This window comes from Nyctereutes procyonoides, unplaced genomic scaffold (genome assembly GCF_905146905.1).
Source record: "Nyctereutes procyonoides isolate TBG_1078 unplaced genomic scaffold, NYPRO_anot_genome, whole genome shotgun sequence".
Classification (NCBI taxonomy): Eukaryota; Metazoa; Chordata; class Mammalia; order Carnivora; family Canidae; genus Nyctereutes; species Nyctereutes procyonoides.
Genome location: NW_026575126.1, coordinates 38,733,972 through 38,937,742, shown reverse-complemented (window position 1 = coordinate 38,937,742; position 203,771 = coordinate 38,733,972). Strand labels below are relative to the sequence as shown.

Genomic DNA, 203,771 nt, shown 5'->3' with positions numbered 1-203,771 from the left:
TGAACGTATAGCTTAGGCGCTTGGAAATTATTCGGCGAGAAGTAGGGAGCCACACATGGTTCCTGAGCAAAGCAACAGAGGGCCTGCTACAGGAGTACAGAGGGTGCAGAAGAGTGGATGCGTGGTGCAGCCTATAGACAGGAGATGAGTAGGAGGGGGTGACAGTCACGGAGGTGGGGGGGATGGGGACAGAGGAGACCTCCAAGAAATACAGACTCTGCAGGCCTGGAGGTGAGGCAAGAAAGTCAGAGCCCATGGGGCAGAGACAGTGGAGTGCCCAGGCACACGAAGGACAGCAAGTTCTTTGCTGCCCCTCCCAATCAAGCAGGAGGCCTCTGTCCCCTGCCTTTGGCTCTGTGACTGTTCTGACCAACACATACAGCAGAAGTGACCCCATGTCCATTTCTGGACCTGGACCTCGGAGACTGGCAACTCCTTCCTGTCTCCTGAACACACATTCTGGGAGCCCTGCTGCCACACTGGGGAAAAGCCCAAGAAGCCTCATGAAGAATCTCAGGCGGAGAGGAGCCCGCAAGCCGCCTGTAGACTCAGGAAGTCACGCTGGCCTGGGCACTCTGGTCCGGGAGGATTCCATACTGTCCCTGCCGAGCCCGGCCCGAACTGCAGATTCGGGAGCATTGGGGGGATTTTTTTTCTTTACACAGCAATAGACAACAAGGACAGGCTGCTGGCTGGGGGGAGGGAAAGGGCCAGCTTGGTAGGAAAGGTCAGGAGGGTGGCCTTGGCTAGACCCCAGATGCCCAGATGGCTGGGCTGAGCTAGAGTGCTGAGTGGGGGGGGGGGGCGGGGTACCTGCAGCCCCCAACCCTTCTGGCATAGGGCCGGCTCCGCTGGAGACACAAAGCCGGCCTACACCTGTGTCTCTGCGAGGAGATAGAGCAACCCCAGATCCGTTCCAGCCTCACTCTGGATCCTCACCCCAGCACCCCAGCATTCCCCGGCCCTGCCTGCTGCCCTCTGATTTGCCCTTGTGGGTGTCTGGCCCCTTTGTCCTGGAGTGACGCGTGTCATGAGTCCCCAGACACGACAACCCTCTGGGACCTACAGCCTGAGGCTGTCTCTCTCCAGAGCCCCATTTTCCATGATGCCCAGTTTTGCCCCCATATTGCGCTCACCCACAGACCCCAGGCAGGAGCAAGAGCCCTCATTGAGCTTCCAGGCTCTACTTGAGCCCCCTCCTCAGACCCAGGCAAGGAGCCTTCCCAGCTCCTCCCGCCCCCACTCCTGTGGGTGCTCCACTCGTGTGGGCGCTCAGGGCTTCCGAGGACAGCACCCATCCTGCCTGCGCCTGCCTCCACCAGGCACGGAGAGGGCTCTAGGTGAGCAGGACAGGGCCAGGCTGGACTTTAGGGTCGGTCAGTAAAGAGTGGGGGAGCGACAAGGCTGCCAAGTCCTGTGACCCCAGAGCACCTCCCAAAAGTCAGTCCCAGGGGATTCAGCCCTCTGCAGTCTTGGGGTGGGGGAAACCCTGGCCGGGGATGGTGCCAGCAGGCAGAGGCCCCAACTAGATACCCGTGGGACCCGGGGAATGTGGCATCTCTGGACCTGCTCCACTCTCCCCAAAATGAGTGGGCGGGAGGAGCTGATCCCTGAGGTCCCTTCCGGCTCCAACACCTTGTGTTCTATGAAATCCACATGAACGTTGCTATGGAGATGGCAGCCAAGTAGCAGCAGCTCCGCATTGGACCTCCACCCAGAAGGGAGTGGAGGGAGTCACCCCAGGAAGCAGCGATGTCAGAGGCGGCTCGCCCCTCCCCCGCCCCCGGGTGCACCAGGGCCACACTGAGCACTCCGCTCCTGGGAGGGCACCCGCACCCCAGCTGCACACTCACCTTTGCTGCACCCAGGCCGTGGGGGGCAGGTGGTAAGGGCTGGGGGGCGGCCCTGCCCCGTGGGGGAGGGACTATGGTGTGAGAGCGGGAGACTTTCCTTCCCACCCCAGCTCAGGTACTCGCGCCTGAGTGCTCCTGGTGGTCTCAGGATGCAAGGTGTGCCGGCCATAGAGCTCAGCAGGGGTGGGGGGGGGCTGCTCCCCAGTCTAGACTCTGCACTGAGGCCCCAGGTAGGCGAGACCTCTGGCTGGAGGAGCACAGAGCAGCCCAGCTGCCTTCTGGCTCCAGGCTCTCCAGGCAGCTTTGAGGGCCCCGCAGGGGAGGCACAGGTGTAAAGGGATAAAACGGATGCCCGCCTGACAACCACTGGAGTCCCAGCCCTGGCTGCCCCTGCCAAGGGTCAAACGCTCTGCTTGCAGCCTCTCTCCTTTTTTTCCTTAATTATGAAAGGGATATATGATTTTTGTGGTCATGGCAACAACAGAAGGTAAAGGCAAGGATAAAAGTTCCTGTTCCCCGCAGACCCTGTCCCTTGGGGGTAACCGTTATTCAGTTTGGAAGTGGTGACCGTACGAGTCTCCTGTGGCTGCTGTAACAAATATCTACTACGACAAACACGGTGCCACCACCAAACAGCCCAAATGTAGTATCCTACATGCACGAGGCCTCGGGGTAAAATGAGGCTTCTGAGGCTGAAGCAAGTCTGGTTCCTTCTGGGGAGAATCGTTGCCTCTTCAACTTCTGGTGGCTTCCAGCTTCCCTTGGCACATGGCCACATCCTTCCAGCTTCCCTTCCAGAGTCACTTGAACTTCTCTCCTGCCATGCAGATCTCCCCTTCTAGGGACACTTGTGATCACATTTCGCCCCCCCACCCCACCCCGTATCATCCAGGATAACCCCTCATCTCAAGACCCTTAGTTGAATCACAACTGCAAGGTCTCTTGCCAGGCAAGGTCACATTCCCAGATTCTGGGGATTAGGATCTGAATCTCTCTGGGATCCGCTGTTTAGCTTCCTAAGCACCATCCAAGTTTTGTATTTTGGGATTTTGTTTGAAACAAAGGCTCTTGGCTGAGACAGACCTAAAAATCACTGGACGATGGATTCCTTTTTTTTCTGTGCTATCTTTATCCAGTTTGTTTAGACATGCAAATTATGCTTTACTAATTACAGTGCTCTATGCATACGTTTGCATAAAACATACTGAGATGTGACCATGCCCTCTAAAATATAAAATCACCGTTATCTGATCTTTGCACATTCGATAGGATTCTCCCATAAGCAGATCTGGATCAAGTGTCTTTTCCTGGCATGGCTCTGATACATTTTCAATCTCTTCCTTTATGATTGGTCTATTTGAGCTTTTTATTTCTGCTTGAGTCAGTTTTAACAGTTTGTCTTGTTCTAACCTATAACGACCCTGTCTAGATGTCAAAAGTTTGCAAACAATTGAACTTTTTTTTTTTATCATTTTTTACTTTTTCTGTGAATAAACCTGTATTCTCAACATTAATGGTCTGTATTTTATTTTTATCTCTCAGTGACACTTGCCAACCGGCTCTTTTTTTATTTTATTTTATTATTTTTAAAGATTCTATTTATTCAAGAGAGAGAGAGAGAGAGGCAGAGACACAGGCAGAGGGAGAAGCAGGCTCCATGCAGGCTCCATGCAGGGAGCCCGACGCGGGTCTCCGTCCGGGGTCTCCAGGGTCACACCCTGGGCCAAAGGTGGTGCTAAACCACTGAGCCACCTGGGCTGCCCAGCAGGCTCTTTTTAAATATCTTGGGTGTTTTTGTTGTTCTTTGTTTTTTGTTTGTTTGTTTGTTTGTTTGTTTTTTAATGTAGGCTTATGCCCAGCTTGGAGCCCAACATGGTGCTTGAACTCATGACCCTGAGATCAAGACCTGAGCTGAGATTAAGAGTCAGATGCTTAATTAACTGATCCACCCAGGTGCCCCATAATCTTAATAGCCTTATATATTAAAAATAGCTCTTTTTTTAAAAAAGATGTTATTTATTTATTCATGAGAGACACGGAGAGAAAGAGGCAGAGACACAGGCAGAGGGAGAAGCAGGCTCCACACAGGGAGCCCGATGTGGGACTCAATTCCAGGACCCCAGGGTCATGCCCTGAGCCGAAGGCAGACACTCAACTGCTGAGCCCCCCAGGCGTCCCTAAAAATAGCTCTTGATTGTATTAATCAATTCTCTTTCTTTTAAAATAACTAATTTATGCTAGTGGGGTGCCTGGCTGGCTCAGTTCGGGGACTGTGGGACTCTTGATTGCGGGGTTGTGAGTCTAAGCCCTACGCTGTGTATTGAGATTACTGGAATAAAACTTAAAAAAATAAAGTGTATAATTTGATAAGTTTTTACATATGCATGCACTTTTGAAATACACTTAAAAATAAAATAACTAGGGCAGCCCTGGTGGCTCAGTGGTTTAGCGCCGCCTTCAGCCCAGGGTCTGTTCCTGGAGACCCGGGATCGAGTCCCACGTCAGGCTCCCTGCATGGAGCCTGCTTCTTCCTCTGCCTGTGTCTCTGCCTGTGTCTCTACCTCCGTCTCTCTGTGTCTCTCTCTCTGTGTATCTCTCATAAATAAATAAATAAATAAAATCTTTTAAAAAAATAAAATAAAATAACTAATATATGCCCTTAGATTTCTAATTTCCTTCTTTTTACTTTGTTTTGGTTTATTTTATAGTTGTTTTTCTAGAATGTTGATATGAATGCTTAATTTATATACTAATTTGAGGGATCCCTGGGTGGCGCAGCGGTTTGGTACCTGCCTTTGGCCCAGGGCCCGATCCTGGAGACCCGGGATCGAATCCCACATCAGGCTCCTGGTGCATGGAGCCTGCTTCTCCCTCTGCCTGTGTCTCTGCCTCTCTCTCTCTCTGTGTGTGACTATCATAAATAAAAATAAAATATATATATATACTAATTTGATTTTTTATGCTTAATAATAGAAACGTAATGTTATCAGTTATCAGTTATCAGTAATGTTATCAGTTATCTCTATCTGTATAACTTTGCATCCCCCAGATTTGGTAAGATATATGCTCATTACTATCCATTTCTATACAATCTGATATTAATTTTGATTTTTTTTGCCCAAGCATTACTTAAAAGAGGATATTTCAATTTCCATATGATCAGATTTCTAAAATGAGCTTCATTGAGTCATAATTTAGGTACAGTAACATTCACAAATTTTAACTATACAAATTGGTGAGCATTGACAAATAGTCATTTAACCACCACCATACTTGTAATATAAAGCGTTTTTATTACCCCCAAAACTCTCTCATCCCCTTTGTGGTAATTCCTTTTTCCCCACCTCTTGTTCCTGATTACCATTAATCTGCTTTTTTGTCACGATAAGTGTTTAGATATTTAAGAAACAACTTTATCGAGATCTAGTTGATATCCAGTCACCGCACATATTTAAAGCATACAATTTGAAGGGCCCCTGGCTCGCTCAGTTGGAAGAGCATGTGACTTTTTATTTTAAAGATTTTTATCTATTTATTCATGACAGAGAGAGAGAGAGAGAGAGGCAGAGACACAGGCAGAGGGAGAAGCAGGCTCCATGCAGGGAGCCTGATGCGGGACTCGATCCAGGATCCCAGGATCACACCCTGGGCTGAAGGCGGTGCTAAACCGCTGGGCCATCAGAGCTGCCCTTTTTTTTTGTTGTTTTAAGATTTTATTTATTTATTCATGAGAGACACAGAGAGAGGCAGAGACACAGGCAGAGGAGAACCGGGCTGCCCCAGTTGCCTCATTTAGTAGAGGGAATAGGACTAGTAGCCAGCTCCTGGAGTTGTGTGAAGACTCAGTGGGATAAGGCAGCGAAGGAAAGATGGAGAAGTGCAAGATGTGCGTTTCCTCCTCCCATCTCTCAGGAAGCTGCCGCCACTGACCTCTCTCTGTGCTCTCTCTGGCTCACCCTCCTCTCCCTCTCTGCTGGCACTCCTCCCCCAGCTGGGAGACCCATTCAAGTTCTCCTCCTGTGCACCTCTTTCCTCTCACATCTAAGCTTCTGGAAATAACGGGCCTCATGCCACGTCTACACTCCCCCACTTGCCACCAAGCTGCTAGCATCTGGCTTCCTGTCTAACCCCTCCTCCAGGTGCCCTCAGTAAAGACCACGGGTGAACACCACGCCTTCAGCTTTGTGCGGGTTGACACAGCAGGACCGAGGGACGGGACGACCCCGAGGAGTAGGGGCATTGACGTACATGGGGGCACATGTTCTGCCCGCAGTAGATAGCTCATAAATATGTGTCACCTGAATGTGTGATGCAAATCGGCACATGGCATGGAGCCTGGGGAAGCTTCCTGGAGGAGGAGGCAATTGCTGACCCTGCAAGCATAAGCAATCATGGAGGTGGGATGGGAAAGCGTTCCAGACAAAAGGAACAATGTGGAGAAAGGCTAGGAGGTGGGAGGTCATAGAGAGTTCTAGAGGCCCCAAGGCGGGGGGGACACGTGGGCCTGTGCAGTGAGGGAGGACCACGGATGGTTGTGTGGCTGCACCATCCCCAGCCCCTTCCCTGTTTCTGTAGCCCAAGCCCTGCTGGCTTCTCCTCTTATAGCCTCTCCCTTGACATCCACACACTGTGCCTCAGTTTCCTCCTATTTCTGGGGGGCTCTCACTCAGACTCTCTCCAAGGCCTCTTTCTTTTCCTTTACGATGGGGTTCCGTGCCTCTGGAGTTTTACATCTGCCCCAAGGCTGCTCACCCCCTCCCAGCTTCACACCAGGCCTCCAGTTGCACTCTGGGCATGTTCTCGAGTGGGCTATGGCCGCATGCGTGCAAAACCTCCTCCTCACCTTCCCCTCCACACCCCTCCTCCCCAAGGGCATCTCCACACAGCAAACAGCTTCTCCATCGACCCCAGCACCCAAACCCCAGGTAGGGTACCCTCTGAGCCTCCTCCTTCTCTCCCCAGTTCCAGGGCTCCTCCCTCCCTTCCCCTGCCTTATCTCATCAATCCCACCTGGACTTAGACCTCACACCAATTTTTTCCAAACTGGGTTCCCAAGCACTCTTGTGACTGTATACAAAGTTTCCTGAAGCCCTTGGGGCTCGAAGGCTCTACCCTCCCTCTTCCCCCTGGTGTCTAACCTAAGTCCTTCTCCCTACTCAGGAGAGAATTGGCCCAAGACACTCAGAGTTGGAGACAAAGGGCTTTGTGGGAGTAGAGCCTGAGAAGACCACACTGCCGGAGCTGGACTACACTCGCCAGGTCACTTGGGAGATGCTCTGCTTCTTCCTGGGTCATTGGACTGCCAGGACATGGCAAGCTACCTGTTCCTTGTTCATCCCTGGCCATTTGCCTGCACAGGGCGCCCACTTGTTTTTCCCTGGATCTTTCCTGAGAGCTGGCTCTGCACTGGATGTGATCCTCCCTCAGCCCTAAGACATTGGCTTGCTATTTCTATCACACAGATGAGCACAGTGAGGGATCTGGGTGCCCCTTCATGCCTGGGTGAATAGCAGAGGTGCAGGATGTCCCACAGTGACCCCGCTTGGACTCTCCCAGTGAGAGGTAGCAGGGCATGGGCTGAGCGCTTGTGGGTTTAGTTGTTTCCAGCTGGTTTAAGCAGAGAGAACACAGAAAGGAAGTAGTGCAGCCTTGGGATGCAGCCTGCCCCTGGGTCTCAGGACAGTGGACAGGAGCCTTGCCCATGCACGAGTCTGGGGACTTCTCCCTGAGACCACTGGCCAGCCTAGATCAGGCATCCATCCACCAGTGGCCCAACACTAGAACAATTTTATTACTTTTGCATTAAAAGTTGAGATACAATTTACAGGGCAGGGGATCCCTGGGTGGCTCAGCAGTTTAGCACCTGCCTTTGGTCCAGGGCCTGTTCCTGGAGCCCAGGACCGAGTCCCATGTCGGGCTCCCTGCATGGAGCCTGCTTCTCCCTCTGCCTGTGTCTGCCTCTTTCTCTCTCTGTGTGTCTCTATGAATAAATAAATAAAATCTTAAAAAAAAAGAGAGAGAGAGAGAGATACGGGCAGCCCTGGTGGTGCAGAGGCTTAGCGCCGCCTGCAGCCCAGGGTGTGATCCTGGAGACCTGGGATCAAGTCCCACGTCAGGTTTCCTGCATGGAGCCTGCTTCTCCCTCTGCCTGTGTTTCTGCCTCTCTCTCTCTGAATAAATAAATACATCTTAAAAAAATAAAAAAGATACAATTTACATAGCATAACATTCACCCTTTTAAGAGCCCAATTCTATTAAATTTTTAGTATATTTACCAGGCTGTGCAACCACTGCCACTACCTAATTCCAGAACGTTCTCACCATCCCAGAAGCAAACCCCATATCCATTAGCAGTTATCCATTCCCCGTCCCCCGCCCTGGGAGCCACTAGAGTGCTTCATTTTTAGGTTTGGAGGGATGCGCGTGCCCTGGCTGCAGGGGGGCGGCGACGGGGATGCTGCGCTTGGCCGGCGGAGGCGCACCTGGGGCGTCGCCCTGTGACAGTGGACACTGGCCGCCGCGGCCCGGAAGACGGCGGAGCCCGAGCGGCACGGAGGCCGCGGGGTCATCACCCCTAGTGCTTGCCCAGCCGCGACGTGGGCCACCGCGGGGGCTCCGGGGCGCCGGCGCCGGGGGGAGGGGGAAGGGGCGGTGCAGCTGCGCGGAGGCCCCGCCCCCCGCGGGACCAGAGCCCGCGGCCCCGGGACGTCCCGCCCACACCCTGAGCGGGGGGCGGGGCCCGAGGGAGCCCCGCCCCGCGGGAGCCCTGCAGAGCGAGGGGCGGGGCCTACCGTCGCCCCGCCCGCCCGCGCCGCCCGTGCCGCCCCGCCCCGCGCCGCTCGGGCGGGGAGGCAGGAGGAGGAGGAGGAGGAGGAGGAGGAGGAGGAGGAGCGGCGGCGGCGGCGGGGCCGCACTGCAGCGCGAGCGCGCTACCGGCCGGCCGTGGGCGCAGAGCGCGGCCGGGCCCGAGCGCCGAGCGGGCGTCGCGCGAGCAGACAGGCCGCGGCCGCCGCCGGATCCCGCCCCGCGCCCCGCCATGCCGTCCGCGGGCCCGGGCTGAGCCGCCGGCGCCGGGGCGGGCTCGGGGGCTTGGGGGGCCGGGCCGGGGCCATGCGCGCGCTGCCCTGACGATGCCGCCCGCCGCGCCCGGCAGCCTGGCGCTCGCCCTGGGCCTGGGCCTGTGGCTCGGGGCGCTGGCGGGGGGCCCCGGGCGCGGCTGCGGGCCGTGCGCGCCCCCCTGCCTGTGCGGCCCTGCGCCCGGCGCCGCCTGCCGCGTCAACTGCTCGGGCGGCGGACTGCGGACGCTCGGACCCGCGCTGCGCATCCCCGCCGCCGCCACCGCGCTGTGAGTAGCCCGCCGCCCCGCGCCCGGCCGGCGGTTGCCATGGCGCCGCGGGGACTCGGGGGCGCCCGGGGGCGGGGGGCTCGGCGCGCCTGCACCCTGCGCTCCGGGGAGAGGCCCGGCCGGGCAGGCCGCCGGCCTGGCGGGCCTCGCAGGGCGTGGGCGCGTCCCGGCCTCTGCAGGGGAAACGCAGCGCGGGCCAGGCCTCTCCCAGGGCGAGGCTCCAGCGCGCGGAGGTCGGCCCGGCTAAATAAGGAAAACCCGGGGCCGCGGGCGGCCCTCAGCACCCCCCCCCCCACCTGGCCCGGGCCGGGCCGAAGCAGAAGGATCCTGGCTTCTCTGAAAGCAGAAACGTCCCACCTGCTGGGGCTCCGCAGTCGCGAGTTGCAGGGAGACCAGGGGGACGCGGGACAGCGCGCGGGGCAGGGTGGAAGGTGTCCGAGGGGACCGGCCAGCACGGAGCCGCTAATTAGGGCCCAGCCTGGCCTGGGGGGCTGCTCTGTACCCGGGAGCCCTGCCCGAGGGAGCCAGGAGGACGTCAGCTCTGGCTGGGAAGGCTTCCAGGAAGAGGTGTTGGCACAAAGATGTGAAGGATGTGTGAGCCCTTGTGGGTCGAACTGTGTGTACCAGGCCGGGAAGCTGCACGGGTGGTGTGCGGGTGTGGGGTAGCCCGGTGTGGCAACCGCTAGGGAACCGTGAGGAAGTGGGCAGGATGGGAGGTGGACTGGGCTCATTAAGGGCCTCCGTCCTTCCAGGGCTCTGATGTGATCCTGGGGCAGGTGGCAGCGGCTTACATGCCGGAGAGCTGTTGTCAGGTGTCCATCTGGGACTCGATAGCGCAGCCTCTGTGGAGAGCTTGCCCTGTGCAAGCCCTGTGCCAGGCTCTGGCTGTGGACTGCGGTGCTTAAAGCCTCTCCTTAAGGCCCTGGGGCAGAGGTACCCCCAAGATTCCTCTTTGACAGATGAGAAAACAGACTCAGGTGGTGTGACTTGCCCACGTAACAAGTAGTGGCCAGCACATGGCAGAGCGGGGCTTGACTGAGGTGCTCAGGACCCAGAGTTGGAATGGACGGGGTACAGGGGACCAAGACTGGCAGACAGTTGTCCCCAGGCCGGGGGCAAGCTCCGGGCCTGCCGATCTGCATTCCCGCGGCCCGCTTTGGATTTTGTGGGCACTTGCAGGCACCCGAGCCAGGACTCCCTTCCATCTGTGGCCACGTGCTAGATCCACCGGGTAGCATTTAACATCCTGAGGCTTGTTAAATCTGGGGATGGGTTGGGGCCCACCCGGGTGGCTCAGCAGTTAAGCATCTCCCTCCCTCAGGGCATGACCCAGGGGTCCCAGGATCAAGTCCCGCATCGGGGTCCCTGCAGGGAGCCTGCTTCTCCCTCTCCCTGTGTCTCTGCCTCTCTCTCATGAATAAATAAATAAAATCTTAAAACAAAAAAAATCTGGGGATGGGTCCCGGAACTTGGTTCTCTAATATTCCCTGGCTGCCCCCGTGTGTGGCCACCTTTAGTTAGGAACCCTGTGGTCAGTGTTGAGGTGAGTTTGGATGTTGTTGGGGTAGGTGGGTGAAGTAGGGGTGGGTACTTCTCCTGGGTGGTCTGGATGTCCATGGGGCTTTGGTGGTGGAATTGGGGGTGGGGGAAGAGCAGGTTCTCCAGGATCAGCTGGGAGCCACAGGGGTGGCGTTGGGCCTGTTGCTTTGCTGTCTGACCACTTGAGCATTTGCCACCCCGGCTGTCTCTGTGGGGACGGGCCTCTTGCCCGCACCAGTGCCTGCGTAATTACATCAGAGCCACCCCACTGCTTGTTTCTGGATACTGTGGGTGAAGGTACCTCCGTCTCTGGTGGGCTGGGCTCTGCTGAGGTCAGGCCTGGCTCGTCCTGGGCATTCTCTGCTTCCCCAGCACGTGGCGCTCAGCTGCCTCCAGGAGCTGTGCAGGGAGTAAGCAGCACGGGTGGGTCGGTTGGGGGCTGGCAGTGGGGTGCAGGCTCTGGAGCCCCTTGGGCAGTGCTGGCACCCAAGACTGTTGCCTGTGTTCCCATAGGCTCCGTTCCTGGGTTTGGAGGTCCTGGGAGCTGACGGCCTGGCCCGGCCTGAGCCAGCAGGATTTCCAGAGTTGCTGGTCCCTTTGAGCTTGAGGTGGGGCCCTGAGACACAGGTGGATAGGGAGCAGAGTAGACCCCACACGGTTCTTTACGCCCCGAAGCTGCCTCTGGGAGACTTCTGGAACTTGGGGACCGGGCACCCAAGGGACATGGGCCCTCTCCTCATCCCCCAAACAACCATCGGGGCTCCATGGGCTGCCCTAGCCATTCTGCTGGTCAGCCCTGCAGGCCCCGTCCTCAGGGAGAGGGAGGTAGGGGAGTCTTCTCTAAGGCAGAGGGACCAAGCTCAGAGGGCAGGGAGCATCCTGGGTGAGGGTGTGCTCCAGCAGCCCTGCCTTTCGGGTGGCAGCAGTGGCCACCTCTGGTGGGTTCAGGCCTGGTACCTCTGTCATCAGTGTCTCACAGCCACCCTCCGCCTGAGACTGCTTGGACAGCCTGGGGCACGAGACGTGGGTAGAAGGCCCACGACTGGCCCACAGCGGACTGCAGGCCTCAGCAGGCAGGCAGGGTGGCCTGGGTTAACGGTACTGCTGGAGGTGGCCCGAGAGAGGTGACGTTACTCAGCAAATTGTTGCTGTTCTCCCGTTTTTAAAGCTTTATCGTGGATAATTTGAATAGAGGCAGAAATGGGCAAAATCATGGGCTGAGCCTTATGGACCCGGCGCCCTCCATCCTGCGCCTCCACACCTTCACCTGTCTTCCAACCAGACTCTGGCTGTCCCATTCTCTGACGTGAAACCATCTTGGAGTGTGTGGCCACACCGTGGTCACACCTACGATGATGAGTGATTCCCTGATCCCAGTCTGTGCCAGCATGTTTAGGTTTGGGCTTGTCTCTGGGTTTTTGGTAGTTTCAGTTAGGATCCAAATAAGGCCCACACAGCGCAAGTAGTCTTTTGTCTTCCGATGAGGTGTCCACTTTCCCTCAGTGCTCTCCTTCCTCATGCAACTTGTGGAAACTGGCTCCGATGGCATCCCGGCTTGGACGACGCCTCTGTCAACCTCTGTGGTGTTATCTGGTGTGTCTCTGCCCTCGGTTTCCTGTAGTTTGCTAGTTGGTCCGGAGCTGCGTTGTGTGGCAAGCCCCACTTCAAGCACTCTGGGGGCTCTTGTGGCCAGTGGCTAGTGTCGGACAGGGTGACAGAGACTTAGAATGCTCATCGGCAGAGGAAGTTCAGATGTGACAGTGCTGCTCGAGGTGTGGCCCATCGGTTAGGGTCAGGTGCGGTTGTGCTTGGCCAACCACTTCTCGGGCTGTGCGTTGCTGACCTCAGCCACTGCTCCAGAACTCCGTTTGGGGCAGGAACTCAGTAGGGACTTGGTTCGTTGATGGAAATACCAGGGCCTTCGGGTCTTTTGTCACCTGGGGGGTACTTAGGGCCTCGCTCTTCCCTGCCTGTGCCCCTGAATGGCAGGAGAGTTGGGGCGACAGGGGGAGGCTTGGCCTCCAGCATCTACATAGCACATGGGCGTGAGGGAGGTTGAGCAGTGGGGAGCAGACCACGGGGCCTGGCATGTGCATGACGTGTTAGGCTGAATGTGCCACATGTGTTGCTGCCTGGAGGACGGGCCAGGCCATGGAGGGTCCCCTCCCTGAGCCCTCACCAGACAGAGAGCCTGGATGCTGTGTGCTGGGCCCCGTGCCTGGAGTCTCTGAGGTTGTTTTCACGGTAAAGCTGATATTAAACCAAAGACACAGGCGATGGGGAGGGGGCTGCATTGGAGGGGGTGCCTGGAAGGACCCCCAGTGTAGGTGCATTGAGGTCTGAGAGAGAGCATCCCAGACAAGGGACAGCCTGGAGGAGTCTCAAGGCTCCGGGTGATGGCGGCGTGGGGGCTGAGCCTTTATCTGGAGAACCGCTGGGGACAGCATTGGAGGGTTCAAGGTGGAAGTGGCTCGGAACACTGGCTGCTGGGTGGAGACGGGTATCGGGAGGGTCTGGGCGTCCTGCATGCCCAGCTGCTCTCACTGTCCTGTCCCCTGAGCTGCTCGGTGTGGTCGGCCAGCACTCGGAATTCAGAATAAAAGCACGTGTCGTAGTTTCCCAATGGGACACGGAATGCGGATTTGCCAGAGCTGAAGACAGGAGGGCACGCGGTAGGAGGGGCCCCTGCCTGGGCAGGGAGGTGAATGGGGAGCCTCTGGCTGCCCCTGCAACACTTGGGTACTCGAAGGGGCCAACATCGGAGCGTCCACAGGACCGACAACCGTCAGGAGCTGGGGGCGCCTGGGAGTGGTGAGGACAGCCGCCTCCACGGGGGTGAGCCCACCTGCCAGACACCTGCCAGGTGGGGAGCACGTGCGAGCCTTTTATGTAACGAGGGGCCTGTAGCCGGAACATATTGAAACAACAAGGGTTTTTATGTATTTTCGATGCTAACAAGATAAAGGGCCCAATTAAACGATGGGTGAAGGATCTGAACAGACTTTTTTCCAAAAAAGAGACAGACGACCGGTAAGCCTGTGCAAAAATGCTCAGCATGTGGCTTTCAGGAAAACACAAATCAAACTGCAGCGAGCTACCCCTCACACCCACGGGGATGGCTGTCTCCAAAGACAGATCGTAGCAAGTGTTTGGAGGATGTGGAGAAGTCGGGCCGCCCGCTCACCCACTGCTGGCGGGGCGAGAATGGGGCCGCACTCTGTAGAGCCATCTGTGGGCTCCCCAGGAGGCGAAATGTGGGGCCACGGTAGGACCCAGCAGTTCTCCTCCTAGGTGTCTACCCTCCATGGCCTGGCCCGTCCTCCATCTCTGTCCACACAGAAATCTGTACCCAGGTTCGCAGTGGCAGGATTCATCGTAGCTGGAAAATGGAAACAGCACAGGTGTTTTAGCAGCCGCAGAACCGGTGAGCAGGGCCGTCGGCCCACGCGTGGAGTACTGCTCAGCCGTTGACATGAACAAGGCCCTGACACCTGCTCCAACCTACATAAGCCTTGAAAGCACGTTAAGTGAAAGAGGCCACGTGCCGAATGATTTCGCTGGTAGGAAATGTCCAGAACAGGCAACTCCGTGGAGCCAGAAGGCGGACTAACGTGTACAGCTGGGGTGGGGGAGGAGTTCAGAGAGGACGGCCAAGGAGTGTGGGGTTTCTCTTGGGGGGGATGAGAATGTCGTGGGACCAGACAGTGGTGCTGGTGGCACAACTTTGAGAAGACACTAGAAGCCGCCAAGTTGTGAGCTTTACAAGGGTGACCTTTATAGTATGTGAGGTTTCTGTATGGAAGACCAAATGTCTGAAAAGAGCTGGGGGTGTGCACCCTGCTTCCCTCCGCCGGGTCGGCCTCTCCCTCCGTGGTTGCCACACGCCGGGTTCCTTGCTAAGCGCTTTCTGTCCTTTATCTCGCACTACCTCACCACGATGCTGTGGGCTGGAAGCCCTCTTGGCCCCATTTTGCAGAGCATGGAAACTGAGGCTCCCCGAGGTTAAGTAACTCCCTAGGGTCACACGGCTGGTGAGTTGCGGCAGAGGTGATGGCGTCGTCCCACTCTGGGGCATACCTTGGCCCTGCTCAGGGGGCCTGGCTCACGGAAGGGGGCTGGGGAGCACTCCGGGCTGGGTGGGCTCTGGGCTCAGGCCTCGGCTGCTTGTTCGGCCCTGCCCTGCCCAGCCCTTCCCCACGGCTCCCTGCTTGGGCGGCCCTCGGCCCTCCAGGCTATGGTTCTTCCCACTGACTTCCTGTCTGGTTCTGGAGACCCAGGAGTCGGGACTCTGGCCCGGAATCAGACCTGGTTCACATCCCAGCTCCTCCATTTCCTGCGTGACCTTGACTGAGTTACTCAGCCTTCCTGAGCTCTCGTCTCCTCACTTGCAGAGGCGTGGATGGCCCTTCTGGGGTTGTGGGCACATCCACAGGGCTCAGTGCTGGGCCCGCAGTGACTGCAAGCGTCGCCGAGGGGCCTCTGAGCTCTGTTCTCTCCACGGCCTCAGAGCCCATTACCTTGTCCCAAGCACTGGCCTCCCGGAGATGGTGCTTGGGTCCTTCCTGCCCTGCTGACGGAGCAGGAGCCTGGAGAGAGGAGCCCTGAGCACGTGTGTCGCTCACCGCGTTGTTCAGACCAAATGCCAGATGGGGATGTGCAGGTCACACCCCTCGGCTCCCACCACAGGGGGGGGGGGCATGGGTGAGCCCCGGGAGGCACGGTCCTGCACACCCCTTGGCTCCCACCGTGGGGAGGCCTGAGGCCTGGAAGCCTTGCCGCCCCCTCGGCCCTGACCTTAGAGATGGGTACCGCGCAGGGCCATGTGTCTGTTGGAGCCGTGACCCCTGGCACGTTCCTCTGCTGTTTGGGTCTCAGTTTATGCATTTGTGTTTTTGATGCATTCGAGTACCGATGCGAGACACAGCGCGGCTTTGAGGTGTGATTAGAGCGTGAGGCTTCCCGTGTCCACCTTGCTCTGTGACCTGGGGTGATGGGGCCACGAGAGCCCCCGGGTGTGCCCCGCGTCGGCCCTGCTGCTGGGGCCCCTGTCCTGCGCGGCACACCCTGGTGACCTCACTCGAGCTGGGGGCGGAGGCACCGGTGTCGACGAGACTCGGTTTCCCTCTCCTGCCTCCCTGCAGGCTCATCTTGCAGGCCTTTCTTGAGCCCGAGCCCAGGGCGTGTCCCGGGGGGGCCTCCTCCTCCCCATCTGGTGCTCTGCTTTGGGCCCGGGCGACAGGGTGGCCGGCCACCGTGTTCTAACAGCTGGCCGGGCTGCCCCGCGGGAGTGGCTCTCGCCCCACGGGCAGCCCCAGAGGTGGTGAGCTGCTGCCCCTTGCTCTCCCACGGCTCGGGAACCCTGGCTCTTGAGGGGACCTGAGGCTCGGTTTCCAGCGAGGAAGCCATTTTGGAGGGAGATGCACATTTTCCTTTCCAGAACATTGTGCAGCAGCCAGCGCCAGCAGCGGGAACCCAGACGGGCCCAACCCGCTGAGCCCTGTGGAATGAAAACATTGCGTTTGTCCTGCCGCCGTCTGGGGTGGTGGTGGCCATCCGCAGGGTGCCGGGGTGTCTCGGCCGAGGCGGGCCGTGTCCACAGGGTGGCCGGGGGCACCGACTGAGCGTGCCTGCAGCCGCCGGCCCAACGCGGCGCAGCTGGAAAATGCAGCTCACGGCCTTTTCTCCCGGAACACCTCGTTCTCTGTGGCTTGGCAGCTGTCTCCGCCAGGGGCCCAGGGGTGCCCGGCCACCGTGCCAGGGCCAGCGTGGGCAGGGCGCTCTCCCTCCATGCGGGGCCTGTGGGCCCGGGCCTGGCTGTGTGCTGTCCCTGTGGGCATGCAGCTCGCCCCGGGTGCCACCCCGAGAGGGCTTGGTCCCGCGCCGGGGCCAGAAGGCAGCTCCCCTCCTGGCGGGGACAGCGCTCGGGGCCGGGCTCACAGCTCTGGTGGCCTCGGGGTCCCCAGCCTGCAAACCACTCTGTAGCCCTGGTGTCCGTGGCTTCCAGCCCACCAGCGAGGGGGTGATGGGCTTGCTAGCCACGCTGGACTGGCGCCTGTGCCCCTGGAGAGCCAGAGGCCACGGCCCAGCTCCCCAGCTCCCCAGCCCGGAGGGGGAGAGCCCAGCCTTCGGCCTCTGGGGAGGCGACGGTGGGCAGCGGCGTTCCCGGCCGTGGGAGGGATGGCCCTCCCTTCCTTCCCTGGCTGGCCGACAGGTCTGAGCGCAGCTCCTGAGCGGGATGCCACACCTGGAGGGCCGCTGGACACACTCGAGTACGGGCCTTCTCCCCTTGCCCTGAAGGGTGGCCCCAGACCCTCTCCTGGGTGGGCCCCCAGCCTGGTCTTGTTAATGCCCTGACAGTGGCTGCCTTTGGGCAGGTTGATCTGGGGACACCTCTCCTCCAAGCAGTGTCTTTCTGTCCCAGCGTGGAGGACACCCCGGCCCTCGTCTCCTTTCTGCGGGTCAGATGCTCCCCTGCCCAGCCCCGCCTGGCCTGCGGTCCCCGGGGGTCCCTGGGCAGGCAGCGTCCCGCACGAGGTATCGCTGCCCTGTCCTGGTGAGAGGCCAGTAGTGGGAGGGCAGACCTCGGGTGGCGGGGCCCCCCCAAAACGCTGGGAACCGTGGCCACCTCCTGGACCTGGGAGGTTCCCAGGCAGGCCTCTCCTCCCCACAACCCCTCACTGTGGGCCCCTCCGGGGACAGCCCACCTCAGCTTCTCCCCAGCTGGCCCTCTCTGTGTGTTTGTCTTCAAATCCGCTCCTTCCTAAACTCGAATTCATTAATTTACACATCGTTTCCGGCCCTGGAAGCCAGCCTGGCTGGCCATAAATAGAATGAAAACAGAGCGAGGTTATTCCGCTCAGACTGGCTCGGTGCTCCGGGTGGCTGGCCCGGTACTGCGGGGCCCCTGGTGCTGCAGGAGCAGCGGGGAGCTGCGGCGTGGCCAGCGTGGCCCACAGTGCAGGGGTGGGGCTGGAGGCCTCTCCCCTTCGGCCTGGGCCTGGCTCCTGCAGGGGTGTCGGGGGTCCTCCCTGCTGGGCCCAGGAGAACCTGTTTCTCCCCAGAGCCAGCAGGATCTCCGGGGAAGGAGAGGCCAGCCCAGGCTGTGTCTCCAGGAGCCCGGTGATGGAGGGCGGAGCACGGGGCCCTGGGCCCCAGACGGGGAGTGGGGTACCTTCCTCCCGCCAGCACAGCCGTCCTGTCCTGCCAGAGGGAGGAGGCAGCTGCTGGCTCCGGAGGAGTAGGTTACATAACCTCCGCAGCGGCCCCTCCAGAGCCAGTCCCCCCCAAGCCCTGTTTCCAGTGCGGCGGCCAGCGCAGGGGTGGGGGTGACAGGCTGGGGCCTGGCACTCACCCCCGCCGCTGACCACATACGTCTGGAATGTGCAGATGTTTCCTTGGGGGCTCCGGCTGGCCCCCAGACCCCGCCCAGCATCTGGACTGGGGAGCGGGCACACAAGCCACTCCTCTTCTTGGCAGAGGAGGAAACTGAGGCCGGTCAGGGCTGCAGGGCAGAGTCCCAGTTTCCCTAGGGCCTCCAGTTCCTCAGCTCTAGAAGGGTAGGGTGCTCTTGGAGCTGCACTGGGCTCACGGACGCTCCAGACCTGCCGTTAATGACCACTTTCCTGCACCCTGACCCCCTCCCCTCCCCTGGGTACAGCCCCTCCTCAGCCCTCCCCGCTGGGGCCCAGTTGTGAGCAGGGGCAGGACGCAGGTACTGAGCCTTCTGTGGAGAGGGCAGGGGGGAGCCACCGTGGCTCGTCGGATGGGGGTCCTTGAGCACCTTCCGGGCACCTCCAGTTTGTGGTGGAAGCAGGGTTCCCCCCACCAGGCTTCTGCTTGGAGCAGGAAGGAGCAGACCCGGACAGACGGGGACCCCAAGGGTGCACACACAGGGAGGCTGGTGCCCCGTCTCAGGAGGACGCCTGGTGTGGAGGGCGGGGGGAGTCAGGACCTCCCCGGCACGGGGACAGCCTGGGCTCCCCAGTGACTGCTGGGTCACTGCAGTGGGGGCGGAGAAGGACGGCCAGCCTCTCAACCTGATCCCTGGTGCGTGGGGAGGGGACACGTGTCTTGTGCTGTCGTGGGTGTGTGCCCGTGCCCTGGTGGTGTGTGGGTCCTCAGATCACCCACCTCCTCCCTAAGCTGGCCTGACCCCTCCAGTCTTGGCCTTGGGATCCTTGGAGGTTGCTTGTGTGGGCCTCGGGGGCACTGGAGAGCGTCTAGCTGGCCAGAGGGTGGACCCTGCTTGGCCCAGGACCTCTGAGGGGTGCAGTCCAGCCAGGCTGCTGGCCCTCCTCCCGGTAGGGGCCGGCCACTCACTGCTGGGCCAGCCCCTGCTGCTGTGGCCCTGCCCGGCTCTTCGGCAGCTCCCTGGGCCTGCTGTGTCTCTCCCCGGTGGTTGCAGGACGTGAGGAACCCCAGTATGGAGGCAGGGTGTCAGACTGTGATGATGTCACCTGGGGGTTGCAGAGGAAGCCTGGGTGGGTGGGGGCGGGGAGGCTGGCCCCGGGGCCTCCTTGGCATTCCCCCCCCCGAACACTGGCGGCCAGAACAAATGTGGACAAGTGGCTATTGAGGACCTTGGGGCTGTGGGACCGTGCTGTCCATGTCCCCCTTCTGGTGACCCCCAGAGCTCCCCCTCCATGTCCCCTCTGCCTCCGCGTCTCTCCCAGTGGACACCGTTGCCCGTGGCCTGCCCCACGCAGATGCTCTCACAGCCTCGGGGGGGCTGCGGGGCTAGGGCTCGGCCTGGTTCTGCCCTTGGGGCCTGGGACCTTGGCCGAGCAGGATCCCTGAGAGCCTGCTGATATTTTCTGGGCCCCTTGGGCCAGCAGGTGAGCATCGGGGGGGTGGGAGGAGAAAAGTGCAGGGAGCACGTGGCCAGCGCCCGTGACTGTGTGACCGTGATGGTGGGGCCTTCCGCGTGCGGGGGCTGCTGAGCCAGGCAGAGCTGGCTGGAGGACCTCATGCGCCGGGGACGGCCGGGAGCCACAGCCAGGAGGCCAGGGACAGCGATGTCCTGACACGCGGGGGTGGGTGCTGGCTGAGTGGCCGGCCCCTCCCACCCACTGCCCTGCTTTCTCAGGCACCGCGGGCGGTTCCCAGCAGCTGCCACTCGTGATGGATTTTCCAGAAAACGGGATGTGGAAAAACATTTTAGGGATTTTCCTTCTTTCTTTCCTCTTCTGCTTGAGGCCCCAGCTGGGAAGCTCTCCCGGGAACCTCCAATGGATCTCAGGCCCGTGCTCACCCTCAGGCCTGCATCCTCTGCCTCTGGCGTCTGGTTCTTCCTCAGTTCAGCCATCAGAAGGTCTGCAAAGGCCTTGCTGAAAGGTCGCATGGCACAGCCATTGTCACTCAAGAGCATCATGGTTGGCCAGTTGGGTGGGAGTCCGGCCGCCCCTCCCTGGCCCCCCGGCCTGGCCTGCCCACCCAGCGCTGGGAGAGGGGTCGGGCCGGCGGGGGGGAGCCTGTCGAGCGCAGAGTGGCCATTGTACCCTAGAAAGCCTGGCCCGTCACCACCCCGTCCCCGGCGACGTGTGGGAAGGGACAGGGGAATCCGGGCTCCATGGTGAGGGGCACAGGTGACCCTGCCAGGGGGCCCTGGCCCCACGTCCCCTGGCCCCCGAAGGCGTCTCCAGCCCTAGAATTCCTGGAACCCAAGTTCTGGGTGGAGATGGACACGCGTGTTTGCCCCACACAGGCACCCGCCTCCCTGTGTATCTGTCCCCGCCCTCCGCCGGGATGGGAAGCCAGGAGGCCACTGAGACCAGCACCTTGTCCCGGCACCTCGCTGGGATGGGGCAGGGCTCGTGGTCAGGGACCTGCCGCTCCTCGAGGGGAGGCAGCCTCCCCGCCCCACCTCCTGGCCCTCCCCTGCTAGCCCCCTTGCCGCTGTCCCCTGTGAAGCTCCCCCCAGGCCCCCTGGGGCGCCTGTCTGTCGGCCCCTGCATACCTCATTTCTCCTTTTTTGAGGGCAGAACAGGTGTGGAAAACTCAGAGACTCACCTGCTCTCAAGACTGGAGCTGTTAGATGTCCCCCCCCTTTCCGGCACTTTCTTTAGATCTTAGCTGGAAGAGTTATGGGGGGGGCTGCATTTTGCACCTGGACTTCCCCTGCACCTGTGCTGAGGGGCTGCACCCGCTCTGCCCACAGGTGAGGGGAGGAGCTCCGTGGCTCCCCTGTGTGTGGCTCCGCTGGTTTGGGGGTGGGGGCCGCTGGGGGCTGCACCACATGTGCAAGGGCTCCAGCTGGTGCTGCTTTCGAACCTCTGGCCTGGAAGTTGAACTTTGCCAGGTTAGGCGCCCTGCCACCTGTCGGGTGGGGCGTGCTGGTCACAGCGGTGGGGGGCTTCACCCCAGCCCCGCCCCCACCCCTTACCCCTGGGAGCCTGCTCCCCCCTTGGGTGCCCCCAGGCCATGTGTGGAGTGCAGATGGCAGGGCAGCCTGGAGGAGGTGCAGCCCGCAGCCCTTGCTGGTTGCCGTGAGACCCTGTGGGGCCGGCAGGTCTGCAGGGTGAAGCAGGGCTTGGGCTGTGGTGGGTGTCGCCTCCTGAACCTGGTTCCAGACACGGTCTGCGGCATCAGGGGCCAGGCCGGGGCGCTGCTCCGGGCATCCCAGCCGCGAAGCCCCTGTGTCCCGGGGGCCTGTGTGCCCAGAGGCCCAGACCTGGGCTGGCCCTCAGTGCCTCGGCTGCCCCAAGAGGACCTTGTTCTCACACCAGCCCGTTCCGACTCAGGTCCTGCCGTGTCTGCAGCAGGCCCTGTTTCAGAGGGTGACTGTTGGGGCTGGATGCGCGGCAGGCTGCCTCGGGAGGCCAGGCAGGTGCCCAGGAGGGGGTGCTGGGACCAGGCTGTGGTTGGGGCAGCGGGGGAGTCTGAGTGTTGTAGGAGCTGGGTCGGCAGGACCTGGAGGAGACGTCAGCGGACCCCGGGCCTCTGCACCACGGGCGGGTCTCGGGGGCCTGCGGTCAGGCCGCTGAGAGGTGTTGTGGGGACATCGAAAGGCAGGCAGTGTCACCTGCAAGGGCACGGGCTCTGCGGGTGGGAGGCCCAGGCCTCATTGGTGTGGAGGCCACGGCAGGGGGCTACTCCGACGTGTGTGCGAGTCTGGGGGGATGAGAGGCTGAGGTGGAGCGGGTGACCGGAAGTGCCCCCCAAGTCAGGGTGCTCCGCGGGTCTCCATCCCAGGAAGCGGGACGCCCCCAGGAGTCCAGGCGGGGAGGGAGAGTGGAGTCGTGGGCTGCAGGGTGCCTTGCTTGAAGGGCTTCCAACCTCCCGGGCAGTGGGGGAGCATCGCCAGCACCGGGGGTCGTGGTTTGGGAACGTTCATATCTTGGGGGTCAAGTGCTTTCGGGGGTATCCTCGGGTCAGCGTGGCCATGACCGCCCGCTCTCTTCCCTGGGGCCCGGGCCGCGGTGAGTGTGAAGGGGTGCTGCGGTCTCTGGCCCTGCACTGGAATGGCCAGTGCCCTCTGGCCTGCGCTCCGCTGGCGTGGTGACAGCAGGGGTAGACGTCGCATGCTTTTCCGTGGCTTTGATGCCTGTCTCTGCCGGTACGGTGACGCTGCAAGAAGGGCGTCCCGTTCTGCATTCTTTCACTCGATGTGGTTCCAGAATGTTGTCACTCGGGCTTTGGGTTCCTTTCCCACGGCTGGGTTACTCCCCGTCACGTCTGATTTTGAACGTCCTGTGGTTTGTGGAGAACAGGCTCTGACTCCTGGTCCCTGTGTCCTTGTGTGGGTTCTCGCGGGGTCACCGGGTCTTGGGAGGGTCCACTCCGACGCAGCAGCCACGCATCATGTTTCAGCCTGTGTCTGCGATCCCCGACCCCTGTGCTTCCCGGTGGAGCTGTGTGTGACCTTGTTGCCGGGCTGGTGTGTTTCCTGGGGTCATGTTCGCCTCGCTCTTCCCTGTGGCCTGTCTCCGTAGCCGTGACAGGAGGCTGTCCACCACGGCCCCCTCCCCATTTACCTGCCCTCTGTCCTCCACGGTGTCTCGGGGGCATCCTGAGACCCCCCCCCAGGCCAGTGACAGTGGGGCCCCGGGCCTGGAGACCCCTGGGCTGCCCTGGTGTGTTTTGGACCCTGTGTGGGGTGGCACTGCTGGGCCGGGGGTGGGACTTGGGGCAGAAAGGGAATGGCGCAGTGCGTGGATGGAGTCCTGGGGGCCACCTGCCCTGTCCTGTTCCATTCACTTGGAGCCTCCGTCCTGACCCAGCCCCAGAGCAGCCTGTGGGGTGGGCCTCGGTCTGCTCTGTGCCCTGCAGGGCTCTGGCCCTGATCACTGACCACTTTGCTCCCCAGAGACGTCTCCCACAACCTGCTCCGGGCACTGGACGTCGGGCTCCTGGCAAACCTCTCTGCACTGACAGAGCTGTGAGTGGTCCCTCCAGGGGCCGCGGGAGTCTGTGGGGTGGGCCGGTGGCAGCTGCCTGTCCCCATGTGGGTCACTGGGGCTCCCATCAGACCTGCTATATTCCCGCTCTCTTCCAGGGATATCAGTAACAACAAAATTTCAACTCTAGAAGAAGGAATATTTTCTAACTTATTTAACTTAAGTGAAATGTAAGTGATTTTGGTGGGTGTCATTAGCCAAGCCCCCCCACCGTGACCCTCTTTGCCCTCCTGACCTGGCCTCTGTGCCCCTTCCCACTTGACCAGGCCCTGGGGACTGTCTGCTTGCCTACTGGAGCTCTGTCAGGGCCTGGCAGGCTGCCACAGGGGTGGTGGGATGCTGTGCTTGTCCAGGTACCCCCCTCACCATCTGCCGTGCCGTCTGCTGAGCGCCTGGCCTCATGCCTCCCACAGAAACCTAAGCGGAAACCCGTTGGAGTGTGACTGCGGTCTGGCGTGGCTGCCTCGCTGGGCGGAAGAGCAGCAGGTTCGCGTGGTTCGGCCCGAGGCGGCCACGTGTGCTGGGCCCAGCCCCCTAGCTGGCCGGCCCCTCCTCGGGGTCCCCTTGTTGGATGGTGGCTGTGGTGAGTGTGGCTGGAGTGGGGCCAGCTCGGGCCTTCCCTGCTGGGGAGGTCCCCGTAGGTGCTCCAGGGTTACCTGGCTGGTGGGAGGTGGGACCCGGGCAGCAGAGGCGCTTGGACAGTAATCACGGTGCTTGAGACAGGCCGGGTTGGGGTGAGGAAGGCCCTCTGGACCAAGGGGACGGCGCGGGGGGGCGGGAGGTGGGGACAGCAGCCGTTGGGTGGAGGTGATGTGATGGGGACCAGCCTGTCTGCTCCGTCCAGGTGAGGAGTACATTGCCTGCCTCCCTGACAACAGCTCGGGTGCTGTGGCGCTGGTGGCCTTCTCAGCCGCCCACGAGGGCCCACTGACGCCCGAGGCCTGCGGTGCCTTCTGTTTTGCGGCTGGCCATGGCCTTGGGGCCTTCTCAGACCAGGGCTGGTGCCTGTGCGGGGCCGCCCAGCCCCCCAACGCCTCCTCAGCCTGCCTGCCCTTCTGCTCCGGTGCCCCACTGGCCCTTGCCCCTGTGTGTGGGGGCCCCACTCTCCTCCAGAACATCTTCCCCGCCTCCCCAGGGGCCGCCCTGGTGGGGCCTCAGGGACCCCTGGCCTCTGGCCAGCCAGCAGCCTTCCATGTCACTGCCTCCCTGCCCATCAGCTCCACACGCTGGGACTTTGGTGACGGCTCCCCCAAGGTGGACATTGCTGGTCCCACCACCACTCACCGCTACCTGCTGCCCGGGCGCTATCATGTGACTGTTGTGCTGGCCCTGGGGGCTGGCTCAGCCCAGGTAGGGACCCAGGTGCACGTGGAGGCGGCCCCTGCCTCCCTGGAGCTCACGTGCCTCACCTCGGTGCACAGTGATGAGACCCTCAAGTTTGGCGTCCGAAATCGTGGTGGCTCGGACCTGGAAGCCACATACAGCATTGTGGCTGTGGGTGAGGAGCCAGCCCAAGGTGGGTGCCTTCCCCACACCCAAGGGCCGGAGTGGGTGGGACAGTCGCGGTTGGACACACATCGATGCCCTCTTCTGCACCTGCAGACCCCACAGTGGTGCATCCACTCTGCCCCTCGGACACCGTCATCTTCCCTGGTAACGGGCACTGCTACCGTCTGGTGGCAGAGAAGGCTGCCTGGCTGCAGGCACAGGAGCAGTGCCGGGCCTGGGCTGGGGCCGCCCTGGCAATGGTGGACAGTCCCGCCATCCAGCACTTCCTGGTCTCCCAGGTCACCAGGTACCCCCCCACCCCTGGAGAGGCTGGGAGGTGAGGTCCCCAGAATGCCGGGGTAGGGACAGCCTGAGGCCTGAGGAGGCTCAGGAGGAGAGGCGGGGATGGCTGGAGGAGCCGCGTCCAGCTGACGTCCTGCTTGGCGGACACCATTCCTGACAGCTCTTCAGACAGGTGTGGGGGTGAGGGTGGGGGAGCACCACACGTCCTGTCTGCTGCTCACCCCGCTGTCCCCTGCTGAGCGCCTCCTGGCAGGGGTGGGGACAGTGCTGCTGTGACCGTGGAGGCTGCCTGGGCCTCCCTGGACCGGGAGGAAATGTGCTTCCCTGCAGCCTGCACCACCCCTCCCCCACTGCCGTCGGCACCTGCCCAGGCCCATCCCCCCCCCCCCCCCCCCCGACTCCCCATGTGGGCCGACCCGATGGGATCATGCCCTGGGCATCCTCAGTGTCCAGAAGGTGAGACTGAGGCCCAGAATGGTCAAGGCCTCTGCCCAAGGTCACCCGGTTAACTGGCAGTAGCCGGGCCCCCACCCTGTCCCTGACCGTGGCACCTCACTTCTCTCCCAGTGCTCCCCTGTCCAGGTGTTGATAAGCCCTGCCTCCAGAAGGGTCTTCCCGTGTGGGCAGAGCTGTGGGCAGTGGCCTGTTTGGGGGGCTGATGTGCAGGTGTTCTGTTCCCCAAATGCTACACCCAGAGCCGCCTTTTTTTTTTTTGAAGATTTTTATTTATTTTATTTTTTGATTTTTTTGTTTTTGTTTTTTGAAGATTTTTAGTATCCATTTTAGAGGAAGGGAGGAAGAGGAGGGGCAGGGGGAGGGGCAGGGGGAGAGAGGTTTTCCCGCAGAATGCCCCCTCAGCACAGAGCCCAGCATGGGGGCTCAATCTCAGGACCCTGAGATGGTGACCTGAGCTGGAACTGAGTCGGCTGCTCAGCCAGCTGCACCCCGCAGGCGCCCCTGCCCCCCGAGCCTTGTCACAGTACAGTGTGGGCGGGTGGGGCCCCGGACCCGTACGCATGGGTGTGTGTGGACACTGCCGTGGCCTTGCTTGCAGGGTCTCTGAGCCTCGGTTTCCCCATGTGGAGAGTGGGGAGAGGGGCTCCCGTGGGAGGGCTGGGGAGGGTGCTGTCTGCGCGGAGCCCCTGAGTGCCCCCCCCACTGCCTGCCTGCAGGAGCCTGGACGTGTGGATCGGCTTCTCGGCCGTGGAGGGGGCGGAGGCGGGCCCGGCGGTGCAGGGCGCTGCCTTCAGCCTCGAGAGCTGCCAGAACTGGCTCCCCGGGGAGCCGCACCCCGCCACCGCGGAGCGCTGTGTGCGGCTCGGGCCTGCGGGCCAGTGCAACACGGACCTGTGCTCAGCGCCCCATAGCTATGTCTGCGAGCTGCGGCCTGGAGGTGCGCTGGGGCAGCGGCGGTGGGGTCACCTGTCCTGGATGGAAGCCGCCTCCCCAAAGCATGGGCGGGAGCTCCCCGCGGCTGTCCTCCCCCGCCCCCAGGGCCCCTCGACCACGCAGGGTCTCCGGGCTGCCCCTTCTGTCCTGGCCAGATGGTCACCTCCCCCATCCCGGGCTCCTTCCTTAGCTGTTCAGTGGCCGCTGTGTTTGCTGAGCACCTGTTGTGCTGAGCTGAGCCCGCCCCCGATGAGACAGACCAAGCTGGGGGGCCTGGGAGGATCCTGCCAGGTGGCTCCGTCCGGGGTCCGGCCCTGCCTTGGGCCCCACAACGCTCTCCTCCAGGGCCCAGGACCTCATTGCACCCTTGTCATCCCAGGTCCCGTGTGGGACGCGGAGAACTTCCTCGTGGGAGCGCCCAGTGGGGACCTGCAGGGACCCTTGAGCCCCCTGGCACAGCAGGAGGCCCTCTCGGCCCCCCAGGAGCTTGTCGAGGTAGGCTGACCCCGGGCCCTCCAGGACACAGTCTGGAGCCTGAGCCTTAGACTGGCTGCTGTGACTCTTTAAAAACAAGCTCTTTTTCCTGCCTTCCTGATGCCCCGTGTGCCCACTGGAGGTGCTGCAGGGACCCTCGATCACACAGACAGCAGGCCCCACCCCAGTACCTGAGAAAGCTCTGGGTACTCTGGAGCCTTTTCTGGGGTGTTTGTGGGGGTTTTCACAAAACAAGGTGATTCTGCTCACAGATGGTTCCGACCTGATTTTTCATCCTGAGTGTCCTCCACAGTGTCAAGCCCCACCTGGTAGGGTAGACCAGGGTGGGACCGGCGGGGGAGGTCGGGGTCTGTGGAGCTGAGCAGCGCCCCCTGCCCCCCCTCAGGTGATGGTGTTCCCCAGCCTGGGCCTGAGCAGGGAAGCCTTCCTCACCGCGGCTGAGTTTGGCACCCAGGAGCTTCGCCGGCCCGCCCAGCTGCGGCTGCAGGTGTTCCGGCCCGTGGGAGAAGCAGGTGGGACTCTGTCTGGGGGTGGGGAGGTGTCTGTGCTGTCACGTGCACTGGTCCCATGGCTACTGGATTGGCCTCCAGCCATACACAGAGAGACCCACTCAGCCTTGGGATCCCCAGGACTGCGTGTGTCACCTGACCCAGTGTCAGGAGGGGGAGAGGCGTGATGGTGGGGGCCCGGCTGCTGCCTGGCAAGTCCTCGAGTCATGGTGGGGGTGTCTCCAACTTGGGCTCATCAGCATGACCAGCGTACCTCTTCTCCTTGCAGGGGCCCCAGGGAACAGCAGGGAGCCTGAGAGTGGGTCCCAGGAGAGCCGGACCAAGTCAGTCCCTGAGTGCACCCCAGAGGGACGCTGGTGCCCCAGAGCCAGTATCCACCTGCCACCAGATGACCCCTGCGGCCCCTGGGCCTGTGCCAATGGGTCCACGTCTGGGCCAGGACTCCCTGGGGCCTCCTGTGTGCTGCTGAGGGAGTTCCTCTTCTCTGTACCGGCGGGTCCTCCCTCCCAATACTCAGTACGTGTCACTGGCCTGGGTGCCAGCTGCGTCCCCTCTGCTGCCTGAGGTCTGGGTCGCCCCATCAGACACAGACAAACTGCAGACCCTTCCACTGAGCCCTCCCAGCCCCTGCCACGGCCCTGCCCTGGCTTTGTCAGTGTCCCTGGTTAGCACCACAGCCTCAGAAACTGCCACCTCGGCCGTTTGTGCTTATGTTGGGCACAGCACCCACAGAAGCCCTACACCTGCCCAGGAAAGGCCCACCCCTGCCTGCATCCTTGCCTCCCCAAACCCCCCACTCTGAGCCTGTGCCACTGTCCCTTGTGAGCGAGAGTCTGGGCTGGCCCGGGTGGAACCTGCCCACCTGCTGGAGGCCCTGCTTCAGTGCTCCCTTGCAGAGCCCCTGACCCTTGGTGGCCCCCTGGGAGGGCCTGACACGACCTACCTTCCTCTCCTGTAGGTCACCTTCCGTGGCCAGGACGGGCCCCTGAAGCCTGGTGACCTCATCGCCCTGCAGCATGACGCGGGACCAGGTGCCCTTCTGTGCTGCTCTCCAGCGCTTGGCGCCCCTGGCGCTGAGGCCCTCTACTTTTCTGCCACCTCCCCGGCCTGGCTGGTGCACCTCCCTGCTCAGCTGGAGGCAGCCCCGGCCGGTCTGGCCTGTGCCTTGCGGCTGCTCGTGGCCACAGAGCGCCTCACCACCCTGCTGGGCCTGCAGCCCAACCCAGGGCTGCGGCGGCCTGGGCGCTATGAGGTCCGGGCCACCGTGGGCAACAGCGTGTCCACACACAACCTGTCTTGCAGCTTCGACGTGCTCTCCCCCGTGGCTGGGTTGCGTGTCGCCCACCCGATCCCCCACGACGGCCACCTCTACGTGCCCACCAACAGCTCAGTCTTGGTGCTCCAGGTGGACTCTGGCACCAACGCCACCGCCACGGCCCGCTGGCCTGGGGGCAATGCCAGTGCACCCTTCGAAGCCACCTGCCCTGCCACGGTGGCTGCCCTGGTACCCAGCTGCACTCTCGAGGCCAATGACACCCTGTTTGCGGTGCTTGTGCTGCCTGGGCTCAGTGAGGGTGAGCATGCAGTGGAGATCGTGGTGGAGAACAGCGCCGGCCACGCCAGCCTCAGCCTGCGGGTCAAGGCTGAGGAGCCCATCTGTGGCCTTCGTGCCGCCCCCAGCCCCGAAGCCCGTGTGCTGCAGGGCGTCCTGGTGGTAAGTGAGGCCAGACAAGGTGCTCGTGCTGAGGGCAGCCCCTCTCTGGGGAGGACGCAGCTTGGCCTCTGGGGACAGCAGGCTCCACGGTTGGCTTTCCGGCGGGTTCTGTTAGGTGGCCTGTGAGTTCCGGAGTAAGTGAAGAGGCTATGCTAAGACAGCGGCTGTAAAGGTGCTCACTCTGCTGCCGCTGTGCACCAGAAGCCCGTTGCAAGTTTGCGAACCTGCGTGTGTTCTCGAGGCCCCTGCTGTGTTCCCACCAGGCTAGAGGGTCTGGTGCCCTGCTGCTGGCCCTGTGCCAAGCTGTCCCTCCCTGCCGGGCAGCCCTCGGCTCCGTGGCCTTCACAAACGGGCCGTCGGAAGGGCCGTCTCTAGCTGCCCTCCACCCATGCAGCTGTGGTCTTGGCGTACCCCGGCCACACCTGGTCTGTCGGCTCCCTTGGTGAACATCCCTGAGCATGAGGCCCTCTGCGTCTGCCGGGCCTTCCTGGGCAGCCTGTGCTGTCCACAACTCAGGGGCCCAGGGAGAGCCCAGGAATGGGGCGTGTGGACGTTCAGAGATGGAGGGCTCTTTCCGTCGCTGGTACTGGGTCGCTTTCCAGGTCGGGAAAGTGAGGGGCTGAAAGGTCAAAGTGTGTGTCAGTCCCAGCCCAGCCCCACACCACGCGGCCCCTCACCTTCTCCCCTGTGGTGTCTTGAGGTCAGCCCCTGAGGTCCCCCAGGAGGCGTGTCCAGGTGGGGGGGACCTGAGCTGAGGGCGGAGTTGCCCCCAAAGGCCGACGCTATGCCCTTCCCGCAGAGGTACAGCCCCGTGGTGGAGGCCGGCTCCGACGTGGTCTTCCGCTGGACTATTGACGACAAGCAGTCCCTGACCTTCCACAACGTGGTCTTCAACGTCATCTACCAGAGTGCTGCCGTCTTCAAGCTCTCGGTGGGTGGGGGGCGCGGGGGGGGGCAGGGGGCGTGGGGGGGCGGGGGGTGGGTGGTGCTCACCTTTGCCTTCCCTTCTGCTTTGCTCCCGAGGACACCCGGCTGGCTGCGGGTGAGTGCAGGGTGGGGTCTGTCCGCTGCCCCGCGGCCTTCCCGCCGCCCGCCGCAACCCATGCACGGCTACCTGTCTCTACAGCTGACGGCCTCTAACCACGTGAGCAACGTCACCGTGAATTACAACGTCACCGTGGAGCGGATGCACAAGATGAGGGGCCTTCGGGTGTCTGCCGTGCCACCCGTGTTGCCTCCCAACACGACCCTGGAGCTGGCTGCGCACGTGCTGGTGGACTCGGCTGTGGAGGTGGCCTTTCTGTGAGTGCGCGGCCTGGCAGGCAGTGGGGCAGGCCAAGCCGGGCGGGGCTGGTGCCGGGCGGTCCCCCAGCCTCCACGCCCCCACCTGCCGGGAGCTGCCGGTGTGTGGAACCCTGGGAGGGGGCAGGGGCGGGGGTGCGCCCACCCCTGCTCATTGTCCGCCCGCTGCCCTGGCAGGTGGACCTTTGGGGATGGGGATCAGGTGATCGGCCAGTTCAAGCCTCCATACAATGAGTCCTGGGTCCCAGACCCCATGGTGGCCCAGGTGCTGGTGGAGCACAGTGTCACACATGTCTATGCCATCCCAGGTGAGGGCTGGGGCCCACCGACCTCCTGTGGGGACAATCCCCGTCCTCCCTCCATCTGGTCTGGGTTGATGGCCTGGGGCCCTAAACACGGTGAGGGAGGGGGGCCGGGGGTGAGGAGGGGACTGGCTGCTGAGCCCCATGATTCCAGTCTCCTGGCCAGAAACCGGACCACCCCCCCGCTTGGTCCCTACTCAGACCCTTTCTGGGGTGGAAGGGGTTACAAGTTCTAGAGGCCCCACACACAGAATACACAGTAAACCATGGCGCCCCCACCACCTCTGTCTCACACTGGCATCTGCTGTCCTCCCCTCATTCCTGCCAGCGCCTCGCGTCTTGCCCTGTGCTGATGGCACTGTGCCCCCCCTCATTGCAAGGACCCTCAGGGCTGGGTCCAAGAGCATTGTCCCTTCCTGTTTTAACTGGGGCCCCGTGCTGCCCTCCCAAGGGGCAACACCGCACAGCCACATGGGGTTAGGTGGTGACTTTGCCAAGCAGGTGGTGGCAGTGGGCCTGGCCTCGTCCTCACTAGGGTCTGTCCCCTAGGTGAGTACAACCTGACCCTGCTGGTGTCCAACGCCTTTGAGAACCTGACGCAGCAAGTGCCTGTGAGTGTGCGCGCCACCTTACCTGCGGTGGCTGTGGCTGTGGGAAGCCACGTCCTGGTGGCTGGGGAGCCTGTCACCTTCTCCCCACACCCACTGCCTTCACCTGGGGGCATCTTGTACACGTGGGACTTTGGGGACGGCTCCCCAGCTGTGACGCAGCACCAAACAGAGGTCAGCCACACATATGCCTCGAGGGGTATTTACCGCGTCCATCTGGAGGTGAACAACACAGTTAGCGGTGTGACAGCGTGCACCAGCGTCCGTGTCTTTGAGGAGCTCCGGGGCCTGAGTGTGAGCCTGAGCCCATCTGTGGAACAGGGCGCGCCCGTGACGGTCAGTGCCACCCTGGAGTCGGGAGACAACGTCACGTGGACTTTTGACATGGGGGATGGCACTGTGCTTGTGGGCCCCGAGGCCATGGTGGAACACGTTTACCTGCGGGCACAGAACCACACGGTGACCGTGGGCGTGTCCAGCCCTGCGGGCCACCTGGCCCTGAGCCTGCCTGTGCACGTCTTCGTCCTGGAGGTGCTGCGGATTGAGCCTGCGGCCTGCATCCCTGTGCAGCCCCACGCCTGGTTCACGGCCCATGTCACTGGGGACCCTGCCCACTACATCTTTGACTGGACGTTCGGGGATGGCTCATCCAACACGACCATCTTTGGGGACCCAACGGTGACACACAACTTCACACGGAGCGGAACGTTCCCCTTGGCGTTGGTCCTGTCAAGCCATGTGAACAAGGCCCATTACTTCACCAGCATCTGCGTGGAGCCCGAGGTGGGCAACGTCACCCTGTGGCCCGAGAGGCAGTTTGTGCGCCTTGGGGATGAGGCCCATCTGGTGGCTCGCGCCTGGCCCCCCTTCCCCTACCGTTATACCTGGGACTTTGGCCCTGAAGACGCACCCCGTGTCGGGGGCCCCGAAGCCATGTTCACCTATGCGGACCCAGGTTCCTACCTGGTGACGGTCGCCGTCTCCAACAACATCTCAGCCGCCAATGACTCTGCACTCGTGGAAGTGGAGGAGCCCGTGGAGCTCACGGGCATTGGGGTCAACGGCTCTGGTGTGCTCGAGCTGCAGCGGCCCTACCTGTTCTCTGCCCTGGGCCGCGGACACCCCGCCACCTACCTGTGGGAACTGGGGGATGGCAGGCGCCTCGAGGGCCCCTCGGTCACGCACGCCTACAACAGCACGGGCCACTTCACCGTCAGGGTGAGCGCGTGGAATGAGGTGAGCCGCGGTGAGGCCTGGCTGAACATCACGGTGCAGCGGCGCGTGCAGGGGCTCAGCGTCAACGCCAGCCGCACGGTGGTGCCCCTCAATGGCAGCGTGAGCTTCACCACCTCCCTGGAGGCCGGCAGCGACGTGCGCTATTCCTGGGTGCTCTGCGACCGCTGCACGCCCATCCCCGGGGGCCCCACCATCTCCTACACCTTCCGCTCCGTGGGCACCTTCAACATCATTGTGACCGCTGAGAACGAGGTGGGCTCCGCGCAGGACAGCATCTTCATCTACGTCCTGCGGCACATCGAGGGGCTGCAGGTGGCAGGGGGCGGGGGCGGCTGCTGCTTCCCCACCAACCGTACACTGCAGCTGCAGGCCGTGGTCAGCGATGGCACCAACATCTCCTACAGCTGGAGCGCCCAGTGGGATGGCGGCCCGGCCCTGGCCGGCAGCGGCAAAGCCTTCTCGCTCACCGTGCTCGAGGCCGGCACATACCACGTCCGACTGCGGGCTGCCAACATGCTGGGCACGGCCTGGGCCAACCGCACGGTGGACTTTGTGGAGCCCGTGGGCGCACTGGCTGCCGCCGCCTCCCCAAACCCGGCCGCAGTCAATTCCAGCATCACCCTCTGTGCTGAGCTGGCTGGGGGTAGTGGTGTCACTTACACCTGGTCCCCGGAGGGAGGACTGAGCTGGGAGACCCCAGAACCATCGTCCACCCACATCTTCCCCAGCCCCGGCCTGTACCTGGTCAGGGTGACAGCTACGAACTGGCTGGGCTCAGCCAATGTGACCATCGAGGTGGCTGTGCAGGTGCCGGTCAGTGGCCTCAGCATCCGGGCTGGCAACATGGACCGCGGCTTCGTGGCAGCAGGCTCTGTGGTGCCCTTCTGGGGACAGCTGGACTCAGGCACCAACGTGAGCTGGTGCTGGACGGTGCTGGGGGGCAACAGGCGTGGCCAGCACGTTGCTGTGGTCTTCCGTGACGCGGGTGCCTTCTCCGTGCGGCTCAATGCCTCCAATGCAGTCAGCTGGGTCACGGCCACACGTGAGCTCACGGTGGAGGAGCCCATTGCGGGCCTGGTGGTGTGGGCCGACAGCAAGGTGGCGGAGCCGGGGCAGCTGGTCCACTTTCAGGTCATGCTGGCTGCCGGCTCCACCGTGCGCTTCCATCTGCAGGTCAGCGGGGCCGCTGTGGAGGCGCTCCCCGGGCCCCGCTTCTCCCGCAGCTTCCCCCGAGTCGGGGACTACATGGTGAGCATCCAGGCTGAGAACCACGTGAGCCGGGCCCAGGCCCAGGTGCGCATCTTGGTGCTCGAGGCTGTGGGTGGGCTCCAGGTACCCCACTGTTGCGAGCTGGGCATCCCCACGGGCACGGAGAGGAACTTCACAGCCCGGGTGCAGCGTGGGTCGCGCGTGGCCTACGCCTGGTACTTCTCCTTGCAAAAGGTCCAGGGGGACTCACTGGTCATCCTTTCGGGCCGTGATGTCACCTACACCCCTGTGGCCGCGGGGCTGCTGGAAATCCACGTGCGTGCCTTCAACGAGCTGGGCGGCGTGAACCTCACGCTGTTGATGGAGGTCCAGGATGCCATCCAGCATGTGGTGCTGCTCAGTGGCCGCTGCTTTACCAACCGCACAGCCCGGTTTGAGGCCGCCACAAGCCCTAGCCCCCGGCGTGTGGCCTATCGCTGGGACTTCGGGGACGGGGCCGCGGTGGAGGACACGGAGGAGCCCTGGGCTGAACACTCCTATCTGTGGCCGGGTGACTACCGCATAGAGGTGAATGCCTCCAACCTCGTGAGCTTCTTCGTGGCCCAGGCCACGGTCACCGTCCATGTGCTGGCCTGCAGGGAGCCCGAGGTGGACGTGGCCCTGCCCCCACAGGTGTTGATGCGGCGCTCCCAGCGCAACTACCTGGAGGCCCATGTCAACCTGCGCGACTGTGTCACCTACCAGACTGAGTACCGCTGGCAGGTGTACCGTGCTGCCAGCTGCCAGCGGCCTGGGCGCCTGGCCCCTGTGGCCCTGCCCAGTGTGGACATGAGCCGGCCCCAGCTGGTCGTGCCACGGCTGGCACTGCCTGTGGGCCACTACTGCTTTGTGTTCATGGTATCATTTGGGGATACACCGCTGGCACGGAGCATCCAAGCCAATGTGACTGTGGTGCCCGAGCGCCTGGTGCCCATTGTTGAGGGCGGCTCATACCGCGTGTGGTCAGACACTCAGGATCTGGTGCTGGACGGGAGCAAATCCTATGATCCCAACCTAGAGGACGGTGACCAGACACCACTCAGCTTCCATTGGGCCTGTGTGGCCTCAACACAGGTAGGGTGCCCTGCGGGGCATGGATGTGTCCCCACCCCACCCCTCACCCGGCCCTGGCCCCTAGGTCATTTGTGCTGTTGAGCCCAGCATAGGGAGGGGGTCTCCCAGCTGTGCCCTTGCCAGGCTCTGCTTTGAAGCCATCCCGGGTCTCACGCTCCCTCCCCATGTGGCTGCAGAGTGAGACTGGTGGCTGTACCCTGACCTTCGGGCCCCGGGGAAGCAGCGTGGTCATTGTTCCTCGGGAGCGCCTGCAGGCTGGCGTGGAGTACACCTTCAACCTGACTGTGTGGAAGGCTGGCCGGAAGGAGGAGGCCACCAACCAGACGGTGGGTGCTGTTGGCCTGGGCCTGAACCAGCAAGGCCGAGCTCTGGGCCCCCGGGGTGGACAGGGAGGGCTGAGTGTCCAGGGCCGACTGCCCCCAAACACTGCGAGGACTAATGATGTCATGCTTCTGGAAGCTACTGGTTCTCATTAGGAGTTAGTGCTTTTGATAATTTCTCTTTAACAAAGTGTCCTGCTTCAACACGGTTTCCTCCCAAATGGGCCCCAGGGCCCCAAGCGCCGTAGCCACCTGTGAGCGGCTGTTCAGCGCCAAAGGCTGTGAGGAAACAGTCCCCTCCCCAGGGCACGGGTGTCCTCATTTCTGAACAGGAAGGGGCTGTACCCACCTGTACCTGTGCTCACCACTCCCCTCCCCTGGGCCCTCCAGGCGGGTCAGGACCACGGTGTGGCTGATCCCCAGGCAGGTGCGCTGACGGGAGCAGGTGCGCTAGGCTGCGTGGGGGTGCCCTGCGAGGGGCTGTCGGCCCCCAACATCAGGGCTCTTCAGTGGGCCTGCCCAGAGTGGGGTCTGGCCTGGATTGGCTGAGGTGGGCCCCAGCCCCGGGCAGCAGGGACTGCGGGGTCCCTCCCCACACACAGGCGCTCATCCGTCGGTTCCCCTTCGTGGGCCAGCACTGAGAATGCTCACCACCGTCCCCAGCCTGGGAGACGCACAACCAGCTGATCGTCCTGGGTGAGGGCTCAGGCCGAGGAGGAGCTGGCCGGCCGGGTCCGGAGAGGAGAGCAGTGGTGCCTCCTCTGCCGCCCGGCCAGCCGCCAGCTCCCCGCCGCGCAGCGCAGATTCGAGGGTCTGGCTCAGGTCATGGCTTCCCTGTGACACCCCCGTCCCCAGGTGTTGATCCGCAGGGGCCGCGTGCCCATCGTGTCCTTGGAGTGCGTGTCCTGCAAGGCGCAGGCGGTGTACGCAGTGAGTCGAAGCTCCTACGTGTACCTGGAGGGCCGCTGTGATAACTGCAGCGAGGGTTCCAAGCGAGGGGTGAGCGAGCGGGGGCGGGGCGCCAGGGAGGGGAGGGGCGACGTGAAGGGGCGGGAGCGTCCTCGGGCCCCGCCCCTGACCGCGGCCCCGCCCCCTGGCCCCGCAGCGCTGGGCGGCGCGCACCTTCAGCAACCAGACGCTGGTGCTGGACGAGACGACCACGTCGACGGGCAGCTCGGGCATGCGGCTGGTGCTGCGGCGCGGCGTGCTGCGGGACGGCGAGGGCTACACGTTCACGCTCACCGTGCTGGGCCGCTCGGGCGAGGAGGAGGGCTGCGCCTCCATCCGCCTGTCCGCCAACCGGCCCCCGCGCGGGGGCTCCTGCCGCCTCTTCCCGCTTGACGCCGTGCGCGCCCTCACCACCAAGGTGCATTTCGAGTGCACAGGTGAGCGCAGCGGATGGGGGGGCGCGGGCGGGGGGCTGGGGGCGCCACTGACGCTCCGAGGGCCCCGCAGGCTGGCAGGACGCCGAAGACGCGAGCGCCCCACTGGTGTACGCACTGCTGCTGCGGCGCTGTCGCCAGGGCCACTGCGAGGAGTTCTCCGTGTACAGGGGCAGCCTCTCTGCCTACGGAGCTGTGCTGCCGCCGGGTTTCGCACCGCACTTCCAGGTGGGCCTGGCCGTGGTCGTGCAGGACCAGCTGGGCGCAGCTGTGGTCGCTCTCAACAGGTGAGCCTGGACGGGGGAGGGGTCGGGACAGGTGGCAGGTGGGAGTGGGGACTGCCACTCGTTCACCCCGGGACTCTGCCCTCAGGTCTCTGGCCATCACCCTGCCACAGCCTCCTGGCGACCCCCAGGGAGGACCCGCAGATCTCACCAGCTGGTTGCACGGCCTCACGGAGAGCATGCTGCCCAGGCTGCTGAGGCAGGCTGACCCCCAGCACGTCATCGAGTACTCGCTGGCCCTCATCACTGTGCTCAATGAGGCCAGTGTAGGGGTGAGGACTCCTCTCATCTGTCCTCAGTGGGGACAGTGGGCCCACACCAGTCCCTGCAGCCTAGCACATGCTTAGTTCTCTTGTGGGTCACCTTGAAACAAGTTCTGGTCCCTGTCCCCACCTGTGGACTCCCCCACTCCCAAGCACACCCCGGGGAAGGAGTCCTGGGAAAGCTTCCTTTTGCTCCCGAAGAAACAGTCCTTGAGCCTCCACCCAACTTTCGTGGTGGTGGAGACAGCCTGCACTGCCCCCCCCCTCACTGCTGCTGGGGCCGCTCATTGCCCACTCAGGGCCCCCTGTGCTTGCTGCCCGCAGTCCGAGCAGGTTCTGGCCATGGCGGCAGAGGAGGATGCCAGGCGGCAGCTGCAAGCCCAGATCCGCAAGAATGTCACAGAGACTTTGGTCTCTCTGCGGGTCAACACTGTGGATGACATCCAGCAGATCGCGGCGGCGCTGGCCCAGTGCACGGTAGGGGGATGCTCAGGCCCTTTGGCAGCCCTTGTCCCAGCCAGTCTCCCCAGTCATTTGCTGGTCTTTGGGCATTCCAGGGTGGAGCCACAGGGGTCTCCATCCTTCTGGTGACTGCAGGGTGGCCTGGGGCATAAGGAATAGCCTAGCTATAGAGGGGTCGGACACGAAGAGGGCATTCCTGTGCCATCCTCCTCCAGCCCACAGTCATGCCCCACCTGGCTTCTGTAGCTTGGAGAGCGACCCACTCTACTGTCCAGGGCTCGGGGACTGGACTAGGCTGGTCCAGGTTGAGCCTAGTCTCAGTGGGGGGTGGGAAATTGCTCCAGAGCCTTCAGCAGAGAAGGGAGCAGAGCCCCTTCCCAGGGAGGTGGGGAGCCCATGGCCATGCACGTGGCTGGGGGTGGGTGGCAGGGCCCCATCACTCTGGGTCTTATCTGGGTGGAGAGAAGCCACAGAAGAGCTTTCAGCAGGGAGGCATGTGGGTGGAACCCACACTTGGGGTAGTTTTTCCAGCTGCATCGTGAAGGGGGTTGGGAAAGGCCAGGGCCACAGTGGGTGCCCAGCAGCATAGCCCGTGTGACAGAGCTGAGCCGGCCCAAGGCGTCGGCGGTGTGGCGCTGGGCATCCGGGCTGGAGTTGGGTGGAACACGGCGCCGGCCTCTCTGCAGGTGTCCAGCAGGGAGCTCGTGTGCCACTCCTGCCTGAAGAAGACGCTGCATAAGCTTGAGGCCATGATGCGCATCCTGCAGGCTGAGACGGCTGCCGGCACTGGGACGCCCACGGGCATCGCTGACAGCATTCTCAACATCACAGGTGCGGGCAAGGCCTTGGCAGGCTCGCGTGGCTCCCCCCACCTTCTCCTGCCTCTCCCCCACAAGCATTCCTCCACAACCTCCTGTGCTCTCACAGGCGACCTCATCCACTTGGCCAGTGCGGACATGCAGGGCCCACAGCCCTCGGAGCTGGGCACCGAGCCGCCCTCACTCATGGTAGCATCCAGGGCCTACCACCTCTCATCGGCCCTCATGTGCATCCTCATGCGCTCCCGTGTGCTCAACGAGGAGCCCCTGACACTGGCGGGCGAGGAGATTGTGGCCCAGGGCAAGCGCTCCGACCCGCTGAGCCTGCTGTGCCAGGGCAACGCCTCGGTTCCTAGCTGCCACTTCTCTATCCCCATGGCCTTCAGCGGGGCCCTGTCCAACCTCAGTGATGTGGTGCAGCTCATGTTCCTCGTCGACTCCAATCCCTTCCCCTTCGGCTACATCAGCAACTACACTGTCTCCACCAAGGTGGCCTCCATGGCCTTCCAGACGCAGGCCGGCACCCAGATCCCCATCGGGCAGCTGGCCTCGGAGCACGCCATCATCGTGAAAGTGCCCAACAGCTCCGACCAGGCTGCCCCGGGCCACCGCGCCCCTGCTGGCTCCGCCGTCATCCAGCCCCAGGCCTCCATCAGCGTTGCGGTCACCCCTGAGAACAGCAACCCGGCGGCCGGGCTGCACCTGCAGCTCACCTACACGCTGCTCAGTGGTGGGTGCCGCGGGCGGGGTGCTCAAGGCTGCTGCCTCCTCCCCACCTTAGCCCGGCCCGTGTGGGGGCAGCAGGGGTGCCCCAGGTGAGGAGGTGTTTCTCACAGACCACCCCCCAATTCGTGGCCTTTGGTAAAGTCTGCCTCCTGCTTCACAGGCTGCGGGGGCCTGGCCTGGGGGCAGTGGGGGAGGAGCGCTGAGCGGGTCGGAGAATGCTCCAGCCAGCCCCCTAAGCCCTAGTTAGTGGGGAGGGCTCCAGATGGCTCCCGCGGCGCCCCCTGGGCTGAGCGACTGCCCAGGGCCTCTGCCCGACCTATGCTTGTGCCCCTAGAGCGCTACTTGCCCGAGGAGCCTGAGCCCTATCTGGCTGTGTACTTTGACTCGGTGCCCGGGCCCAACGAGCACAACTGCTCCGCCAGCAGGAGGATCAGCCTGGAGGAGCTGGCAGGCGGCGACCACAGGCCCTATACCTTCTTCATCGCCCCAGGGTGAGCGCCCACCCTGCTGGTGCGAAGCAGGCCCACGGAGGACCTATTGTGGGCGTGGGGCTGACCTCTGAGTGCAGGGTGGGTGTGACCAGGGTGTGACCAGATCCCTGGGTGCTGAGGTCACATGCGCTCCCTGTGGGAAGGGATGTGGCGGCAGGAGGGGGCGGGCCAGTCATGGGTCTGAGAATGGCTGGGGCCCAGAGCCTGGGGCCTGGCGGAGTCTGGCTGTGACACTCCCTTGTCCTACTAGGACCAGAGACCCAGGTGGGACTTACTACCTGAATCTGACCAGCCACTTCCACTGGTCAGCACTGGAAGTGAGCGTGGGCCTGTACACGTCCCTGTGTCAGTACTTCAGCGAGAAGGAGATGATGTGGAAGACAGAGGGGCTTGTGCCTCTGGAGGAGACGTCCCCCAGCCAGGCCGTCTGCCTTACCTGCCACCTCACTGCCTTTGGTGCCAGCCTCTTTGTCCCCCCCAGCCACATCCACTTCATCTTTCCAGTGAGTGGCACCCTGTTTCTTCGTCCTGAGAAGGTGAGGTGGGGGCTATGGCTCCTGGGCCTGATGGCTCTGTCTCCCCAGGAGCCGGCCTCAGGCGTGAACTACATCGTCCTGCTGACGTGTACCGTGTGCCTGGTCACCTACGCAGTCATGGCCGTGATCCTGCGTAAGCTGGACCAGCTGGACGTCAGCCGGGTGCGCATCATCCCTTTCTGCGGGAAGGGAGGCCGCTTCAAGTATGAGATCCTGGTCAAGACCGGCTGGGGCCGAGGCTCAGGTGAGTGGAGGGGCTGCCCCCGGCTTGCGCTCTCTGGCCACCCGCCCTCACGGTGATGCCACATGAGGGCTCAGTTTACCCAGCATGTTGCGAGCAGGAGCGTATGGGTCGTCCCGGCACTGTTGGGACACCGGGGCACTGGAGCACAGGGCCTGCCCGTGTGGGTGGCGGACGGTCAGAAGGTGAGGGTGGTCATGAGCCATTACTGGTCATGAGCAAGGACAGCATGACACGGACGTGAGACATGCTGAGGATAAAAGCGTTTGATTTCATTGTGAAGCACTTGCTTAGTGGTCTGGACAGTGGTTGCCGATAAGCAGGGTCGGGCCTGATTAGTACTTGGATGGGAGACAGTGGTTGCCGAGCAGCCACGGCACTTCCTGCGGGCAGAGAGCCTGTTCTCCAGCCTCGCGGCGGCTTCGGACACCTCCCCATTGCCCCTCTAAATGCTCCTGTGTGGGTATTTTGTCAGTGTCAGGTGTTGTGCACCGTCTTGGTCCTTCCCCTCCTGATGTTCGCCATCATGGGCCCCAGGTGGTGTCGCTGGCCCGGTTACTTTGGATCCTAAGTCACCACCCTGCGCTGCCACTTTTCACTTCCTTTCTGTGCTTCCACCCTTGTCGGCCAGTCCCCTTCTGATGCCCCAGTTGTATAAAACGTTGCATGTGTTTATCACCAGGAGACAGGCGGGCAGTGCCCCGCGGGCCAGGTGGTGTGTGGGAACCAACGGGGACTCTGGTCCGCTGTTCCCAGAGCAGACTGGGGAGCTCGTGGCCCAGCTTCTGTCTCACGTGGTCACCCGCTGAGCCCCTCTGAGCCCGAGCACGTGCCGTGCCGTCAGGGGTCACGTTCCTGGCACGTGACATCGCTGACATGGCATCTGTCGGCCGTGCAGAGCCAGGACCGCCCGCGTCTGGTGAGGGAAGGAAGGGGGGCCTGGGGTCACGCGTCTGCCGGGCAGCACTCCAGCCCCACTGCGCGTCCGTCCGACCTCCAGGTACCACGGCACACGTGGGCATCATGCTGTATGGGGCAGAGGGCCGCAGTGGCCACCGGCACCTGGATGGGGACAGAGCCTTCCGCCGCAATAGCCTGGACGTGTTCCAGATCGCCACCCCGCACAGCCTGGGCAGCGTGCGCAAGATCCGCGTGTGGCACGACAACAAAGGTCTGTGGGGGCACCCGCGGCCAGCCCGCCAGCACCCCAGGCGTGCCCACCGGCCTGACGCACCCCCCCCCCCCCAGGCCTCAGCCCCGCCTGGTTCCTGCAGCACGTCATTGTCAGGGACCTGCAGAACGCCCGCAGCACCTTCTTCCTGGTCAATGACTGGCTGTCGGTGGAGACCGAGGCCAATGGCGGCCTCGTAGAGAAGGAGGTGCTGGCAGCAAGTAAGGGCCTGGCTGTCCCACCCGAGCAGCCTGGGGCTGAGCAGCCTGGGGGTGGCCCTGGGCCCACGGCTCCTCAAGCCCATCCATCCATCCATCCATCCATCCATCCATCCGTCCCTCCCCAGGCGAGGCGGCCCTGCGGCGGTCCCGGCGCCTCCTCGTGGCCGAGCTGCAGCGCGGCTTCTTTGACAAGCACATCTGGCTCTCCATATGGGACCGGCCGCCTCGGAGCCGCTTCACTCGTGTCCAGCGGGCCACCTGCTGCATCCTCCTCGTCTGCCTCTTCCTGGGCGCCAATGCCGTGTGGTACGGGGTCGTGGGAGACACCGCCTCCAGGTGGGTGCCTGCGGAGCTCAGATGGCCTCCTCCTGCCCCCCTGCCTCCTCCAGCCTGTCCGAGCCAGGGTCTCTCTCCTCTCTTGCCTCACAGCACGGGGCCTGTGTCCACTCTGATCCCGCTGAGTGTTGACACGATCGCCGTCGGCCTGGTGTCCAGTGTGGTCGTCTATCCCGTCTTCCTGGTCATCCTGTTTCTCTTCCGGATGTCCCGGAGCAAGGTGGGCCGGGGACCGCGGGGCTGCCAGAGGGCGGAGCGTGGGCTTCAGGCTTCTGCCAAGGGCGGTCGGTGCGGCAGCCAGAGCGGGAGAGTCAGGGGTCGCGGTGTTGACAAGCCCTTAGCTGGACTGACCCAAGAAAAAAGAGAAACAGATTGTCAAAGCCTTGGACGAGCCCAGGGTTCTCCCTGCTGACGCCACAGAAACCACTAGGACAGTGGGGGACCCGTGGACTGCTGTCCACCAGCCTGTCACATGACCCAGGCTCCGTGGACAAGTTCCTGGGACAAGTGACCGAACTGACCAGAGAGGAGATTGCCCTGGGAAAGGCCTCCAGCGAGAGGCCGGAGCAGCGATCTAAGACCTCCCGCATAGAGCAGCGCGATGGCCTCCCTGGTGGCGCCTGGCCACTGCCCAGGAGTCAGCACGGCCTCCACGAACTGACCTGTCCCGTCCCATGTGGCCAGAGCCGGATGCAGGAGGTACCGGCCAAACAGCCGCAGCCTCCTGAGCAGGACGGAGGCCCAGAGTCCAGCAGTGGGCGGCAACCGTCTGCTCTGGCTGCTTGTGTTCAGTCAACAACAATGAAAGCTCAAGTTCCTCAGGTCATCAGCCCCGTTTCACGTGCTCTGTAGCAGCACGGGGCTCATGGCTACCATGGCAGGCAGGGCGTCATTCTAGGACATTCTTTAGCACAGCACTGTGCTAGGCTCGGCCTTGCTCAGAAGGCAGCATGCCTCCACGGGGCAGGGCCCAGGCTGCCTCCCCCCGCTGACCTCCCTCTGCTGACCTCACCCTGCTGACCTCCCTCTGCTGACCTCACCCTACTGACCTCACCCCGCTGACCTCACCCTTGCCCTAGCTGACCTCCCTCCGCTGACCTGCCCCCTGCTGACCTCGCCCCGCTGACCTCACCCCCCTGACCTCCCCCCGCCCCGCTGACCTCCCCCTGCTGACCTCCTACCTGCTGACCTCCCCCTGCTGACCTGCTCCCCCACTGACTTCCCCCTGCTGACCCTCCCCCTGTTGACCTGCCTCCCACTGACCTCACTCCCACTGACCTCCCCCTGCTGACCTGCTCCCCCTGCTGACCCTGCCCCCACTGACCTCTCCCCCGCTGACCTCGTACCTGCTGACCTCCCCCTGCTGACCTCTCCCGCTGACTTCCCCCTGCTGACCTCCCCCTGCTGACCCTCCCCCTGCTGACCTTGCCCCCCACTGACCACGCCCCCACTGACTTCGCCCCTACTGACCTCGCCCCTGCTGACCTCCCCCTGCTGACCTCGCCCCCTCTAGCCTCCCCACCCCACTGACCCTCCCCTCTGCTGACCTGCCCCCCCCCGCTGACCTCCCCCCGACCTCGCCCCCGTGACCTCCCCCACTGACAGCCCACCTCTTCCGTAGGTGGCTGGGGGCCCGAGCCCCACCCCTGCAGGGCAGCAGGTACTGGACGTTGACAGCTACCTGGACTCGTCTGTGCTGGATGGCTCGTTCCTCACCTTCCCGGGGCTGCGCACGGAGGCAAGTGTGCCCCCAGGAGCCCTGCCAGGCTGGGGGTGGGGGGTCCTGCCACCTTGCGCAGTCCAGGGTCCTAGGGATTCTCTGCACTTCTCAACAGGCCTTTGCTGGACAAATGAAAAGCGACTTATTTTTGGATGATTCTAAAAGGTAGGGGTCCCTAGAGCAAATGTGAGCCTCGGCGTAGGTCGGCCATGGCCTGTGTGTGCCATGTCACGGGTGCCTGGGCTGCGTGGGCCGTGTGCGTGTCCTGGGCAGGGGTTGGCGGGCCTGTGTGTTGCCCACACCCCACCTCAGGGCCCTGTTTGCTCAGAAGCTTCTGGAGTCCGTGTGTGATTTGGAACTGGGAGTGTGCACAAGTGTCCCCTGGGCTCCCCTTGTCCAACCCGTGTCACCCTCAGCCTGGTGTGCTGGCCATCCAGCGAAGGCACGCTTAACTGGCCGGACCTGCTGAGTGACCCATCCATCATGGGCAGCACCCTGCAGCGGCTGGGTCGGGGCCGTACGGGCCACACACTGGGCCCGGAGGATGATGGTCTCTCCCTGCTGAGCCCCTCCTCACCCACCAAATACTTCTCAGCTTCAGGTGGGCATCACCCTGCTCTCCCAGGAGGGCCCCGAGGTGGGGGTTGCAGGAGCCATGCCCTCCCTGACGTGCACTGCTCCTGCCTCCAGATGAGGACCTGATCCAGCAGATCCTGGCCGAAGGTGCCAGCAGCCTGGCCCCCACCCAGGACACCCAAGTGGAAACGGATCTGCTCACCAGCCTGTGAGTGCCTGGCCGCTGGGGCTCAGGGTGGTGGGAGCCCGGGCCGGGAATCCCTGCTCGCCTCCTGGACGGGCCTGTGCTGTGCCATCCGTGTGCCCTGCCGTGGGGCTGGGCCCCGTCCCTGTGAACCCTGTCTGCACGGAGGCCAAGGCCAAAGGTGGGCCGGGTAGGGCATGCTTGGCGGTAGGTGCCAGCCCAGGCCAGGCCGGTGTGAGGAGCAGGCGGGGGCATGGGCTGGGGGCCACTTGGGCGGTGCTGCAGAAGCCACCACTGGGGTGCTGGCCCGATGGGGCGGGGCGAGGACCCCACCCACTGAGGGTGGAGGCCGGAAGCAACAGGGAGCCAGGACCAGGCTGACACAGGTTTCCAGCCCGGGGAGCAGGCTGGGTGCCGGGGCCCCTCCTTGGTCACGTCCACCCGTCCACCCGCTGACAGTGGGGAGAGCACCACATCACCAGAAGAGGCTTGAGCTGAAACTGCGGGCTACAGGTGAGCGCGAGCTACTCCCCTCTTCTGTGCCTCAGGTCTAGCGCCCCCAGGGAGACGACAGAGACGCTGACGCTGCAGAGGCTGGGGGAGAGGGGGCCGTCCAGCCCCGGTGTGACCTGGGAGCAGCCCGCGTCGGCCAGGCTCTCCGGGACAGGTGTGCCCCTGTGTCCCCAGGATGCCCCCGCCCTCCCCAGGGCTGCCTGTCACCGGCCTGTCTCCCTCCCCAGGGCTGGCGGATGGTCTGCAGAAGCGGCTGCTGCCCGCCTGGTGTGCGTCCCTGGCCCATGGGCTCAGCTTGCTCTTGGCCACCGTGGCTGTGGGGGTCTCCGGCTGGGTGGGCTCCAGTTTCCCCCCTGGTGTGAGCGTGATGTGGCTCCTCTCAAGCAGCTCCAGTTTCTTGGCCTCCTTCCTTGGCTGGGAGCCCCTCAAGGTAAATGGGATGCGGGGGGCCGGGCCAGCAGCCTCTGGCACCTGCAGGCCGCTCTGATGCCGCCTGTGGCGCAGGTCCTGCTGGAAGCCCTGTACTTCTCGCTGGTGGCCAAGCGGCTCCATCCTGATGAGGATGATACCCTGGTGGAGAGCCCGGCTGTGACCCCTGTGAGTGAGCGTGTGCCCCGCGTGAGGCCCCCCCACGGCTTTGCGCTTTTCCTGGCAAAGGAGGAAGCCCGAAAGGTCAAGAGGCTGCATGGGATGCTGAGGGTGAGCTCAGTCACGGGTGCCCAGCACCTGCTGTCCACCTGCATTCTGGCCAACGTGCTGGCTTCCTGTAGGTTCTCCCTTCATCAAAAACCGCATACCTACCCTTTACTTCCACAGAGGCCCTATGGCCCCTACCCTATCACCCCCAACTCCTACCCCCCCAGTCCTTGCTCTCTCTTCATGTCCAGCTCAGATGCCTCCTCTGCCTGGCCTCTCAGGGCCCTCGGGGTGGTCTCCGCCCCCAGCAGGGCATTGGCAGGTGTCTGTGTTGCCTTCTTGGCACCAAGGACCTTCGCCACGGGCAGATTGCCGGCCGGCTCTATTGTGGTGGGCGAGACTTGGATTGGCTGACCCCAGGGCTGTCCTTGCCTCCAGAGCCTGCTGGTGTATATGCTCTTTTTGCTGGTGACACTGCTGGCCAACCACGGGGATGCCTCATGTCACAACCATGCCTACCGCTTACAGAGTGCCATCAAGCAGGAGCTGGGCAGCCAGGCCTTCCTGGCCATCACCCGGTACGGACACCCCAAGCACATGCACATACGTCAGGTCAGGAGGGCACTGATGCCAACCAGGCCCCATCCTGACCCTGGCCTTGGGCCAACGCAGTCCCCAGGGGGTATGGGGAAGGGTCTTGGTACAGTTTTGTCAGGCCAGCTCCATAAAACTTACTGTCCTAAATGCAAGTAGGCTAAGGAATCTGAGTCTTCACCTTGTCCCCTTCTGTGGCACTGGCAGCCTGTCATTGGCTGGGCCGCTGACCACCCCCACCACGGGTTCCGGGAGCTTCGGGGTAGAGCATGTGACTGTGTGTGGGCAGGTCTGATGAGTTCTGGCCATGGATGTCACACGTCCTGCTTCCCTACATCCATGGGAACCAGTCCGGCCCAGAGCTGGGGCCCCCACGGCTGCGGCAGGTGCGGCTGCAGGAAGGTGAGCGGCTTCCAGCTGCCTGGCTGGGTGCCCTTTATCTTCCCTCTGCCTCCCTTCTTTATGGCCTCTCCCTTCAGGGCTGCAGGGAGGGTTTAGGGAGCCCATGGAGCGCCCTGCCCAGGCAGCGCTGGTTTAGTCACACTCACTCCTTGGCTGCTCTGCTTGCAGCTCTGTGCCCAGACCCTCCCAGCGCCGCGGTGCACGCGTGCTTAGCCGGCCAGGGCGCCTTCAGCACCGGGGACTACAGCATTGGCTGGGGTAGTGCTGCCCACAACGGCTCCGAGGCGTGGGCCTACTCTGCGCCGGACCTACTGGGGTAAGCCAGGGGTGCCCCCGCGGTTCCCTCCCTGGTGCCCGCACGCCTGCGGCCGGGCTCTAACACTGCCACCTCGCCAGCAGCATCTGGTCCTGGGGCTACTGCGCTGTGTACGACAGCGGGGGCTACGTGCAGGAGCTAGGGCTGAGCCTGGAGGAGAGCCGCGCACAGCTGGGCTTCCTGCAGCTGCATAACTGGATCGACAACAGGTGCGCACGCCTCCGCGGCCCCCCACCTCTGCCCCCGCAGCCCCTCAGGCTGGCACAGCAGCCCTCCTCCTGCTACGAGCCTGCGGCTCCCCATGCGTTTCGTTCCTGATGGGCCTCTCACTCAGCCTCCACCTCCCCCGGGGTCCATGCATCACCTGCCGCCACCCCTTCCTCCGGGAAGGCAACTGGTCTTACTGTGCCCCCCTCACCCGCGCAGGAGCCGCGCCGTGTTCGTGGAGCTCACGCGCTACAGCCCGGCCGTGGGGCTGCACGCCGCTGTCACGCTGCGCCTCGAGTTCCCTGCTCCCGGGCACGCGGTGACCGCCGTCAGCGTGCGTCCCTTCCCGCTGCAGCGCCTGAGCGCCGGCCTCTCCCTGCCGCTGCTCACCTCGGTGGGTGCTCGCCCCGCCCCGCCCCAGGCCCCGCCCACACCCGCCGCCCCGCCCCAGGCCCCGCCCATCGCTCGCCCCGCCCCCCGCAGGTGAGCCTGCTGCTCTTCGCGCTGTACTTCTCCGTGGCCGAGGTGCGCACCTGGCGCAGGGAAGGGTGTAGACGCGCGGCACAGGCCGGGGCGTGGGCGCGGTGGCTGCTGGTGGCACTGACCGCGGCCGCAGCGCTCGTGCGCCTGGCCCAGCTGGGTGTCGCCGACCGCCAGTGGGCCCGCTTCGTGCGGCGCCGCCCGCGCCGATTCACCAGCTTCGAGCAGGTGGCGCAGCTGAGCGCCGCGGCTCGCGGCCTGGCCGCCTCGCTGCTCTTCCTGCTCCTGGTCAAGGTGAGGTTGGGGCTGGGGGGACGCGGGGTGGGGGGCGCTGCCGGCCGGTGGGGGCTGGTCAGCTGACCCCGCTTGTCCACAGGCCGCGCAGCAGCTGCGCTTCGTGCGCCAGTGGTCGGTTTTTGGCAAGACGCTGTGCCGGGCCCTGCCGGAGCTCGTGGGGGCGGCCCTCGGCCTGGTGGCGCTCGCCGTGGCCTACGCGCACCTGGCGGTTATGGTAGGTGAGGGTGAGGCTGGCGGGGAGGGGGGGGGTCTAGCCTCGGACGTGCCCCTCACTCCTGCCCCCTTCCCTTGCAGCTGGTCTCCTCCTGTGTGGATTCATTCCGGAGTGCGGTGCGGGCCCTCTTGGTGCTGTGCCCCGGGTCAGGGGGTCCCGCCCTGTGCCCTGCCGAGTCCTGGCGCCTGTCCCCGCTGCTGTGCACCGGGCTCTGGGCCCTGCGCCTGTGGGGCGCCCTGCGGCTGGGGGCCGTCCTTCTGAGATGGCGGTACCATGCCCTGCGTGGGGAACTCTACCGACCGGCCTGGGAGCCGCAGGACTATGAGATGGTGGAGCTCTTTATGCGCAGGCTGCGCCTCTGGATGGGTTTCAGCAAGGTCAAGGAGGTGGGTACGGCCCAGTGGGGGGGAGAGGGACACACCCTGGGCCCAGGTGAGCCCAGGGTGCAGCCGGACTGACCGAGCCCCTGTGCCGCCCCCAGTTCCGCCACAAAGTCCGCTTTGAAGGGATGGAGCCGCTGCCCTCCCGCTCCTCCAGGGGCTCCAAATCCTCCCCGGATGCACCCCCACCCAGCGGGGGCTCAGACACCTCACGGCCCTCCACGTCCTCCAGCCAACTGGACATGCTGAGCGGAGGCCTGGGCCGCCTGGGGCCCCGGGGGGAGCCGGAGCCCTCTCGCCTGCAAGCGGTGTTCGAGGCCCTCCTGACCCAGTTTGACCGACTCAACCAGGCCACAGAGGATGTGTACCAGCTGGAGCAGAGGCTGCAGAGCCTGCGGGGCCGCAGGAGCACTGTTCCCCCAGCCTCGCCTCCCCACAGCCCCTGCTCAGCCCTGCAGCCGGCCCTGCCCAGCCGTCTTGCCCGGGCCAGTCGAGGCGTGGGCCTAGCGTCCAGCCCCAGCAGGGCTTCCCTGCGGGCTAAGAACAAGGTCCACCCCAGCAGCACTTAGCCCCCGGGGCACCGGGCTCCCCTACCCCTGCTCCGGCTTCTGGGAGGAGCCGGGGCAGACACCGTTTAGTATTAACTTCTGCTGCCCTCAAGGTTTGGGCCAGCAGAACAGCCGCACGGAGGCCCCGGAGTAGGCAGCCTCGTCTCTCTCTGGGGGTCTCAGCACTTTAAAGAGGCCGTGTGGGCAGCCAGGACCCAGGGGCCCTCCCCAGCTCCCTGTGGGTGGACACAGCGGTATCGGGCTGAGCGCCCAGCCTCTGAGATGCTAATTTATTACCAGAGTCCTCAGGTACAGCGGGCTGTGCCCGGCCCCACCTCCTGGGCAGACATCTCCCCTTGCGAAGGATCCAGGCTTCAGGGAGGGAACCTGCACCTCCCGTGGGCTTCCCCACTAAGTTATTACCTCTCTTGTGCCCCTGCTGAGTGCACTCCCCTTCCGCTACCATCTGTGTGTCTATCGTCAGTAATTTATATGGGGTTAAAATGTATATATTTTTGTACGTCGCTCTATTTTTCACTAAGGCCAAGGGACCTGGTGGCTGAAGCAGCCCTGTGCCCACTGTCACCCATGTTGAAGGGGGAGCGGGGACTGCAGAGTTGGCCTCCCTCCCCAGACACCTGACCAGGGGGCCAGGGCAGCAGTGGCTGCTGCTTGCATCCAGGTCTGGCCTGAGGCAGGTGCTGGGAGGGTACAGCCACTTCCGAGGCAGTTCCTGTTGCCCCCTGGCAGCAAGATGGCAGAGCCCAGACCTGCTGGTGCCAGGTGTGGGCAACGAGCAGGACGAGGACAGGGCAAGAACTCCAGAGTGGTCAGGTGGAAAGAGCCCTCCCCGGGGGCTGGCTCCCGGGGCTGGCTCGGGTGAGCAGGGGGCCGCAGGTGGCCCGACCGGCAGCCCAGTACTACGTATGTGGGCATGGCCACAGCTACAGCCTTGACCCCACCCCCCACCCGACAAAGTCAAATAAACAAGCTGGCTGACTGCACCTGTGTCTGAGCCTCGAGGGCTACACCTGCTTTATTTCAGGGGTGCACATACAGGCAGGGCGGCCCCTCACACAAACTCCGTGAAGTCATCCACAGAGGAGATGAGACGCTTCCGCTGGCCTGTCTCATACGTGGGCACAGGCTCTGCCGGCGCCTGAGCAGGGGCTTTGGGGTGGCCCGGGGGGTGCATCTGCATCAGTGGCAGGCTGGGGTTGGTGTAGTGGGCTTCCTCGCGGATCTGAGGGACACCAAATGCTTGAGCAGCCAGCCCCCTGCCCCCAACCCCCCACCACATCTGGGGCCCGTCTCCCCTACCCGGTGACGGAGTCGCTTGATGTGGCGAAGCCTGGCAATCCACTTGGAGGGATAGATGTCGGTGGGGTTGGAGCGGCTATGATGCACTTGTGAGGCCATCTGGGAGGGGAAGGCAGAGCAGAGAGCCCTCCAGGGGTGGCCCCTGTGCACCCGCCCACCTGCACCCCCCCCCCCATCATGCCCTCCACTCACATTTGCGTGCAAAGCCATCTGACGTGCCACAAAAGGCAGGTTGCGGTCAGACACGATCTTGGCCACACTGGTATCCACAAGACCTTCCATGTCTGGGGAGAACCAGAGCTCACACAACGGCTCAGGACCCTGAGTGCCTACCCCCTCTGCCCTGGGGCTCACCTTTCCTGCACTGCAGGGACACCAGGTTGCACTCATAGTCCAGGGGGGTGATGATCACGTGGACGAAGTTGAACTGGCCCTGCCCGGATGAGAGCAGAGGTCACCCCAGCCCTGAGGACTGCTTCCTGCCACTTCCTCACCCAGCTGACGGTGGCAAGCTTGTCAGTGTTGGTCACTTGCTACCTGAACCAGCCTGTGCTCTGCTCCGTTAACCACTGGCCACTACACACACCCTTCCTTCCCACCAAAGCCAGGGCATGCTGCCTTCCCCCTTCACCCCCCACTGCACATCTGGATGGCAACTGAATCCACCTGAGCTCAGGCTCAGTCATGACTGCACACAGGCACAGGGCCCCCCTCATGTCCCTGTGTGGTCTGGGGCTCCTGCCTCACCATCTACCAGGAGCAGCACAGGGCACTCTGCACGTTCCCCATAGTTGAGGCGCCCGCTGCGACAGCTCCGCTGGGCACCCCTGCCCATGACTGGACGCTGTTCAACAGCCGGGGGCGCTGTTCAGTGACCTCCTCTGAGGCTTCCCAGTCTTTAGAATACACCAGACACCCCCGCCTCCCCGCTGCCCGGCCTCCCCGCCTCACAGCTGTTGTGCAGGTCCCTGCCCGCCGACAAGTCTCCCGGACCGAAGCCGCCTCCTCGCGGCGGGGCCTCCAGCCCCAGCCCGCCGAGTACGGCTGCACATTGACTTCTTTACTCCTAAGGCCACAATCACTATCCTTGTCAGTACGGAGAAGGACACTGGCTCTGAGGGGCCCCAGGAGACCAGTGCCCGGAGGGCCGCACGCCCACCCTGCGGCTGCCTGGGCTCAACCTGAACTCATGGGTGCTTCCTCAGGAGTCTGCGCGGCCCCGCCCACAACACCCAGGCCCGCCCCCAGAGCTCTGGCCCCGCCCACACCACCCCAGCCCACGCCCAGGACTCACTCGGATGGTGCCCAGCTTGAAGTCCTCACCAGAGTCGTTGTAGATGATGGACACAAAGTCATTGCCCAGGTGGCGCTTCTTGTCACAGCGGTGCTTGTCCACATCCTTGGTGGGCATCAGGGTGGCAATGTGGAAGACGGCTGCGAGGCGGAGGGGGCCGAGCTGAGCGGCCCACATGGCCCTAGGTAGAGCCCTAGTAAGGGCTCCTCCGGCTGCCATCAGGCTGGTGTTGGTGGGGACGCAGGCAGGGGTGGCCGGGGCCCTCTGTGCCTCTCACCAGGGGCACCTGTTGGCTTCCCCAGAGGCTCTCCGAGCCTGCCCGGCCGGCAGGACTCAGCTCCTCTCCCCGAGGGCAGAGCTCGGGAACCAGCTGCCAACCTCATGGCTGCCCCACGCTAGGCCTGGTGAAGTCAGGCCCCCTGGCACCCCCACCACCCTCTACTCCGTGGCCCAAGGGCAGGCCAACACCGACAGGGTAGGGGACCGACCACGTGCCAGACAAAGGTGCATACCTTGCATGATGTCGTCATGCCAGCAGTAGGTGAACTGGCCATCTTCGCCACACACGTCCAGGCCCCCCAGGTACACCTTGTCCGGCTGGCAGTCTTTGAGCTCAATGAGCTTGCCCAGGCCTGTCAGGAACTCCGTGTACCTGTACGAGCCATGCTCGTTGGACAGGATGGCGAGCTCACTGCTGCTCTGTGGGCAGAGAGGAGCACGCTGGCACCCGCCCCTCCTCCTACACGGCTCCCCAGGGCCGGTCCACGTGAGGCCATCCTGCCCAGCACCTGCCGGGAGGTGGGGGTGGCGCATCCTGGACACCCTCCCCTGCACACAGAATTGGTCTGCCAGCAAATGTGCTCCAGGGGACCGTCAGAGCACGTCCAGGACTCTGGCATTCCTTGGAATCCCAGCCCCCGTCCACAGACCTGCCCCTCGCATGGAGACAATCAGCACCCCCTTCCTCCGGTTCTCCATGCAGCATAGAAATGCTTTGAATATTTAGGCAGAGTCACCTCGAACCCTTTGCTCAGAAGCGTTCACGGCCCTCCCATCTCCTTGGGAATGAAAACGCAGCTTCCCAGCAACCTACGAGGCTGTCCACAGCAGCCTTCCCCTTTCCTTCCCTGCTCCACCCCCCCACACCCTGCGCAGTGGACACTGCGCCAGCCACCCCAGGGCCTTGGCACCTGCCGTTCCTACACAAAACGCTCCCCTCCTGCACTTTCTCCATGCCTGGCTCGCTGATGCGAGCAGTCCCCTGCCCACACCTGCAGTATCCATGCATCTGCCACCTTCTATGCCATGCTCAGCACTCCCTCGGGCACCACGTGCTCACCCGCTAACCTGTGACTCTTGCTGTGTCCCTGGCACCAGTACAGTACCTGGGATAGGGTGTGGCAACTCACACAACTACTGAGCTCTATGGCAGAGGGGATCCAGACCCTGACCCCACCCCAGGCAGGAAGGCCACGCAGCTCCACCCTGGCACCCAGAAGCCTCACCTGGCCTTCTCCCACGTACAGGACGGCGATCTTGTGTGTGTCGTATGATGGAATCTGGTCGAGAAGCTGCACTGACCGCTCGAAGGACTGCAGCCACAGAGCCCTGCCTGAGCCTTGGGTGGGGGCCGGCCCCTGCCACCAGCCCTGAAGCCCCAGCCAAATTCCAGTCCAGGGAGGGCGCTCCCCACCCAGGTAGCCGAGAGCTAGGGCAGCCCACGGTGCCCCCCACCAGGCTCCAGGGGGACCTGGAGAGAAAGCACCCACCTCATTGGGTAGAAGGATGGGCTTGTTGGACTCGTCACCAAAGAAGGGTGAGTGGTAGAGCTGCAGGAACACAAAGCTGTCGGGGAGGGACAGTGAGGCCAGGCCGGGAGCCGCAGGCCGGGTCGGCGTCGAGGCCAGTTCTGTCTGCCCACGTTCAAGGCGCAGGCCTGAGCCTCTAGGGCACCACGTCCCCGTGGGGACTATCTAGCAGCTCCTGCCCCCGAGGGCAAGGCTCACCTGGGATTGATGCCTGGCACCTTCTCGGTGTTGGAAGCCCCAGCTCTGCTCCTGAAGGCGTCCCGCTCTACCCTTTTGCCTCTGCGTGACGGGGCTGAATCAGAGATGGTGTAGCCTCTGGGCCGCAGGCCACTGGGGGAGCGGGGGCAGCTGGAAGGCAAGGGACCCTCGGGCTGTGCAGGGTCCCGGCCCTGGTTCTCTTCACCTGGGGCTGACCAGGAGGCACCCGCCCCATCCAGAATCCCGGACTGTGACCGGGCCTTGGCCTCAGGGCTGAGCCGGCCAACATCAGACTTGTCCCCGGGATCCCCGAGTATGTCCTGCAGGGTCTGCAGCTCAGGGGAGGAGCTGGACTTGCTGAGGGGCTGGGAGGGCTGGAAGGAGAGCTCCACAGAAGGCCGGGTGCCCTCGGAAGAGACGGCTCGTTCGATGGGGATCCCTCCGGCAGCCAGCTCCTCTGCAGGGAACTTCTCCTCCTGGCTGGAGCTTGAAGACGACTGCCAAAGAATGAGTCCGCAGGGCCTCCATCAGGAGGGGTTCACTTGGCGGCGATGAAGCCCCCCATCCCCCAGTCAGGGCCACAGAGCCCCTCAGTGGCCAGTGGATGGCCCGCCACCTCCCCCCCCCCAGGACGGCCCTGGGCCTGGGCCCCACTGAGCAGCAGAGCCCAGCACCCGCCAAACCAAAGGATGCCAAGGGCCTGGATAGCGACCAGCTATCCTCCTACGGGGCCCGCTGGGAAAGCCCAGACTATCTGCGCGGGACAAACTTGGAAGGACACGTAGCCGTTTTTTAGGTGAGAAAAGAGAAGAAAAGCCTTGCCAGAGTGCATAGCAAGTCCGGCAGCCACAGACGGAGTGAGCAACCCCACAGTGCCCCCGCGCCCCAGGCTCCCCCATGCACTCACCCTACTGTAAGCTTCCACGCGGCCACAGCGCCGGTCTGTGCCTAGTGTCGCCTCGAAGTCCTCCAGCTCCGTGGACTCCACTGGCAGACTGGTCTCGCTTGAATTTCCCTCCTCCAGAACCACCGCAGAGTCTGGGAGGACACGGATGGGGCTACTGGGAGCTAGCCCGGCCCCCGGGGGCTCACATGGCCTCAGGGGCACCAGCCTCTCCCCAATGAGAGCACACAGTGGCCCCCGACAGAGCCTCACCTAGGACCTTCCTGGCCTGTGGCTCTAAGCTGCCCACACCCCATCAAGTCAGTAGAGGAGAGCACCCAGAGGGGCCCGGGTGCGGCCCCTGAGACAGGGCGTCTCCAATACCGGCTCCCCGGGCCTGGGGTGAGGGGCATCTGGCTCCTGGGATCCCTCCTGCTCCAGCGAGGTAAACGGGCAAGGGCAGCACAGACCCCATGAGGGAGGAGTCCTGCCTAGGACAGGGCCTGAGCTCAGGAAGAGGGGCGCACCTGGACCAGCCCTCGGGAAGAGGAGCCCAGAGTTCCTCCCTAGCCGGACCCGAGGAAAAGCCTGACACAGGAGAAATCCCTGTGCGCAAACACAGATGGGAAGCGCGTTCCGGAAAGCAGAGGCGCACCATCGGAGCCCAAGCCAAACCCGGAGCTGGGAAGTGCTAAGGAGAGGCCACGACGCCCCAAAGCAGCATTTTCTGTGCCGGCGTCAGGGCAGGGGTGGGGGGCATCAGGGGTGGGGCGCATCAGGGCAGGGGTCTAGGTGAGAAGCAACCGAGGATTAGCACAGCCCGCGGCCGCCACGCACACAGCCCCGGTACACGCACAGTCCGTTAGCTGCCTGCCACGTCCCGTCTGCACGCCGCCCTTTCCAAACTGGCTCCCGGCCACATGGGGGGCCCAGGGGAGCCAGAGGGCTGTGCGAGTCGGCCCCTCCCTCCACCTCCCGTAGCCAGGGCCTGAAGGCGACATGCCAGCCCACAATGAAGGGTAGACGCGGCCCAATCTGTGGGGTCACCAAACCAATCAGGCCACCAGAGGCCAGGACCAGGCTCACCCCCAAGAGCCATCCCCCACCAGCATGTGGCTGAGCTGCCCACCATCGCCTCATTGGGCCCGTTGACACAGAACAGGGCTCAGCTCAGGGTACAGGGCAGAGGGGCCCGCCAGCCAAGCGCAGGCATTCTGCACAGACGTCCTCATGCGTGACGCAGCCCTGCTCCCGGGGGCAGGGGGCGAGCGGCGGCCACGGAGGGATGACCGCATGAGGGGCGACGAGAGCAGCACGGGGCAGAGCGGCGGCAACGACCGCTTTCCTTAAAGAGACGTACGAATACCTGCCCAGGAAATGCTCCTGTGCAGCTTTCCTTGGCAACTGGACTGGTACAGGGAGGAGAAAGAGGCCACTGCAGGGAAACCGCGAGCGGCCAGTCAGCGGAAGGACAGACTACGCACAGTCGAGCGGAGAGGAAAGGCGCACAGAGCCTGAGCCTGGAGGGAGAGAGTGGAGGGCCAGCGGCGGCCGGCGGGCGGGCGGGCGGCTCATGGCCCACGCGGGCTCTGGCTCTCCGCACTGCTGCAAGGGGTGTCGGGGCAGGGGGAACGCGCCCTTCCTCCTCACTGACAGAGGCCGCAGCCGTGGGGAAGGCTGGAGGGTGGCCGGGAAGGAGCGCACCAGGCCAGCCAGGCAAGGGCACGAGCGTGCGCAGGCAGGCTCAGGCTGTGTGCTTGGCACATCCAAACCCAGACCCAAGCGCAAGTGCAGCTGCCCTCCTGGGGCCCCGGGTGTGCCCAGGGGAGTGCAGGGCACAGAGTGTGCCGGGCTCGGCCGCGAGCGCTCTGGATCACTCTGGACGTACCCACCTGCCCCTCGAGTGGAAGATGGCCTGGCCTTTCCGCAGAAATGGGTCCTGCGCCCCAATGTCAGGCCATGGCGGGGGCAAGGAAAGCTCAGAGACCCCTCTCCGGGGGCGTCCCCACACCTCCACAGGACACGCCGGGTGGGGGCAGCACTCACCTGTGTTAGATCTCGGGGGTGGAGGGGGCTTGGCTGAGCCTGCGGCAGGCACCGACAGCGACTTGTACAGAGCCGTGTCACGACGCTCCTTGAAGCGCTCAGCGGCCATGAGCGCGTTGGACAGCTCCTGCAGAGGCATGTTGTTGATGTCCGACGAGAAGGGGCTGAGCGGGTTCTCCAGGCTCATCAGCCAGCTGGTGTTCCCTGGGGAGGGGCAGGCACCACCCCTTAGGCCGCACACCCGATTCCTCCCCTGGTCCTCCCCTCCCTGCGCCCCATGTGCCACCCTCTAGGGCCCATGCCAGGGGGCAGTAGGGTTCCTGTGCCCAACTAGGGAGTGACAGGGAGGGGGCTATGCCCTAGGCAAGGCTTGCCCCTGGCGCCCATGTCAGGGCAGCGCCCGTGTAGCAGTGGCCCGCCTCACACGTGAGCACCCAAGTGAGCTCTGAGCCCAGTCCAGGCTTGAAAGAGGCATCTCCAGGCACCAGACGTGGCCACTGGGAAGCCTGGACAGGGCACGGCCGAGGGTAATTCTGGGCTGTCCCTCTCCCCGTAAGGCCCCGGGGCCCACACTCAGACTCCACTTCTGCACTGAGTGTCCTCCAATCCCGAGCCTCTCACCCTAACTCCCGACCCACCTCCCCTTGCCCCACCTGGGCCTCCTCATCCTGTCTCCCGCTTCCCCCTGCCTGTTCCCCAGCAAGAGCCAGGACCCGAAGCTCCACGCCCGCCATCTCCTGACCCTGCCGGCCACGCTGTGCCCAAGCAGGTGTTGGGTCCTGGGGCTTGGCTTACTGAATTCCCTCTTTCAGCCTGAATACCCGTCACGGGCTAAGTTGTATTCCACAAAATTCACGTGTTAAAGTCCTAACCTCCAGCAGCTCATTAAGGTAAAACAGAACCACACGGGTGGCCCCTGGCCCCCTGGGCTCTTAGGAGAAAAGGAGACAGGACACCACCCCACACCGACGGACGAGCTCAGAGCAATCAGCCCTGCCGACCCGGTGACCTGGGACTCCCAGGCTCCTGCTGCTAGAGCCTCGGGCACCTGATCTCCCTCACCACTCCCCTCTGGGGACCCAGCTAAGGCACGGAGCACAGGCTCCCTCAGCCCCAACTGCTGCCACAGCCTCCCGGGGATCTAGAGCCCTCGCAGGGAACAGTCTCACGCTCACCGGAGTAGCAGAGGCCCCGGCGTGCTGAGCGCAGGCTCCCCAGTACCTGTAGGTCTCCGGACCAAGATCTCCGCCCAGCCCTGGGTCAGCAGCGGTACGTAGGCTGCCAGGCTCGTCTTCTCCTGTGCTGGGAACCGGGCGCCAGCCGAGGCCCTGTCAGACTTGCTGGCCAGCGCTGCCTGCGTGCCTGGGGAAGTGGGGCCGCCCAGAAAGTGGGAGGCTGGAGTGTCCAGGGCGCCAACACGAAGACCGTGGCCCCCTGAGGAGGAGGGCAAGAATGCTGGTGACCACCGCCTACCCAACACAGAGCCACCAGCACGGAGCCAGCTGCTCCACCCGGGGCCCAGGGCCACAGGCAGCTCAGCCGTCCCCGGGCATGGCTCTCTTACGGTGTCAGCACAGGTAGATGCAGGGCAGGAAGAACGGGCCCCAGCAGCCGCCCCCCAGTCAGACGAGGGCTCGTTCCAGCTGCAGCAAAGGGAAACCCCAGGGGCGAGCCAAGCTGAGGGCCGGGGCCGTGGAGCATTCACAGGAAACCCTGACCATGAGAAACAGGCCCTGGGCAAAAAGGGGCCCTCCCGTCCTACAGACGGCTACGCACCCGTGGCCAAGGCTCACAGAGACAACGCCCCCGTTATTCAAAAACCAGGACAGGCCTGAACTCCAGCACCTGGTCCCCAGACTCCCAGGAGTCTTTGCAAGCACCCCCAGGGACACCCGGGAAGAGGCAGGGTGGGGCACAGACTCACCGGACATGGAGCGGACCCGGTCCCGGGTGCTGCGGAACACCTGCTGCCCAGCCTGCGACTCCAGCTTGGCAGGTGCCTCCTTTGCCTGTCTCACATGCGTGCCAGGGTCCGAGCTGAGGACAGAAGGGCCCATGCAGAGCATGACCACGGTGCCTCATGAGCTCAGGACAGCCATGGTCAAAGCCTGCCGGGCAGGGGGCACCAGGCACACTCACCTCAACTCGGGGCCACCTTGCTGCTCTCCTGAGTCCAAGCCCAGCAGCGACCGGGTCCCCGTCCCCACGCTCGTCGTCACAGTGACAAGCTTGTTCCCAACCAGCCAGGTTTTGGTCCTGCCACCAGCCAAGAGGAACTCTCCCACCGGGGACCTGAAAGTACGGGAGCCTCAGCCAGGCCCGAGCCCGGTATGTGGGGCGGGGGGCAGGGGGGGCCCACAGGGGCATCGAGGTGTCAAAGGTACAGTGACCGCGGCACGGCAGGCCCACCGCCTGCTGCCATGGCTTCCGAGTGCAGTCACAGCGGCAAAGCCGGAGCCTGGCCTCCCGTCCCACCCCACGGGCCTGGCTCGCACCTCTTGGGGACCGCTGTGAAGTTGGAGAACACGTATCTGGCCATCATGTCCAGACATGTTTCCGTGAGCTCCAGATGGAGATTTTTCAAGTTGTCATCAGCCTGGGCCATCGAGTTCTCGTCGGCAGACCCCAAGCTGGCGCTTGTGAGGGACGTCTGGATCCTGCTGGAGGGAGGGGCCCCGCGAAGTCAGGGCCCCGAGGAGCGACCCCTCTCCCACCGGGGGCCAGAGCTCCAGGCATGCATGTGCTGGCAGGGCCGCAGCCACAAACACCCCACCGGGGCGCACGGCTGGTCGAGCCATGGCCTGGCAAACCACGCGGACCCTCCTCCCAGAGAGAGGAGGCGCAAGGCCTCACGGGAGAGACCCAGGCCCACTCGTCGGAGCAGAGGCTCGGGAGACAGGGCAGAGAGCGACGTCCCCTCACCGAAGCACAGGAGAGTTAGGGGATGCTTTGAGGCAGAACGGTTTAGTCATGCAGACACACAGAGACCACGACACACAAAGATTGCATTCTGCCCTCAGGGCCACCTCCTGGTGACAGGGAGGGTCTGGGCTTCATGTGCAGCTCTTCCCCCTCAACTCAGGCCCCCCGGGATCCACACGCACCCACTGACCCGGAGAAGAGGCTCTCGTGGCTCTGGTTCGGATACCAAGTTTCACAGCCCCTTTGCCACATTTGGCTTGTGTTAAGGAACTGGCTAAAAAGAGCTGAGAGCCTCTTCCCCCTGCGCCCCCGTCCCTCCCGGCCAAACCCCACTTGGCAGAGGCCAGCCCGAGGCAGGGGCCTGAGCCAGGCAGCAGTGAGGAGGTGGGTCTCCAAGCTTCGGACTCCAAAGCCTGAGGGGGCTTCCTGGGGAGGAGAGAGCCCCCCACCCTCAGCTCAGTGCAGCCTAGCCTGGTCGGCGCAAAGCAGTGACCCCCAAGAGCCTGCACCTGCACTCAGACGCAGCGGGGAGAGGTGACCCAGGCCGCGCCCCCACCCCCCAGGCCAGCCCCCACCCCCACTGCCCTACAGAGCCTCCCGGTCCCCTTCAGCCACAAAAGAAAGCAGCCCTTACTGCTAAAAGAAATCTCAAGAATATGGCATCACTTGAGACGATAGGAGAGCCAAACCCTAGAATGCGTGCCCCCCCCCAACCTGCGTGGGTGCCGCTTTGATATACGAAGGCCCCTTACCTCCGGGGACAGGCCTGCAGGCAGCTGCCACCGGACGCCTGGCTTTCTCAGAGCTACCGCCCTGCTTCGGGCTCCCGGGCCAGCTTCTGAGGATGCCATGCAGCCAGCCCGGACTCGAATGAGGCTTGGGGACAGAATGCAACCTTTCCACCCCTCACCTCCAGGCTCCCCTGGACCGAGGGCTGCCGCTCGGGCTCTCCTGCAGCTCCGGCCAGGGAGGGCATGGGCAGGTGACGAGGTCATGCAAGCAGCCCCATGCACCGCCACCCGGGTGCTCCCGCCTGGCAGCGCCACCTCTCGGGCCAAGCTCCAGGGCCTGGCCCCCCGCCCGACAGAGCCCACTACCTGCGGACCACATGTTCAGACACACTGATGCTGCGGCATCGGAAGGCCTCGGCGGCAGAGCTCTCTTTGAATTCTTTCACAGGTGGAGAGTTATTCAAGCCTTGTTTGGGGGGTCTGGCTATCCTCAAACTACCAGGTGAGGAAGGAAGGCCCAAGCCCCAGAGAGCCCAGCTCCCGGGAGGGAGAACAAGCCATTGGAGGGATGAGGAGGAAAGGTCACAGGCCACAGGGTCAGGATGGAGAGCCCGCGGGTGAGATGAACAAAAAATCATGCCAGAGGCCAGTTAGCAGGGGGAAGAAACAGAAAACAAAAATGCATGAAAATACATCTTATAAACATGACAGAAAAAGTAAGGCTTCACGCATGGTACCAAAACAAAAAACATCAGTGCAAATTAAACGTGGATGGAACGCACCACACGGCAGATTCCAGCTGTGCTGACCAGGCGTCCCACCTGCCCCATGGGCGGCCAGCACCACCCCGCGCAGGGGCCAGCACACCTGAGGCCCCAAAGGTCGCCATTCAAAAGGCCGGTTCTTAGCCCCAGGCCCCTGGCACCCAGCTACTGGGGGCTTGAGAAGCCAGCTTTCGACTTTAGGTCACACTGACCTGGTCATTCTGGAAAATGCCGTATCCCCACCAAGGGAGAACTGAAAAGCTTGGGCAGGAAGATGGGGACAGAAAGAGGAGCTGCCGTTCGTATGAGATGCACACAAGACACAAGGCCCAGCACAGCTCAGATCTGGTACCAGCAGCCGCGGTGGTCCAGAGGAGCGAGCCCCCGGATCAGCAATGGCTGGAGAGCAAGCTCAGGAGGGGCAGCGCCAGCCCGAGGCTGGGCTGACCGCAAGGCCCCGAGCTCGTCCCCATCCAGGCCAGGGATTCAGCTTCTCAGGAGCCACGGCTGCCCTGATGCAACCCTCGGCTCATTCAGCGGAGTCAGACCCAGGCCTCGGCGCCCTACACCTAGCACCCCAATTCCCTCCTCAGCGAGTCTGCACTCAGGATGCAGGCAGGCCCGGCCACAGCCCAGTCCTGGGCTCCAGGACCCCACAGGCCACCGGGCCTGGCTGGGCAGGAAACAGCTGCTCCTCCAGCTAAATGTGGGCGTGAAGGGCCCTCCCAGGCCCTGCCCGGCCTCTACACCAAGACCCCCGGTGCCCAGCACAGTCCGCATGGGGGAGAGCCCGAGCCTCATCCCATCGCCGCTGGCTGGCCTCGGGGCAGCAGCTCAGCCCAAACCCTCTACGCACAATGCCAGCGACGGGCCAGGCTTGCAACCCCACCCCAGCCCAACCCGACACTGGGCACGCCCCCCGCAGGCCCGCACCTCTTGGGCCTCTCGTTGAGACTGGTGCTTCGTGCTCTGAAACTGTCCTTCTCGGGGGTGTCATCAAAAGACAGGAGGACGTTGGAGCGCAGGCCCTGACAGGGTGGAACAGACCTGAGCCATGGGCCGGGGGGCCCAACCCCATGCCTGCAGCGAATGGTGTCTCAGCAAGCACTGCACCCAGTAACGCCCATCCCGCTCTCCCTTGACCGTCACCCCACTCTGCCATGGAAGCCAGTGGCAAAGCGGGTCCCACCCTAACAAGGGGTTTGGTATCTGCTGGCCTACCTTAGTGATATAAGGAACAAAATCCTTCCGGAAGGGCAGGCGGCATCTAATGAACCACATGGCTATGACGTGATGGGCCAGGCACACGATGTACTGATTGAACCTGTAGGAAGGAAGGGAAGTGATGCAGCCCCGACCGGGGCCCCGAGACCACCGTGCCTGGAGCCACACATAGAAGCTGGGTCAAGGACCAGCACAGCAGCCCCACTTCTGCACGCGGAGGCCTTGGGCGTGCCCAGCTCGCAGGCAGCACAGCAGGGCTGGGCAGCACTTACTTGGAGGGATTGGTGTAGGGCAGGGAGATGGCAAACACGCTCGCGTACTGCTCTGCTGCGAAGTTCCTGTACAGGTGGGGCAGCCTGGCCAGTGCTGCAACACCAGGACACAGTGGTGAGGGGGCCTGAGCTACTTCTGAAAGGACCTCGAACAGGACGTTTCCTTGACCCTGGGCGCTCTATTCCAAGGGCTAGGAACCTATGTCCCCAGGCCAAATCCAGCTGGCGGCCTCCCCCTGGGTCACCTGTGAGCTAAAGATGCCTTTCACGTCTTTAAAAAGCTATAAAAAACAAGAATATGCAGCAGAAGCCATATGTGGCCCTCTGCAGAAATTCTGGTGGCCCTGCTCCGATCCTGTCGCCCGCCCTGCTGAGGGCCAGGCACGCAAGAGCATGCACTGAGTGGGCGAGGCACCCTGAACCCTTGGAAGTCCCTCCAGAGTGTGCTGTGCGCGGAGGGGAACGGAGAGGAAGCTGTGAGAACCAGGCCAAGGTCAGGAGCCAAGGAAAAGGAAGGCTTCTGTGCTGTTTAAAATGACCCTCAGGGGACGGCTGGGTGGCTCAGTGGTTGAGTGTCTGCCTTCAGCCCAGGGCGTGATCCTGGGGTCCCAGGATCGAGTCCCACATCGGTCTCCCCGCAGGGAACCTGCTTCTCCCTCTGCCTGTGTCTCTGCCTCTCTGTCTCTCGTGAATAAATAAATACGATCTTTAAAAAATAATAACAATAAAATAACAATATTGACCCTCAGAATAAGAAATGAGCCAGAAAGGAAAGCATTCAAGGTCCTGTGGCAACAGAGAGCACATCCCGGGTACCCCGTGGAGACGCTGCACCAAGCTGTACCCGGAGGGGTCACATGAGGTCAGGGTCCGCACAATGACCGTGGGCAGGGTGCAGCCCCAGCCCCAGGGGCCCACTCCACACTCACACAAGCGTGTGTGCACACAAACGCACAAAGACGAGCAGAGAGACAGACGCTTACTTGACAGGAACTCGAGGAGTGGAATGGCCATACTGGCCGTGGCCGAGATGTGTGTGAGCTTCACGACCAGGACGGGAAGCGCCTTGATGATGATGTCAGGCATCTCCACGCTGCAGATGGCCAGGGCCACCACACACTGGCTGGCGCAGCGGTAGATCAGGCCTTGCTCCAGGCAGTACACCATCTCCCGCTGTGGGACGGCACGGGTGCCTCAGGCCGGCCTCCCCACCCCCACCCCGCCCGCAGACAGGCTCGGGTCTGGTAAGCCAGGGCCCTGTCTCCCCGCGCCCACTCTAGCGTGTTTTACAGAGGGGAGACCGAGCCTTAGGAAGGTTCGACATCTTGCTCCAGGGCCTTGAACCAATAACCAGCACAGCACCAGGAGCCGACCCCTCCCGAGGTGACGACACAGTGGGGCAGCTCTGGCCAGGTGCCTCCTGACACTTCCAACCAGCAGGGCCAGCAGGACACCGGAGCCAGGACACGCTGGGCCCATGACCCCTCTGCTTATGGGATTCCTTCCCCAAGCTGGCTGGCCTTATTATGGGGTGGTCCTTCCTGGCACAGCAGGCCACTGGGTCCGCACGCCTGGGGGCAGCTTCCTGAATGAAGACAGCAAACTTTACCCAGCGGGAGACGGGGAGCAGCTCAGGCCGCGGCCTCAGGGCCCACGAATGATTTCAGTTTCCTGTACTCACCCCAGCCCTCAGAAACACCTGGGCTTCCAGGGCTCTCAGGGAAACTACAGCCCAACAGGGCAGAAGGGGGCAGCAGGCCCAGCAGCACAGGAGCCGCTGCAGCCGGGGAGGAGGCGGGATGCCCAGAGTGCACTCCCGATGCCGCTACCATCTGCACAGCCCCCCTGCTGGCTGTGACCTAAGTGGACCAGCCCATCTAAGACCGCAGTTCCCTCACCCACTCAGGTGGACTGACCAAGAGGCATCGGGACTTGAACCGCCGCAGCAGACATGCCCAGCGGCGCAGTCAAGGAGCTGCCGTGTGCCCACTGACGGCAGAAGTGCAAGCAGGTGGAAGTCAGGCACCCTAGGCCCTGCTGCCGGTCTCTTAGAAGAGGCCCAGCTCTGCCGAGACTCTTAGCACTTGTCCTGAAGGCAAGCAATGCTCCAGAAAGAAAAAATGCCGCTGCGTGTGGAGGGGCAGCACAAGGCCCGCACCCCCCAGAATGCAACTCAGGAGCGCCAGCAGACACCGAGGTCTGCAGTTCCAGGCTGGGCCAGCCAGCAGGGGTCCAGCAGCCACACGGGGAAGCAAAGCCAGCTCCCCTGGGCCTGGCCCAGCAGCCCCCAGGTGACAACAAGGCCCAGCCCGTCTAGTGGAAGCCAACGTCCCGTGGCCCAGACTTCAAACGCCAGCACTCCCAGGCCGGCCTATCCCTCTCCCGCCTGGTACCTGTCTGGTTTTGTCCAGGTAGTTATGGTAAGAGATGAGCGCCGTCAGCACAGGGACCACAGCCAGGTGCAGGTCGGTTCTGGAGAACCCTTCCGGGGTGCCTCGGAGCCGCTCCAGAGTTCTGGGACCTGAGAGCTGAAGACGGCAGCTCAGAAGGGAGCGTGCCCGACAGCGAGGCAGGGCCCACTGTCAAGTGGCCAAGGGCAAGGGGGAAGCAGGGCTCAGGAGCCAGGGGGGCCTTCCTACTCCCTTCTCTGGCCCAGAGTCTGCCTTTTCAGGCACGCTGGAGGGTGCCCACCCTAATAGGCACAGGAGACCCCAGCAAGGAAGGAAGGGGGAGGATTCAGAGTACCATCCTCAGGTGGCTAGTTCAAGCCCTTGGCTGCAGCCTCTGACTCCTGCCCCCACATGGGAAAGGAAGGGCAGGGGCCCCAAAGGCACCATGGGCCTGGCAGGTGAGGAAGGAAGGCCCCGCCGCGTGAGGCGGCCTCACCATGGAGCAGAGGGCGGAGGACAGCTGGTCCACGCTGCAGGGCGAGGTGAAGATGAGCACCTTATAGCGCAGGGACTCCGGCAGCTTGCTAAGCACGAGCTTCAGTACCTTCCAGTCCACCTCCTGCAGGCAGAGGGGCTGGTCGGGGGGGTGGGTGCACCCAGGGGTGGGACGACATGCTCTTGGGCCAGCAGCCTGGTTTGCAGCTGGGCAGCTAGTGACCTCTGGGCCCGCTCTGTCCCTGCAACCTCCGGAGCTCGTGCTCCTCTGGGGAAGTTCAGTCCCGGGCCCTCCAGACACCAAGTGAGCGGGGGTGGGGGACCCATCCCACACAGCCAGTGCCCCACCCCCAGCGGGTCATGGGACTCCACACCTGCCTGCCCCAGGCGCCCACGGGGACCGCAAGAGAGGAACCTGCGTCCCAGCTCAAAGGGAAAGCAGCACGTGCTCCTGAGTGACCCAGAGCCCAGACATCCACTGCAGGACCTAAGGCCACCCAGGGCCACAGCAACGAGGAGGACGTGGTGGTGGCCCCCCAGCCCCAGAACTTCCCTGCCAGCTCCTCCCCACCTCATCAGGGAGGCCACCGCCTGGGCGACACCAAGGCCGTGAGTCTTCCGAGCCTCTCCCCAGATCCCGCCTGCGACCCAGAGGCCTCGAAACTCTCATGGGACATGCCCCACGGCCCCTTTCAGTGCCCCTGGGTAGCCGCTTCCCTGCCTGCAGCCTGGAGGCCTGACTTAGGCCAGCGCACGCCGTCCGGCCCCGCGGTGCCCCACACTGACTACATTGCCTCTCCCCTCAGACTGTGTGCGGAGGCCTCCACCCCCACACCTCTGCTGCTGGGACCACACCAACCCTACCTGCGGGCTCGGCCTGTTCCTGCCCCTGGAGCCTCTCCTGCCTTTCAGGGCCTCACCTGGCCCTCCAGGTGCCCCCAACCACAGCTGACCGCACCCCTGCTCTCCCACGGCGAGTCTCTGCTCCCGAGGCACACCCTCCCATGACTCCAGGTGTCTACACGTGACCACCTCATCCCAAAGCCACCTCCCAGAGGCAGGAGTGTCTCCTCCGCTCTAGGCTCAGCTGTGCAGAACGGCGTAACCCCAGGGCAGACGCCGTGAAGGCCAGCAGCGGACCCTGCCACCTGATGCGGAGGGACCCAGCAGCTCACCTGCTTCAGGCACTGCAGCAGGACACGGAAGAGCAGGGAGTAGGGCAGGGAGCCAAGCCGCATGGCGGGGCCTGCAGGCGCAGGACCAGGTGGCCCCGTGGGAGGTGACAGGGGACCACTGGCCTTCTTCTCCGAGACTCTCTCTGGCTCCCTATGGAAATGAGCGAGACGAGCACTGAGGCCAAGGCTGCGGGCGCCCTGCGGGACACCCCTCAGCTCCACGGCCCAGGGCTGGGGGACACAGCTGACACGCACATGGCATCGCAGACGCAGTAAGGGCTGAACCTCACGGCCCCGTCCTTGCTGGGCAGGCCGAGGCGGTGCAGCGAGTCGGCCCTCAGCAGCAGTAGGAAGTCAAAAGCCTGCAGACAGAAAGAGATCCAGCAAAGCCAAGATGACGCCAGCCCGTCCACTCACACTCATGCATCCCTGGGAAAGGCCCTGCCCGCCGACAGCAGACACGTGCCACCCCACCGTGTCCGCAGCAGCGTGGGGGGAACCACACGGGCGTTCATGGTGCCCGGGGAGGCCCGCAGTTCCCGCTGTGGCTGGGCCGCAGTGTGGCCTCATGCCAGGGCAGCTGGGCCTGTGGCCAGGACACGGGGAGGGCACGCCCCACACCCCGGCTGGGCAGCACCACCCGGCTCCAAGGCCAGAACTTGGACTACAGGACTGCTCAGGCCCCATCGCTTCCTCCAGTGAACGACAGGTCACGTAACCGGGCTGCCCAGGTGACGGGGGCTGCCTCACCACACACAGGCTCTAGAAGGGACCAGGTCCCCCATCCCAGTGACCTCCACTCAGCCTGGTGCCAACACCCACAACGGCAGCCCCAGGGGAGACAGGGCTGTGCGCCACCTGAAAGCGGTGTCGTCCTGCCTCGGCCCCTGCCCCCAGCCGCCTCGTGGCTCAGACCGGCAGGTTTGGATGCACACAGACTGCAGAGGGAGGAGGGATGGTCTGGACCACCGGCCACCTCCCCGGCATGAGGTCACTGTGGTCACCACCAGGACCCCAGGAAGCTGCCCACAGCCTGAAGTGCAGCCGGAAGGACTACAGCCACTGACAATCCCCCGGCCCCTTCATACCTGCAGCCGGATGCTACTGGCGATGGGCAAGGTATAGCTATGCTTGTAGTGGAGCTGGATGTGGCTGACGAGCGTCTCGTACACGCGCATCGCATGGCTGGCAGGCAAGGTGTACAGCTTGGTCTACAGAGAGAGCATGCCGGTCACTTGGAGGGCAGAAGGCTGAAAGGCAACCAGGGAGCTCAGGACAGGGACCAGCAGCCCCGCAGTGACTGGGCTCTCTGGAGTGGCTGCTGCTCTCTAGAATGCACTAAGCCTTCAAGCCACTAAGTCCGCCCCAGGGACTTCATCCCAGGATACTTCCACGTGCACACTCTCGGTTACGGCAAAAAAAAAAAAAAAAAAATCAGGAACACGTTCATGTCCATTACAGAGAATCTGCTGATACATCAGGAAAATCTGTCTAACGGTGCACGACTTAGCAGGACGTGCCACGTGACCCACGAGCTGAAAGCACATTCTCCCAGCCACTGGCAGAGCAGGACAGACCAGGGACAGGTGAGGCCCCAGGGTGCTGGGCAGGGGGCTTGTAAGCGGGCCATCCACCCAGTTGCTGGGCTGCCGTCCCTGCTGCGAGCTCCTCCCTACCCCACCTTCCCGACAGGTGAGCCCAGGAGATGCCAGGTAAGACCCTGGGCGGGGGGGGACTGTGGGGTGGGACGGGCCAGCCAGGAGCAGAAGTAAGGAGTCCAACCACAACCAGAGGGACCCCTCTGTGGTCTGTGGTACTCCTGAGGCGAGCAGCAGGGCCTTAAAACCTAAGTCACTGCTATTCTTAAAGAAATATTAACCAAAAAAAAAAAAAAAAAAAACTGGAGGAGGGAAAGGAGTTGGACACAAGGCTCGGGCCGATTCGGCAAGGGCAGCAGGGCACCTGGCAGGAAGGACGGACGGATTCCAGCTCTGAGCTGCGTCCACGCTGCCTGCATGTTTCAAGCGGGTACACGGATTATTTTTTAATTATGTAAAATGAGCAATGAAACCGCCTGGCCTGGGACTTTGCCTCAGCAAACAGCTTGGTTCTGGGGTTCCTGCTCCTGGGGCACTGGAATCCAAGTGAGGGCGACAGACCACCCTCCTGCTTCCCTGCGGCAGGGGTCTGGCTTGCTCAGGCCCTTGTGCTCCTCCTGTCAGAGGACTAGTGACGGGAGCCATGGGGGGCCGGCCAGCTTTCCGCAAACACTTCAAACTTCCACCAGGAAATAACCATCACTTGCAAGTGCTACGAGAAACTATGTATCCTCAGACGTTTTACAGACAGAAATGTTTGAGGCAAAGGATTCAAATCCTAAGTGATAGGGACCCCTGGGGGGCTCAATGGTTGAACATCTGTCTTCGGCCCAGCGCGTGATCCCGAGGTCCTGGGATCGAGTCCCACATCGGGCTCCCTGCATGGAGCCTGCTTCTCCCTCTGTCTGTGTCTCTGCCTCTCTCTGTGCATCTCTCGTGAACAAATAAATAAAATCTTTAAAAAATAAAAATGCTAAGTGATACTGACACTGGCGAGTGAGGGTGAGTGACAGTGTGACACTTTGAAATCAGTGAGAGGCAGGGCGGCCAGCAGCAGGGCCCAGGTGGAGGCTGGCCGGGGGTGTGATGGGAGGTGGCCACAGCCCCAGTGACCCTCAAGGGCCCATGGGTGCCCAGGAAGCCAGCTGTGCAGCAGGAGAGTGAGCACGGTGCCACAGCAACCCGGCATGGAGAGCACACACCAACCCTCTGACCACGGTCTCACCCACGATACACCAGGTACTCTCTCTGCTCAACGAGAAAACAGATGACCTCCGTAAAACATGAGCAGCGGATCTGAACACACTTCCCCAAAGAAGATCTACAAACAGCCAGCAGGCACCTCACCAGGTGCTCGTCACACTCATCAGACCACAGTGAGCACCGTTTTACGCACAATGGGAGGCGTACTGGTGAGGACGCGGCACACGCACAGCCACACACACTGCTCCTGGGGATGGAGTGGCCCCGCAGAGACCGCCTGGCCATTTCTCGAATCAGTAAGCACAGGGCTACCATCTGACCCAGCAAGTCTGCTCATACCTGTGCACCCAAGAACAAAAACCTCCCTCCGTCCACACAGACACTTGCACACGGATGTTCACCGCAGCAGGGTTCCCAGTAGCAGAAGGTGGACACCTGGTGTCCATTAGCACATGAACGGATACGTAAATATGGCAAATCCACACAAGGGACTAGGGTCCGTACAAGTGAAGCCCTGACACCTGTTACCACACAGGTGAGCCTTGAAGACCCGATGCTCAGAGGAAGAAGCCAAACACACACAAGCACATACTGTCCGAGTCCATGGTTGTGAAATGTGCAGAAGAGACAAATCTGTGAGATGCAGTGGACTGGCGGTCGTCAGGGGCCGGGGTCCCTGGGGGGCTGGGGAGGGACTGCTAAAGGGTGTGGAGTTCCTTCTGGGGAATGAAGGCGTTCTAAAGCTGCAGTGATGGCCACACAACTCTGAAGATACTGAAAAATCCACTGAATTACACGCCTGAAGTAGATGAATCCTCGATATACGAATTACCTCTCTCAACAAAGCCTTTGACGTCATCCCTCAAGTATGGGGCCGGGATGGATGGCCGCCCTCCACGCCGCAGCGGCTGTGTGAGGGTGAGGGGGTGGCCCGGCCCGGGGCTTATCTGCGTGCGCTGGCCCTACAGCCCTCACGAGCTTCCCACACAGCGACGAGCAGTCAGGATGACACCTGGCCGCCCTCTGCGGCCCCCAAAGAGTGCCCAGGTCTCCCTGGTGACGTGTCCCTGCAGAGCAGCGTTCTGAGAGGCAGCTGGTTGGTGCGCCCTCCCAGATAAGCAGAGGCCCACCTGAAGAATGACCAGGAGCCCCAGGACGGCAGTCTTCACGTCCTCTAAGGAGGCTGAGTACGCCGCCACATCTCTTTCCTCCAGCTCAGGGGGTGGAGAGAGAGAGCGGGCAATCACCTGCAGAGAGAAGGCAGGCGTTCAGCTCCCCGCTCGCGGCTCCCTGCGGCAGCAACACTCAGACCCTAAGCTTTGTCTTATCTCGCAAGAGCTGCACTTTACACACCTAGGAACCACTCACAAAACATGATGTATTTCAAAGTTAAAAGAAATACATCAGCTGCAGCGCAAGCCCGGCCACAGCCCTGGCAACGCCGTCCTCGCTGCAGGGAGCCCTGCCTGAGATGCAGCCGACCGCTCTGCAGAGAACGGGGATGGAGGGCCAGGAGGCCGTGGTGCCTGCCTGCAGGGCTTCGCCACAAACAGGGGTCCCTCTGGCAGCCCAGGCACCCAGAGCCCGCGCTTCTGCGGCCCTCACCTTTTCCACAATGTCCAACAGACTGTTGAAGTGGTGGGTGTGGCAGCCTTCGGCCAGGTCCACCAGCAACTGGGTGGCCAGTTTCCGGACTTGGGGGTCTTTGTCCTCTGGGACGTGGGAGAGCTGTGAGATGACCACCGAGCTGATCAGCTCCTCCTGTGGCGGCACAAGTTGGGGGAGGTAAGCCTCGCGCAGCACAGGTGGGCAGCTCCAGAGGGACGCTCTGCACGGCCCCCTGGTGGCCCAGCCCAGGCCCCGGCCCACAGGCCCATGCGTCCTGGCTCGCTCCGGCCCGCTCAACGTCACCATCAGGAACAATCCCACATGGCGGGGCCCTGTGTGTGTGCACTGGGGCAGAAGACCTTGTCCCCGACATCATGGGGTCTGTTGTAACAGGCAGCATGACAAGAGCTTTCAGGGGCAGGTAGAAAGCTCTACAGCAGCAGAGAGCAGGACAAGATGGACCCTGCCATGAGGGAGCTGAGAACCCAGAGGGGCTTCCTGGAAGAGGCAACACTGAGCTGGATTCCAAGGGACAGAGATGCAGGAAAAAAGGCAGGCTAAGAGGGAAGCAGTGGGCAGACAGGTGCTGGGAACACCGGAGATGCCAGGGAGGCCACCCTGAAGCACCACACAGAGCCTGAGGAAAGGGCACACAAACGTTTCTAAAGCACAGACTCTGGTCACAGCCCAAGGAAAGGATGGGCTGAAGAGAGGCAGGCCAGCCCTGGCACCACCGTGGTCGAGCCGGGACCAGAGAGTGTGATCACAAAAGCAAAAAGAAAATGTCCCCACATGAGACTCTGTTCAGAAGCTCTGTTCTAGGCCCTGAGCTGGCCCGAGATCCCGGGGTGGGGGGTGGGCGGGGGGTGGGAACAGAGGCTCGCGGCCCAGCAGGGGCCTGGAGGAAGGAAGGCCCCAGTGCACGAACAGGGAGCCAGCCACAGAGGGGCGCTTGTGGGACCCCGAGTCCAGGGCAGACCCTGGAGGCTCGCAGAGCCTACCCTCGAGCCCCCTGCCCCCAGGGCATGCGCCCTCCGCACCCCCACCAGGACCCGCACCTCATAGAACTGCCTGTTGATGAGCAGCACGAAAGACAGGACGTCCAGCACCTTGATGCGCACAGCACTGCGAGATTCGTTCCTGGGGGCAGGGCACACCTGCTGGGGCCGTGTGGGCAACGGGCCACCTCGTCCTCCACCAGGCTCCGGCTTGCCCGGCAGCCCGAGTCCAGGCCCGCTCGCCTCTGTGGCAGGTGCGGCCCAGCTTGCCAACACCCACACCAAACACGGGGCGGTGGGGCAGGGAGCTCAGGCCTCAGAGACAGCGTCTTCCCAGACGCCTGCTCCACAAGAAGACGCGCAGGGGCCTCAGAGGACTCCGTCCTACTGGAAAACCAGCCTGCACCTGCTCCTTCCAAGGACGAGAGAGGAGGAGCCTGACTGACCAGGCCCCAGCTCCAGGCCCCCGAAGGCTCCCTACCTGAAGAACCTCTCCATCAGTAACTGCAGGTTCTGAATCCAGCCATCCTTCGCCGGGTGGATCGACTGAGCCCGGTACGTTATTAAGTTTAAGAGGGAAGACTCCTGGAGACAGAAACAGCTTGGCGTTAATGAGCGGCTCTGCCCGCGAGAAGGTTTTCCTATGCTCATGCCCCGTGCTGCTGGCCCCGGGGGCGGAGCTTGCTCAGGGATGCCAGATAGGCCAGGCCAGGTGGGCAGAGCCCATGACCAAGGCTCCAATGGCAGATTAAGAATTCATTTAAAAACCCACACTAGGGGGCAGCCCCGGTGGCCCAGAGGTTTAGTGCCGCCTTTGGCCCAGGGCCTGATCCTGGAGACCTGGGATCGGGTCCCACATTGGGCTCCCTGCATGGGGCCTGTTGCTCCCTCTACCTGTGTTTCCGCCTCTCTCTCTGTCTCATGTCTCTCATGAATAAATAAAATCTTTAAAAGGAAAAAAAAAACCACATAAGGGACGCCCGGGTGGCTCAGCGGTTGGGTGCCTGCCTTTAGCCCAGGGAGTGACCCCAGGGTGCTGGGACCAAGTCCCGCATCAGGCTTCCTGCAGGGAGCCTGCTTCTCCTCCTGCCTGTGTCTTTCCCTCTCCCTCTCTTTCTCTCTCTCTGTGTCTCTTGTGAATAAATAAATAAAACCTTTAAAAAAAAAAAAAACCCACACGAAAGCCTTGGCATCAGACTGTGCGTTGCTGGCACAAGCGCTCCGTGCCGCCCGGTGAGCAGACGCACCAGGCAACAAGTCTCCACGCAGCCGGCAGCACCTTCCCCCGCGCAGGTGGGAGGGAGTCGCCGGTTAGGCTAGCACCGTCCCTAACAGACCCACACGCAGTTGGCCTGCTGACGCCCGGCAGACTTCCCTGCCGCAGCACACACCCCAGCAAAGCAGAAGCCTGCCAGCCCTTTGGTTCAAACTCAAGGAGAGCAGTTCCAGACCCACAGCCGCTTGCCCAGCAGCCTGACCTAAAACCCCTAGCAGGAGCAGAGGGCCCCGGCCAAGCCGGGGGAGCAGAGGTCTTACCGGCCTCTGGTCTGCACATCGCTCAACCAGCTCAAAGTATCTCTCCTGAGAGCCGTGGAACTCATTCTGATCACACAGCTCTTCCACTGTGGTCAGCAGGTCGTGCACGATGGCTCTGAGCTCCGGGCTGTCCAGGGTCTGTAACACAGTGACATCCACTCCCCTCAAGGACTGGGTCTCAGAGCCCTGAGCTCACACGAACTGCCTCCAAACACCGCTCAGGCCTTCCCGCTGGGACATGGGGTGGGGGGAGGCAGCAGCCAGGCTGCTCTCGCTCATCTGGTGAGGGAGGGCCCCAGGGAGTCCCACTATGCCCACCCAGCAGGCCCCAAAGGGGCTGACTTTGAGCACGTTCACGCTTCCCCCAGGCTCAAGCATCTTCTAGAGGCCCCAGGGCTGTGACCAGCCAGCCTGCCGCCCCAGGAGGAAGCTAGCCTGGGGAGCCAGGCTGAGCGACAAGAGGCTGGTCCCTGCTGAGTTCCAGTCCTCCGCCCACTGGCCTGGCCGTGCACACTGGCCACCCCAGTGCCCCGGGAGACCCAGCCCCAAGCCTATGCTACACACAGCCTCATCTGTCTGCACCCCTGCATGGCCACCATGTCCTCCTTCCTATTGTGGCTAGTACTTCCTCCGAAGCTACGCCAAAGCCACGGGCAGCATCCTGGATGCGCTGGGAGCTGTCTCCAGGGTCCACTCCCAGGCCACAAAGGGGAAGTGTGTATAACTCTTGGTCTTGAGAACCGCCAGCCCTGCCCCTGAACCCCCCTAGGTATTGCTGCTCCAAACCCCAGAGCGGCCTTGTGAAGGCCGGCCCCCTGTACTGACCGGCGGGAGGATGCAGACATGAGTCAGAGTGCACAGCGCAGGGGCCTCCTCTGGGTGAGTGGGCCTGCCAGCCCGCTGTCAAGGCCCTCCCGGTGCCTCACCTGGAGCTGGTGCAGGAGGCGCTCCATGATGTTCAGTAGGATGTCCCAGGTCACAGCTTGCAGCTCCCTCCGGTACTTCTTGATGAGTCTGGTTATAGAGAGGACGATTTCATAGGACACCACCTCATTCGGACAGGTCATGGCCTAGAACAAGAGACCCAGAGAACACACAGTGGTCAGCCACTTCCCACTGCTGCCCAGCAAGCCCCATCCCACGGCCCTCAGAGCTGAGCACGAGATGCCTTGGAGGGGCTTGCTCCCCACACGGACCTCAGGGGCCACAGAACTATCTTAGGAGCCCAGAAACACACTTTCTACACTGGCTTCAAAGTGCTGGACTCGGGCAGCCCGGGTGGCTCAAGCGGTTTAGCGCCGCCTTTGGCCCAGGGCCTGATACTGGAGACCCAGGATCGAGTCCCACGTTGGGCTCCTTACATGGCGCCTGCTTCTCCCTCTGCCTGTGTCTCTGCTTCTCTCTCTCCTGTGTATTCTCAGAAATAAATAAATAATTAAAAAAAAAAAGTGCTGGACTCCGCCGGACCGGACCGTTCACGGCAGATTCTGGGCCACCGGCTCACCTGGACGCTCCTCGCTCCACTGCCACGAAGCAGGAGCTTGGCAGGAAGAACCAGTGGCTCCAGCCTGGGCGGCTCCCAGGCACACATGCTACATCTCGGGCCTTGCTCTAGAGCAAGAGCAAGACTAGCACTTAACAAAATGAAACCATCCCCAGCGGAAATCTTTTTTTTCTTTTTTAAAGATTTTATTTATTTATTCATGAGAGATAAAGAGAAAGAGAGGCAGAGACAGAAGCAGGCTCCATGCAGGGAGCCCGACGTGGGACTCGCTCCCGGGTCTCCAGGATCATGCCCTGGACTGAAGGCGGCGCTAAACAGATGAGCCACCAGGGCTGCCCCTTCTGCTTGAAGATTTGAACCAAGGGTCCTAAACCTTGCCCCAAGTTGCAAAGCAAGGCCTCGCTGCCCACAGGCCTGCACTCAGCCCCCCAGTGCTGTGGGCCCCCCACCCCGCCAGCCTCTGTGGCCCACAAACCAAGTCACCTCATAAAACGACGGCAACACAGACGTTGGGGAGTTCTTGAGAGAGTAGAGTCGGTGTGCTCCCCAAAGGGCCATCCCCACAAAGAACACAGCCCCTCTCAGCAGTGGGGCATCTTCCATGTAGGCTCTAGAAGCAATCCACAGCAAGACCACATGTCAGCGAAGCCCGCACCACCTCCCTGAGCTCCCTGCTCTCATGGGCAGAGGCAAAGCTGGGGAAGAGGCGGTGGGCAGGGGACCCGGGCCTGAGCAACGACCCGATCCACTCATGCACTCCCGCCACAGTCAGTCCTGCTGCCACAGGGCCATGTCAGATGCCAGGGCATGAAGTAAAAGCAAGCCATCAGCCTCATGGTGCTCGAGGTCTAGGAAGCACGGATGTGAACCAAAGAACCATGTAAGGAGATGTCAGGTGCCTCCCTCAGGTTACAGCAAAGAACGAGAGCCCCGGGCCATGAGGATAACCTCCCCAGGGCGCTCAGGAAATGAGCAACCATGCTACATCAGCACGCACTCAGACAAACAAGCACAGCAGAAGGACGTGCCAGCCAGGGGAGCAGGTGTGTGCAGAGGCCTTGGGTGGCTGGCACAGCAGCTAGGACAGGCGGGAGGCCCACAGGCTGAGGCAGGGCTGGCTGCCCGGGCCTTGCCATGCTGGGCACTGTGGTTCTGATCCTCAGGGCAGGGGGAGCCATCACGGCTCCAAGCAAATGGTGCCACGGTCAGATCAGTGGTGGGAAAAGGTCATGTGGCTGCTGCGTGGAATGGATGCCAGGAGCTCAGGAGCAGGTGCAGGAGACCAGCAAGGAGAGCGTGGGGGTCCAGGGGGCCGGCCCTAGGAGTGCACAGCCCTGAGCCACCCCTCAAGGGCAGAAGCAACAGGACCTGTGATGGTCTGGCCGTGGGACAGGAGGCCTCGGGCCTCCTACCAGCGTCAGCACTGACACAGGCCCCCTGGAGGAGGTCCGAGTGTGGGAGGGCTTATGGGGCTCAGCTCTGAATGTCCTGACTTCACAGCAGGAGGAGAGCACAGGAATCAGGCACAGAGCACATAGCTGTAGCTGCAGAGCAGACTTCTGGAGCAGCCACCCCAAAGGGACAGAAAGCTCTCGGCTACCCCCGCCGGGCATGGGCCCACATTGCAAGCCTCCGGAGGAGCCTCGGTGGCAGCCGACCCGTGCCCCGAACCCGCGCACACTCGCCTGTCCTCCATGATGCGACACATGTTGTAGATGGCACTGTGGCCCAGGTGGGTGCCCAGCAGGTTCCGCATCAGCTGGGAAACAAAATGTACCGCCCTGAGAGAGGGGCAGATACCGGCCCAGGACCCGGGGGCCAGCCTCGTGCCGCCATCGCCCGGAAGCCCTCCACGTCCAGCCGGCTCTCTGCCACCCCCTCCCAAACACAGAGTTTTCAAAATGCTAAAACCCTGGCCTCAGCTCAGCCACCTGGAAAATGCTACTGGGCTCCCCTCAGCAGGACACACAGCCATTCACCCTGGCCATTCACAACACGGCCCTCGTCCCAGCCACATGCTTTTAACGTCACCCTGGAGGGAAGAAGCCTCCAGGGCAAGGCCTAGACCCCCACCTTCCAGCAAGGCTCACAGAGCTCCTTCACGTTGATGGTGCGGCACAGGGTGACAATGAACAGGGGGAGGCTCTCGGCCGGCAGGCAGTTGTAGCAGACGACGGCGTCCAGCACCTGCAGGGAAACCTGGTGGGGGGGACGAGGGTCACGCCAGCCCTGCCCCGCCTCCCGCCCGCAGCAAGGGGACACCCACAGCCTCCCTCCCACCCTGCTTTGGTTGCTGTCGCCCCTCCCCCTTGCCAAAGCAGCCTTCCAGAGAACCAGAGGGGGAGAGCACCACTGTCACGGAGGCTCATGCCATCCTGAACTGTGACCCCACTGGCAGAGGTCGTCCAACCAACCACTTACTCCAGAGCCCTGAGCACCAGGGAGGCAGAGCCGCCAGCCCGGGGCCCCACGACCAGTGAAAGGCAGGGCAAGGCTAGACCCCAGAGCCCCAGGTTTCACGCACCCCCCGACCAGGCCTGCCCAGGAGGAGGATGAGAGGGACCGTCCCTGGGGAGGACCAGCTACAAACCTCTATGTCCACGGATGACACGGTCTGGACGCACAGCAGGCAGATCATGCTGGTGGAGGAAGGGCAAAGTCAGCGGGAGGTTTCCCAGAGGCCTCATGGCCGTATGTCGCGCTCTGGTGACTCTACAATCATCAAGCAAGAGGCTCGACCCCCTTTGAGCTCCACTCACCCCCAGACAGTCAGGTGCCCACTCTGGGCCACCGCTGCTCAGTGCTGGCTGTGCAACACCAGCAACGACCAGCCCCTACCCTCACGCCTTCCGCAGCGTTTGAAAGAACGGCCCCAGAGATGATAAGAAGCGCTAGCTAACGTTATGGGTCCGTGAGAAAGAAAACGCTATCGTTCTATCAACGTGAGCAAGAGGCAGCCACACTGCTCCCAACTTCTCCATTTGCTTGCTGATGTCAATAGCTTTATCCACGCTGCGGAGCTACACGCGGCGCCCAAGGAGCACGACTACCACCAGAGGGACGTGATTGGAACTCTTCTTACTGGACCATTGATGCAATGTACTCATCCAGGTAACAGCTGTTGAACTTGACCAAGTTCACAAGCACCAGGAGGAATTCGGAGGACAGGCCGATGTCCATCCACTGCAGGACAAACCCAGCTGAGGGGGAAGAGTAGGAAGGCACTGTACTGTCTACTCACCTCCTCCCCAGGAGAACACCGCAGCTCCCCCGCTGCTGTCCCGTCAGTGGACCCCACGCACAGGCCGACGGAGGCTCGGCTGGAGCCCCAGCGAGTCAGCCTGTCATGGACTATGGCACGTACAGCCCCCAGGACGCGCTGAGGGGGTGTAGGCTGAGGGGCAGCCTGGGGCCCCAGGCCTGGGCTGGGCGAGCATCCTCGGGCACATGTCTAGACACAGATTCCTGCCCCCCTACCCCTCCCTGACACTGTCTCAACAGAGACAGAAGCCACGCTTGGCCACTGGCCAAAAAGCCTTAGAAACCTGGGCACAGTCGGCCAGTGAGCACCTGTCAGAGCCAGGCGGCCAGCTGAGGCCATCTCCGGGCCCCAGAAGTCCTTCTTCCTGCGCCCACAGCCATGACATGGAATCTCAAGACCCACGGATACGTCACCCCATCGGGACAACAGGGAGGAAGGCCAGCCAAGGGGAGGGCTGGGAGGTCAGGCCTGGGGCACAGAGAGGCCCGTGAAGAAGACACAGTGGGGCGCCCCAGATAAAGCACGGGCTGACACCTGGGTCGCCAGCATGCTCTCCCTACAGCAGGACTCGGACCACCTGCTGCCCACCAGGCGGTCTCACTCCACAGGGATTCTGAGCCTGCAAGTCTGGGCTGGAGACCAGGACTGTCTGTCTCTAACAGGCTCCCCAGGAGCCGCTCTGGTTGGCACTCACGTGAGCAGGACCTCATGGTGCCGCGCCCCCTGCAGGCCGTCCCCATGACCTGCAGCACATCCTCTGTGCCCGGCGGCCTTCTGGCGCCTCCGGGTTAAATGGGACCCCCCAGGCCAGAGAAACCTCACACCAATGTGGCACCCACCCAGTTCTTCTTCCAAGTAGGTGATGTGTCTCCCATTGTCTGTGAGGGCCTTGAAAACTTCCAGTCTTTCATGGAGGTCTTCGTTAGCAGGGTAATCCTTGATGGCCCTAAAGAACAGAGCCCGGAGAACGCCCAGGCGGTCCCCCTGCAGACAGAGGCGCTCCTTTAGTCCTGCCAGCACCCCCGACCAGCTGTGAGCAGTCCAAGAAGTACAGTGGGCTCCCTTCTCCCTCCCACAGGAACTGACTGTGAGGGACACGTCGGGCACGTCGGAGTGGCTCCAGATAAGGGGTGTGCGTGTGTGCAGCATCTACTGTGTGGGAGCTCTGGGCACGGAGTGGACACAGCAGGGACAATGCAGTCCCAGCCCTCCCAGGGCTCCTGGCCAAGAACAGACATCCTCATGTCCACCAGGACAAAAATGGTCTGACTGCACTAAAAGAGGACAGGCCTCTCCGAGCAGCAGGGGTGTGGACAAGAGGGAAGGGAGCCTCCCAAGCAGGAACGGAGGGGCCACCTGCGGTTCTAGAAGCTCAGAGCAGCATGGCCAGAGCCTGGCGCACAGGGAGCCACAGGCAGAGACCCAGGGCAGGGGCATGAGGGCAACAGGACTGGGGAACCACCCATCTCTCGTGGGCACGTCCCCCATTGTTTTGCATGAACGGATTCATCTACTCCCCAAGACGTTCCAGAGGAGGAAGGAACAACAGGCATTCCCATTCTACGGGAGAGGAGGCGGAGGCTCAGTGACTCCCACCAGGGTCCGAGAGGCTGCGGGGCACACTCCGGCTGTCTGCGGCCCCCCGGGACCACCCCTCACGGCCAGCCCAGCTCCACCAGCGCACGGCCCCACCGCCCATTACCTGCCCCTGCACGATGGCCTTCAGCAGCGCCAGCACCGCATGCCGGGCCTCGGGGGGCCGCTCCGGCTGCAGCAGGTCCGCGACGGCCTTCCAGAGCGCTTCCACTGCATGCTGCCGCCGGCGAAGAACAGCGGTGAAGGCATGCTGGCCCCCTCGACTCGAGGCTCAGCACCACGAGCCAATGACAGAGCAGGACGCTTCTTCTTAGAACTCCCTCCCCAGAGCCCCCCACTGCCCCTGCCCCTGTGGACCCGTCACAGCCCCCATGACCCTGAGCCTGACGAGGGGAATGACTCCAAACTACTTCAAACCCATGCAGGTCCTGGCTACAGGCCGGGGGGCAGCGGGCCAGGGGAGCTGTCCTGGCTGCCCCGTAGAGGTTGGCCAGGGGTCCCCCTTGGGGGTTGGCTCAGACTCAGGGAAGAAAGCCACTGAAAGAGTCTCAGGACCAGGCGGTCCCTGGGTCTGCAGCCTGACACAGAAACCCCACTGCCCTGGCCTCCCGCTGTGGAAGCACACCACACGTCTGCTGCGCCTGTGCTGCCCAGAATTCGCATGGCCTTCTGGAATCTGCCTCCCCTAAGCCCCACACCCAGGGGGTAGCTGGGTCCTGTTCCCCACAGCCACCCCGAATCAGTCTCTCATGCCACCTTCTCTTCACGTTAACCATCCCATGCCCCCTTCAACCTGGGTCTTCAGACCACTCAACCTTTCCTGGGCTCACTTTTCCCAAGAAGGAACTAAAAAGTCCTTTAGATGTTGCCTGACTGACCATGTTCAGGATACTCTGGAACTTTCACCTCCTTTGTCCCATGCACAACACTCCTGGTGACACAACGTAACCCCTGACAAGATGCAGACACCGACCCGGTGGACTCTGACAGCCTCTCAGGCTCACCTGTCCATCGGCCACAGGCCCCCCTCCTGTACCTACACAGGCAACTTTACAGACATGGGTGCCTACTCTCACCTCTATCCTTGATACCATAGAGCCTGCATGTTTCAGGTGACCTGCGATGTCGTGCATGCTCTCCCCTCCCCCTTAGCAAATCCCAATCCGCTCGTTCCATGTCCCCTCCCGAGTTGCCCATACGAGCTGGGGGCCAGACTAGAGCAGAGTCCTGCAGGTGATCTCAGGACCACTTCCTGGTCTGTCTTCCAGATGCCCGGAGAGGGCATGCAAACACCTGACCGAAATAAACACGCTCACGTCTGTGGGGCTGCTCGATGCCACCAGCCAGACACCACTCCCAAAGAGACACCAGAAACAGCAGGCCTGGAGTCAAACGGCTTCCTGATGTACCCTTACCTTCCCTGTAACACGAAAAGACCAGTGAGCACGGCTTTCTGTGAGTCACTACAGACGCTTTGTCGGAACTGCCAGGAAAGGCTTCATCCCTCTACTCCCCACCCCTGCATGTGATGGACCCCAAAGGGTTGGGCTCAGCGCATTTGCAGAAGCTTCCCCATCACTAAGATGCAGGTTAAGCTTCCCTAAAATGGAGCGTGAGTTAGCACCAGCAGGCAGCTGCCAACCCAGCTCCTACAAAGAGCCATCAGACTCCTCGACAGCAGTCAAACGAGGCAGACCTACCTCTTCAAATTTCTTCGTTTTTGCAACTTCGCAGATCTGCCCTATCATCCGGATGCGATTGTTGATGCCGCATTCAACACTCAGCTCCTGGCAAGAGACAAAGGGAGAAAAGGGGCCAGCGCTCAGGCAACAGGGCTCCTGAACCGCCAGTCACAGACCACCCCGAGGATCGTAGCGTGTCTCCACGCTGCAGACTTGCCGCGGATCTTTCTGCAATCAGGGATCACCAGGGTTTATGGTCCCGTCTCAGCTGAGAACACTCGGCTTCTTTCTTTCTTTCTTTCTTTCTTTCTTTCTTTCTTTCTTTCTTTCTTTCTTTCTTTCTTTCTTTTCTTTCTATTTATTTATTTAATGATAGTCACAGAGAGAGAGAGAGAGAGAGAGGCAGAGACATAGGCAGAGGGAGAAGCAGGCTCCATGCACCGGGAGCCTGACATGGGATTCGATCCCGGGTCTCCAGGATCGCGCCCTGGGCCAAAGGCAGGCACTAAACCGCTGCGCCACCCAGGGATCCCACATTTCTTTTTATTAAGATAACGTTCACGTAAGAAAATTAGCTGTTTGGACAACTTAAAACTGTACCATGTAGCTAATAGTATATTCACAATGGCTCGCAACCAGCTCCACTAATTCCAGAATATTTCCATCACGTAAAAGGGAAACTTCACGCCCATTAGCACTCACCACCCCTCCATCCCTTCAGACCCTGAGACACGCTGATCTACTTTCCTTCTCTGTGGATTTACTTATTGTGGACATTTCATAGAAATAGAATCACACGTTACGTGGGGGCCTTTGCGCCTGGCTCCTTCTGCTTAGCGCGTTTTCAGCGTTCATCCACATTCTGGCACGTGTCAATACTTCATTCCTTTCCTTTTTTGCCAGACAATGCTCCACGGTGCGGACGTGATCACATGTCATCTGTTCACCAGCTGATGAACATTTTGGTTGTTTCCCAACGGGAAACTTTAGGAGCGCAGACACAGCGTGTATGAGACACAGGTGCCAGGATGCGGGAGAGGGGATCAAACACACGCCAGAAAACGGAGCCCTGCGAGTGCCAGGAGCTCAGGTTACCATTAACACCTGGCAACACCTGGCCATAGCCCTAATCACCTGTGCAAACGACTGCAAGCTTAGGCCACCTGGTCAAGTAGGTCTCCCTGCATCGACAGCTGGGTGCGAGCTCACGCGTACTGGACCAGGTCCTCATCGTCCTGCCTTCCTGAACCTCGGAAAGACAGGCGGACAGGCTTCCCCAGCCCCGCGCCAGCCGCATGCCAGCCTGCCCGGCAGCTCACTCACTCTCAGGATGTCCGCCGTGATGATGAACTCGGTCTGCTTGCCCTCTGCTGACCTGGGGTTTGGCCTCGGGGTTCCCAGTCCCAACAGAATCCTGAACTTCTCCTTCAGGCCTGAGTCTTTGCTCGTAGGCTTGGCCATGGTGGGCAGGGACGCGGCGAGGCCGCCTCTGCGCCGAGGAAACAGGCAGAGGTCTCAGGAGCAGCGCCCGCGAAGCCGGGTCTGCGCGCACGCCCCGCCCGCGGCCCCAAGGGCCTGGAGCACCGCCGGCGGCCCGGCAGCAGCGGGCCGGGGAGGGGCGGGGACCCGGGCGGCCCCTCGCACCCGCTCCGCCTTACAGCCCGGGGGGCCCGCGGCTCCAGGCTCCGGCGGCGGTGGGCGCGGCCGAAGGCCCGGGCCGCCACTGACAGCGCGGGGTCCACCCCCGCGCCGCCGCCGGAAGCTCGATCCGCACTTCCGGCGGCGGGCCGGGGCCGAGGGTCGCCGCCGGGCTTGCTGGGAGTCGTAGTTCCGGGCTGCTCTCCGGCGGAAAGGCAGGGGGCCGGAGGGGGCGGGGCGAGAGTCGGGTCACGTGGCGGGGCCGCGGGGGCCGCCGGGATGTGTAGTCCGCGGGACTCTGGCTTGAGCATGGCCGCCGTGAGGATGATGACCCGGAGCCGGGGGCCAGGAGCCGCACCGCGGCGGGGTGGGGAGGAGGCGGCCCCGCTCCAGAGGCGGGAGGCGGCTGCAGGTACCCTCGCGCCCGGATCGGGGCATGGGGAGAGGCGACGGAAGGAGCCTGCCGGGGCCGGCAGCTGGGAATCCGAGTCGCCCCCACGTGGGGCTCTGGCTCCCACCCTGCCCCCTGTGCCCAGGACGCAGGGGCAGGGGTCGGTCCACACGGACCGCGTCCCGGTACCCGCCCGGGGATGCTGCACTCGTGCTAGGCTTCTGGGGGCAGGCCAGCCTTGCTCTCCTGGCTGCTTCCCGCGGGATGGGGGGCCTGGTGCCCAGTCCTCGCCCCCGCTTGGGTACCGGGAAAGGGCGCGCCATTCTGTGTATTGTGCAGGTGTGAAGGACCTGGCTGTACAGGACTGGGGGGGGGGGGGCAGTAGCCAGACCCACAGGGCCCCTGCACCCTGTCCTTCAGGACACCGGAGGGGGACTCCTTAGGCACCCAACCAACCCTAGCCCGGGACACAGCTCCATCCTGAGGGAAGCAGGGCGAGGGGAATAAGCAGATGGCAGCGCACACTGGGTAGGCAGGAGCCCTGAGGCTGGGATGAGTTTGGAGTTCGTCGGAAGTACAAGAAGTCAAAGAGGAGTTTTAAACAGACGTGACACAATCTGATTTGGGCGGTAGGACTTGCTGTCTGGCACCGTGTGGGAGCTAGATGGGGGAGGCACCCCTTCCTCCTGTTGGTAGAGTCGTCCTGTGCCGACTCAGACTCGGTCAGGAGGGCAGTGGCATCAGGAAAGCTGACCTGCCCCCGAAGCACCCACAGCTGTAGCAGATGACGGATGGTCATTGAATGGATGACGAAGGGAGAGGGCAGGCAGGGCAGCACCCACCCCCACCCCCACCCCCACCCCCACCTGTGACCCCTGCTGAATGGCACATTTTTGCAGAAGGAAAGAAAAGCCCTAGCCTTGCAAAGCATCAGCGGAAGACACAAAAACTGAAGGTGGCCTACGAAGCCCCAGGTCATGAGAAAGGAGAGAGCCACAAAGCCCTGGAGGCACTAGGCTGGGAGCCCCGGGACTGGCGGCAGCAGCTGGAGAATATCCGCACCATGAGGAGTGGGAAGGACGCCCCCGTGGACTGGCTGGGAGTTGAGCACTGCCATGACCCCAGCGCACCCCCAAAGGTAGGCAGGGGCCGCACCTGCCTGGTGGTGAGTCCCTTCTGGACCAGACACATGCCTCCTCTGAGGCCTCTGGCTGCGCACAGCCTCACCCGTGGCAGCCCTTGGCTGGCACCCGAGAGGAAGGCAGGCAGCGTGTCAAGGGGAAGCGCCTGAGGCTCCGAGCAGGGAGCAGCATCACCTGCTCGGCAGTCAAGACTGCCTGCAGCTTGGGGTTTTGTGCTCTGCCTTCTGCCAGCAGAGTCCTGACACACCAGGAGTCTTCGTAATGTTTCCTGAGAGAGGGAGAGCTCCTTACACTTCACTGGCTTGGAGCGTGGTCTTTAGACCAACTTGATCCTAATCCCAACCCCACTAGCTGGGACCTGGGTGCACGGACTTCTTTGGGCGTCAGTTTGTGTGTAAGATGTGGCCTTATCCACGGCGCCACAGCAATCACGGTGGGAGGCGCTGGCTGTCAAGCATGGCGATGATACATTTACGTCTCCAGGTGGTCTTTGTAAGGCAGGTACCGTTATCGTCCCCATGTTATGTAGAAAAAAAAAGCAAAACAAGCCTAGGCTGGACGCCTTACACAGTGCATTGGCCAGAATGGCTGGGAGGCTGTCGTGTGTTGGCCAGGGTCATGGGTAGAGGTGGTCTAGGGTTTGGCTGGGGCCTGGCCCACACTGAGCTACCTAGGACCTGTCACTGCCCTGGTTCCGGTCATTGTGCCAACAGGTGCAGAGGTACCAGGTGCTACTGTCACTGATGCTCTCCAGCCAAACCAAAGACCAGGTGACAGCAGGCGCCATGCAGCGGCTGCGCACTCACGGCCTGACGGTGGACAGCATCCTACAGACAGACGACACCACGCTGGGCTCGCTCATCTACCCCGTAGGCTTCTGGAGGGTGAGCCCACTGACCTGGGAAAGATGTCAGGAGGCTGATGGGAGGTCGTGGGGTACAGGAGGCCAGGGGTGCCTCTTAGGCCACAGGGACCCAGATGTGAGCTCCCAGTGGAGCCCCCTGCCCCTCTGGCCAGTACACGGGGCCAGGACCATTGGGCCTCCCTCCTTGGCCTTTCCTGTTTGCAGTCCACCCCTTCCTTCCTCCACCTCCCCACCCGGCTGACTGGCGCTTCCCTTCCTCCCTGAGGCTGCCCACCGCCTTTCCCTTTGTTTACTCCGGGCCTCCCTGGAGTGCGTCACCCCCTCCCTCTGGAGCCCCAATGGGCCACAGAGCGCTGGGTGGCGAGTAGGCGGGTCCGCTGAAGGCGGCCGGGCGGGTGCGGCTGCTTCCCCTTGGCACTAGTGTGGGCTGCAGTTTGTCAAATGGGTTTTAAATAGCCCTCTCCGCTTGGGCACGGAGTGGGAACCACCCAGCTGGCCTGGCGGCTGGCGGGGGAGCCCCAGGCTCCAGCCTGCCTTCCTGAAGGTCCAGGTGCTGCTGAGCTCAGCTCCTGGCACGGCTGGCCTCTGGGGGAATGATGGGGCAGGGCACCTGAGCTACACCCAACACACGAGTCACAGGTGCAGGCCCGCATCAGGCCTCCCCAGTCTCTGCTGCCCTCGGCTCACCCCCAACTCCTAGGGAGACAGGGGCACACAGGTGCCCCTGAGTGTGTCTTGAGCAGGTGACGGACAGCTCTGGACACCTGTGAGTTTCCCTTGGGACTCACGTCCTCCGGTAGGGCTACACCGTTCACCTCTGGGGCCGACCACCCCTCTCCATCTTTCAGAGCAAGGTAAAGTACATCAAGCAGACCAGTGCCATCCTGCAGCAGCGCTACGGCGGGGACATCCCAGCGTCTGTGGCAGAGCTGGTGGCACTGCCCGGCGTGGGGCCCAAGATGGCACACCTGGCCATGGCGGTGGCCTGGGGTACTGTGTCAGGCATCGGTGAGTGGCATCCACACTGTTGGAGGGCAGGGCTGGCCACATCTGTGACCCCAGGTCTGCTCCCCCACAATTTAGCTCAAAGGGTCAGAAAGATGTTTCCAGCACTGAGGTAGGCCTGGCCCACCCATGGATGAGGGCTAATGGGAGGAGTTCCCATCTGCCGAGCACCTACTGTGCACTGGGCTCTGGGAGAGGCCCTGGGCGTGGACTCAAGGCCTGTGCTGTGCAGGAAGAAAGATGTTGAGCAAATAACTGCTTACCTGTAAGGTAGAAGCGTTCGTGTGGGGGGGGGGGTCGTGCATGACAGTGTCAGAGCTGAAGAGTAAGGGCGGGCTGGCCAGGCTAAGAAGCAGAAGTGCCACCCAGGTGAGAGGAACAGCGTCTGCAAAGCCAGCAGGTGGGAAAAAGAACCAGTAGAAGAAGTCTCAAAAATGAGCATAGGCTGGTGGGGGAGACAGTAAAGGCAGGGGGACCCCAAGGGAGGAGGAGCTGGGGGGAGCCCCTTCCGGAATCCATTTCCTGATGGTGGTGGTCTCTAAAGACGGACCCTGGATCAGGGGGGCTGCTTCGTCAGACCTTTGCTCAGAATTGAGCTTCCACGGCCACGCAGCGGCAGGCCTGGCCAGCGCAGAGACCAGGGCCTGAGCCACAGCCTCTGCGCCCACCTGGTGCTCCTGCTGCCGGCGCTGCAAGAGGGCAGAGACTCCCCAGCACTTCCCCCAGTCCTAAAGCCTCTGCTCCCTGGGGTGGGGACCCTTCGCGTGGGCAGGGGGCAGCCAGGGGCTGAGGGGCCCGCCGTGAAGCCGGGCTGGAACCCAGCGGCCCCGGAGACCACGGTGGGCCCTGCGGTGGGCCCGGTAGGGGCCAGGACAGAGCTTGCCCTCCCCTCCCCCACCCACAGCCGCCAGCCTCTTGCCAGGCTCTCAGCGTGGATACTTGAGCTTATCTGGTGGCTGTCCTCGGCTGCCCGAGGCCTGAGTCCCAGGAGGGGTCTGGAAGGTCTGTGGGGGAAGGGCCCACAGCCCTGGGAACAGGACTTTGGCGGCAGCAGACACACAGGAGGGGAGTCCGAATGTCCTCCTTTCTGGATGTCTGCTCAGTTAGCAGCCCAGGGCTGTGGCCACAGCAGCCAGTGTCAGCACTGCCATCCTGTCCCCGCCGAGTGACCGAGAGGCAAGGTGCTTGCTCTCTGAGCTTCGGCCTCCAGGCTGGGAATGTATGCAGGGCAGGCAGAGCCTTCCTGGAGCTGCCCGTGGGAGCCTCCCGGTGTGGGGAGGCCCTGGGCCGGGCCTCTGAGTGGCAGGACGGAGCTGAGGCTTGGTAACCACTGTGGGCCCCCCACCCCGTGTCCCCAGGGCACCCTCCGTCAGTGTCTGGAGAGGGAGCAGGTTCAGGACTCCCTCTCTCTTCTGGAGGAGGCCCCCGTGAGCAGGTGCCAGGCCGAGCCCTGGGGTGACTGGCCCAGGGGAGCTGGGACCCTGCCCCCGCTAGGTGACAGCTGCAGCTGGCCGGTCCATCCTCCCTGTGCTGTCCCTGACCATGCGGTGGTTGTGCAGTGACCTCAAGGTGGCCTGCTGGACCCAGCCCTGAGCACCCGGCCTGGCACAGCCGGCACCTGGGCCAGGAGCTGCCGCTGCTGCCTGCCCCCCAGCTGCAGGACCCAAGGCCTCTGGCTCAGCTGCTGCCCCGCTCTCTGCAGTTCAGGGCCCTCTGGAAGCCCGGGGGTGGGAGGGGACCCTGGGCCTGGGCTCGGGGCTGTGGGCAGGGAGCTGCCCGGTAAGCGTGCCCCGTGATGACCCGGTGCTGCCTCCACCAGCGGTGGACACACATGTGCACAGAATCGCCAACAGACTCCGGTGGACCAGGACCACGACCACGTCCCCTGAGAAGACGCGCGCTGCCCTGGAGGAGTGGCTGCCCCGGTGCGACAGGGTGGGGGGTGGCGGGGCTCCCCTCTGTGTCCCTCCCACACTGACCTCCCTGCCCTTCACAGGGAGCTGTGGGGGGAGATCAACGGACTGTTGGTGGGCTTCGGCCAGCAGACATGTCTGCCCTTGCGCCCTCGCTGCGGGGTCTGCCTCAACCGCACCCTGTGCCCCACCGCACAGAGCCCGGAGCCCCTGACACCCGCGCCTGCCCCCTGATGCCCCCGCCTGCCCCCGCCGGGGAGCCGCAGCCTGTCTGTAATAAACCCTGGGGGTTGTTTGCATCGGGGTCTGGCTGAGTCTTCCTTGGGGCGCAGGGCAGGCCGGGAGCACGTGCGTGACTGCATGTGGCCCCGTGCTCATGTGAAAGGGGCTGCCTGGGAGCCCAGGCTGGGGACGTGACTGTGTGGGCCAGGGGTGGGGGTGGCAGGCATGCGGGAGTCTGGGACGGAGCTAGACCATGGGAGCCAGCTGCAGCCAGCTGTTAGGAAGGCCGCTGGAGACCTGGGCGGCTGGCTGGGAACCCAGATGGACACCCCCTCCTGCACCCTGACAGCTCTCGGCACCAGGAGGCCCCAACCTGAGGCCACGGAGCCACCTGGCCTCCAGCGCAACACCATTAGCCCCAGGCTGGGCGCCCCAGGGCATGAGACCTGCCCTGTGTGTCCCCACGGGTGGAGGCGGGAGGGGGGGTGCGGGGGGAGGGGGAGAGCAGAGCTGAGGGGTCAGGTCAGCCCCCTGGATGGAGTGGGATGGGCTCTGCTTCCAGCAACGTCTGCCTCCCTGCCCAGACCACGGGTCCCCCCCACCACGAGGGCTCAGGAAGGGTAGAGGCGGCCAGGGGTCTGAGGAAGGCCTGTTTATTCGGAGGGCGCGCATGCGCTATGGCTTACAAGGCAGACAGCAGTGTCAGTGGGGTCAGGGCCAGGAAGAGAGAATGGGTGCGGTCCCCTGGGGGCAGGCTCTCCCACGCCACACTCCCCCTGCCTGGGGCCTAGAGGCCTGTCCAGAGGGCCCCCCCCCCCCCCCCCCCCCCCGTCTTCAGGCAACCCAGGGCCTCCAGCCCAGGCCCTGCGGCCCGGACCACCAGTTCAGCAGGGACGTGGGGGCCTGCCAGGGGCCCCCCTACAGCAGGGAGGAGGCCGAGGGGCAGCTCCTCCAGCCACAGCGGGCCTCCCCAGCCTCCCCCGGAGCCCCCACAACCACAGCCTGGCCCCTCTGTTTCTGTCCCTGGAAGTGCCTGGGGCTCCCACTTGGGATGGCTGCTGCTGAGGGGTGGGGAGGAAATGGTTTGCAGAGAAAGGTTTGTTTTATTGCAATTACTTAGAGAGGCGTCCTACGGGGGTGGAGGCGGGGGCGGGACTCTGGTATTAAGTGGAAACATGTGTGGAGCTGGAGCTCTTTTTTTTTTTTTTTTTTCCTTGTTTTTGGAAGAAAAGCAAAAACAAATTCCTTGAAGTCAGCAGCCTGGGCAGAGCGGCAAGGGCCAGGCCCACGGTCACCACTGCCTCTCCCTGTCCCTCTCTAGCCTCGGGGCCCCCTCTCCCCCATCCAGCACCCTGCAGGTGGGGGTACGGGACGGGGCTCACACTGGCTCCTGGTGGTGCTGGGACCAGCACGGCGTCCGGGGGTGAGGAGGCCCCCTCCGGCCCACTGAGGCATGGGGACCTGCCGGCTGGGCCTGGGGCCGAGCGGGGGAGGCCGGGTCACCAGCAAACAGGCAGGGAGGGGCTCAGAAGTTGCTGAAGATCTCGCGCTTCCGGTTCCAGTCCATCTGTGGCGCCCGCTTGTTGACTCGGGTGGCTCTCGCTTTCTCCTTGGCTTCGGCCGCCGTGGGGCTCAGGTGGAGGCCGCTCTCCTGAAAGGGGTCACGCTTCCAGGTGTTGCTGTCCTGGGGGCAGGCAGAGTGGGCAGGTGGCCAGCGTGAGCCTGGGAGGCAGCTCTCCGCAGAGGCCGGCTGGTGGGACTGGGGCAGCAGTCCCGGGGCTTCCTGGAGGCGGTGACCCCACTGCCCAGGCTGCCAGCCGCACAAACACCCACCCCGGCCTCTTCCCACCCTCCCCCATGTGTGGGCACCGCAGTGAGGCGGGTGGGCACTCACTACCTCAGTGTCCTTGTCTAAGCCAGGCAGATCACTTCGGGACGAACACGCTGAGCCACCGTTCAGCTAGGAAAGCAAGGACACGGTGTGGCTGCAGGGCCTGTGCCCGGGAGCCGCCGGTGCCCACGCAGATGCGCTCGTGCACACACATCAGAGCCGCATTCATTCTTCTGTCTGGCAGTAGGCACCAAGCCTGGACAGGAGCCGCGGGTGCTGCCGAGGGTGGGGAGCCTGCCCCCGGCCTGCTCACTACGGAATCACCCCCATGAGCATCACCTGGGGTGAAGCGGAGGCCGCCTCCCGAGGAGTGACGCAGCATGACTGCAGCTTACCCGCCAGCAGCCTCGTGGGGTGGGGGCGGGGCTGACCCAGGCAGGAGCAGGACCCGGAGTGGCTGGCAGGATTGGGTCTCACTGTCACACCCACACAGGGAGATCTTGAGGTGGGGGCATGGGCAGGTCTGGGGATCCCTAGAGGGGCCCCAACAGGCTCCTGAGTCCACCCTGTCCATTCCCACCCTCTCACCTGGACAGGGCTGGTCCCATTGGTGACTGGTGATGGCAGTGGACCTGTGGGGACAGCGTGTCGGTGGCTGGCCAGCCCCCCATGCCACCCCGTCCCCAGCCCCAGGCAGCAGCCCACCTTCCACGTGCTCCTCAGTAGGTGTGACCCGTAGCCGCTTGAAGTGCTCATCCGTTTCGGGGTCCACCACCAGCAGCCGGGCCTCATCCTCCTGCGCCTTGATGCTGGCGACCACCTCCGCGTGGCGCAGCCCCTCCACATTCTGCCCATTCACCTGCCAGCAGCAGCGTGAGGTCAACCCGGCCCAAGGTCAGGCCCCCACGGGCCCCTCGAGCCACCCAGCCAGGCGTGGCATCAAATATTCATCAATGTTGTCACCAGCCGTGGCAGGAAGAGGAATGCCAGCTCAAGTTCCCAGCATCTCTCCCCAGCAAGGACCTCGCTGCCCAGACACACCCAGGGCACACGGGCCAGACACACACATGGAGGGACACGGGCCCAGACACACACCCGGGGCACACGGGCCAGACACACACATGGAGGGACACGGGCCAGACACACATCCGGGGCACACGAGCCCAGACACACACCCCAGGGGCACACGGGCCAGACACACACATGGAGGGACATGGGCCCAGACACACACCTGGGGCACACGAGCCCAGACACACACCCCAGGGCACATAGGCCAGACACACAACACACATGGAGCGACACGGGCCAGACACACACCTCAGGGGCACACAGGCCAGACACACACATGGAGGGACACGGGCCAGACACACATCCGGGGCACACGAGCCCAGACACACACCCCGGGGGCACACGGGCCAGACACACACATGGAGGGACACGGGCCCAGACACACACCTGGGGCACATAGGCCAGACACACAACACACATGGAGCAACACGGGCCAGACACACACCTCAGGGGCACACGGGCCAGACACACACATGGAGGGACACGGGCCCAGACACACACCTGGGGCACACGAGCCAGACACACACCCAGGGGCACCCGAGCCAGACACACACATGGAGGGACACGGGCCCAGACACACACATGGAGGGACACAGACCCAGACACACACCCGGGGGCACACGGGCCACACACCCCAGGGCACATGGGCCAGACACACACATGGAGGGACACAGACCCAGACACACACCCGGGGCGACACGGGTCCAGACACATACCCCAGGGTACACAAGCCAGACACACACATGGAGGGACACGGCCCAGACACACAGCCGGGGCAACACGGGTCCAGACACACACCTCAGGGCACAAAGGCCAGACACACACCCCAGGGGCACACAAGCCAGATACACACATGGAGGGACATGGGCCCAGACACACACATGGAGGGACACAGACCCAGACATACACCCCGGGGGCACACGAGCCAGACACACACATGGAGGGACACGGCCCCAGACACACACACCTCGCATGGGGCCCCCAGCACCCCAAAGCCTCCACAACAGGTACCTCGATGAGTCTGTCCTGGGCGCGGAGGCCAGAGTGAGCGGCAGGCGAGCCTGGGTCCACGGAGCGGATGTACTGTCCCGGCCGGGACTTGTCACTGTGCAGGTTGAACCCGTAACCTTGGGGGCCCTTTCTCAGATGGCAGAGCCGAGGGCGTAGCTCCCTAGGGGGCCCACCGACATCCTGCAGGCGCATGAGACCAGGCTCAGCACTGATCTCCAGCCCCCAGGCCTCCCCCACCCCGCCCCCCATCTGCAGCTGCAGTGGACACAAGCCAAAGAGAACCCTAATTCCAGGCTCAACATCCCCCCCCCGCCAGGCAGTCCCAGCTCACAGGACAACCCTCTGTACCCGTGCCTGGGTGACCGCCTTGGGCCGCCTGTGCCCGAGCTCCAGCTGCAGGTTCTGGAGCAAAGCCTCACTCTCCAAACCCAAAACCAACTTGAGGTGGGACCAGGGGCTTGACAGGGGTGCTGACAGGAACCGCTCAAGGGCAGCGCTGAGCACAGGCCGGGGTCCTAGGGGCAGCCAGGCGTCCTGGGCCCGCTGGCCCTGCGGGGGCAACCCTCACCACCTCCCTCCCCCGAGTGTGAGGCTGGAGTGTGAGGCTGACGTTTGTTTTTTCTCCCAGTGGCCTCCATAGGGCTGGTGGCAGCGGGCTGTGTTTGCTTTCACATTCCAGAGCAAGCTGGAGCCACCCCCACCCGCACAGGGCCCAGCAGCGGGGCGCACAGGCTGGAGCAGGGCCGGAGCCCAGCGAGGAGGCCACGGGTGTGCCCTGCCTCCACCCTCCCTGCCAGAGCACAGAGGCCCCCGACGCCCCAAGCGTCCCCCCATCCACAGGCCAGGGCCTCGCCTCGCTTTACCTCTGGCATCCTGCAGCGGGGCTCTGGGGCAGGGGCCGGCGGGCAGGGGCCAGGCCCCGAGCCCCCTCCCAGCCGCAACCCGGGCAGTGAGCAGAGCGCCCAGCAGCCGCGGAGCGGGTGCTCAGTTACACGGGGCGGTGGCCGGAGGCGGGCGGCGGCGGCTCAGGTTGCCCGGGCTGCTGGGGACGTGGGGGCGCGTGCAGGTGAGCGTGTAAGGCGTGGGGGTGCTCCTGAGGCCCTCCCTCCCCCCGTCCACCTCGCCCTCGCCCTCGCCCTCAGGGAAGGTCTGCGGCACCTGCCCCTCAGCTCCTCAGCTCGGGACACCCCCTGGCCGCTCCCAGCCGCCCCCCCCAAGCTCCGTCCACACCCCCAATCTGACCACGAGGGCCCTGGCCTGCTAGCCGGCCCGGCCGGGGACCCAAGCACATCTTTTCTTGCAGGGCCTCCCACTGTCCAGAATGCCCCTCCTCTGGGGTCCCTTCCCTGACCCCCGAAGCCACACAGACACGCCCTTGGGATCCCCGCCACAGGCCCCCACCCAGCCCCGTAAGCCCAGGAACTCAGGGGACAGGGCTCCTGCCCCTCAGTGTCCCCGGGTTTCGGCAACATGGGCTGAACGGATGGGTGTGAGACCCCCAAAGTTCTCCCCCCACCCCATAGAGACTCATCCCCTCTCCCTGACACTGCTGGGGGCCCAGGCTTGGGGCCCCGCTCCCCGCCCCGAGGTGCCTCTCGGATACAGGCTGCCAGAGCAGGGATGGGCGGACAAGCCCGGGTCGGCAGAGGTGCGTGGGCACAGACACCAGACTCCAAACGTACGCTCACAAACACGCTACACGGCAACACGCGGAGACACACGTGTTGGAGAGGACAGCGCCCTGGCGCTGAGCTGTCCAGACTCTTCTCACGCCCTCCACAATGACCTCTTAGGCATGTCTCTCAAGGCCCCCAAACAGGAAGCAGGACTGTGGGAGTATCCGGGGAGGCCGTGAGGCCAGGCTGAAGTCACATCCGGGTTTGGGACCATCCTGGCCATCCCCCTGCCTCAACCCAGTCCGGCCGTGGCTCAGCACAGCGGCCAGGAGGCTTCTCTGCTGAAAATTCCTCTCTTGCTGATCAGCATCCAAGGAGCACCGTCCCTGGCACCAGATGCTCACCTCGAGAGGCTAAGACGTGGGGGGGGGGGGGGGGGGCCAGGCAGCGTGGAGAGGCCCAGAGCAGCAGTGGGTCAGGAGGGGGGGCACACAGTCCCAGTGCATTGCTCACATTCCTCGCTCCCTGCTCTGGCTCAGAGCACTTCCTGCCGCCTCCCAGCCAGGCCCTCGGGCTCCCAGCGGGGCAGCCCAGAGCTGGACAAGCCCTGGTCTCACAGCTGAACCCTTGACCAGACAAAGAAGCTGGCATGGGGGTACCCGGGGAGCCGGGCTGTGCCCCCCCAGATGGTGACTCACCAGCCCTGGCAGAGAAAGGCCCCCATTGTTGCTCAGGGTCCAGCCTGCTTTCAACAGGGTCACTGGGGTGTCCCAAATCCCCTCTCCTGACCCTGGAGACATGGGCTAAGCCAGCTGCTGGGGTCCTCATTGCCCACACTGCCCCCACCCAGCCTGACCTGCACAAGTGCCCAGGATGGTCTCTGTGGAGGGGCTCCTGGGGCCGGGGCCGGCGTTGTGGCATCCCCAGAGCGGGCCATGGGACACACGAAAGAAGTGGCAGGCAAGGAGCGTCCAGCTGGAGTGGCCTTAAGTCTCCGGCCAGCCCTGGCCACGGCCCCATTTATCTACCTCCCACTGTGGCCCCGGCTCCCCAGGGATGGGTGGGGACGGGGGGGGGGCTGAGTCACTTTGGGGAGCAGGGTGGTGGCTGAGTCCCCCTCCCCTGCTCAGACCCCGACTAGGCACCCCCTACTGGCTAGGTTTCAGTCCCAAGAAAGGAAGGAAGGAAGCTGCTGGAAGGCCCTGCCCTGCTCCCAGGACCTGGGGCTGGGGAGACAGAGAGGCGAGGGAGGGGCATGGGAGGGGACCCCGGGGCCAGAACACAAGACAGTCCTGCTGGGGCTCCCAGAGCCCTTGGGCAGCTATAGGCCCATATTCCAGGTGGTCACCCCTGCAGGACTCTCACTCACTCCCTCATCAGGCCCCACAGGCCTCTAGGACGGGGGTGGGGGCCCAGGGTCTGGCACCACTTCGCGGCCCTGGCGTGGCAAGCTGCCCCATCTGCTTAGGGGCTGTCCCCTACCGTCACTGTCAGGACCAGCTGCATTGCAGCTGCAGCCTCCCCAGCCTGGTCTGGCCTGGGGCTGAGTCACCACTGACGAGGACCCTACAGCACCTCGAGGGGAGGGGGCCGGCATATCAGCTGTGTCCCCAGCCCCACCTCCCACATCCCAGCTGGGACAGAGGAGAATGAGCCCAGAGGACACATGGGCTCTGACTCCCGGCTTGGCCCTTACTTCCCACGGGTCCCTGCATCCCACACCGAAGCAAACCCCGTGCCCCCCACCTGGTGGTCCCGCCACTGCAGCTCTGCTAGAGCATGGCTCCCCTGCAGGCACCACCCTCCCAGGCACCCCAATGGCCAGTCCCTTCTGTGGAGCTCGGCTGAGGCCTGGCTCTTCCTTTTGACCCTCTGAGCCCAGCCAACGGGACACGGGGTCCCCAGCCAGGAGGGAGGGGGTAGATCCCGTCCCCTGGGCCTCCCCAGACCTTCTGGAGTCCCTGTCCCCAGGTCAGCCCCTACCACAGAGCCCCTGCCAGTCGGGCCCCACTTTGTTCCTCTAAAAATACGCCCAGAGGAAGCCCCCTCCTAAGGCTTCCTGCGGCTCCCAGAGCCTGAAATAGCAGAGGGGGAAGGTCCCACCCCAGGACAAGGTGCCTGAGCACCCCACCCTCCAGATAAGCCCCGAGGGTGGATTTTTCCACAGGAAGGTGAACTCAGCGTTTGTGTCTAAATCAATGGACAAAAAGCCTAGAGGGGAAGGGCACTTCCTCCACGAGCTAAGACGCCTGCGAAGGAGCAGGGCTCTACGCGGCCGGAGCCCGAGCCCAGCACCACCTTGGAGCCACACAGCTGACCCGATGCTCCCCACTCAGGCCCTGGCCACCCCAAGGGGCTTTCAGGCCCAGAGAACGTGTCCTGAGGGTTCATGCCCAGGCCAGCGCCCAGGATGCCATCCCACCTGAAATACCACCTGGCCCCAAGGCAGTCCCCAGACGCGCACACTCCCAGGCTTCAGCTCTCACGCTGGCACTGGCGTTGGGCCAGTGGTTCTGAGGGGGATCCGGGGAAACCCCTGGGATGGAATCCTTCAAAGAGAGGCTTCAAGAGGACCGAACAACCGGGCACCCGGGGGGCTTGGTTGAGTGCCCGACTCTCGGTTTCAATTCAGGTCACGATCTGGTGGGTAGTGAAACCGAGCCCCACACCAAGCCTCCCCACAACGAACCCCAAGTCAGGCTCCACGCCCAGAGAGGAGTCTGCTTGGGGACTGTCTCCCTCTGCCCCTCCCAGTGCTTGGGCACGTTCTCTCTTTCTCTCTCTAAGTAAATCTTTAAAAAAAGAGGGTGCAGAACAAGCTCTTCCTGTTGGCCTCCCCCAAGTACGAAGTCCTGCTACCCAGAAGTGGGTAGAGTAGCGCACACACACATACACACACTCACACACATTTATTCCAGCTCTCCGGCCTGGGGTGGACGCAGGAAGGGAGAAGTACCCCAAGCTGAGGACCCAGCTGAGTGTCCCGGCCACCCCCCACCACGCGCTGCGCACAGCGAGGGACCAGCCCTATCTCCCAAGGACAAGCAGGCTCCTCAGACAGACCGACACCTGCCCCTGCACAATCCGTCCCGGGAGGTCCCAGCAGACCCCTCCCACTTCCCTCAGCCCCAGTAGGCCTCCTCCAAGTGCCTTCTCCTAGGCCAAGCGCCCTCTCCTAGGCCCAGCAGCTCTCACGGGCTTTCTGGGGAGAAGGGAGGGGGATGGGGCCAGGACCAGAGCCGGGCTGCCCTGAGTCCACCTGGCTTAGAACACCAGCTGAGGGCCGGAAGAGTGGCCAAGTAGCCAAGAGAGTAGTCGCCAGAGGCCCTGTGAGGCAGAAGAGATGGAGACAGAGACTTCTGGAGGTGACCAGAGCAGGAGACTGCCTGCCCCCAAGAGGCGGGCACGGAAGTTCCGGGAGAAGCCAGGGTGTCCCTCTGCGCAGCCTGCCGTACCTTCTGGCCTGCCTCAGAGCTGAGGTTGCTTGCACGTGCCCAGTCCGGCTTTGGCTCCCAGGGGTTGTGGGTGGGCGGAAGCCCTCGCTGGGCCATCTCCTCTGTGCAGGTCAGCTGCCGCCGGCGGAGCTCCTCGTCCGTCTCTTTGTCCACCACCAGCAGCCGAGTCTGGCCTTCCATAGCCTTGATTCTCTGCACCACCTGGGCCGGGCAGGTGGGGAAGGGGGCAGGTCAGCCGTCAGCACTCGGGGCAGCACATGGACAGTGGCACTGCCCAGGCCTGGCCCAGGATCGCGGGCAGGCGGTTGGCCTACCAGGGGTGGGCGGCTGGACCGAGAGGCCCGCAGGCCCCGCCCTCCACCCCCAGGGCTGTGGCCGCTCCCTCCCTCTTCACCCAGGGCTCCTGACACAGGGCGGCAAGGGCTACAGGGTCACTGCAGGAACTGGCCTCAGTCCAGGGTCTTGTCCGGGAGGGGCCGGGAGGCTGGGGGAGGCAGCTGGTCTGGAAGATGGTGTGCGGCCAAGCCTCGGGTTCTCAGCGTGTGAGCGTGTGTGCACATGTGCATGTGCGTGCGCACGGCCGTGTGTGTTGCGTGCAGCCATCTGTGTCGGGGTCTGTGTCTCAGTCTGGGTGAGGGAGCGAGGGGTCTCTCTAGTCCCAGTCTGGGTGTGGCTGTGCTCCCTGCTGTTCTTCTCCGTCATCAAGTGTGGATGTCTAAACCCCTGCCTCCGGGTCTCCCGTTTGCCTCTAGACCACGAACACCTGTGCCCGGTTCCTGTGGCGCGGCACCTGCTCAGGCACCACACGCGACCTGGTGAGCAGGGTCCAGACTGGCAAGGGGAGGCCACCTGTGGGACAAGTGTGGCCTTGGGGTCATCTGCCTGTCTGTGCCGGGTCTGTGAAGTCTCTAGAGCACATGGGTGACCATGGAGCACGCATGTCAGGGTGCACCCTGCAGGGAGGAGCAGCCGTGCCCACTGGGCATTGGGGTAGGAAGGACAAGACCCCCGCCCCCACCACGTCTTGGGGGAGGGTGGAGAGGGCCCCCATCAGCCGCTCGGCAGAAGCTGTCAACAGATAGGAGAGTGAGAACCAGGCTGTCCTCCCCGTGGCCCTCCCCTGCCCCCCCCTTGGTGAGAGCCAAGGAGCACCCCAGCTCCCTGCTGCTTCCTGGCTGTGGGACCCAGGCTAGACACCTGATATCTGAAAGTATGAGTTTCCTTATCTGTAAAATGGGAGCTGGAACTCCTGGACTAGGAGGCAAAGGTGCCAGCGCCCACCTCCTCCCTCCTGAGACAGTGGGGCTCTGTGTGTTAAACCAGCACCCGGGGTCCTGGGAGAAACAGGTGCTCCCGGGGTAAGGGTGGCTGTGACCATTAAACTAAGGCCAGGTGCCACTCTGCCAGCCCCTCCCTGTGGTCAGTCAGGCCAACACCTCTGGCCCACACTCCACCCTCCTTCAGCAAACAGCTTTTTCCAGTTGACACTCTAGGTGGAAGACAGAAGGAAGGCGGACAGATGGATAGACAGGGGCCACAGGGGTGGAAGCAGGAGGGCAGCTGCCGGTCCAGCCAAGAAGCTGGTTTATGGGTCTCTAGGTCCCAGGGCTGGCCACGCAGACAGGCCACAGGCTCACGGGGGCTGGGGAGGACACAGAGATCCCTGAGCAGAAGGGGAGGCTGGACTCAAGCCACTGGGAGATAGACAGTCCCCAGGGAGCAGAACCTGCAGCGCAGACCCCGCCCTCCCTCTGCAAGGGGCAGGGGACCGTGGCATTGGCCCCTGCAGGGCCAGGCAGCCTCCAAGGGGAGCAATGTGCTGTCCCCAGCAGCGACTCTGAGACACCCAGCCAGCGTCAGCCAGGTCACACATTAGCACATAGGCCTGCCAACACACATTGGTGACTACACGTAGGCAGGCATGCACACACACACACACACACCCAGGCATGCAGACCTGTATATTCACACACACACACACACGCACACGCACACACAGTCCGGCACACATACAGAGCCTCGCTCACACGCACCCATCCCCGCATGCAGATCTGTCCACACATGTGCACACACCCAGGGGTGCGGACCTGTATATTCACATGCACAGTCCAGCCCCTGCACACATGAGCACGCACACGCATTCCTTGACACGGGCACCTACAGGTGTGCCCTTACCGTGACGCTCCTCAGGGACACGGCAGATGCGTGCAGGCGAAGGGGACCCCCAGGGGGACTTTACACACCCGTACCCAGCTGGGGACACAAGCACGTGTGTACGCTCAGGGAAAGCACCCAGGGCCGCCAAGGCACGGAGACACACACACACACACACACACACACACACACGCCCAAGGCTCCTGCCGCCTCTGCTCCGCGCACACGGAGGCCTGGGCAGGACTGAGTGCCAGGGCCCAGCCAGGAGCCGCAGTGCGGGCCCTCCCGCCGGGCTGCCCTGCGCTGCGGAGCCAGCCGCCCGGGTGGAGGCGACGGAGATGGCCGGGCCGCCGCCCCCCGCGCAGCCCCCGTCGGCCCCGAGGAGCCCCGCGCCCCCGCCGCGCGCCGAGGCCCGCGCGCAGGGGCCGCCCCGGGAGGGCACCCACCTGGTGGTGCGTCTCGCCCTCCACGTTGACGCCGTTGACCTCGACCAGCCGGTCCCCCGCGCGCAGCGCAGCCGCCTCGGCCGGCGAGCCGGGCTCCACGCGCCGGATGAACTGGCCGCGGCGGCCCTTCTCGCCGTGCAGGTGGAAGCCGTAGCCGTGCTCCCCGCGCACCAGGCGGCACAGGCGCGGCCGCAGCGGCTCCGGGGCGGCCATGGCGCCGGCGGCCCCCCGGCCCACCGCGGACCGGCCACGGCGCCCACGCCCGCGGGGCAGGCACGGGGCGCGGGGGGCGGCGCGGAGGACCCGGCGGCGACCTCGGCTGCTCCCGCTCGGCTCCCGTCGCCTCGGGCTCGGGCTCGGGCTCGGGCTCGGGCTCGGCTGCGGCGCCGCCTCCGCGCCGCCCCTTCCCCGCCTCCTCCGCGGGGCCGCCCCCGCCCCGAGGCCCGGCGCGCCCTGCCCTGCCCTCCGAGGCGCCCCGCCAAGCCCGGGGGCGGGGGGAGGGTGGCGCGGGGCCCAGGGACCCCTCTGCCCCGCCCTGCTCCGGGCAGCCTCCCCGCGCCGCCGCCTCTGCCTCCTAGTCCACCAACATGTATTGAGCACCTACTGTGTGCGGTCGCGAGGCGGGCTCTCGCAGGGGCCGGAGGGAAGGAAAAAATGTCACAGCTCTGCCCAGCACCCTTGGGAACACGCCCTCCCCCCACCACGCAGTCCCCCTATCTGGATCCCTCCTGCACTCAGAGCGGTCCTGGCCCCACACAGTCCCAGGATGGTCCACGAGGCAAAAAGGGGAGTTTGGGAGTTACAAGGTAGCACCCCCGTATTCTAGGGGACTCCGCGGCTCTTCCCGGGAGACCGATGGTGCCTATCCGTGCCCGGGTTTATTAAACACAACCCCTCCCCGCCCCCACACGCACACCTCTCTGTGCCAGGGCCCCTCACCTGTGCCCCTGCTCATCCCAGAGGTGAAATGTACCCAGGACTTTGGCCTCTGCCCTCTGGCTTGTGATCAATGCTCACAGAAGCTGTTCCCAAGAGCTGGGGTGGGGGTGGGGGTGATCCCCCTCTGCCCCTCCCTCCATCCTTCTCCTCCCCTAGCATCTAGCCATGCCCAGCATGAGTCCCCCTTCCCCCAACCCGACAAGAATGGCAGGAGAAAATCTGGTTAAACTCCGTTGTGCCTCTGAGTGCACTTTCTCCAGAACATCCCTAGAGTGCTCAGGCCATTTTGCAGATCAAGAAACTGAGCTCTAGGGAGATCCCTGGGTGGCTCCGGGGTTGAGCGCCTGCTTTCAGCTCAGGGCGTGATCCTGGAGACCCAGGATCCAGTCCCACGTAGGGCTCCCTGCATGGAGCCTGCTTCTCCCTCTGCCTGTGTCTCTGCCTCTCTCTCTCTCTGTGTGTCTCTCATGAATGAATAAATAAAATCTTTAAAAAAAAGAAAGCAAAAAACTGAGCTCTAGAGAGTCAAGGTTCCCCAGTTCCTCATAGACGCCTCTGTGAGATTCCAAGTCCACAGTTTATTTACCATGGGGCTCTTTCTCAGCCTCAGATACGGGAAGACAGCTGACCTGTGGTCTCCCCCTCAGCCTGCCCAGCCCTATGGGGGCAGAACCAGGCTCAGCTCAGGTCCCTTCCTTGCTGCTCCTTCTCTCCTCTCCAGTGCCCTCAGTCTGGGCGCCCAGCCCCCGCCGAAGCACTGGGCTCTCCTCTGGGCAGCCTCCTGGGCCCCAGCCCCTTGGGTATCCACACCCTGGCTGCTGCCCCTAAAAGCCACTTAGGCCAAGGCTGTATGGCTGCTTCCCCACCGCTACCTTTACGTTCCTGGCTGAGGCTGCCATAGGCTCCTGCCTAGCTGGCCGCCTCTGTCTGTTTGTCTGTCCAGAGGCTGCCTGTCTGGCCTGTGACTGCCTCTCTGGACCCAAGCTGGTGCCGCTGATCCTGGAAGCTGTAAGGATGGGTGTGGCAGTGCAGTCTAACATATACCCTACATGGAGCTTCCAGGTTACCCCATAGCAACCAAGACCAGCCAGGCCCTGCCAGGATGAGGGAGTCCAGGGAGGTAGCTGATGGGAGACCCGCAGGCTGGGAATAGAGAAGCTAGGAACCCCCTGCCCAGGAGACCCCCAGGCTGGGGGTAGAGAAGCTAGGAGCCCCTGGTCCTCCAGGTCAGGAGCCTTGGAGATTCCACCCCCCTCCTCCATAGGACAGGCACTCCCAAGATCAGCCTCAGCCAGTCTGTGAAGACCGATGTGAGCAGAACAAGGCTGGAGGGAGGGGTAACCGGGGGCATGTGGTCATAGCCAGGGGCCAGGAACAGGGGCATCAGAGCACAGATGCCCCAAAGTGAAAAAGGAGCTGAAGAAGTACCATAGAAGGTAACAGAGTAACACAGGCAGCCTGAGACAGTGAAAAGGGGGGTGGGCGACAGCCACAGAATCAGGCAGCTGGGGAGAGGAGCAAGTACATTCCCAAGGGCGAGCGAATGGAATGGGTGAGAGGGAACTGGGTCAGTGTGGAGGAGCAGAGGCCGGGGAAGCTAACCCAGTGGCTCTCCTGCACAAACTCCCAGGCCCTTCCTGCAGCCTCGGGCTGAGATCCGAGTGAGAGGCAGAGAAACAGGCAGAGGGAACAGAATGGACCAGGGCCCAAAAGAGCAGACGGGAAGGTGCTCAGGGGCTGTAAGTCGTTTGGGGCGGCAGGGCAAAGGGCCCCGAGGAGGTGATCAGCGAGGCCAGGTGGCAGGTGACCCCCCCCCCCAACCCACCCCCTATGCCTTAGCCGGGCTCCTGCCACCTTGCGACACAGGGGAAGTAGACCTTTCCAGGCTTCCCTCTCCTGGGCTGTCAGAGGGTCCACCTGGGGTGGGAGGCCCGGTGCTCCCTTGGCGGAAGGGGCCCTTCCTCTGAGCTGGGACCCCACCGAGCTGCAGCGCCCCGGCCATGGGCGGAGCCTGGCGGAGGCGAGGACTCCGGGTGCAGCAGTGGGGCGGAGGCCTGCTCTCCGGCCCCGGGAAGGGTTGGGGCCCGTCTGTGGGGTGGAGCCATGAGCTCGACACCCGGGTAATGGCCCGGAGCTTCCCGGGCCGGCGCCACCTCCCTAATGGGCATTAATTGCCCCACGGGATGACGGGGTCTCGCTTATGGCCTCCTCCGTCAGACTACACCAGGCCTCTCCTCAGAGCCCGAAAGTGGGGCAGGCAGGACCAGCGCGACGCAAACACAGCACGACGCCAGGAGCCAAGAGGCAGAGAGAAGCGGAGCGGACCACCGAGGGAGGCGGTGCAGGAACCCGCCCGCCCGCGCCGGCCCCGCCCGCTCCAGGCCGCGGGCGGCGAGGGGGGTGCAGCCCCAGAGAGCAGCCGCGCGGTGCCGCCTGCCGGTTCTCAGTGGAATTGCTTCGTCCGGGAGGCTGGCCCAGACCCCGCAGCTCTGGCGCCAACTCGGGTGGGGACTGGGGTGAGGCCGGCGCCCTAGGGCTGCCTGCACTGCAGGGGCACAGGGGTTCCGTCAAGCTGGTAGGCAGAGAAGCCGAGCCTCTGCCAAGTCCCTTGTCGTCCCTGCTCTTTCCTTGGACCTGGCACCCACCTCCCTGGACTGGGGTACCACCAGGCCACGTGAAATCTAGCACCTCACCAAATGCTCCAGTGCTGGTGACCAAACATATGCCGACCACTTAGCACCCGGCGCTGGTGAGCACTGGGGAAATATCGCTCAAATCCCTGGAAACAGGGATTGGTATGCTTTGGTAAGGGCAGGCCCAGAGCTGGCATGGCCCCGAGGAGGGCATTTCACACGGCCTGGAGTCCTTCTGGGTGGACCATGGGGCTGTTCTGGAATCTGCCCAGAGTTCCTGCAGTCTGTGTGGGGAAGGGCAAGGAGCAATGAGGCTGGGGGGCAGGGCAGCCCTGTGGCCCACCCCAGAGCATGGATTTTGTGCCATTCGTGGTGGAGAGTCCTTGAGGTGTTGTGCACTGGAAGTGAGGCCGGGGCACCCATGGTTTGAAAGGCCAAGTTTGGCGGGAAGCAGAAACAGGAATGGACTTGGAATGCAGAGAATGGAATGAGTAACCTGTGGCCACCTGTTCCCTCAGTGCAGAGCCTGGAATCAGAGTCAGTAAATCCAGGGGTCAGTCCGTAAGTATTGGGAGGGCGGAGCAAAAAAGAGCGCCCACATTAGGGGAGAACATAGGGAGAAGAATGCCCCCAGGAGTCGAGCAGGAATTGCTAGTAAGAGAAATGGGGCTTCTTCCAGAGGCCAAGGAGAACGTGGGGGCTGGTTCCATGTGGGTATCTGGAAGCTAGCCAGCTCAACAGGCCCGGGGCCACCCCTCCTCCAGTCCTTGCTGGGTGCCCTCAGGGAAGACCTTGCCACATGGCCAAGGGAGGGCCCCAAGGAGTCAGAGCCCATGCTGAAGAGGGTCGACCAGGAAGCAGAAGGGTGGAGGGCCCCAGACTCTGTAAGGGGGCCACGTGGAGAGAGGTGCTTATTCACCCCCGGCAGAGCATATTTACATGGGGGGGGGGCGGTGGAGCCAATAACAAAAAATGCAGAGGTGTTGGGAAGTGGAAGGTTCTCTGAGGAGGCACAGAGCCCTTCCTCCCTAGGAGGAGAGCATGACTTTGAAGAAGGCAGCTTGGGATTCTCACTTCCTCTCCAGAAGCCACAGGCTGAGGGGAAACAGGGATGCAAAGGAGATGGGGTTTGAAATGAATACTGGGAGATGGGGGAAAGACTGGATGGGCTGCTGGGTCTTAAGGTCCCCAGCATGGTGAGGGGGCTTTGGCTCAGCTGGTAGGGCATGAGTGCCTGCCTTCTTTCTGGTGGGTGGCAGTGGGACTCAGGGTCTGACTCGCGCCGACCTCGGGTTAGACCTCTCCTGTCCTGTGATCCCCTGGGCCCTGGTCTGATGACCCTGCCCCCACACAGGAGGGGCAACACTGGCGGAGAAGGAGGAAGGGGACCTGCGCCCCAGCAGTGTCTCAGCCTCTGTCCCCACCTTCGGCCACCCCACAAGCTCTTACAGATGGAAATGATTAGGAGGGGGCATCCCCTTGGCGGGGAGAAGGTCCTGGTGCTTGCCAGCGCCTGAGTGCAGCTGCTTGCCCCCTAAAGCTAGGTGCCAAGTGCGCGTCGGAGCGGAAGGGCGGCACACACGCGAGTGCATGAATCAGGCAGCTTTTATTGACCAGCCAGCCAGGCGGGAGCTGAGAGCCCAGGAGGAAGAGACTCCGCCTGGGTCAGAGCAGGGGCAGCGCCAGCAGGGGCTGTGCTCAGGATGGCTCTGGGGAGCGGTGGGGGCCCGCGAAGGCAGTTGGCTCCGCAGACCATGGCTGAACAGGAGGCACTCCGAAGGCTCTAGAAAGAACAGAGCAGAACCTTAGGGAGAAGGCTGCGCGCCCTCCCCTACACCCCCCACCCCCGCCCTCAGGCTGGAAGGGCGGGAGACTCCAGGAAAGCCCTTCTGGGCAGGGAGTGGGAGACAGCGAGGTCGTGGGGGGCAGCCCTCTCCGCACGCGCCCACCGCAGCCGGCCGCCCCCTTCCGCGCCGCGTACCTGGCCTGCTTCTCCGGGCTCCGCCGACGGGCGCCCCGCAGCGGCTCCAGTCCAGGCGCGGGCTCGGCGGCGCGCGGACTCCGGGGTGCACGGGCCGGGAGCGCAGCGCGGGAGAGCCGGCGTCCCGTCTCCAGCAGCTCCGGAAGCCCAGAGGGAAGCAGGAGGGCGCCGCGGGGCCCGGGCGCCGCCGACCCGGCGTCCCCGGCAGACGGCCCGCGGAGGGACGCGCCCAGGCCCGGGGTGTAGGAACCCGGGAAGCCCCCGGGAGAGGCGGCGGGGCGCAGCGCTCGGCGCCACAGGTAGGGCGAGCGGCGCAGCCCCACGAGCAAGCCCGCGGCGCGGCCCACAGTGGGGTAGCGGGGACTCGCCACGTGCTTGTACCAGGCGCCCGCGGGCAGCGCCAGCAGCAGCAGCAGCAGCCCCGGCCCGAGCGCCCGCCGGCCCGCAGGGCCCCGCGGCCCCGTGCCCCGCGCCAGGGTGCTCGGCTGCCGGCCGCCCGCGGGGCAGGCGGGGGCCAAGTCGCGGGGTGCGCTGCGGGACTGCGGCGTCGGGCCGCCAGGGAGCCACTATAACAGTCGCCGGCTCCGCCCCTGTTCGCCCCCGCGGTACCCGCTGAGCTTCCCAAAGGTAGGAGGAGGAATGGGGGGAGAAGAGCGGCCCAGGCCCCTGGGGCAGAGGCGTGGGTTAGCCGAGCATCTTCTCTCAGTGGGTGGGCCTTCGCTGTGCCTGGGACGCCCCTGCTTCCCCCCCCACCCCCGCAGGCCACTCTGCATCCTCCCCGCCCCCCAAGAAGAACTGTCAGGACACGGGCAGGGGGGTGGGGGGGGGAGGACACATGGGCAAGGGGATGCCCCCTTCGCCAGAGCTCTTGCAGGTTGGGCTCCAGCAGAAGAAAGACTGGGAGGCTAGAGGAGCCCTAGTGGGGTCAGAAGAGCTGCATCATTCGAGAAGCCTCTGTATCTCTCTCCTTTTTTTAAAAAAAAATATTTTTTTTAAGATTTCATTTATTTATTCATAGACATGGGGCGGGGGGGCAGAGATACAGGCAGAGGGAGAAGCAGGCTCCACACAGAGAGCCTGACGTGGGACTCAATCCTGCATCTCCAGGATCACGCCCTGGGCTGCAGGCAGCGCTAAACCGCTGCGCCACCGAGACTGCCCTGTATCTCTCTCCTGAGGGCTGCCTCTTGTGCCCCCACGCCTTCCTATCCTCTCCCGCCCCAGCAGGTGGGAGCCCATCAAGCCACTTCCGAGCTGCAGCGGGATGCTTGCAGCCACAGGCTGGGCCACATGAGCCCTCCCTGAGATGGTTGGCGGTTCCCCATCGCTTCCAGAATAAAAAGGAAGCCCCTCTTCTGATGCCAGCCCTGGCCTGGGCAGGGTAAGGCCCTGTGGTCCTCCAGCCTGCTCTCTGGTTGTGATCCCCCCCCCCCTTTCTGCCCTCACTCAACGACGTGTGATGCTGCCCACGTCTGTGTTTCTGTGCCCAGGAAGTCCTTCCTTCCGAACCCGGCCAGCTCACTACTCACCGTTCAGGGTCTGCCTACGTGGCCCTCGGCCCTCCGTCTGAATAGCCCTTCCGAGGATTCCTCTGTGGCTGGATGGGTTTAACCACCCTATCCAAAGGGCAGAGCCTGACCCCATTCTTGCCTGAGCACCAGCCCTGGAAGGATGCAACCCTCCCAACAATCAGACCTCACCCCACCCCCAGCAACCACACCACTGATGAAACACTTTCTAGATCCCAGACGCCAGGGATCCTGAAATGTCTCATTTTGACCTCCAAACAACGCCATGAGGTGCCATGCCAATTTTTTTCAAGACTTTATTTTTAAAAAGATTTTATTTATTTACTCATGAGAGACATAAAGAGTCAGAGGCACAGGCAGAGGAAGAAGCAGATTCCCTGGGGAGCCCGATGTGGGACTGGATCCCCGGATTTTGGGATCAAGACCTGAGCTGAAAGCAGATGCTCAACCGCTAAACCACCCAGGCATCCTTCAAGATTTTATTTTTTAAAGTAATCTCTATACCCAACATGGGGCTCGAACTCACAACTTTGAGATCAAGAGTCGGAGAGTAAAGCACAAGGAAAACGGACTTGCCCGGATCACCTGCTGGGTCAGCAGTGGGGTGAGTGAGGTCTGACTAGACACCCCCCCCCAAGCATGACAGCACCAGTTAGGGACCTAACTGCAGTTCCCCACGGAAACTGGCCCTCACCCTCTGCCTGTCTCTCTAGCAAAAGGGAAGGTGTGATTCTGGGAGTCAAGGGGCCGCCAAGAGGCTGGGCGTGCCGAGGAGGGGCCCAACTTGGTTGCAAGGAGCCCGGGGGTGGGGTGGGGGGTCAGTTAGAAGCAGCCGCAGCCCTGCCTACAAAGGGCCTGTGGCAGAGCAGAGGGGTGAGCCCTGAGCCCAGCGCCCTGTGCTTGGGGTGGGAATGGGGGGGAGGGTGTGTGCCTCAACCTCTCCCTCTGCATTTCTTCACTTGCAAACCGGGAGTGCTGAGAGCCCCTACTCGGCTTACTGTGAGCACTAATGCAGGTGTGGGGCTTGGCTCTGGGGCTCTGGCTCTTGCTGTTACTGTTCCAGGGGCGGACCAGCCTCCGAAGCTGTCGGTAAAAACGCTCTGAAGGAGGGGTGACCGCGCGGGGACCGGTGGAGAGGGAGCTGCGGGGGTGCACCTGGAGGGGGCCTGGAGGACCACAGGGAACCTGGAGCCGTGTGCGAAGCAGCCTCCCTGGGGGCCCCTTGGCCTGGAGAGCCGCCTGGAGTGCACGGTGGGCGGGCAGCGCGGCACAACGCAGGCCACCAGGGTCCCCTGACGCTGCACATCCTTGGAGCTAAGAGTACTTGTGTCCCCTCACCCCCACCCAGCTCAGTGGGGGAGGGCCTGGGCGTCCTCTGGAGGCAGCCCAGTAGGACCACTTGTGGCTCGTGGGCAATGGGGTCTGAGATGGTGGGAACGCCAGGTAGAGCGAGGTACCAGCCCGATGAATCTCCCAATCCCGGTGGTAAAGTCCCCTGCGCGATGCTGCCTCCGTATCTGAAGTTTAAATACCTGTCCCGCTAGGTTATAGCCTGGAAGCCCAGCAAGGGGCACGAAAGAGGGCCCCCACTGAGACGGAGCTGATGGAGCAGGGCTCCTGCCAGGTGACAGTGTGCAGAAAGCCTGTGGGGACAGAGCCCGCGACTGGGTTGGCATAGTAAAGCAGACACTAGTCCTGGGAACTCCTGATTTGGGGTACAGAGGACAGCCTCTGTCCCCTGCCCAGCTCTAAGCCCAGGGCCAGGTGACAAAGGCTCCCCACCCTCCCCTGCACAGGGATCTGGACCTGAAGTTCCACAGTGGGAGGGGGTGATGAGCCCCCAAAAGCTGACTCATTTCCGGGACTCACCTCTCCCTTCATCAGGCAACACCCTCCTAGAAACCAGGGACCATGGCTTGGTGCTGTCTGCATGCGGCCTTTCCCTGCACCACACAAGCTGCCAGCCGGCCAGGACCACGCAGGGCCTCAACCCTGGGCTCGGGGCCTGGCCCCACAAGCACTCCATCCTAAAGCTGCAGTGATTGAGCAAATCTGTTTTGTTTCCTTTTTTAAAGTTTTTTTTTTTTTTTTTTTTTACTTTATTTATGACAGGCACACAGTGAGAGAGAGAGAGGCAGAGACACAGGCAGAGGGAGAAGCAGGCTCCATGCACCGGGAGCCCGATGTGGGATTCGATCCTGGGTCTCCAGGATCGCGCCCCGGGCCAAAGGCAGGCGCCAAACCGCTGCGCCACCCAGGGATCCCTTGTTTCCTTTTTTAAATTATTAATTTCAATCAAGGTAATTTACATTATTGGGATCCCTGGGTGGCTCAGTGGTTGAGTGCCTGCCTTTGGCCCAGGGTGTGATCCTGGAGACCCGGGATCAAGTCCCACATCGGGCTCCCTGCATGGAGCCTGCTTCTCCCTCTCCCTGTGTCTCTCATGAATAAATACAATTTTTTTTAAAAAAAGATAATTTACATTATGAATATAACGCTAGTATAAGGGAGAAAACAAACCTGTCCCTGAACCACTCTCTCACATCCCAGTCCTGCTCTGCATAGGCAACGACTTCCGGCTCCCTCAGCTTCTAGTAGTTAGCCCCTATTTAAAAACCATAAAAAAAATAATAAAAAATAAAACTAAATAAAACCCATAAACTTGGGGATACCCGGGTGGCTCAGTGGTTTAGTGCCTGCCTTCGGCCCAGGGCGTGATCCTGGGGACCCGGGATCGAGTCCCACATCGGGCTCCCTGCACGGAGTCTGCTTCTCCCTCTACCTGTGTCTCTGCCCCTCTTTCTGTGTCTCTCATGAACAAATAAAATCTTAAAAAAAAAAAAAAAAAAGCGCTCTGGTTCCGTATGCATAAGCGCGCGCCCACAGCCCAGGTCAAGATAGCCAAGATTTCGGCTCCCAGGGAGCTCCGTCTGCCCCCTCCTAGCCACACCAGCATCTCCTGGGACCTGCGCGCACCTACTCAGCGTGGTAAGCGGGGGAGGACAGAAGTTGCAGAGGAAATGAGGGACACTCCTCAGCGGACCTTAACAGATGAGACAGGGCAGCCTGGGTGGCTCAGCGGTTTAGTGCCGCTTTCAGCCCAGGGCGTGTTCCTGGAGACCCGGGATCAAGTTGCACGTCAGGCTCCCAGCATGGGGCCTGCTTCTCCCTCTGCCCGCCCCCCCCCCCCCCGTCAGGAATTAAAAAAACAAGAAAAATATGATGAGAAGGTCCTGAATCCTGCAGGTGGGGCCCAGCGTCAGCGTGGGTTAAGTGAGGAGGGGTGACGCCCCCCACCCGCAGCCTGGGAGGAGCCGCCTCTGGAGGGGAGGAGATGGATTCTCACCGAAGGAGTGCACCCTACCTGCACTTTGCTTTTACCCCACAGACACCCCTTTTTCTGGACTTCTGAACTCCCTAAATGAAAGATAATACATCTGTGTTGTTTCAAGCCTCAGAGCTTGTGATTTTTTTAACCGTGGCAATGGGAAAGCAATGATCCAGTAGACGCCAGTAAGGCTGCGACCACCACAAGTGTCTCTTTTTGGGGTAAAACCACCCCCGCTTGAGAACCATGGGCGCTCAGATTACAAACCACCACTTTCTGATTTGTTTTAGGCAGCATCAGAAGGCTTCCTACAAATTTAGATGAAGCTTTGGTCCTCTCACACCCTCTCCATTCTTCTGCTAGGATTTTGTCACAACTTTCGGTTAAGTCACTAGCCGGCGTGTTAGCTCGGCTGCATGATACGGCTCTCTACTAAGCCAAGTAATGCACTAGGATTACATTTCCATTCTCACCGATTGCTTTTCTCTTTGCTTGTTTTGGTATGCACTTATTTTGCTCTTTTCCCCCAAAGGCTCCGATAGGCCAAGCTCCTCGCAAGGACTTTTCCTGAATCTCAAGCATGCGAGGGAGCCCTGACCAGGTTTACTCCGGAGGCATCCTGCTCCCCTCATCCTTGCCTCCACCACGTGGGCGTCACCCCACACTCTGCTTTGGCGTTCCTCCCGTCTTCTGGATGCCAGTCATCTTCCAGCTAGGATTCCCTGACGTTTTGGAAACACGAACCCTCCGGTAGTTTCGTGTGAATGGGGACGTGGGAGCTAATCTGTCCCGCTTAGGTCAGAGTCTGTATGCCTAAAGGAAAGATTTTTCTGGGCATAGAATTTGTGGATGGATGGCCTACTCTCTCAGAAATGTGAGGGAATTTCTGGCTTCCAGCGTCCCGGGAGTAAAGTCCTATTGTCAATCCCCTTTCAGGATCTCTCCCTTCCTCCCCCCTCCTCCCTCCAGCTCTGGTTCCTCGGTAAACCAGGATGACGTCACCTGCTGAGGGCCTTTCCCCCTCGGTTGGGGCCTGTGTGGAGACACGTCCTCCGGTTACAGCCCGCACTGCCTTATTAGTTCTTGGATAATCTGTGCCTCTGACATCTGTTAATTAGATATCGTACCTTCTAGATTCAGAGTTCCAGCTTCTTCATTTCCTGTGTTTTGCTGGCTGGGAGATTTCTCCAACAGTATCTTCTCCGTTTACTCTCGCATTTTTACTTATGTTTTTAATTCCTAAGAGCCCTTTTTTCTTCTGTCTCGTGCTTATTATTGTTCAAGGCATCCTAGTCATTTCACAGAAGCAGCATCTTTTCTGGAAATATCAAGGACAGCTTGCTTTTTTTTCAAGTAGGCTCCACACCCAACGTGGGGCTGGCACTCACACGCTCTGCCCAATGAGCCAGTCAGGCACCCCAAGCACACTTCCAAAGCCTCCTTTTGCTCTCTGGGTCTCAGCTTGGTCCATCTTTCACACTGCAGGCTTTCCTCATGAATCTGGAGGGCCTTGGCCTCTGTCCCCATGTAGGAGTGAGACCTGGGGGGTTGCAGCCGCTGTTCTGGCTCAAGCAGCCCGAGCACTACAACCATCACACCTCTGGCAGCTACCTGAGCGACATGAGTGCGGATCCAGCTCCACCCCAATGCCCGCCTGGCCCCCAAGCACCCAACTCTAGGGACCCTTCTCCAATGCCTGAGATTTACGGGCCCCGAGAAAATCCTGCATCCTTGCCAATGTCCTCTGCTGAGACGCCCCGCGCGGAGACCGTCTCTCCTCTTCCATCCTCCATGGATCTGCTTACGCAGGACAGCCCTGATTCTTCCACCAGTCCGTGGGTAAAACTCCCACCCACCTCTGGAGAGGAGAGAACAGCTAGGAAGGAAGATGCGACCCAGGGCAAGAAACGGAGGATGAGGACTGTGTTCTCTCAGACCCAGCTGTATGTTCTCCATGATCGATTTCTGAGACAGAAATACCTAAGTTCCCAGCAGACGGAAGAACTTTCCAACATTCTGAACCTCAGCTATAAGCAGGTTAAAAACTGGTTCCTGAACCAGAGGAAGAAAAGCAAGAGGTGGCAGAAAAGCAACTGGCCAGAGCAGAGCAACACTGTGACTCAGAACAGATCTGCCACCACGGAATACACAGGCTTCTATCCCTGTCACCAGGGGTACCTGCCGAACCCTTCTGGAAACCTCCCACTGTGGAGCAGCCAGGCCTGGAATAACCCGAATTGGAGCAGCCAAACCTGGAACAGCCAATCCTGGAGCAACCACTCCTGGAACAGTCAGACCTGGTGCCCCCAAGCCTGGAACAACCAGGCCTGGAACAATCCACTCCACAACTGTGAAGAGGAATCGCTGCAGCCCCCCATCCCAGTTCCAGCAAAATTCTGTGGGTGATCTGGAGTCCATCTTCGAAACTGCTAGGGAAAGCCATGGTGTCCTACAGCAATCCACTAAGTATTTTAGTACTCAGCAAATAATGGATTTTTTCCCAAATTACTCTGAACATTCAACCTGAAGATGTGTGCTGATAAGTATATTATTCGATCTCAATTTGGGCAGTATTATTTCTGATTGGATTTGTCTTTTAGGGTCCTATATCTCTGCCTCGATAGTGTCCTATTATGCTGAATGTATCCATTGAGGGGATATGATTGGAGTCAAAGGTTTCAGTAGCGTTGGCTGCTATGGACAACATGATAAGATGTTTCTGGCTATAGATAACTAGATGTAATACTAATTCAGGTATCTTTAGGCTGTAGATTATATCAAGAAAAGGAAGTAAAAATACAAAGACCGGTGATAAAGGATAATTGTATTTTCTGAGATTGTGAGTCTTGTTTTCATCACCTCCATTAACGGTGAAGGGTTAAGCTATATACAATATGCTTCATTGGTTTCCTCTGCCCTTTGTGATTTACTAGAATTGTTAATTTGTTCATTCTAGTAGTTGTAGAAAGATGTCTTGTATTTTAATGTATCATGATAATACTACCAGTTTGGATGGCTTAAGTACAAATAAAATACCCACTTTTACCTTCAAAAAAAAAAAAAAAAAAAAAAAAAAGGAGTGAGACCTGGATGCTCTTCCTGTGGGGGCGTGGCTGTGCCAAGTGGTTGCCAAAGCCATTCCTCCTTCACTGCAGGCATGGCTTTTCCTTCAGTAATGGGGTGGGCAGTGAGGCCTTCTCTGGAGTTGGCCAGCTTCTCCAGTGGGAAGTGTAGGGGGTGGACCGGACACAGGAGTCAGGGCAGGGAGGAGGTTCCAGGGCCCTGGGTTCTGTGCACTGACTCACAAGCACTCTGGAGTTCAGTTCCCTGCCTCAGTTTATCCTCAGGGAAGCTTCTCATCAGCTCCCCCCCACCTCCCCAAGGTCTTAAGGATACTTTGTAAAACAAGTGACTCATCTTCCTGTCTATCCTCTTTCACTAGCTGCTTCCTCCCTTCCTGTTCTCCTTGCCCTTGTGGACAAGCCATCTTTTACTCCCTTGCTGTTACTTAGTGGGGTTCTGTGACACCAAGAGGGCATATGGACGTGGCCAGTCCACCAGATTTACTTGGTGTGACAATTCCCGTTTTGCAATTGAGTAAGCCAAGGGCCAGTGAGCCAACCAAAGTTCCCCAGCAAGTGAGTGGCTGAACTGGGGCTTCAAGCCCATTTCTGTCTGATTCTAAAGTCCAGGGTCACTCCCCAACAACACAGATTTTTTTTCTAGAAGGCTTCAGATTGGACTTGCCTCCTTTGATAGCAGAAGGGAGGCCTGGAGTGTGCCTGGTCCCCAAGGAAGGGAGGAAGCCCTCCAACAGCTGCAGGGGCCGGGAGCCTAGTATTCACCAACATCCACTCCACAAACCTGCCTTATGCTTCCCAGCGCCAAGCCCCCAGAGCCCAGCCGGGTGTGCCCAGGGAAGACGACACGTTCCCTGCATGATTTTTCTTTTTTTTTTTTTTAAATCTTGAACTATTTTTTTAATTAATTAATTTATTTATGATAGTCACAGAGAGAGTGAGAGTGGCAGAGACAGAGGCAGAGGGAGAAGCAGGCTCCATGCACCGGGAGCCCGATGCGGGACTCGATCCCGGGTCTCCAGGATCGCGCCCTGGGCCAAAGGCAGGCGCCAAACCGCTGCGCCACACAGGGATCCCCCTGCATGATTTTTCTACCAAAGTCAGGGGGATAGTCCCCAGCTCAGAGATGGATGTCACCAAAACAGTCTTTTCTGATAAGGATTTGCAGAAGTTCTTATTTGGGGAGGCTGGGGCGCAAGGGGTGTGCCTGGTGACCAGGCCTGTGTCTGGGCTGGAGAGAATGGTAGGCTCCCCGCATGGCGGCTATATTTAGCAATTAAGCAAGCTGTATTTGGCAGGACGCCAGCTTAAATCTGCATTTCAGACCAACGCGGAATAGCTCCTCCGCCGTGCAGGAGCATACTTACACTGAGCCACGCCGAGCGCCTCCGCCTGGCCCTCGCCCGGCAGAGGGGAGCCACGCTCTGAGCGCCCCGCCCGCGCCCCCGCCGGACCGCCTCCTCGTCGCAGCTCCCCGCCGGGGGGCCCACCCGCGCCCGCAGTCCCGCCCGCGCCCCCAACCGTAGCGCCCTCAGTCCGGCGCTCCCCACGCCGCCAGGTCCCAGCCGCGCCCGCAGCCCTCTGCCCCCCCGCAGCTCCCGCCCCCCACGCAGCCCGCGCGCCCCCAGCCCACGCCCCCCCAGCCCGGAGGTCCCGCTCGCGCCCCCCAAGTCCTCGGCCCCCCCAGCCCCGAAGTCCCGCCCGCGCGCCCCCAGCCCGCGCCGCCCCAGCCCCGAGGTCCCACCCGCGCGCCCCCAGCCCTGAGGTCCCCCCAGCCCTCGCGCCCCCTCAGCCCCGAGGTCCCGCCGCGCCCCCGCAGCCCCGCCCGCGCCCCCAGCCCGCGTCCCCAGCTCGCGTCCCCCCAGCCCGGAGGTCCCACCCGCGCGCCCCCAGCCCGCGCCTCTCCGGGCCGGAAGTGGTGGCGTGCGCTTCCGCCGGGCGGGGCCGTTGCTGGGCGGGGCGCTGACGTAGCCGGAAGGGGCGGGCCCGCCGGGAGCCAGGCCGTGCCGCGCCGGCCGGAGGGCCCCGCAGCCCTAAGCATGGCGGCGGCGGCGGCGGCGGCGGCGGCGGCGGCGGGCGGCGAGGGGCGGCGCGCGGCCCTGGAGGTGGCGGCGGCGCCGGAGCGGGGCGGCGGGAGCTGCGTGCTGTGCTGCGGGGACCTGGAGGCCACGGCGCTGGGCCGCTGCGACCACCCGGTGTGCTGCCGCTGCTCCACCAAGATGCGGGTGCTGTGCGAGCAGCGCTACTGCGCCGTGTGCCGCGAGGAGCTGCGCCAGGTGCGCCGGGCCGGCGGGGCCGCGCGTTCGGGCGCCGGGGCGGGCGCGGGGCGCGGCCGGAAGGGGACTTTGCCTTCCTGTGTCCGGTGCGGCCCGCGGGGCCCGGCCGCCGGCTCGCGGAGGGAGCGCTCCGCACCGGGACGGTTCCCGCCGGGCCCGGGAAGGGGCTTGGGCGCAGCGGGAACTGGACCTGCTCGTCTGGGGGCTTTGCCTCCTGGGGCCCCGGCAGGGGGGGGACGTGGGCCGGAGCCCGGGGCGGCCGCCCTGCAGGCGGAGGGCCCAGCTGAGTGCCCGGGCCCCGCGGGTGTCGCCGCCGGGCCCTCCTAACGCTGGAGCTTCCACCTCGTGCGGCCCGCGGCGCCCAGACCTGCCCACCGAGGGGGAGGCGGGACCCTCGAGGTTTCCTTAGGATTCTTGAGAATCGGGATAAAAGTGCTGCTCTGAAGTTCTCCCCCTCCCTGCCGATTGCAAGAGGGGCTGGGGGTGTTGCCGACCCTGCCCGGACTCGGAAGCCCTGGAGGGGGTCGGAGGGCCCCGGAGCTGTCCCCCCATCCCCTCCCCGTAATGCCACCCGCTGGCTCCGAGCACCGGGGCCGCAGACCCCAGGTTTGCTTTGAGATGCGTTCTTCCAGCGTTGGGAGATTCCTCTGGTTGTTCGTGGAAAGCTTGGGCTGCTGACATCTGCCAGAGAAGCTGACTTTCTTCTTCCTAGAAGTGACGCAGGAATGGCATTCTTGGGGACAAGGTCTCTTTACTTGTGTTTTTCTTTCTTTCTTTCTTTCTTTCTTTTTTTTTTTTTTTGTTTCATCTCTTTCTTTTTGTTCTTGTTTTGGGTAGGCATTTGTGGTAGGGGAGCCAGGGCGACGCTCTGATTCCACGAGCTCTCCTTGGACACCTACTCTGTGCTTTATCAGGAAAAGACAGTGGGAGACGCGGTCAGCCTAACAGGTGGCCAGATGACGGACCTGGGAGAGATCTGGGGTGCAGTCGTCCGGGAAACCTTGGGCCTGTGGCTGAGTGAGCACCTCCCAGCTTTGCCAGAGGCTGCCATGCCTGCCCGTCCTGGATGGCGTGAGCTAACTCTGGAAGAGCCAGGTTTCCCAGTGCACCTGTAGTTCTCTTTCAGGAAGGCCGGGGCTGCAAGTCTCACTCGGGAGGTGAGCAGACACCTATGCGTGGCGATTACAGCCAGCATCTGGCCTCTCTCATTCCATGTGGGTCCCACACCCTCCCAGGGCTCTGTGGCAAGGGGGTGTTGACATGAGCTGTCAGCAGGCTCCCGCTGGGGTGTGCTTTGGCACTGGGTGCCTCTGGCTGATTCTGGCATCCTCTTGGGCCTGGCCTGAATTCCTGGGCAGCGGGAGGGTGTCCTGGGGACTTTGAGAGATGATGAGCCTCTCTATTCATCTTGCTTCCCTCCCACTCTTGAACTTGCAGCTCCCCCCAGCTCTCCGTGTTCCTTTGCTGAGTCCTGCACTGTCTTCTGAGTGTCCTGTGCCCGTTAGGGAACCCCACAACTACCGCCAGCCCCTGAACCGTGCCTCTGCCCTGTTCTCTCTTATGGGACCAAGTCTTTGTAAAAACCACAAGGAAAGCGTGCCAAGATGCTGTGTGGAACAGGCCTGCGCCTCGACTCAGGGCTGCTTGTGCCCGCTGTGAGGCAGGCGTTCATTGCAAAGAGCAGACGCAGAGCAGCCCTGCAGCTGCTGGTCAGGCATGGAGCCAGATGGAGCTAAATTGCCCAGCAGGTGCTCGGGGTGGAGGCCAGGCCGGCTCCCTCTCAAGATCAATGTCAGCCCCCCCCCCCCCCCCCCCCCCCCGCCCACTGTCTTTCCTGGTCTCATCTAGCCCACGGTCTGTTTTCTTCTGACGGAAGATTCCAGTCTTGCTCTCTACCCTGCCCCGATGCCCATCTGTGTGACAGAGGTGTGCCCGGGCTGCTGTGTCCAAGCTAGTCAGGCCTCCCTTCCACTTCACAGGCAAGACGTGGGAGAGGAAGCTGATGGCAGGTCAGGGGGCAGGACCGCTGACCATTCTTGCTTTGCTGGTGTCAGGGCGCCTCCCCACCGGCCTGGTCCACTCGGGCTCCCCTGGGGCCTGTGCTTCCTAGGCGGGGCCCTCACTGCCCTTCCTCACCGCCGGCTCACTCTCGCCAGTGGTCACTGCTGGCACCGCCCATCCCCTCTTCCACTCACTTAGCAAGCGCCCACTGTGTACTGGGAGCAGCCAGTAACAAAGCCCCGGATCACACACCCACCCCTGTGGGGGTTCGAGCAGGGCTGTCATCCCATCTCCTTCTCCCTCTCTTCAGGACTGGCCCAGCCATCCTGGGGCCCACCGAGGGGGGGGTGCCCTTACCCCTTTGGACATCCACTCCCTGGTCTACCCAGGGGCTTCCCAGGATGGCCCATCCTCAAGTGTCTGGGCCTGGCCTGTACTTTTTTTTTTTTTTTTTTTTTTTTTGGCCTGTACTTCTGTCCTCGGATCCATGACCCTCTCCCATCAGCGTGGTCACCAGGGTGGGTGGGTCTCGGGCTCTGCTGGTTGGATCCCTGGTTGAGCCACCGTGTCCTGGTCCTTGTCCAGCTTACTCGGTTTCGCCATTCACCTCACCCTCTGCCGGAGGCAGGGATGCTGGCCACACCAAGTGGCACTGCCATTCTCTTGTCTGATCAGTGCTGGGCTGGACACGGGTGCAGGCCTTGAGGCCCAGGTCTGGTCTTACAGCCTGTCTAGGAGGGGCTGTTAGCATTTCCTCACTCCCGCCCGCCAGCTCCAAACCTTCCCGCCGTCTTTCTCAGGCAAACTCAGCCTTGAACCTCTGTGCATTTCCTTTCCTCAACCTCTTGCTATGATTCCCATCCCTTTCTGAGCCAACCCAGTGTCCCCGTCTTCTGGCTTGGCTCAGGTGTGCCTAGCACTGGCCGCCCCATCAGACTGCTGTGCAAGCAGCCTGGCGGTCCATCCCGAGAAGTGCACCCCACCCCAGTCCACAGAGAGGGTGCCCACAGTGTGACACCCCCACAAGGTGTATCAGAGCAGACCTCTCAGAGGAAGGCGCTGGAGTCACAGAGACAGTGGTAACAGTGGCATCTCGCACTGGTTTCCTCTGGGGAAGGAAGTCGCTCCTTAGCTGAGTTGCCTGGACTTGGATGCTTTTTGGCTGGGGGTTCCCTTGCAGGCTGCTTGTCTAGCCACCTTGTGGGCGGGCACTGGGGCTTCTAAATCTGCTGCCTGTGTGGCCTCAGCACACCCAGGGCCCTGAGTCCCAGCTTCGGTTCCACAACAGACCGGGTGATCTGTGGTCGGCCAGCAGCACCTGCACCAGCAGCCAGCGTGGCCCTGCGCCTGCGGACCTGGCCCTCTCGCTGCTCCCCCCACCCCCAAGAAGCAGTAGGACCTGGGGTGGGGACTGGAAAGGCACCCTGTGGGCAGTGGGAGGGCAGGCCCTGGGAGGAGAGGCCAGTGAGAGATCCCAGGGCCTGGGGAACAAACCCGGGGGAGGGAAACCACCGGAGCGCGGCTGCAGTGAGGCACCCACCCAAAGTCCGCCCAGAGCCAGGGCAGGTGGCCACGTTCACTCTGCCCGGACATGATGACGGGACAAAAGGCGTGCTGGGGCACTGCTCATCCTCCTCCATCCCCCAGGATGGGTGTGGCTGGACCATGCTGCCTCCCTTGGGCTCCTGTGGGGGGCTTGGGGGTCAGCTAGCTCTTCCCTACTGTGTCATCAGAAGTGGACACTGACTCCCCAGCTTCTTGCCCAGACGTCCAGGGAACCAGTCTTAACCATCCTGCTGCTGGGGGGCGGGGTGTCCACCCGTTCTCCCCAGCCGGCTTGTGCTTTCCCAAGTTCATGGCCTTTCTGATCCCAGACATCCTCCCTGGCTGAGCCTAGCTGAGCCTAAACAGAGCAGGGATGACCTTGACATGACCCTTCCCAAGATGAGGACTCTGAGCTGAGGTGCAGACTGGGTGGGACAGTAGTGGAGTGGAGGAGACGGAGAATGGTGGGGAGGCAGAGGGGAGGGAACCCTGGAGGGAGCAGTGCCCTTGCTGGCACAGAGGGGAGACCTGAGCCTGTGAGAGGGTCCTGTGCACAAGGGCAGCGTGGCAGGCTGTACCTGGACGTGCCTGAGACCCCTGGGAAACAGCACAGGTGCACCCCTAACAGCTGGTTAACAGGCAGGAGGCGGCCAGGGGCTGTGACCAAGTCCTGTGGGGGCACCCCCTCTCCCGTGGCATCACAGGTGGACGGGTTGGCTAGGCCTTGACGCATCGTCACATGGCTTGTCCCGGTGGCATTGTTTCCATTGCTGCTTCTTGGACCGCATCTCTCCCTCCGCCTCGTGAGAGCCACCCTGTGTCAGCACCCATGTGATTAAGTCCTGGTTTGCCAGACCATGTGGTCCCTGTCGCTACCCGCCCAGGGGTCACTGCCCTGGGGGTCACTGCCCCGGGGGCGGTGACCTCCATTCTTCTGGTAGGGCTGTGGATGAGTGGGGAGCCTGCCGCCCCCTGGTGGCGAGGCTGGGTGTTGTGTCGTCCCGTTTCCCCCCACCCCCCCACCCCAGGCGGCTGTGCGGCAGGTGAGGAGAGGAGCACAAGCAGCCCAGGCTGGCGGAGGGCGCTGCCCGCGGGGGCCCGCCTCAACCTTCTCACCGGGCGTCCACGGCCCTGCTCACCAGCCGCATCTCGCTTTGGTTCCAGGTGGTCTTTGGGAAGAAGCTTCCTGCCTTTGCCACAATCCCGCTCCACCAGCTGCAGCACGAGAAGAAGTATGACATCTACTTCGCTGATGGAAAAGTTTTTGCCTTATACAGGTGAGAGGGATCCTCAGCCTGGGCTCCCGAGGGCCTGTGGGCAGCGCTCCTCAGGGGATGGGCCCAGCCCCGGGTGGGTGAGGGGGCGGCGCCCAGGTCAGGGCCCGTCCTCGGTCTCCTCCTGGAACAGAGATGCTCATAGCACCCCTCCTGGGGTGGCAGCAGAGACTGGGCAGCGGGGGAGTTCAGGGAAAGCACTCGGATGTGGGCACAGAGCCTGCTCTCTGGGCCCTGTGAGGCACACACGAGTTCCTGGGAGTTGGGCTCTTACCCATGGTGAGGAAGCCCCGTCGAGGGTACTGTTGTCCCGGGCATGATCCTCCTCCTCCAGGTGAGGGGGTGGGCCCCGGTTGGGCCCCATTGTGTGTATCCTGCAGCCTTGTGGGATTTGGGTCCTGGCCGGGAGCGGCCCTGGCTCCACAGTTGGAGCGCCCATGCACCTGGCTCCTGCTCCTGGGGCGCGTGCAGGGGCGAATGCAGGGGCGGCGGGAGGTGCCAGGGCTCGCTCTGGGCGGCGACACTGAGTACCTGCCGGGTCGGGGGGCCTCGGTGTCTCTCCAGGCAGCTGCTTCAGCATGAGTGCCCACAGTGCCCTGAGCTGCCACCATTCGGCCTCTTTGGGGACCTGGAACAGCACATGCGGAAGCAGCATGAGCTCTTCTGCTGCAAGCTGTGCCTCAAACATCTCAAGGTGCGCCCTGCGGAGAGCCGGGCACGGGACCTGGGCCCCTGGGTGTTCGTGTGTCCCCTGCCAGCTCTCTTGTCTCACACGGGCCAGGCAGGGAGGTGCTCCTGGTGTGTGTGCGGGGGCCGGGGGCGGGGGGAGACTGAGGCAGCCCTGTTGTCGTGGGGCCGCGGGAAGGGGCTCACCCGTGCCCAGCACCCTCTTCCCTACAGATATTCACGTACGAGCGCAAATGGTACTCGCGCAAGGACCTCGCGCGGCACCGCATGCAGGGGGACCCTGACGACACGTCACACCGCGGGCACCCGCTCTGCAAGTTCTGTGACGAGCGCTACCTGGACAACGACGAGCTGCTCAAACACCTGCGCCGCGACCACTATTTCTGTCACTTTTGTGACTCGGACGGGGCCCAGGACTACTACAGGTGGGCGCGGGCCCCGGGTGCCAGAGCAGGCTGGGCAGGGCCGCAGGCCAGGGTGGCAGGGCCCTGCGGGCTCCTGTTGACACCTCGGCCCCGCCAGTGACTACGCCTACCTGCGCGAGCACTTCCGGGAGAAGCATTTCCTGTGTGAGGAGGGCCGCTGCAGCTCGGAGCAGTTCACCCACGCCTTCCGCACCGAGATTGACCTCAAGGCCCACAGGACGGCCTGCCACAGCCGGAGCCGTGCCGAGGCCCGCCAGAACCGCCAGATTGACCTGCAGTTCAGCTACGCCCCGCGGCACTCACGCCGGAGCGAGGGTGAGCCAGCAGGGCCTCCCTTCTGGCGAGCGGGGCCCCCGGGCTCCAGCCCCCCCCCCCCCCGGCCCCGCGGTCTACAGACTCACACCGGGTCCCTGTCTGACCCGTCGTGTGTTGAGCCTGTGGAGCCTGCATCTCCTGGCCCCTCGGCACCCTGAGCGTCTGAGCAGGCTGCGAGCCCAGGGATCTCTGTGCCCCCTGCCATCCGGGGGTGCAGGGTGGGGGCCCCTGGGCTGGGAGGATGGCTGTGTGCCTGCTGTGTGGGGGTCGTGCCCTGGGGGTGGGGAGGTCGGCTCTGCGCGCTGGAGCACTGGCCTCGGTCTGCCTTGTGACGGGCTGTGTGCCGGCCACAGGGGTCATTGGGGGCGAGGACTATGAGGAGGTGGACAGGTACAACCGCCAGGGCCGTTCAGGCCGGGCCAGTGGTCGCGGAGCCCAGCAGAGCCGGCGCGGAAGCTGGAGGTACAAGAGGTGGGAGGATTTGCGTGCCGCTGACATTCTGGCACCACCCTGAGGCGGTGGCGGCAGCCGGCAGCTGGGTTGGGACCACACACGGGACCAGGGGACTTTGGCTTTCTGGTGTCTGGTGTCCCTGGCTTGATGGCAGGGCCCGTGTAGTGTCCTGAGTGAGCCCACGTTCCCTCCTTTTCTCTCTACTTCGAGCCAGGACAGCAGGACCCTGCAGGCGGGGATGGGGAGAGGGGCCTGTGTCACTGGGGGTTCAGTGCGGTTGTGCCATGAAACGCTCGTGCTGCAAGCACGTGCTCAGGCCAGGTGCCATCCCCAGTATCTGGTGAGATGGCGGCCCCCGGCCCCCCGAGCACTGGGCCCACGTGCTGCCCGGGAGCCCCCAGCCTGAGTCCAGCTGGCTTGGGAGTCCTACTGTGGCCGCTCTCCTGCTGGCGAGGGCAAGCTGGCCCTGGCTATAAGGCCCCAGGACAGCTCCGGGGGCCCAGGCCTGGGGTGGGTGGGGGAGGCCCCTCCCCAGTTCCTCGCTTGGCACACCACTGTCGTCCCAGGCCCTGCCCATCCTGAAGGCCTCCCCCTCCCAGGGAAGAAGAGGACCGGGAAGTGGCAGCTGCCATCCGGGCCTCGGTGGCCGCGCAGCAGCAGCAGCAGCCACAGCAGGAGACACGCAAGAGTGAGGACCGGGAGGAGGGCGGCAGGCCCAAGAAGGAAGAGGCAGGGTTGCGGGGGCTCGAGGAGCTCCGAGGCCCCCGGCGCCCAGCCCGGACTCAGGGCGAAGGTCCAGGTGAGCTGGCTCTGCCGGCGGGTGCCTGGGAGGTGAGCGGCCGGCTCCCAGCCAGCATGCTGCCTGCACGGACAGGCCACAGTCTTGGGCTCACCCTGGGCGGGCTACTCCAACCCCCTAGACACAGCTCGGCCCTGACGCAGGTCCTTTTGCATCTCGTAGGCCTCAAGGAAGCCTCACCCAACGGTCCCGTGAGCCAAGAGGGCCTCCCCACGACCAGCCCGGCCACGGGGGCCACCCTTCCAAGGTACACTCGTGCAGAACTGGGGTAAGGGTGGGGGACTCCTCCAGAGGGTGGGTATGGGGCAGGCTAGGGGCCACAGGCACTGACGCTACTCCCCTCCCGGGCTTAGCACCCTCCCAGCCCCCTCTTCGAAGCTCAAGGATGAAGACTTCCCAAGCCTCTGCGCCTCCACCTCCTCCTCGTCGAGCTCCGCTGCGGCAGCCCTGGGCCCCTCGGGGCTCGCACTGGCCTACCCGGTCCCTGCCAGGGGCAGGAGCGCCTTCCAGGAAGATGACTTCCCCGCCCTGGTGTCCGCCTCCAAGCCCAGCACTGCCCCCACCAGCCTCATCTCTGCCTGGAACAGCAGTGGCAACAAGAAGGTGGTGCATTCCAGTGTGGGGGCCCAGGCTGCTGGCGGGAGCACCCAGCCCCCCAGGAAGGCTGGCAAGGGGGCCAAGGGCGGCAGGAAGGGCGGGCTGGTGCCCTCCGAGGAGGAGGAGGAGGATGGCCGCAGCGGCCTCACGGCCCAGGAGCTGCGGAGCGTCCCCACCACGGTCGCCGTGTCCTCCCTGCTGGCACTGGCCCCTACCCAGACCGTCACCAAGGTCGGCAAGAAGAAAAAGGTGGGCTCAGAGAAGCCAGGGGCCACGTCACCACCCCCGCTGCTCCCCGACAGAGATGGGCCTCTGGGGGCTGAGCAGGCCCCCGCTACGACCACCGGCCGAGCCGAGGGGCCCGTTGCCCTCATCGTCAATGGACACACGGAAGGGCCCGCGCCAGCTCGCAGCACGCCCAAGGAGCCTCCTGGGCTCCCGCGGCCCCTGGGGCCCCTCCCCTGCCCCCCAGCCCAGGAGGACTTCCCAGCCCTCGGGGTGCCCTGCCCCCCCAGGATGCCCCCTCCCCCAGGTACGTGTGTCTGGCTCTGGCCTGCTCCTGGGCATCTGGGAGGGGGCGCTCCCTCGGGCTGTGCTGGGGGGCAGTCCCCGGCCAGCAGGCAGCGAGAGGGCCACTGCATGGTGGATCAGCTGCCTTGGAAGCCTGGTGGCACCGCTAGGAGCCGCCCACTGACCCTCCATGTCTCTTGGCCCCCTGTGAAATGGGGCGATCCCAGTGCCTTCTGGAGGCGGGGGAGTGAGTCACCCTAGGCCAGGATTGCTGTCAGGGAGCACGTGCTGGCTTCTGGCCTCCTGAGGCCCTGGGCCAAGGTGCGGCGGAGGTGTGGCTTGTGGATGAAGCCTGGGGAGCAGTAGGTGGGAGGTGGGAGCCAGAGGGCCGGCCCTGCTCAGCCAGCAAGACTCACGCCCGGTGTCGCTGTGCCGTCCCCTGCAGGCTTCAACGCTGTGGTGCTCCTGAAGGGCACTCCACCCCTGCCTCCCCCTGGCCTGGTGCCCCCGGTCAGCAAGCCACCCCCTGGCTTTTCGGGCCTCCTGCCTAGCCCCCACCCGGCCTGTGTCCCCAGCACTGCCACCACCACGAAAGCGTAAGTGTGGGTGGGCCGCCCAGCCCCGTGCCCCGGAGGCCAGGGAGTGCCCTCACCTGGGGCCACCCCAAAGCCGTAAGCCTTCACTTCCTCCCCATCTCCCAACCCCCAGGCCCAGGCTGACACCTGTGCCACAGGCCTACCTGGTGCCCGAGAACTTCCGGGAGAGGAACCTGCAGCTCATCCAGTCCATCAAGGACTTCCTGCAGAGTGACGAGGCCCGCTTTGGCCAGTTCAAGAGCCACTCGGGGGAGTTCCGACAGGTCAGCCAGGCAGGGGTGTGGGGGGGCCGGTGTGGCCACCGTGGGGGCTCGGGCCTGGCCTGGGCATGACTGGCTTTGGCTCTGGGTGGCAGGGCGTGATCTCTGCAGCCCAGTACTACAAGAGCTGCCGCGACCTGCTTGGGGAGAACTTCCAGAAGATTTTCAACGAGCTGCTGGTGCTTCTGCCTGACACGGCCAAGCAGCAGGAGCTGCTCTCCGCACACACGCACTTCCGAGGCCGGGAGAGGCCTCCGGGCACCAAGGCCAAGAAGAGCAAGAAGAGCGCATGGCAGGCTGGCCCCCGGGGGGTGGGCCTGGACTGCTGTGTGTGCCCCACCTGCCAGCAGGTGCTCACACACGGTGACGTCAGCAGCCACCAGGCCCTGCACGCCGCCCAGGACAACGACTTCCCCTCCCTGCAAGCCATTGCCAGGATCCTCACGTAGCTGCTGCCAGCATGGGCAGGAGCTGCCACACCCACGAGCCTCCTTCCTCCTTCCTCCTTCCGGGCTGCCATGCAGCCAGGTGAGGCCGCCTGTCGAGGCCCCTCAGCCAGCCCGCCCACCGGGGGTCGCCAGGAGGGCCCACCCTGTCCTGTTGGCACGCCGCCGCGTAGGAGTGCATCCGCTTTCCTCCTGGGAACGGGGCAAAGACCTCTGCCTCAGTGGTGGGCTGGGCTTGGTTTGTATTCTCATGCTTTTGGAAGGTGCGAGGGGAGGGAAGGGCCGGGATGCGGGAACCTGTCCGTGCCCGTCAGAGCCGGTAGCGACAGCGGCCCTCTCCAGGCCCAGAGCCGAGGCAGCAGCACCGCGGCCCCCGAGCCAGAAGCTGCAGGCCCACCAGTTCTGGCGTCAGATGTTGAGGGTGTTGTGTAAACAGTTGGCTGTTTTCGTGATTCAAGAACGTTCAGGATTAAAAGCAGACACAAAATTGTGCTACTTGAAGTTGAATCTTTGTATGAGACAAACAATCTGCGATCTCAAATTGCCTCTGACCTTTTATAAGACCGTGTATCTTCAAATAAATTTATTTTGCAATAATGCACAGAGCTGGTGTTCTGAGCCTCTCTGCCCTCCCAGGTCGCCCTGTAGCCCGGAAGACTCGGCGCTGTGAAGACGCTCCGGCTCTGGTGGGCAGCCAGGGCCAGCAGGGGTGGGGGACGAGGCATGCGCAGAGCTGGCAGCTGGGCTCTGCCCTCAGGAAGCGGCAGCAGGCCTGGGCCCGGGGCCCGGTCCTGGAGATCTGGTGCTGCCTGGGCCTTCCAGGAATAGACACAGCCATGTCTGCCCTGTGCTCGTGTCCCCAGTAAAAGCCTCCTTCCAGGACGTGGGAGCCCCCAGACTCAAGGTTTGCATCCACAGATCAGTAAAGAGCTCTCACAGGTAAGAGCACTTCATAAGCAGTGGAACGAGCACGTGAAATTCTGCAGGAAATAACGGGTGCTTAATTATTTGGACTCGGTATTCTGAAAGGGGACCAGAGAAATCACTGCTTTCTGCCCTAAACACACATAAACCGTAAAAAACAGTTCTAGACACAGTTCTAGCCACATCCAAATAAGGCAAAGGAAATGTCCTTACATGAGAAGAAACATGTCTTCGCACGTGAGGAAGGGGGGACCCACGATGATGAGGGGCCGGTGGTGTGTGGTGCTGCCTGCCTGTGCGTGGGACCGCAGCGGTCCTCGTGGGTGATGGTGGGTGATGGCCGGGCTTGGCCCAACCGCACACGAGAGCCTTCACCCTCCTCACCCTCCACTGGGCCGGGTAGAGCCACTTGCCTTCCCTGGGTCACCAGTGGCCCCTGCAGCTGTCCCCCTGCCTTTGCAGACCCGAGGACAGCCAGCCCCACAGAAGACTAATCGGGAGAATGGGGTATGTCCTTCACCACATTGAAAACGAGCTCTTCTTAATGAAGCAAGGACCACAGTTGCACGAGGCAGCACTGAAGCGGTGCCTGCTGTGTGCCAGCCCTGCTCGGGGCTGCCCGTGTGCCGGCCCGGCTCCTCCGCCCACCCCCGTGACTGGAACTACAGAAGAGGGGCCTGGGGCACAGACAAATTGGAACATTTCCCCAAGACAGCCCTGCCTGAATGTGGCAAAGCCAGCATTCCAGCCCCAGGGATGCTTCTCAGGCCGCTTGCCCTCAGCCAGGATGTTATTAACTAGTTAGAAATCTTAGAAATGAGCAAATAACTGATCAAAAAAACAACCCAGTAGCTGGGTTCAAAAGCAAGCAAGACGAAGCTGGGGAAATCTCCAGAGGCTGAGTTAGCTGGCTGAGGAATGCGGCTCTGGAAGCTGCACGGAGCACATGCTGGGGTCCCAGAACAGAAGGTGGTGATGTGGGGAGAAATGACCGCTTTTCCACGCAATGGAGAAAGAAAACTGAACACACACTGGGCACCTGGTGCGCTGTGTCGGAGGAAGGTGTGCCTCTTGATCACAGACTGGGTTGTGAATTCAAGCCCCACATTGAATGTGGAGATTACTTAAAAATGGTTGTTCGGGAACATCTGGGTGGCTCAGTGGTTGAGCACCTGCCTTTGGTTTAGAGTGTGATCCCGGGGTCTGGAATTGAGTCCCACATCGGGCTCCCTGCAGGAACCTGCTTCTCCGTCTGCCTGTGTTTTGCCTCTCTGTCTCTCATGAATAAATAAAATCTTAAACGGTTGTTCCAAAAAAGAAAAAAAAAACACTAGGATAATTCTTTGAAAAGCCACATCTCGACAGAACACAACTCAGGAAAAAAAAAAACCTTAATACATTTTACCAAAGAGAAAAAGCAGATAGCCTACGGAGGAATACAAACAGTAATGGTTGGGATCCCTGGGTGGCGCAGCGGTTTGGCGCCTGCCTTTGGCTCAGGGCGCAATCCTGGAGACCCGGGATCGAATTCCATATCGGGCTCCCGGTGCATGGAGCCTGCTTCTCCCTCTGCCTGTGTCTCTGCCTCTCACTCTCTCTCTCTCTGTGTGTGACTATCATAAATAAATAAATTAAAAAAAATTAAAACAAACAGTAATGGTCAACAGTACAGGATCTTAAAGGAGCATGCTGGAATCCTTTCAAAGCTGTAAGCAACAGGACTTCACATTTATGTTCCCAATAAAACTATCCTTGAAGAATGTGGGATGAAGCTCAACCGGTGGACTGAGGAAGGAGCCGAGACATGTGCCGCAACAGGAAATAATCCTCCTGCTGTTCTCAACAGGAGAGACGGGCGTCTCCCCCAGCATTTCAGAGAGTCCACTCTGAGCTGTCCAGTGGCACAGCAGGGGGATGTGTGGTGGGGGCCTCAGGGACCCTCAGAAGAAGGGCATCAGCCCAGCCTCCACCTGCTGCCCCTTCCTGGGTTCTGGGCACCCACGGGGGCAAAGGTAGAAACAACTCTGCAAGCAGTGTCTGTGCCAGGTAAACTCACTTACAGTCTTTTATTGTAAAGAAGTTGCAGTTGAAACATGGGACACTGAAGATACACAATCACGGATTGCTCTTTCAGAAGAGGGAGAGAAAGATCCATATATACAAAAATTGTAAACATGTTCACTTAAATACCCACACAGAATTGATCTATGCTACAATGTACAGGGTTGTCACCCAACTGCAACTCCACAGGGAGGTGCCTGTCTGCGAGAATGGAAGGTGGCAACCGCATTTGGTATTGACAGAATGTGAAAAGCCAGCTTTGAGCAATGCATGAGTAGTCAGCTATACAGAGGGACCCCAACCTCAGGCTGCACCTTAAAACGGAGTGCAGGGCAGGGTGCTGAGGGGCTGGTCCAGGAAGCCAAGGGAAAAAGGGATTGCACAGATGGGCCATGTCCAGGGCATGGTGGGCATGTGCAACCTCAGGCCTCCTTCCTTGTGAGGGGCCTGTTTTGCCAGGCCCCCAGGTGTCCTAAGCCTCCCTTGGACAAGACCTTCTTGCTGGGGTGGAGAGGGCTGGTGCCCAGGCCTGTATGCAGCCATGTTGTGCCTTCCTAGCCAAAAGTGCCCACACCCGGGCAGGCTCCTGGGCCTAGGCAAGTCAGGACAGGAGCAGGGGCCACGGACAGCGGGGCTGCTTGCAGGGAACTATGAGGTGAAGCCCGAAGACCTGACCACAATCACAACATCAACGGGACCAGGCTACTCTAGTGAGCCTGTGACAGCAAACGCTTGGAGGCTCTGGACAGTGTGCACACAGCCCCACGGGGTGAACCGCCACAACATGAGCAGGGACGGTCACGGCCCTGGGGGACATGGGGTGGGAACAGTGCCGGTGCTCCCGGGGCCAGCCCCCACCCTAGCTACGGAGGGCAGCGAGACCCCTAACCCCAGGGTGGACAGGTGAGCCACAGGCTAGCTGGCTCACCAGGGAAACGGCCCCCTCCCAGGCTGATCCACTAGGCTGGAGGACACATGTCCAGGGTTGCACATCCCGACCTCAGGCCTGGGGTCAGCGACTAAAGGGACAGGGGGAACATGGGGTGGGGGGCAGCCTAGGCACCCTGGGGGCTACCCTCTCTTGGCCCCAGACGGCCCTCAGTGGCGCCACCCTCTCTGTCCCTGGCGCTAGGCCAGGAGGACCTGAGGGGGGTCCCGGGAAACCCTGGACCCTGGCTTGGTGGCAGCCGTGGAACCCTGGTGGGGGCCTGCCGGCCACTAGTAGGCAGGCACCTGGTACCCCTTGGGGCTGGTGTCCAGAGTCTCGGTGAAGGGAGGGCTCTGGTAGGTCTCCGTCCCCTCCACGCCGCTGCCCACCGGGTAGCCGGGGTAGGCTTGACCCGCCCCGGTGCCCAGCTGCTCCGTGGCAAAGAGTGACATGTCCGTGCCCAGGCGGAACCGCTGCAGGGCCTTCACAGTGAGCGCCACCTGATGGGGAGCCCGGGTCAGCCAGCACCGACCCCGCCCACCCCGCCCCGGCCCGGCCCCGCGGCCGCACTCACCCAGCTGAGGATGGAGAAGAAGCTGAAGGCGATGGCGGCCCGCGCCGCGTCTCCCGCCTGCAGCGTGCTGGGCCCGGGCGCCGTGCGCTGCCACTGGTTGGTGAGGAAGCAGAAGCCCACGAACCACAGGAAGGACCAGAGCCCTGCGGGCAGGCGGGGGTCAGGGGAGCCCGCGCCGAGGCTCCGCCCCGGACCACGGCCCCGCGCAAGCCCCGCCCACCGCCGGCCACGCCCCCACACGCTCAGCAAGCCCCGCCCCTCCCCGCCCCCCTCGCTCGGCAAAGCGCTGCCCCCACGGAGCCCAGAAACCCCGCCCACCGCCGGCCACGCCTCCACACGCACAGCAAAGCCCCGCCCCTCCCCCCGCGCGGCAAAGCCCCGCCCCCGCGGAGCCCAGAAAACCCGCCCACCGCAGGCCACGCCTCCACACGCGCGGCAAGCCCCGCCCCGCCCACCTGAGAAGCCCAGGTCAAGCAGCACCGCGCGGCGGCGGTCGCGGACGCTGCTGATCTGCTGGAAGCGCACGTCGAGCAGGAGGAAGGCGGCGCAGGCAAGGAAAGCCCCGAGGCCGAGCGCGACGCCGAAGCGGCAGGCGCCCGCGTTCCCGTTGAAGACGCAGCGCAGCTCGGGCCCGCTGTCGGTGTTCACGTAGCCCTCGTTGACGATGGGCCCAAAGACGGCGATGGAGAACACCTGCGGGCGGCGGGCGGCGCTCAGGGCCCCGCGGGGGTCTCCTTCCCGCTGTCACCCACCGCGGTGCTCATGCCCTCCAGCCGGTCTCCACGTTACCGGCCGCGCGGGGCCCATCTGTGGACGGGGGCTTCGGGCACCCCTCCCTCAGTCCCTCCCCCGCGCATTTAAAAATTATGGACTGCATGTCCTATGGAGTATCTACTATGCCCAGCACTATGCTTAAAACCTCTTCTTTACCCGCATTCCTCGTAGAATCCTCCCCCAAACCACAAGGGCTCAGTGTGATCCCCTTTATGATGGGGAGGTGGGGTCCCAATTAGCGAAGTCATTTGGCTGATAAAAGACGGGGTTGACATTCAAACTGGGTCACTGGTCCTGTGCGGGGGCCCCTCCAGAAGTAGGAACACGCGGCTTCACCTGGACCAGTGATTCTAGGCTCCAGCGGGTGGCGCTGTGGGAGGAGGGGCGGAGAAGAGGGGGCCAGAGCACAGGGGGAGCAGAGCCAGCGCAGTGGCACAGCTGTCTCCCAGGCCCGGCACCGAACCCACCCCTAGCACCTGGGAGCTGTGGGGCCCTGCTTCCTAACATGCCAAGTACAATGCATGCAGTATTGGGGCCAGGAAAATAATGCCCACCCAGCACCCAAGGGATAACAGCCCAAGCGACTGAGTGTCGCACCATAAGTGTTTGGGCTCAGAGGGTGATACTGTTGGGGCACCTGGGTGGCTCAGTCAGTTGAGGGCCTGACTCATGATGTCGGATCAGGTCGTCATCCTGTGGGTCATGGGATCAAGCCCAGAGTAGGGCTCCGTGCTCAGCTCAGCTCAGCAGGGAGTCTGCTCAAAATTTTCACTCTCCCTCTGCCCTCCCCGCTCTCTTTCTCCCTCTCTAATAAATACATTAATTAATTAAAAAAAAAAAGAAAGGTGATACTGTTGACCTCCGGGGTTCAGTCACCTTCAGCATCCCCTTACCACAAGGGGTGGAAGGCAGGTAAATGGTGCAACACAGTCACTTTACACTTTATTTATTTTTTTTTAAAGTAGGCTCCGTGCCCAATGTGGGGCTTGAACTCATGACCCTGAGTCCCGTGCTCGAAAGACTGAGCCAACCAGGCGCTTCTGGACCACAATCATTTTAAACCAGATGCTGCTCCTTCAACTCTGGGCAGCCCCGTGTTTCTAAAAAAAGACCTCCAGTTTCAATTTCATTTCTCTCCTCTCCCTCTCCAGCTCCTTGAGATGGTGTCAGAGGGAAGCCCAGGTGCAGGGCATGGACATGTCCGCCCAGAGTGGTCCACAGGTCGGAGCGGAGCTGGCACCAGAACACAGGGTTCCTACTTCCTAATCGCCCCACCCTGGGCATCTCTCTCCTGAAGACCAGGGAGTAGGTCCCGCGGACACCAATAAAACCCAGACTCCGTCACCCACCTCCTCTCCTGCCTGGAGAGGGGGGAAGGAGGAGCTGTCCACCTGGCCTAGGGATGCCCCAGTCGTCTGGGCTGTCCCCAAATCTGGCCCTCCCGCACCTCCCCCAGGCAGCCCTCCCAGTGCAGAGCCCCTTCTTGCTGCCCCGCCCAGGGGATCCCAGGGCACCCCCAACCCCCAAACACAACTGCAACTGGAAGGCCTGGGAAAGGGCCAGCTCCCTTGGAAGGAGCCTGGAGGACGTGTGTGCGGGAGAAGCCGGTGTAAGCGCCGCCCGCTCCCCTCGGCTCCCACGGCCCCTCCGCGTGCTGCGGCGCAGAGCTCGAGCCCACTCGCGTCCCCGCCCCTGTGTCCGCTTCCAGGTCGTGAGAACAGGAAAGACGCAGCGAGGCAGGGGGCTGCGTCAGACCTCGGGGGGACTGGAGGCGGGGGCGGCGGCCGGTGACCTCTCAAGGTCCCGGCGGGCGCCGTCGGCCCCCCCCTCCGCAGGTGGGCGCGCCCTGCCCGGTGACGTCACCCCAACCTGCGGCCGGCGGGGGAGGGGCCGGCGGGGACCTGGATGGGGGCGAGGATGGGGGCGAGGGGCGGCAGGGGCGAGGGGCGGCGGGGGCGAGGGGCGGCGGGGGCGAGGGGGGCGCGGCGGGGGCCGGGGCCACTCACCCAGGAGGCGACCCGCAGCAGGGTCTGGGGCCGCCGCGCGAAGCTCACGGGGTCCAGGGCGGCCCCCGCGCGGCCCGCGCCGAACGAGGCTCCCTCCATGGCCAGCCCAGGAGGGACGCGCGCCCCCGGCGCCCTCTGTCTGTCTGTCTGTCTGTCCGGCCCCGCCCGAGGCCGCCGGGTGCTGCCGGAGCCGCCGCTGTCGCCGCCGCTGCCGCCCGAGAGCGCGCGCCGACCGCGGCGGGGGCGCGCGGGGCGGGGCCGAGCCGGTGCCCCCCGCCCACTGGTCCGCGCGGCGCAGGGCCCGCCCCCCCCCACCTGCTGGAGCGGGGCTGAGCCCGCGGCCCCGTCGCCCCCCGCCTGCACCGCCCCCCCCCCCCCCGGGCCCCTGCGCTCCGCCCCGCTACAGCCCCGGGACCCCGACCGGCCCGCCCCGCCCCTCCGCGCCGGGCCCTCCGCGGAGCGAACGGGTGACGGAGCCGCACCGCCACCCTCGGGGGACGGGAACCCGACTCCCTCGGACCGGAGAGCGGCTACTGGGCCCTTCCCTGTGACCCCCCTCCGTGCCGCCGGCCTCTCCTGCAGAGGGTTCTAGCCTCCCTGACAGGGCGGGGAAGGCCTCTGCCCCCCAGCCCCCCAGGCCCTTGTCCCGGAGGCCTGGGCCCGCAGACCAGCATGGGGGGGTAGGGACATCTCTGCCGCTTACTCTCGGTCATTCCAAGGGCGCTCACTCAGCCTTCACACTCCGGGGTCTCCCCAGCGGACTTGTTTCCGGCCCGTTTGCTTTGGGGCCAGGGGTGGGAAGAAGCTGGAGAGATGATGTGGCGTTTGGCCAAGCTGGGGCCCCACTGAGTCTGTTCTGCAGATCCCCCAGCCCAAGTTAGAGGGTCCCTCCCTCGTGCTCCTTCCTGGCCAGCCTGGCAGAGTCCCGGATGACTGCTGTTTCTGTCCAGGGCATTGACAGAAAACTTTGCAATTGTTGGGAGTTTGCAGTGCCAGGCACTTCGCCACCCCCCCGTGGAAGGTAGGGATTGTTATTACCAGGTCTTCATTCCACGAATAGGCAGCTGGCCAAGTTCTTCCATCACACTGGGGAGTGAAGAGCTGGGACGGAAGGTGATGCCTGGTCCACCCCGTGAACCTGTCTCAGGGCAGGTGTGGCCAGAGGTGCCACTCCCGAGGCCAGGACACTGTGCATCCAGGCTGTCACCCTCGTCTGTTGGAATAGCTCCCAGCCTGTCCTCAGCAGCATCCACTGCCCCTTTAGTCCCAGGGGTAATTCTGTTGCTCCCACGCTCCTGGAAATGCTTCTGGAAGTCACCCTCTCTTCACGTCCCTATGTCACCGGCCCTTTCTCACTACCCTTTTGGGGTTCTCTCTTCTGGTCCAACCTGTGAGCTCCTGTAATCTCTAAACTTTGGAGGCCCCAGGGCATGATCCTGGGGCTTTTCTCCTTCCTCTTGGCGCACGCCCTTGGTCTGCATGCTGACAGCTTGAGCCAAAAACCTCATCTCAGACTACAGTCCCGCTTGACTTAGCCTGGATTGGGGGGGAAGGGGGAGGGCGGGTGAAACAACCAGAAAGCCAGAGTTAAGGGAAAGAGGGAAATGAGGGAGGGCAGGAGGGAAAGCATATCCAGGCGGTGTTCCTGGGCCAACCACAGCTTCCCTAGAGAAGCTGGCTGATTCTCCCACTAGCAAGTGACTTGGGAGAGACCAGAAGGCCACATGTTGGGCACAGTCCATCAAGAGAGGGTGGAGAGGAACAATTCTCTGCTGGCTGCTCCCTGCCTCCAATCTCTGCATCACTTCCTCCTCTGGGAAGGCCCTGCTGAAGTCAGAACCGCTGCGGCACCAGTTGGGTGAAGGTGCCAAGGAACCGTCGATGGGGCATACGTACAGTTGCTGGGCCATTCCGGCTGGGAGCCCAGCCTGGGAACAGGTGTGGCTGAGCAGATCTGGGAAGGCCCAAAAGCTGGAGGCAGGTCAGCCCTATGCCCACTCCACCTACAGCGTTCTCCAGGGGACGGAGAGCATCCTCCTGCTACTAGGGCCTGAACCCCATGGTCAACTCTGGCTTCTTTCTCTTGGCAGCTCTGCTCTGACCCACCCTGGGGCAAGCTCCCCACTCAGCTGCCACAGGGTGCCTGCTCTCCCTGCTCTCACCCATTCCTGCCTCATCCTAGCTCAGGAGCCAGAGGAACCTGCCAGAAGTCATTTTTTTTTTTTTTTTTAAGATTGTATTTATTCACGAGAGACACAGAGAGAGGCAGAGACACAGGCAGAGGGAGAAACAGGCTCCCTGAAAGGAGCCCGATACGGGACTTGATCCCAGGACCCTGGGATCATGCCCTGGACCAAAGGGAGGCGCTCAACCGCTGAGCCCCCCAGGTGTCCCTCCCGGAAGTCATCTTGCCATTCCTTTACTCCAAATCCTCCACGACTTTCCTGCCACAGGAGGTAGGTATTAAAACAAAGTCCTTGTGGGTCACTTGAAGACTATGTACCATCTGACCTCCCACTCACCTCTGACCCTCCCTTAGCTCCAGCACTCGGCTTCCTTGCTGTTCCTGGGACTTCCCAGGTTGCCTCTGCACTGGGACCTTGCCCTCCTCCTATGGAGCAGAACTTGGAAGCCGTTGCCTGGAGCAGCAAGGGCAAGCCCTGTCCACCTCCGCAAGTTTGACACAAAACACACCGAAGCCACGCCCTCGGCCACTCCTCCATCATTTTATTTTGGTTTCAAGCTCTGAGATTGGTCCCACAAAGCCTCTTGACAGGCCTGGTACAGGTATGTGCTGGATGGGAGGCGGGCAGCAGCGTTGGTGGACCGTCAGAGAAGCAGCCTGCCTGTGCTTTCCTTGTAGACACCGAGCAGGGAGGAGAGCTCAACCCCCAGACCTCTTTTCTGAACTGCAAACAGCACACAGCCTATAGAGTTACAGTCACTGCAGCCGGCCCTTGCTACACGGTCATGGCTGGGAGACAATGGCCTACATCAAGGAGCAGGACAGGGAGCCCTAGCAGGCCTGTCACATTCCTGTGTAGAGAAGCGGGCACCGGGGTGTGGGGTGAGCAGGACACCACATCCCAAACATAAGGCACAGCCTGGGCTGCTCCCTCTCGTTCACCTACAGCCGCGCGGGGCCTTGGCTGAGGAAGGGCCGTCGAGGTGTCTGCAGCAGGCACCGCTGCTCTGACTACAAACCTAAGAGGAAAGGGCCCCACGAGCAGTCTCTGGGGACGATCCAACTGAGACACAACAGGCTCTGGCTCTGATGCACTTTAATGAGTGCCCCATCCCCCTCTGGCCAGGCTGCCCGCAGGCCCGGGCTGCTGTCCCACAGCTCTGCCAGCCACTATCTAGTCACAGGAGCCATCCTTCCAGCCATCGCGCCAGCGCTCGTCCACTTGTGAGCAGTCGAAGTCCGGTTTGCCTAGTTTGCGGTTCACTTCATTGTGCAGGCGGCACAGCCACTGGGTCAAGCAGGCCCGAGTGCGCGTGTCCGGCTGGTTCCTGCATATCCTGTGTAAGGGAAGCATGTGACGATGGGGACAGGCAGTGGCCCCACTGCCCCTACCCCATCAGCTCCTTGCCTGCTGGATCCAGGGAGGAGAGCTTGGGTATTGCTGCCAGCTACACCCATGAGCCCCCTCATGCTCTGAGAGGTAGGCATGCCCCGAACAGGCCTGATCCTGCTCTGTCCACCACTGGCCCACTCCTAGGCCTGCTCAACCCCTTATCTATGGAACTCGGCGAACCCAAGACATTAAGGCACTCGTCATGCAACTTTACAACCTCATGCAACTTTACAACCTCATAACAATCAGGAAGCCTCACCCCAGCATCCCTGGCCCCGGGCAGTGTATGAAAGGGGTGGTGCCAGCACAAAGGCATAACTGGAAACCAGACCTGTTGCTAGCACCTGGGGCCCTTGGGCCTCAGCCTAGCAAGAGACCTGTTCTAACTGCCCAGGTTCAAATGGCAAGGGCTGCCCCAGGCCCCGCATCCAGGCCAGAAACACCTGTGGGTGCCAAATAACAGCTCTTGCGCTCCCCAGTGAAGGAAAGGTGGCTCCTGGGAGCAAAAGCAGTGGGTTCTCAAGCCTTACATGCAGCAGTCCTGCTATAGAAGTCAGGCAAAGTGGACTCATCCACCTGCCCGAGCCCCTAGGAGTTCCAAGCAGGGCCCTCTGTACATGAAGCCCCACCAGGAGCCTTCTGGCTGCGACAGCAGCAGTGCTCAGCAGCTGCCCTCAGCAGCAGCCCCAGGCAGCTGGGCCTCTGGGGAAAGGAGCCGGCTTAGCTGGCCCCTGCTCTGGGCAAGCCAAGCCGTGGCCACCGCTGCCCCTTTATGACATCAGCAGGGGCCCCAGGCTCCAGGTGGGACAGCTCCGCCGCCGACAGGCAAGGTAGACACACTCACCTCTTCCGGATGTCTTCGGCACACTCCTCGCACGGGTAAAACTTGGAAAATAAATGTATGAACTGGGTCATGTCTCGCTGCTGTTCTGGGGTGGGCAGATCGGGGTAGTAGGCGGCCAGGGTGTGCAGGACAGCCCAGCTGTGGCGGCCCAGTTCCTCGCGATCCTCAGGACAATCCTCCCTGAACTTGCCGTCCCGCTGCGGGCGGAGGCCGACCAAGGGTCAGGGCAGGTCTTGTCCGGGGCCCGACGCCCACGCGGCTCCCCCGCCCCGCCCGGGCGCGACCCCGGGGGCATCTGACCTTCTGCTGCGTCCGCATCCACGTCTTGAAGTCCACGCAGGCCCGGCAGGGCCGCCTCCGGGAAGGGTCCTCGGCGACCTGGGGCTCGGGGGTCGGCGCCGGGGCCGAGGCGGCGGCGGCCGCATCTCTCCGCCCCGCGCCCCGGCCGCGCGCGTCCGTTACCAGGTCGTCCATCACCTCCGAGTGCGCGCCGCCGGGCAGGAAGGAGAAGAGGCTCCCACCGCCGGAGCGGCTCCGCTCGCCGGGCGCCGCCATGTTGCCCGCGCAAGGCCTGCCGGGCCAGATGGGCCTCCAGAGGGGCCTCCAAGTCGGCCTCCAGGCCAGCGCGCGCGCCGCCGCCAGGGCGCGGCCACAGGAGCCGGGCAAGGGCGCAGGCGCAGGCGCGGAGGCCGGGCTGGAGCTGGGGACGGGGCTGGGGGCGGGGCCGGGAGCCGGAGGGGGGGCGGGGCCGGGGCCGGGGCTCGCGGAGCGCGCGGGAGAGGCGGCCGAGCCCGAGGCCGGGGTGCGGGCGGGCGCGGGCGCGGGGCTGGCGACCCGGGTCCTGGCAGGGCCCCCGGGCTTCGGTCCGCGTCCCGAGCCCGGCTTGCGTCGTCCGTGGCGGCGCTCCCGCTTCCTCCAGTAGAAGAGCAGCGTGTTGTGGAAGCCGCGCCGCGGCCGCGCCGTGGACTCCGGCTGCGGCCGGGGCGAAGTCCGTGTTGCGGCCCGGGACGCCCCCATCGCTCCGCTCCGACCGCCCCGCGTGCCCGTGGCCAGGCTCTGTGCCCTCGGCGGGGCGCGCCCTGCGGTCGGCCGACGGGCGCCTCGGCAACGCGGGGCGGCGCGGTGAGCGCACAGAGCGCGGCGCGCCGGGGGCCTGGGTCCCCCGGGTCGGCCCGGGCAACGGGCGCCATGGCTACGGGCGCCGGGGCCGCGGGGCGGGGCTCCCGGGGCTGCCTGGGGGCGCTGTCCACGTCCCTGTCGGGAGCGGCCTCAGCCTCCGCGCGCTCCTGCGTTACCTGCACCTGTCTGTGCGGCGTCTGCTCTGTTCCAAGTCCTGGCCCCGGCGCTGGGCAGGGCGGGGCCCGAGATCCGTCCCTGACCCCCCGGCTCACTGTCCAGTGGTCAGCGGGGAGAGTCGGGGCGCCCGGGAGGCTCAGCGGTTGAGCACCTGCCTTTGGCTCAGGGCGTGACCCTGGAGACCTAGGACTGAGTCCCACGTCGGGCTCTCCGCAGGGAGCCTGCTTCTCCCTCGGCCTGTGTCTCTGCCTCTCTCTGTGTGTCTCATGAATGAATAAATAAAATAAAATCTTAAAAAAAAAAAAAAGAAACAAGGGAGTCACAGTAACACGTCCACTGACAAGCTCTTGTGGGGACCACGAACAGGGAGTGGCTAATCCCGGAGGCCTCCTTGAGGAGTGACACTTAGGCAGAGGCCTGAAGGATGAGGACTCAGTGGAGGAAGGCCGTCAAGGCCAAGGCTGGAGGTGGGCATGGGCAGAAGCCAGTGGCACAGGACCTGGGGAAGGTGGTGGGAGGAGAGATCTAAAGGTGGGTGGGAGCACATGCAGGGCCTTGTCGCTGCCATGGGAGCTGGGAATTGAGCAGATTTCACAGGAGCTAGTGAGGAGCTCGGGCGGGGAAGGGGGGGCAGGTGTCCACGGGCCAGGTGAGGCTGGGGGCCCTGGAGAGGCACAGGAGGGAAAGGAGCCAGTGTTGCTGGGGGTGTGAACAGGGGCTGTTGGATGGGGTGGGGAGGGGGCCTCAGTGCCCTTCTAGAAGGCCCCAGCTTCTCTGTGTCTTCCAGGGGAGAAGTGTCTGCCCCCCCTGCAGCTGGCCGGGCCAGCCCCTCAGCATGGCCCCACGGAGGTTGGGGAGAGTGTGACAGCTGGGCTAAAGGCACCCTGCAATTGAGGCCTCTGTCAGCAGGAGTTCATCGCCTGGGCCGTGCGCAGGGAAGGTTAGAGAGCCACTGGAGGGACAGATCCACAAAGGCCCTTTGTCCAGGCCAGGGTGATTTTCGGGGGAGTGACCTAGAGGCTAACCCCTCCCTGGACGACTTGGGGCAGGAATCCCAACAAAGAGCCAGTGGCCCCAAAAGCAGGAAGAGCCAACGGAGAGCAGGCTTGGGTGGAGCTCTGGAGGCCCTCCACTCCAGGAAGCAGCCCAGAGGTGGGGGCACCTAAGCACACCTGTGGGGACTGTAGGATCTACCCCTACTTCAGCCCTGTTAGTGGGGGCATGGTCACTCCTCATCTCAGAGGCTGTGTTCAGGGTAAATTGTGGTAAATCATGAATACAGGGGCAGCTCTCAAAACAGTCCTAGTCACCAACCCCCACACACACACCACACGCCTGTGACTGCAGACAGGGATCCTCCTGGTCCTGCTCCAGGTCTCCCCACCACAGGGGAGGAGAGCCTGTGAGGTCCACTCTCCCCAACATATCCAGAAAAGCCTGAATTATCCATTTCATGTAAATTTCCTCCTCTGTGACTTGGGAACACTGAGAGACCTTTCCTCCGATGTGAGTATTAAGCCAAAGTACATAAAGCCTTTAGTACTGGGTCCTTGACTCCGGATGACAAGGGCCGGCAGCTGCCCAGGTGAGTTGGGAGGCAGAGCAGAGGCACACCTTGGGGAGGCTCAACCTGTCTCACACAGGGCATGGGAGAGCCAGGCCAGGCTGCGGCACTTTGATGGCCCTTCCTTTTCCTCCTCCTCCCAGGGGCCAGACTCATGCCAGACAGAGTCGGCCCCCGCCCCCCCCTGCCGTGCCCTGTGTTCCTGTCCCTCTAGGCGGATCTGCTTTGGGCACAGTGAGGAAGCTGGGAGAGACCCAAGGGCAGGGCGGGGGAGCACCTGGGGAATTCCGGGAGCCTGGGAGCCCTCCCTCCTGGTGAGCCGCACGCAGTGGGCCCCTTGGTCGCAGCTGGGCAGTTCCAGAAGCCCAGGACCGCGAGCTGTGAGGCGGTGATGGCAGGCTCTCGGCACCTGGTGTCCGTGCGCGCAGCGGCCCTGGTGCAGACAGGGCGGCTTCAGGTAGGATGGCACGGGGTCCCTGCCAGCCACAAGGAGGAGGGAGGCAACTCCTGGCCCGGCCCCTCCAAGGCGCCCCCAACCTTTCTCCCAACAGACGTTCGCCTTCTCCGTGTGCTGGTCGGACGGCAGCGACACCTTCGTGCGAAGGAGCTGGGCTGAGTTCAAGGAGCTCCATGTGAGTGAGCCTGTGGCAAACCCCGTCCCCCGAGGCCCAGCACCGACCCTGCCTAGGCGGTGGCCTCGTGCCCATGAGGATCCCCGCCCCTATGACCCCCATCCCCGCGAGGAACCCTCCCCCTCCCCCTCCCGAGGGAACCGCTGGACTGAGGCGGATTCGCCGGTTCTTCCTTAGAAGACCCTCAAGGAGGCGTTCCCGGTGGAGGCGGGCCTGCTGCGCAGATCCGACCGCATTCTCCCCAAGCTCCCCGGTGAGGCCGCTGCGGGAGCCCGCGGGGACCTGGGAGGGGCAGGGGTGCCAGCGGCCCGGGGACCCCCAGATCGAGCCCATCGTGCCCATAGACACATCGCTGTTGGTGCGCGGGGGGCGCACGGGCCGTGGCCTGGCGCGCCTGCGGCTGCTGGACACCTACACTCGGGCGCTGCTGGCCGCAGCAGAGCAGCTGTCCCGGAGCGCGGTGCTCACCCGCTTCTTTGAGCCGCAACCCGTGGACCTGGAGCCGGTGCTACCACCTGGCAGGTACCCCACTCGCCCCTGGTTCCCTGCCCGGGAAAGCCCTTGGAGGCCAGGGGAGGGGCGAGGTGGGGAGGCAGCCGCCGGAAGGGTGGGACGACCCGGCACTCTCACCCACCCCCCTTCCAGTCTGGTGATCCTGCCCACTCCTGAAGAGCCCCACTGCCGCCCGCCACACAGCCCTGCCATCCGTAGCCTGGAGGCTCAGAGCCTGCGCTGCCTGCAGCCCTTCAGCACCCAGGACACGCAGGGTTGGCCTTTCCATGCACGGGCCCAGGAGGTCCTAGACGTGCTGCTGCGACACCCGTCAGGTGGGGCTGCACAGGACTGAGAGCTCGCCCATCTGCTCCCAGAGCCCGAGGGGCTTAGGGGGTCTCAACCTCTGCCCACCTCTTGCGCCTAGGCTGGTGGCTGGTGGCAAATGAAGAGCAGCAAATGGCGTGGTTTCCTGCTCCCTACCTAGAGGAAGCAGCCCCAGGCCGAGAAAGGACGACCCTACGTAGTAGTGGTAGGAGACTGCCCGTGCCCCAAACCAAACGGGCACCACACCCCTGGGCAGTGCTTGGCGAAGCCGGGCCATCGGAGACCCGAGCCAGCACTCGACCTGGGGCTCCGTGGGTGCTGTGGCCCCCATAGTGAGGGGAGCCCCAGTGGATTGGTCTCCATCATCAGGGGAATCCCGGACAGTGTGACTCAATAAAGGAGGGGATGGAGAGGTGGGGCCCTGGGTTCTGAGGCCCTGCAGTGACCCCCAAATGCCAACTCCCAGGGTCCCAGTTCTGTGCTTCCCAAGCCTATGAGAGCATCCACGCAGATGAGCTGTCAGTGCCTGCAGGGGCACGGGTGAGCGTGCTGGAAACTTCTGATCGAGGCTGGTGGCTCTGCAGGTGAGCAGGGGGAGGAGCTTGGGTGCGGCTTAGGGGCGCCAGCGCCAGCCAAGCCCAGCTCTCATCGCAGGTTCTGTTGCAGGTTCCGTGGCCGCTCTGGCCTCCTGCCCGCTGTGCTGCTGCAACCCGAGGGGCTGGGTGCACTCCTGAGTGGACCAGGGCTCCACCACGAGGCCGACAGCGAGGACAGGGGTGGAGAGGCCCAGCGCACCCCTGAAGGCTGCCAGGCCACAACCCTTTCCCCCTCAGTGCCCGCCCGCCCCCCGCTGAGTGCCATTCGCAGCCGCTGCTGCTCGGTCACCCGCAGGGCCCTGGCCAGCAAGTACCCCCCGAGGGCAGGCCAGGAGCTCCAGCCCCCAGGGGCGACGGATGCCAGTGAGGCTGGGGGAGGAGTGTCGGAGGGTGACACCCTCTGGACAGCAGGGCCAGGAAAGCACACACTCCCGCTTCCTGAGTAAAGCCCCTCTGACTGAGGCACACCCCGTGTCTGTGCTGAGAAGGCCAGGGCGAAGGTGTGGCGGGGCTGGGCGGGGGCAGGCCGGGGTGAAACAAAGCCAAGACACAAGGAATCAGGAGAGAAAAACATCTTTCTGCATGTTTCAGAGAGCTGAGGGAGCCACAGAGGGAGCTGTAGGGAGGGTGGGCAGCTTCATGTTGTGCCACAGGAAGTCCAGGAAGGTGGCTGCCTGCAGGGTCCGGCTGAGCCGCTGAAAATGCCTCTCTGCAGGAGGACACAGGGACATCAGGGGCTCCACGGAGGCTGATGGGGATGCTCCCGCCCCCGGGGCCGAGCCCACATACCAGTGTAAGGCAGTAGAGCCTCCAGTGAGGCCTGCATGCCTGGGTACGCCAGGAGCTCTTCTGGGGCCTCGTGCCGCAGGAGCACCCCCAGCACAGCCTGCGCTTCGTGGCAGTGCCTGGAGTTGGTGTTCCACGTGACACAGAAGCGCAGCAGGGCCTCTGGCGGGGGTGGGGACGACACATGGTCAGACCTGCCTGGCGGCGGCCCTGCCCACCCTGCTCACCCGGCTCACTGCCCAGCCTGCCCACCGGCCCCACACCTTTCTGATCTCGCCGCAGCCGCAACACCGTGGCTCCCAGCTTCTCGCATGCCTCAGGGTCCCTCCGGATGGCTGGGGGGTGGAGGGAGGCAGATGAGCCCCAGGCAAGGGCACAGCATGGACCTGAGACCGCCCCCCTGACAGAGCCCCAGGCAGCACTGACCCTGGATGACAGTCAGCACAGTGTGGGGCCGGTCCAGGGAGATGGCCAAGCCCAGGGCCCGCAGGTACCGTTTCTCATGGAGTAGGTTGTCTAGTTCCTGCTTCCTGGTGGGGGAGGAGCAGGGACAGGGTCACTGGGGGACGTGGCTGGGGGTGAAGCAAAGCCATCAGAGGGCTGGCTCAGGAGTCGGCAGCCCGGCACTAAGCGTCCACTGGCGGTGAGCTGTGTTCCTGCCCCCAGCCTCAGTTTCTCCACGCCATAAAACAGAGGTGATCCCTGTGGAACCTGCTCCCAGGGTGTGACGCATGGGACATAGTAGGCACGTGGGTGGTGCTCCAGAGGCCTGGGTAGGGACCCCACACTTACTTGACCACCTCTTCCTCCCGCCTGGCCTGCTCTTCAGACTGCTCCTCCTCGGTCACATCCTGGGGTCAGGGTGAGGTCAGATGGGCACCCTGATGCAGCCCGCCCACTCCCCACGCACCCCACACCTCCACACCTTCCAGAGGATGACGCAGGAGTCACTAGCACCTGTGAGGGCACGATCGTCCAGCCGGCTACAGTGCAGCCCCCAGACCTTGTCCTCATGGGCGTCCAGAGTCTTCACACACTCGTTGTTTTTGATGGTCCAGAGCTTCACGAGACCATCAGAGCCGCTGGGTTTGGGAAGGGGAGGGGCTGAGTGCCAGGCCGGTCCTGTAGCCCATCCCGACCTCCGCCCTCGGCCACCCACCTGGACAGCAGCTGTGTACCGCAGCTCACAAAGACCACCTTCAGCACGGAAGCATCGTGTCCCTCGAATGTCTGCAGGATGGTGGGGGACGATGAGACAACACGGGGTGGTGGGCTGGGCCTGCAGGGGGAGGGGCGCGGGGCGGGGCAGCTTACCTTGAGGCAGCTGAAGTCCTGCAGTGCCCAGAGCTTGATGGTGCCATCGGCAGAGGCTGTGGCCAGCACCTGGTCCATGGGGGAGAACTGGACACACCAGAGGCCACGCCGGTGGCCTGAAAAGACGCCCAGCAGCTGGCAATGTGGCAAAGCCCAGAGCTTGGCTGTGCGGTCCTGTGAGCCTGTGGCCAGCAGCTTGTCGTTGGGGGCAACAGCCACGCTGTTGATGTCCTGGTGATGGGAGCAGGTGGCAGCTCAGATCCCCATCCCAGCAAGAGCCCTGCCACACCCCTGCCCTCTGTACCCTGTGCCATCACCTTGTCATGGCAGCGCTGTGTGGCCTGAGCTTGCAGGAGGACAGGACCGCTGTCTGGGGCTGTGCCCTTAGACAGCAGGGCTTCAGGGATGGGCCACAGCTTCACAGTACAGTCCTGGCTGCCCGTCACCAGAAAGGTCTCCTTTAGCCTGAGGCCAGATTTAGGGTAGGGGAGACACCTGCTGAGCCCCACCAGCCCTGTCTGCCAGGACATCAGACCCCGCACCCGCAGCACAATGGTCCCAACCAGAGGGACTGTTCCAGAACACAGCTTGTGTCACCCCCATGGACCTCTGGGGCCACTGGTCCACTCAAGCCTCCACCACCTGCCCTTGGCTCACCATACCTGGTGATGTGGTCATCAGACCCCCACCCCCTCCTCCCCAGCAGAGAATGTCTTTTCCTACTTCAGCTTTGTTCAGTGTCATTCTTCCTGCCCTTTCATTCCCCCAGCCCCAAGACCAGTTCTGAGAGTCTCCATCACCAACAGCAGTAGGGGGTATCCTGTGCCCACTCTGGCACACACCCCTAGTCTACAGCTTCAAAGACCCAAGCTGAGGCCTCCCCTCCACACCTCCCTGAGTAATCCTACTAGCAGGGCCCAGGCCTCTGCAACACTGCGGACTCCAGCCCTTGATCCCCTACCTAGAACAGCAGATAGTGCCCACACTGTGTGTGTGCCCGGAGCCCTGAGCCACACAGGCCACCCTGCCAGCCTTGTTCATCCTCCAGATACAGATGCTCTGATCCTGGGAATGAAAGGAGTGAGGGCGGAGACTGGGCTGGGTATCACCACTCACACCCATACCTCCCTGCCTCTCGAGATGCCTCACCTTGGCACAGCTGGCAAAGAGCCGCCCCTTCCTGAAAACATCCAAGGCCAGGACAATATCTGGGAGGAAGCAGAGAGGAAACGGCCGTCAGTTATGGTAGAGGACAGCATTCCAGCCCAGGGCAGAGTGCTGCAGCCATCAGCTCAGTGCCCTCACCCGTGTGGCCGTGGAGAATCTGGCAGGTCATTGTCTGCAGCTCAAACACTTTCAGGCTGGGGCTGTTGGAGGCCACGACAATGTGGGAGTCCTCGGGTCCAAGAAACCGGACATCTAACACCTCCTCACTGTAGCCGGCAAACTGGGGGCAGGAGCAGGAGGGACACAAGCCAGAGCCTGCATGAGTGGACAGGTGTACTCCCAGGCTTGGGGCCAAGCAGGGGCAGTGCTCACCTGTTTCTGCAGCTGCAGGGAGCATGCCTCGTAGAGCAGCAGGTTGTGGTCGGTGGTGACGCTGAGGAGCAGGCCGGCAGACTGGGCCAGCATGCAGTGGGTCAGCTCCTGCCTGGGGCCCGGCGGCTGTGGTTGTGCGTATACACACTGGCCAGAGGCTGCCTCCCACACACGCAGCAGGCCTGTGTGGGGACACGGGCTGCTGGGACTGAAGTCCATGGACCTCCCCCAGCCCCTGCTGCCCACCCTGGGCTAAACATACACACCTTGATCTCCGGCTGTCAGGAAGTGCAGGCCCTTGGACTTCACACCCAGTTTAGGCACCGGCTCCTCTGGCAACAGCACCGCGGCTTCCACACTCTGAGGATAAGCAAGTTGGAGGCAGCAGCCCCACTCTCTCCCTGCCCACTTGACTGGCCTGGCCCCCTGGCGTTCCTACCTCAAACACTGGCACAGTCCTCGTGGCCTGGTGGCTCTGCAGGTCCCAGATGACGCAGATCTTGTCGCGGCCCGAGCTGGGAGGGGAAAGAGCCACCTCAGTTCTCAGACTCAGCGGGAGCCCTCCCCTTCCTGCCTCGGCCTGGGTGGCTGGCCACTGACCTAAGCATGGTGTGGCCATCAGCACTAAAGGTCAACGAGGTGACAGCACTGTAGTGGGCAGTCATCACGGCCAGGCACGACTGATCCTGTAGCGACCACATGCGGATGGTGGCATCTGCAGCAGAGGAAAAGAGCAGCAGACGGGCGGGGTCCGGGTGGAAGGTCACCAAGCTGCAGGCAGGGCGGGTGGGACAGGTAAGTTGTGCTGCCCTGGGCGTGACGCCCCGCCCACCCCCTGCCACCTTCTTACTCACTGTACGACACCCGGCGAGCCCCGAAAGTGGTGTGTCCCGTAGTGCCGCACGATGTCCCACACACGCACTGCCCCATCACAGCCACCTGGGGAATGTGTTTGCAGTGAAGTGGTTAGTGTTCCTGAACACCCCGACTGTGTGCCCTCCACGTGGCCCAGCCACCCACCCAGGGCCCTACCTGTGGCCAGCAGGGTGGAAGTGGGGTCAAAGGCCATGGTGGCCACAGGTGCTGTGTGTATCGCCTTCCACAGGCGGGTGATGCTGCCCTCTCGCCAGGCCCACTGAGCTAGAAGCAGCGCCCGGGTGGCTGTTACCAGCACCTGGAGAAGATGCAATTCAGCTGGGAGGCTGGGAGCATGGTCACACGTCCTCAACGCCTCGATGTTTGGGTGCCCACCTCCCGTCCCTGCCCTGTCTACCTGGTCGTCAGGGCTGAGTTCAAAAGCAGTGATGTCCTCCTGGTCCTCCTGGAGGTGAGAGCAAACAGAGCACATGACAATGGGCTGTCCCCCACACCAGTCCCCTGCCCTGGCTCTCCCCACCCTCACCTGTTCCAGGCTCCGCAGTACGGCCCCGGAGGCCACATCCAAGACGTTGACTTTGGTACCACAAACGCAGAAGACATGCTGCCCGGTCTGGTCCAGCTGGTGACAGAAGGGTCTCAGCCAAGATAAGCTTCTGCAGCCCCTGCCCGCCCCACCCCTCTGCCCGTCCCTGGGCTGGTACCTGCACCTTCCCGCCCTTGTAGAAAGGCTCCATCTTGCGCTCGACAGCATAGCTAGAGAGAGAGAACAGGGGAGAGAGTGAGTCCCTCACTCCTCAGTCTCCGTGCCCAGCTTGGGGCTGGGTGCTCCCCCAGAGGTCAACTCCAAAGGCCCCTGCCCTTGAGGAGTTCCCAGGCAGCGCCGGGGATGCAGGAGATTGGAGATGGCTCTTCTCACTGTCATCTCCTCTATCAGCAGCGCTGTGAGGCGGGTATTGGTCCCGACGACGCAGAGGACGCCGGGCTGTAGAGGGGACCCACAGCAGGTCCTAAGGCAGGGCAACAGCGCAGTCCTCCTGGGTTCCCCAGCGGATAGGCCAGCCTCGGGGACCCCCTGCTGGCGGTGGGAGGCCAGCTCCGGGTACAGGCCCAGACCACCACCCGCCCTCGGCAGCTTCCTTCCTAGGTGCAGCCTGCCGCCTCCGCACCCTAGCTCCTTCCTCCCTCTCCCCAAGCCGCCGTCATTCCTGCAGCCTCCAGCTGGCCCCGGCCCTGCCCTCTCGGCTGGTCCAGGCCACCGCACTCCCATCTGGACAGCTGGTCCAGCCTCGCCACCAGTTTGCATCCCTGCCTGCTTTAAGTCCCTCCCCTCCCCTCCCCTGCCCTCCGCTCCGGTTTCCAAGCCCCTGGCTTGCACAAGCCTCCGCTGACGTGCGGCGTCACATGGCTGCTGCCCGCTAGGGGCTCGGCCTCTCTTCCCGGACCTCCCTGATGCCGGCCTGACCCCACCGGGGAAGCTCCCAGCAGCGGACCCCGGTGACACCGCATAGACGCGCTCTGCGCCCGGGGCTTCCCCGCCGGCACTGACGAAACGACGCGCTCGCTCGCTCACTCCAGCGGACCGCGCTCCATCCCGGCCCGGGACCGCCCGGCAGCCGTGCCCGCCGCAGGAGCGGCCCAGCCCTCGGGGCCCGAGGCACGGCCGACCCGCCCAGCCCGGGCCGCCTGCCCCGACGGGCTCTCCTCCCGGCACCGGCGACCGGGGCGCCCCGCCGCGGTCCTGCACCGGCTCCGCTGCCGCTCAGCCCGCCCCTTGCTCCTCCGGAACTTTACATCCACGCCTCCCGAACCGGCTCCTAACGTGGGAACAACGCAGCCCCCGACTTCCGCGCGTCTCCGCAGACCGAACGGACGCCCGCTGCCGGGCCTCTCGGGCTGCCAACCCCGCCGCCTCCCCGGGCGGCGCCGACGCCGCAGCTCACTTGGCCTTGAAGCGGCCCACTCCGGCCACGGGCTCCGCCATGACGCCGCCGCCGCCGCCGCCTCGTGAGCGCACCGGCGCGCCGCTCCCCACTGCCGGCGCGCTGCGGTGACGTCACCGCCCACGGCTCCTGTGACGGCATCAGCGCCGCGCGCGCCGCCATCTTGGCTGTGGGCGGTAGCTGCTGAGCCGGGGAGCGAAGCTGGCAGAGGTGCCGCAGGCCGGGAGGGACGGGGGCGAGGCGGCGTGGAGGCGGCTGGGGCTGAGGCGGCGGCGGCCTGCGGGTCACGGGGCTGGCCCGCTGTTTGCCTTTTAGTGGAAATTGTAAAAAGGAGTCGTGGGAAATGTTTACTAAGGTCATCCGGGGACTCTTGCCCCTCGGCATTCTGGGATTTGGGGACGCCGGGTGCTCAGGGTCCCGTGTGGGATGCACCGCCGGTAAATGACTAGGCCCGGTCACTTCAGAGGCCCTCGGCATTGATTGATCACATGCTCTGTGCAAAGCACTGTTCTAGGTGTCTGGGAGGTACGAGGGAGGAGAGCAGGTGGTCGGGGCGGGACGGCGGGCCAGGAGCGATAGGAGGCGCAGTGGTTAGTGCTGGAGACGCGGACGGATGGGGCGGCGGCGAGGACAGGGGGCACCTGAGTGAGGGAGGCGGGGCCCCCGTGGCCGCACAGAGCAGGAGGTCGGGATACTGGGAAGCCCCTGGGAGGCTTGCTGAGCTCAGGGCTCGGCCGTGAGACTGGCTGGGAGGTTGGTAGAGCGGTAGGAGCGTCGGGGAAATCCTCTGCGGGGAAGAGGCGTCTGAGGCCAACGGAGAGCAAGGAGAGCCTTCCAGGCCGGAGAGGCCAGTGCCCCGCGTGGGTAAGGCGGTGCTGCCTGGAAGGGGGCGGCCGGCAAGCACACGGTGGCAGGGCGGCCCAGGCCTGGGCTCTGCGTTTATTCACCCTTCTATTTACAAGGTCCCTTGGCCCTGGGCCCCTCACATCTCGGCCCCCATGCTGCCTTCTGGAGTGGCCTCGGCCTCCCCTTGCGGGGCGCCCACAAGCATCGCGTCTTCCTCCTCCAGGAAGCCTCCGAGCTGGGCCAGCTGTCTGCGGACGAGATTGGCCGTGCGGTGCACTTCGCGCATGCGCCGCAGCAGGCCCAGCACCAGGGTCCGGCTGCGCTCCTGCCGCCAGCTCCAGGCCTCGCGCAGCTCGCGGTAGCAGTTGTGGCGCGCACGCTCCACGGGCCCCAGGGTGGCCCCGCAGCCCAGCGGGCAGCGCTCCTGGGCCCCGTGTGGGCAGTGCTGCCGGTGCTCGGCCAGGGCCCCACGCAGCACCCGTGCCGTGCAGCCCTCGTGGGGGCAGGCCATCAGCTCGAACGGGCATGAGTCCTGATGCCCCCTTCGATGGGCCAGGGGGCACGTCACCGAGCAGCCAGCTTCCGCGTTCTTGCACTGGGGGTAGGGGAGAGCACCACGTGAGCCCAACCAGGCCGGACATAGCAGCCTACCTTACACAGAATCCCCCGTGGTGTTCCTGATTTGAGAGCCTGCCAAGGCCTAGGCATCAGTGATGTGGAGGGTAAAGAGTTGGACAATTGTTTGGAGGTGGGGAGACTCTAGACCCCTGAGAGCAGGGGCACAGGGCTGGCCTGCTCTCGCAGTTCTAGTGACATGCTTTTTTGTTTTGTTTTGTTTTCCCCTAATCTTCATCTATTAGGGGGCTGTAGTGATGGCCAGCACAGCAGACATTTCATCCTCTAAAACTCTTGTATAATCCCCATTTTACAACTGCGGCCCCAGGGGCTCAGGTTAAATAATTTGCCCAAAGTCACACAGCAAAGAAGTGGTAGAGAGGGGGACTCAAACTCAGGCAGGACTGATGACCTCAGGGCTGCAGTCTGTCGCTGGAGCAGAAACCCTCAATTCTGAGGATAGGATGCTCCTTACCCTCTCTCCTGGCTCTGTCCCTCCCCTGGCAGGAGCGAGAAGGATGCTGGGAGTAAGGGCTTCAAGCTACCTTGACTTCCAGGCGGCCAATGGTCCTCCGGAGTTTATTTACATGGACCATCTTTTTCCGTTTCACTTCTTTCCTGCAGCATGGACAGGTCTTCTGTCTAGGAGGCAGGAGCAGGGGGAGTGTTGGGAGCTGGTAGGAACCAAGTAGCAGCAACATGCCTTCCCAGGTGGTCCCTTCTCTCAGGCCCAAATAGGCCTGAGGACTTCATGGGGAACTCAGCTCTGAAGCTGGGGCCACGGGCTGTAAATACCACTCGGTGCGGGGACACACAGATTTTAGGGTCCTAGATTTGGCAGCTCTTAAGGCCATTATGACCTAATGCTTGGCAGACCTTCCTCTCTGTTCTGGGCCCCAAGAATGGCCACAGCCTTGCCCGTCCTCCCAGCCACTTGAGTGCCCACTAGCACCTGGCTAGCCACCGGAGGATGCATTTCTTGCAGAAGATGTGGCTGCATGGCAACCTCACTGGTCTCTTGAGAACTCCGTGGCACACGGAACATAGGAAGTTGCAATCAGGAGGGCTGGCGAAGAGGTTGAGATCATATCCGCCACTCTGCAAAGGCCAGGCCAAAATCAGGGCCTGGCGGACCAGTATCCACCCGCATACCCAGAGGGAAACCCAGGATGGGGAGGTTGGCCGTATGAGAGCCCCAAGTGGAGTGCTGGGTCAGGACCCACTATGAAGGGACAGCTGTGAGGGTCAGGGCCCTCCATGACTACCAATCCCCAGCAGGGGAAGCCAATTTTGGCCTAACTCCAGGTCAGAGCCCTTGGAAAGGTGGGTTTCCTTTGTCTGTTTGGGACCTTGTAATCCACTGTTCACCCTTTCTCAGAGTGAGAATGGGGTCAGTTCTGGGCAGGTCTTAAACAAGGAACACATTTAAAGGCCAGAGGCTCACCATGATCTATGTCTGGATGGCAGCTCCACTGACCCCCAGGGCTCAGGAGCCTCTATTTCACAGCAGGAGCAGCCCGACATCACAGTGGCATTGTCCAACTCAGGCCAATCATGGCCCTGGCCCAGGGCTTACTGGGATCCTATAACATCTGGCCCTTGCTCATAGTTGAGAAATAGGTAGTCTGGACCTGGGCAGGTCCCTGAAGCCTGTCTCAGCAGTGGGGACACCTGATCCCCAGGCAGCACGAGGCTGAAAAACCAAACTTCTGGTGGCTGTTTCCCCAAAGCTGAGGCCCTGGCAGAATGTGGGAATCCTTCCTTCTCCCTCCTCAAATAATGCTGCCCAAGCATTATCTCTAAGAGCCTTGGGACTTTTGACATAGACCCACCATCAGGTCTCTCAGGATCTAAAACTCGTAGAACTGGCTCCAGAGTACCGATCAGGAGGGAAGGGAGGACCAGATTCCCACGCAACCTGTGGTACCACGATAGTAGTGGTGGTGTGTGGGAAAGCCTTCCAGAACAGGTAGGCCCTGCCCATCTGGGGACATCAGCTGCAACCTGAGAAGCCAGCATGGTTCCACACTTGAGGCACATAACCAGAACTGGAGGTTCAGTAGCAAGAGCAGCGCGCTCACCAAATCCTGAAGACCCCACCTCCCTCCTGAGAGCAACAGGGGGGCCGATGAAAACCTATGAGTCGGGGCAGCCCCCGTGGCACAGCGGTTTAGTGCCGCCTGCAGCCCAGGGTGTGATCCTGGAGACCCTGGATCGAGTTCCGCATCGGGCTCTCTGCATGGAGCCTTCTCCCTCTGTCTGTGTCTCTGCTACTCTCTCTGCATCTCTATGAATAAATAAATAAAACCTTAAAAACAAAAAAAGAAAACCTATGAGTCGGCAATCTTACGCTCTCACGCTTGTATTAATTTTGAAAATAAAAGTTATTTCACTGGCCAAAACAGGTTTATTTGGGAATAACACAATTGTAATTCAGGGCGTGCAAGCTATGGCAAAACCGTAAGCAAGCCCAGCAAACAAAGGAAAGAAATTTTATTTCGCGGAGAAAATCGGGAGGGATTTTTCTGAGCGAGAGTTCAGGGTGAGGGCGGCTTCTCACGGGCGGAGTTGCCCGAGGAAGTCGCACATCCTTCCCCGTCGGGGTCGGTAACTGACGTTTAGCGGCGGGGCTCCTCCTGGAGGCCGCCCTGCTTCACATTCGCACCTGCGGGTGGCTCGGTGCCCCGCCCAAGTCCCCTCAAGCGCAAAGGTACCTGACCTGCTACTGTGGAAGCTGTGCGGTGTGGGACCTGGGCCGGCCGACCCGCGGGAGCCCGGCTGGCGGAGCTGGGGAGGTGGCAGGAGGCCGTGCCCTCAGGGTCTGTCCTCCACGGCACAGCACGGATGGACGCGCTCCAGGCGGGCGGGGGGGGCTCCCGCGCCGACTCGGGCCGACTGCTCCACGGGGCGTGCGGGGCAGAGCCCCCTCCCGCCGCGCTCCGGGGCGTCTGCGTCCTGCGGACAGAACACGGGGTCAGGAGTCAGAGGTTAGGGATCAAGGGCCAGAGCACCTGCGGCCTGGGGCGGCGGGGCGCTTGTCGGGGCCTGGGTTTCACCTCTCCACACGGACCAGTGGGCGGTGAGCTGAGGCCCCCGGTGGCTCTGGGCGCCGAATCTCACCCGCGTCCACGGGCAGGGCCGCAGGTGATTTTCAACCAACGCCGACCCGTCGACTGCCGCAGGGGGACGCGGCGAGGCGCGGGCCTACCTGCAGCGCGCGCAGCCGGGCCGCGGCGGCACCGGGGAGCAGGAGAGCAGAACCAACGTGCGCAGGCACACGCAGAGCCGGCCAGGGGGCGTGGGGGTGCGCCTCCACCGCTCTTATAGGCTCGCGCTCGGGGCGGGGCACCCGAGATCTCGCGGTACTTGACGTAGGATAAATACTCCCTCCGCACGGCCTCGTTCTTCTTCTCCGAGAGAACACGTGAGTCTCCGCGGCGGCGGCGGCGGCGCGCGGGCCGGGGCGGTGGGAACTCGTGGCGGTCGGGTGGGGGGGCTCGCACCCGCGCCGCGGCGCCATCGGGCGGGGGTCGTGGCTCCCGGCGCCCGCGGGTGGGAGGGCCTCGCTGACTGGCGGGTTCTCGCGTCCCTTTCAGCAAATGGCGGATGACGCCGGTGCTGCGGGAGGGCCCGGAGGCCCCGGGGGCCCCGGAATGGGAGGCCGCGGCGGCTTCCGCGGAGGCTTCGGCAGCGGCATCCGGGGCCGTGGCCGAGGCCGTGGTCGAGGCCGGGGCCGGGGCCGCGGAGCTCGCGGAGGCAAGGCGGAGGACAAGGAGGTAGGTTCAGGCTCAGTGGGGGTGGGGGCTGGGCGGCGCCGGTCAGGGGCCCTACTCACCCGCGCCTCTCCTCCAGTGGATCCCCGTCACCAAGTTGGGCCGCCTGGTCAAGGACATGAAGATCAAGTCCCTGGAGGAGATCTATCTGTTTTCTCTGCCCATCAAGGTAGCGGCGTGGGCAGCTGCGGTCTCCGCGAGGCTCCTTCGGCCTGGGGCGGGATGTGTCCACGGGGGCCAAGGCTCCACGGGTCGGGGGAGAGGGAGTGTCCAGGTGCTCTACCTCTGACTGTGGGTGCCCGGCTTGCAGAGGAGAGCCTGGGCAACTGGAAAACCAGTTCTACGAGTCCAGGTGGAGGTTCTTAACCTCGTTTACAGGGGTTTTGAGCTATTTAAGTGGTTTTGACATTATTTCTTACTCCATAGGAATCTGAGATCATTGACTTCTTCTTGGGGGCGTCCCTCAAGGATGAGGTTTTGAAAATCATGCCGGTGCAAAAGCAGACCCGTGCTGGCCAGCGGACCAGGTTCAAGGTATCCTAGTCCCCTTCTGGTTTCCCAGCCTATTTCTGCCAAGAGGTTTGGGAGAACTCTCTCAGCTCTGCAAGGTCATGCTTGCTGTCACACGTGTGGCTTTCGTAAAGGGGAGAGAGAGAAAGGATCTCCTCCGGACCTCAGGGTGGCCTTATTGTGGCTACTCTTTCCTGGAGGGGTGCCACAGGTCCTGGTTGGTGGCTGCTGAGGCCGGGCCGGCCAGTGGACCACCAGCCATCTCAGGCTCTTCACAGGCATTTGTTGCCATCGGAGATTACAACGGACACGTGGGTCTGGGCGTCAAGTGCTCCAAGGAGGTAGCCACTGCCATCCGTGGGGCCATCATCCTGGCCAAGCTTTCCATCGTCCCCGTGCGACGAGGCTATTGGGGGAACAAGATCGGCAAGCCCCACACTGTCCCATGCAAGGTAGGCTTGGGGTAGTGAGTGATGGGCTCTGCAGTGGCACAGGCTCCCCATAGCTCATTTCCTGACATCTCCACACTTTGCAGGTGACTGGTCGCTGTGGTTCTGTGCTGGTGCGTCTCATCCCTGCCCCCAGAGGCACTGGCATTGTCTCAGCCCCTGTGCCCAAGAAGCTACTGATGATGGCTGGTATTGACGACTGCTATACTTCGGCCAGGGGCTGCACTGCCACCCTGGGGAACTTTGGTAGGTGGTCCTCGTGGACACTGTGGCCTCTCTCAGCTCCGCTTAATCACACTTAGTGTGTGCTTGGCGTATTTTCAGAGAGAGAGAGGAAGGCCCTCCTAATGCACGGCAGATTGGCCCCAACTGGCCTCTCTGTTCCTAGGAGCGCAACAGCTTTTGTCTGCATCTGGGGTGTTCCACGAATCCGCCAACCCTCTTCTGTTTTCTCTTCCAGCCAAGGCTACTTTTGATGCGATCTCCAAGACCTACAGCTATCTCACCCCTGATCTCTGGAAAGAGACTGTGTTCACCAAGTCTCCCTATCAGGTACCGCCTGCCGAGACACCTCATTATAACCTAGACAAGGGCATGGGGTGCTGGGGTGTGGCTACAACTAACACCTTGTCTTTTTTAGGAATTCACTGACCATCTTGTAAAGACCCACACCAGAGTCTCCGTGCAGAGGACCCAGGCTCCAGCTGTGGCTACCACATAGTTTTATACAAGAAAAATAAAAGTGAATTAAAGCTTGTTAATAGTGCCTTTCTTTATTTCTCTTCAGTTGTTGAATTTAAAGGGAGATAAACCAATAAAGTCATCAGTGGGTCAAGGTTGGAGATCAAAGGTGTTACCAGAAACTGATTTCTTATTTTTTTATTTTGAGGATAATCTTGTAAAGAGGCTCGAGGAGCTGCCTTAGGCAGCGGCAGCCTCTTTAGCAGCTTTTCTCTCTGCCAGCATCCGCTGCTTCTGTTTAGCCAGGCACTTCCTAGCAGAATAATGGGCTCCCAGGTCGTGATCTAGGAAAGAGACCGGAGTAAGGAAGTCAGGCCAGTTTTCCAGGGTGCAGACCAGGGTCTTCTCTAAGCGGGGAGGAAACGCAGCTAGCTAAGTGCTGAGCAGAAAAGGGACCTGGGATGTAGTGATTCTCTTAGTACCCCTCCCCCAACCAACTGGCACTCTATGGGCAGTGATGTTTCTAAAAACTGGAGGGCAGCCAGGGTGGTGCAGCCATCAGCCCAGGGCGTGATCCTGGAGACCTGGGATCCAGTCCCACGTCAGGCTCCCTGCATGGAGCCTGCTTCTCCCTCTGCCCGTGTCTCTCCTGAATAAAATAAAAAAAACGAGAGAATGTGAAGGGTTCAAGGAAGAGGCCAGGGTGGGGGGGGGGGTGCTTACAGCGGTCCTGGTAGGCCTTGGCCACCTGGGTGAACTGCTCCAGCTCCTTGGCACAGTTCTGCCTGTAGCTCTCACCTTCCCGCTGCTGACAGGCCTTCAGCCTCTCCTGGATAATGTTCACAATTTCTTGATCCACTTTACTGAAAAGAACCGGAAAAGTGATCTGTGAGGAATCCTTTCCCTGTACCCAGAGATGGTAGAATGAAAATGAGACCTTACGGCTCTGTTGTCTGGCTGCTGCACCCTCAAGACCTGGGCCAACCCCAGAAGGCATTCTTGCCAGCTGACCACCATCCCACGGTACCCCAGGGAATGAGAGCCCAACAGGAGATGCTGACCATCCCAGGCTCACCATTCCCCTACTAAGGAGGAACACCCACAGGCAGGACCTACTAGTCTCTTCTCCATTGCATTTCTGCTTCAAACATGCACAAGACATCCTTTTCCTGGCACTCCGTGATGTCTGGCACACGGCGGAACTCCCGGTGGTAGTAGTAATACCTGTTTTTCGCATGCTGCCGATCTATAAACTCTGTAAAGAAAAAATCCCAGACTCAATGGCCCCGTTGGTTTACACAGGCCACAGAACTGTTCTTAGCTTTGTTCTTTCTCACAAGCCACGGACGGGGCAGATTTCCCAAACGTTCCTAGCTTTCACAAAGACTGCCAATTAGACTCTGGACAGGTGTGGCTGGTGGTCCTGGGTTTACAGATGGTGAGGTCTACTGTTGACGGAGGGCCTCCCGGGAGCCAGACACCCTGGGTATTCTCTGGGTAGATCCCAGTAGAGTACTCAGGCCCAGAGAACTCAGGATTCTGAACCCATGCTCGGCTAGCCCACACCCTTCTACAAGTCCTACCTCCTGGCCAACCTCCGCCACCACACAGGCTTCCCTGTGTAGGCAGAGGCCCCGTGCCAGTTTTGCCACCAGTGACCTTCTGGCCTCAACATCCCTGCCCATAAGTTGACTGGTAGGAACCAGTGAAATCATCCCTCCAGACACAAAACACTTTGTAAGAAACAGAGTGGGTCCCCTGCTGTGCCTTTCCCAGACGCGGGGGTCTGATCTGCGGACTATCTAAAGAAAGAGCCACCAGGGCATTCTATGCACTCCAGATGTTGTTGCTGAATGAATTGGTTAATGAAATGCATGATGCACTGCCTGGCACTAGTGACTGAGTGCCCGTGCGCTCCTGCTGCTGCCTCCACTGGGCTAGCTGCATAACACATCGGGCAACAAAGAGCTGTTTTAAACATCTGCCTAGTTTGGACCGGAGATGGGGGATCTGGACAGGTCAAACGCGAACACGCGGGAGTACAAGTCAGGGCACATCTAGGTTGAGGGGACCTTGGCCATCACCCGACCACCGCGGTCACTGTGCAGGTGTGCAGGGAGGATGAGGTTTAGCAAGCTGCAGGCCAGGGGTGCAGCGGGGCTCCCCGGGCGGTGCCGGCCGGAAACAGTGAGGGTCTCAGGGCGGGAGGGGGAGCCGGGGGTGTGTGCAGTTGCAGAGCCCAGGGAGCGGCGGGGGCCCCGGATGGGGTCCGTACCTCTCACTAGGGTCACCGGCCGGTCCACGAGGAGGTCGAAGGCCTTCGTCAAATAGGTAACTGGGTTGGGCACCGAGGTCTGCGGCGAGGGCGCCGGCGTGCGGCGCGGGGGCTCGGGGTACACATCCTTGTCCCAGCTGTCCGGCATGGCGGCGGCGGTGCGTGACGGGGACAGTCCACTCTCGGGGGCGCGACCCCGGCCTCCACCTGGGTCCCACGGCCTAGTTCGCCCGCCGCAGAGGACGCCCTAGGGAAGTTGCGCCTGCGCAGGAGGGGGCGGGGGGCGGTGCTCGCGAGGCACCATGGAACTTGTAGTTCGCCCGCTGAAGAGGAGGCGCTAGGGCGGCTGCGCTGAGAAGGGCGACCGCCGCTCGCGGGGCAGCATGGGACTTGTAGTTCCTTCGGCCAGCCCAATGGTGGGCCCGGTCAGCCCTGCGCGCGTCGCCTGCCCGCTGTGTCTCCATCGCGTGTCCTGTGTGCTGGGCGTTCGGGATACTCTGGTGGAGACAGCAGAGACCCCTGCTTGCATTAGTATTATTTTTTTTCCTGCTTACATTCTAAGACCCGATAGACACAGGAATAAGTGAACTGTTCACAGGTTCGTGGGTGTACAGGCACGTGTACAGGCTCGTGCAAATGCAGCAGGGAGCAAGATAAACTCAGCTGGGCTCTTCTGGAGAACTCTGGCCACTAGAACAAACTACCAAACACCTTGCTCTTTCAGGAAGCCTTCCTGAATTGCATCTTCCCTTCAGCCCTCTCTGGGTTCCACTTTGTCTTCTAGGGCCTCTCCTGGACTGGCTAATGCCAGGGAGCTTGGGGGTCCTCTCTCGGGCTTGCCACCAGAGGCTTCTCCCACCCACAGGGGGAGGTGACTTCTACCAGGGGTGCCCAGTGCTGCGGCCTAGTTCTGATGGTTCTGCCCTGCCCCTGAGCGCTATTGTGCTGACCCTGGCCCTGCTGGCCACCCTGGGTGATCTCCACGACCGCCAGGGCCCCTGGCCAGTACCAGGGAGGGCGCTGGTCACTTCATGCCTAGAGGCTGGGGCCAGGGGCGCGGAGCTGTCCATTCTGTGGATACACAGAATCTGTGATCACAGAAATAGCAAATGGTAAAATACACACTGACAAAAAGAATTTTAAAAAAAGATTATTTCTTTGAGAGAGAGGGAGAGTGAGTGCAGTAGCAGGGGGAGGAGCAGAGGTAGAGGAAGGAGCAGGCTCCCCACTGAGCAGGGACCCCCCCCCCCTACGCCCTATGTGGGGCTTGACACGGGACTCAGATCCCAGGACCCTGAGATCATGACCTGAGCTGAAGACAGACCCTTCACTGACAGAGCCACCCAGGCAGTCCTTGACTGGACAAGGGGGGACCCAATAGATCCAGGCGGGAGCTGCCCCTGCTGCCGCCACCACCCCATGGCTCAGCAGAATAGGAGAGAGCAGAGAACTCAGGGGAAGGCACCGGGGTGGCAGCTGTCGGCTGCTACCAGGCAGCAGCGGGACTTGCAGGTCATGTAGCAGAAGCAGCAGGAGGCAAATGGGGGGAGGAACCCATGCAGCTCGTGGCTCTGTGCCCGGCCCTCTGCTTCCTGGCCTGTGGGCCTGGTGTCAGTCCCACCAGGGTGGGCTGTCCTACAGCGCTCGCAGGCCTCCACTGGGGCAGGCCCTTTGCCCTGAGTCTGTGGGCATTCCTTCTGTGCTTCCTCGCCTCGGGTAGCCTCTCCGGGGCCTCATGCTTGCCCCTTCCTAGGATTTTATTCCCTCGGGACCCGGCTTTGTGACGAACGAAGAGAACTGTGACATTTTAGCAGCGAGTCTTAGCACCAGCAAGGCACAGTCCACAGGTGCTCGGATGTGTCAGGCTGTGAAACTAATTCTTCAGGATCTGAACTTTATAACCACAGAATGTTTGATCATAGCTCTTACCACCTGCCCCAACACACCCCCCGCAGTTGTCCAGCCCAGCTCTCAGCCCCAGGACCAGAGTTCCCTGTGTCTGATGGCCAGCACGCTGGACCAGCGGCCTGAAGGAAGGCCCGCCGCGCCTGGGGCTCCCCGACTCCTTTGCGGCCCAGGGGCTCCTTCCTGGGAGGGTAACGTGAGGCCGTGAGGCTGAACACAAAGAGGGTGTGGCCCAGCTCCAGGGCCCTCGAGGAAGGGAGTGACAGGCCTGGTCCAGGTGTCCCCACCCCAGGCTGCCCATCCGATGCCCCCTTTGCCCCGCCCCAGGCCGGGCGTGCTCCTGGCACTGGAGCCCGTGCCTGCCACGGGACATGACCAAGCTCCCCTGCCAGGGGCTAAATCTGGGAGCTGGCTGCTATGCGTCCTGGCCCTGCCACTCGACCTCCAGTGCCTGTCGGGAGGCCCCTTCCCTCCCTGACCTGCGGGGACCAGCTACCATGGTCAGTGGGCTGGGGGGCTGGACCCGGCTTCCTGGGAGGGCCACGTGGGCTTCTGGAGTCCTTCCCAGCAGGCATGGGCCTTGGGCCTGCGGGGGAGTTGCTGGCGGAAGGGGACAGCGGGGGGCCAGAGCTCGGCTTGCCAGGCCTAGAGTGGGCAAGGAGACGGGTAGATGGCCGTGGCCCCCTGTCCCTTTAGCCCTCGGCCGCAGTGGGGGCCTGTCCTCCCGGGGCCGAGCCCACTGAAGCAGGGAGCCCGAGGGGGAGGACAGCTCGTGCTGGCTCTGTCCCTGAGACACAGCCCCTGAGCCCACTGTCCCTCCTTCCCTGTGGACAGAGGGAGGCGCTCGAGGCCACGGGTCCCAGTCTGGGGTCTCTGACTCCCGTCTGGGGGCTGGGCCCATTCAGCGCCCCCCCCCCAGGGACGACCCGGCCCTGACCGCCCCCTCCTGCCCCCAGTCCCACCGGAAGTTCTCTGCCCCTCGGCACGGACACCTGGGCTTCCTGCCCCACAAGAGGAGCCGCCGGCACCGGGGCAAGGTGAAGACGTGGCCTCGGGACGACCCCAGCCGGCCCGTGCACCTCACGGCTTTCCTGGGCTACAAGGCCGGCATGACGCACACGCTGCGAGAGGTGCACAGGCCGGGGCTCAGTGAGTGGCTACGGCGGGCCCACCGGGACGGGGACGGGGCGCGGCCTGCCTGCCTGGCACCGCCCCCAAGGACTTGGGGTGCTGGGAGCCAGAACCAGGGGCCAGGAGGGGAAGCCCCAGGAAGGGCGAGGCCCCGCCCTGGGCGCTGAGGTCAGGGCGCTGTCCCCAAGCCTGGGCACCGACCACACCGTGGGGGCCGCGCTGACACTGAGGAAATCAGCCGGTCCCCAAACTTGCCCGGCGCCCCGCTAGCAAGGGAGGAGCTGCCGTTCAAAGACGGGTGCCCGGAACATGCGGTTTGTTTTGTGATGGGGTCGCGTGTGGGCTGTAATAAGGAAAAATCCAGAGATCCCCACGCTTTACCCCATTTTATAAGGAAATACCTTATAAAAGTGTGGGAATAGGTCACAACCGGGTATCGATGTGGATACAACCTACGGATGCTGTTCTGGTTTGCCTGGTCAGGGCGTGTGTGTGTGTGCGCCCACGCACCATTTCTTTCTCCCAGGTTCTGTCCTGTGTAAGTGTGTGCCTGGAACATTCCATCCCCACAGGGGTCCTTCCTATTGCCCTTTCATAGCTTCAGCCACGACCCTCCAACTGCTTGGCACCTGCTCATCTGTTCTTCATCTCTCCTCATGTATTTTTTATTTTTATTGATTTATTTTTTAAAGATTTTAAAATTTATTTTTTTATTTTTTAAAGATTTATTTATTTATTCAGAGAGAGAGAGAGAAGCAGAGACATAGGCAGAGGGAGAAGCAGGCTCCATGCAGGCAGCCCGACGTGGGACTCGATTCCGGGTCTCCAGGATCACACCCTGGGCTGCAGGCAGCGCTAAACCGCTGTGCCACCGGGACTGCCCAAGATTTTAAAATTTATTTGAGAGAGAGAGAGAGAACATAGGGAGGGGACGGGGGCGGGGGGAGGTGGAGAGAATGTCAAGCAGGCTCCCTGCTGAGCATGGAGCCCAACATCAGGGGGCTCGATCTCACCACCCTGAGATCATGACCTGAGCTGAAATCAAGAGTCGGACACTTTGGGGCACCCGGTGGCTTAGTGGTTGAGCGTTTGCCTTTGGCTCAGGGTGTGACCCTGAGGTCCTGAGATCCAGTCCCACATCGGGCTCCCTGCGTGGAGCCTGCTTCTCCCTCTGCCTGTGTCTCTGCCTCTTTGTGTCTCTCATTAATAATAATAATAATAATAATAATAATAATAAAAATAAAAATAATAAAGAGTTGAACTCTTAACTGAGTGCACTACCCAGGTGCCCTTCTCCTAATATATGATTTAAACATAAACTTTTACTTTGTTTTAGTCTCAGTAATAACTTTTATAAAATCATTGGTTTTGGACAAATTATAGGTATTTTTCTAGAACTTGACCACATACATTCATAACCATTAAAATTAAAGATGATCCTGTGTGCTTCCCTTAAGGAGTCTCAACCCTGCCCTTCGGGAGTGCTGCCCTGGCTGTTGGCTGTTGTAGCTCATTTTCAGATGACCTGGCAGGGAAACTGAGGCAGGGAGCAGGCAGGCCCTGCCTGAAATCTCAGAGCTAGAGCGTGCCTTGACCAGCACCTGCTCCATGCCCAGGGCAGAGCAGAGGGAGAAGGGCCGGGGGCTGGAGGTCAGTGGGGCCCCTGGGGAAGAGGGGCTGTAGCTGACTCTTCCACCTACCCCCTGCCCCCGCGGGCCCCGCAGGCCCTCCTCCATGCTCCTGTCTCTGGGTCTCATCTAGAAATTTCCAAGCGGGAGGAAGTGGAGGCAGTGACGATCGTGGAGACGCCGCCTCTGGTGGTGATCGGTGTTGTGGGCTACGTGGCCACCCCTCGAGGCCTGAGGAGCTTCAAGACCATCTTCGCAGAACACCTGAGTGACGAGTGCCGTCGCCGCTTCTACAAGGACTGGTGAGGGCCACCGGCGCGTGGAGCTGGCCCGTCCCTCCATCCCCAGCCCTGTCCTGGAGCGGCGGGGGTGGGCGGGCAGGGGAACGGTCAGCCGGACGGAAGTGTGGCTATGGGGGGTTGCCTTTGCTTCAATAAAAGGCGAGTGCTAAGAGACTGGAGTAGAAACTGGGGTAGTGTAAGAGAGGGAGCAAGTGTTCTAACCCTCAGGGTTATGTTAAAGCACTAATGTGATGGAATGTCAGTGTCGGCTCAGAGCTTCCTAGCAGCCAGGGTGAAAAGGGAAAGAGCCAGCAACAAGCTCTTCTCAGAAAGAAAGGCATAATTGGGCCTTAGATGTTCCCTGACACTAAGTCCTGAAAGGGAAGGCCCACCTGCCCAAGGAACCTCACAGACACTCCCATCCTCACTGAGTCGGAGGCACACCCCATCCTGGCCCTCTGTGGGAGTTAACGAGCACCAGCCCATGAGCCAGAGCAGGCTGTATGACCACAGGCAAGCTGGCTGGCCTCGTAGAGCCTCCTGGATTGTGCCCCCGCCGTCACAGACACCGTCACAGACACTGTCAGACAGAGACACCGCAGGATGGAGAGATCTCTGTGTCATGCGGCCACTGGGAGGCTCACACAGCCGTGAGTCCAGTGCTCGGCGCACAGAAAGAGCTCACCGAATGACAGCTGGCCTTGGATTTGCTCTTTCTTTCTTTCTTTCTTTCTTTCTTTCTTTCTTTCTTTCTTTCTTTCTTTCTTTCTTTCTCTTTTTCTTTTCTTTTTTTTTAAAGATTTTATTTACTGGGCAACCCCGGTGGCTTAGTTAAACTGCTAAAGTTTAGCGCCGCCTTCAGCCCAGGGCGTGATCCTGGAGACCCGGGATTGAGTCCCATGTCAGGCTCCCCGCACAGAGCCTGCTTCTCCCTTTGCCTGTGTCTCTGCCTCTCTCTCTCTTTCTCTCTCTCTGTGTCGCTAATTAATAAATAAAATCTTAAAAAAATAGATTTTATTTACTTATTAATGAGAGACACACAGACAGAGGCAGAGACACAGGCAGAGGGAGAAGCAGGCTCCCCATGAGGAGCTTGGTTTGGGACTCGATCCAGGGACCCGGGATCATGACCTGGGCCGGTCAGGCACTAAACGGCGGAGCCACCCAGGGATCCCATGAGCCACCCAGGGATTCTGGTTTTGCTCTTTCAATTTGCCCCTCATCCAGGGGCTTTGACTTTTGTGAATTTTGGTTTCTTTGTCTGTAGAATGGGGACCATACGTCTACCTTCCAGACTTTGGGTGAGGGTGACCAACAGCGTGGCGTGGCGCCTGGTCGCTACGGGCTGTTGGCCTTACAGGTGGGGTCTGGAGCTCTAGCAACATAGGCAGGTGGCTGTGGGGCTGGCCAGCACACCCCTTCCTCAAGCTGTGGCACATCCGACAGTCACTTGCAGGCCTCAGAGGCACGAGGGCGTCCACTCTATGGAGGAGGAGCCTGAGACCCGGAGAGGAAGGGACTGTCTGTGCTTACTGGGGGCGGCTGGAAGAGGGACCCCCAGGGAGGGCTCAGCCGTGGCCTCCCCGGGAAGGGAAGGAGGGAGGAGGGGACAAACACTGTCCTAGGAGCCCTGCTTGGTGAGCCGTGGGCGTGTGCGTCTGGAACGGGCCTGGGGCGCTGCCCTGGCCGACCCCTCTGAGTGTCTCCTGTGTGACTCAGGCATAAGAGCAAGAAGAAAGCCTTCACCAAGGCCTGCAAGAGGTGGCGCGATGCCAATGGCAAGAAGCAGCTGCAGAAAGACTTTGCCGCCATGAAGAAGTACTGCAAGGTTATTCGTGTCATTGTCCACACTCAGGTCAGCCCTACTACCTTGTCCACACTCGGTCCATCGGGCTGGTCCTTGGGCCCACCCTCTCTCTCCTCCACCCCAGCTTCCAGGAGCCCCAGCAAATGTCAACCTAAAAATATCACGAGCGTGGGGCACGGGCCCAAAGGGTGGGGTGGCTGGCCGCGCCGGCACAGTGCCCGGGATGGGATGCTAGGTGTCCATGCCCTGAAGGCTGTGGGGCCCTCGCCATGCCTGGTGCTCACACAAGGCCCTCGTGTGCCCTGAAAGGCCTAGACCTCCTGCCAAATGTCCAGCAGAGAGGGCCAGCCACCTCCCTTCAGGTCCTGGCACTAAAGTGTATGTGAGGCAACATTCATACACAGGATCTGGCTTGATGGGGGCTGTCAGGGTGACTCATGGCTTCTGGCTTATTCTGGAACCCTCCTTGGTGCCTCAGGGACAGCCTGCCTAGGTCTGGAGCAGCACCCCGCTCCTCCCCTGCCTGTCACTCTCACACTCGCCGTTCCTGGTTACCTGTGTCATGGGTTTCGTCCATTTCCCTTGATGGCCTGGAGCTCCATGGGACAGGGGCCCCGGCTGCCTGCTCAGTGCTGTGCCTCCAGCACCCACCCGGGGCCTCGTATGCAGTAGGTGCTCCATAAGTACTTCTTCTTCTTCTTTTTTTTTTAAAGATTTTATTTATTTATTCATAATAGTCTCACACACACACACACAGAGAGAGGCAGAGACACAGGCAGAGGGAGAAGCAGGCTCCATGCAGGGAGCCCGACCTGGGACTCGATCCCGGGTCTCCAGGATTGCGCCCTGGGCCAAAGGCAGGCGCCAAACCGCTGCGCCACCCAGGGATCCCCTTCTTTTTTTTTTTTTTCATAAGTACTTCTTGAGCACTGTGCTGTGACCTCACACAGCAGCAGCCAGAGATCTCCAGAAACATGAACCATGCTGGGTCACACTCGGTACTTAGAATAAAGCCCAAGTTTCTCCCCAAAAGACCTGCCCAGGCAGGCCCCTGCTCACTTCTGACTTCATCCTGACCCGTGTTCCTCCTCACACAGCATCCTTTCCATCCCATCCACTCCCTGCCACAGGGGCTTTGCACATGTGGTTCCCTCTGGTCTTAAGAATTTTAGATCTTCACTCCGTGACTCCTTCTCATTATTGGGGTCACCTCTAAGGGTCCTCCTCGACTGCCCTATAGGCAATAACTGTCCTCTCTACCCCCAATATTCCATTAGAATACTCAGGCATGTCTAAGAATTTCCTTGATTTCTGTCCCCCAACTAGACAGTGGTTCCATGAGGGCTAGGTAGTGGTTCCTGTCTGCCTCTTATGCTGTGCCCTCAGAGCCTAGCACAGAATATACCGTACAGACCGAAGCACTGGTCACCCGTTGAATGAATGCGCGCAGGAAAGCCTGCTGGGGGTCACCAGCCAGTCATGCCATGTCTGCAAGTAGGGGCTGTGGCCCTCTGGGAACCAACTGGCTGTGCCACGTCCTGCAGATGAAGCTGCTGCCCTTCCGGCAGAAGAAGGCCCACATCATGGAGATCCAGCTGAACGGAGGCACGGTGGCTGAGAAGGTGGCCTGGGCCCAGGCTCGGCTAGAGAAGCAGGTGCCGGTGCACAGTGTGTTCAGCCAGAACGAGGTCATCGATGTCATTGCCGTCACCAAGGGCCGGGGTGTCAAAGGTAGGGCTGGGTGGGGATGGGGGCTTCAGGAAGGCTGCCTGGACGGGGTGGAAGCCACACTGGCCTCTAGCCACTAGCCCTCCCCCCGGCCCTCTGCAGGGGTCACGAGCCGCTGGCATACCAAGAAGCTGCCCCGGAAGACCCACAAGGGGCTGCGCAAGGTGGCCTGCATTGGTGCCTGGCACCCTGCCCGTGTGGGCTGCTCCATTGCTCGGGCTGGGCAGAAGGGCTACCACCACCGCACTGAGCTCAACAAGAAGGTGCGTCCATGGTCCTGCTGGCACAGGGACACTCATGGCCTGATGTCAGGGGGTGGGGTGCATGACCCGGAGGCTGCCAGGCCCCCCTAGAGGCTCTGACATGCCCCTGCCCAGGCCTGGGTCTGAGCACACATGCTGGCGGGTGTAGACAGAGCACCTGCTGCAGAGGCCACAGCTGCCTGCAACATGCCCCGTCCTCCTGGCAGATCTACCGCATTGGCCGGGGGCTGCACATGGAGGAGGGGAAGGTGGTCAAGAACAACGCAGCCACCAGCTACGACGTGACCGACAAGTCCATTACACCTCTGGTAAGCGGGGGTGGCGTGCACGTGTGCGGCAGGCGTGTGGGGTGCTGCCCCACCCCAGGAGCTCAGGCACCAGGGAGCGGCCACTTGGGTGAACACTGAGTGCTGTTCCCACATCCTCCGAGCCTCCTGTGTGCACACCACTTACCACTTACACCGGGTGCTGTCATGGGGTGTGGAGTACCTTGGACTCAGGCCACGGGGTTCCAACCCCAGCTGGTCTGCAGCAGCCACAGGGCCCGGAACAAGGGACCTGACTTCCTGGAGCCTCAGTTTCTCCCTCACTGAAGTGTAGATTGTTAAATGTGGCTCAGATGCCGCCCTGGTTAGTGATCCCGGGTGTGGCCCTAGGCCAGGGGCTGGCACCAGCCACCAGGGCCTGGATCCTGACCCACCTCCCGGCAGGGCGGCTTCCCCCACTACGGCGAAGTCAACAACGACTTCGTTATGCTGAAGGGTTGCATCGCGGGCACCAAAAAGCGGGTCATCACCCTGAGGAAGGTCAGTGCCTCTGTGGGGGGCTGGGAGGCAGCCTGCCCTGTCCTGTGCCTTGCTCCGAGGACGGTGGGGGTGGGAGGGGTCCCGGCAGGAGCTGCGGGAGGGGCTGGGGTGGCGGGAGGCGGCGGTTGAGGACCTGCATCTTGCTCCCCTCTCCCACGGACCCCCCAGTCCCTCCTGGTACACCACAGCCGCCGGGCCCTGGAGAATATCGAGCTCAAGTTCATCGACACCACCTCCAAGTTTGGCCACGGCCGCTTCCAGACAGCCCAAGAGAAGAGGGCCTTCATGGTGAGCCCCGCCCCGGGTTCCCTGGGAGGCGTTCTCCCAGCCGGGAGGCGGCAGCAGGGGCGGGGGCGCCCTAGGACCAGGCGCGCAGGAGTCCAGCCCCCGGTGCTGACTGGGGCAGGGGACGGCAGAGGAGCTGCAGCCGGCCAGGGCCGTTTCCCCGGCTAGCGCTTGTCTGTGCCCCCAACCCCCCATCCAGGGTCCGCAGAAGAAGCATCTGGAAAAGGAAAAGCCGGAGACCTCGAGAGACCTGTAGGCGGCCTGCGATGGAGGGAGCCGGAAGCAGCGCGGCGCCTGTAGCGTCTGTCTAATAAAGTGCAGAGGCCGGCAGCCCAGGGGGCCCAGCGGTTTAGCACCGCCTGCAGCCCGGGGCGTGATCCTGGAGACGCGGGATCGAGGCCCACGTCGGGCTCGCTGCCTGGAGCCTGCTTCTCCCTTTGCCTGTGTCTCTGCCTCTCTCTGTGTGTGTGTCTCTCATGAATAAATAAATAATATCTTTTAAAAAAAAAAGTGCAGAGGCGACTCTTCTCGCCGGGTCTGGGAGCTGGGAGCGCGGGGCGGCGGGGAGGCGGGGGAGGCGGGGGAGGCGGGGGAGGCGGGGGAGGCGGGGGCGGCGTCTCGGCGTCCGGGACGTGATTGGTCCGCGGGAGGGGCGGGGCCTCGGCGGTGCCGGGCAGGCTCCGGGCGGTGATTGGTCCGCGGGAGGAAGGACCGAGCCCCGGGCGCGGGCCAGGGCCACGGGGTTTAGTGGTCGCGGAGCTGTCCGAGGCGGCGGTCCCCGTGCTGTCCTGCTGGAGCCATGTCCTTCTGCAGCTTCTTCGGGGGCGAGGTTTTCCAGAACCACTTTGAGCCGGGTATGCTCTGTGACCTCCTGGGAGGGCGGCGGGGCGGGAGCGCGCATGAGAGGGGGGGGCGCTGCCCTCCGGTCGGTGCCCTCGGAGCCCCGGAGCGGCAGACCCCTGGGGCGGGGGGCGAGTGTGGCCGCGCGGGCAGGAGTGCACGTGGGTAAAGGGCGCCCCGGAGGAGGGAGGGGCCCGGGGACGTGACGGGAGAGTGGACGCTGGAGAGCGGGGTCGCTGACCTCAAGGAACGCGTGAGCGGGGCGGTCTCCGGGAGGATTGCGGAGTCAGGGCACACGGCAGGGCTGCCGCCGGTCGGGGGGGCTTCTGGATTGGGATCTGGACTTCGGAGGGCCGCGATGGAGGATCTTGTCCAGGGGTTCCCTGATGATAGCCCTGCCCTTTCCCGTCCCTCGTCCCAGCACAGAGTGTCCCCTGCGGACCCAGCAGGCCTGCCCGGGACTTCCGCAGTCGGCCCAGAGCCCTGGGGTTGGGTAACCCGGGCAGGTGCCAAGCCACTAAGTGCCTGTGAAGTTTGACCATACGGCCTGAGTGCAGGTCGGGGGAGTGGGAGTGGTGCAGCATGGACAACCCTCTGCCCTGGTCCCAGGCTTTGAGGCCCTGGCATGTACCCTTCTGGGCTGTGCTGCTTGGTCGTGGACTAATTTGGTAAAAACATGCCCACAGGCAAGACTAAGGCAGTGCTCTCCCTGGGGGGGGGAATCTGTTGGGTGTCAGCCCTCTAGGGGGCTGCGCTGTGACACTGGGCATCTGTCTCTTAGCTGTGACATAGGACTCCCTGGCCAAAGACCTCCCCTGAGGCCTTCTGGCTGTGGGACCCCAGTTGTCATCGGGCTGCTCTGCCAAGCTGGAAGGTCCGCTAACACAGCGGCTCCTCATTCCTCTTTGCTTCCTTCTCCAGTTGCTGGCAAAGGCTGAGTAGTTGGCAGACCTCGGGGAAGGGTGTCCTCAGGCTGGACTGTGGGTGCTGGTACTCTAGGGGGCCCCAAGCGATTACCTGTGCTGCAAGTCAGTTTTACAACCTTTTAAATCCTTCCTCAAAGTGATCTTTTGGGGATAGGTTAAAACCTCTTCCCTAGCTCTCTCTCTTCCTGGGCCTTTTGTCTGGCGTGCAGACTGTTTTTTGGGGACCATTCTCTTCCCATGTGGAGAGCAGGCCAGTGGCTGGGAGTACAGCTCAAGGCTTCACTGGGCATCAGGAATGGCCACTTGGGAGAGGAGAGGGGCTGGGCCCTCATCGGGCTGCTGGACTCCTTCCTGACTGCACACTCTGCAGTGGAGTGTTCTGCATCACTCACTTCCTTATCTCTAAAATGGAGAAGTCGTCTTAAAAAAAAAAATGAAAAAGGAGTGCCTGGCTGGCTCAGCTGGTAGTGCCCGTGACTCTTGGTCTCTGGGTCATGAGTGCAAGGCCCGTGTTGGGCGTGGGACTCTACTTAAACAAAACGATGAAGCTAGATGGAAAGGTGTGCATCACAGGACTAAAGACACGAGTCAATGAGATAAGTGAAAAGTGGCTCCCTGGGCGCTGGCGGGTGCTAGGACCACTGGACGTGAGCTCTGTGGTGTGTTCCCCACAGAGCCAGTACCCAGGCCTGAGGGGGCGGCATGGGGAGGACCTTCCTAGGCCCGAGTATTTGGGAGCTCACCCCAGAGAGGCTGGAGCCACTGTAACCCTTTCCCTTTCCTTCTGCTCCCAGGTGTCTATGTGTGCGCCAAATGTGGCCACGAGCTCTTCTCCAGCCGCTCAAAGTACGCACACTCATCCCCGTGGCCCGCCTTCACGGAGACCATTCATGCAGATAGTGTGGCCAAGCGTCCAGAGCGCAATTCGCCTGAAGCTTTAAAGGTGGGTGGCAGCAGCAGGGGGTGGTGAGGGGTGCTGGCCAGGGGGGGCCTGAGGGCTCCCCACAGCTCTAGGGGCTTAGAGCCGGTCTATCCCAGGCCTCTGGCCTCAGCCAGGTGAACTGCTAGCCCAAACTCCTGGGAGAGCCTGGGGTCCTGACGGAAGCAGGGAAATAGGACCGCTTTCCTGTGTGACTCCAGGAAGGGGGTCGGCCTCTCCCGCCAGCCGTGACTTCGGGAAATGGGTGTGGGAGGACACCATCTGCTGGGGACTGGGGGGCCACTGTGCGCTTGTTTTGTGGTCTTGCCAGGTGTCCTGCGGCAAGTGTGGGAATGGGCTGGGCCACGAGTTCCTGAATGACGGCCCCAAGCCGGGGCAGTCCCGCTTCTGAATATTCAGCAGCTCACTGAAGTTCATCCCGAAAGGTGAGCTCTCCTTCTGGCAGCTGGACACAGGCCTGCTGTACATTTTTGAGGCCCAGGGGTGGGAGACACACTGTTCCATCCATTCACAGTTGCACACATGAAACATAGAGGCCCCAAAGCATACAGCCCAGGAGCTGCCCAGGGCAACCCCAAAAGGACAAGGGGGCAGGGGTCCTGACTGGCCATGTGTGCCCCCACAGAGGGGCATCTGAGGGTGGATGTGGCAAAGGGTTATCCATGGGGGCCTGGCCCTTGCTGGAGACTAGAGGGGCAGGCAGGGCCTACAGAGGCTGAGCACCGGGGCTGGGGCTGGAGCTGGAGCCTCTCTGAGCAGGGCTCCTCTGCAGAGTGGGCGTGCTTGCAGAGCCTCCTTCACTGGCCTGTCTGATGTGGCACACGTGGGGCCTGGCAGGCAGCAAGTGCTCAGATGGGTGCTCCCGGGGGCAGTTACAGGCTTCTCCCACTCTCTGCAAGCACGGAGCACTCCTATGAAACTTTTCGTAAGCCAGAAATGGTGTAAAGCGAAGAGCATCTCCCACTTTCTGAAAGCTTTCGTGGTGCCACTTCTCTTTTACTAAAGACCTTGTACGTCAGTTCCTGCTTTCACTAAGTGAAATAAATCCAAAGAGGATTTTCACTTGCAATAAAAGCCATTACCTGACTAACATAGGTAATGTGCATGTAGCATAAATGAAATGTAAAGGCAAGGTGGCCTAAGTCAATCTTTGGGAAAGCAGGGCTCCGAGTGCTGCCAGGTTGTTTGGGCAGCCGTTGCTCATGCGAGTTTTATCTGCGCGCGGCATCCCCTATGGTCCTTAGCCCTCCGCTCACCCAGGTGCTCACGAGTCAGCACGTCTCTCGGCCCACCCGGCCCCTCTGGGCTCCTCCCCACACTTTGTAGCTCAAAGCCCAGATCCCCACTTGCCCCCGGCAGGACCGTGGCCAGTGGCTGACCTCAGCTTGGTCCTTTGTGAAATGGGGTTGCTGACCGCACATGCTGGCTGCCATCTGTGAGGACTAGGGGCTAAGTGAGGGTGTCTGTGGGGCCAGCAATGATAGGGTGTGACGTGATTTTGTCCTTTTGTAGTTACTGTTCTTTGTCCTGTGGAGGAAGGAGAGACTGGGCTCTCCTGGAGATCTCAGGGAGCCATATGGGGCACACAGACTCCCCCAAGCCCAGTGCCTGGGTCCTCCTGACCACCCTGTTCCTCAGGCTGGAGCGGGCTGGACTGCTCAGGGAATGGCGGCTGAATTGTAATGTAGCAGTGACTTGTTTTTCTCTCTCCTCCCTCCTTTTTTTTAGGCAAAGGAACTTCTGGCTCTCAGGAGGCGTAGGTGGACAGCACATACCCATTCCAGCTGGCACTGCCCTCCAGCCATCCCACCTTGGAACTGGAACCCTAGACATTGAGACAGGGGAGGGGGCTCCTGAAGCATCGGGAAATCTTGGCTCTGTGCAGGTTCTCTTGGGGGAAAGCACTGCTAGCCCAGGATGGGCCTGCTGGGCCCAGCTGTGGGCTTACCTTGGCCTCCTGCTCCCATGGAAGGCTCAAGGAGGTAGGCTCTCAGCCTAGCTCACCTTTGAATGATGGCACACCCCACCTTTTTTTCTCCACAGCCCACTGCCCTGTCTGGACTCACCCTGTGGGACCCGATTCTGAGATGGGCTCTGGCCCTCACCCAAGCTCGTGCTCCCCCCCCACCGCTCCAGGCTATCCTGGGAGCCAGAATGCCAAGGGGGCAGCCGTTTTTGGCTGCTGCAGCTGCAGTCACTACATGATTCACTCTGGTTAAACCCTTCCAGGCAGCCAGAGTGGTGATGATCTGTGACCTGCTAGAGGAACAGGCCAAGGGGACAGACCTGTGATGTGTCAGTTACGGGAAGAGAAATCCTAAACCCTGTTTCACAATCTGGGTTGGTACACCTTGCCTCACTCAGGCTTAGGAAAGTGGGTGTTGCTCCATTACCTTGATTGTGCAAGGCCAGGGCTGGGGAGCTCACACCTTCCCAGGAGTGTGGCTGTGCCTTCTTGCACACGCTTGGAAGCTCCTGCTGCCTGGGAGGGTGGGTGACACCAAAGCCCCTCCCATCTTCACTCTTCTCTGGCATCATCAGGAGATAATAAACAAATGGACCGCGGGCTTGCTGTCTTCATGCATGTAGGGGAGGCCGGGACACATTGTTTCATTGTTCCACAGATATTTACTGAGGTGGGTCCAGCCTGGTGCTGGGGATGCAGCCATAGGACAGACGGGCCCCCCTGCCCCTCAGGGTCTTCTGGTGTGTTTGAGAGGATGGAAAGTTCACGTCAGATGATGGTAAAGGCTGTGAATATCTACAGCAGGGCAGTGATGCTGGATTGTGGGGGGGCAATTAGGAAGCTAGTGCTTTGGCCCCACTGGTCAGGGAGGAGGATGCCAGTCGAGGATCAGCTCAGCTCAGCAGTGACAGCTGAGAGAAGCAGGAAGAGCTTCCCAGGTAGCGGCACAGCATGTACAAAGGTCCTGAGGGCACCACCCAGGCATGCTCCGGTCCTGGAGGAGGTGGTGCAAAATGCCGCCCCAGAGGAGGTAGGTTGTACTGCAGAAGAACCACATGATTTTTCCAATGTATGTCGACAAATCCAGGATCGTGTGTAAGAATGGATATTAAGGGGTGGGATAATGGTGAAAGGAATATAAAGTTAGGTCAGGCTGAATTTATAGATAAGGGTTCACTAATCAGAGATTCCAGGTTTAATGATGCAGCTCAGGGGTCTAGGGGCGGCTCTCTTTGTTGTTCAGTTGGGTGAGATATGGACCGAAAGGTGGCCGGCGGTGGAGGTGACATGCCCTGCCATGCACTGCCTTGGTTTGGTAGAGGGAGGGTCCAAAGGCTTAGGGAGATGGGAGTGTCAGCGTGGATTCATCCTTTAAGAACCCCTTGCCCACCTTGGCAGTCCAGAGGGGATGTGGGTGGGACTGTCCTTTCCCCGACCCCCAGCCACAGGCCAGGGGTCCCCACTGGCCTGGGGTCCCCGGCCTGTGCAGGGGCTGCTGGCTCACTGTGTGACCTTGGGTGGAGAGCTCAGCCTTCCTCTGCGGAACCCAGCCCGTCTCCTGGGGGTGGGGCGGGTCAGGGGGTGATGACAGATGTACGGACTCAGGACTCAGCGTATGTGTGGGGTAGATTCCAGACACCAAGTTGGTCAGTGGTCACCTGTGCCGAGGGAGTTGTGCAGCAGCTGGCAGGGGTCAGTGCTGACAGAAGGCACTGAGGCCGACCTTGCAGAACCCCATTCAGGAGGGGCTTTTTGCCGTTTGCCCCCACTCGCCACCCGGGCAGCCTCGCTCACTAGAAAACATCTCCATCTCTGCCTGGCTGGTGGCCAGTACTGGCTGCAACTGCTGGAAACACCCTCTGCCGGGGCCTGCAGAGGATGTGTCCTCCACCCTGTGATTCCAGCTCCTACCTCTGCCTGACTTCCTCCTGCAGGAACCCCTCCGTGTCCCAAGTTGGGGCTGTCGACGTGTCTGGGACCTGCCCCTGGGGTCACCTGTCTACAGCGGGGTCTATCGCAGGGTAGGCTGAAGGACTTCCTGGTGTGTTAGGCTGGGACTGGGGCTGGTGAGGCTGGCAGGGCTGCTGTGAGAGCAGTGCCTGACTACCTACGCTCCAGGGGAAGCACACGTCCACCCATCCGGGTTCACTGGCTGTGGGGAGGGCTAGAATCAGGGTCCTTGGAGTGGTGGTGGTGGGAGAAGAGTGGGCTCCAAAGCCCCAAGGTCCCTTTCATCAGGAGCCTGGATATGGATGGCTCCGAGCAGGGTCTGTCTGCCACCTGGTGGGAGGAGGTGTCTCACCTGGAATCATGAATCTCCCCCACCCCTGCCTCCTGCTGGGTTACACCATAACCTTTGGCCCACAGCCCCACTTCCTCCTTGAGAAACAAACCCAGCTCTCGCCATCCCCCAGCGGTGCCCCCTCCCTTGCCAAGCAGAACCTCCTGGGCATGGCCTCGCAGCCAGGGGTTCTGTTCAGGGGCAGCCGGCTCCTCGGGCTCTGTCAGCACCCAGTCCACAGCAGTGGCAGGCCCGAGCACGCAGGGGCACCCGGCGACAGAAGCCGGCGGTCAGGGATCCGCGGATCCCCTGCAGCCGCCCCGCTTCGCCCAGGAGTGGCTGGCAGGGGGCATGAGCGAGCTGCTTGGGCTCCTGCTCCTCGCTGCTGCTGCTGCTGCTGCTTCTCTGAGTGACAAGTGCCAGGAGAGCCCTGGCCTGGTGGGAGCACGGCAGCGGCGCTGGCCCGGCCCCAGGCCCCCGCCCCTCCCCCACGCATGTGTTGGGGACACAGGGCTAGCTGAGGACCAAGCACCAGCCTGGGGTGGCACATTGACAAGCCCTTGAAACAGGCAGAGGGTCCTTCGTCTACGGACTCAGCTGCCTGGATGTTCATACTTTGCTAAGTGCAGAAGGCAGTCTTAGCCCGACCCCAGTAGCCTGTAGGTCTACTTCAACACATAAAAAAATTCCTTTAGAAATTTCCATTATCTCTAAACCCCCCAAGATACATGCTGGGGATCATCCCCCCCCAAGCACGTGGCCCACAATACACATCTGAAGGGTCTCAGGACGCAGGGTTTATTAGACGGTAATAAGTGACCTTTTCCCAACAATAGCTACCCCCTCAGCGTCCTGGAAACCTCGCTTCCAAAATTCCTTAGAGAGGACGCTATCCCCAGACCCTTCTTGACTCCCAGGTACATACTGAGCCGCTCTTCCTGCCCACGGGTCCTGTCCCGGGGCTTTCATAAAACCCCCACTTTGCACCAAAGACGTCTCAAGAATTCTTTCTTGCTAGACGGCTCCGGACCTCACCCCCGCAACCTCCTCCATGTCCCCAAACTTCAACACATGCCTGTGGGCTGCGGGCAAGTGGCAGGAGGAGCCCAGAGAGGTCGGCCAAGGTCACCGCCAAGCCGGCCACCGTGTCCCACCCTCATGCGCGTCCCTGCTAGGGGACCCGGCGCGAGGAACCCTCCCGATCCCGCCGGTGCTCAAGAACCCCTCCCGGGAGGTCTCGCGGCCCGCGGGGCGCGCGGGCGGGGGGCGATCGAGCTCCGCGGCGGGTTCGAGGCCCTGCAGTTCCCGGGGGCGCCGCCAGGGGCGCAGCGGCGGCCTCTCCGACGGCGGGGGGCGGGGCCGTCAGACCTGGTATCTCCAGCTGGATCCACGCCGCGAAGGTACCAGAACTGTACGGTGTCTGTTACCCACCCCCTGCACCCAGACCCTCCCTCTGGGCCTCCAGGCCAGCCAGCCTCCAACCTAAAATGTGCCCCTGGTTCCTGCCTTCTAAAGTTTGCGGCTCCTTCTTCCTCTCCCCTCCCAACGTGCCAGAATCCTTCTAGAGCCTCTCCTGGGGGCTCCCCCGTGGCTCTGTCCTACCCCCGCGCGGCAGGGCCCCGGGCGGGTCTCCTGTTTGTGTGCACAGACTGGATCCCTGCTCTCCCCTTGAGGGCTCACCCACCCCAGGTCACAGACCACAGCGCATTCATCTCATTCCCTTCCAGACGCTCAGCCCAGTGGGGGCTGCACACAGTGGCAGCGGAGGAAGGAGGCCAGCTTGCACGGCCCTCGGCTCACTCCCTCTGGAGGGCGAGCAAGCCAAGCCGCGCATCTGCGTGAGTGTGGCTGTGGTCTGGGAGATGCGGGGACCCCAGGAGCGCCTGGCCCGAGGGTTCTGCTGACCAGAGCTAAGAGGCAAGAAGGGAGAGAAGACGGTGGGCGTCCTGTGGCTGACAGGGGAGGGGCCGAGGGTTACCTGCGTTTCGGCTCCCTCCACCCAGCCCCTCACCTCCCGGAGGTCTGTCTGCAGGCATGATTTATTCCTTGTACAACCGCAGAGATTATCTGTGCTTCAGCCCCTGGCTTCATGTCTTATGTTTCATCTCCAACAAGGACGTTTACAAGCTACTCTTGGCTTCAAAGGGCTTGGCAGCTGCATTTCGGGAGGAGGAGTAAATAGGAGATAGGGCCCTATGGGCTCTGCACCCCCAGGGTGCCACCTGCTTGCTGCCCTGGGCTGCCCCCTCCGCCTCTGAGTCCAGCGGCCTTTTGTTCCCTTAAACTAAACGCCGTGGGTTTTTGCTGGGCCCCCGTTGCTGAGCCAGGAACCCCTGGTGTGTGTCTGGAGGTCTGCAGAGCAGGAAAGCGGGATTCAGAGGGAGCATGGCAATGGCCAGTGTAGGGGACAGAGTCACTCTTCTCTGGGGAGGGGGTGGGGGTCAATTTTCAGGGTCCTCTAGTCAGACCAGGAAGCCTGTAGCTTAGGGAAGGGGGCCCGTGGGGAAGGGGAGGGGCCTGAGGAGCCCGGCCCAAGAGGCTCTGCCTTGGTGTCTGGGTTTGGGTCTCCCTTCAGGCCCAAGCCCAACAAGCATGCCCGTCTGTATGTCCATCTGGCGACTGTGGTGGCGGAGTGCTTCCCCTGGAAACGAGGGAGGATGGAGTGCGGCCTTCGTTGTCCACCCGCCAGGCTGGACTTGCTTCTGGGACTAGGTCGCCAGTGTGTGGAGAGATGCAAACTTGGGGCTTCCCACACTGGGGAGGGTGGCTGGAAACAGGTGGCAAGCCTGTGAACACCCCCTACCATGCACATGTCTGTGCACACCATGCACAACCCCCCCATGGTCCTGTGCCCTCTGCAGAGCATGGGGTTCCTTTTTTTTTTTTTAATATTTTATTTATTTATTGATGAGAGACACAGAGAGAGGCAGAGACACAGGCAGAGGGAGAAGCAGGCTCCCTGCGGGGAGCCCGATGAGGGACTTGATCCCAGGACCCCAGGATCACACCCTGAGCTGAAGGCAGATGCTCAACCACTGAGCCACCCAGGTGCCTGAGGATGGGGTTCCTGAGCCTGGAGCAGCTTCCTTGCTCCTAATGGAATGTGCTTACAGTCACTGTCTAGTCCATGGGGACCCTCGCCAAGGCATAGATGGATGGACCTGGTTACAGAGCCCCCAGGCCCTGATGTGGGGCCATTAGGTGACACCCAGCCTTCCCTGTGATGCAGAGGGGCTTCTGTGTGCTGAGGCCTGGCTTGGGGCTCTGAAGTTAGGGAGGTGGGGATGGGGTGGCGGCAGAGAGGGTCCTGTTTTATGAGACCCTTTAGTCATTTCAAGGAGAAAGGCCATTGACAGCGCTCCCCTCTCGCAGCCCTGGGACGGCCAGCCTGGAAAGACTGCTAGATGGTTATAAACTGAGCTGATCCAGGCTGCTTAGGGAGAAGCATTTTGCAGAGCCCCATGGTGGGTCCTGGGAACCTGAAGCCCTGCGCACTCCTGGGGAGGCAGGGGGCCAGTGGCACCCAGGCCTCTGACTGTGCCGATTGCTCCAGGGAGACCTAAGGGAAAGAAATGGGGGTGGCTGGAAGCCAGCTAGTGGCCATCCCTGTGCAGGAGCGGGGTCTGGCTCCCTGCAGGCGTGTGATTCCTCACTGGGGCTGGTCTGGGGAGGCCTCCTTCCTCCCCAGTCCTCTTCATTTGTCCCTCCTGACCCTGGGAATTGTGTCTGCCCTGGCAAGCCCTTCTGTGCCACATCGTCCCCAGGTGGAGCTGGGCACCAGGTCCAGGACCCTGGGTTCCAGCAAGCCAGGCCCTAGGAAAGCCTTTCCTGTCCAGCCTTTTCTCCAACGAAGATGAATTATGAGTAGAGAGGTTGGCCAGGGAGGGAGCAGCTTCAGGGCACCCCTTCTTGTGCTGGGGCCTCTGTCACATGTTCACTGCCTCTGTATCCTGAAGAGCTTAGGAGCTAGGCACCCGACAGATGGGGGCCAGTGTCACTTTTGCTTTATAAAGTAGGAAAGTAAGGTTCAGAGACTTGATACCTGCCAAGGTCACGCGCTGGGAGGTGGTGGAGCTGGGACTTGGCTGGGCCTCCAGCCCCAGAGGTTCTCACTGCCCCCACCCCTAGCCCTGTGCTCCCAGCCCCTCGTGCTCCGTCCCTCCCGAGGTGCGCTAGGAACAGTGGGCTCCAGGGCTGGCTGGGGGAGGTGGGTCGATAGCTCTTGGGGGTCCCTTTCTGGGAGGAAACCGCATCCCCCCTCCATGTGCTCAGGGAAACCCAGCCTCTGACGTGAAAAAAACCTCACACAAATCAAGGACAGCTGGGCCCGCCCTGGGCCGCAGCCCCCTCCCCTGGGCCCTCCTTGCAGGCTCCAGAACCACGGCAGACTGCAGGAGTGGGTCTGGGGGGTCAGGGTGTAGTCCCAGGGAAGGGGGTTCCTGGAAGCCCCAGGTGTGTGAAATCTCTCCCAGTTGTCCCCTGTGGGGGGAGGGACTGCAAGGTGTTATTAATCACTTTCCAGAGTCGGGCAGCTGCTTACGGCCCCGCCCTGCAGCCGGTGGGGGATGCGCGGGGGGTGCCCACCCTGGGGAGGGGGCAGGCTGCGGGCGCAGAGGTGGAGAGGAGGGTGGGGGGTGCACATAGAGCCAGCCACCCCCCATGAGTGCTTACCACTGTGAGGTGTGGAGCCACAGAGAGGCTGGAGACAGACGCCATCCCTGCCCTTGCGGAGCTCATGAGTAGGTGGAGGGGACAGATGGGGAGTATCACCCACGAAGCAATAATTACAGTCTGTGGAGGGGACTCCAACAGAGCCTGGGTCTGGGAGGCCAGGCTGGGCCTTCCTGTCACCATGACCCTGCATGCCAGGACCCCCCTCCCTAGACGTGCCCTCTCTGTCCCCCTGCACTGGCACTCCCTATTGTCTCCCCAGGGACAGGGACGGGGACAGGGTCCAGCAGGCTGAAGCTCGGCGCCTCCTTCCCCCCAATTTTCCCTGCTCCCTGCCGGCACACCAAGGTGCCAGGACAGCTACCAGCCTTGGCTTCTTTCAGTCACTTTCGGGGGAGGGGGGTCAGCCGTCCGCAGATCACCCCGGCAGCAGCCAGCGGAGGGCTGGGGCTCACCCTGATGGCAACCTAGGGCGGAGGCGGATCAGAGCAGCCTTCAAACGTCGTGGGAACCAGCCACCCTGTGCATGAGGAGCATGGAAAGGCAGGTTCCCAACTGCCCAGATTTGGCCTTCAAAAAGCCCCTTCACAAAGCGCTGGCCAGGGATCTAGGCACGAGCCAGCAGTGCCCGGGCACACCTGATAGGGACGCTTGCTCGCCCGAGAACTTGCACGCGGATGTTCACAATGACGGAGCTAGAAACAAGCCATGTCCCCAGCAGACAGAGGGATCAACAGGAGGTGGTCTGTTTGGCCAGTGGAACGTTCGTTACTCAGCCCTAAAAATGGATGAAGCATTGACACCTGCCACCACATACCTGATCCGCGAAGACATGATGCTGAAGGAAGGAAGCCAGTTGAAGAGAACGTGTGTTGTATGGTTCCACTTAGACGAAACGTCCAGAAAAGGCAATCTCTAGAGACAGGGAGGATGCGGAGGGACTGCCCATGGGGATGGGATTTCTTCTTGGGGTGCTATGTTCTAAAATCCCCCGCAAGGATGGTTGCCAAGCACTGTCGCTATACTGGAAACCACTGGAGTCTACGTGCTAAATGGCTGGATGGCATGGTGTGGACATGACATCTCAGCGAAGCTCCCACTCAGTGTCGGGACTGAGGTCTCCAGCTTATGAAGAAGGGGCAGGAGGCTCAGGCTGGGCTCTCGGGGTGTACTCCCTCTCGGAAATGAGCCTCTGCCCTCCACCTCTGCCCCATACTCTCTGCGCTGCTGTCCTCAGGCTGCTTGCCTGACCATCACCTCCTCCAGAAAGCCTTTCTTGACCTCTCCATTCACATCCTTCCATCAGGGGGCCTTTATCAGTGCTTATGGGGTGCCAGTTTCTGTTAGGTGCTGGGTATACACTGGTGATCAAATGTCCCAAGGCTGCCATCTGGATGTCCCCAGATTTACGCCCACCCCTCACTCGACAGTTGTATGGACAGTGGCTGGAGGGAGGAGGGCACGAGCTAGTAAATCATCCTTGTCCCTGGCCTCATTCCCCTGCCCCCCAGCACATTCGTGTCCTGCTGTTCTGGATAAATTCCTACTGGAAAATCCTGAAGGAGGTATGTGTGAGGCAGGAGGGCTGAGGGGCTGAGGAAGAGGCATTGTCAGCAGGATGCAACAGCATGAGCAAAGGCTGGGAGGTGGGAACCACCCTGCCTGTGCTGGGCAGGGAGACAGAGGGGCCACTGGGGTTTACTGCTGGAATTTGGAGCCCTGCGACGTGCCTGCTGTGACGGCGGTGGCTGCTGCAGGTGCAGTGGGATCCCACCCAGCATAGCTCTAAGGAGAAGCAGCCTGTCTGGAACAAACTCCCTTTTAAGCTAGACCAGAAGGAGAACTTCCCGTGACCCGTGTGTATCAGCACGCACCCCAGACAGTGCTGTATCAACAGCTCGCCTACAGGCCTCCTGGCTCAGTCTTGCCCTGACAAGCAGGGGCAGGCCTGGTGTCTGGGATCTGGACTGGGCCCAGATCAGTGATCTTTACCCCACTGGCTCTGCAGAGCCCCCTCGGCTCAGGGTTCCTCTGGGCGGGAGCCCTGGAAATGTTTGTGGGTGCCCCAGGATTCTGGGACTTGTCCAGATGCCATTAGTTTCAGGAACAAGCAGAACCCAGGGCAGTGTCCTCTGAGCCTCGGCTGCAGAGAGGCTGGCCTCCTCGGGGAGCCCATACCCCTGGGGCAGTAACTGGTGGTGAGGAAGTCTGGGGCAGAGGGGAAAAAGGACACTGGCCTGATTCCTTGTCTGCCCGGTACACCGAGCCCTCTTTCTCTTTCCTTCTCTGCTTTTCTGGTGCTGGGCTGGGGGTTCAGTGGGCCCCGGGGCCGTGTCAAGCTCCCATAGAGTGTCCAGCGCCCAGCAGGTTGCACAACTGTGAGTGGCCCCTGCACGTCACTGCTCCTCAGCAGGAGCTCCTAGGGCTGGACCTGGCTTCCTCTTTCCCGGCCTCCATTCCACCTCCCCCATCTCCTTGTCTCTGACAGGAGCCCGGGTGCCAGCATCAGAGATGGGTCCCTGACGTTCCAGGACAACGCCTGGTGGGCTAGGCTGCACAGACAGACGGTGTGACATGGTAGAAAGGGTCAGGAGACAGGTCTGAATGGGCCCTTGGGACGCCTGTCATCCCTGAGCCTGTTTCCCAGGGACTCTAAGATGGTAATGATACTTGGCCAGCCCTCTCCAGCCACCAGGGCGGTGACCCTGATGAACGGCAAGCCGACTGTCAGCAAAGCGCGCCCTGTCCTCCCCTCAGACTCCCCTCCAGGCCGGGGGACCCCTGTGCGCTGTCGGCCCGGGTCCACGCGCCCCTTTGATCCCCTGGCTTCGCCCGCGCCCCTGCTGCTCCGCCCTGGTCCGAGAGCGGGTCCTGGGGCAGGCATCTCAGTCCCGTCACAGCTCTGACACCTGACCCGTCGCCGGGCATCCGTAACGGCAACGGCCCCGGAGCCGAGCGGGGTGCAGCCCAGCGTCTCCGAAAAGGCGCGTCCGGGGGGTCTCCGAGGTTCCCATTGCGCCTCTGCCTCCCCGGGCGCCCGCGAGGCCCAGGCGGGGCTGTGGTCGTGGGGGCGTGGCCTCGGGGGGCGTGGCCGCAGAGGGGGCGAGGCTTCTCGGCCCCGCCCCCGCCCGCTCCCAGTCCGCCGGTGCCAGGGCGCAAAGCAGAAGCCGGGCGCCGCTGGCTGCGCGCTGCTCGCCCGGGATGCGCTCCCTCCCGCAGCCCCGGTTCCAGGGCTTGGGCGCGGCGCAGCCCCATGGCAGGTAGCGGCGGCCTGGGCGGCGGGGCCGGGGGCGGCCAGGGCGCGGGGGCCTGGCACGGGGCCGCGCTGCGGGGGCCGCGGGCGGCGCTGGTGCTGGGCGCGCTGGCGCTGGGCGCCTACTGCCTCTGCACCCTCCCCGGCCGCGGCCCGCCGGCCGCCCGCGCCCCCCTGCCGGCCCCCGCGCCCGCCGAGCCGCTCCGCGCTGTCCGCAGCCCGGGGGCGCCAGGCCTGCCGGTGGCCAGCGGCCCGGGACGCCAGCGCTTTCCGCAGGCGCTCATCGTGGGCGTGAAGAAGGGCGGCACGCGCGCCCTGTTGGAGTTCTTGCGGCTGCACCCCGACGTCCGCGCGCTCGGCTCTGAGCCCCACTTCTTCGACAGGTGCTACGAGCGCGGCCTCGCCTGGTACCGGTGAGCGCCCGGCCTGTCCGCCCCATCGGCGTCGGTGCGCGCCCTGGCGGGTGCCTTCCAGCAACAGCATGATGTGCCCCAGGGGTCTCACTGGGGGCGCGGCGGGCCGAGGTGTCCAGGGATCCGAGCTGAGACCAGCCTGGGTGGAGGGCCGAGGCTTGACCTCAGAGACGCGGTCCCTTGCATTGGATTTTACGGAAAGAAGGAGCAATGACTGGCGGGGGTAGGGGTGGGGGGCAGAAACTTTGGAAAGTCCAGGAAAAACCCTGGTTCAGCGTTGCTGAGGGGTCTCATGAAGACCCGAGGGGAGGCGTTTCCAAACGGGATAAGTAGTTTGAACCTAGTGGGGTTTGAGGAGCATTAGAAGTTCTTCATGCTCATCTGCCCTTCCCCACTGGATCACTCTGGGAGAGCATGTCTGACCTCTGGCCAGTTACCCCAAGAATTTTCCCTGTAGCCTCCTAGGCAGCGTCTGACCTGTCCCCAGACCCTCAGTCCTGGGAAGAGGAATCCTTCTCCTGGTTCTGAGGGTCTGGAGGGAGTCTGGGCTTTATTTAGAAAGGAGGAAGATGTGGGAATTGGGACCCCCACCTCATGTCAAGGGCTCTGTAGCTGCCCTGCTGCCTAGCTGGATGGTATTGGGGTGCCACGGGAGAATGTGGGGGAGCATCCAGTCCCGGCTGAGGCAGCGTGGGGCCCTGCCCTCTGCCTCCTTCCATGGTGCACATGCCTGCCATGGTGCCCTGTCCCTTCCTGCGGGGAAATGAGGGCTTCCAGATGGAGAGTGAGTCACCCCACTGCCTGCAGTTCTCACCTCATCCCCAAGCTATGGGACAGAGAGGACCCAGCCCAAGGTCACCTAGTGAATTAATGGGGAGTGCAGGGTGGCAAGACTCAGACTCTTGGCTCTGTGGTATACCAGTTTCCTCTTCCCAGGTTCCGCCACCCCACCCCACCTCACCCTACCCCTCAGCTGGCCCCCACTCACTCCTATTTGTTATCTTTGCCCTTTGCACTAAAACAACTCATGGGTTTAGAGGGGCCCCAGTGAGAGAAGGAATCCTGGGCTCTGAAGGTTTGCTGCTGTTGGGGGTGCTAGGGAAGTCAGGTGGCGATGGGGAAGCGAGTCCATCCTTGGACCCAGTTGGCTGAGTCCCAGCATCCTGGATGCTCAGGGAGAGACAGCTACCCCACTCTGACAGTGCTGCAGCATCCAAAGGCGTCCCTAATCCCTCGCTGCTGTGCAGAAGGAGAGGAAGAGGAGGAGGGAGGGAAGGAAGAAGAGGAGGAGGGGTAGGGGGCGGAGGACACGCTGTTACCTAGAGCAAACTTCAGAGCTTGCCACTGGCCCCCAGGAGCTTTGAGAACAGGATCTGTGGCAAGGCGCTGAGCTGGATGCGTGAGGGGCTGCAGCACGGCTAGTGCCGGGGGTTCTCAAAGAGCCTGGGGCCAGGAGGGTCTAGAGGGCTTGGAGCCCTGTCTAGGCCCTCCCTGGGTGCATGCTCAGGTGCTGGGGAGGAGGGGGCTCCTGAGAGGCAGCTGGGCCAGATTTTCAGCTCTGGGTAGGGATCCTTGGGATCCTAGAGTGGCCGTCGTGGGAGGGGGAGATTCAGGAGCGTGTCTAACTCTGGTAGAGAAGAGACTTTCTCCTTTCTCATTTTTAGAGCCATGTCCGGGGGCCTGGGGGTGGGGGTGGCTGCAGAGGATGCAGAGGGTCGGGTCCCAGTGGCCTGCACCCATTCAGAGCTGTCTCTCAGGGCTGACTGGCACTGAGCCTTCGCTGGCCAGTGCAGAACAAGCAGGAGCCAGGCTGGCTGAGCTTTGGGGTGTGTGTGTCCGGGTGCCCAGAGGGGCTGTGTCCATGTACTGACATGTGTGGAGGTGGGCTTGCGTGCTCACAGGTGCCATGTTCCTCTGGACCTGTCTGTCCTTTCCACCCCCTCTGAATGTGCAGTGAGCCTCTGAGAATGCCCACTGCAGCCTCAGTTTCTCCTAACGTGAAGAGGTTGCCCAGCCCCTGGGCATGGTCTGGCAGTTTGCTCTCAGGACCTGGGAAGGACTTCCAGTGAATGCAGAGCCCTGTTCTGGGAGGGGGTTGGGGCAGCGAGTAGAGGAGGAGCGGCTACTGCCCCCAGTTGAATTTTGGGGACCCCCTGTTTCCCACAGGGCTGAGACCAATCTCATTTCAGGTGGTGACTCTAGTCCTTCCCGTGGACGGGGCAGGTAGGTCCTGGGCTGCTCAGAGTTGACCTTGGGCTCTGGGAAGTTCACCCCTCAGGCTCTCAGGGTCCTTTGTCTTGGAGACACTGTGACCCTTCAGTGCCCCCCACTCGGCGCTTTTTCCTTGATTCACTCACTAATTGACCTTCTATACAGCAGTGGCTGCGCTCACAGGAACACCCCAAAGTCTCAGTTCAGGAGCGAGTGCCTTGTCTGGGGGCAGGTGGGGGCTAAGCTTGGGCCAAGGTGTTTTGGAGCTTGAAAGGAGAGGCGGAGGGTGGCAGGTGGGGGGACCCCTGGGTCTGGGGGCCCAAGCAGCCAAGGCAGGAGCAGTGAAGTATGTGGGGGGGGGCAGGCCTCTGTGGGACTGCTCTCCCCCTGCTCACTCGGAGAGGCTTCTCTGACTGGGCACTCAGCGCCCCCACTCGCCCTGCACCGCAGGCTCCACACGGGAGCCATGACTGGGGTGTGTGGGGTCCCAGGCCGGGCTGGATGGGGCCCAGGAGAGGTGTCCACCCAGCGAAACAGAGGAGAGAGAGTCGCCAGGGCTGGGCTGAAGCTGCAGGGAAATGCAGACCAGATGAACTTGGGGACGGGGCGTTTCCATAGGACAGCTTGTCAGATGTTTGCCGTGTGGGGGTCAGTGTGTTGCTCCTCTTATCCTACCTGGTCTCTCTCGCCCCCCAAAGCCTCCATCCCCACCCTGCTCCAAGCCCGGGCTGGGCCTGGGGAGAGTAATTGATCCCAGAGATCTCAGAGCTGGAAGCTGGTATGTGGCAGGAGTAGGCCTGGAAAGTCAGCAGCCCCTGCCCCCTCCCCACTCCTCTGCTCCTTGGATCCAGGGCACCTCTTCCATCTGCTCCTCTACTTCCTGGGGGAGACAGCAGCACCAGGTGCTGGTGTCCCCTTAACTCCTCCTTGTGGCCATGTCACCCAGGAGGAGTGAAGGGCTGGGGGCTATTCAGAAGCCTACCCGGTCTGGGAAGGGAAGGACGGTGCACCTCTGGACCACTTGGTGCCTGGTGGGTAGAAAGGATGAAAAGAGTGCGTCAAAGATGGATGGGGGGATTCCCCTGAGCAATTGGGGTGGTTGTCTTCCCTAACCGAAGTGTTGAAGGGAGGGGCCAGTGACTTCTCCTCCTCCTCCTTCTTCTTCTTCAGGATTTATTTATTTATTTATTTGAGGAGGGAAGAGGCAGAGCCAGAGGGAGGAAGAGTCCCAAGCCGACTTGCTGAGCACAGAGACCAATGCAGGGCTTGATCTCATGACCCCAAGATCATGACCTGAACCAAAACGAAGAGTTGGATGCTTGACTGACAGGGCCACCCAGATGCCCCAGGGACAGTGACTTCAGATGTGGCCTGGCACACTGTCTCTTTGTGGGTCTCAGCACTGAGGTTCAGTGGAAAGGGGTTTCCTGTAGCCTTGGGTCTCAGCCCTTGGTATTGTCACAAGCCAAGGTCTCCTTGAACTTATTCGTTTGAAGGGAGAGGTCTGGGTACTGTTCCAGCTGGATTCCCAGCTGCAGGAGGCCGGCAGAGGGGCACAGGGGCTCTGGGAGCAGAACCCCAGCTGACCACCTGGCAGCAGCTGCAGCCCAGCACTATGGGCTGATGCTTCGTCCCTGAGCCCGCCTGTCAGAGGGGGCAGTGAGCGGCAGGGACGGAGCACCAGCTCGCGCTTTCATGGAGATGGAGAAGCAGAGCTGTTGCCATCACTTCTGTGGACCAGCTCTGCCTGGAGCCTTGTTCTGAAGGAGGGGGAACTAGCAGACCGTGCAGCCCACCTGACTCCCCAGAGTCCCCGGGATGGTGTCAGGAGCCAGTGGCATGCCCTGGACTCACACGTGCACATTCTCTTGTCCCACCACCAGCACCCTCCAAGCTAAGTACCCTAACTCATGGGTCTGTGCATCTCTGTGTCCTCCTGACCTGAGTTTTGTTGGGGGTCTGAGTAGAAGGAGGAAACTCAGAGCCTGCCTCCCAGGGGCTTGGGTCTGGGGATCCCCGAGGCTGGATAAAACCTGAACTCCACAATTTGTGTCACCTGCCTGGCTGGGGCCAGTCCTGGAGCCTATCAGCTGAGTAGGGGCAGCTCCCTCAGAGGACAGGAGGCAGGGCCAGCCTGCAGAGCCCTCCCCTCCCTAGCGCAGGTCGCAGGTCCCGACAGCCTCTGCCTCTGTTGACCTAGTTCCTGGCCATCCTGTAGGGCTGTTTGCTCAGCTGGCTAGGCCACACCCTGCCCGCCTCACCCTGTACTACCTGGTTGGCAGGTGTGGCAGTGGGACACACTGCTCAAGGTAGCTGCCCTCCCCACTCTGGGCGGGTGTTCAGGATGGGCTGCCCCAGGTTTGGGGCCATCAGGGGGCTGTCAACAGCCCACTCCCCCAGAACCTTGGGATGAGTCAGTACTCCCCTCCCCTGGCCAAAAATGCTGCAGCTGAAGCAGCCTTGCACTGTGGGGTCTAAGCCAGGTCTGGGACGCCCAGGCAGCTGGGGTCTTGGGACAGGGACTCAGGCCACTGAACTCCCTGCTCTCCAGTGTGCTGTGCTGGAGGCTATTCGCATTCTGATCCGTTCTGATCCATTCTGATCCATTCTGATCTGGTCCAGGTCAGTGAGAATTAGCAGGGCTGTAATCAGAGGCAGGAGAGTCTGTGCAAGGGAGGAGGGAAGAGGGAGGGCAGCTGCCCTTTGTTGGGGACGCTTGTCAGTAATTAATGGCCTGATTAGGGGATGTGTGGCGTGAGGGCCTGAGGGATGGGGAAGGTGGGCGGGGCTGTGTGGGTGGCCCCCAGGATGCTGGCCTCCTGAGAACTGGGTCTGGGGCAAGAGGCCCAGCAGTGTCGAGTGTGGGCACAACCTAGCTCTGGGAGAGGGGTGGGCAGCCTGGCGGGATGGGCCCCCACTGTGGGCACCCAGGCTGCCCACCCAAGCACCTAGGATGACAGGGTTTGCTGGGGAAGGCTGGCCCACCTTGGAAGTTTGGGACTTCCCTGGAGGAAGGGGAGGTTAGTTCTGGGTCACTGGGGGGCCAGTACCCACTGTCACCTACCTTCCTCCCCTCCATCCCCAGGAGCCTGATGCCACGCACCCTGGATGGGCAGATCACCATGGAGAAAACCCCTAGCTACTTCGTGACTCGGGAGGCTCCTGGCCGCATCCACGGCATGTCCCCGGACACGAAGCTGATCGTGGTGGTGCGGAACCCTGTGACCCGGGCCATCTCCGACTATGCCCAGACGCTCTCCAAGACGCCGGGCCTGCCCAGTTTCCGTGCCCTGGCCTTCCGCCATGGCCTGGGCCCCGTGGACACGGCCTGGAGCGCTGTGCGCATCGGCCTGTACGCCCAGCACCTGGACAACTGGCTGCGCTTCTTCCCCTTGTCCCGCTTCCTGTTCGTCAGCGGGGAGCGCCTGGTCAGCGACCCGGCGGGAGAGCTCGGCCGCGTCCAGGACTTCCTGGGCCTCAAAAGGGTGGTCACGGACAAGCACTTTTACTTCAACGCCACCAAGGGCTTCCCCTGCCTCAAGAAGGCCCAGGGGAGCAGCCGCCCACGCTGCCTGGGCAAATCCAAGGGCCGGCCCCACCCGCGGGTGCCCGAGGCTGTGGTCCAGCGCCTGCGGGACTTCTACCGGCCCTTTAACCGCAAGTTCTACCAGATGACTGGCCAGGACTTCGGCTGGGACTGAGGAGGACAGGCCAGTCCTCATGCTGCCTGGGGACACGCAGTAACCTTAATTTATGCCTGTCACCTGGCCGGAGCAGTCCGTGTACAGGTAATGGGTAGAGAAAAATATTTAAGAAGTAAAGTTTGCATCTGTGTTCCTCCGCAGAACCTTGAAGGTTGCAAGGTGGGGGTTGGAGGTACCACCGCCCGGGGAAATGATCATCACACCAGTTATCTCTACAGGGCACTGTTCATATGCCAGGAGTGGTCCAAAACCCAATCCTTATCCACCCCTTGGGGTGTTCTGTGAGCTTGGCCACACATAACAGATGAGCAACTGAGGCTCAGAGAGGCTTAGGGCCGGCCCAGTGACTCCCAGCTTAGATCCCATGATTCTGGAAGCAGCCCTCCAGCCTCCCAGCAGCTCCGGGGCGGTCTGGCCCCGCCCACCGAGGGCCCGCCCACCACAGTCCACGCCCACGCATAGATCCCACCCGATAGGCCTCTCCCGCAAAAGATCCTAGCCTCCAGCACGCCCACCTCTAGGCCTCGCCCACTTTCCGGGGCCACGCCCTCCCGCAGCTCCTACCCTCCGGACCCTGCCTGGCTATATAGGCTATAGGACTTGCCCTGTCAGTGGGTCACCACCCTGGGCCCTGGATGCCCCAGTTCTGCCGAGTGACAGGCTCCCTCCCCCAGGGGATGGGCCGGCCGGCATGCCCAGGGACGTCCACCGCCTGCTCTGCTCCTGAGCCAGAGTTGGGTGTTCCAGGATGCCCTGTCCACCCCCCTCCCCCTGGGAATGCAGAGGCCCCTTCAGTAATGATTATCACCTGCTCCTGGCCACACTGCCCTCACAATGGCCTCCAGGGACCCTTAGGCCCAAGCCTGGCATGGCCTGGCTGTGCTGGGCCCTCGCAGGACCCGGCTGCACCCTTTGTACCCCAGGCCTATATCCATATGAAATCCTTGGCCCTGATGTGGCCTTTCCACCCCTGGGCTACTTGGAGCAGCTGCCTGTCCTGGGCCCCAGGGCTGAAACGAGGGAGGATTTCCAGGGGAGTGGCAGCCCCCTTTCCCGGCTGACTGTGAACCAGTGGCCCCACCAGTGGCCCCACCAGTCACGGTGGTTACCGTCTTTGTCGCATGACGATCCGAGTTGTCAGCTGATGTCCACGCATGAGAAGAGGCTCAACAGGAAGCAGGGAGGGAGATGGGGGCCTCTGTCCTCCACAGCCCGGCCCGGAGCCCTGCACCCCTTCCTGCTGGTTCTGGGCCCAGAGGAGGACACTCCTGTCTGGACTGTCCCAAGGGGCCGGCCCTGTCCCTAGGCTCTGCCATCAGGGTCAGGCCGGGGGCAGGGCTGGGGGCTGCTCCAAGAGACCTTGGCAGAAATGTGGTGGCAGATGTGGGTGAGATGTTCCTGTGTGTGGGCGCAGGGGAGGGCTGGCCCAATCTGCAATAACAATGATGAGCAAGGGGTGCCCTTCGTTCTGGAATCCCTCCTGGGTGACAGGCACTGGGCTTGGCAGTGCTGTCCCTGTCCCCGGTGCTGGGGCCCCACTTGGTAATGGCATGGCAGCCTGGTCCATGCTTGTTTCTGCTTCCTGGACACACCCTTATGCAGACGCCCACGAGCTCACGCCTGGATGGCTTCGGGGACACCTCTTTTGTTCTCCTGCAAGGAGCTCTTTGCTTGCATGGCAGCCAGAGAGGGGGGCGTCTTCAGAGTCCACCAGATCCCATTATTTTAAAACGTTCCCGTCTTCTACCCCGCCCCCATTGCCTGTAGAATGAGGACCACATGCCTGACTGCAGCAGCTGGCCCTGAGGCCTGCCCCTGCCTCCCCGGCCTGCACGCTCCTCTCAGCCCTGAGCTTGTGCCCGGCCACCTCCACCTGCCACGGCCCGTGTCGCCTTTGCCCATGCTGTTCCCTCTGCCTGGCCTGCTTTTCCCCCCAGAAGGCGCAGACCGAGAGGGAGCAGGCAGAGAAGGCGGCGGCTGTGCTCGCACACTGGGCTCGTTTCCTCCCTACACTTCGAGTCCCTTTCCTGAGCTCACTGACATGACCCACTTTTCTCTTCCTGAAGCTTCTTGGAAGTAGAGCTGTGGGAGCCACCTGTTTGTCTGGCTTTGGTGCCCAGAAGGCAGACTGGAAACAGTGAGCAGAGAGGGTGAGCCGGCTCCTTCCGGTCACCCCCCTCCCAGTGGAAACTGCCTGACCGCCAACGCCCAGAGCCAGGTGCCCAGCTGGGCCCCCAACACGCTGAGGGCAGATGTGGTGGTCCTCCCAGCTGTGTGTGGGGGTGGGTCTCCGTGGGAGAGTCATCGGCCTTTAATTAAAGTCCCTAAATTGTTTCCCCAGATGCTGAGTGGTTTTCCATGTTGGAATGTTCCAGATGGGACGAGAAGTGCTGATTCAGTTACCTTCCTCCTGTTCTGCTCAGCGGAGTAGAAAGGGCCGGGGACTCCTCCTCCCCTCGTCCAAAGCCAGCCCGACTGGGATGGGGCAGCTGGGAGTGGGGGGTCTTCCCCGGTCCCCGGGCCTTCGGGTCATGGCTGGTACAAGGTGGGGGCCCACCAGGACTGGCAGGTGCGCCTGGGGGAGGACAGTCTTCTTACCCCGTGCCTTACACAGGCAGGCACTGGGAACCCTGTGCAGGCCCTGGCCTGAGGGTCCCCTGACCCTGGGGAGCTTCGGGACCTGGGTCTGCCCTCCCTGTTGGTCTGGCAGTATTTCCCTATCGTGAATTTTCTTTCCAGATGAGGAGAGGACCCAGACAGCACCCCGTCCTCCCCCATGTCCTTGCATCCACAGAGCCTGAGGGGGGCCTGGCTCCCTCCCTCCCCTGGAGGAGGTGCTGCCAGGAGCACATCTGCAGCCACCTGCTGACTCTGTCCTCTTGTGAAGCAGTCCCTGCCTCCAGGGCTGGAGGGCCTGCTTGCTTCCCTCCAGGCTTCTCCAGGCTGCAGGGCAGTCCCAGGTGTCGGAGGGAAAAGTCTGGAAGGAGAGGTACCATTCTGAGGTAGCACGTGTGACCCCTTTCACCCCAGGAGCAGGGGTGCTTTGGGGAGAAGCCTGGTCCTCCTGGTCCCCATGGCTGGTCTCCATATCCCAGGGTGGACACTACTGGGACCTGTGCCCTCAGCCAGATCCAGAGGCCCTTCCCAAACTCTAGACAGCCCCGTTCCTGGGAGCTTCTCGTTCCTATTAAGGAGCTGCTGGTCTGAGCAGGTCCCCCTGCATCGCTGCCAGGATGGGCCCGGCAAAGCCTGCAGACCCTCAGTGCTTCCCTCTGCGTGGCCCTGGCGGCCTCTGGGACTCTGGATGCCCTCCGTGCCTATGGCAGCTGTCGGAGGGGCTGGGAACTTGAGGACGTCGTGAACCTTGTGGTTCATTTCTGTGGGACTCTCCCTGTCTAGAAGTCTTCTTGTAAGTTGGCAAGGGCTGACTCCTGAAGACTCTGTCCTTGGGGCAAAGAGAGCGCGGGTTGGGGTTTGGGGGAGCCTGGGGTGGAGGGACAGGGCCTCAGGACCCAGCGACTCCATCGTGTCCCTCTCAGCCCTTGGAGTGCCGGGGACCTTGTGTGCCCAGGGTCAGGGCGCCCCGTCCCGCAGGAAGCCTCCACCGCCTGGGCCTTCAGTCCTTCACGCTTCTCCCCGGGGCTCTCCGGTTCCACGTCACGCTTCCTCTGTTTCCTACCCTGTGTCTTACTTGAACTCCCCGAGGAGGGGGACCACTCTCCAAATAACAGGAAAAGCTCAGCACCAAACTGCAAAATGAACAGGACCCACAGCTGAGGGGTGTGGCAGGAGGGAGAAGGGGCAGCCCTGGGAGAGGACGGCCTGCCCAGCCGCGCCAGGCAGGGGACAGCGGGACCCTCCAGGTGTGGGCCCCCGGCAGTGTCGGGGGGATGGTTAGGGAGACCACGAGTGTAAACCAGGCCCTTCACCTATGTACCTGGAAGGTTTACAGACCGGTGTACAAATGAGAGCTTATGCAATGGCCGTGGCCTCCTGACAAGAGCCAGAGGGCGGAAGCAACCCAGTGTCCATCCACAGAGGAGCGGGCACATGAAATGTGGTCTGTCTGTGCCGTGGGCTGTTCTTCAGCCACGGAAAGGGTTGAGGCTGTGATGCACACCACGGCGGGAACGCATCTTGGAAATGCGGTGAGAGAAGCCAGACACAAAGGATCACATGTTGTATGATTGCATTTGTGTGAAGTGTCCGGAACGGGCAACTCCATGGATGCAAAGAGCTGAGTGGTGGTCGCCAGGGGCCCAGGGATGGGTGGGGGGCTTCCCCCAGTGGGGAGAGAAACATGTTTTTGGAACCAGGTAGGGGTGGTGGTCACGCAACACCGTGAAGGCACTACATGCCCCTGAATTGTTCACTTTAATATGGTGATTTTCTTAAATATTTTTTTTTTAATTTTTTTTTATTTATTTATGATAGTCACACAGAATGAGAGAGAGAGAGGCAGAGACACAGGCAGAAGGAGAAGTAGACTCCATACACCGGGAGTCCGACGTGGGATTCGATCCCGGGTCTCCAGGATCGCGCCCTGGGCCAAAGACAGGCGCCAAACCGCTGCGCCACCCAGGGATCCCTAATATGGTGATTTTCTTAAAGATGAATTTCATCTCAGTTTTTTTTTATTTTTTTTTATTTTTTTATTTTTTTTTTAAAGATTTTATTTATTTATTCATGATAGTCACAGAGAGAGAGAGACAGAGAGGCAGAGACACAGACAGAGGGAGAAGCGGGCTCCATGCAGAGAGCCCGACGTGGGATTCGATCCCGGGTCTCCAGGATCGCGCCCCGGGCCAAAGGCAGGCGCCAAACCGCTGCGCCACCCAGGGATCCCCTCAGTTTTTTTTTAAATGACTTCCATAGAAAATTGTTATAGGGATGGGTTATTAATTCTCCCAGGACATGAAGGATTCATTAAGCAGGGCCCACTGCGGATGGAACCTGAGGGAAGTTACAGGGAGGGATGACTCAGGGGCAAGACAGTGAGGTTTCCCCCTGTGAGGGATGAGGGGGGCGGCTCTGCAGGGGGCAGGGGGGCGCACTGTCCCCGCAGGCCCCGCAGTCCCCGCAGCACCCCCCCACAGCCCCCGACCCCGGCTAGGCAAAGCAGGGCACACGGCTCAGGGCCGGCTGCTTCAATCATCCTGGTAGACCTTGGGGCCTGGTCCGGGACCTGGCGTGCTGGGTGATTCAGGACAGGGCATGGTGTCGTGTGAGGGGTGTGTCCGAGTGCGGGCTCTGGGTCACAGGGGAGGTATAAACAACTGTGGCTGGTGGTTTCGCCTGTAATCAATGTAAGCCAAACAGACCAACACACAATCTACGAAAACCGAGTTGGAACACTAGCCATGTTCTTCTGTGCCAGGAACCGTTTCCTCTGGAGCCCCAGCCCTTGCAAACCTGTGGACCACAGCTCCCAGCTCCGGGACTTGGGTGGTGCTCGGGGTCATTCTGGGTCCCAAGCTGCCAGGGCCCTGGGCTGGGCATGTCTTCATGGCACAGGCCCCACTGGCAGCAGCACCTCTGTGACCTCTTGTTCGGGAAGGCCACGCTGGCAGGGGCTGGCCTTGCCTGCCTCATCCTACTCTGCACCCCTCGGAGACCCTGGACTGCTCCCAGGACAGAGCAATAATCTGGTCAATAATCTGGGGGCACAGTCTGCGCTGAACAAGCTGGCCTGGCAAGAAGAGGTTGCTCGAGACCCCAGGTGGGGCTGAGGGTGGGCACGCTGGGCACGGTCTACATTGATTCCCGGAGCCAGTCTGCTGGGTTCTGAAGTAGGGCCGGCCCTCTGGACTAGGGTGGCAGGGCTGCATCACCAGAGCCTGTGGGAACGCCCTGAAGGCCTGGCTTGAGGGGGACTCGACCGACAGCGGCCACCAGGGAGACCCTGAGGCCATCATGCTGAGTCCCTCCAGATGCCTGTGCACCTGCAGGCTGCCTAGCCTCGATTGGCCTTGTCTTTGAGCCCTGGGATGTTCAGCATCCCACCATGTTGACCCTGGGATGTTCAGCCCCACCTCAGAAGTGCTGAGACTCTCGGGGCATCTGGGTGGCTGCACAGGTTGAGCGTCGGACTCCTGGTTTCAGCTCAGGTGGTGATCTCAGGGTCCTGAGATGGGGCTCCGTGCTCTGTGTGGAGCCTGCTTCTCCCTCCCCGTCTCTTTGTTCTCCCTCCCCCTCCCCTTCTTCTCCTTCCTGCTCTCTCTCAAATAAATAAATGAAATCTTAAAAAAAAAGAAAAAAAGGACATGATGAAAGTCCTCTCACTTGACCCCCAGCATGGGTGCGGCCTGAGCTGCCAGGGACTTCGGACAAGAGGTGGGGGCTCTGCTCCCACTCAGAGCCAAGCTCCTGGCTTTGAGGCTGAGAGAGTTTTTTATACTGCTTAATCTGAGCCACATTGCATGTGCTTTTTGCTGGAAGAGCCGTATGAAAACAGTCAGTCAACCAAGACGGTTAATGCAAAACTGTTGCCAGGACTGTTTCATACTCAATATCTGATTCAGAGGGAAGCGGGCCTCAGCCGGGCTGTAGAGGACAATTGTTGGTCTTGTTCCGCTGCCTGTCTGCTCCCAGCCCCGAGCGCTGGGGACCCACAGCCCCCCACGGGTCAGGCCCCGCTGCCTCCCTTCCGGCCTCCGAGAGGGAGGACAGCGTATCTGATGGAAAGTGCATCTGGAGACGTTCACTTCCACCAAGCACCCAAGGGGAAGCCCGTGACCCTCAAGGGGACGGGAGACGCAGCGGTGGTGACAGCAGGCCACTCCTCGGCCAGCCCCGCCGGTTAGTTCTGGAGAAGCATCTGGGCGCTGTCTAACTTCCGGTCTCACTGTCTGGACTTGGGTTGGGGGGGAGCCCCTGTACAGGGAATGCATGGGCGGCAAGTGCTTCTGCTGCTGGCTGGACCTGCTGGTGCAAAGTGGGGGACACAGAGCCGGGAGGGAGCATGGCCGGGGTGCAGAGTCACAGGCAGGCCCGGAAGGGCAAGAAGAAACCAACCGGGGATGCCCTTGTGCCTAGGGAGGCCCACCGTCTCCTCGCCATGTACCCCAAAGAGCCCAGAAGCCTGGGGAGTCGGAAAGGCAGGGAAGGAAGGAAAGCAGACAGAGGTGGTGACAATAAGGCCCGCTGCGTTTCCTGCGCCCAGATCGCGTGAGAGCTCTCAGCATGGGGCCTGCACCGGCTGATGCTGTCAGTGTTGCTCTATCTGCCAGGCAACTGTTAGGAACCCCATTTCACAGGTGAGCAAACTCAGGCTGCATAGGCAGACCCTGGTGGCGGAGTTCGGTGGCAGGGGCCCGTGGGGACAGCCCTGAAAGCTGGAGCTCGGGTGAGCCGGCGGCCCTCTGAGGTGGCCCCAGACTCCAGTCCCTGCTGTGCCCGGCTTTGCGGGGGGGGGACCTGTGAGTTCCCTGGGCGTCACTCTCGTGTTTTGGGAGCTAACCGGCCGCCTCTGTGTTTCCAAGGGGGAGAGTACGGAGCGGGACGGCCTAAGTGGGGTCTGTGGACGGCTGGCTGGTTCACGGGGTCGGGGCGAGGGCAATGGGCAGCGGGACCCAGGGGGGCCGGTGCCCAGCCGTGTGGGCGCGCCACGTGTCACCCATGTTCCCTTGAACGTGGCTGACTTTGGGCCACATGCACGTGCATTTCACCTGGGTCAGAAACAAACCCGGGAGGGGGTGGGCAGTGTCCCAGGTGAGCGCAGTGCACGCCACACACGTTCATTTCTCCCTTGTGGGGCTGCAGGATGCAGGATCGGCGCCCACAGGCCTGCTGTGTGGTGGGCTGCTTCCTGCTTCCCGGTGGCCAGACGCCTGTTCCGCCCCCCCGCCCCAGCAGAGACAGGAGGCAGCTCTGCATCTCTTCTTAGGAGGTTCCCGGGCCTCTACTCTCACTATCTTATAGCCCCAGGGGCCCTGTCCCTAATGCGGTCACCTGGGGGCTCAGCATCTCAACATAGGAATTTGGGGGGACACCTGTAGGCCATAATGGGGGGTCAGGAAGGCAGGAAGGCAGAGCCACCCGTTTGCTGGTGGGGCACAAAGCAGACAGTGTGCTATGGGCAGCTGCGGTGCCCCGGCGGAGGGAGCACAGGCTGCTCCCAGAGCTGACGGGGGTCCCAGCCTAGCCACCCCAAAACCAGGGGCTTCAGCCTCACCAATGCAAGGAGACGAATCCCGTCAACAAGCAGGGGAGCTTGGGAGGAACCCCGGTACCGCGGTGGGAGAGACTCCCCACTCCCGACTCACGGACACAGAGGGGTGGTAAGTGGGCGCTGTCTCAAGCCTCTGAGTTTGTGCTCATTTATTTTGCAGCATCAGAAACTAATGCAACAGGGTGGGCCAGCCAGAAGAACGTTCCGAAAGTGAGGAGCCGGCCTCAGACAAGGTTCACGCACCACCTTCACTTTCTGGACGGTGAGGTGTGGAGAAGGATTCGGAACCTACAGGCTGGTGGTTCTGTTCTCACCAAGGCCCCCACCCCAGGGCCCATGTGGGTGGGCAGCTCGCCCAGGTCGCCCACCCCGCCACCCCTCCCAGAAGGGTTGGGAAGGCTGGTGCCACTCCGGGTGAGACCCAGTGGGGTGAAGTCTGCATTTTATTAAGTATCATAAGCTCAGTGCTAATCCCTGCCAGGAACAAACATCTAGTCCCTGATGCTCTGTAAACGCGGAAGCCACAGGTCCGCAGAAGCCGCTGTCCGCACGGCAGAGGCTCCGCCGGAGGAGCCCAGGGGACAGGGAGGGCGAGGGAGGCCGGTCCACATCCCCAGTGAGGCCCGGGCTGCCCTGCAGAGGGCCGCAGCGGAGCTGGCGACAACGGCAGGAGCGGCCTGTGTCCCCGTCCAGGCAGCTGTGACTGCTGGTATGAGGGTGTGCGCGGCCCCAGAAGCTTTTCTGGGGACAGATCTAGTCCTGTGACGCGGGGCCTCAGGTCTCCCCTCTGTGAGGGACCCCTCACAGCCCTGTCCTTGACTCCACGTTGGAGTCTCGGGCCTTCCGCGACAGGATCCCACCCCAGCTGACTGGGAGCGGGGCTGTGGGCGCCCACCTGCCACGGCGTCTGTGCTGGCTCTCACGGCGTCCCCCACGAAGGTGTGTCTGCCCAGAGCCTGTGATCCTCACCGTGTCTGGATATAGGGCCTTTGAGGTTGCAACTAGTCAAGGATTTGGAGATGAGAGCGTCCTGCTGGGCCCGGAGTCAGGTGACAGGTGTCCTTGTAGGGAGAGGTGCCCAGAGGCAGATGCAGAGAAGCGGCCGTGTGGGGACAGAGGCAGGAGCCGGCCTCTGGGTTTTAGGGGAGCCCAGCCCTGCAATGCCTTGCTTTCCTACTCTGGCCTCCAGAGCTGTGAGAGCTCACATCTGTTTCTGAATGCCCCCAACAGGGCGTGGTTCTGTGCTGAGGGCGCCCCAGACCTCAGCGGGGTTGGAGCCGAGGAGTCAGAGCAACCCCCCCACCCCGTGTGGGTCCTGGAGGCCGGCGGGCATCATGTGGGGGCGGCCTGCGTGGAGGGGACGGGCAGGGCCTCAGCAATCCCGTGGGTCAGTGTGTCCAGAATTCTCCCATTGAGGGCGCCTGCCACCCCAAAGCTCTCCCGCGTGGCGCGAAGGAACCTTGCGTCCACTTTCCATTGCTGCCTTGGCACATGACTACGAGCTCAGGGTCCTGCGGCAGCCCGGGCGCCTGACCGCGCAGATCTGGAGGCCAGCAGAGGCTAAGATCTTAACGAGGGGGGACGGGTTGCTTCATAAAAAGCAGCAAATTTCCCGGCTCCCTCCTGCTGGCCCTCCTCCCTCTGCTTTTTGGCTTTAATGGTCTCCTTCGGCTCCAAGTTCAGGTGGCTCTGAATAAAGAGTGAGCACAAACTTGTCAGCCTTCCTCTCGGCAGGATGATGGAGCTCTGTGGGCTGGAGGAGCTCAGGGGTGAGTGTAGGACAGGGTCGTGTCTCCCGTCTGCTGGGCCAGCGCACCTCCTGCTCCCAGAGGAAGTGCCCAGTGCTCATCTCCACCTCGAGGGTGCAGGCAGAGGGGGTCCAGCTGTGCCCAGAGGGCGAATGTAGGCCAGGCAGAGCCAGAAGGTTGGAAGGACGAAGACAGGCACAGAGCTGGCCTAGGATACTTGCGGGGTGATCGAGGACACCACAGGCACCCAGGGACCGGGTGACACATGCAGGCACGTACACACCGCAGCCAGCCAGGGCCCCTCCTGCCAGCCCAAGACCAATGATCTCGGCCTGGCTGGGGTACTCTGAGGCCAGCAACACCCTGTACCGTGGACCCAGATGCAAAGCCACGGTGAAAGGACCACCCCAGAGATCTTTAAACCTCCACCCCATGGACTGGGTGGCTCAGTGGTTGAGCATCTTGCCTTTGGTGCAGGGCATGATCCCAGGGTCCTGGGATCGAGTCCCACATCGGGCTCCCCACAGGGAACCTGCATCTCCCTCTGCCTGTGTCTCTGCCTCTTTCATGAATTAAAAAATAAATAAATCTTTAAAAAAGATCACGCCTGCCACCCCTGATCACGCAGGCACCTGGCTGGATGGGAGTAGGCAGGAGGCTCACACTGGCCAGGAATAGGGTGTTGCTGAAGATAGAGAGGATGAGGAATACTGGTCTCCCTGCTTTGCCACTTGACTCAGTCTCTGGGTGGCTGTGGTTGCCGGGTGGGGAGAATTTTTTATTTAGTAAGTGAAATTGCAGGGTGCTCAGTTAAATTTGAATTTTGGATAAATAAATAATTCTTTAGCATAAGTATGTCCCACGTCATATTTGGGATATACTTATATTTGAGCCATTTTTCTTTCTGATTTTTTAGTTTAACTGGGCATCCTGTATTCATCTGGTGACTGTGGGCAGGTCCAAGGGACCAGAGGGCTGAGGCATGGGTGTCTGAGTTAAGCAGTCAGGTGGCATCTGGTGCAGATTTTCTTGTCTATTTGGACGTCACTTATGATACATGTGCTCGGGACGCCTGACTGGCTCAGTCGGTTAAGCGTCCAACTCTTAATTCCAGCTCAGGTCACACATGATCTCAGGGTCCTGAGGGGGAGCCCACGTTGGGCCCCGTGCTGAGTGGAGAGTCTGGTTGTGATTCTCTCTCTGCCTCCCCAGTGCCCCTCCCTTGCTTGTGGGCATGCTCTCTCCCCCTCTCTCTTGAATAAATAAGTAAATCTTCGAAAAATAAATAAACAGAAATTTTAAAAAGAATTTTTTAAAAATATTTTATTTATTTATTCATGAGAGACACACACAGAGAGGCAGAGACACAGGCAGAGGATCCCAGGGTCCTGGGAACAAGCCCCACATTGCATCAGGCTCCCTGCTCAGCAGGCAGCCTGGTTCTCCCTGTCCTTCTGCCCCTCCCCTGTTTATGTTCTCTCTCTCTCTCTCTCAAATAAATAAATAAAATCTTAAAAAAATTAAAGTTGAGGAAAACTTAAAATATTTATTCATGCACTTAACAATAATGAAATTCAAAAAAATAAAAAATATGTTAGTGGTTAACTACAAGTAACATGTTTTTATGAAAGATAACTTTATTTAAAAAAAAAAAAGCAACCCACCAGAATTAGCAAGAGGAATGATTTGGTTTTACGTTTTTGCAAGTCTTTTTTACCATTTGGCTTCATGAAAGACTCCGGAAGACAGCTGGATTCTTATATCTGCTTTGCCTTCACCCATTTAAAGAGTATGATTCATTGTGATGTATTCACAGAGATTCGCATCCATCACCACAATCAATTTCATTTTAATTTTTTAAAATATTTTATTTTTTATTTTTTTAAAGATTTTATTTATTTATTTCATGAGACACACACACACACACACACACACAGAGGCAGAGACACAGGCAGAGGGAGAAGCAGGCTCCACGCAGGGAGCCCGATGGGGACTCAATCCCAGGACCCCGGGATCACACCCTGAGCCCAAGGCAGACGCTCAACCACTGAGTCACCCAGGTGTCCCACCACAATCAATTTTAGAAAGTTTTCATCACCCCCCCAAGAAGTCTCATACCCATTAGCAATCACTCCCCATTCCTCACGTCCCGGCCCCTGGCCACCACGGACCTATTCTGTCCCCATGGATTTGCCTGGTCTGCCTGTTTTATGTAAGTGGAATCGTGCGATATGTGGCCTTTGGTGTCTGGCTTCCTTCACTGAGCACCGTGTTTTCGAGGATTAGTCGTGTCATAGGGTGTGTCAGGGCTGTGCTCCTTTAATGGCTGAGTAAATGGATTCACCATGTGGATTTGCCACATTTTGCCCAGCCACTGATGGGCATCTGGATCGCTTCTACTTTTTGGTTGTCATGCGTCGTGCTGCTGGGCACATTCACGCACAAGTGTCTAAGTACATAATTATTCTCACCTCGCTGGTGTGTATTCCTAGGACCACGCGTGGGGACTGCTGAGTCATTCGGCCATGGTGCTGAATCATCAGGGGGGTGTCAGACCGTTTTTCAAAGTGGCCACACCATGTTACGTGTGCACTGGTGATGTGTAAGGGCCCCGCTTTCTCCACATCATCACCAACACTTGCTTCATCTATTTCGATTACAGCCGCCCTAGTGGGTGTGAGGGCGCATCTCACGGTGATTGCGCTTCCACCATGACTGTGCCGGCGAGCATCCTTTCACATGCTTTCTGGCCATGTGTACGTCTTCTTTGGATAAATGTCTATTGAGGTCATTTGCTCATCTTTAAAATAGGTTGTCCAGGGGATCCCTGGGTGGCACAGCGGTTTGGCGCCTGCCTTTGGCCCAGGGCGCGATCCTGGAGACCCGGGATCGAGTCCCACGTCGGGCTCCCGGTGCATGGAGCCTGCTTCTCCCTCTGCCTGTGTCTCTGCCTCTCTCTCTCTCTCTGTGACTATCATAAATAAATAAATAAAAATTAAAAAAAATAAAAAATAGGTTGTCCATTAAAAAAAATTGTAATAGCTTTTTATAAAGTTTTGTGAGGAGTCTCTTACCAGATATATGGTTTGCAAACACGTTCTCCCGGTGTGCGGAGGGCCTCTTGACAAGTTGGATACACAAACCTCAAGAAGGTGAAGAATTTCCAAGACATGTTAATCTGGGAGCGCTGGCGTTTAGAGGGAAGTCTAAACCCTGAGAGTCTTCACTAACCCAGGGAGTAATGGTTAAGTATGGGATGGAGAAGAAAAGAGGACTGAGCCTCGGGTCCCCCAGTGTTTAGAGTTAGGGGCATGACGGGGAGCCGGCCGTGTCACGAGTTGCTGCAGCCACCGACAGAGGAGGACAACCTGTTCTGGAACCCAAGTGAAGAAGGTCTTCTGGGGAGACAGTAATCAGCTGTGACAATGAAAAATGTCTCCAGACACTGCAGAGCATCCCGCAGGGGGCAAAAGCACCCCAGCTGAGAACCCCAGGTGGATTGAGGGGCTGTGTCAGTTACCTCCTATTCACCCCGTCTTGTGGGGATGGTGGACGCTCAATACCTGGAACTGGACAGATGAGACCAAGAGTGGTTTACTGTCCCATGTCCTAAGGGCCCAGGCCACGCAGGGCCATGGCTGTCGTGCTTGGGAACAGCGTGAGCCAGCAGGGACCGTGCAGTGACAGGAGGGCAAGGACCCCCTGGTTCCCCGTGTGAATCATCTCTTGGGCCCACAGCTCAGGGACAGATGGGGGCTGTGCTCCGTCTGGTAAGGACGACTCCATGGAAGCCGGGCGCGGAGAGGGGGAGTCTGCCGTTGGGTTTCAGATGTCAAGGCAGCAGGCAACATCGGTTCTTAATCTGAGGCCTTACACGGAAGGCACCTGGGGTCCCGCGTGGTGACAGCCAAAGCCCTTCCTGGGGGGTGACCCGGCATTGCCAACAGCATCACAGTGTGAACGCGCAGGGCACGGGGCTCCCCAGGACCATCGCTCTCCTGTCCCCTCACCTGAGTGCGGCAGGTGACTGCCTTTTCCAAACTGCATTCACCTGTGCATGTCTTTGCAGCCGGTCCCGCCTGGGGCCCAGACTCCTCAGGCTCCTCACATGGCAGCTGGTCGGAGCTGAGTCTTGGCGGAGAGCGTGTCTCACAAATGCTGCTTTAAAATTTTTTTTAAACTATTTTTTTAATTAGAGTTCAATTTGCCAACATATAGCATGATACCCAGTGCTCATCCCATCAAGTGTCCCCTCAGTGCCCGTCACCCAGTCACCCCCACCCCCCGCCCACCCCCTTGCACCACCCTTGTTTGCTTCCCAGAGTTAGGAGTCTCACATCCTGTCTCCCTCTCTGATATTTTCCATTCATATTCTCTCATTTCCCCTATAATCCCTTTCACTATTTTTTATATTCACCAAATGAATGAGACCATATAATGTTTGTCCTCCGATTGACTTCGCTCAGCATAATACCCTCCAGGTCCATCCTCGTCGAAGCAAATGGTGGGTATTTGTCATTTCTAGTGGCTGAGGAATGTTCTTCCCCCTCCCG

General features: G+C 62.1%; 16 protein-coding genes, 1 long non-coding RNA gene, 3 other non-coding genes and 1 pseudogene across 41 annotated transcripts; 11 read left to right on the top strand and 10 right to left on the bottom strand.

Annotated features, from left to right (window-relative positions):
* Positions 1-8,964: 8,964 nt before the first annotated feature.
* Positions 8,965-50,122, top strand: PKD1 (polycystin 1, transient receptor potential channel interacting). Of its 4 annotated transcripts, none has more exons than XM_055339757.1 (46): positions 8,967-9,198; positions 23,042-23,113; positions 23,231-23,302; positions 23,546-23,715; positions 23,977-24,630; positions 24,735-24,927; positions 26,096-26,316; positions 26,692-26,807; positions 27,193-27,319; positions 27,585-27,832; positions 28,275-29,030; positions 29,830-29,961; positions 30,157-30,332; positions 30,510-30,640; positions 31,184-34,800; positions 34,977-35,126; positions 35,976-36,119; positions 36,226-36,505; positions 36,576-36,789; positions 36,875-37,058; positions 37,374-37,526; positions 38,198-38,342; positions 38,439-39,059; positions 39,390-39,546; positions 39,797-40,049; positions 40,131-40,326; positions 41,324-41,494; positions 41,572-41,715; positions 41,841-42,051; positions 42,145-42,271; positions 43,673-43,789; positions 43,887-43,936; positions 44,188-44,372; positions 44,462-44,555; positions 45,080-45,198; positions 45,272-45,474; positions 45,549-45,743; positions 46,119-46,258; positions 46,564-46,676; positions 46,845-46,992; positions 47,073-47,201; positions 47,419-47,593; positions 47,683-47,973; positions 48,056-48,190; positions 48,271-48,576; positions 48,672-50,122. In XM_055339757.1, the coding sequence occupies exons 1-46, from the start codon at positions 8,984-8,986 to the stop codon at positions 49,137-49,139; spliced, it is 12,918 nt and encodes a 4,305-aa protein (XP_055195732.1). In that variant the 5' UTR covers positions 8,967-8,983; the 3' UTR covers positions 49,140-50,122. The 4 variants fall into 4 exon arrangements, with proteins under 4 accessions (XP_055195733.1, XP_055195732.1, XP_055195731.1 ...); XM_055339756.1 differs by having other exon boundaries at positions 8,968-9,198; positions 23,977-24,648; positions 47,076-47,201; XM_055339755.1 differs by having other exon boundaries at positions 8,968-9,198; positions 23,977-24,648.
* A 4-nt stretch (positions 50,123-50,126) lies between these two features.
* TSC2 (TSC complex subunit 2) lies at positions 50,127-83,371 on the bottom strand. 10 transcript variants are annotated; one of them, XM_055339759.1, is made up of 43 exons: positions 82,951-83,371; positions 81,646-81,732; positions 80,052-80,162; positions 79,189-79,333; positions 78,170-78,287; positions 77,678-77,726; positions 77,161-77,286; positions 76,773-76,846; positions 75,571-75,697; positions 74,510-74,653; positions 73,584-73,721; positions 72,529-72,632; positions 72,108-72,189; positions 71,047-71,202; positions 70,572-70,688; positions 67,729-67,851; positions 66,896-67,002; positions 66,641-66,791; positions 65,467-65,589; positions 64,974-65,108; positions 63,564-63,753; positions 62,581-62,674; positions 62,306-62,408; positions 62,018-62,112; positions 60,687-60,815; positions 60,342-60,465; positions 59,780-60,015; positions 59,163-59,327; positions 58,807-58,959; positions 58,592-58,704; positions 57,889-58,101; positions 56,668-56,871; positions 55,988-56,056; positions 54,646-54,776; positions 53,739-54,235; positions 53,502-53,577; positions 53,238-53,324; positions 52,245-52,431; positions 51,733-51,872; positions 50,793-50,871; positions 50,631-50,722; positions 50,439-50,537; positions 50,127-50,361 (listed from the first exon to the last, which is right to left on the bottom strand). In XM_055339759.1, the coding sequence occupies exons 1-43, from the start codon at positions 83,086-83,088 to the stop codon at positions 50,191-50,193; spliced, it is 5,802 nt and encodes a 1,933-aa protein (XP_055195734.1). In that variant the 5' UTR covers positions 83,089-83,371; the 3' UTR covers positions 50,127-50,190. The 10 variants fall into 10 exon arrangements, with proteins under 10 accessions (XP_055195734.1, XP_055195735.1, XP_055195736.1 ...); XM_055339760.1 differs by having other exon boundaries at positions 59,163-59,324; XM_055339761.1 differs by lacking the exons at positions 59,780-60,015; positions 60,342-60,465.
* A 173-nt stretch (positions 83,372-83,544) lies between these two features.
* Positions 83,545-88,880, top strand: NTHL1 (nth like DNA glycosylase 1). Of its 3 annotated transcripts, XM_055339197.1 has the most exons (6): positions 83,545-83,677; positions 84,556-84,794; positions 85,512-85,682; positions 86,512-86,671; positions 88,488-88,593; positions 88,665-88,880. In XM_055339197.1, exons 1-6 carry the CDS (start codon positions 83,545-83,547, stop codon positions 88,813-88,815), a joined length of 960 nt encoding a protein of 319 aa, XP_055195172.1. In that variant the 3' UTR covers positions 88,816-88,880. The 3 variants fall into 3 exon arrangements, with proteins under 3 accessions (XP_055195172.1, XP_055195170.1, XP_055195169.1); XM_055339195.1 differs by having other exon boundaries at positions 83,563-83,677; positions 84,559-84,794; positions 88,488-88,880; XM_055339194.1 differs by having other exon boundaries at positions 83,563-83,677; positions 88,488-88,880.
* Positions 88,881-89,886: 1,006 nt separating this feature from the next.
* On the bottom strand, positions 89,887-100,711 carry NHERF2 (NHERF family PDZ scaffold protein 2). 5 transcript variants are annotated; one of them, XM_055341046.1, is made up of 7 exons: positions 100,385-100,710; positions 97,785-97,985; positions 92,714-92,893; positions 91,340-91,493; positions 91,223-91,266; positions 90,698-90,763; positions 89,887-90,487 (listed from the first exon to the last, which is right to left on the bottom strand). In XM_055341046.1, exons 1-7 carry the CDS (start codon positions 100,595-100,597, stop codon positions 90,329-90,331), a joined length of 1,017 nt encoding a protein of 338 aa, XP_055197021.1. In that variant the 5' UTR covers positions 100,598-100,710; the 3' UTR covers positions 89,887-90,328. The 5 variants fall into 5 exon arrangements, with proteins under 5 accessions (XP_055197021.1, XP_055197022.1, XP_055197024.1 ...); XM_055341047.1 differs by having other exon boundaries at positions 90,701-90,763; positions 100,385-100,708; XM_055341049.1 differs by lacking the exon at positions 90,698-90,763 and having other exon boundaries at positions 100,385-100,711.
* A 4,832-nt stretch (positions 100,712-105,543) lies between these two features.
* On the bottom strand, positions 105,544-109,347 carry NPW (neuropeptide W). The gene is made up of 3 exons (XM_055340664.1): positions 109,336-109,347; positions 105,938-106,503; positions 105,544-105,739 (listed from the first exon to the last, which is right to left on the bottom strand). The coding sequence occupies exons 1-3, from the start codon at positions 109,345-109,347 to the stop codon at positions 105,655-105,657; spliced, it is 663 nt and encodes a 220-aa protein (XP_055196639.1). The 3' UTR covers positions 105,544-105,654.
* A 3,067-nt stretch (positions 109,348-112,414) lies between these two features.
* LOC129519900 (homeobox protein NANOG-like) lies at positions 112,415-113,826 on the top strand (annotated as a pseudogene).
* A 1,174-nt stretch (positions 113,827-115,000) lies between these two features.
* ZNF598 (zinc finger protein 598, E3 ubiquitin ligase) lies at positions 115,001-126,659 on the top strand. The gene is made up of 13 exons (XM_055340663.1): positions 115,001-115,117; positions 115,470-116,150; positions 120,861-120,973; positions 121,535-121,664; positions 121,871-122,082; positions 122,180-122,397; positions 122,751-122,868; positions 123,450-123,649; positions 123,812-123,896; positions 124,003-124,778; positions 125,202-125,352; positions 125,465-125,615; positions 125,708-126,659. Exons 1-13 carry the CDS (start codon positions 115,001-115,003, stop codon positions 126,059-126,061), a joined length of 3,306 nt encoding a protein of 1,101 aa, XP_055196638.1. The 3' UTR covers positions 126,062-126,659.
* Positions 126,660-129,029: 2,370 nt separating this feature from the next.
* Positions 129,030-133,539, bottom strand: SYNGR3 (synaptogyrin 3). Of its 2 annotated transcripts, none has more exons than XM_055339323.1 (4): positions 133,326-133,539; positions 131,001-131,238; positions 130,546-130,688; positions 129,030-130,471 (listed from the first exon to the last, which is right to left on the bottom strand). In XM_055339323.1, exons 1-4 carry the CDS (start codon positions 133,422-133,424, stop codon positions 130,262-130,264), a joined length of 690 nt encoding a protein of 229 aa, XP_055195298.1. In that variant the 5' UTR covers positions 133,425-133,539; the 3' UTR covers positions 129,030-130,261. The 2 variants fall into 2 exon arrangements, with proteins under 2 accessions (XP_055195298.1, XP_055195299.1); XM_055339324.1 differs by lacking the exon at positions 133,326-133,539 and adding an exon at positions 131,476-133,131.
* Positions 133,540-136,032: 2,493 nt separating this feature from the next.
* Positions 136,033-138,400, bottom strand: GFER (growth factor, augmenter of liver regeneration). Its single transcript, XM_055340551.1, has 3 exons — positions 138,048-138,400; positions 137,748-137,944; positions 136,033-136,847 (listed from the first exon to the last, which is right to left on the bottom strand). The coding sequence occupies exons 1-3, from the start codon at positions 138,300-138,302 to the stop codon at positions 136,685-136,687; spliced, it is 615 nt and encodes a 204-aa protein (XP_055196526.1). The 5' UTR covers positions 138,303-138,400; the 3' UTR covers positions 136,033-136,684.
* Positions 138,401-140,998: 2,598 nt separating this feature from the next.
* On the top strand, positions 140,999-143,100 carry NOXO1 (NADPH oxidase organizer 1). The gene is made up of 8 exons (XM_055340662.1): positions 140,999-141,064; positions 141,159-141,239; positions 141,417-141,492; positions 141,584-141,761; positions 141,885-142,066; positions 142,159-142,263; positions 142,525-142,642; positions 142,725-143,100. Exons 1-8 carry the CDS (start codon positions 140,999-141,001, stop codon positions 143,098-143,100), a joined length of 1,182 nt encoding a protein of 393 aa, XP_055196637.1.
* Positions 143,101-143,211: 111 nt separating this feature from the next.
* On the bottom strand, positions 143,212-149,218 carry TBL3 (transducin beta like 3). The gene is made up of 22 exons (XM_055340546.1): positions 149,113-149,218; positions 147,874-147,925; positions 147,696-147,791; positions 147,567-147,614; positions 147,326-147,467; positions 147,148-147,232; positions 146,894-147,064; positions 146,733-146,808; positions 146,560-146,653; positions 146,294-146,475; positions 146,060-146,201; positions 145,904-145,962; positions 145,716-145,819; positions 145,072-145,219; positions 144,755-144,985; positions 144,600-144,670; positions 144,366-144,522; positions 144,233-144,291; positions 143,867-143,970; positions 143,704-143,775; positions 143,444-143,602; positions 143,212-143,363 (listed from the first exon to the last, which is right to left on the bottom strand). The coding sequence occupies exons 1-22, from the start codon at positions 149,151-149,153 to the stop codon at positions 143,242-143,244; spliced, it is 2,415 nt and encodes an 804-aa protein (XP_055196521.1). The 5' UTR covers positions 149,154-149,218; the 3' UTR covers positions 143,212-143,241.
* A 760-nt stretch (positions 149,219-149,978) lies between these two features.
* RNF151 (ring finger protein 151) lies at positions 149,979-152,831 on the bottom strand (the record flags this gene model as incomplete). The annotated part of the gene is made up of 4 exons (XM_055340549.1): positions 149,979-150,553; positions 151,119-151,215; positions 151,526-151,671; positions 152,655-152,831. Coding segments are annotated over 4 exons (879 nt in total), but the record flags the coding sequence as incomplete, so codon positions are not given.
* Positions 152,832-153,051: 220 nt separating this feature from the next.
* LOC129519721 (uncharacterized) lies at positions 153,052-153,972 on the bottom strand. The gene is made up of 2 exons (XR_008666434.1): positions 153,782-153,972; positions 153,052-153,528 (listed from the first exon to the last, which is right to left on the bottom strand). It is a non-coding gene; the product is annotated as an uncharacterized LOC129519721 (long non-coding RNA).
* LOC129520359 (small nucleolar RNA ACA64) lies at positions 153,607-153,733 on the bottom strand. Its single transcript, XR_008666591.1, has one exon. It is a non-coding gene; the product is annotated as a small nucleolar RNA ACA64 (small nucleolar RNA).
* A 168-nt stretch (positions 153,973-154,140) lies between the features above and the next one.
* RPS2 (ribosomal protein S2) lies at positions 154,141-156,061 on the top strand. The gene is made up of 7 exons (XM_055340547.1): positions 154,141-154,349; positions 154,426-154,515; positions 154,773-154,880; positions 155,135-155,308; positions 155,392-155,551; positions 155,766-155,857; positions 155,946-156,061. The coding sequence occupies exons 1-7, from the start codon at positions 154,173-154,175 to the stop codon at positions 156,024-156,026; spliced, it is 882 nt and encodes a 293-aa protein (XP_055196522.1). The 5' UTR covers positions 154,141-154,172; the 3' UTR covers positions 156,027-156,061.
* On the top strand, positions 154,936-155,069 carry LOC129520342 (small nucleolar RNA SNORA64/SNORA10 family). The gene has a single exon (XR_008666575.1). It is a non-coding gene; the product is annotated as a small nucleolar RNA SNORA64/SNORA10 family (small nucleolar RNA).
* LOC129520343 (small nucleolar RNA SNORA64/SNORA10 family) lies at positions 155,578-155,706 on the top strand. The gene has a single exon (XR_008666576.1). It is a non-coding gene; the product is annotated as a small nucleolar RNA SNORA64/SNORA10 family (small nucleolar RNA).
* On the bottom strand, positions 156,053-158,526 carry NDUFB10 (NADH:ubiquinone oxidoreductase subunit B10). The gene is made up of 4 exons (XM_055340548.1): positions 158,262-158,526; positions 157,103-157,241; positions 156,710-156,849; positions 156,053-156,330 (listed from the first exon to the last, which is right to left on the bottom strand). The coding sequence occupies exons 1-4, from the start codon at positions 158,407-158,409 to the stop codon at positions 156,227-156,229; spliced, it is 531 nt and encodes a 176-aa protein (XP_055196523.1). The 5' UTR covers positions 158,410-158,526; the 3' UTR covers positions 156,053-156,226.
* Positions 158,527-160,536: 2,010 nt separating this feature from the next.
* On the top strand, positions 160,537-168,596 carry RPL3L (ribosomal protein L3 like). Its single transcript, XM_055340596.1, has 10 exons — positions 160,537-160,666; positions 161,123-161,315; positions 163,059-163,227; positions 164,926-165,061; positions 166,558-166,744; positions 166,844-167,004; positions 167,211-167,312; positions 167,715-167,810; positions 167,979-168,098; positions 168,295-168,596. The coding sequence occupies exons 1-10, from the start codon at positions 160,538-160,540 to the stop codon at positions 168,349-168,351; spliced, it is 1,350 nt and encodes a 449-aa protein (XP_055196571.1). The 5' UTR covers position 160,537; the 3' UTR covers positions 168,352-168,596.
* A 204-nt stretch (positions 168,597-168,800) lies between these two features.
* MSRB1 (methionine sulfoxide reductase B1) lies at positions 168,801-173,367 on the top strand. The gene is made up of 4 exons (XM_055340516.1): positions 168,801-168,949; positions 170,656-170,804; positions 171,112-171,226; positions 172,530-173,367. The coding sequence occupies exons 1-4, from the start codon at positions 168,895-168,897 to the stop codon at positions 172,559-172,561; spliced, it is 351 nt and encodes a 116-aa protein (XP_055196491.1). The 5' UTR covers positions 168,801-168,894; the 3' UTR covers positions 172,562-173,367.
* Positions 173,368-182,878: 9,511 nt separating this feature from the next.
* On the top strand, positions 182,879-192,764 carry HS3ST6 (heparan sulfate-glucosamine 3-sulfotransferase 6). 3 transcript variants are annotated; one of them, XR_008666528.1, is made up of 4 exons: positions 182,879-183,385; positions 188,682-189,384; positions 191,367-191,518; positions 191,642-192,764. XR_008666528.1 is itself a non-coding variant. In XM_055341280.1 (2 exons), the coding sequence occupies exons 1-2, from the start codon at positions 182,973-182,975 to the stop codon at positions 189,295-189,297; spliced, it is 1,029 nt and encodes a 342-aa protein (XP_055197255.1). In that variant the 5' UTR covers positions 182,879-182,972; the 3' UTR covers positions 189,298-189,433. The 3 variants fall into 3 exon arrangements, 1 of the variants encoding a protein (XP_055197255.1); XR_008666527.1 differs by having other exon boundaries at positions 191,367-192,764; XM_055341280.1 differs by lacking the exons at positions 191,367-191,518; positions 191,642-192,764 and having other exon boundaries at positions 188,682-189,433.
* Positions 192,765-203,771: the final 11,007 nt, after the last annotated feature.

Coding starts and splice junctions, on each gene's coding strand:
- PKD1 (XM_055339755.1), top strand. CDS start 8,984: ATGCCGCCCGCCGCGCCCGGCAGCCTGGCGCTCGCCCTGGGCCTGGGC. Junction 47,594..47,682: donor CCCTGCCGCTGCTCACCTCG/GTGGGTGCTCGC, acceptor CGCCCCCCGCAG/GTGAGCCTGCTGCTCTTCGC. Junction 47,974..48,055: donor TCTTCCTGCTCCTGGTCAAG/GTGAGGTTGGGG, acceptor GCTTGTCCACAG/GCCGCGCAGCAGCTGCGCTT.
- TSC2 (XM_055339759.1), bottom strand. CDS start 83,088: ATGGCCAAGCCTACGAGCAAAGACTCAGGCCTGAAGGAGAAGTTCAGG. Junction 77,727..78,169: donor TACATTGCATCAATGGTCCA/GTAAGAAGAGTT, acceptor TTCCTCCACCAG/CATGATCTGCCTGCTGTGCG. Junction 70,689..71,046: donor TGTTGGACATTGTGGAAAAG/GTGAGGGCCGCA, acceptor TTCTCTCTGCAG/GTGATTGCCCGCTCTCTCTC.
- NTHL1 (XM_055339194.1), top strand. CDS start 83,575: ATGGCCGCCGTGAGGATGATGACCCGGAGCCGGGGGCCAGGAGCCGCA. Junction 84,795..85,511: donor ACCCCAGCGCACCCCCAAAG/GTAGGCAGGGGC, acceptor TTGTGCCAACAG/GTGCAGAGGTACCAGGTGCT. Junction 86,672..88,487: donor GGGTACTGTGTCAGGCATCG/GTGAGTGGCATC, acceptor TGCCTCCACCAG/CGGTGGACACACATGTGCAC.
- NHERF2 (XM_055341046.1), bottom strand. CDS start 100,597: ATGGCCGCCCCGGAGCCGCTGCGGCCGCGCCTGTGCCGCCTGGTGCGC. Junction 92,894..97,784: donor GCTCTGAGGCAGGCCAGAAG/GTACGGCAGGCT, acceptor ATGCGCCTGCAG/GATGTCGGTGGGCCCCCTAG. Junction 91,494..92,713: donor CCCAGGACAGACTCATCGAG/GTACCTGTTGTG, acceptor TGCTGCTGGCAG/GTGAATGGGCAGAATGTGGA.
- NPW (XM_055340664.1), bottom strand. Junction 105,740..105,937: donor AGCCCGGAGAAGCAGGCCAG/GTACGCGGCGCG, acceptor TGTTCTTTCTAG/AGCCTTCGGAGTGCCTCCTG.
- ZNF598 (XM_055340663.1), top strand. CDS start 115,001: ATGGATGTCACCAAAACAGTCTTTTCTGATAAGGATTTGCAGAAGTTC. Junction 120,974..121,534: donor AAAGTTTTTGCCTTATACAG/GTGAGAGGGATC, acceptor GTGTCTCTCCAG/GCAGCTGCTTCAGCATGAGT. Junction 122,083..122,179: donor GGGGCCCAGGACTACTACAG/GTGGGCGCGGGC, acceptor CGGCCCCGCCAG/TGACTACGCCTACCTGCGCG.
- SYNGR3 (XM_055339323.1), bottom strand. CDS start 133,424: ATGGAGGGAGCCTCGTTCGGCGCGGGCCGCGCGGGGGCCGCCCTGGAC. Junction 130,689..131,000: donor GCTTGACCTGGGCTTCTCAG/GTGGGCGGGGCG, acceptor GCCTGCCCGCAG/GGCTCTGGTCCTTCCTGTGG. Junction 130,472..130,545: donor TCTTCTCCATCCTCAGCTGG/GTGAGTGCGGCC, acceptor GCTCCCCATCAG/GTGGCGCTCACTGTGAAGGC.
- GFER (XM_055340551.1), bottom strand. CDS start 138,302: ATGGCGGCGCCCGGCGAGCGGAGCCGCTCCGGCGGTGGGAGCCTCTTC. Junction 137,945..138,047: donor GGATGCGGACGCAGCAGAAG/GTCAGATGCCCC, acceptor CTCCGCCCGCAG/CGGGACGGCAAGTTCAGGGA. Junction 136,848..137,747: donor GCCGAAGACATCCGGAAGAG/GTGAGTGTGTCT, acceptor TCCCTTACACAG/GATATGCAGGAACCAGCCGG.
- NOXO1 (XM_055340662.1), top strand. CDS start 140,999: ATGGCAGGCTCTCGGCACCTGGTGTCCGTGCGCGCAGCGGCCCTGGTG. Junction 141,762..141,884: donor CCGGTGCTACCACCTGGCAG/GTACCCCACTCG, acceptor CCCCCCTTCCAG/TCTGGTGATCCTGCCCACTC. Junction 142,264..142,524: donor GACGACCCTACGTAGTAGTG/GTAGGAGACTGC, acceptor GCCAACTCCCAG/GGTCCCAGTTCTGTGCTTCC.
- TBL3 (XM_055340546.1), bottom strand. CDS start 149,153: ATGGCGGAGCCCGTGGCCGGAGTGGGCCGCTTCAAGGCCAA. Junction 147,792..147,873: donor ACAAGGGCGGGAAGGTGCAG/GTACCAGCCCAG, acceptor TTCTGTCACCAG/CTGGACCAGACCGGGCAGCA. Junction 143,364..143,443: donor GGCTCTACTGCCTTACACTG/GTATGTGGGCTC, acceptor GTCCTCCTGCAG/AGAGGCATTTTCAGCGGCTC.
- RPS2 (XM_055340547.1), top strand. CDS start 154,173: ATGGCGGATGACGCCGGTGCTGCGGGAGGGCCCGGAGGCCCCGGGGGC. Junction 154,350..154,425: donor GCAAGGCGGAGGACAAGGAG/GTAGGTTCAGGC, acceptor CCTCTCCTCCAG/TGGATCCCCGTCACCAAGTT. Junction 155,552..155,765: donor TGCCACCCTGGGGAACTTTG/GTAGGTGGTCCT, acceptor TTTCTCTTCCAG/CCAAGGCTACTTTTGATGCG.
- NDUFB10 (XM_055340548.1), bottom strand. CDS start 158,409: ATGCCGGACAGCTGGGACAAGGATGTGTACCCCGAGCCCCCGCGCCGC. Junction 157,242..158,261: donor GCCGGTGACCCTAGTGAGAG/GTACGGACCCCA, acceptor TTTTCTTTACAG/AGTTTATAGATCGGCAGCAT. Junction 156,331..156,709: donor CAAGGCCTACCAGGACCGCT/GTAAGCACCCCC, acceptor TCTCTTTCCTAG/ATCACGACCTGGGAGCCCAT.
- RPL3L (XM_055340596.1), top strand. CDS start 160,538: ATGACCAAGCTCCCCTGCCAGGGGCTAAATCTGGGAGCTGGCTGCTAT. Junction 166,745..166,843: donor CAAGGGCCGGGGTGTCAAAG/GTAGGGCTGGGT, acceptor GGCCCTCTGCAG/GGGTCACGAGCCGCTGGCAT. Junction 167,313..167,714: donor ACAAGTCCATTACACCTCTG/GTAAGCGGGGGT, acceptor ACCTCCCGGCAG/GGCGGCTTCCCCCACTACGG.
- HS3ST6 (XM_055341280.1), top strand. CDS start 182,973: ATGGCAGGTAGCGGCGGCCTGGGCGGCGGGGCCGGGGGCGGCCAGGGC. Junction 183,386..188,681: donor CGCGGCCTCGCCTGGTACCG/GTGAGCGCCCGG, acceptor CTCCATCCCCAG/GAGCCTGATGCCACGCACCC.